The sequence below is a fragment of the Ornithorhynchus anatinus genome, chromosome 8 (genome assembly GCF_004115215.2).
Source record: "Ornithorhynchus anatinus isolate Pmale09 chromosome 8, mOrnAna1.pri.v4, whole genome shotgun sequence".
NCBI classification, from domain to species: domain Eukaryota; kingdom Metazoa; phylum Chordata; class Mammalia; order Monotremata; family Ornithorhynchidae; genus Ornithorhynchus; species Ornithorhynchus anatinus.
This window is the reverse complement of record NC_041735.1, coordinates 69793650-70025448: the sequence shown is the minus strand read 5'-3', so window position 1 is coordinate 70025448 and position 231799 is coordinate 69793650. Positions and strand designations below refer to the sequence as shown.

Below are 231799 nucleotides of genomic sequence, written 5' to 3'. Positions count from 1 at the left end.
GATGGAGAGGGGAGAGTCAAGGGTGTTGGGTGGTGCTGCATCACCAGGGGAGATTCAGAAATAGAGAGGGGAATGTCAGGGGTGTCGGGTGGACTATGCTGGACCGGTGGGGAGAGTCAGGGATGGAGAGGGGAGAGTCGGGGTCGTCGGATGGTCCGCGCGGGGTCACTGGGGCAGACTCAGGGGTGGTCAGGGAAGATGCCGACAGTCCATTCATTCGTTCATTCAATCGTATTTATTGAGCACCTACTGTGTGCAAAGCACTATGCTCCCTACCATGAGGTAAGCTGTACAGGAGGACAACCCGCACACGCTTCTGCCAACCACCTAGGTGCTTCTGATGGAAACAGGGTCCTGGCCGGATGGACCAGACAACTGTCCCAGGGGGCCATTCATCCCTGGGTGATGTCCTTACTCTCCCGTGAGGCGAGACTTTTAAACAGCATGGCCTTTCTAATGAAATGGGATTAAACCCTCAGCGTTTATCTTGTTACTCGGTCTGACTTCCTGGCTGAGAAGGTGGAACACCCCATCTCTCCTTTGAGCGCTTGTAAAAAGCTTCAGCCCTTCCAGGGGAAATCGGAAGTCTCCCGTGAGGGGATCGGAGGGATCGATCAATCCGTCCATCGTTGGTATTTACCGAGTGCTTACTATGTGCAGAATCCTTTAGTGCGTGCTTGGGGGAGGACAGCAAGGTGGGTAGACACGAACTTGCCCTCAAGGAGCTCATCATCTATGACTCACTTAGTCCCTGCGTGCCCAGATTCTCCCCCAGCGACCCAGCAAGCGGTTAGAATGGGGGAACTAGGTAGCCACGGTGGTTTTTGGAGCAAATGATTAGAAATCATGCGAGAAGCAGCATGGCGTAGAGCCAGAGGGACCTGGGTTCTAATTCCCACTCCACCACTTGTCTGCTGTGTGACCTTGGGCAAATCACTTCACTTCTCTGGGCCTCAGCAACGGCGTCTGTCAGATGGGGATTGAGATTACGAGCTCCATGCGAAACAGGGACTGTGTCCAACCCGATCGGCTTGTATCTGCCCCAGCGTTTAGTACGTTGCCTGGCACATAGTAAGCGATTGGAGAAGCAGTGTGGCTCAGTGGAAAGAGCAACGGGCTTTGGAGTCAGAGGTCATGGGTTCGAATCCCAGCTCTGCCACTTGTCAGCTGGGTGACTGTGGGCAAGTCACTTCACTTCTCTGTGCCTCAGTTACCTCATCTGTAAAATGGGGATTAAGACTGTGAGCCCCACGTGGGACAACCTGATTCCCCTGTGTCTACCCCAGCGCTTAGAACGGTGCTCTGCACGTAGTAAGCGCTTAACAAATACCAACATTATTATCATCATCATTATTATTAACAAATACCAAGATTATCAAATTGGAAGATGAGATAATACTTCCATCTAGTGGACACCTGCGTCTACTGCCCTCAACCCCCACCACCTGCAGGGCTGCAGATTTAACCGCTTTAGACTTTAATCGTTTTCTTCCGGTTTACAGTTAAGACGGAAGAAATTTACTTTATTAATAATAATAATGTTAGTATTTGTTAAGCGCTTACTATGTGTCGAGCACTGTTCTAAGCGCTGGGGTAAATACAGGGTAATCAGGTCCCACGCGGGGCTCACAGTCTCAATCCCCATTTTCCAGATAAGGTAACTGAGGCACAGAGAGGTTAAGTGACTTGCCCAAAGTCACACAGCTGACAAGCGGTGGAGCCGGGATTAGAACCCATGACCTCTGACTCCTAAGACTTTGCTCCTTCCACTGAGCCACGCTGCTTCTCTGAACCCCGCTGCTTCTCTTTAGTCTCTTGTTTTTAAGCTTTTCTTGATTCTGTCAGTGCTTAAGTGGCCCCCTCCCAAACACGGGCCAGCTGTGGGATGGGGGCAACCGTCCGCTGAGCAGAGCAGGGGGAAGAGGGTAAAGTCTGGGGTCTGGGGGAGAGGGGAGTCAGGGTGCGCCTCGGCGAAGGAGGTGGCCACGTTCGATGGGCAGAGATCAATCAATTAAAGGTACTTATTGAGTGCTTACTGTGTAAAGAGCACTGTACTAAGTGCTTGGGAGAAACAGCATGGTATTGTGAATAGAGCCCAAGCCTGAGAGTCAGGAGGCCAAGGGTTCTAGAAGCAGCGTGGCTCAGTGGAAAGAGCCCGGGCTTGGGAGTCAGAGGTCATGAGTTCGAATCCCGGCTCTGCCACTTGTCAGCTGGGTGACTGTGGACAAGTCACTTCACTTCTCTGTGCCTCAGTTCCCTCATCTGTAAAATGGGGATTAACTGTGAGCCTCACGTGGGACGACCCGATTCCCCTGTATCTACCCCAGCGCTTAGAACAGTGCTCGGCACATAGTAAGCGCTTAACAAATACCAACATTATTATTATTATTATTCTAATTCCACCTCTGATACGTGTCTGCAGTGTGACCTTGGGCAAGTCACTTCACATCTCTGGGCCTCAGTTACCTCAGCTGTGAAATGGGGATTGGAGCCGTGAGCCCCACGTCGGACAGGGTCTGTGTCCGACCCGATTTGCTTGTATCCACCCCAGTGCTTAGTACGGTACCTAACAGATACCACAGTTATTATTATTACTATTGTTATGGTACAACACGGTTGGTACACACATTCGTTTTTAGAGAAACATTCCTTTGTTGACAAAGATGTTCATTTCCAAGATCTTTCCCTCCCCTCTCTCCTCTATTTATCTGTTGGGTGACCTTGGACAAGTCTCTTCACTTCTCTGTGCCTGTTACCTCATCTGTTTAATGAGGAGTAATCAGTCAATCATTCAGTCATATTCATTGAGTGTTTACTATGTGCGGAGCAATAATAATAATAATAATAATGTTGGTATATGTTAAGCGCTTACTGTGTGCCGAGCACTGTTCTAAGCGCTGGGGTAGACACAGGGGAATCAGGTTGTCCCACGTGGGGCTCACACTCTTAATCCCCATTTTACAGATGAGATACCTGAGGCACAGAGAAGTGAAGTGACTTGCCCAAAGTCACACAGCTGACAAGTGGCAGAGCACTGTTCTAAGTGCTTGGGAGAATACAGTGCAACAGTATAACAGAGTTGATAGTCACATTCTCTGTCCACAGCGAACTTACAGTAAAGAGGGGGAGAAAGTCTGTGAGCCCCCGTGGGACAGGGACTGTCTACCCCAGAGCACAGTACAGTTCGTGGCACATAGTAAGCGCTTAACAAATATCATGAAAAAAAGACAGGAGGAGGAACACCACCAGGAACTTGCCTGGAGTCAGGAAGGAGATCAGCCTCCTGACTTCCGATGCTCTTTTCTCTGCCACGTGTCTGGCTCTAGAGGCCGGCATCTCTCGGTTTTCAGTCAGTCATATTTATAGAGCACTTACTTTGTGCAGAGTACTGTACTAAGCACTTTGGAGAGTACACGATAACAATAAGCAGACACATTCCCTTACCGTAATGAGCTTACAGTCTAGAGGGGGAAAGTGGCAGCCAGGTGGCTGTGCCTCTCCTCTCTGCACCTTGATTTGGGCAGGCACACTGAGACTTTTTCACTTCCAAAAAACAGGGGCCAAGAAGCCGCAAGGGTGGTGGAATGCAGTGTGTATCAATCTGCTTCTTCACCTTTGCACCTGGATTTGCACCCTTCGTTTCTCCCGCTCAGCCCTAATTTATTTATTTATATTAATGTCGTTCTCCCCCTCTGGACTGTAAGCTCCTTGTGGCAGGGAACGTGTCTACTAACTCCTTTACTAATTATGGTATCTGTGAAGCCCTTCCTATGTGTCAGGCACTGCATTAAGCAATGGGGTGGATACAAGCAAACTGGGTTGGACACAGTCCCACGTGGGGCTCACGGTCTCGCTCCCCATTTTACAGATGAGTTAACTGAGGCTCAGAGAAGTGAAATCGCTTGCCCAAGGTCACACAGAAGATAAATGGCAGAGGCGGGACTAGAACCCATAACCTTCTGCCTCCCAGGCCTGCACTCTATCCACTATGATAGAGGCCAACTCCCGTTGTTGGGTAGGGACTGCGTCTATCTGTTGCCGAATTGTACGTTCCAAGCGCTTAGTAGAGTGCTCTGCACATAGTAAGTGCTCAGTAATTACGATCGACTGAATGAACGAATATTATACTTTCCCAAGCGCTCAGTAGAGTGCTCTGCACACAGTAAGCACTCAATAAATACCACTGATGGATTTATTGAATGACTATAAGCTCCCTTCTGTGCTGTAGACTTGCTATGGCCAGGGAAGGCGTCTGCTAATTCCATCGCATTGTACTCTCCCAAGCGCTTCGTATAGTACTCTAAATATAGTAAGTGCTCAATAAATACCATTGATCGATCGATTGATTGGTTGGTTTTTCCAAGAGGCATGTCACGTTCAAAAGGCCATTAGGTGTCAGCAGAGTATTAAGCTGAGAATATGTAGGCAGGCAGTGTGGGCCCGACACCTGAAGATTATTTTTTTTATGGTATTTATTAAGCGCTTGTTATGGGCCAGACACTGTATTATGCGCTGGGGTAGATACAAGCTAATCAGGTTGGACGTAGTCCTTGTCCCACAGAGGGGGCTCACAGTCTTAATCCTCATTTTACAGATGAAGCCCAGAGAAGTTAAGTGACTTGCCCACTTTGTGAATTAGTACTGAATTACAACCTGATTTAAAGGATAATTTGAAGAAAAAGAAATGTGTTTTCTTTTTTTCCTTTGGGTTGGTAGTCACAGCATTTTATTCTGGCCTGGTCCTGGCGTGAGAGGAAAGTCTTTGAAGTTTTGTTTTGAGAGCTGAGTTGGAGCAGGACTGAAGCAGTAGACTTCATTCACTCAGTCATTAGGTGGCATTTATTGAGCGCTTACTGTGTGCAGAGCACTGTACTAAGAACTTCGGAGAGTACGATATAAGAATAAACAGACACATTCCCTTCCTGGGCCAGCCAGCGAGGCGCAGAGCATGGACGAGCAGAGAAGCATCGTGGCCTAGTGGATAGAGCACGGGCCTGGGAATCAGAAGGTCATGGGTTCTAATCCGGGCTACTCCCCTTCTCTGCTGTGTGACCTTGGGCAAATCACTTTAATTCTCTGTGCCTTAGATACCTCATCTGTAAAATGGGGATTAAAAGTGGGAGCCACATGTGGGACAATCTGATTACCCTGTATCTGCCCCAGAGCTTAGAACAGTGCCTAGCACATAGTGAGTGCTTAACAAATAATAAATACCATAATTATTATAAAGTATGTCGTGGAGCCAAGTGGATGGGGGGGACTGGGAGTCAGGACACCCAAGTTCTAGTTCCAGCTCTACCCCTGCCTTGCTTTGCGATTTTAGGTGAATCACTGCCCCTCTCTGGGCCGTGATTTCCTCCCTCCCTCTTAGACCGTGAGCCACGTGTGGGACAATGAAACTATCCCATCTCATTATCTTGCATCTGCAGCAGCATCTGGCAATCAATCAATCAATGGTGTTCATTGAGTGCTTATTGTGTGAGGAGCACTGTACTTGCACGAAGGAAGCATTTAATAAATGTCATCATCATTATAATTATCCTGTCTTGCTACTTTCCTACCCCAACCCAGCCCACACACCTCGCTCATCTAATGCCAACCTTCTCACTATACCTCGATCTCATCCATCTCACCGCCGACCTGTCGCCTACATCCTGCCTCTGACTTGGAATTTCCTCACTCCTCATATTCAACAGACAATGACTCCCCCCTGCCTTTCAAAGCCTCATTGAAGGCATGTCCTCCAGGAGGCCTTCCCTGATAAACCCCTCTTTTCCTCCTCTTCTCCCACTCACTTCTGCTTCACTCTGTCTTGCTCCCTTTATTCAGCTCCTCTCCCGGGCCCACAGTGCTTATGTCCATATCTGTTATTCCTTCCTTCCTTCCTTCCTTCCTTCCTTCCTTCCTTCCTTCCTTCCTTCCTTCCTTCCTTCCTTCCTTCCTTCCTTCCTTCCTTCCTTCCTTCCTTCCTTCCTTCCTTCCTTCCTTCCTTCTTTCCTTCCTTCCTTCCTTCCTTCCTTCCTTCCCTCCCTCCCTCCCTCCTTTTAATGTCTGTCTCGCCCTTTAAACTGTACGCTAGTTGTGGGCAGGGAATGTCTCTATTACAGTGTTATTTTGTACTCTCCCAAGCACTTAGTTTACTGTTCTGCACACAGTAAGCAATCAGTAAATACGTTTGACTGACCGACTGTCTTTCAGTTTCCAAACCGTCTCCCAGATGTGCCAAGTTAAGGCAGCAGCCAGTAAAGGTCTGCTCCTCTTCCTCAGAGTCTTCCTCGGATCCAAGAAAACAATGTCTTGGTGGCTCAATTTCCGACTACCAACCCCTGGGGGTTTTTATAGAGCACTTTTATTTTCCAAAATGCTCTCACACCACTTTTGTTTTGTAACACAAAGCACTCACATCATTGGTCCTCACAAATCCCCGGGAGGTGCAGAAAGACTAAGATTTTCTTTTCCCCATTTTACAGGTGAGGACCCAGAGAGGGCAAGTGATTTGGCCAAGGTCACTCAGGGGCAGAGCTGGGATTGGAACTCTGGTCTCCTGACTTGCAGGCCTGCTCCGGCTTCCCTAGGCCTGACTGTGTCCCTTCTGCATCCCTAGAGAAGCAGCGTGCCCTAGTGGAAAGAGCACAGGCCTGAGAGTCAGAGGATCTGGGTTCTAATTCCGACTCTGCCATTTGCCTGCTGTGTGACCTTGAGTCACCTCACTTCCTCTGTGCCTCAATTCCCTCATCTAAAAGAGGATGAATATTGGTTTTCCTTCCTACCTAGACTGTGAGCCCCATACGAGACCTGATTATCTCGTATCTGTCCCAGCACTTACAACAGCGCCTGACACACAGTAAGTGCTTAACAAACACCATTATTATTATTACTATTCACATTGGGATTAACTTCAATCAATCAATTATATTTATTGCTTACTGTACTAAGCGTTTGGGAGAGTACAATACAACACTGTGACAGAGGCATTCTCTGCCCCCAGTGAACTTACAGCTTAGAAAGGGAGACGGATATTAATATAAATAAATAAATTATGGTTATGTACATAAGTGCTGTGGGGCTGGGAGCAGGGATGAATAAAGGGAGTAAGGGTGATGCAGAAGGGCATGAAAGGAAAGGAAAAGAGGGTTTAGTCAGGGAAGGCTCTGGAGGAAGGAAATGTGCCTTCAATAAGGCTTTGAATTGAGGAGAGTCTGTCAGATTTGAAAGAGACAGGGGGTTCAAGACCTGAGGCAGGATGTGGTGAGAGGCAGGGAGTGAGATAGACGAGATCAAGGTATAGTGAGTAGATTAGCGTTAGAGGAGCAAAGTGTGCGGGCTGCGTTGTTGCAGCAGAGTAGCGAGGTGAGGTAGGATGGGGAAAGGGGATCGAGTGTTTTAAAGCCGATGGTAAGGAGTTTCTGTTTGATGCCGAGGAGGATGGGCAACCACTGGAGGTTCTTGAGGAGTGGGGAACATGGCCTGAACAATTCTGGAGAAATTGATCCAGGCAGAAGAGTGACGTAATAACTGAAACGAGGAGAGACGGGAGGCAGGGAGGTCAGCAAGGAGGCACGGAGGAGGTAATCAAGGCAGGATAGGATAAGTGCTTGGATTAACTTGTTAGCATTTTGGTCGGAGAGGAAAAGACGGATTTTAGCTATTTAGCTATGTCGTTCAACTGACAGGATTTAGTGATAGGTTGAATATGTGGGTTGAATGGGAGAGAGGAGTCAAGAATAACTTGTTTCTACCCCAGTGTTTAGAATAGTGCTTGACAGAGTAAGCCCTCGCAAATACTAATATATTTGTTAAACATTTACTATGTTCCCAGCACTGTACTAAGCCCTTGGGTAAGTACAGTATCAGCAGATTGGACACAGTCCCTCTTCTGAATGGAGCTCACAGACTAAAATGGAGGGAGAACCCGTATTTTGCCCCCATTTTACAGATGAGGAAACTGAGGTCCAAAGAAGTTAAGTAGCTTGTCCAGGGTCACATGGCAGACAAGCGACAGACACGGGATTAGAACCCAGGTTCTCAGCCTCCCAGTCCCGTGCTCTTTCCAATAGGCCACACTGTTTAATAATCACTATGATAATTGGCAGGGGAGAGGAGGTGCACGGACAATTCTGCGCCCTCGGAGCCGGGGATTTCCCTACTCCCAGGCCGTTTCCGCCTGAGGCGTCCGAAAGGCTCTTTTGTTGACGGCAGCAGGCACGACAGCAGGTGCAACTCGGGTTGGGGGGCAGGAGAGGAGTAGCCCTGAGCCTGGGGGAACGGAGGGGAGGTGATGAGGGGGAGAGTTTCCATGGAGATGGGTCCCGGAGCTGCTATCGTAGGTGCTGGGGTCCCCACTGGGCTTTCCTCTCAGCCCAAGAGCCTCCTCAGGGACCATCAACACTGTGAGGGTCCTGGGGGTCGCCGAAGGCCAAACCAACCTGGACTCACCCGATCTCATCTGATCTCAGAAGCTAAGCAGAGTCGGGACTGGCTAGTACTTGGATGGGAGATCGCCTGGGAATACCGGGGGTCGTAGGCTTTCTCCCCCTCTAGACTGTAAGCTCGTTGTGGGCAGGGAATATGTCTGTTATATTGCTTTGTTGGACTCTCCCAAGTACTTAATACAATACTCTGCACACGGTAAGCTCTCAATAAATACTATTGACTGACTGATCGACTGATGATGATGATGGTAATTGTTAAGCACCTACTATGTTCCAGGCACTGTAATAATAATAATAATAATGTTGGTATTTGTTAAGCGCTTACTATGTGCAGAGCACTGTTCTAAGCGCTGGGGTAGGTACAGAGTAATCAGGTTGTCCCACGTGAGGCTCACAGTTAATCCCCATTTTACAAATGAGGTAACTGAGGCACAGAGAAGGTAATAATAATAATAATAATGTTGGTATTTGTTAAGCGCTTACTGTGTGCCGAACACTGTTCTAAGCTCTGGGTTAGACACAAGGGAATCAGGTTGTCCCACGTGGGGCTCACAGTCTTAATCCCCATTTTACAGATGAGGGAACTGAGGCACAGAGAAGTTAAGTGACTTGCCCACAGTCACACAGCTGACAAGTGACACAGTCCAGGTCCCATGTGGGGCTCACAGTCCTGACTGACTCTGGGGGCTGGGGAGGTCTCAGGGGAGCCCCCTTCTAGACTCTAAGCTCATTGTGGGCAGGGAATGTGTCTATCCATTGTTGTACTTTCCCAAGCACTTAGTAAAGTGCTCTGCACACAGTAAATGCTCAATAAATGATTAAATAACTGAATGAATGAACTGGGTGTGGTCTGGAGGTTCCTGGAGATGCATGGAGGGGGCACTGGCTCTCCTAGGAGAGAGAAGACAGCCCTGGCATCGGGGGCATCGTGCCACCATGGGCACCATGATGCCAGAGACCAACTCTCAAACAATGGAACTGCTCCTGTGTGTCTGGGAGACTGAGGCACTGGGCAGTGTGGTATGAGAGGGAACCAGACCTGGCAGGGCTACAAGGCCAGGGTGGTCACCAGCTTTCTGGATGCCGAACTGGCACTGTACGAGACAAGGACTTTCTCCAGAACACACTCCTCCCTCGCACTCCACCCCAGCTTGCCCTCTTTGCACCTCCAGCGCTCGACTCCTAGCCATCCTCAAAATCGGGTCTGTTCCTGTCTCCCTGCCTGATCTTCCCCAACATGACTGACCTCCTTCTTCAGACAGGCTTCCCTGATCGACACGCCCCCCCCCCCCTTTGCCATCACTCGTCCCTCCCCACGCCTACATTTCCATCTCTCACCAGCAGCGTTTATTGGGTCCCCAAGCTGGTACCCAAGCAGAAACCAAATTCAATATTCAGCACCCCTGGGGCAGGGTTCAGCACACACAGTAAGCGTTCAGTACAGTTCAGTGCATGCAAGAGTTCTCCAGGACAGGGGTCTGCATGCTGTAGGTGCTAGTGCAGCTCTAAGCAAACGGTAATTCTCCAGGACACGGCTCTGGTTACAGTAGGCACTCAGTAGAGCGCCTTGCGCTCCCGGAGCCTGATGCCCATCAGGCCAAGTCCCAACGGTTGGGCTGAGGCGGCGTGGGGAGGCGCTGGATGACTTCGTAGATCGTAGTGGGCAACTCTGACCCACAGGCACGGTCTGAGCCAGGCAGGGACCTGGCCGTCACCTGGAGACCAGAGCAAAGAGACAAAAGTCGGTCTGCAGGCAAACGATGTCGTCTCCTTCTGTCAATCTCCCTGTGGATGTGTTGCAAGGGGATGGGCACAGGGTGTGGGGATGGATGTGGTGTGGGAACAGATGAGGGTTACGGGAGGGCCCCGGGCATCCATCGGGATAGATGCGGGGCATAGGGATGGACATGGGGCATGAGGATGGACGTGGCATGGGAACCGATGGGGCGTGTGGGGATAGAAGTGAGGCACAGGGATGGACACGGGACAACGAGGATGGATGCCAGGCATGGGAATGGATGCGGCATGGGAATGGATGAGGGGCGTCGGGATGGATGCAGAGCCCCAGGACGGACATGGGGCACGGGGATGGATGCAGTGAGGGTACGGGTGAGGGTTGTGTGGACGGGCACAGGGCGACGGGATAAATTTGGGGTGTGGGCACGGACACAGGGCACGGATATGGATGTGGTATGGGGACGGGTATGGGGCATGGGGATGGATGTGGTGAAGGAATGGATGAGGGTTGTGGGGATGGGCACAGGGCATCGGGATAGATGTGGGCCATAGGGACAGCCCCGGGGAATGGGGGTGGTTGTGGTGAGGGTATGGATGTGGGTTGTGGGGACGGGTACAGGTCACCGGGATGGACGGACATAGGCAATGGGGAAAGATATGGCATGGGAACGAATGCGGGGTGTGAGGAAGGACGTGGGGCGTGGGAACGGATGCGGGTCATGGGGATAATGGGTAACCCTGTCGGGGTAGTAGTTACAACCCTTCAGGGCCCCACCCTGAGCACTCCAGGGGCGTCAGGGAAGGCCACGAACTCGTAGATTCCGAAGTCGTCCAGCGCGTCCTCGTGGCCTGGGGGAGACAGCGGGTCTGGGGTGAAGCTCACGGGCACCAGGCCCGTCCCCAAACCTTCACCCCAACGAATTCCCCGTGTGACGAACGTCTCCTTCGCACGCTTCTCCGGACCAGACGCTGGGGTAGCCCGCACGGGGCTCATGACCTAACACGGAGGCAGAGTGGGGAGCTGGAAATGGAGGCCTAGAAAGGATAAAGGGCTTGCCCAGCGTCACACAGAGCTGGATAGAGCAGCTTGGAGCAGGGCTGGGATGACCCCACCCGGAACCGACCGTAACCTAAACCACGTCCCCCACTGCTTTGACACCATAATCTGTCTGGGCCCACGGGGCCTCAGGTCTGGACGCCGGCCCTGGGGCTACAGGTGACTGGGGATGCCCTTCCTGACCACCCTGAGTGTCCGCCCTTAGCCCTGGCGCTCACTGTGCCATGCCTATGTTCCCTTGGCCCTCCATGACCCAGTACCTGAGCGGGTCTGGGCTTTTCTGTACTCCGCTTCTGGCCTAAGGGAGACAAGCAGGCAGACGGACAGACAGACGGACAGACATCTTGGTCAGTCTGGAACAGGGAATGGTTTTGAGGGGAAGACTGAGAGTGGAAAATTGGGTCGGTTGAGTTACCTCCTTTCCAGCGTCCGCCGAATCGCTGAAACCAGAAGGGGAAAGAGAGAAAGTCTATCAATCAAGGGTGTTTATTAAGCTCTTATTCTGTACAGCGTACTCTGCTAAGTTACTTTCCGATGGCCCTTATCCTCCCCCACTCTTTTTTTTAATGACATTTTTAAAGCCTTTACTATGCGTCAGTCACTGTACTAAGCAATGGGGTAGATACAATGTAATCGGGTTGGGCATAGTCCCTGTCCCACAAAATAACAATAAAAATCATAATGAAGGTATTTGTTAAGCACTTACTATGTGCCAGACACTGTTCTAAGCCCTGGGATGGATAACAAGCCAATCGGGTGGGACACAGTCCCCGTCCCACGTGGGGCTCACAGTCTCGATCCCCACTGTACAGATGAGGTAACTGAGGCACAGAGAAGTGAAGTGACTTGCCTAAGGTCACATAGCTGAAAAGTGGCAGAGCCGGGATTAGAATTTAGGTCCTCTGACTCCCAGGCCTGGGTTTTTTCCACTAGGCCATGCAGCGTGGCCTGAGAATCAGAAGGTCATGGGTTCTAATCCCGGTTCCGCCACTTGTCCGCTGTGTGACTTCTCTGTGCCTCAGTTACCTCATCTATAAAATGGGGATTAAGGCTCTGAGCCCCACGTGGGACAGGGACTGTGTCCAACCCAATTCGTTTGTAACCACCCCGGCGCTTAATATAGTGCCTGGCACTTAGTAAGCACTTAACAAATACCATTATTATTATTATTATTGTTCTGAGAAAAATAAGCAGACCTCAGAAAGACCTCCCCCAACTCCTGGTATAACCATCTCTCTCCCTCTCCACCAGGAAAGGATCATATCCAGTCCCCTCCAACATAATCATCCTTTCCCCAGGAAAGAACTCCCTTATGAACTCCCCCGCCATTGGAAAGAGATCCCCAGGAACCCACCTTTGTGAGGCTGGAATTTCCTCCAGAGGAAGAGCAGGCCCACGGATAGGACCAGAAACAAGGAGATCCCGGAGATGACCGCCAAGGAAGACAGTGACTTTCCTGCCTGCCGCAGCTTCTCCACACCTGCAGGGAAGAGGAGCGGGGCCACGGGCTTCTTGGGTTCGGCAGGGCCGTGGTTTTCTGGGCCCTTGGTCCTTGGAGCTCTTGGTGCTCGGGGCCCTTGATGCCCACAGCTGTGTCTAACCGGTCGAGGTCCTCCCATAGCAGCGTCTACATGGGGTGAAGCCTCCCCCCGTCCATGTCGTCCCGCAGAGGATCTCCGCGGGCAGAGGGACCGGCTGGGACTCACCCACGGCCGTGACGATGACGGTGAACCTCGTCTCGCTGTGCCGGCCGGTCACGTTGTTGTAGGCGCGGCACATGTAGTCCAGGGCCCGCCCGGCCCAGTGGTGGTCATCCGAGGCCTCGGCCCCCGGGGCCACGTGAAGGCGGGGCCCGTGCTGGATCAGCGTGGTGGTGTTCGCGGTCCTCAGCACCCAGGAGTATGCGTTCGGGGGGTTGGAGTCGGCCGAGCAGTGGAACAGGACGGCTTCCCCCGGGCCCACGGTGAACACCGCGCCCGCTCTCAGCCCCTTGTCCGAGCTGACCCGCGGGCTGGACGGCCCGTCTGTACCCGTGCGGGGCCGGGACCCAGGACGGGGTTACACGGACCGCCCCTCTTCCCCAAGGCCTGCCCGGTCTCCCCCATCCTTTGGGTCCACCTCCATCCTGCTTCCCTTTCAACCCCCCCACTGCCCATCCCTCCTCCCCTCTCCATCCTCCTCTCCCCCTGCTTCCCTTCCATCCTCCTCCCACTGCCCACCCCTTCTCCCATCTCCATGCATTTCCCCACTGCCCACCAGGCCTCCTCTTGCCCATCTTCCCTCCATCTTCCTCCTCACTGCCCTCTCCTCCCCTCTCCTCTTCTCCTAGATACTCCTCTGTCCTCCCCACCCAGAGTCCTCCCCTCCTCCTCTCTGCCCTCCTATCCTTCCCACTACATACCCCTTCTTCCCTCCTCTCCTCCCTGCTTCCCTTCTATCCTTCTCCCCAGTGCCCTCCCCTCCATGTCATTTACCCTTCTCCCATGGTTCCTCCTCCCCGCCATCTTCACCTCCTCCCCACTGTGTACCCTTCCTCCCCTGGGATTCCTCCATCCTCCCCACTACCCTGCCCTCCCTTAATGCTTTCCCTCCCCCTTGCTGCACCAGAAGCAACAGGCTTATGCTACATTGTAGGTGTTACACAGGCCAGGGCTGCTAAATAACATAATGAAGTAATGTCACACGGAGCCTTTTGTGGATACCCACAGAACCCAGAGTATGTTCTGAGGTGGAAACGACCCCAGACCCCATCCTTGGCTCCCAGAGGCCCCTGCCGGGTCCCGGTGAACGTAGATGCCACCTCCGAGCCACAGCACTCAGCGGCAGGAGCAGGGGTGGGGGGAGGCTGGCACTAGAAACAAAGACAGTGAACCTTCCTTAACAGGGGGTAGAACAGAACGGGGGGAAGACGCTGGACCTGTCCCCTAGGGAAAAGCTGGATCAGCGGTCGGCCTGAAGTGGACTCTTCTTCACGGCCACCAATCTGGCCGGATTCCGCCAACTGGGGAGGCAGTGGGGACTTGGGGCGGAAGCTTAAGATTGTTGATCAACTCCGGGCCGAGGACAGCTGAGGGCCGACGTGGTTTTGGGAGGGAATCAGGGAAGGCTTCCTGGAGGTCTGTTTCTAGGGCTATTCAAATGAAGGAAGAGAACTTGGAGGAGCTGGAGATTTGGGGCGTGATCTGGAGGGAGACGGTGAGCTGGAGATCGGTGGGAGGTGAGTTCCAGGCCTGGAGAATGCCGAGGAGAGGCCCTGGCAGTGGAGCAGCCTGCCCGGAGGAGGAGGGCTCGGGCCTCGGGGGTCTGGAGAAGCGGTGAAGACTGGGGAGAGCCTGTGTGATGCCTACAAAGTAGCATATGCGCGTTGCGTCTGGGGCAGCAAGGGAGAGGCGAGGCATTAAGAGGTGGCAGGGTGGAGGGGAGGAGGGGAGGACCCTGAGGAGGAAGGATGGACATTCATTCATTCATTTAATCGTATTTACTGAGTGCTTACTGTGTGCACAGCACCGTACTAAGTGTTTGGAAAGTACAAGACAGCATTAAAAAAACAACAATCCCTGCCCACAAGGGGTGGACAGAGGGGAGGAGGTGAAAACAGCAAGGAGAGGGAGCTCTCCGTCTCCAGAGCTCCCGTTTGCCGAATGATTGTAAAATCATAAACTCCAGCCCCGGGGATGGGACCCCTGGGTCCCCGCCACTCCCGCCCGGCCCTCATGAAGAATTCATGGGCGCACGGAAAACCTTCCTCCAGCTTCTGCCGCCCCTGGGCTCCGAGCAGATGGCTGCGGGTGCTGGGAGGGAAGGGTGGACTGATGGATAGAGGAAGGGACGGACAGACAGAGGGATGGACGGAGGGAGGGAGAGGAGGATGGACACACGGATGGACAGACAGATGGAGGTTGGGCCTGGTCTGTCCCTTGCCCCCGGAGCCCACGTTGGCGTCGTTATTGGCATCCAGGAGCGGGAAAAGTGGGGTGTCATCCACGCCCGCGGGGGAGGGGGTGGAAAGGGGAGGACTGGGTCGGGCCCCCCCCACCGTGTCTGACCCTCAGAGATCCTCAGAGACCCTCAGAGACCCTCAGAGACCGTGCCCACTGCAGGCCGCTGCCCTCCTTCCTCCCTCCCTTCCCCCTTCTCCCCTTTTCTTCTCTCCTCCTCCCCCAACTCCTCTGCACACGGTGGGCGCTCAGTACAGTGTTCTGCATACCGTAAGCACCCAGGACAGCAATCTGCACACGGTGGGCACTCAATACAGTAGTCTCCACAAAGAGAGTGCTCAGTACAGTTCTTTGCACACAGTGGGTGCTTAGTAATAATAATAATGATTATGGTATTTGTTAAGCGCTTGCTATGTGCCAAGCACTGTTCTAAGCACTGAGGTAGATGCAAGGTAATCAGGTTGTTCCACTTGGGGCTCACAGTCTTAATCCCCGTTTTACAGATGAGGAGACTGAGGCACAGAGAAGTGAAGTGGCTTGCCCAAGGTCAAACGGCAGACAAGTGGTGGAGTGGGGATTAGAACCCACATCCTCCGACTCCCAAGCCCGGGTTCTTTCCACTATGCCATGCTGCTTCTAAGAGCACAGTGTGCTCTGCATACTGTGAGTGCCCAGGACAGCATCTGCACGCTCTGGGCACTCAGTACAGTAATCTCCACACAATATAGGAGAAGCAGCGTGGCTCAGTGGAAAGAGCCCGGGCTTGGGAGTCAGAGGTCTTGGGTTCGAATCCCAGATCTGCCACTTGTCAGCTGTGTGACTATGGGCAAATCACTTCACTTCTCTGTGCCTCAGTTCCCTCATCTGTAAAATGGGGATTAAGACTGTGAGCCTCATGTGGGACAACCTGATGACCCTGTATCTACCCCAGTACTTGGAACAGTGCTCTGCACGTAGTAAGCGCTTAACAAATATCAACATGATTAATACAGTGCTCAGAACAGCTCTCTGTACACAGTGGGTGCTCAGTACCGTGCTCTGCTCACTGTGAGCGCTCAGTACACGCTCTTCCCGGTGGGCACTCAGTACAGCGCTCTCCACACAGTGGGCAACAGCAGAGTCCTCCGCCCACAGTGGGCGCTCAGAACCCTCCCCTGATGCGTGGATCTCCGGATGGATGGAGTGGGGGTGGAAGAGAAGGCCAGTCCCAGCCCTGCACACTCCCCACCCCTCCCCTTTGGGGGACCCCTCAAGCCTCTAATAATAATAATAATAATATTAATAATGTTGGTATTTGTTAAGCGCTTACTATGTGCAGAGCACTGTTCTAAGTGCTGGGGGAGATACAGGGTCGGTCATCAGGTTGTTCTCTAGGAAGCAGGAGCATGGCGTAATGGGTAGAGCCCGGGCCTGGGAGTCAGAAGGTCACGGGTTCTAATTCCGCCTCCGGCACTTGTCTGCTGTATGACCTCGGGCAAATCACTTAACTTCTCTGTGCCTCAGTTACCTCATCTGTAAAATGGGGATTGAGGCTGTGAGCCCCACGTGGGACAAGGGACTGTGTCCAATCCCATTTGCTTGTATCCATCTCGGCGTTTAGTACAGTGGCTGGCACATAGTAAGCGCTTAATAAATACTGTTATTATTATTATTATTATTATTATTAAGCTCAACCACATTCTGGGATCCGGTCCTGGTGTGGCCGTGTAGAAGCCCCGGGGTCCCCGGCAACCCCCGCGTCAGGATGGAATGAGATCGTGTGCCTTCCCCTCCCCTCAGCACTGTGTTCATTTGTATGTATTATTTATTACCCTATTTCTTTTGTTAATGAGGTGTATATCCCCTTGATTCTATTTATCTTGATGATGTTGTCTTGTTTTGTTTTGTTCTGTTTCGCTTTGCTGTCTCCACCCTTTAGACTGGGAGCCCGTTATTGGGCAGGGATGGTCTCTATCTGTTTCTGAATTCATTCATTCATTCAATAGTATTTATTGAGCGCTTACTATGTGCAGAGCACTGTACTAAGCGCTTGGAATGGATAAATCGGTAACAGATAGGGACGGTCCCTGCCCTTTGACGGGCTTACGGTCTAATCGTACATTCCAAGCGCTTAATACAGTGGTCTGCACGTGGTAAGCGCTCAATAACTCCTGTTGAATGAATGAATGAATGAGCAGGGGTCAGGTCCAGGAATGTCTGAGATTCGACCCCAAAGGACCCCCTCCCAACCGGATCTGGCCGAGGTCCCTCCCCTCCATCCCTGAAGCCCCTCCTCCTGTCCCTGAGACCCCCTCCCCTGTCGAGACTCCTCCCCTCCACTCTTGAGACCCCCCCCCCCCTTCCTGCTGTTGAGACTCCTTCCTAGTGCTTAGGCCCCTCCTCCCAGCTGCTGGGGCCCCTCCCCTCTCCTGCTGGTCACCCCCCACTCCCACCCAAGCGCCCCCCCCCAACGGCTGGCAGCCTGCTGATTGCCCCCACCCCCCGGCCACTCACAGTAGATGGTGGGCACGACGGGCTCGCTTTCCGCCACGCTGACCGGATTGCTGGCCTGGCAGCTGTAGTTGCCCACGTGGGCTCTGTCCACAGGGGCGAGGACCAGAGAGGCGTTGTCGGCCGAGAACGCGTGGCCGAGGTCGGGGGGCACCGGCTGCCCGTTCCTCAGCCAGCGGAAGGCCACCCGCGTGCCCTCGGCCACCGCGCACGTCAGCGTCAGGTTCCCCACGCGCTCCACGGCCCCCGAGGCGGGCAGCGTCTGCACGGCCGGCTTGCTGACCGGTCCTGCGCCGGAAACAGAGATGTGAGGCCAGCGGCCCGGTGCTTGGGTTTATGGTCCGGCGGGGTTCAGGACCCCACTGAGATGGGGACAGAGGGGAGGCCTCGGGGCCTGGGTCACCAGAGCCCGGGTTCTAGTCCCGGCTCGGCCCCTGGCCTGCTGGGTGACCTCGGGAGTTTCCCTCATTCCCTCTGGGCCTCGGTTTCCTCTTCTGTAAAATGAGGAGATGACCCCTCTCTCCTTTCCTCTTAGATTGTGAGCCCTGGGTCGGTCACGGACTGTGTCTGGTTTATTTATGCCTCAGCACAGGCCTTGGAGCACAGTAAATGCGTAATAAATGCTATAAGGAAAATAACAATACAGAGGGCCCGATACAGGACTCTGCACACCGTAGGTGCTCGATAGAGTGCTCCGTACACAGCAGGTACCCAGTACAGTGCACTGGACGGAGTAGGTGCCTCGTACAGTGCTCACCTCCCAGAGGGCGCTCATCAAATGTTGTGATAACGATGAGAAATTGGTCTCCCAAGTGACTACTTCCCGTTTGATCATTTCGGGACTGTGTGGATCCCGGGGCCAGGGGGGTGGGCTGGCTATGAAACATCCTGCTTTGGCTCCCCAAGTTTTGGACCGATCAGCAACCCGTCTGTCTCTTCCTCCAAGGAGAAGTGGGAGGCTGTCAGAGCTGAGGCTGTAAGCTTGTTGTGGGCAGGGAACATGTCTACCAACTCGGCTGTACTGTAGTCTCCCAAGCGCTTAGTAATGATGATGATGATGATGTTATCTGTTAAGTGCTTACTAGGTGCCAGGCACTGTACTAAGCTCAGGGGCAGATACAAGCAAATCAAGCTGGACATAGTTCCCGTCCCATGTGGGGCTCCCCGTCTCAATCTCCGTTTTACAGACGAGATAACCGAGGCACAGAGAATAATAATAATAATAATAATAATAATGATGATGGTATTCGTTAAGCACTTACTATGTGCCAAGCACCGTTCTAAGAGCTGAGCGGGGTGGGGAGGGGATACAAGGTAATCAGGTTGTCCCCCTTGGGGTTCATACTCTTAATCCCCATTTTACGGATGAGGGAACTGAGGCGCAGAGAAGTTAAGTGACTTGCCCGAAGTCACACAGCTGACAAGTGCTGGAGTCGGGATTAGAACCCTTGACCTCTGACTCCCAAGCCCATGCTCTTTCCACTGAGCCACGCTGCTTCCAGGCCCATGCTCTAACCACTATTCCATGCTGCTTCTCTAGTACAGTGCTCTGCACACCTTAAGCGCTCAATACATATGCATGATTGTGTCCCGATGTCCACTGGCCTCCCTCAGGCTGTCCACCAGCATCTCCTCCCCCAAGACGCCCAGACAAGCTAAGCTCTCCTGGGTCCCTTCCTGCTCTTCCCCCTTTCTCCCCCCCTCCCCAGCTCCCTCCCCCACCCCATCCCCGCAGCCCTCACCCTGGATCCGATCACTCACGGTCAACGGTCACTCGGATCTTCCAACTCGCCGACAACGTGTGGCTCCCCTGGGCGCTGCCCCGGGCGCTGACCTTGACATTAACCTTGACGATGTAGGTGCCCTCGTCGCTCAGGTGGAGCGGGCGGATGAGCAGCGAGGCGTTGGGGGGTGCCATAGAGAACCGGTGCTGGTACTCCAGGTCTGGCATCACCGACCCGTTTGCTGAACCCAGTAGGTACTCTGGGGGGCCCCGGGCCCCCTCAAAGAGCCAGATGACCTGGATCTCGGAAGCCGGCGGGTGGAAGTGGTAGCCCACGGGCAGATGGAGGGCTTGTCCCTCCGTGCCGCGGATGGCGTGAGACGGCACCGTCACGGTCAGCCCCGAACACGTGCCTGAAACCGGAGGGAGACGGGGGTGTCCTGGGCCGTAGGAGGGGAGGCTGGGGGAGACAGAGGCCCACGCGGCTCCCAGATCCCTCTCTTCTCCGGCCCCCCAAAATCTGTTTCCTAGGATATCCCGGATTCCCGGTTTGAAAGCTCCGAACCCTCCACCGACCTGACGGCCTCACTCGACGTCTAACCACTCGAGGCCTAACCAGTAATGTAAAAAAACGAAAACCAGATACAAGGGCATAAATTGATCAATGCCCAATTGATCAGCAGAGAATTCCATGAGGGCCGAGGTGGCAGAGGGGGAGGCATTCATTCATTCAATAGTATTTATTGAGCGCTTACTGTGTGCAGAGCACTGTACTAAGCGCTTGGAATGGACAATCGGTAACAGATGGAGACGGTCCCTGCCCTTTGATGGGCTCACGGTCTAATCGGGGGAGACGGACAGACAAAACAATAGCAATAAATAGAATCAAGGGGATGAACATCTCATTAAAACAATAGCAAATAAATAGAATCAAGGTGATGTACATCTCATCAGCAAAATATATAGGGTATCTATACAGTTGAGCGGAGGAGTGCAGTGCCGAGGGGAGGGGAAGGGAGAGGGGGAGGAGCAGAGGGAAAGGGGGGAAAAGAGGGCTTAGCTGAGGAGAGGTGAAGGGGGGCTAGAGGGGGAGCAGAGGGAGCAGAGGGAGAAGGGGAGCTCAGTCTGAGAAGGCCTCTTGGAGGAGGTGAGCTTTAAGTAGGGTTTTGAAGAGGGGAAGAGAATGAGTTTGGCGGAGGTGAGGAGGGAGGGCGTTCCGGGAGGGATGACCAGGCTGAGGTGGTGATGGATGAGGGAAGACCTTCTGGAGGTGGTGTCTGAGTGGTCTGACAGGACAAGGGAAGTATCAATCAGGGAAGGCATCCTGGAGGAGGTGGTCGAGGAGGTGGCCACGACCCTGGAGGTGGGGATCCATCAGAGAAGACCTCCTGAGCAAGGTGGCTTTTTAAGAGGCTCTGAAGGAGGGCGTATTTGGGTTTGGGAGATTTGGGTGGAGGGAGGGAGGGAGCACCAGGTCGGTGGATGGTGTGAACCATGAGAGGGAGTGGGGAGAGCTCAGAGGGAGGCTCGGCTAAGAGGTCTGTTTGGGTAGGACATGTGTTGGGGTGAGGAGAGAACAACTGACAGCAGAAAGCAGCTCAGAGGGAGGAGGCCCGTGGAAGGGCCTGAAGCCTGGGGGCAGGTTTCTGCATTGTGTATTTGTCTTTTGTCTCAAGCTGTTTTAGGGTTTTATTGTTTCACTGCTCCCAATATGTCTGTCTCCGATCCTCTTCCACACCTCTATTCATAGCGGGCAGAGTCTAGTTCCCAACCGGACACTCTTTCGCGGTGTATAGAACAGGGTTCTCCACACTGTAAGCACTAAACAGATACTATAATGACTACAGCTATTTAATTGGAGAGGCAGTGGAGAGTCGCCGGAGACTTCTGAGGAGGAGACTGCCAGCTCCTTATGGCTGTTCTAATAATAATAATAACAACGTTGGTATTTGTTAAGCGCTTACTACCTGCAGAGCACTGTTCTAAGAGCTGGGGTAGACACAGGGGAATCAGGTTGTCCCACGTGGGGCTCACAGTCTTAATCCCATTTTACAGACGAGGTAACTGAGGCACAGAGAAGTTGTGACTTGCCCACAGTCACGCAGCTGACAAGTGGCAGAGCCGGGATTCGAACCCATGACCTCTGACTCCAAAGCCCGGGCTCTTTCCACTGAGCCACTCTGCATCTCGTCACCTGGTTGTCTCCCAGGGCATAATAATAATAGTGGTATTTGCTAAGCGCTTACTATCCGTCAAGCACTGTACTAAAAGCTAGGGTAGATACAAGATCATTAGGTCCCACATGGAGCTTATAGTCTAAGTAGAAGGGACAACAGGAATTTAATCTCCATTTTGCCGATGTGGTAACCGAGGCACAGAAAAGTGAAGTGATTTGCCCAAGGTCATACAGCAGACAAGTGGCAGAACTGGGATTAGAACCCAGGTCCTCTGACTCTTAGGGTTGGGCTCTTTCCACTAGGCCATGCTGCTTCTCGCAAAGACCCCAGGGAGCCTCCTCTTTTCCAGTGAGAGGTTCCCTTCTGCTGGAGGAGTTGGGAGGGTGGAGGCACGAGGGCGAGGGAAGTCAGAGCAGTGGACCTTGACTTCTGTAGCTTCGTGTCTGTTGTTTTTTTCCCTGTGGTGCTTGTTACAGTACCCCAGGCACTGTACTAAACCCTGGGGTGGATACAAGATAATCAGGTTGGACACAGTCCATGTCCCACATGGGGCTCACTGTCTTTAATCCCCATTTTAGAGATGAGGGAACTGAGGCCCAGAGAAGCGAAATGACTTACCAAGATCACATGGCAGACACGTGGCAGAGCCGGGATTAGAAGGATTAGAACCCAGGTCCTTCTGACTCCCAGGCTGGCACTCTCTCCACTAGGCCAGGCTCTCTCCAGGTTGCCAGGTCATATGCTGGAGCGCCAAAAAGCCAACCGCCCACTGACCTGCTGCTGTTGAGGACTACCAAGGGGCCACCTCAAGGACCCCCAGATGAAGCCGGGGGTGGTCCCCAAGCAGTTTTCTGCCCATCGTGCCCCTTCCGCTCCCTGCCGACTGACAAATTCATCAGAGTGAAACAGGGTTGGTCCAGCCTCCACCCAACCGCTCCACCGAGGTCCATCCTGGACCTGTCAGTGCTCCGAGAGGACAGGGTCAGTTACCACGGTCTTCTCCACACCGGCTCTCCTCCCTATTCCTCACGGGGTTACGATGGTCTGTGTCAGCTAGCATTTGACCCTTCCTGAATCTTGTGGGGGTTGGGAAGAGCTGGGGGTAGGGGGTACTGGTTGAAACGGATCCAGAATTCCCCGGAATGGCTCTGTAACCTGTCCTACTAATAACAGTAATAGTTGTGGTATTCGATAAGTGCTTACTATGTGCCAAGCCCTGGGGTAGATACAAGGTAATTAGGATGGATACTATCCCTGTCCCATATAATGCTCACAGCTAATATCCTGGGCCAGGGGTATGGACCAGGGAGCTCGTTGGGCTGTACTTATCCCCGTCCGGTCCTGAGGAGCACAGAGAGGGCTGGTTAGCTCAGTAGCTCCGCCGCGGGAAGGCTATCTGAAGGGGAATTATTGGGACCTATGGCCTTCGGCTGATTGATCGAAGCCCAGAGCGTTGTTCGGTTGTTCCTACGGAAACGTGCAACCCTGCCCCCGTGCCAGCCTCTGGCTCTTGTGCCCTGAGAGGCAGTCGCGGTCTGACGAGGCTCCGGACCACCAGCCTTTTCCAGGGTTCCTGGGCCTTGAGGGCAACTTCCTGGGTGGGCCGGAGTTCCCAGGAACCCCGAGGGACCACCCCAGAGCACCCGCCCCGGGCGATGAGAAGTGTCGCGGACTCGCTCTGTGTTCGCAGACGGTAGGGTGGTTGGGCAGAGCCCGGGTATTTATCAGAAACAAGGGCTGGCCCAGCCAGTTTGGAGGTATTGAATGTAAACAGCCCTCCGAGAGGAGGCCTGGGGGCGGGGGGGAAGCTGCGTTGCCACTCTCCCCTGCCCGGCTATCGGCCAGCACAACACGGCCACTGTTGACTGCACACTAACAGGCTGAGGTCACGACATTCCGGGCTCTCCTTGTCCTGAGAAAAACTGGTGGGATCCCCAGTCCGGGTCCCAGTAGCGGGATCTGGGCCCGGCCGGGCTGGGGGAGCCATCCCACCGTCGGTGGTTGGCCTGGTGGTCCCACTCACTGCTCGCCTCTACGTGAGCTTCCCACACAATTTTCAGGAAGACTCAAACCACCTGGAAAGTTGAACAAAATTTCTGGGGCAACGGCAACCTCTCAGACGAGGTTTCTGGGCCAGCACAGGTGCCAGAGAAGCAGCGTGGCTCAGGGGAAAGAGCACGGGCTTTGGAGTCCGAGGTCATGGGTTCGAATCCCGGCTCGGCCACTTGTCAGCTGTGTGACTGTGGCAAGTCACTTCACTTCTCTGTGCCTCAGTTACCTCATCTGTAAACTGGGGATTAAGACTGTGAGCCCCACGTGGGACAACCAGATTCCCATGTGTCTACCCCAGCACTTAGAACAGTGCTCTGCATATAGTAAGTGCTTAATAAATACCAACATTTTTTTTTTCCTTTCCAGAAGAACTTGCTCCAGAGACCTCCCCTAGCAGCCTCTAAATCCAGGGCAGACCCCGAGGAGGCAGAAGACACTTCCTTACACAGAGACAAGGCCTCATGAACTTTTCCCTGGAGTCTGACAGACAGGATCCACAGGGACAAAAGTTCTAGAATCAATAGGAATGAAATCATTTCATCAAACACACTTTCTCTCTCTCTCACACACACACTCTCTCTTTCTCTCTCTCCCTCCCCACTGATGGCTTTCAAAACTGAAACCTGCCCCCCAAGAACCCAACACTTGCTGGGGCCATTGCATGGCAGAGTGGAAAGAAATTCACTCCAAGCTTCACCTGAGTGGTTGGATTCACAAGAAACAGCGTGGCTCAGTGGAAAGAGCCCGGGTTTGGGAGTCAGAGGTCATGGGTTCGAAACCCGGCTCTGCCACTTGTCAGCTGTGTGACTGTGGGCAAGTCACTTCACTTCTCTGTGCCTCAGTTCCCTCATCTGTCAAATGGGGATGAACTGTGAGCCTCACGTGGGACAACCTGATTACCCTGTATCTCCCCCAGCGCTTAGAACAGAGCTCCGCACAGAGTAAGCGCTTAACAAATACCAACATTTATTTTTATTTATTTTACCTTTGGTCCTTAAACCCACGTGAAATGCCTTACTCCACATCAAGAAAAGTCCAGCCCCGACCCCAGTCTGCCTTCTGAAACTGGCTGCTGTCGCCAGCTACGGGAACGGCACTGTTGAGGAAAGACAGGAAGAACCAATCCTCTCCTCCCTCGTGAGAACTCCCCATTTGCTCAAAAATGCCCACCGGATGAACAGGGATCTGATGGCTCCCCTCACCACCCACAACCAACAGATCCCTGGATCAGCCCGGCTCACAGCAGGGAATATCTGGCCAGCCAGTGGGAAGGAAGAGGTTGGGGCTAAGCTGACTTGAACATGGGAAGCAGTGTGGCCTAGTGGGCAGCGTGGCTCAGTGGAAAGAGCCTCGGCTTCGGAGTCAGAGGTCATGGGTTCGACTCCCAGCTCTGCCACTTGTCAGCTGTGTGACTGTGGGCAATCACTTCACTTCTCTGTGCCTCAGTTACCTCCTCTGTAAAATGGGGATTAACTGTGAGCCTCACGTGGGACAACCTGACTACCCTGTATCTCCCCCAGCGCTTAGAACAGTGCTCTGCACGTAGTAAGCGCTTAATAAATACCAACGTTATTATTATAGAGCCCGGGCCTGGGAATCGAAGGACCTGGGCTCTAATCCTGGCTCTGCCGCTTGTCTGCTGTGAGACCTTAGGTGAGTCAAATCACATCTTTGTGCCTCAGGTTTCTCATCTGCAAAATGGGCATTCAATACCTGTTCTCCATCCTACTTGGATTGTGAGCCCCATGTGGAACCTGATTTATCTTGCCTCTACCCCACAGCTTAGTATGGTGCTTGGTACGCGATGAGCGCTTAACAGAAGAAGTTGAGAAGCAGCATGGCTCAGTGGAAGGAGCACGGATTTGGGAGTCAGAGGTCATGGGTTCTAATCCCGGCTCCGCCACTTGTCAGCTGTGTCTTTGGGCAAGTGACTTAACTTCTCTGTGCTTCAGTTCCCTCACCTGTAAATTGGGGATTAAGACTGTGAGCCCACGTGGGACAAGCTGATTACCCTGCGTCTACCCCAGTACTTAGAACAGTTCTTGGCACATAGTAAGCGTTTAACACATACCATTATTATTATTAATAAATGCAACGATTATTGCTAGACCACAGTCATTTCTGGACCCAGATGAATTTGTCCAGGAAGAACACGAAGTCCACCTACAAGGCTGAGCGCATAGTTGACCCTTAACAAATACCGTGTAGCTCTCCTAGTCCAATTCACCCGTAGCTTTCCCCGTCCAGTCCCTACCATGGTTCTCCCTGTCTTATCCCACCGTAGCTCTTCCTCTCTAATAATTGTGGTACTTGTTAAGCGCTTAGAATAGTGTCAAGAACTGTACTAAGCAAGGAGAACACGCAAGGTAATAGGTCGGACATAGATCCAATGCACCCGGGGGCTCAGGGTCGAGGAGGGAGTCTAGTACTGTTTAGGAGGGAGTCTAGTATATCAAGGCTCTCCCTGTCCAGGCCTTCTGTGACTCTCCTTGTCCGAAGCTGCTGGGGCTCCTTCTGTCAAGTCTTCCCGGTGGACACAAAGCTCACGGTGGGCAGGGAATGAGTCTACCAACTCCGTTATTTTGTACTTTCCCAAGTGCTTAGTACAGTGCTCCGCACAGAGTAAGCGTTCAATAAATATGATCGGTAGATTGACTGTCCAGTACCGCCGTGGTTGGCTTTCTTTGTCCAATATTTCCTGCCAGGGTTCTCCTGTCCAATGCTGCCATATAGTTCTTGCGATCCACTTGGGCCACAGCTCTCCCTGTTCAAGGGGAGCGGGGGGAACTGGCCCAAAGTGAGAGGAGGTACTAAACCTTTCAAGTGCTCAGTAAGGTGCTCTGCACAGACTAAGTGCTCAGTAAATACCCTGGATCGATTGACTGAAGACTCCATAACCCGGATCCCGCCTCTCCCGGCAAGCAGGCCCTGCTCTGAGGAAAGGTTGTGGCTCCGTGTCTGGTCCCAAGGGGTGTCCTTGGAAGGGGGCAGGCTGGGGGTGGTGCTTCCCCACTCCCATTCACCCCAGGGGCGGACGCGTCCCGGACAAGGAGCCTTACCCAGGAGCAGAAAACAGATGGCGAGCTGGAAGACCCCACCTCGGGGGCCAGAGGACTCCATGGGCCCCATCCCGGGCTTGGCCATCCCGGGCGGGTCCGGTCATCCGCCCCGGCTCCCTGGAGATTCTGTTCTTGCCCCAGCAGCTGCTCCTGTATTTGCCAGGGAAATCAGCAGTGAGGTAACAGACCCTGGCAGGCCCCCGCCCCAGCCAGCCTTCCCTCCCCTCCTCTGCCTCTGTGGGATTTGAATACAGTGTGTGTTTGTGTGTGTGTGTGTATACACAAAGGCGGCAGGGAGGAGGAGGGAACACCTGTGAAATCAGCAAGCCACATCTTCCTCCCTGCCAAGCTCCTGATCTTTCCTGGGCTGACCACCTGGCCGGGTGGTCAGGTGGTTAGAGAAAGGGGCAGGGGACCCCTGCCCAGTGTTCCTGCAGCCTCTCTCGGGGAATGCACATGCACGCGTGTGCGCTCGGACTCTAAGTGGTGGGGATGGATTTTCTTCAAGTAGCTAAATGATAATAATAATAATGATAGTAATAATAATATTGGTTAAGCACCTACTGCACACCAAGAACTGTGCTGAGCGCTGGAGTAGATACAAGATGATCTGAACGAAGTCCCTGGCCACTTGAGGCTCACAGACTAAGGAGAAGGAAATAGGATTTAATCCCCATTTTACAGATTAGGAAACGGAGGTACAGAGAAGTTAAGTGACTTGCCCAAGGCCACCTGGCAGATAATGATAATAATAATGGTGGTCTTTGTTAAGCGCTTACCAGGTGCAGAGCTCTGTTCTAAGCACTGGGGGGATACAGGGTCATCAGGTTGTCCCACGTGGGGCTCACAGTCTTCATCCCCATTTTACAGATGAGGGAACTGAGGCCCAGAGGAGTGAAGGGACGCCCACGGTCACACAGCTGTCAAGTGGCAGAGCCGGGATAATAATAATAATAATGTTGGTATCTGTTAAGCGCTTACTATGTGCAGAGCGCTGTTCTAAGCTCTGGAGTAGATACAGGGTAATCAGGTTGTCCCACGTGAGGCTCACAGTTAATCCCCATTTTACAGATGAGGTAACTGAGGCACAGAGAAGTTAAGTGACTTGCCCAAAGTCACACAGCTGACGAGTGGCTGAGCCGGGATTCGAACGTATGACCTCTGACTCCCAAGCCCGGGCTCTTCCCACTAGGCTAAGTGATAAAGAAAGTCCTTTGTAAATGTTCATCAATCCCTCAGTCAGTGGTATTTCTTGAGTGCTTACTTTGTGCAGGGCACTGTACTAAACTCTTGGGATCAGTTAACCAATTGATCATATTTATTGAGCACTTACTGTCTACAGAGCACTGTACTAAGCATCTGGGAGAGTACAGCACCACAGTGAAAGGCCCATTCCCTGCCCATAACAAGTTAACAGTCTAGAGGTGGAGACGGACATTAATCTAACTAAACAAAATACGAACACATAGGTAAGTGTTGTGGGGCTGTGGGGCGGTGAAGAAGAAAGGGAGCAAGTCAGGGTGATGCAGAAGGGAGTGGGAAAAGAGGAAATGAGGGTTTAATCAGGGAAGGCCTCTTGGAGGAGATGTGCCTTCAATAAGGCTGGCTCAGTGGAAAGAGCCCGAGCTTTGGAGTCAGAGGTCATGGGTTCGAATCCCAGCTCAGCCACTTGTCAGCCGTGCGACTTTGGGCAAATCACTTAACTTCTCGGTGCCTCAGTTACCTCACCTGTAAAATGGGGATTAAGACTGTGAGCCCCACATGGGACAACCTGATTCCCCTGTGTCTATCCCAGCGCTTAGAACAGCGCTCGGCACATAGTAAGCGCTTAACAAATACCAACGTTATTACTATTACTTCACTTCTCTGTGCCTCAGTTACCTCATCTGTAAAATGGGGATTAACTGTGAGCCTCACGCGGGACAACCCGATTACCCTGTAATCTACCCCAGCGCTTAGAACGGTGCTCTGCGCATAGTAAGCGCTTAATAAATACCAACATTATTAAGAGGGGGAGAGTCACTGTCAGGTGGATATGGAAAGGAAGGGTGTTCCAGGTCAGGGCAGGACTTGGGTGAGGGATTGGCGGTGAGATAGAGGAGATCCAGGAACAGTCAGTAAACTGGCATTAGAGGAGCAAAGGAGTGGGCCGGGCTGGAATAGGAAAGTAAACCCGTCAAAGGGCAGGGACTGTCTCTATCTGTTGCCGATTTGTCCATTCCAAGCGCTTAGTCCAGTGCTCTGCACATAGTAAGCGCTCAATAAATACTACTGAATGAACGAGCGAGGTGAGGTAGGTGATTGAGTGCTTTAAAGCCGATGGTACGGAGTTTCCGTTTGATGCGGAGGTGGGTGGGCAACCACCGGAGGCTCTCGAGGAGTGGGGAGACGTGGACTGAACGTTTTTGAAGAAAAATGAGGCGGGCGGCAGAGTGAAGTATGGACGGGAGACGGGAGGGACGGGAGGCAGAGAAGTCAGTGAGGAGCCTGACGGAATGATCGAGGCAGGGTAGGATAAATACCTGGATGAACACGGTAGCAGTTTGGATGGAGAAGAAAGGGCGGATTTTAGCGATGTTGTGAAGGTTGAACTGACAGGATGTGGTGATTCGGTGACGCTTAGTACAGTGCTCTGCACATAGTAAGCGCTCAATACATACTATTGAATGGAATAGTCGGTAAACGTGATCCCTGCTCTCAAGGAACTTAGCAATCAAAGGGAGAGATCTTCATACCCCATTGCTTCCTCCTACCTGTTATTCATTTTAATATCTGTCTCTCCAGCTAGACTGTAAGCTCCTTGACAATAGAGAATGTATCTTCTAATACTATTGTGACCCTGGGCAAGTCATTTAACTTGAACCTCAGTTTCCTCATCTGTAAAATGTAAAAAGATTGATCGGGTCTTGATAACTGGAAGCAGTGTGGTTCGATGGAAAGAGCCCGGGCTTGGGAGTCAGAGGTCACGGGTTCTAATCCCCGCTCTTCCACTTGTCAGCTGTGTGACTTTGGGCAAGTCACTTAACTTCTCTGGGCCTCAGTTACCTCATCTGGAAAATGGGGATTAAGACTGTGAGGCCCCACATGGGACAACCTGATAACCCTGTATCCCCCCCAGCGCTTAGTACAGTGCTTTGCACATAGTAAGCGCTTAACAAATGCCATCATTATTATAACAGGTTGGATCTTAGACTGTGAGCCCGTTACTGGACAGGGATGGTCTCTATCTGTTGCTGAATTGTACATGCCATGTGCTTAGTACAGTGCTCTGCACATAATAAGCGCTCAATAAATACTATCGAATGAATCCGGTCCCGCGGCAACAGGGGATTCACAGGCTACTCCTTGCTTAGTATCTACTCCTTGCTTAATACATTGCTTGGCACCACTGTAAGCACTTAACAAGTAACACAATTTTTAGTAGGAACTCAGTAAATACTATTGATTATTACCGTTTCCTGAGTGCTTACAATGTGCAAAGCGTTGTACTAGGTGCTGGCGTGAGTTCACCTCTTCAGTTTATCTATTTTCCCACAGAAACTGTGAGATGCAGCATGATCTAAATGGATAGAGCACAGCCTGGGCCTTAGAAGGACCTGGGTTCTAATCCCACCTCCGCCTTTCACTGTGTGTCAAACACTATAGTAATAATAATGTTGGTATTTGTTAAGCGCTTTCTATGTGCCAAGTACTGTTCTAAGCACTGGGGTAGACACAAGGGAATCGGATTGTCCCATGTAGGGCTCACAGTCTTCATCCCCATTTTACAGATGAGGTAAATGAGGCACAGAGAAGTGAAGTGACTTGCCCAAAGTCACACAGCTGACAAGTGGCAGAGCCGGGATTCAAACTTATGACCTCTGACTCCCAAGCCCGGGCTCTTTCCACGGAACCACGCTGCTTCTCTATTAAGTCTGTGAGCTCCACGTGGGACAAGCCTGATTTCCTTGTATCTCCCCCAGCGCTTAGAACAGTGCCTGGCACATAGTAAGCGCTTAACAAATACCATCATTACTATCATTATTATTAATTGTTAGCTCTACACTAACAAGCCACTTGTCGGACAGGTGGCAGAGCCGGGACTAGAACTCATGACCCGAATCCCAGCTGTGTGACTGTGGGCAAGTCACTTCACTTCTCTGTGCCTCAGACTGTGAGCCTCACGTGGGACAACCTGATGACCCTGTATCTCCCCCAGCGCTTAGAACAGTGCTCTGCACGTAGTAAGCACTTAATACCAACATTATTATTATTATTATTATCGTATCAACCCCAGCGCTTGGAACAGTGCTTTGCACATAGTAAGCTCTTAACAAACACCATTATTGTTATTATTATTATTATCAGCCCTTTCCTCTTTGTGCTTTGACTAGGCCTTTCCCCGGAACTTCCTACTCCAAGGACCCGCGGGGGGGGTGGATGAAGGATTAGTCCCCGTCCGCAGCCTCCTTTTCAAACCGCCCCCACCCTGATCGAAGGCAAGACGAATACCAACACCTGTACCACCGATCACTCAGTGTACCTCCCCTTTCCCCTCCCCTAACGGAGCCTTCTTCCCCCCTCTCCCCCCCCCCCCACGCTTCCCCGTTTGGTTCAGCCCGCCGTCGGGGCTCCTTTCCTTGAGGCGCGGGGGGCCGAGTGCGCCTGCGCCGGAGAGTCGGCCCCGGGTGGCCGGAGCGCTGCAGTTCACCGGCCGGACGGGAAGGGGGCGCTCCGGGGCCGGGGGGGGGAAAGACTACAACTCCCAGCATGCGGCGGGGCGAGGCCGACCCCTGTCACGTGAGCGGCCAGCATGGCGGCCCCGGGGCGGGCAGGGGGAGGCCGCTGAGGAGGCGCGAAGGACCGGTCCCGGCCGGTTGGGGCCGGTTCGGACCGGTTGGGACCGGTTGGGGCCGCCGCGGACATGCAGAAGATCAAGTCCCTCATGACCCGACAGGTAAGCGCGCCCCGGCTACGGCTGCGACGCCTCTTCCTGGCGCCCCTGGGTTCGGGCCTACCCCCCTTCTCCTTCGAATTCCTCTGTGTCTTAGGCCCTTGCTATGTGCTAAGCGCTGTGCTGAACGCTGGGATAGATGCCGGGTCATCAGGCTGGCCCCCTGGGGCTCACAGTCTTCATCCCCATTTTAATCATAATGATAATGGTACGTGTTCAGCGCTTACTATGTGCCAGGCACTGTGCTGCTGAACGCTGGGATAGATCCCAGGTCAGCAGGGTGGCCCCCGTGGGGCTCACAGTCTTCATCCCCATTTTAATCATTACAATATTACATAGTAAGCGCTTACTATGTGCCAAGCACTGTGTTGAACGCTGGGATAGATGCCAGGTCAGCACGGTGCCCCCCCGTGGGGCTCACAGTCTTCATCCCCATTTTAATCATTACAATATTACATAGTAAGCGCTTACTATGTGCCAAGCACTGTGTTGAACGCTGGGATAGATGCCAGGTCAGCACGGTGCCCCCCGTGGGGCTCACAGTCTTCATCCCCATTTTAATCATTATAATACTAATAATGGTATATGTTAAGCGCTTACTATGTGCCAGGCACTGTGCTGAACGCTGGGATAGATCCCAGGTCAGCAGGGTGGCCCCCATGGGGCTCACAGCCTTCATCCCCATTTTAATCATTATAATACTAATAATGGTATATGTTAAGCGCTTACTATGTGCCAAGCACTGTGCTGAACGCTGGGATAGATGCCAGGTCATCAGGGTGGCCCCCACGGGGCTCACAGTCTTCATCCCCATTTTAATCATAATAATAATGGTACGTGTTAAGCGCTTACTATGTGCCAAGCACTGTTCTGAACGCAGGGATAGATCCCAGGTCAGCAGGCTGAGCCCCGTGGGCCTCACAGCCTTCATCCCCATTCTAATCATAATAATACTAATAATGGTATATGTTAAGCGCCTACTATGTGCCAAGCACTGTTCTGAACACTGGCATAGACCCCAGGTCAGCACGGTGTCCCCCATGGGGCTCAGTTTTAATCCCCATTCTAATCATAATAATACTAATAATGGTATATGTTAAGCGCTTACTATGTGCCAAGCACTGTGCTGAACGCTGGGATAGATGCCAGGTCAGCAGGCCGGCCCCCATTGGACTCACAGCCTTAATCCCCATTCTAATAATAATACCACTGTGCTGAACGCTAGGATGGATCCCGGGTCATCAGGCTGATCCCCGTGGGGCTCACGGCTTTAATCCCCATTTTAATCGTTATAATACTAATAATGGTATATGTTAAGCGCTTACTATGTGCCAAGCACTGCTCTGAACGCTGGGATAGATCCCAGGTCATCAGGCTGTCCCCCATGGGGCTCACAGCCTTAATCCCCATTTTAATCATAACAATAATAATGTTGGTATTTGTTAAGCGCTTACTATGTGCCAAGCACTGTTCTAAGCGCTGGGGAGGATCCAAGGTGATCAGGTTGTCCCACGTGGGGCTCCCGGTCTTCATCCCCATTTGACAGGTGATGGAACTGAGGCCCAGAGAAGTGAAGTGACTTGCCCGAAGTCACACAGCTGACAGGTGGCGGAGTGGGGATTAGAACCCGTGACCTCTGACTCCCGAGTCCAGGCTTTAGCCATTAAGTGATGGGGGGAGGGGACGGAGGGGAAGAGGAAAGGGAGTGAGTCGAGGTGACACGGAAGGGAAGGGGAGCTGAGGAAAAGTGGGGCTTAATTTCCAGTTTAGCACGCTCTGTCCCCCCTGCAAACCGCCCTCTTCCACACCTCGCCAACCACCCAATCGATCGAACCTTTCTGTTCAGTCACTGGTAATATTCATTCATTCATTCATTCAGTCAATAGTATTTATTGAGCGCTTACTATGTGCAGAGCACTGGACTAAGCGCTTGGAATGGACAAGTCGGCAACAGAGACAGTCCCTGCCCTTTGACGGGCTCACGGTCTAATCCGGGGAGACGGGCAGACGAGAACAATGGCGATTAATAGAGTCGAGGGGAAGAACATCTCATTAAAACAATGGCAAATAAATAGAATCAGGGTGATGTACATCTCATTAAACAAAATAAATAGGGTGATGAAGATCTATACGGTCGAGCGGACGAGTACGGCGCCGAGGGGATGGGACGGGAGAGGCGGAGGAGGAGAGGGAAAGGGGGGAGAAGAGGGTTTAGCTGCGGAGAGGTGAAGGCGGGGTAGAGGGACCAGAGGGAAAAGGGGAGAGCTCGGTGTGGGAAGGCCTCTCGGAGGAGGTGAGCTTTAAGTAGGGATTCGAAGAGGGGAAGAGAATGAGTTTGGCGGAGGTGAGGAGGGAGGGCGTTCCGGGACCGCGGGAGGACGCGGCCCGGGGGTCGACGGCGGGACGGGCGAGACCGAGGGACGGTGAGGAGGTGGGCGGCGGAGGAGCGGAGCGTGCGGGGTGGGCGGTGGAAAGAGAGAAGGGGAATAATAATGTTGGTATTTGTTAAGCGCTTACTGTGTGCAGAGCACTGTTCTGAGCCCCGGGGTAGATACAGGGTAATCAAGTTGTCCCACGAGGGGCTCACGGTCTTAAGCCCCATTTTATAGATGAGATACTGAGTGCTGTGTGTAGAGCAACAATAAGAATAATGATGGTGTTTTTTAAAGTGCTTGACCATGTGCCAAGCACTGTTCTAAGCGCCGGGGTAGATACAAGGTAATCAGCTTGCCCCATCGGGGGCTCGCAGTTTTAATCCCCATCTGTCGGAGGAGATAACTGAGGCATAGAGAAGTTAAGTAATACAAATAATAATCATAACAATTAGTGTATCTGTAAGCAGTGTAGCTCACTGGAAAGAGGCCGGGCTTGGGAGTCAGAGGTCATGGGTTCGAATCCCGGCTCTGCCACTTGGCAGCTGGGTGACTGCGGGCGAGTCACTTCACTTCTCTGGGCCTCAGTTCCCTCATCTGTAAAATGGGGATGAAGACTGTGAGCCTCACGTGCGACAACCCGCTGACCCTGTCTCTACCCCAGCGCTTAGAACAGTGCTCTGCACATAGTAAGCGCTTAACAAATACCAACGTTATCACTGTTATTATTATTAAACGCTTACTTTGTGCCATGCACTGTACTAAGTGCTGGGGAGGATACAAGCATAGCGGTTGGATGCGGTCCCTTTCCCACACAGGGCTCACAGTCTTAATCCCCATTGTACAGATGACATAAGTGAGGCACAGAGAAGAGAAGGGACTGGCCCAAGGTTACATAACAGGTGGCGGGTTTAGAATCCACGTCCTCGGACTCCCAGGCCCGGGCACTTGCCACTAGGCCATGCTAAGCGCTGTGGAGAGTACAATATAACAGTTTATCGACACATTCCCTGCCCACAATGAGCAGATTTCTTTGCTTTCCTCCCCAGGAACCTACAAGTGTCAAAGAGCAAAATGAGCTCTCCTCCCTCATCCATCCATAGCTAATAATAATCATGTTGGTATTTGTTAAGCGCTTACTATGTGCCGAGCACTGTTCTAAGCGCTGGGGGAGACACAGGGTCATCGGGCCGTCCCACGTGAGGCTCACAGTCTTCATCCCCATTTGACAGATGAGGTAACTGAGGCCCAGAGAAGCGAAGTGACTCGCCCACCGTCAAACAGCTCACAAGTGGCAGAGCCGGGAGTCGAACTCATGACCTCTGACTCCGAAGCCCAGGCTCTTTTCCACTGAGCCACGCCGCTTCCCGGACCTCCTCTGGAGCTCCTTCTTGGAACCGGAGGAATTCGGGGAATTCCTGGCAGCACGTGGAGGGGGGAGAAATTCCCCTTTGTAGGTGGAATATTCCCTGGGCGGATGAACATGAGCTGCTTTGGGGCCCAACCCTCAGCCCGTCTCCCTCCGGCGAGGCCCCAGCGCTGCTGCTCCCTAAACTGTGACCTCGCTGTGGGCAGGAATGTGTCTGTTTGTTCGTCATTCATTCGGTAATATTTATCGAGCGCTTACTATGTGCAGAGCACTGTACTGAGCGCTTGGAATGGACAATTCGGCAGCAGATAGAGACCATCCCTGCCCGGTGACGGGCTCCCGGTCTAATCGGGGGCGACAGACGGACAAAAACAAGACAACTTAATAGCAATAAATAGAATCAAGGGGATGGACACCTCATGAACAAAATAAATAGGGTAATAAAAATACAGACAAATGAGCAGAGTGCGGAGGGAAGGGGAAGGGAAATGGGGGGGAGCAGAGGGAAAGGGGGGAAAGGAGGCTTAGCTGAGGGGAGGTGAAGGGGGGGCAGCAGAGGGAAAAGGGGAAGCTCAGGCTGGGAAGGCCACTTGGAGGAGGTGAGCTCTCAGTAGGACTTTGAAAAGGGGAAGAGAGTTCTTGTATTGTACTCTCCCAAGCGCTTAGTACAGTCCTTTGCACACAGTAAGCACTCAATAAATACGATTGAAGAAGTGGTGTACTCTCCCAAGCACCGAGTACCGTACTCATTCATTTATTTATGGCGCAGCGTGGCTCAGTGGAAAGAGCCCGGGCTTGGGAGTCAGAGGTCATGGGTTGGAATCCCGGCTCTGCCACTTGTCAGCTGTGTGAGTGTGGGCAAGTCACTTCACTTTTCTGGGCCTCAGTTACCTCATCTGTAAAATGGGGATTAACTGTGAGCCTCACATGGGACAGCCTGACTGCTGTGTCTACCCCACCGCTTAGAACAGTGCTGTGCGCAAAGTAAGTGCTTAACAAATAACAACTTTCATTCAGTCATTCATTCAATAGTATTTATTGAGCGCTTACTATGTGCAGAGCACTGTACTAAGCGCTTGGAATGGACAGTTCGGCAACAGATAGAGACAATCCCTGCCCACTGACGGGTTTACAGTCTAATCGGGGGAACTTTCCAAGTGCTCCGTACAGTGCTGCCCACACAGTAAGCGCTCGATAAATACGATTGGAATAATTGAATGAATGAAGTAAGTGCTCAGTAAATACGATTGAATAGAAAGCATGAATGACTGCTGGAAAGGCGCCAGAGTTCCAAGGGGCAGGAAAGAGCCCGGGCTCTTCCTGGTCGTGGTTGTTGGGATCCGTTTAACTTCCCGTACCTGCCTCCCTACACCCCAACCCTGCCCTACCTGTTTCCCTCTTCCTTCTTCCTTCCCCCCAGCCCTTCCCTTTGCCCCCTACTCCTGGATGCAGGAAAGTGTCCCCGACCCCAGCCCCGGAATGACCAGTGGTTGGTATCATCAGAGGGAATATCGTTATAGGTGGAATATTCCCTGGGCGGATCATGAGCTAATTTGGGGCCCAACCCCCGTCCCGTCTCCCGCCGGCTCTCCGGCTCTGCTGCTCTCTAGACTGTGACCTCGTCGTCGTGGGCAGGAGTGTGTCTATTTGTTCTCGTATTTTACTCTCCCGAGCACAATAAGGGAGGAAAAATGGGGGGCAGAGAATCTGGTTGAGCTCGGCCGCTGCCTCGTGTGACGGTGGGCAAGTCACTTAACTTCTCTGGGCCTCAGTGACCTCATCTGTAAAATGGGGATGAAGACTGTGCGCCCCCCGTGGGACAACCTGATTCCCCTGTGTCTCCCCCAGCGCTTAGAACAGTGCTCTGCACCTAGTAAGCGCTTAACAAATACCAACGTTATTATTATTATTTTTAAGAGAAAGCTGTCCAGGTAGAGTGCGGTGAAAGACCTAGACTAAATAAAATAAAATGGTGGTATTTGTTAAGCGCTTACTAGGTGCAAAGCACTGTTCTAAGTGCTGGGTGATACAAGGTGATCGGGTTGTCCCACGTGGGGCTGACAGTTTTAATCCCCATTTGACAGATGAGGCAACTGAGGCACAGAGAAGTTAAGCGACTCGCCCAGGGTCACACAGCTGACTAGTGGCGGAGCCGGGATAGACGTCCGGGTGCCTGAGAGGTGGTGGCGGCGACCTCTTCTTTTTTTTTAATGGTATTTGTTAAGCTCTTACCATGTGTCAAACGCTGTTCTAAGCACTGGGGTAGGTGCAAGTTAATTAGGTTGAGCACAGTCTCTGTCCCGCACGGGACTCACAGAGTAGGAGGGAGAACTTGGGAAAATACAGAATAACAATGGACAGACTGTGAGTCAGCTGGCAGTAGAGAAAGTACAGTACAATAATAATAATAATGTTGGTATTTAAGCGCTTACTATGTGCAGAGCACTGTTCTAAGCGCTGGGTTAGATACAGGGTCATCAGGTTGTCCCACGTGAAGCCCACAGTCTTAATCCCCATTTTACAGATGAGGGAACTGAGGCCCAGAGAAGTGAAGTGACTCGCCCGCAGTCACCCAGCTGCCAAGTGGCAGAGCCGGGATTCGAACCCATGACCTCTGACTCCCAAGCCCGGCCTCTTGCCACTGAGCCACGCTGCTTCTCTAATCAGGGTTGATAGATGTGATCCCAGCCCGTTCAGTCAATCGTGTTTTCTTTCTTTCAGTCGTACTTATTGAGCGCTTACTGTAGTAAGCGCTTGGGAAAGTACAGCCCAACAACAAACTGACACATTCCCTGCTCACAACGAGCTCACAGTCTAGAGAGGGAGAGAGACGTTAATCTCCATAAATAAATAAAATCGCAGATATATAAATACGTGCTGTGGGACTGGCAGAGTGGAGTATGGACTGGAGTGGGGAGAGACAGGAGGCAGGGAGGTCAGCGAGGAGGCTGATACGATAATCAAGGCGGGAGAGGAGAAGCGCCGCTGTTAATGTGGTAACAGTTGGGATGGAGAGGAAGGAGCGGATTTTAGCGATGTCACGAAGGTAGAACTGACAGGATTCAGTGATGGCTTGCGTATGTGGGTTGAATGAGAGCTGAATGAGAGAGAGGAGATGAGGATAACGCCAAGGTTACGGGCTTGCGGGACAGGAAGGGTGGTGGTGCCGTCTACAGTGATGAGAAAGTGAGGAGAGGACAGGGTTTGGGTGGGAAGATAAGCTCCGGTTTGGACATTTTAAGCTCGTGGTGACCGGAGGACATCCAAGTAGAGATGTCTCGCCCATCCCGCCGTCGACCCCCGGGCCACGTCCTCCCGCGGGCCCGGAACGCCCTCCCTCCTCACCTCCGCCAAACTCATTCTCTTCCCCTCTTCAAATCCCTACATAAAGCTCACCTCCTCCGAGAGGCCTTCCCAGACTGAGCTCCCCTCTTTTCCCTCTGCTCCCTCTACCCCCACCCCCCCGCAGCTAAACCCTCTTCACCCCCCTTTCCCTCCGCTCCTCCCCCTCTCCCGTCCCACCCCCTCGGCGCCGTACTCGCCCGCTCGCCCGTATAGATCTTCATCACCCTATTTATTTCGTTTGATGAGATGTACATCACCCTGATTCTATTTATCTGCTATTGTTTTAATGAGCTGTTCTTCCCCTCGACTCTATTTATTGCCATTGTTCTCGTCCGTCTCCCCCGATTAGACCGTGAGCCCGTCAAAGGGCAGGGACCGTGTCTATCTGTTGCCGATTTGCCCATTCCAAGCGCTTAGTCCAGTGCTCTGCACATAGTAAGCGCTCAATCAATACTATCGAATGAATGGAGATGCCTTGAAGGCAGGAGGAAATGTCCAACCGCCGAGAGGGAGAGAGATCGGGGCTGGAGACGTAGCTTTGGGTAGCATCCACGTAACGGCGGTAGTTGAATGAGTTCTCCAAGGGAGTGGGAGTAGCTGGAGAATAGAAGGGAACCCCCAAGGAGTTCACAGTCTCCAGGGGGAGGCTGACATTAAAAAATTAGGACTAGAGGAAATAGCAGAGTAGAGGCTGCTTATATAAAATCTGAGGGGCAGGGATGAGTATCAGAGTGCTTAAAAAGGGTGCACAGCCAAGTTCATAATAAGTGCCGGGGGAGGGCGTAGAGGGGAAATAAAGGGCTTAATCTGGGAAGACTTCTTGGAGGAGAGGCGAATTTAGGAGGGCTTTAAAGGCGGGGAGAGCCGTGGACTATCTCACCTTGAGCAAATCTGCCGATCAGTCGGTCTCTCAATCTGCCCTAAAATGTTTGGCTCCTGAATCCTTTTAGGTGGTTGGTTCCCCCTGCGGCCGGAAGCCCAGTTTTGTATTTTGCAGTCTGGACCCCGCCGAGGTGGGGGAACTTTGGGCTGCTTCCGCCCCCAGCCCAGGAAATCCCTCTGGCCCACTGAGTTGAACCCAGGAAGGCCTCCTCGGGGGGAGGGGATTTCAGGAGCCTTTGGAGATGGGGAGAGCAACGATTCGAGAAGCAGAGTGACCTAGGATAGAGCACGGGCCTGGGAGTCAGAAGGATCTGGGTTGTAATCCCGGATGACATGCCCAAGGGGCTTGCCCAGGGTCGCACAGCAGACAAGTGGCAGATCCAGGTTTAGAACCCACATCCTCCGACTCCCAAGCCCGGGCTCTTTCCACTAAGCCACGCTGCTTTTCTCTACCATAAAAAAAAAAGTTTTGGCAGGTGTGGAGGGGAAGGGGGTCCTAGGCAGGAGGGAGGGCGAGGAGTCAGCGGTGAGGGAGGAGCCCTCGGTGGGCCCGGGTAGTGCCCCCGGGGGCCTACCCATGTGGGGGATCTGGATGTCGGATCCCGAGCCGTGCGGGGACGGGCCGGGGCCGCCCCTCGCTCCCGGGACCGCCCTCTCCGTCGGGTTGTTTGACGCCTTCTCCAGCCCGCGGGGCCCCTACCCTGCCGGTGTCGGGGTACGGAAGGAATCGCCTCCTTAATTGGCTTCTCTTCTGTTCTAGGGGCTCCTGAGTCCTCAGGAGAGCGTCAGTGACCTGAGCCCCATCGAGAACCTGCGACTCCCCAACAAGGTACCATCGCTATCCCCATCTGCCATCTGGTGTGTTTGCGTGTGCGGGTGTGTGCGTGAGTGTGGCGGGGTACGTGGCGGGGGTGAGGGGGGATGGAGAAGGCCCCTTTTCCTCCCCAGCACAGTGTGAGTAGAGGCGTGTTTGTGTGTGTCGGGGACGAGGTGGGATGGAAATATCCCCTTTTCTTCCCCTAGCGTGGGGGAGGAAGAGAGTTTTTGTGCGTGTGTGTGTGTATGTATGACGTGGGTGAGGGAGAATGGAAAAGCCCTCCCCAGCGCAGCAGTGTTTGTGTATGTGTTGTATGCATGTTGTCTGTGTTGGCGGTGAGGGAGGATGGAGGACCCTTTTCCTCTCCTAGAGTCCACCAAGGGGAGGATTTTCCTCCCCCGCCCCGCCATTCCTTCCCTCCTTGGAAGAAGGCCCAGAGGGAGGGAGCCGGTGCCCCCGTGGAAGTCGGCCGACCCGGACAGAATGGAATCGATCGGTGGGGTGGGTCTGGGACGAGAAGCGTGTCTACCAACCCTGTTACAGTGTACTCTCCCGAGCGCCTCCCACAGTGTTCTGCACACAGAAGCGTGCTCAATAAATGCAATCCAGTGATTGATTGATGAGACAGGACCGTCGCCGGAGCAGAGGCGCTTCAAAGCGGACAGGCCGGGTGCGAGTCCGGCTGGGAGCAACTTTAGGGAGGGGCTCGAGGGCAGATGAGTCCCCCGATTTCAGGCTTGGGACCGGGGAGAACAGTGGTGCCCCGTATCCGTGAAGAGTGTCTTCTGGAGGCTAGTCTGCCCGAGAGAGCTGCCCCCCCCCAAAACCAGTCTTATTTGCCAGGCTCTGGAACAGGTCTTGCGCTGAGAGACTGATTTTTTAAAAAATATGGTATTTAAGCGCTTCCTGTGTGTCAGGCACTGTTCTCTGCGCCAAGCACTCTGAGCCCTCCCTGAGGAATCCAACGGCTTGAAGAAAAAATGACGGAGAATTATGGCTGAGAGTCCCCCGACTTCGGGTCTCCCGGGAGGTTTGGCTCCCGAATCCCCCCAGCCTGAGGTGGCCACGTGTCTCAGAGCGTGGCCGGCCGACGGCCGCTGGCGGAAAAGGCCTTCTGGACCTTGGGGCTGCCGGCCCTGGGTACCCGCTCCCTTTTCCTCCTTCATGCGGATGCTAGGAGAGGTGCGTCGTAGCTGTATTGACGTTCGGGGTTACTTAAGGGCCTCCCTATTCCACCTCGGACTACGTTTTATGACGGGACGTCGTCGAGGAGAGGGCGGTGGCATCCAGTTGCGGGGCGGAGGGCCGGAGGGTTGGCCGTGTTCGCGGCTGAATACCCGGGGGGAAAGAGACTCTCCTTTGACTCCCAGCTAATCTGAAACACCTCCTACGGATGCAGCGATGAATGGATTTGTGTTGTGCGTCGGGGCCCTCGGAAGAAGGGAAGCAGCGTGGCTCAGTGGAAAGAGCCTGGGCTTGGGAGTCAGAGGTCATGCGTTCGACTCCCGGCTCTGCCACTTGTCGGCTGTGTGACTGTGGGCGAGTCGCTTCACTTCTCTGGGCCTCAGTTCCCTCATCAGTAAAATGGGGATTCACTGCGAGCCTCACGTGGGACGACCCGATTACCCTGTATCTACCCCAGCGTTTAGAACAGTGCTCTGCACATAGTAAGCGCTTAACAAATACCAACATTATTATTATTATTATTCTTCTCCCTCTGCCTCTCTCCATCCCGGGTGATGATGATCGATAACAACAAAAGCGTAAACGGCAGTGGCATTTAAGCACTTCTTTTTTTCCAAACATTATTCCTAGTGCCGGAGGAGATAGGCGGGGAATATGTCTGGTTATGTTGTTATGATGTGCTCTCTGAAGCACTTAGTACAGCGCTCTGCACGTGGTAAGCGCTCAGTACGTGCGATTGACAGGTCAGGCACCAGTCCTTCCCCCAACCCCCACTTTCCTCCGTTCCCCTCACCGCCCTCCACCCCCAAGGCTTCTTTTAATATTTGGCAGACGAGTTCGTCCCCAGATGGCCCACATTTTAGTACCTCAGCCTGTTCTATCTGCGTAAATTTGATACGAAGGCCCCTGCTTCCTAAATCGTTTTGTCACCGATCTAACCAACCGGCACCAGACCCGTTTTCCCGGATCTGCTGTCAGTTACAGTCGGGTCGGGACTCGGTCTTCATGAAGCGAAGGAAGAACGTCGGTTGGCGGCGGGGAGGGAAACGGAGGGGGCTGTGGGGGCTGAGTTTTGGCACTTTATATTAGAGAAGCAGCGTGACACAGTGGAAAGAGCCCGGGCTTGGGAGTCAGAGGTCATGGGTTCGAATCCCGGCTCCGCTGCTTGCCAGCTGTGTGACTTTGGGCAGATCACTTCTCTGTGCCTCAGTTACCTCATCTGTAAAATGGAGATTAAAACTGTGAGCCCACGTGGGACAACCTGATCACCTTGTATCCCCCAGCGCTTAGAACAGTGCTTTGCACACAGTAAGCGCTTAACAAATGCCACCACTTATTTACTTATATACGTATAGATCTATAATTCTATTTACATTGCCCGTTTACTTTTGAATTCCGGCTCTGCCACTTGTCAGCTGGGTGACTGCGGGCAAGTCGCTTCACTTCTCTGTGCCTCAGTTCCCTCATCTGTAAAATGGGGATTAAGACCGTGAGCCCCACGTGGGACAACCTGATTACCTCGTATCCACCCCAGCGCTTAGAACAGCGCTCGGCACGTAGTAAGCGCTTAATAAATGCCATAATTATTATTACTCTTACTATAATTCTGTTTATGTTGATGCCTCTTTACTTGTTTCGATGCCTGTCTCCCCACTTCTAGACTGTAAACCCGATGCGGGCAGGGATCGTCCCATTTTATCGGTGAATGGGACTTTCTAAGCGTTTAGTACAGTGTACGCGCTCAATAAATGTGAATGAATGAACGAGACAGCGTGTTGGAGATTGGGGTTCAGCTCTGAGGTTGCGGGGAGCCCTGCCTCCTCTGTGGATGCAGTGGCAGGGAGACCCCACGAGGGGGCAGCGGACGCCCAAATAATAATAATAATAATAATAATAATAATGATAATATTGGTGTTGGTTAAGCGCTTACTATGTGCCGAGCACTGTTCTAAGCACTGGGGTAGATACAGAGTAATCAGGTTGCCCCACGTGAGGCTCACAGTCTTCATCCCCATTTTACAGATGAGGGAACTGAGGCACAGAGAAGTTAAGTAATAATAATAATGTTGGTATTTGTTAAGCGCTTACTATGTGCCGAGCACTGTTCTGAGCGCTGGGGTAGACACAGGGGAATCAGGTTGTCCCACGTGGGGCCCACAGTCTTAATCCCCATTTTACAGATGAGGTAACTGAGGCACCGAGAAGCTAAGTGACTCGCCCAAAGTCACACAGCTGACAAGTGGCCGAGCCGGGATTCGAACCCATGTCCTCCGACTCCGAAGCCCGTGCTCTTTCCACTGAGCCACGCTGCTTTCCCACGGTCACACAGCTGACGAGCGGCAGAGCCGGGGATTCGAACCCATGACCTCTGACTCCCAAGCCCGGGCTCTTGCCGCTGAGCCACGCTGCTTCTCTGTTCAAAGATTCGAACCCATGACCCCTTTCCACTGAGCCGCGCTGCTTCCCTCTCCCCGAGGAAAGGGCCCGCTGCCCTTCATCCCACGCTGCCCGTTGGAGGGGTCCCGGCAGCAGCGGCATCCGACGGATGACCGTGAGCCCGTCATCGGGCAGGGATGGTCTCTATCAGTTGCCGAATCGTCCGTTCCAAGCGCTCAGTAAGGTGCTCTGCACATAGTAAGCGCTCAATAAATACTCTTGAATGAAGGAGTGACCCCCGCTCCTCACAGAGTTTAGCTAAAAACGATCCCCTTCCTTCTCCCGGCGTGACATCCCGCCACGAATCACCCAACTCTCGGGCACCGCGGGTCTGTCCCCACAGGAGACTAAAATCCCGCATCACCCCGGGGGGCTTGGCCAGCCACTCTCTGCGAGTTTATTCGCGGCTTCGTCGCCGAAAGCTGCAGCCCGGGGCGGCGGTCACCGATGGCTCCGGGCTCCGGTCCGTGCGGAAACGAGCTTGGCTTTGGAGTCGTTAAGCGCTTACTATGTGCCGAGCACCGTTCTAAGCGCCGGGGGAGATACGGGGTCATCAGGTCGTCCCACGTGAGGCTCACAGTCTTCATCCCCATTTGACAGAGGAGGTAACCGAGGCCCAGAGAAGCGAAGTGACTCGCCCACAGTCACACAGCTGACAAGTGGCCGAGCCGGGAGTCGAACCCATGACCTCTGACTCCGAAGCCCGGGCTCTTGCCACTGAACCACGCTGCTTCTCTATAGTTTAGTAAGCGTTTACTATGTGCCCAGCACCGTGCTCAAAGCAAGCCAGATGCAAGATCATCAAATTGGACCTGGTCCCGGTGCCGCCCAGGGCTCACACCGTAATCACCATTATCATCATCGCTAACAATGGTGTTTATTGCTTGTTTACTATGTGCAGAGCACTGTACCGAGCGCTTGGGAGAGTATAATACGAAAGAATTAGCAGACACATTCCCTGCCCATTCCGAGCTAACGGTCTAATAATAATAATAATAATAATAAGGATGGTATTTGTTAAGCGCTTACTCTGTGCCAAGCGCTGTTCTAAGCGCTGGGGGAGATAGAAGGAAATCAGGCTTGTCCCACGTGGGGCTCACAGACTTAACAGAGAAGCAGCGTGGCTCCGGGGAAAGAGCCCGGATTTGGGAGACAGAGGTCATGGGTTCGAATCCCCGATCTGCCGCTTATCAGCCGGGTGACTGCGGGCAAGTCACTTCACTTCTCTGTGCCTCAGTTCTCTCAGCTGTAAAATGGGGATGAAGACTGTGAGCCCCACGTGGGACGACCCGATGACCCCGTATCTCCCCCAGCGCTCAGAACGGTGCTCGGCACATAGTAAGCGCTTAACAAATACCGGAGTTATTATTAATGATCCCTGTTTTACAGATGGGGTAACTGAGGCACAGAGAAGTCAAGTGGCTTGCCCCAGGTCACACAGCAGCCAGGCGGCAGAGCCGGGATTAGAACCCACATCCTCTGACTCCCAAGCCCGGGGATATTGAGGGTGGGGCGGATATCGAGGGCCCCAAGGGCCCAGGTCCAAGTGAATCAGTGGATCGGAAGGGAGAGGGAGGTGGGGAAAGGAGGGCTTAATCGGCCGAGGCCTCTCGGAGGAGTCGCCACCTTAAGAGGGAAGGGAAGCAGGGATCTTCTCCCCATTTTACAGATGAAGAAACCGAGGCGCGGAGAGGTTCACCGTGTGGTCACCGGTCACACGTTAGACCCGCGTCAGAGCCGGGGTGAGATGTAGGTGAGGGAAGGCCTCCTGGAGGCGGTGTGATTTCCGGGAAGCTTTGAAGGCGGGGAGCGTGCCGTTGGCTCTCAGATCTCAGGTCCGGGGAGGGACCGGGCGGGGGATGCGGCTTTCCGGAACGGGCTTGTGTCACGCGTTGACGGCGGAGGCTCATTCATTCATTCAGTCGTATTTATCGAGCGCTTACTATGTGCGGAGCACCGGACTAAGCGCTTGGAATGGGCAGATCGGTAACAGAGACGGTCCCTGCCCTTCGACGGGCTTATAATCTAATCGGGGGAGCCGGACGGACAAGAACTCCCCTCCCCTCTCCCCTTCCCCCAGGAAGAACTGCGGGAGCCCCCGAGCGACCCCCAGGCGGACCAGGAGCTGATCGACAGCATCGAGCAAGTCTATTTCTCCACGGACTCGTACGACATCGTTCAGTACGAGCTGGAGGTAAGAGGAGGCCGGGCCGGTCCCCGGCCGGGTTCCCCCGAGGCCTGGCCGGCCGGGGTTCCCGGCATCGCCGCCCGGGCAGTGTGTTCCGACCCTCCGGGACAGGCCGCGCCCCCCCCACCCCGCTCCCGGCTGTGTCCCCCGCTCCCCACCCCGGCAGGTTATTAATAATAATAGAAATAATGATTGTGGTATTTGTTAGGCGCTTACTTCCATTCTTTCAGTTATATTTACTGAGCACTCACTCTGGGCAAAACGCTTAGGAGAGTAAAATACAACAATAAACGGACACGTTCCCTGCCCGCGTCAAGCTCACGGTCTCGAGGGGGAGATGGACGTTAATATAAATGATAACAATGTTGCTGTCTGTTAAGCGCTTACTATGTGCAGAGCACTGTTCTAAGCGCTGGGGGAGATACGGGGTCATCCGGTTGTCCCCCTTGAGGCTCGCAGTCATTTACAGATGAGGTGACTGAGGCACAGAGAAGTAAAGTGACTTGCCCACAGTCACGCAGCAGACAAGTGGCAGAGCCGGGATTCGAACCCCTGACCGCTGACTCCCGAGCCCGGGCTCTTTCCACCGAGCCGCGCTGCTTCTCCAGTAAATTTCAGGCATAATAATAATAATGATCGTGGTATTCGTTATGCGCTATTTGCCGGGCACCGTACTAAGCGCCGGGTGGATAGAAGCAGATCAGATCGGGCACACACTCTCGGTCCCTGTCCCACGCTCGCAATCCCCATTTTGCAGATGAGGTAACTGAGACCCAGAGAAGTGAAGTGACTCGCCTAAGGTCACACAGCAGGCAGGTGGCAGAGCCAGGATTAGAACCCATGACCTTCTGTCTCCCAGGCCCGTGCTCTGTCCCCTTCCATAAGGCAGATATATACATAAGTGGGACTGGGGGTGGGGGTGGGAAGGAATAAAGGGAGCAAGGGAGAGGGAGAGGAGATAAGGAGGGCTAAATCCGGGAAGGCCTCTGGGAGAGGGAGGGCACAGAGTACCGAGTTGGGTACAGGCAGATGGGGTCGGACACAGGTTTTCTGGGATCGGTGTTCTCTGCCTCGCGAGACGAATGCGGTGGCGAGCTGGAGTTGCCGTTCATTCGTTCAGTGGTATTTATTGAGCGCTTACTATGTGCAGAGCACTGGACTGAGCGCTTGGAATGGACAGTTGAGCAACAGACAGAGACCGTCCCTGCCCAGTTGACGGGCTCACAGTCCAATCGGGGGAGACAGACGGACGAAGACAAGACAACGTAATCACGATTAATAGAATCGAGGGGATGGACACCTCATTTACAAAATAAATAGGGTCATCTATCATGCCGTTGATAAATAAGCGCTCAGTACCTTCTTCCTGTTGATTGATTGGGAAGCGGCACGGCCGAGCGGTGAAAGCCCGGGCCTGGAAGTCAGAGGACCCGGGTTTTTATCCCAGCTCTGCCACTCGCTCGCTGGGTGACCGGGGGCAAGTTGCTTCTCGGGGCCGCAGTTTCCTCAACTGTAAAATGGAGAGTCATTACCCATTCTTCCTCCTGCTTTGACCGTGAGCCCAAACGGGCCAGGGATTCTGTCTGATCCAATTACATGGTATCAGTGGTATTTATTGAGCGCTTACCGTGGGCAGAGCGGCGTCCGAAGCGTTTGGGAGAGGACAGTACGGCAGAGTCGGTGGCGTGTTCATTCTAGAGGGAACTTAGGTCTCCCCAAATGCTTAGAGCAGTTCATTCATTCAGTAGTATTTATGGAGCGCTTACTAGGTGCAGAGCACTGTACTAAGCGCTCGGAATGGACAATTTGGCAACAGAGACAATCCCTGCCCAATGACGGGCTCACAGTCGAATCGGGGGAGACAGAAGGACCGAAACAGGACAACATCGTCACGATAAACAGAATCGAGGGGATGGACACCTCGTTAACAAAATAAATAGGGTAATAAAAATATCTACAGATGAGCAGAGTGCTGAGGGGAGGGGAAGGCAGAGGGGCAGGAGCAGAGGGAAAGGGGGCTTAGTTGAGGGGAGGTGAAGGGGGGAAGGAGGAGGGTGGAGGGACAGTAAGCACTTAAGAAATACCCTAATTATTGTTGACGGATTGATTTGATTGGTTGCCCGGGGCAGTCTGCTTGACCATCCCTTTGTGGTTTTGCCCGCAGAAGCTGCCTCCCGTCCTCAGCCTGCAGGACCTGGAGCTCTACAGAGACAAGTTAAAGCGGCAACAAGCCGCGGTAAGCACGGGAAAACCCGCCCCACCACATTTCCACCGGCCGCGTCCCCGGGTCGGGCCAGCTCGACGTTAGAGCGCAGGCCGGAGCCGGCCCCGCCGCTCTGACTGGGGTGTTTAGACCCGACTGGTACAGTCGCGTGATAGCCAGCCGTCGGTTTCCTTCCGGAAGGGGCGGCGATGGACCGAGGCGACCCCTCCCCGAGCGGGAGAGTCGGCCCGTGGCCGTGGGGTCCCGGGGAAGACCGGATCTCACGGGGTCTGGTGGGTCCGGCTGTCCTCCGGTGCCCTGAGCCGCAGGACCTCCCCGTTCTCCTAGCTGGCGGACCGGCGTGCACGTGGACCCCGTCCGTGCTCCGGTGAAGGCCCGTCTCGGTCGGCCCCGGCCACGGGACCCGGCGGGTCCTGGCCGTTCTTCCCGACTGACCCACGCGGTGGGGCGAGGCTCCCCGTCTCTGGCCGTCCCCGGCTAGCTGCGAACGCCAGGGGAGGACGGCGCGTCCGCCGTGGCCGATCCGGGAATGCCGTCCCCGTGAACACACAGACCCTGCCCTGTTCGGTTCTCTTAACCGACCACCCGATAATGGAGCCCTTTATATCGGACAGGCTAGAGGAGGGCTCACACGCCTGGAGCGAGAGGCCCGTCTCTGTCTCTGTCCACCCCGAGTCATCCCGTAGAAACCGTGTGCCGCTAGCGGGGACCGAGTGCCCACTGACCCCCTTGGGCCCCCCGGCTCCCACGAGCTCTTCCGGCCCGGCGGCTCGTTTCTCTGACCTTTCGCCCCGGGACGGCCAACGTCTTCCCGCATCCAGCGTCTCCCCCTCCCTTCCCGGGCACTCACCGGCGGGGTAAAACTCCGCCCCGTCTCCCGGCCTCCTCCTCTTTCTCCGGCCCCACTTGAATTCTTTTTAGGCCAAACGTAGTCACCGTGAACGAACGCGCGGGCCAGCTGCGAACACTTTGGCGGTAGTCTGGGTAGGCTGTGGACGTCGCGGCTCTCAACTCTCCCTTTGCCCCTCTCTCTTTCCACCGTGCTGGCCTGGGCCCGGCCCTTTGCTGTTCTCTGGCACTGGCCCCGCGGTCCCGCGGCCCCTTGCGGCCTCCGTGTCCCGACACGAGGCCTCCGACCCCGCTCTCCTCCCTGCTCCCGGGCCCGTGTCGGTGAGAGAGCCCGTCCTCCGAGGGACCCTCTAAGCTTGGCAGAGTGGGAGAGCTCTTCGGGCTGCCAAGGACCCTGGGAGGGTGCGGCCTGAGCCCCTACGGTGCCAAGCGTCTGATGGTGGTCGCACCCTCCCTTCCTCCTCCTCCCTCCCTTCCTCTCTCCCTCCCCCGTCCAGGACACGGTGGAAATGGCTTCCTGCAGCGACTGGAGGTTTCCGGAAATTTGCTTGACAATCACGACTCCTCCAAGTCTTCGCCTTTGGGGACTCTCTCTCCGGGGAAGAGATATTTCACCGTCACCCCCTCCATCGTCACCCCTTCCTCTTCCACCACTATTTCCTCCACCTCCCTGCGTCACCACTACCCTTCCTCCGCCTCTGTCACCAATTCCTCTGTTGCCACCTCAGCCGTCTCAGCCGTTGACACGGTCCTATTCAATTAGCCGAGGAGAGCCGGTCCGGGAGGAGAGGGCCGGGACGCGGGGAGAGCCAGCCAGGGCGTTCGTGCGCATCTAGACCGGAGCAGGGCGGGATGGTTCTGACCGGAAGCCAGCCTCAGGCCCCGGCGGGTGAGCTGACCGTAACGGAGGAAGCTTTATGGAAATGACCTAGAAATTGATGAGACTGGAAGAAATCCCTAACGCCGGTACTTTGCACATGGAAAGCGCCCTTTCCTCTCCACCCAAACGGCTACCTTACCGCTACGGGCTCTCGTTGTATCCCGGCTAGACTACCGTGTCGGCCTTCTCTCCGATCTCCCTTCCTCCTCTCTCTCCCCGCTCCGGTCTAGTCTTCACTCCGCCGCCCGGCTCATCTTCCCGCAGAAACGATCTGGGCCTGTCACTCCCCTTCTTAAATACCTCCGGTGGTCGCCTGTCGACCTCCGCTCCAAACAGAAACTCCTCACTCTAGGCTTCGAGGCTCTCCGTCACCTCGCCCCTTCCTACCTCTCCTCCCTTCTCTCTTTCCACCGCCCACCCCGCACGCTCCGCTCCTCGGCCGCCCACCTCCTCGCCGTCCCTCGGTCTCGCCCAACCCGCCGTCGACCCCCGGGCCACGTCCTCCCGCGGTCCCGGAACGCCCTCCCCCCTCACCTCCGACAACCTCTCTTCCCCTCTTCGAAACCCTACTTAAAACTCACCTCCTCCAAGAGGCCTTCCCAGACTGAGCTCCCCTTCTCCCTCTACTCCCCCGGTCCCCCTTCACCTCTCCGCAGCTAAACCCTCTTTTCCCCCCAACTCCCTCTGCTCCTCCCCCTCTCCCTTCCCATCCCCTCAGCACCGTACTCGTCCGCTCGACTGTATATATTTTCATCACCCTATTTATTTTGTTAATGAGATGTACATCGCCTCGATTCTATTCAGTCGCCATCGTTTTTACGAGACGTTCTTCCCCTCGACTCTATCTATCGCCATCGTTCTCATCTGCCCGTCTCCCCCGATCAGACCGTGAGCCCGTCAAATGGCAGGGACCTGCCTATCTGTTGCCCACTTGTTCATTCCAAGCGATTAGTACTGTGCTCTGCACATAGTAAGCGCTCAATAAATACTATTGAATGAATGAATGAATGAATGAATGAATGAAGATGCCCTCGCTGACTTGTGAAGCCCAAGGTAAGGGAGACTCTGGAACCGTGGGGGCAATGAAGAGGCAGAGTTGGAGAAGGTGGTCCTGAGGAAGTAGATCTTGGGGATAGAGAGGCCGAGGCTGTCCATCCAAGCTATTTTAGTAGCTTGTGTAAAAGGAGAAGAGACACAGAGCCCGACAGGATCTTCAAGAGTTGTCTCCAGGCTCCTAAAAATGCGAAACAGGTCCATTCCTCCTGTTTCTCTCACGATAAATCCGAATGACATCGGCAGCGCTACGCCGGGTCGACGCCACAGGGGTCCATCCAGCCCGGGACTCTGCCTCCGACAGCGAACCCCAGACGCTGGGAGGAACCGTTTGCCGGTCTCTCTCCTGGGCGCACCCACCCCCCTGGTTAGGGACGGACGCACGCCCTGTCAGTCCCATCTTTCCCCTCTGCGGTCCCAAGAGGGTCCAAATTCTGCTCGAATCTGGGGACGCTTACCACCGCCTCACCTTCCCTCGGTGACAGAGTGCAGATGCTTTCTACTTATCGGGGGGAGAAGCATTGACTTCAGCCTTCCCGCCTCCAAGCTCCTGGGGGACTCTCAGCCCGGGGCCTGAGGGCTCCACGTTCTCTCCGTTCACACTGTCATTGCGGTTTTTTGAGTTTGAATCGCGTCCCCGCTAGGCCTCGGCCTCTCCGTCCCGAAGTTCTGCTTCCTCGGGATCTTCCTCTCCAGCTCTGCCTCCTTTCTACCCCCAAGGCAGTACCTTGGGCTTCACAAGTCAGCGAGGGCGTCTCTTAACTGCCACGTGGATGTCTTCATTCGATCGGATTTATTAAGCATTTTCCGTGTGCAGAGCACTGTACTAAGCTCTTGGGCGAGTACGCTACAACAACAGACGTTCCCTGCCCACGTCGTAAGGTCCCCGGGCGGGCAGGGGTCAGGGTTTCTGTTCTTGCTGTCTCCCCAAAACCACTTCTTCCTCATACAGTGCTCTAATACTAATAATGTTGGTATTTGTTAAGCGCTTACTATGTGCAGAGCACTGTTCTAAGCGCTGGGGGAGATAGAGGCGAATCAGGTTGTCCCACATGAGGCTCACAGTTAATCCCCGTTTTTACAGGTGAGGTAACTGAGGCCCAGAGAAGTGAAGTGACTCGCCCACAGTCACACAGCTGACAAGTGGCAGAGCCGGGATTCGAACTCATGAGCCCTGACTCCCAAGCCCAGGCTCTTTCCACTGAGCCACGCTGCTTCTCTACTCATAGGAGGTGCAGTGAATACCGGCAGGGACCATAGTTGGACATTTAGTTTGACCCCTCCTACCTGATTTGGAGTTATGAACACGATCGTTTTTCCCAGCAGGCGAGTTGGAGTTCTTCTACTGCTATTCTTGTTCTCTTTTTTGTGGCTGTCACGTTTCTTAGAATTTAGTGAGAAGATCGGAGGGACATTCTTTCTGAAATTATTAGCGCGAGAGCTATAATAAGAGCTGTTAATTTGCCCGATTTTTTCCTCACAGGTATCTAAAAAAGTTGCTGACTTGATCCTGGAGAAGCAGCCTTCATATGTTAAGGTAGGGTGCGGGGCTTTGTTGTGGAGGCTCGTGGACAACACTTTAGGTGCTTTGGGTCAGGATGATGGTAGAAACCTGTTGTATGGTGGTAATTAGGAAGCAGCGTAGCCTACGGGAAGGATCACGGGCCTGGGAGTCAGAGGTCCTGGGTTCAAACCCCGGCTCTGCCACGTCCGTTGTGTGACCTTGGACCTGGCGCTTAACTTCGCTGTATCTCGGTTCCCTCATCTGCACAATGGAGATTAAATACCCGTTCTCCTTCCAGAGAAGCAGCGTGGCTCGGGGAAAGAGCCCGGGCTTGGGAGTCAGAGGTTATGAGTTCGAATCCCGGCTCTGCCACTTGTCAGCTGTGTGACGGTGGGCCAGTCACTTCACTTCTCTGTGCCTCAGTTCCCTCATCTGTAAAATGGGGATTAAGACTGTGAGCCCCACGTGGGACAACCTGATTCCCCTGTGTCTACCCCAGCGCTTAGAACAGTGCTCTGCACATAGTAAGCGCTTAACAAACAAATACCAACATTATTTAGACCGTGGGATCCGATTATCTCATATCTGCCCCAGCGCCTAGTACAGTGCTTGGCACATTAGTAAGTGCTTAACAAATACCACGATTAAAAAAAAATAATTATAAATACTTAAATGCCCATACCATCAGAGTGTGATTATGTAGTGATGATCCCTTGCCATTTTTGCGTAAGAAAGTATTTTATTCCCAGGAGGACATTTTCTGGTTGGGCTTGAAACAGCACTGGTTTTGTGAAACCAGTAGAGAAGCAGTGTGGCCTAGTGGATAGGGCCTGGGCCTGGGAGGCAAAGTACGTGGGTTCTAATCTCAGCTCTGCCACTTGTCTGCTGTGTGACCTTGGGCAAGTCACTTTACTTCTCAGTGCCTCAGTTCCCTCACCTGGAAAATGGGGATTAAGACTGTGAGCCTTATGTAGGATAGAGGCTGTGTCCACCCCAATTACCTTGTATCTACCCCAGCACCTGTAAAGTGCTTGGCACCTAGTAGGTTCTTAACAAGCACCACAATTATTATTGTTATTATTAAAAGTTCCTTGGCAGGAACACCCAAGCCTGCCTTTCATTTATTCATTCATTCATCGTATTTCTGAAACGTAGAATGTTAACGGGGGTTGTTTTGTAACACGGATTCATTCATTCAGTAGTATTTATTGAGCACTTACTATGTGCAGAGCACTGTACTAAGCGCTTGGAATGGACAAATGGGCAACAGAGACAGCCCCTGCCCTTTGACGGGCTTAGGGTCTAATCGGGGATGGAAATACATACCCATCTTATCATGTGAAACAGCGTGCGTTTCAAATGTAGGGATGCCCCAACTTTTCATCTGTAACTGAAATTGCGAATGTAAACCCCAGTTCCAAAATTCCTTAGGCAGCACAGTCTTATGGAAGGAGCCCGGGACCCCCAAGTCGGGAGACCTGAGTTCTGTGAGTCCGTTATTGGGCAGGGACCGTCTCTACCTGCTGCCGAATTGTCCATTCCAAGCGCTTAGTACAGTGCTCTGCACAGAGTAGGCGCTCAATAAATACGATCGAATGAATGAATGGTCCCAGTTGGCCTGCTGTGGGACCTCGGGCAAGTCACGTTACTTCTCTGGGCCCGTTTCCTCATCTGTAAAATGGGGATGAACTTCCTCTTCCTCCTCCGTCATAGATGGTGAACTCCGTGTAGGTTGGGCACCGTATCCGATGTGATCGTCTTGCAGCTTTCCCAGTGCTTAGCATAGCGCTTGGCTCGTGGTCAGTGTTAACCGATACCTTCGTTAGATGCCAGTGTATGGAGCGGGGACACAAAAATCCGCCCAGTTATTCACAGACTCTGTAAATGCGATGAACAATCAATCGGTAATATATATTGAGCACCCCTTTGCAGAGCGCTGAGATCAGCGCTCTGCACACAGTCCCAGCCCCCGAGGAACTTACTGCCTAACCGATAGCGCTGACGCAGAGACAACACGTAATCGATGGTAACTGTGGTATTTGTTAAGCGTTTACTACGTGCCAGGCACCGTTCCAAGCCGTGGGGTAGGTACAAGATGATTAGGTTGGACACAGTCCCTGTCCCACACGGGGCTTACGGTCTTAATCCTCATTTTACAGATGAGGAGACTGAGTCACAGGCGAAGTGAATTGATCTGCCCGAGGTCACGCAGCAGCCAAATGACCGAGCGGGGATTAGAACCCATTAAGGGCACGCGTTGCCCACGTGCGCCCTTCGACCTCTTCCCAGAGGCTCTCCGTCCCCCATTCGTTCCGGACCTCGGGTCCCTGAGCCGTTCTCGAGCCGAGGGGGTTTGACCTGGGCTCCCCGGGCGAGCTTTCTCACAACCTCTCGCTTTCCCCTTGCGGAATCTAGTTCACTTCAGCCGAAAACAGCTTGGAAATTCAATTCCGCAGAGGCGTTTGTCACCGCAGTACGGCGCCTTCGATTTTTTCCAACCGCTCGGGAGGGCCGGAGGAGACGGCTTCGCGCACCAAGCGCACGATGCCTCAATCATCGTTGACGTTAATATCCTCCCTGGCTCTTCGGACCTGCGAGAGGGAGACATAACCGTCCGGCCCTCGAGCCTGATTGAATTGGAATTGCTCGGTTAGAGCTTCCTTTTCAGTCGAGATCCAGAGTGCGCAAACTATCAGCCGGCTTAGAAATGACCAGATGAAGAGCAGTCGGCTGAAATGACGGTCCTTAGCGGTGAAGGACGCCGGCGTCGAGTGTCGGGGCTCGTGGCCGGTGCGGTCGGACCCCTCCGCCCGGGGAGCACCGCCTCCCCGCCCGGCTCCTGCCTGTGGATCCGGAAGCTCTGTGGGCTCTGGGAGTCTCACCCCTCTCCCCACACCACCCCAAGTTGGCTCCTCCCCTGTTCCCCGTTCTCAGTCAGTCAGTTTTATCTCTTGAGTGTCGTACTGTGTGCCGAGCACTGTACTGAGCGCTTGGGAGCGTTATCGTAATAATGACGGTATTTATTAAGCACTTACTATGTGCCAAGGACCGTTCTGAGCCCTGGGAGGATATAAGGTGATCAGGTTGTCCCACGTGGGGCTCACAGTCTTAATCTCCATTTTCCAGATGAGGGAACTGAGGCACAGAGAAGTGACGTGACTTGCCCGTAGTCACACAGCTGATCCCGGACTCATCCATTCAGTTGTATTTATCGAGGGAACCCGATGATCCTGGACTCATTCATTCGATTGTATTTATTGAGGGATTACTATGTGCAGAGCACCGTACTGAGCGCTTGGAATGGACGGTTCGGTAACGGACAGGTGGCGGAGCCGGGATTAGAACCCATGACCTCGGACTCCCAAGCCCGGGCTCTCTCCACTGAGCCACGCCGCTTCAGTGTACAGAGAGTACAATATAACCGTGTCGGTCAGTCATATTTATTCCCCCCTCCTAGACCGCGAGCCCATTGTTGGGCAGGGATTGTTTCTGTTTGTAGCCGAATTGTATTTTCCAAGCGCTCAGTACAGTGCTCTGCACACAGTAAGCGCTCAGTGGATGCGATTGAATGGACGGATGAAAGAATTGAGCACTTACCGTCTGCAGAGCACTGTAGTAAGAGCTTAGGAGAGGACGGTGTAACAGTATGTCAGTCATATTTATTGAGCGCCGTACTGCGTGCAGAACAGTGTACCGAGCGCATGGGAGAGTACAATATGACGGACACGTTCCCTGCCCACAGCGAGCTCACGGTCTAGAGGGCACCGCAGGTGGCCCCGGTGGTGTTCAGATACCGGCCCGGGGCAGCTCCGAGTTATCCGACCGCAAGCGGCAGCCGTTGAACCAAGCTGAGTCTGTCGCCTGGGTCCCCTGAAGACCTTTGATTCCCGCCCCCGTCTCCCCTGTAAAATGGGGGATCGAGACGGTGAGCCCCACGTGGGACAGGGACCGGGTCCTACCCAATTTGCTCGTATCCACCCTAGCGCTTAGTACAGAGCCCGGCGCGTAGTAAGCGCTTAACGAACACCATCGTTGTAATAATAAGTGTGGCATTTGTTAAGGACTTACTGTGTGCCGGGCACCGTACTAAGTGCTGGGGTAGTTAGGAGGTAATTGGGTTGGACACAGTGCCCGTCCCACATAGGGTTATTGCCGCTGGATTCTGTCTATTGCCATTGTTCTCGTCCGTCCGTCTCCCGCAGTTAGACCGTAAGCCCGTCAAAGGGCAGGGACTGTCTCTTTCTGTTACCGATCTGTCCATTCCAAGCGCTTAGTCCAGTGCTCTGCACATACTAAGCGCTCAATAAATACTGTTGAATGGATAGGGTTCCCAGTCTCGAGCCCCGTTTTCGAGATGAAGTTACTGAGGCGCAGAAGAGTGAATCGACTTGCCCGAGGTCGCACGGCGGACAGTGACCGAGTGGGGATTAGAACCCAGGTCCTTCCGACTCCCAGGCCCGTGCTCCATCTGCTAGGCCAAGCCGCTCCTCTGTGGCGAGGGCACGGTTCAGCTTCTAAGTGACCAGCCCTGCACCACTCCACCTCTCAGCCGGGTTCCTCATTAATAATAATAACGATGTTGGCATTTGTAAAGCACTTACTATGTGCAGAGCACCGTTCTAAGCGCTGGGGGAGAGACAGGGTCATCAGCTGGTCCCACGTGGGGCTCCCAGTCTTCATCCCCATTTGCAGATGAGGTGACTGAGGCCCAGAGAAGTGAAGTGACTCGCCCACAGTCACACGGCTGCCAAGTGGCAGAGCCGGGATTCGAACCCAAGCCCGGGCTCTTTCCGCCGAGCTACGCCGCTTCTCTAAATCTCCAGCTGGCGCCAGAGTCTCTCTGCATTTCCTTGAGGCGTCCCCCGCATGTGACACCCAGTCTGCTTCATTGCCGTGATCTCGGGGAGCCGGTCCCCCGGAAGCCCGACCCCCAGATGGAGCACCTCGCCGTTAACCCCGTCACTGGGGTGGAAGTTGGGGTGATCTGAACCGGGAAACCTGTAACCCGCCCTTCTCCTCCCTCTGGCCGCCTCGCCGAGTGGCAAAGCATTTACTGAACGCCACTCGGCGTGGCGACTGTACGGAGTGCCTGGGAAGCGGCGTGGCCTGGCAGTCGAGCCGACCTGTCCCTCGGCCCGTCCGGTGGCACGGAAGCCCCGGTTTTCCGGTTTCTTGCTCGGCCCGACCGTTCCCGCGTCTCCCCGCAGGAGCTGGAGCGCGTGACGTCGCTGCAGGCGGGTCTCCAGCTGGCCGCCGTCATCTGTACGAACGGAAGGAGGTGGGTGCCCCGCGGAGTCGCCGGGTCGGGCGGGTCCCGTGGCCCACGTCGGCTGCCGGCCTCGTCTACTCGGCCTCGAGCCGGGGACCGGTTGCCGGCCCCGGCGGGCGCTCTGAGACGGTGGTCTTTCAGCATCTTTCGAACCCGGTGATCCTGGACTCGTTCATTCAGTTGTATTTATTGAGGGATTACTCTGTGCAGAACACCGTACTGAGCGCCTGGAATGTACGGTTCGGTAACAGAGACCGTCCCTGCCCAACGACGGGCTCGCGGTCTAAAAGGGGGAGACAGCAAAGCAAAACGGAACAAAACAAAAACAAGGCGACCTCATCAAGATAAGTAGAATCAAGGAAATGGACACCTCATTAACAAAATAAATAGGGTGATAAATGATACATACAAAGGAGCACGGTGCTGAGGGGAGGGGAGAGGGACCCCATTTTACAGATGAGGGAATGGAAGCACAGAGAAGTGAAGTGACCGCCCGAGCTCACCCAGCATCCACGTGGCGGAGCCGGGATTAGAACCCAAGTCCCTCTGACTCCCAGGCCCGTGCTCTATCCACTGGGCTATGCCGCTTCTCTGTTTGGCCCCCTCCCTGCCTTCTGTAGGTGCATCTGCGTGGCCCCCTCCCTGTCCGTGTCTGTGGGTGTGTGTACGTGTACATTTTGTATATTTCTCGGCGTTTGGCCCCCGTGTGTGTCTGCGCGTTCCCGTAGGTGTCTCTGTGACCGCTTTCCTCTCTGCGTCTGCATGTCTGACCGCCTCAGCCGTGCCTACGCTTGTGTGGGCGTCTGTGGGTCAACGCGGCGTGGCTCAGTGGAAAGAGCCCGGGCTTGGGAGCCAGAGGTCATGGGTTCGAATCGCGGCTCCGCCACTCGTCAGCTGTGTGACCGTGGGCGAGTCACTTCGCTTCTCCGGGCCTCAGTTGCCTCATCTGTAAAATGAGGATTAACTGTGCGCCTCAAGTGGGAGGACCTGATGACCCCGTATCTCCCCCAGCGCTTAGAGCGCTGCTCTGCGCGTAGTAAGCGCTTAACAGATACCAACGTTATTATCGTACGTTCACGTGCTCACTTCTGCCTGCCTCCCCGGCCCCACGTGGTCGAGACGTTCGTTTCCTCCCCCCCCCCCCCCCCCAACCCGTGCCACCCCCGCCTCTGCCCCGCGCTGGAAATGCCAGAGGAGTCGGTCCCTCGGCCGGTCGGATGGAGCCCCGGCCTGGGGCAGGGAGAAGACCTTCGTAGATCCCTCTCGGTTTTGCCCTTCTGCGGGCAGCAGGGCGACTCCTCGGTTTCCGCAGGTGCCTGAATATCGCAAAGGAAGGCTTCACCCAGGCCAGCTTGGGCCTCCTGGCGAATCAGCGGAAACGGCAGTTGCTGATTGGGCTGCTCAAGTCCCTGCGCACCATCAAGACGCTGGTACGGGCGGGTCCCGCTCCGGATTTGAACCCCGGCTTCTCTGTCGGCCACCGGGTAACCTCTCCCCTGCTCTTTGGTTTTTCAGCAACGGACGGACGTGCGTCTGAGTGAGATGATGGAGGTGAGCGCCCCGTTGTCCGGGCCCCCCGGCCGGGAGCCGCGGCGACCCTACTGCCGTCGAGCGGGCGTTGTCTGGTTTTTCCGCGGGGGGGTCCGGCTCCGGGCTCCCCTTCCCTCCGGTTGCTCTCGTAGAGGGGCCGTCCTGACGTGGCAGTTAGCTTCGCTCGACGCCTGGAGGTTTGACTGTCCGTAGCTTGCGGAGCGCTCTCCCTCCTCTCGGATCCCGCAGAGGCGGGGCCCGGCGGCGGCGGCGGGGGCCGCCGTCCCCTCGCTCCCGGTCCGCGGCTATTATCGTAATAGGCGCGTCGTCTAGCATATTAAAACGACCCCACCGGTCTCCTCGTTTCTGTCGTTGGGGGGGGTCGGGCGGGCCGGCGCCCGGTACGGGGGCCGCCGCGGTCTCTGCGTGGGCGCTGATGTGTCCGTGGTCTCTGCCGTTGCCAGGAAGAGGACTTCCCCGGAGCCATCCAGCTGTGCTTGGAGTGCCAGAAGGCAGCCAGCACGTTCAAGCACTACAACTGCATAAGGTGAACGTCCACGTGCCTGCCGGGGGGTGGTCTTCCCGCCCTTCGCGCTCTCCGTCTCCTGGATGGGTGTGGGGCGGGCAGGTCGTTCCTCCTCCCGGAAGCGGTGCGGTCCGTCGAGGACAGATTCACGTGCCCGGGCTTCCGTTGGAGCTTTCTCGTCGGAGAGGGCGGGTGCCGCGGACCTGTTTCCACGAAGGCGGTAAATGTGGCGGGATTTTCCACGTCCGTTTTCCACGTCTGGCCTCCCGCTGCTTTTCAGCTGCCTCGGAGACGAGGGAAAGGAGGGACGGCGGGGAGGGACCCTGCCCGCTCAGGCCTGAACCTCCGTGCCCCCCCCCCCCGGCTCCGTGCCTCTCCCGCCCCCGGCCTTCTGGGCTCCGGAGATGGCCCCCGCCCTGCCTGCTTCTGTGGCAGCGAGCGGCCAGAGTGAGACCTGCTTGTGAGTTAAAAATAAACTGTGGTATCCGTTAAGCGCTTACTATGTGCAAAGCACTGTCCTAAGCGCCGGGAGATACAAGGTGATCAGTTTGTCCCGTGTGGGGCTCACACTTTTAATCCCCATTTGACAGATGAGGTAACTGAGGCACAGAGAGGTTAAGTGACTCGCCCAAGGTCACACAGCTGACTTGCGGCGGAGCCGGGATTAGAACCCGTGATCTCTGACTCCCAAGCCCGTGCTCTTTCCACTGAGCCACGCTGGAGTTCTGTGGTGCCAGTTTTTGTTTTAGCGCTCTTTGTTGGTAGTTGGCTTTCATCATTCTGGCTTTTTTATTTTCTGTCGGTCGGTTTTCTACGACGATAATAACGATGATTGTTAATAACTGTTAAGCGAAGTAATTACCATCATTATTATGTCCCTAGCACTGTTCTAATAATAATGATAGTGTTGGTATTTGTTAAGCGCTTAGTATGTGCAGAGCACTGTTCTAAGCGCTGGGTAGATACAGGGTAAACAGGTTGTCCCACGTGAAGCTCACAGTTAATCCCCGTTTTACAGATGAGGGAACTGAGGCGCAGAGAAGTGAAAGTCCCGCCACATTTACCGCCTTCGTGAAACAAGTCCGTGGCCCTCGCCCTCTCCGTCGAGATGAGGGAACCGAGGCACAGAGAAGTGAAGTGACTCGCCCACGGTCACCCGGCTGACGAGTGGCAGAGCCGGGATTCGAACCCGTGACCTCTGACTCCCAAGCCCGGGCTCTTTCCGCTGAGCCGCGCTGCTTCTCTTCTAAGCCGTTCTAAGCTGTGGGATAGATACGAGTTAGGTTGTACGCGGACCCGGTCCCACGTGGGGCTCACGCTGTCAGTCCCCGTTTTGCAGATGAGCTACCTGAGGCCCAGAGAAGTGACCTACCCGAGGTCACCCAGCAGACACGTGACGGGACCGGGATCAGAACCCGTGACCCGCGCTCTTTTCACTAAGCCGTGCCGCTTAAAATGGCGGCCGCCTCTTCGGAGGCTCCGCTCTAGATTTTTTTGGTGGTCGCGGTGTGAGCCGCGGGCCCGGGTTCCGCTTCCCAGGCTGGACCGGTCTCCGGAGGTCCGGCGCGCCGGGTTGGGGGACGGGGCCTAGGTAGTCGGTCGCAGCGGCGTGAACGGTCGGGCCGAATCGCCGGCCCGTCCCGAGACCCGTCTGCGCGGGGCCTGTGGCGCAGGCCCCGCCTTTCCCCGTCTGGGTCTGGCGCTCGTCGCCCCACTCCGGAGCGGCCTCTCTCCCCCGCAAGCCACCGATGCTGCCCGGGGCTCGGTCCCCGGGAGAAGGGGTGTTGGGGGGTCCGTCAGGTAAACGCCAGGGCGGGGGGATGAGGGGCCTCGGGGGGGCTGAGGCTCAGCGGGATTTAGGGGGTGGGCCCCGGGGAGCGGGGCTCGGGGGCCCGGCCCCGCCCGGGCCACGTGACTCGGACTCAGGCTGAGAGTATCGGTCGGTCGACGGGGGTCCCGTGATGGGGGCAACCCCTGGAGTTCTTGGGGGTCGGCGGGGCATTCGACGGAAAGTGCTTTTTCCCCGAGGGATGTAACGGTGTCCGGGGATGAGGCAGTTATCCCAATGAGGGGCTTGGGAAAGATTAACACGTGACGGAAAGCAACTCCTTACCGTTGGTTTTAAAGCACTTAATCAGCTCACCCCCTCCTACCTCGTCTCGCCGATCTCCTGTTAGGGCCCAGCCCGCACGGTCTGCCCCTCCGGCGCCAGCTTGCTCTCCGTGCCCCGATCTCATCGATCTCGCCGCCGACCCCTTTCCCACATCCTCGCCCGGCCCGGAACTCCCCCGTCGTCCCCCCCCCGTCCCCCCCCCCCGTATGCGCCAGACCACCAGAGTCTCCTCCGTCAAAGACTTAGGGAAGCGGCACGGTCGGTGGATAGAGCACCGGCCCGGGAGTCAGGAGGACGACCCGAGTTCTAATCCCGGCTCCGCCACTCGTCTGCTGTGTGACCTGGGGCAAGTCACTTAACGTCCCTGAGCCCGTTACCTCATCTGGAAGATGGGGATCAAAGCCGGGGGCCCCGTGTGGGACAGGGACTGCGTCCAATCTGATTTGCTTCTATCCACCCCGGCGCTTAGTACGGGGTTCGTGAGCACTTAACGATACCACAGTTATCATTGCCGTTAATATTTGGTGCCGCACGCGTTACCCCCAGGCAGTGTCACTGTCCTTGTCCGGTTGCTCTGAGTTCGGAGCGGACGGTGGCCGGCATTGTGGGCCCGGCTCGGGCTGCGTCGTGCCGTCCCGGGGACCCTGGAACGTTGTCTGCCAGCGGAACCTCTGATGGGTCGGATGGTATCCATCGAGCACCTACTATACGCAGAGCACCGTGTGAAGCGCTCGGGAGAGCACAGCGCAGCAGAATTAGCGGACACGTTCCCGGCCCGGAACGGAATGCACCAGATTCTCTTAGATGAAGGGTTGAGGTTTTGGAGGGTGCCTAATGATTATAATAATAGTTGTGGTATTTGTCAAGCGCTCACTGTGGGCCAGACACTGTACTAAGCACTGGGGTGGATACAGACAACAAATAGGATTGGACACGGCCCCCTGTGCCCCCCCGGGGCTCACAGTCTGTAGACAGCCGGTCCGGAGACGAGCCGGGCCGTGCGATTCGGCGGGCGGCGGTGGCGGGGAGAGGAGGGGCCGCCTTCTTCTTTTACATCTCCGATCCGAGCGGGGACGGCATCTGCGGTCAGCCCGACGGCTCCGTGTGCTCGCCCAACTGGAATCTCCAGGCGTCTCCTGCCTGTTGAGCTTTTCATAGGAGCAGGGTGTACCGAACTGAAAACGTGCATTATCGGCGCCGCTCTCAGCAGTGGTCATCGGTAATAACGGCAAGAATTGTAATGACGTTATCACGCCACCCCCGGGGGCAGATTGGATGGAATTTAGGTCTGGGGGTGAAGTGGGACCCTCCCCGCCCTTAACCCTCCCTCGCTCCCTTCCTTCCCGACACCTCTTTTGTCCCGCTCTAACTGGGGTTTCCCTGGGAGTAGAGGGAATCGGTAACGGGCTCTCGGGTGGGTCGGGTACCCTCACCCCAGTAAGTATCCCCGGCAAAGATGCCAGTTCCCGACAGGGTCCTGCAGAGCTCCGGCTCTTCCGTCCCGTGACGGACAGGATTGGGCCCCCCTGCCGTGCGAACTCCACTCCTGCAACCCTCTGACCGCTCCCGGCCCACCATCTTTCAAACGAGCACTCCTTCGGGCAGCCGGAGGAGCACTCTCAAGCTAGCCCGCCGCCCGCCTCGGGGCTGGCCGTGGGCGAATAATAATAATAATTACGGTACTTCTTATTGTGTGCACTACGTGCCAAGCGCTGTTCTATATGCTGAGTTAGATACGAGTTCATCGGCTTGGTCAGAGTCCCTGTCCCACATGGGGCTCACGCTCTTAACTGCCACTTGTCGGCTGCGTGACTGTGGGCAAGTCACTTCACTTCTCCGGGCCTCAGTGACCTCATCTGCAAGCTGGGGATTAACTGTGAGCCTCACGTGGGACGACCCGATTACCCTGTATCTACCCCAGCGCTCAGAACGGTGCTCGGCAGGTACTAAGTGCTTAATAATAATGTCGGTATTTGTCAAGCGCTTACTAGGTGCATTGTTATTATAGAGAAGCAGCGTAGCTCAGTGGAAAGAGCCTGGGCTTCGGAGTCAGAGGTCACGGGTTCGATTCCCTGCTCTGCCCCTTGTCGGCTGTGTGACTGTGGGCGAGTCGCTTCACTTCTCTGGGCCTCAGTGACCTCATCTGTAAAATGAGGATTAACTGTGAGCCTCACGTGGGACAACCCGATCACCCTGTCTCTCCCCCAGCGCTTAGGACAGTGCTGTGCACATAGTAAGCGCTTAACAAATACCAACATTATTATTTTACAGATGAGGTAACTGAGGGCCGGAGAGATGAAGTGACTTTCCCAGGGTCACGCAACAGACGAGTGGGAGAGTGAGGATGAGAACCTGGGTCCTTCTGACTCCCAGGCCTGTACTCTATCCATTAAGCCATGCTGCTCGTCGGGGGAGAAAGGACTCCCTCCCCATCCCTCAGCTTCCCCGGCAAACGGCAGACGTGTCTTCTCTGCCCCCCGGAATGACCTGGGGGCCTCCCCCTTCCCCCCTGGAATGACCCGGGCTGTAGGCGGTCATTGCGGTTTTAGAACCCTGGATGGGTTTTTGATAGCGAAATGGCAAGTCATATTCACGCGCACATTTGGCGATACGTAGAAAGGGATTCCGATCCAAGACGCCTTTCCCTGCCCTCCGTTTCCCCCGATTTCCTCTGAGCCTTTCTGTCTGCTTTCCCGTAGGCAGCCTCTCACCCGCAGTCCTCTGGGCCTCCCCCTCCTCTTTGATGATGTCTCACCCCCTCCCAGTCCTTCCTTCCCTTGGGATCGTGGGAATCTGGGAGAGATCTGCCGCAGATCCCCACAGTCTTTTTCCTTCCTGCGGGGTCGGCGCCTCGTTCCCCTGGGCGGCGGGTTCGGGGGGTGCCTTGCCGCCGAACCCTGACGTGAAGAACCTTTTTCCCGTGACCGTCACATCCTTTGGTCGTTCCTGCCCTGCCAGGATCCCTCCTCAGAAACTTCCTTGCCAGAAGGCCCGAGGGGCGGCTTCTTCGGCTATCTAGGGCCCCCTTCCTGCCCACCCTAGACTCTAAGACGGTTGTGGGCGGGGAATGCGTCTACAAACTCTGTTAGACTGTACTCTTCCAAGCATTTAGTACAATGTTTTGCGCCCATTGAGAGCTCGATGAGTACCCTAGATGGATTGATTGATTCCTCCCGTTCCCAGTATTTCCTGTGAGGGTCTTGCACCTGGGGGTGACACCCAAGGACATCCTAGAAGTTAAGCCCATTGGCCCTCTTCCCTCGGGGAGGGGGTCCATTAGGAAAGAGAATCACCGTCAACCCCGCCCTCCCCGCCTAACAACCTCAAGTGTCTTCCTTGCCCTTTTTCCGAGCGTGGGGCTAGATTGAGTGACCTTCCCAGTATCCCGGGCCCCACATAACCCTCCCCTTTGCCCCCTTCCACCTCCTCCCACCTGCTCCCAACCCACCATAGCGTTGGAGAGCCGGGTAAGGATGGGGCTCCTGCCCGAGCCCACCCCCGTACGCCCCGGGCCACGGCCTCCGACCGCCGGTCCGGCCTTCTGGTCTCCAACAGCCTGGTTGTGCCGCGGTCCTCCCCCTCCCGACTCCCGGAATCCTCGGGGAAAACTCCCGAATCAGCCGGACTCCGGGAGGGCCGGTGCCGTCGTGAGCGCCAGAGCCCCACCCGCAGCTCCGGGTGGCTGTTCGACAGAAACCACCGGGGAAGATTCAGGGACAGGCGTAATTTCAGCTCGCGCAAACCCGCCTTCTCTTTTCTCTCTCACACAGCGAGCTCAACTCCAAGCTGCAGGATACACTGGAACAGATCGAGGTAAGACCGGCCGTGGCCGTCTCTCGATCCGTCCGTCCGCGCTGAGGGGGTTTTGGGTGCGGTTACGGCCGAGGGAGCGCGGCGGGACACCTTCAGAGGCCGCCCCGCGATGAGCGGGAAAGTCGCCCGCCGTCGTCGTTCAGAGCCGGAGCCGCGGGCGTGGAATTCTCGGAAGGCGGGTGGGTCGTTCTGGCGTAGTTAGCGGCATCGCCCCCCGTCTCCGGGACGGGGGTCCCGTGAGGTGGGGAGACCCGACGATTGACATTTCCAGAGAAAACCCGGATTTACCCGCCGTTCACGCTTCAGCATTTAGGAGGGTCAAATGGCTTTCCCCATCTGAATCTCTGCCATTTGAGTTCCCATAAAGGACAGTTCCTCGGGCAGGACGAACAAGTCCCTGCCTAGGAGTTCTTGCGGACTCTAGCTCCGGGTTTGGGTTTGAATTTGGATCGAAACGTTCATTCGTTCATTCAGTCGTATTTATCGAGCGCTTACTGTGCGCGAAGCACTGTACTAAGAGCTTGGGGGAGTTCAGTACAGTATATAGTACGTGCTCATTCTAGAGTGTCGTGGGGTACTGAGCTGCAGTCAAGAGAAGCACCGTGGCCTAGTGGCAAGAGCCCAGGCCTGGGAATCAGAGGATGTGGATTCTAATCCCAGCTCTGCCACTTGTCTGCTGTGTCACCTCGGGCAGGTCACTTAACTCCTCCGTGTCTCAGCGACCTCATCTGTCAAATGGGGATGAAGACCGTGAGCCCCATGTCTGCTGCGTCACCTTGGGCAGGCCACTTCACTTCTCTGTGCCTCAGTGACCTCATCTGTAAAATGGGGATCAACTGTGAGCCTCACGGGGGACAACCCGATGACCCTGTATCTACCCCGGCGCTTAGAACGGTGCTCTGCACATAGCAAGCGCTTAACAAATGCCAACATTATTATTACTTTTATTCTCACGTCACCCCAGCCCCGCAGCCCCTACGTACGTATTCCGTATCGATTTTAATGTCCGTCTCCCCGACTCGACTGTAAACTCCTTGGGAGCAGGGATCACTTCTACCCAGTCTGTACGTTTTGCCCACGGTAAGCGCTCGATCTAGACTTGTAAGTTCGTTTCGGGCAGGGAATGTGTCTGCCAACTCTTTGGCGGCATTGTTCTCTCCCAAGTCTTAGCGCAGTGCTCCACGTGGAGTAAGTGCTCAGTAAACACCATTGGTGACGATGTTGAATAAATAGCATCGACTGCTTGATGAGAAGCAGCGTGGCTCAGTGGAAAGAGCCTGGGCTTAGGAGTCAGAGGTCATGCGTTCGAGTCCCGGCTCTGCCACTTGTCTGCCGTGTGACCGTGGGCGAGTCGCTTCACTTCTCTGGGCCTCAGTGACCTCATCCGTAAAATGGGGATGAAGACTGGGAGCCTCACGTGGGACGACCTGACTACTCTGTATCTACCCCGGCGCTTAGAACAGTGCTCGGCACATAGCAAGCACTTACCAGCTACCGACATCGTCATCATCATTATCGTTAGAATTGTTATTATTAGAATTATCATTCACCCGCAGGAACAGCTGGACGTGGCCCTTTCCAAGATCTGCAAGAACTTCGACGTGGGTCACTACACCAAGGTGCAGCAGGCGTACCGGCTCCTCGGGAAGACCCAGGTGAGGGGCACGGTTTGGGCCCGTCCTGTGGCCCCACCCCCGGCCGGCCGCCTCCCCAGACGGGAGGAGCGGCGTGGCCTAGCGGATGGAGCCCGGGCCTGGGAGTCAGAGGTCGTGGGTTCTAATCCTGACTCCGCCACTTGTCTGCCGTGTGACCTCGGGCAAGTCACTTCACTTCTCTGGGCCTCAGTTATCTCATCCGTACAGTGGGGGTTGAGACTGTGAGCCCCACGTGGGCCGGAGGTCGTGTCCAGTCGGATTTGTTTGTACCCGCCCCGGCGTCTAGTCCGGTGCCCGGCCTAACAGATACCATCTTCATTATTATCATTGTTATTGTTCTCGTTGGGCAGCGGCTGGCGGGCAGATGGGCCCCCGGGCGGGTTCTCGGGCCGGGCCGGCTTGGACGCCCGTTTCCCGTCCCGGACGTTGACGTTCCGCTGGGCTTCGGCCGGTCGGTCGCTGGAGGTCGGCCGCGGTCGGGCGGGTTTTGTTTGCCCTGCGGCGGAGGGCCTGTTGACACGAAGATTAGTTTCTGTGGCCGGGAGCGGATGGAGTATTAATGCAAGTGACAGAAGGGAGCGGAGCGGCAATCCAGACCCGAGCTGCCCACACGGGCCATTCGGACAGAGGCCAAGGGGCGCGGGCCGCACCAGCAGGCGGCTGCCCGCGGGCCGGGGCTCCCTTCTCGGCCCTCTGCGGGTGGGCTCCGTCTCTCTTTGGCACCGGGCCTTTGGGTGGGAGAGGGGAGAAACCCCTTCCTCCCTGCCCTGGGCTTCCTCCCCCCCGGCCCCCAGGCCCTCCCGGGGCTCTTGGGGAAGACTGATCGTAGCCGTGATGGTATTTTTCGAACGCCCACCGTGTGCTAAACGCCGGACTTAGACCGCGAGCCCCGGGGATGCAGCGTGGCTCAGTGGATAGAGCACGGGCTTGGGAGTCAGAAGGTCAGGGGTTCTAATCCCGGCTCTGCTAGGTGGCCTCGGGCAAGTCACTTCACTTCTCCGGGCCTCAGTCACCTCATCTGTAAAATGGGAATTGAGACCGTGAGCCCCACGTGGGACGGGGACTGGGTCCAACCCGATTTGTTTGCATCCACCCCAGCGCTCAGTACGGTTCCTGGCACATAGTAAGCGCTTAACAGATACCCTAGTTGTTATTACGACGGACAAGAAATGTGTCCAACTCATCACAGCGCCGGGTACGAAGTAAACGCTTAACAAGTACCATTTAAAAAAAAAGCAGGGGGAGGGAGACGTCCGCTCCAGAGAGGCTCTGAGAATCAGTCAGCCGATCGATGGTATTTATTGAACGCTTACCGTGTGCGGAGCCCTGTGTCGAGAGTTTGGGAGAGTACTACAGAGTCAGTAGGGGCACACGCCGCCCACAAAGCGCTTCCAGTCTAGAGGGGGAGATAGACGTGACTATAAATAAAGAGATTATTATTAAGAGGCAGCGTGGCTCAGTGGAAAGAGCCCGGGCTTGGGAGTCAGAGGTCATGGGTTCTAATCCCCAGCTCCACCACTTGTCAGCTGTGTGACTTTGGGCAAGGCACTTCACTTCTCGGTGCCTCAGGGACCTCATCTGTAAAATGGGGACTAAGACTGGGAGCCCCACGTGGGGCAACCTGATCACCTTGTATCCCCGCAGTGCTCAGAACAGTGCTTTGCACGTAGTAAGCGCTTAACAGATACCATCAGTATCATTATGGTTAGGGATGCAAGTGCTGTGGGGCTCAGGGAGGGATGGGGGTCCAAGTGGGAAGGGAAGATTCATTCAATAGTATTTATTGAGCGCTTGCTATGTGCAGAGCAATAATAATGATAATAATGTTGGTATTTGTTAAGCGCTTACTGTGTGCAGAGCACTGTTCTAAGCGCTGGGGTAGACACAGGGGAATCAGGTCGTCCCACGTGGGGCTCACAGTCTTCATCCCCATTTTCCAGATGAGGTCACCGAGGCCCAGAGAAGCGAAGCGACTTGCCCACGGTCACCCAGCTGACGGGTGGCAGAGCCGGGGTTCGAACCCAGGACCTCTGACTCCAAAGCCCGCGCTCTTTCCACCGAGCCACGCTGCTTCTCTGAGCACCGTACTGAGCGCTTGGAATGTACAAATCGGTAACAGATAGAGACGGTCCCTGCCCTTGGACGGGCTCCCGGTCGAATCGGGGGAGACGGACAGACGAGAGCAATGGCAGTAATAGAATCAAGATCACCTACTACCGTTAGCAGATGTTTCGGTTGGAGTTACCCTTGGCTGAGTGATGGCGGGAGTGGGGAGGGGGAAGCGTAGGCGAGTCTGATTTCGTGAGTGGAGCCCTCGGGAGCACCACCGACCTGGGTTTCCCATGGGATGGCCGGGGTACAGACAGGCCGCACCCCTGCCGTTCCCATTTCCTCTCCCCACTTGGAGATTGATTTGCCCTGGCGTGATAGCGGAATTGCTTAACGAGCACCCGCTCTGTACCGAGCACCGTGCTAAGTGCCGACGTAGAGGCAGGATGATCGGGAGTGCGTCGTCCCCACCTTGCCGGTCCCACGGGGGTCGCCGGCAAGGGGTCCCGCCGAGGTGTCGGGCCCGGGGTCCCCCGGCGCGACCGACGAGCGACTCCCCTCGTGGCTTCCTCCCCGCAGACCTCCATGGACCAGCTGCACATGCACTTCACGCAGGCCGTCCACAACACCGTGTTCCAGGTGGTCCTCGGCTACGTGGAGCTGTGCGCGGGAAACTCGGACACCAGGTTCCAGAAGCTGCAGTACAAGGATCTGTGCACGGTACGTGCGCCGGCCCGGCGAACGGGCCCCCGCGGGCCTTGCCGACCGCCCCGCGGCATCCCGGGCGCGTCGGGGGCGCTCGGTTAAAAGCCTGTACGTTGGTCTGTTTAGAAGCGGCACCCGCTCTACCAAGCGTCGAAGTACAGGACCGAAAAAAGCCACCTGTTCCCCGCCCTCAAGGAGCTTCTGCTCGCGTCTTAGTGACTGTCCCCGAGTTCTCCCCTCTACCGAGAAGCAGCGTGGCTCAGTGGAGAGAGCCCGGGCTTTGGAGTCCAGAGGTCATGGGTTCGTAATCCCGGCTCCGCCACTCGTCAGCCGGGCGACCGTGGGCAAGTCACTTCACTTCGCTGGGCCTCAGTTCCCTCGTCTGTAAAATGGGGATGAAGACTGTGAGCCCCACGTGGGACGGCCTGATTCCCCTGCGTCTACCCCAGCGCTGAGAACAGTGCTCTGCGCATAGTAAGCGCTTAACAAATACCAACATCATTATTATTATTATTATTACCGAACCGCATCTGGGTTGCCCCGTGAGCAGAGTGGGCTGCACCTCTCCATACGAAACCTCTGCCGCCCGGATCATTTTTCTGCGAAGGTGCTCAGGCCGTGTTTCCCCGCTCCTCAGGAACCTCCCGTGGTTGCCCGCCCACCTCTGCACCGCAACGAAATTCCTCACCGTTGGCTTTAAAGCGCTGAATCACCCTGCCCCCCTCCTAACCTCACCCTCGCTACTCGCCCGCTACGACGCAGCCTGCACGCTCGGCTCCTCTAACGCCGATCTTCTCCCTTGTCCCTCCATCCCCGTCTACCTCGCACTGCCCTCTCGCCCACGTCCCGCCTCTGGCCCGGAATGCCCTCCCTCCTCATATCCGACAGATGATTACCCTCGGCCCCCTTCGAAGCCTTCTCGAAGGCGCGTCTCCACCGAGAGGCCTTCCCTGACTAAGGCCTCTCTTCCTTTTCTTCAGCGCCCTTCTGCGTCGCTCTAACACGCTCCCTTTATTCGTCCCCTCTTCCAGCCCGAAGCCCTTATGTCCGTATCGGTAATGTATTTATATTAATATCTGTTTCCCTCTCCAGACTGTAAGCTCCTTGTGGGCAGGGAATCTTGTTATATTATGTTGTTGTCTCCCAAGTGTGCTCTGCACACGGTAAGCGGCTCAGTACAACTGACTGACTCTCTCGAAGGCGGGCGCTCGTTTCCCGCATAATCGTAGTAACTGTGGAATCCGGTCAGCGCTCACTTTGTGTTTCCCTCTCCCGTCACCGGCTCGCGGCGATAGCTGAAAACCTCGAAAAAGGCGGATGGTTTTATCCGGTCGCTGTAGCCGGGCTGCGAGGTCACACGTCTGCCGTAACGACGGATGGGTTAAAGAGCCGGGCCCCGGACATCTTAACCCCCGTCCGGCGCCCGCTCGCTCCTCGGGCCTTGTCTCCGACCGGGTTTCAGGGGTTTGGCGGTTCCGGGATTCAATTCCAGTGTTTCGCCGTGGATTCGGCAGGTGGTCGCGAGCCTTTGCCGACTTCCAGGTGTTGGCGACGGTGAACTTTTCCAATTCGATGTGCGGAGCGAGTGAGGTGTGTCGTTTCTGGATCAGTCTCTGAACGCGGGCTTCGGTTCAAGGCGAATAGCGGTCTGTTTCCGGGTGACTGTCCTGGAAGTGTAGAGCCTGCAAAACCGGAACTGGAAGCGGCCGGTGTGAGCTCGTTGTGGGCAGGAATGCGTCTTTTTGTTTCCATGTTGTACTCTCCCGAGCGTTTAGTACGGTACTTTGCGCACAGTAAGTGCTCGATAAATACGACGGAGTGAATGAATAAGAAGCAGACTTTAGGTCCCACTGCCGTAGGGGGCCCGGATCAGGGGTGGTCTGTATTTTTTTTGTTCGTTTCTTTGTTTTTTTGCGGTGGGTTTAATGGTGTTTATGAGCGCTTACAATGTGCCGAGGACCGACCCGAGTGCTGCGGTACCTCCAAGCGAGTATCCGTGGAATAATAACTGTAGTAATTGTGGTATCTGTCAAGCGCTCACTGTGCGCCAGGCACTGTACTAAACGCCGATGTGGATACAGGCAAATCGGGTTGGACCCAGTCCCGGTCCCACGTTGGGCTCACAGTCTCAATCCCCATTTTACAGCCATTTTACAGATGAGGGAACGGACGCCCAGAGAGGTGAAGTGACTCGCCCGAGGCCGTACAGCAAAGTGGCGGAGCTGGGGTTGGAACCTAGGTTGGGAAGCGGCGTCGCTCGGTGGAAAGAGCCCGGGCTTTGGAGTCAGAGGTCGTGGGTACGAATCCCGGCCCCTGCCACTTGTCAGCCGTTAGTACCGGTGGGCAAGTCACTTCACTTCTCTGGGCCTCAGTTCCCTCATCTGTAAAATGGAGTTGAAGACTGTGAGCCTCACGTGGGACAGCCTGATTACCCTGTATCTCCCCCAGCACTTAGAACAGTGCCGTGCACATAGTAGGCGCTTAACAAATACCAACAACAACAACAAAAACACCCTAGGTCCTTCTGACTCCCATTCCGGGCTGTATCCACTCTGCCGTGCTGCTTCCCACGTGGGGCTCACTATCTTCACCCCCATCTGACAGATGAGGTAACTGAGGCCCAGAGAAGTGAAGCGACTCGCCCGAGGTCACACAGCAGACAAGTGGCGGAGCCGGGATTAAGATCCAGGTTCTCTGGGACTCGTTTCTCTAGGACTTGTGCCGGAGGTGGCCACTTCTCCCTGTCACCCACGGAGAACCCTTGCCACGTCGAAGGGGAGCTGCGATGGTTGCAAGTCATCAGTGGACAGCGTCAGTTTTGTACTGTACTCTCCTAAGCGCTTAGTTCGGTGCTTTGTACATAATAAGCGCTCAATGAATGCGATTGAATGAATGAATAAACCGCCCTCCCTTCCGGGTCGCCCGTTAACTTGGGCCTGTACCCCCTGAGCACTTTCATTCAATCATATTTATAAAGCGCTTACTATGTGCGGAGCACTGTACTGACCACTCGGAGTGTACAGTTGGGCAACAGATAGAGACAACCCCTGCCCAACAACGGAGTCAGAGGTCATGGGTTCTAATCCCGGCTCTGCCACCTGTCAGCCGTGTGATCTTGGGCAAGTCACTTCACTCCTCTGGGCCTCAGTTATCTCATCTGTAAAATGGGGATGAAGACTGTAAGCCCCGCCTGGGACAACCTGATCACCTTGTATCCCCCAGCGCCTAGAACAGTGCTCTGCACATAGTAAGCGCTTAACAAACGCCATTATCATTATTATTATTATTATAAAGGCTCCTTGGCCTCTCTCCAGCTCCACAGCACTTAAGTCCATATCTTTAAACTCTGCAATTTGCCCTTTCATTAACTTATTTTAATGTCTGTCTCCCACTCGAGACTGTAAGCTCCTTGTGGGCAGGGAGTCTGTCGGCTGGCTCTTTCGTATTGTACTTTCCTAAGGGCTCAGTACAGTGCCCTGCGCACAGTAAGCGCTCGGTAAGTACCATCACTGACGGTTCAATCACGGAGCCGAGGGAGTGGGTGGGAGACCTGCTTGTCCTTCTACTTAGAATCGCACCCTTTATCCCCTCCTCCGTCAGTCCCACGGCTCTCACGTACATACTCGTACTTTATATCTATTAATGTGTTGCTCTTCCTCTAGATTGCAAGCGCGTGTGGGCAGGAAACATGCCTACAGACTCTGTTATATTGTACTCTAATAATAGTAGTAATGTTGGTATTTGTTAGGCGCCTGCTATGTGCCGAGCACTGTTCTAAGTGCTGGGGTAGACACAGGGGAATCAGGATGTAGCTCTGCACATGGTAAGCACTCAATAAATATGATTGATTGAAAATAGAATCAGTTGGTCCATCCGTGGGATTTACTGAGTACGCATGGAGGCGGAGTAATAATAACGTTGGTATTTGTTAATCGCTTACTATGTGCCGAGCACCGTTCTAAGCGCTGGGGTAGGCACAGGGGAATCAGGTTGTCCCAAGTGGGGCTCACGGTCTTCATCCCCATTTTCCAGATGAGGTAACTGAGGCCCAGAGAAGTGAAGTGACTCGCCCACAGCTGACAAGTGGCAGAGCCGGGATTCGAACTCGTGACCTCTGACTCCCAAGCCCGGGCTCTTTCCACTGAGCCACGCTGCTTCTCTGTACTAAGCGTTAGATTGAAGATAAGGATTTGCCAGCGGTCATCACCAGAATGATGATAATATTGGGGGTATTTTTCCAGTGCTTATTTTCAGTGCCTGCCCCTCGGTTGCTCGTTCAAGATGGTAATAACGTGCTTCAGCCCTCTGCGCGTTCCCGCACCCTCCCCCTACATCCCCCCCGCCGCCCAGCTCTCTCATTCCCACCCCCCCGCACCGTGGATGATTTCCAGGTGGCAGCGTCTGTCATTCCGGGCCCTCGAGCTCACTGCTGACACTAGAATTCTGTAAGCGCACGGGTGATCAGAGCGATGGTGGTATTTATTGAATGCGGTCCCGAGCCCCAAGGCGGTACAGCAGAAGCCGGGCCGTTCTCCCGGCCCCTGGGGATATCCCGCTGTGGCACCAGAATAGATTCTGCGGCGCCTGGCCCGCTCCAGCCCATCTGAGGGCCCAGCACCAGAAACTGGGGAAAACGCAAGGCCCAAACAGATTAAAAGCGGGATATTTTTTGTGTGTGTGAAGAGGGAGGCCGGAGTAGGTGCTGGGAGAGGGCCATGGGGCCGTCAGGATTTGGTGGACAGAGGAATTTATGGGTCCATTGAGAGAGATGAGTCAAAGCAAATGCCAAGGGTCCGGGCTTGTGAGACGGAGGGTGGTGCCGTTTTCTACAGTTTTCTACAAAGGCAGCGGGGAGAACGGATTTGGATGAGTAGATGAGGAGTTCCGTTTTAGAGATGTTTAGTTTGAGTTGGCGGGGGGACATCCAGGTAGAATGTGTCTGTTCATTTCTATACCGTACTCTCCCAAGTGCTTAATACAGCGCTCTGCACCCAGTAAACGTTAAATAAATATGATTGAGATGAATGATGAGGTAGAGATGTGTCACTGCATTACGGTCTCTCCTGGACTAGGCCCAGCTCCTCGCGAGGGGCAGACTAGCGTTATGCGATACGAGGTTGTGACTGAACTACGCTGTCAGTCAAGAAGGGAAACCACACATGCAAGTGAGAGGTTTAACAACTCGCCTTTTTGGCTCACGCAGATTACACTAAGCATGCTCCTATCCACGCAAGGCTGTAGACGGTCACCCGTGCGGAAGACGAAAGAAATAAATAAAAAGGAAAAAGGGGAAAAAAAAAAACCCGGAGAAGAAACGAAAACGATCTAAGGATTCTGACCGGGAGCCAGCCGGGCACCCACGGCCTACCCTTTGTTAAAAAGAGTTACGGATTCGGAAAAAAAGGCACTTAGGTGATCCTGACTGGGAACACAAATGGGCTTCCCACGGCCCACCCCTGGCTTCTACAGCAGGTGCAAACGCTAAGCCTGGTCACGCCTGGCTTCCCCAGATGTCCTTCATCCGGGGGGGGTCTGCGTTCCGTCCCCGGCGATCACAGCCAGGACGACGCCCCCCCGACACTCCAGGGAAGGAATGAGCCTTCGGTTTCCGCGGCCATTCCGCAGCGCCTTAGTGAGGGTTCTGACCCCCTTTCTGAGCAGACCTCCGGCGTGAATCATCACTGAGTCATAGTCGGCCAGGGCCGTCATCCTGATGCGGCGTCGGGCCCGCAAGAGCCCGGCCCGCAAGCCAGCAGCCCCGAGCAACCACAGGACTTCTTTACGAGCTCTGGCTCGGGTCCTGCCCTCTAGGCCTACTGGGACGGTCGGGCCTTAGCCTGACTGCTGACAGGGAAATTGGGACCAGAGACCCTTCCCAGATGCCTGAAGGCAGCGGGGAATGCGAGACTTTAGAGAAGGAGAGAGATGTCTGTTGCGGAATCACCCCTGTAGAGATGGTAGTTGAAGCCATAGGAGCAAATGAGTTCTCCAAGAGAACCGGTGTAGATGGAGAAGAGAAAGGCACCCGGAACTGAAGTTTGAGGATTCCCACGGTTAGGGAGAGGGAAGGAGGAGCCCGTGAAACAGGCGAGGAGGAGCGGCCGGACGAGAAAAGAGGAGGACCCGGGACGAGGACAGGGTCGGTGAACGAGGTTAGATAATTGTTTCCGGGAGATGGGAGTGGTTGACAGTGTCAGAGGCAGCCGAGAGGTCGAGGAGGATTAGGATTTTAGTAGAGGCGGTTGGATTGGGCAAGAAGAAGTTCACTGGTGACTCTGAGGCAGTTTCTGAGGAGCCGAGGGGGTGGGAAGCCGGAACGGAGGGGGTCAAGGAGAGAGGAGAAGTGGAGACAGCGGGTGGAGATGACTCAATCGAGGAGTTCGGAGAGGAGGTAGGAGGGAGATTCATTCGATCGTATTTATTGAGCGCTTACTATGTGCAGAGCACTGTACTCACATTCCCTCCCACAACGAGCTTACAGTCTAGATGGGGGGAGACAGATAGTAATATAAATCAATGAATTACAGATATGTACATGAAGTGCTGGTGGGGCTGGGAGGGTGTCGCAGAAGGGAGTGGGAGAAGAGGAAAGGGGGGCTTAGGCAAGGCCTCCTGGAGGAGATGGGCCTTCGATAAGGCTTCAAAGAGGGGGAGAGTAATTGTCGGAGTTGAGGAGGGAGGGAGGAGGCGAGGGGTCGTCGGCGAGATAGGCGAGACGGAGGCACAGTGAGAAGGTTAGCGCCGGGGAGCAAAAGTGTGTGGGTTGGGTTGTAGAAGGAGAGAAGTGAGGTAAGGTAGGAAGGGGCAAGGTGACGGACTGCTTTAAAGCCAATGGTGAGGAATTTTTGTTTGATGCGGAGGTGGATGGGCAACGGTTGGAGTTTTTCGAAGAGCGGAGGTGACACGTCTTGAACGTTTTTTTTAGCAAAATGGTCCGGGGCGGCAGAGTGAAGTATGCATTGGGGTGGGAAGAGGCGGGAGGCTGGGAGGTCAGCGAGGAGGCCGATAGAGGCCGATACAGTCATCCGAGAGGGTTGGGATGAGCGTGTGGACGCGGTAGCAGTTTGGATGGAGAGGAAAGGGCGGATTTTAGCGATGTTGGGACGGTGGGACTGAAAGGATTTAGTGATGGATTGAATATGTGGGTTGAGTGAGAGAGGGGGGTCAAGGATAATGCCAACGACGGGCAGGATGGCGGGGCGGTCTGTAGTGTTGGGAAAGTCAGGGGGGAGGGCAGGGTTTGGGGTGGGAAGATGAGGAGTTCTGGAGGGGGCACCCAGATGGAACTATAATGACTGGAGGGAGCCAAGAAATCAAAGGAGCCTTTTTGTAGGATGGGGTGGCGGAGTGAGGGACAGCGGGCGATGGGAAGGCACGGCTCCGAGCGGCCGGTGGAGGAGAGCCGGGAACGACCGCAGATGTTTCTCCCTTCATTTTTCCTGGATTCCAGCTGGGCGAGGATCCGGGCCAGAAGTCCTCTAGAGGAAAACGCTTTTCTTCCCAATTTAATGTGTATTTGGGGTAATCATCTTATTACTCAAACGATCTTGTCAGGACCAAATTAATATTTCCATTAGGGCTTTGTTTCCCGGTCTGAGTTTGTGCGCTGTAATGTGCTAAGTTCCTGCATTAAACCTCAACTGCCCTGTCCGACTGTTTTCCTCCGGGAGGCTTCGGTCGGTGGTATTTGTGAAGCGTTCACTAGGTGCAGAGCGCTATACTAAGCACTTCAGTAACAGGTCACTGGCGTCCTTGATATTGCAGATGCGTTTTCCGTTCCGAGTCGGCACTCTTCCTTTTGAGTGTTTATTTCCTGTTCCACAGAGCTTTGGTCTCTCAGAATTTCTCCATGTAACTGGGGGCTGGCCCGGTTAGCCTCCGGATGGGTGGATCTGCTCCTAGAGGTTCCTTCGCTGAACTCCGTCCTCCCGCCGTCCTCAGGGCTGCAATCAATCGAGGGGATTTATTGAGAACTTAGTGTGTGCGGAGTACTGCGCTGAGACTGTCAGCCCGTCAGAGGGCTATCTGTTACTGATTTGTCCATTCCAAGCGCTTAGTACAGTGCTCTGCACATAGTAAGCACTCAATAAATGCTATTGAATGAACGAATGAAAGTATGGTACAGTAGAGTTGGTGGACCCAATACCTGCCGTCAAGGAGTTTACAGTCGACCGCGTGCAGAGCACCGTACCGAGCGCTTGGGAGAGTACGGAACAGTGGGTTTGATGATGATGATGATGATAATGGTACTCGTTGAGCGCTTACCGTGTGCCGAACACTGAGTGCTGGAGTAGATGCAAGTTAATCAGGTTGGACACAGTCCTTGTCCCACGTGGGGCTCGCACTCTTATTCCCCATTTTACAGATGAGGTACCCGAGGCCCAGGAAAGTGAAGTGACTTGCCCAAGGTCACCCAACAGACATATGGCGGAGCCGGGATTAGAACCCAGGTCATTCTAACTCCCAGACCCATGCTCTGTCCACTCAACCACTTGGCAATAATTAATAATAATGATACTGATGATGATGGCATTTGTTACAGCGCCCGGGACTGTATTAAGCGCTGGGATGGAGACAAGCAAATCGGGATGGACACAGTCTCTGTCCCACGTCGGGCTCACGGTCTCAATCCCAGTTTTACAGATGAGGCCCAGGGAAGTGAAGTAACTTGCTGAAGGTCACACAGTAGACCAGTGATGGAGCAGGAACTAGAATCCACAACTTTCTGACCCCCAAGCCCGTGCTCTATGCACAGTGCCATGACCCAGTCCCTGCCCTCAGGGGGTTTATAGACTACCCTGTTTGGAGCACTGTACTGAGCATTCAGGAGAGTGCAGTACAGTGGAGCTGGGTGGGTGGGGTGAATGTCACGTACTTAAAAGGTAGAGGTTCATGTGCAAGGTCAGTGCAGAAGGGAGAGGGAGAGGGGGAAATGAGGGTTTAATTGGGGAAAGCCTCTTGGAGGAGATGGGATTTTAATAAGGCTTCGAATGGGAGGACGAGTGGTGGTCTGTCAGAGTATAAAAGGGGAAGGATGTGGGAAAGGGGATGATGGCGAGACGGACGAAACTGAGGTCCGTCAGTTCTTCCTCTTCCTCCTCCTTCCCCCATTCGTTGTTCAGCGTCGTTTATTGAGCGCATTACTGTGGGCGGAATACTCTACTGAGCGCTTGGAAGTCCAATTCGGCAACTAAATAGAGAACAATTCCCTACCCAACAACGGGCTCACAGTCTAAAAGACTCCTTCTGCCCCCCACCTGGCAGCCTTGTCTCGGCCTGACCTGGGGCTCCGGGCCTTCATCGCATCACTAAAATCTGCCCCTTCCCGCTCCATCCAAATAGCTACTACCCTAATTTAAGCACTTATCCCATCCCACCTTGACTTCTGCATCAGCCTCCTCCCTTACCTTCCTGCCTCTTCTCTCTCCCCGCTCCAGTCCACAGTTCACACTGCTGCCGGGATCATTTTTTCTTAAAAAAACAAACCAACCATTCAGTCTGTAACTTTCCACTCCTAAAGAACCTCCGTCGCCCCTCTGCCTCTGCAACAAACAAACTCCTTGCCATCGGCTATAAGGCCCTCAGTCAACCCCCCACCACATCTTACCTCTCCGATTTCCCACAACTCCGTCCGCACTCGCACTCCTCTAACGCCAGCCGATTCACCGTACCTCAACTGCCGAGCACCGTTCTAAGCGCCGGGGTAGATACAAGATAATCATGTCAGACACAGTGCCTGCCCCACATGGGGCTCACAGTCTTAATCCTCGTTTTACAGATGAGGTAACTGAGGCACAGAGAAGTGAAGCGACTTGCCCAAGGTCACCCAGCAGACAAGTGGCAGAACTGGGATTAGCAACCAGGTCCTTCCGACTCCCAGGCCCGGACTCTATCCATTAGGCCATGCTGCTTCTCCGGGTGTGACGGGGGAACGGTGTGGCAGAATGGGGGAGGCCAAAGCAGGGGAGGGGTGGTGGACAGCCGGTGCAGCCGAGGGCGGAGGTTCAGGCGGGGTCGGCTGCGGCCAGAGGCCGGGGGTGGGCGGGGAAGGAGCCGTCCGCCAGCGGAGCCGTGTCACCGTCCTGGTCTTGGGTCGCAGGGGCACGGGTATGCGGGCGGGCGGACTTAGAAATTGCCATTTTCCCGAGGTCGGAGGGGAAGGCCGAGTCCCGGGTCAAGCAACGGTTCTCTCCCTCTGCAGCACGTCACGCCCGACAGCTACATTCCCTGTCTCACCGACCTCTGCAAAGCACTATGGGAAGTGATGCTCAGCTATTACAGGACCATGGAGTGGCATGAAGACCAGCGCCGCCACGAGGAGGAGGAGGAGGCGGAGGAGGCCGGCGCAGTCAGCGGTGGGCAGAGGCTCAGCTCGCGTTTCCCCACGGGAGGGGCCCGGGTCGCGGCCCGGCTCCCCACCCGCCGTTCCGGCTTCCCCGTTGGCTCCGCTGGCCCGGCAGGCTTGGGCTAGGGGCCGGGCGGGCGGCGGGAGGGAGCTGGGCATCCACCGGGGCTGGAAAAGAGGCCCCGCTGGCTTCGTGAGAGATCTCTGTTGAATGGGGAGCGGGTTGGGTGTCTTGGGGTTTGGCCAAGGAGTCACGGGGACGGGGAAGGCCCGTTCTGGGCTTGACGGAGCGGCATTTTGGGTGAAACAAATTTCTGTCCTGTTTCTGCTTTACGTCGTGTCCGTTTTGACACTCTTCCCGTGGCTTCTTTCATGGCCCCAGTCACTCGGTCACTGTGGCATTTACTGAGCACCTGCTGCCATCACTGAACCGAGTAACTGCTGTGTGCCGAGCACTGTACTGAGCACTCGGGGATAACGATAGAGCTCGGAGATCCGGTGTCTGCCTTGCAGGAGCTAATGGTCTAATGGCAACAGCTCTGTGGTGGTTAGTCTTTCCCTGCTGCCTGGTGTTATTAGCCAACCCAGCTTCTCTTCAGCTTCTGACTGTGAACTCATTGTGGGCAGGCATTGTGTCTGTCTGTTGTATTAGTGTACTCTCCCAAGTGCTTAGTACAGTGCTTTGCACACAGTAAGTACTCAATAAATATGAATGAATGCTGGGCCTGGGTACCCGGGGTTCCAGCCTGCCGATGGCACCTCCCTGCCAAAGCCCGGGATTGTGCATATCTGGCCAGGTGAGAGGGAGCGGGCGACCCGTCCCGACACTCCGGAACCGGCCGATCCGGGATCGGGGAGGGGGCGGGACCGGGCCGCGCCGGGGGTCTGAGGTAGATGTTCAGCTCCGGCACACCTCTTCCCCACCAGGTTCGGAAGGCGGTCACGTGGCGGGAGGCGAAGAGACCAGCTTTGACCGCGGCTACGTGAAGAAGAAACTGGAACACGGCCTCACGCGCATCTGGCAGGTGGGTTTGTGGGCCCAGAGCGGGAATTGGCGCGGTTGGCCAGAGCGTGGGGGGTGGCGGGGAGCTGGAGCCCAGAGCTACCTCAGCTGCCCACCGTGAGACCTGGGAGCTTTTCATACCGGGCCGGGAAGCCCCCAGGATCTGACCTGTGACTTCTGCTTAGCACCTGGCGGCGCCCCAAACTGGAACAGCGGTCCCCTGCATCTCACCCTCCCGCCCACCTTCCGCCCACAGCTCTCCCCCGGCCACTCAGACTTGACCGGGGATCTCTGGCGTCCTCCCGAAACCGGGTCTCTGACTGACCTGGCTTCCGGCGGCCCAGACGCCGCCCTCGGGCCCAGTGTTCCCTTTGAATGTCCGTGCTTTCCAGGACGTGCAGCTGAAAGTGAAGACTTACCTGCTCGGGACGGACATGTCCATGTTCAAGTACGACGACTTCATCTTCGTCCTCGACATCATCAGCAGGTTAGCGCGGCCGCGCGAGGCCTGGGCCCGGGGACTCGGGGCTGCCCGCTTCGGCCGCAGGGGAGCGGGGCGTCCGGGAGCGAATGGGTCGCATGCCGGGAGCCAGCTGTGTCACCTCAGCGGGGTCTCGTGACATGGAGCGAGTTGGAGAGTCAGACTGGATGCGACCCGAGTAACGAGGGAAACTGAGGGGAGCCTGGATGTGTGTGCGCGCGCACGCGCGTGCACGCACACGTGTGTCTTTACGTGCGTGCCCCCTTGCGATCCCCGACCCCTCCGTTCGGGGACTGGATCCACTTTCAGGCGCCACCGCTCAAGCAGGCGTCCAGAGGAGAGCGGGGAATCGGATTAAGGGGCTGTAAATTGGATCTCTGATGAAGGGTAATGGGATTGGGGCCGTGCAGCCCAGAGAGCGGAGAGGCGGGGCGGAGACTGAGTCTCCCACGCCGGCAAGTCCCGTTTCCGGGAGGAAAGGCGGCCGCGGTTCCCCCGCGGAGGGCTGTCGGTCCCGTCTGGGAGCGGCGATGCCGCAGGCTCCCCGAAGATGCTGGGAACGCTCCCTTTCCGAAGGCTTTCGGGCCGGGGCGAGCTCCAGAAGGGAGTGGATGTCCCGGGAACCTGGCAGGTGAGACCATCACAGCAGCCAACATCCCAAGCAGAGAATTGGGCCGCCCACTCTCCCCGTCATCCCCGAGGTCATCCGAGCCCCAAAGCCGGCGGTACCGATTCAGTCTTCCCCTGATGCGAGGGCCCTCTCTGTGGCCAGGCAGCGCGTAATAAGGGCACAGTCGAGGAACAGGTGAATGCCCTGCCCAAACGCCCGTCCGTCGGGGTGGCCAACGTTGGCGGGGACGGTCAGGCGCACGTGCTTGCCTCTGGCCCCGGAGCAACTTTTGCAGCACAGGTTTCCCATACTAAGGGATATGTGCTGGGGCAACCCTGGGGTCGGGGGCTCACCGAAAGCCTAAAACTTCATCCGCTGGTCCCACTTCCCTCTCAGCGGGGGTTCTCGCCTGGGCGGTCCGAGCTCGGAGACTCTCTTGGGGTTTTCTTCATCTTGGCCTGGGACCCGTCCCGCCCTACGCCCCTCCGGAGGGTGGCCCCCGGCCCCGACCGAGCCCGGGGTGGGGTCTGCCCTGGCCTCTTCGCACCCGGGGCCGGCGGAGGGAGGAGGCCTGGGCTTCGTCCCGTGAAGTTCAGGGTTGAGGTGAAGGCCCGGTGGGCCCCGAACTACCCGCGTCCATACAGGCTGATGCAGGTCGGGGAGGACTTCTGCGGAAGCAAGTCGGAGGTTTTGCAGGAATCCATCCGGAAGCAGAGCATCAACTACTTCAAGAATTACCACAGGTGAGGTGTCCCGGCACCGGTCCTCAGTGGGTTTATGTGCGTGGGAGGAAGGAGAGGTTGTGGCTCCCGGCTCTCGCGCTCTCTCGTGCTCCCCCTCTTCTCCCTCCGTGACCCAAGAGTGAGCGAGCAGTTCATCTCCTGCCAGAATTGAGGCCCAGGAGGAATTGAGGCTCGGGGCAGAGAGCGTGGGGCTGGGCGAAGCCGGGGGGCTCCGAATCATTCATTCATTCAATAGTATTTATCGAGCGCTTACTGTGTGCAGAGCACTGTACTAAGCGCTTGGAAGGTACAAATCGGTAACAGGTAGAGGCAGTCCCTGCCCTTTGACGGGCTCACGGGCTAATCGGGGGAGACGGACGGACGAGAACGATGGCGATAAATGAGTCGAGTCCCAGCTCTAGTCCCGGCCCGCTGGGTGACCTTGGGCCTCAGTTTCCTCATCTGAGAAAAGGGGCTAACAGTCCACGCCTCCCTCTCCCTACCAGCGATGTGCGAGTGCTCCGGGGAAACGGTAAGCAGCACGGCCGGTGGACGGAGCAAGGGCCTGGGTGGGACTCAGAAAACCCGAGTTCTAATCCTGACTCTGCCACTTGTCTCTGCTGTTTGACCTTGGTCAGATCACTTCTCTGTGCCTCAGTTACCTCATCTGTAAAATGGGGATTAAAAACACTGTGAGCCCCACGTGGGACAACCTGATCACCTTGTATCCCCCAGCGCTTAGAACAGTGCTTTGCACACATAGTAAGCGCTTAACAAATACCGCAGTTTTATTTTGAGACATACTTATCGAGTGCTTACTGTGTGCAAAGCCCTCTACTGAGCACTTGGAAGAGTACAATACAACAACAAATGGGCACATTCCCTGCCCACAATAAGCTCACAGTCTAGAGGATAGGAAGATATCTGTTTTACACGTGAGGGAACTGAGGTCTAGAGAAGTGACCTGCCCGAGGTCTCACAGCAGGCGGGTGGTCAAGTCCGGATTAGAACCCGGATCCTGTGACTCCAAGGTCCGCGCTCTTTCCCTTCGGCCACGCTGCCTTTATCGATCGATTCCTGGATCAGCCTGGAAAGCTCCGGTTGGGTATTCCAGCTTGTCCTGCCCTCCTGGCCTGTAACTGAGAGAGCGCGGATGATTTAGAAAATGGAAATTACCGTTCCTCCCCCCCGGCCCTTGCCCTGTCCGCCCCGGCCCCTGTAAATACGATCGAATGAATGAACGTAGCCTAGGCGAGCCCCGAGGGGCGTAGCCCATCCATCCTGGGATTGACGTTTGCCCCGCAGAACCCGTCTGGACGAGTTGAGGATGTTCCTTGTGAACGAGGCCTGGGAGCTCTGCCCTGTCAAGTCCAGCTTCAGCATCTTGCAGCTCCACGTAAGTGTTTCCCGGGGCCGGCTCGTGCGGCCCCCCTCACCGGCTGCCTCTGCCTGCGTTTGCCGCTGCCTCCGGCCTCGCAGAACGGGCAGGTCAGCGCTGTCGTAGTGCGGCGCGACCCTGCAGCGAGGCGGCCACGATGCCCCGGGGCCACGGAGTTGCCCTCTGCTCTGCCCTCCCACAGTCCCACGCTGAGCCCCCGCCCACCCAACCGTTTCCGTGTGGCTCCGGAACTGCCGAGAGGGCAGCCGGGGACCCGTGGCTCCGGGGGATAACCCTGGGGAACGGGGCCGCCGGTTTACCGTGTGTTCCGGACCTCGGCACCCAGTCACAGAGCAAGGACCGGCAGTCGCCGCCGGCCCCCGGAGTGGTCCGGAACAGCTCTGCCATCGGGTCCCTTGGCGTTTGTGGAGGAGGCCAACCTGGCCGTCTCAAAGCGGCCAACTGACCGCCGGGAATCAGCATCCCATTTAGGGGTATTCCTGTCAGAGTAATCGCCTCTTTGGAAGCGGGCTCTGAGGCGGTCGCTGTGGCCCGTCGGCAGCAGCTCGGCGAACGACCGGATGCGGCCTGGTCCCCGCCCGCTCAGAGCCGACATCGACGGCACAGACACCGCCGATGCGGGGAGTGGAAATCGGGAGGAATTAGCGGGGTGACATTTCGGAGCCAGACAGGGAGTTCCAAACTCCCGAGAGAGAGGAACGGTTAATGTACTTTTCTCGGAACCTCATGGCAGTGAATTTGAGAAAATCAAATTAGTTGAAATTGAAACACGGTGGCACCCGCATCTGCAGATTTTTCACTCTGTGAAATCGGGTGAATTTAGTATCATTCTGCCTGGAAAGATGGTTTTCTTTAAACATGGTGACTTTATAGTGAAAGTCATATATATTTTAAACCCGTGTCCTCAGATGACTATCCGAAACGTTCACTCGGGCGTATTGTCGTGCTTTAAGCCGAATAGTAAATCGCTCAGGTAAATAGGTACGGGTCTTCGTGGCCAAAGGCCAGTGGGTTTGGTGTCCGGCTGTGGGGCGGGGGCCCTCGGGGCAGGCTGGGGAGGGTGGGCGCGTTCCTCCCGAGGGCGGACGAGCGGTGGGGAGAAAACGCCTCTGGGCCGGGCCTGGGCTGGAGCAGCGGCTTGGGAGCGCGGGCGGTCGAGGCTGCGCTGTCACCCACGCTGTCTCCGGGAAGTTTCTTCCTGCTCTCCGGGAAGGGCCGTGTCCGCAGGTGGCCTCCACCCTTGCTCCCGAGGAGCACGATCCCCTGGGACCTCGGTTCCGTTATCCCCTAGAAGCCCGGGATCGGCTCCCTCCTTTTTGGACTCCCAGGTGTTCGGGGATACCGGTCCCAGTTCCGGCCCCACCTTGGGCTCGGAAAGCCCGTGAAGGCCGGGTCGGCAATCGAGCCACCACCCGAGGGCTCAGGAGCTTCTGTCTGACCGACCGTCCGTCTGTCTGCGTGGATCCGCAGGAGTTTAAGTTCCTGGAGCAGCCCCGGTCCCCGTCGGTCTCCCCCAGCCGGCAGCCGGCCGCCCCGCTCCGCACGCCGGGGGCCTTGTTCGGGGCCGGAGGGAACCCGTTTGAAATCCAGGCCAACAACAAGGACGAGGAGACGGAAGATGTTTTGGCTTCCAATGGGGTAGGTGCTTGTTCCGTGGTGGTTCCGGCGTCGGGCTCGACCGGGAGGGCGTGCGGAACCGGCCCCCGACGGGCACGTCCTGCGATGGATCGGCCGCGGCGGCCTTCTGCACGGCTCTGGGGTCGAGGTGGATGCGCTCTCTGCTGAGTTGCCGTGTGGGAGTGGGTCTCTGGGCCCTTTTCCTCAGCAGGTCGTGATCGGGGAATCAACTCTCTGGTGGGAAAGGAAGGGGCCCGAGGCTCACAAGACCCTCAGTGCCTGATTTTCCATTTCTTTTCTTGAAAGTGAAGTCAGCCCCTTGCTTTCGAGCCCAGGACCCTTTCATTCATTCATTCATTCATTCATTGGATCGTATTTATTGAGCGTTACTGTGTGCGGAGCCCTTGGAAGAGTGTGATACAAAATCAGACACGTTGTCTGCCCACAACGAGCTCGCGGTCTAAACGGGGAGAGAGACATTAATATAAGTAAATAAATTCAAGATATGTCCATAAGTGCTGTGGGGCTGGGAGCTGGGTGAATGAAGGGAGCCAGTCAGGGTGATGCAGAGGGAGAGGGAGAAGAGGAAAGGAGCTCAGGACTGTCTTTGTAGAATGACTGGTGTTCAATAATAATAGTAATAATAATAATAATAATGATGTTGGTATTTGTTAAGCGCTTACTATGTACAGAGCACTGTTCTAAGCTGTGGGGGAGACACAGGGTAATCAGGTTGTCCCACGTGAGGCTCACAGTCTTCACCCCCGTTTTACAGATGAGGTCACTGAGGCACAGAGAAGTGAAGCGACTCGCCCACAGTCACACAGCTGACAAGTGGCAGAGTCGGCATTCGAACCCCTGACCTCCGACTCCCAAGCCCGGGCTCTTTCCACTGAGCCACGCTGCGGTGTTTGGGGTGTGGGGGTCGGTTACCACTTGATCAGAGGCTCCTCGAGGGCAGGGTTCATGCTTTCTGTTTCAGTGTGAGGCATTCGATAAATGCAATTATCGTTATTAATAATAGTAATGATCATAATGATTGTGGTATTTGTTAAGTGCTTACTACGTGCCAGGCACCGTACTAAGCACCGGGGTGGCGGATACCAGCTAATCAGGTTGTCTGCATGGGGCTCACGGTCTTAAACCCCATTTTAAAGCTGTGGTGACTGAGGCCAAGAGAAGTGAAGTGACTTAGCCGAGGTCACACAGCAGTCAAGGGCAGAGCCAGGATTAGAACCCAGGTCCTCCTGACTCACAAGCCCCTACATCATCCACCAGGCCATGCTGCTCCTCTTACTGACTGGTTGTTGGGACTCTTCCCGGTGCTCGGTTCATGGCTTTCAGCGGGCACCCAGTAGACACCGTGGGTCAGTGGCTGGCAGTAGGTCATGTGCATCGCCGGCGCATTTTCATAATAATGTTAGTATTTGTCAAGCACTTACTATGTGCGGAGCACTGTTCTAAGCGCTGGGGTATACAGGGTAATCGGGTCGTCCCACAGGAGGCTCGCAGACTCAATCCCCATTTTACAGATGAGGTAACCGAGGCACAGAGAAGTGAAGTGACTCGCCCGCAGTCACCCAGCTGCCAAGTGGCAGAGCCGGGATTCGAACCCATGACCCCCGACTTCCAAGCCCGGTCAGCCTGCGGACCTTGCTCTCTAGGGTTCATTTCAGGCCGAGGAGCCCTTTGTGCTCTCGGAGTTCTAGTTCACCATTTGAGTCTCACTGCCTGCGCCCTCAGGGTAGTATCTGTGGAGTTTTGTCGAGCACTTACTACGGGCCGAGAACTGTATTCAATCAGTCAGTCAATCAGGGGTATCTCTTGAGCACTTACTGTGTGCGGAACACCGTACTTAGTGGGGAGAGTACAACGTGACAGAGTTGGGAAATCCTTCCCCTGCCCACACGGGTGATAAGTGCTGAGGGAGATACAAGAGGCTCTGTACTAAGCGCTGGGGGAGACTTGGGTCAGACATGGCCTCTGCACACCTGGGCCTCCCGGTCCTGGAAACGGAGGAAGAGAGGCACCGTGGACCTGTGGCTCAGTGGGAAGAGCCTGGGCTTCGGAGTCAGGGGTCATGGGCTCGACTCCCAGCTCTGCCACTTGTCAGCTGGGTGACTGTGGGCGAGTCACTTCACCTCTCTGGGCCTCAGTGACCTCATCTGGAAAATGGGGATTAACTGTGAGCCTCACGTGGGACGACCCGATGACCCTGTATCTACCCCAGCGCTTAGAACGGTGCTCTGCACATAGTAAGCGCTTAACAAATACCGACATTATTGTTGTCATTGATTCAGCTCACTTCCGTCACCTTGGCAATGGAGTTTAGGCGGCTTTTCCCTGGTTTTGGTCAATCCGTTCAGTCACCAGGGAGGGATTTTCCCCTCTGAGCGTGTCTTGAGAGCCACCGATCCTCACCGTAGGAGAGCTCTCAAGTCGCCATAAGAATCGTAATAATCATTATCGCAGCTTTTATTCAGCGCTTACTGTGCCCTTAGCCTAGTGTAGAGGCGGGATCATCAGGTCCGACACACTCCGTGGCCAACACGGGGCTCAAGGTCTGGGATGGGGGACGAAGTTGGACTCCCCATTTTACAGATGAAGTTACTGAGGCCCAGAGAGGTCCAGTGACTCGACCGAGGTCTCCCGGCCGATGAGGGGCAGAGCTGAGATTGGAACCCAGGTCTTCGGACTCTCGGCGCTCGGTTCGGTAGATCCCGCTGCCTCTCATTTTTAATTCTGAATCGTTGCCTGGATAGAAGGCGTCGGGACCTTTTCCTGGCACTGCGGGCTAGCTGAATGAAGAGCACATTAATTCTCATTGTGATTATCGTTATTATCAGTTGGAGCTGAAGGCTTCAAAGAAAGAGCGTGATTTTTCATTGTCCGCGTGACGGGCAGGGGAAATTTCCACCAGCGGCGTGTCGAGGCCACGGCCTAGGAGGGGGTTGACCCGGGCGGGTCTGGGCGGTTTCTTCCTGGCTCAGGGAGAGCAGATCTGGAGCAGGGGATGGAGCAGGGTCCCTGGGAAGGCCTGTTTCTCCAGTCGAGCGCACCGGGGTTCTCTAAGCTCCGCCCTGGGGCTGGTCTGCCCGTTACCACCCTCGGGTCCCAGGAGGAGGGCCCGGGAGCGGCTTCCTCCGACGTGGGAGAGATTTCAGGGGGATCCAAGGAAGAACTTCCCAAGGATTCCCCCTGAGGAAAGTTAGCATCTCTGGCCCCGGAGAGCTTATCGGTTTGGATCCCCGTCTGTCCGGGGTGATGGGGTGTCTCGCCTGTGGGGAGGCTGGGGACTGGACCGAGGGGGCTCGAGGCCCCTTGCGGCTCCACGGGTCTCGGCTCCCTCGTCCGTGGCCGTGGGTGGGGAGCGTTCTCATCAGGGTTGGGTAGCAAAGTGATCCCAGGCAGGCTCTTGGGAGTGGTCACCCCCGCCAGCCACAGGGCTTGCTCTCCCCACCCACTCCTCCTGGCATCTGGACGGCCAAGACTCCGGATGGTGCGATCCCATTGAGCAGGACCAGAGACGGGAAGAGGCCAAGCAGCCTGGTACCCCGTGGGTGGCCCGCCGTGGTTCTCGGCCCCCTTTTTTAAATAAAATTGGTATTTGTTAAGTGCTTACCACGTGCCAGGCACCGTCCTAACCGCTGGGGTCGACAGAAGCTAATCGGGTTGGACAAAGTCCCTGTCCCGCGTGGGGCTCACAGTCATCATCCCCATTTTACAGATGAAGTCACTAAGGCCCAGAGAAGTGAAGTGACTCGCCCAAGTAGACATATGGCAGAGCCGGGATTAGAACCCGGGTCCTTCTGACTCCCAGACCCACGCTCTAGCCCCTAGGCTACACCGCTTCTTCTGTGCGGGATTATCCGTGGGAGCCTGGTCGTCCGTGGCTCCGATGATCATCGAATGCCCCACCTCGTTCAATGGCCCCTGCCCTCGAGGAGCTTACAGCCCGAGGAGAATGAGCGTGGACCCCCAAAATTCACTGGTTTGGAGAGGAGCGGCATAGAGGGCGAGGAGAGTCACGGGTGGGAGCGACAAAAACCAGTAAATGAGTAGATGCCAGCAGAGGCAGGCCAGGCCGCTGGGCTAAATCCGCCCTCAGCCCCTCTCTAGATGGTTGGGTCCCCATTCCCTCCTCTGCCTGACCCCCTAGTCCTACACCCCCCCCCATGTAATAATAATAATAATAATAATAATAATGTTGGTATTTGTTAAGCGCATACTATGTGCCGAGCACTGTTCTAAGCGCTGGGGTAGATACAGGGTAATCAGATTGTCCCACGTGAGGCTCACAGTCTTAATCCCCATTTTACAGATGAGGGAACTGAGGCACCAAGAAGTGAAGTGACTTGCCCAAAGTCACACAGCTGACAGGTGGTGGAGCTGGGACTAGAACCCGTGACCCCTGACTCCTAAACCCGTGCTCTTTCCACTGAGCCCCGCTGCTTCTCAGTGTATGTACATATGTATATACATTGTACATATGTGTGTACGTATGTACATGCGTGCATACATGCACTTAGTGGTCCCCTGGGGACAGGACGGCCGGGGAGTGGTCAGCGGCCTGGGGGACCCAGGCGCATTTTGGGGAAGGAGAGAGAGGAAGCCACCCTACGTGGGGACCCCGCCAGGGTTGCCCGGCCCGGGCCCGGCCCAAGGAGGGTGGCCTTTGGATGCCACTGCTTCTCGTCCTCTAGACGGTAAGCTTGTTGTGAGCAGGGAATGTGTCTGTCTGTTGTTGTATTCTATTCTCCCAAACGCTTAGTACAGTGTTCTGCACTCAGTAAGAACTCAGTAAATGGGACTGAATGAACGAATGAATGAATGTTTCAGTACGAGTCGGACGAGCAGGAGAAAAGCGCCTACCAGGAGTACGACAGCGACAGCGACGTCCCCGAGGAGCTGAAGCGGGACTACGTGGACGAGCAGACGGGAGACCCCCCGGTAAAGAGGTGAGCTGGCCTGCCCCAGCCCCTGCCCACCGGATTCCCTCCCTGTCCCTCGCCTCCGCAGTGACCTCCTCCTCAGAGAGAGTCAGGGATGGAGAAGGGAGAGTCGGGGGTGTGGGATGGTCCATGGTGGGTCACTGGAGGAGAGGCAGGGGGTAGAGAAGGGAGAGACAGGGGTGTGGGATGGTCCCTGCTGGGTCACTGGGGGAGAGTCAGGGATGGAGAGAGGAGAGTCTGGGGTGTGGGATGGTCCCTGCTGGGTCACTGGGGGAGAGTCAGGGATGGAGAGAGGAGAGTCAGGCGTGTGGGTTGGTCCACGGTGGGTCGCCGAGGGAGTTAGGGATGGAGAAGGGAGAGTCAGGGGTGTGGGATGGTGCACGGTCACTGGGGGAGAGTCAGGGATGGAGAGAGGAGAGTCAGGCGTGTGGGTTGGGGAAGCAGCGTGGCTCAGTGGAAAGAGCACGGGCTTTGGAGTCAGGGCTCATGAGTTCGAATCCCAGCTCTGCCACTTGTCGGCTGTGTGACTGCGGGCAAGTCACTTAACTTCTCCGTGCCTCAGTTCCCTCATCTGTAAAATGGGGATTAAGACTGTGAGCCCCACGTGGGACAACCTGATTCCCCTATGTCTACCCCAGCGCTTAGAACAGTGCTCGGCACATAGTAAGCGCTTAACAAATACCAACATTATTATTATTATTATGGGTTGGTCCACGGTGGGTCGCCGAGGGAGTTAGGGACGGAGAAGGGAGAGTCAGGGGTGAGGGATGGTCCACGGTCACTTGGGGAGAGTCAGGGATGGAGAGAGGAGAGTGAAGGGTGTCGTATAACGGATGCCGCCCTATCCATGAAGGTATGTTTCCAGGAGCATAGCCCCACCACACCTGCTCCCGGTGCCCCTGAGGGAGACGGAGACTTGGGCTGGAAGGCCCATGGGGTTGACTCGGGAATGACCTCGCGAATGGTCTGATGTTGTCAGGTTCTTACCTTCTCAGTCAGAAGGGTGGTACATTTGTGGAGACTCCTCCGGTGGCTGTGCAGAATAGCGCCCGGCCAAAGGGAGCCCCGGGGACCAGTAGCGCTCGACCCCCAGAGAAGGGGCTAACCGGGCTGAATACCCACGAGAATCCATCCATCCCACCCGCCGGCCGTCCTGGTTTTCCCTGCCGCTCGGTCACCATGCCGACGACGGTGTCTTTCAGCGTTTCGCGGGAAACCCTGAGGAGCAGGAAGCGATCGGACTATAGCCTCAGCAAAACCAACGCGCCCATTCTGACCAACACCACGTTGAACGTCATCCGACTCGTGGGTGAGTCCACCCCCCGCCCCCTGAGCCCCTCCTGCCGAGTTTATGCACGGTAACCGTTGCGTCCGGAAAGTCGCCGTTCCCGTGAGCGCTGACCATCTGTCTCTCCCCGACCCTCTGCCCGCCCCCGTTGATCGTCTTTCCGGAGGGCAGACGGACAGTGGGCCCCGTCGGCGGTTAAGACGTTGGACGGGGAAATGGAATGATGGGGGATTTAATGAGCGGCCTGCTTTGGCAGCTATGAAATGTGTCTGAACATCCGAATGCCGAGTTAGAAACTGACCTCTTTACCAGGCTGATTAAATCGTCGTCATTCATGGCAGGAATACTGGCTGCTTTCTGGGAGAAAAACCGATCTCTTCCTGCGTGTGCCGAGCGACCCACTCCCGCCACCGAGGTCCTGCCTCAGGTCCCTCTGGTGGTCCCGTGAGAGGTCATGCTCTCCCCAGGATTCTCCAAAGGACTTGATTCTGTTGTCTCGTCTTCAAGACGATAACAATAGTGATATCGGTAGAGAATTTGTAGAGTGCTGTTTGTTTCCTGAGGAGCCCTCAAGTCAGCTGTCTTGCCAGCCTACTGTGAAGATGTGGGGTTCTAGATGGAAATGACCCCCAAGACCACTGTAAGAGGGTTAAGAGAGCGGAGAAGGAGCTCAGATCATCAGTAAAATCGCTCGCCTTGTCACATAGGAAAGGAAGGAAACAATGTCACTGACACGAATCAAGCTATCAATTAATCAATACTATCTACTGAGCACTTCCACCGTGCAGAGTGCTCTACTAAGGGCATTTACAGCCCTACACATGCATGTTGTGGGGCTGAGGGTGGGGAAAATGCCAAATGGCCAGAGGATATGGATCCAACTGCATAGATGATGCAGACGGGAGAGGGAGTTGGGGGAAAGGGGGTTTAGTCAGGGAAGGTGTCCTGCAGAGATGTGACCTTAATAAGGCTTTGACAGTGGAGAGGGATAGGACGTGGGAAAGAGGTTGGCAGTGAGGTAGATGGGACTGGAGTACCGAGAGCAGGCTGGTTCTAGAGGAGAAACTGTGTGGCCTGGGGTGTAGGAGGAAATCCACAGGATAAGGTTAGAGGCGGGTGAGCCGATTGAATGCTTTAAAGCCAGTGGTAGGAAGTTTCTGTTTGTTGCGGAGGTGGTTTGGTGACCACTGGAGTTCTTGAGGACTGATGACTGAAATGTGGACTGAGATTTTTTAGAGAAATGATCCGGGCATTAGGAAAATGATCTGGGCATTAGAGAGAAAAACCTCCTCCAAGAGGCCTTCCCAGACCGAGCTCCCCTTCTCCCTCTACTCCCTCCACCGCCCCCCCTTCACCTCTCTGCAGCTTAACCCTCTTTTCCCCCCATCTCCCTCCCCTCCTCCCCCTCTCCCTTCCCATCCCCTCGACACCGTACTCGTCCGCTCGACTGTATATATTTTCATCACCGTATTTATTTTGTTAATGAGATGTACATCGCCTCGATTCTATTTAGTCGCCATCGTTTTTACGAGACGTCCTTCCCCTCGACTCTATCTATCGCCATCGTTCTCGTCCGTCCGTCTCCCCCGATCGGACCGGGAGCCCGTCAAACGGCGGGGACCGTCTATATCTGTTGCCGACTTGTTCATTCCAAGCGCTTAGTCCAGTGCTCTGCACGTAGTAAGCGCTCAATAAATACTATTGAATGAATGAATGAATGAATGAATGAATGAATGAAAGAGAAGTATGAACTGGAGCGAGGAGAGACAGGAGGCTGGGAGGTCAGCGAGAAGGCCGATACAGGAGTCAAGGCGGGATAGGTAAAGTGTTTGGATCGCCGTAGGAGCAGTTTGGGTGGGGAGGGAAGGGTGGATTTTAACAATGTTGTGAAGGTGGAAAGGACAGGTTTTGATGACAGATTGAGTATGTGGGTTGAATGAGAGATGATTTGAGGCTATACCAAGATCATGGGCTTGTGAGACTGAGGAGAAGCAGCATGGCTTAGTGGAAAGAGTCAGAGGACGTGGGTTCTAATCCCGGCTCCTCCACTTGTATGCTGCTTGACCTTGGGCAAGCCACTTAACTGCTCTGCGCTTCAGTTACCGCATCTGTAAAATGGGGATTAAGACTGTGAGCCTCAGTTGGGACAACTTGATTACCTGGTATCTATTCCAGTGCTTTAAAGAGTGCTTGGCATATATTCATTCAATAGTATTTATTGAGCGCTTACTACGTGCAGAGCACTGTACTAAGCGCTTGGAATGAACAAGTCGGCAACAGATAGAGACGGTCCCTGACATAGTAAGTGCTTATCAAATGCCATTATTATTATTATTATTATCTACAGTGAGGGGAATGTCACAGCGGGGACGGGGTTTGGATGGGAAGAGGAGGAGTTCTGTTTGGGACATGTTCAGTTTGAGGTGTCAGCGGGGCATCCAAGTAGAGATGTCCCGAAGGCAGGAGGAAATGTGAGACCGCAGAGAGAGGTCAGGGCTGAAGATGTGTATTTAGGAATCGTCTGCATAGAGATGGTAGTTAAGGCATAGGGGCAAATGAGTTTTCCAAGGAAATGGGTGCAGGTGGAGAATAGAAGGGGCCCCAGAACTGAGCCCTGAGAGACTCCCACAGGTGGGGGCGGGTGACCAAAGAGGAGGATCCAGAGACTGAGAATGAGTGGCCAGAGAGATAGGAAAGACCCAGGGCAGTGACACTGAAGCTAAGATTAGCTAACATTTCCAAGAGAAGGGTGGTCCACAGTGTCGAAGGCAGCTGAGAGGTGAGGGAGAATTAGGATGGAGTAGAGGCTGTGGATGTGACAAGAAAGATCACTGTTGACCTTTGAGAGAGCAAGTTCCACGGAGGGAATGCAGGGAGAGAATCGGAGGGGAGGAAGTGGAATACGTTAGTTTACTACTGATGTATACGTTCGTAGGTGACTGGTCTGTAACAGGCAAATGGAGGGAGAGTCAGAGATGGAGAAGGGAGAGTCAAGGGCGTTGGATGATATGTGTTGGGTCACTGGGGGAGAGTCAGGGATGGAAGCGGGAGAGTCGGAGGTGTTGGATGATCTGTACGGGTCACCGGGGGAGAGGGCTTTTGGAGGTCCATCCCTAACGTGAATGTGGGCGTCCAGGAGGGCGACCAGTACTAGGGTCCTCTCTTCTAGAAAAGCTTGAACCGTCCGACACTCCTGACTCTCCCCCTCTACCCCGACTCTCCCCCGGTGACCCAGGACAGACCATCCGACACCCCTGACTCTCCCCTCTCCATCCTGACTCTCCCTCCTGTCATTATGCACCATGAATGTGTTAGTCACTTTGTTTTCTTTTCGCCATCTCTGAGAAAATATAAGCGATTTTACTGATCATTTGAGTTTCTTTTCTCTCTTGCCTGCTCTTTGCATTTTCCGTATTTCCCATTTTCAGCGCGTAATCAGAATCCCATTCCAGATGAAAGCGAGGCAGAAAGAGAATGACAAGAAAGATCCTGTTGACGATGAGCCTCCCTTTCAGGCATCCCAAGCACTTTCCGTGGAGAAGCTTTCTGGAGGTTACTTACTGAGACAGCATTTCTCAGTGCAGGGTGACCTCTATTTTCTGCAGAAGTCGCTCTCCTGGCCGTAGGGAGGAGACAAAAATTGGGTCCCCGTGTTTGTGCTGCCGGCATGGTTTCCCTCAGCCGGGCTGGGAGCCGTATGCTCCCAGCAGAGAGCGCAGGTGCCGTCGGCCGGAGGGAGGTGTCCAGCAGCGAAAGCCCCGGACCTTCTTTACGCCCGGGAGCCCGGCTCTACGGGCCGGCAGCAACCCCCGCAGACCGGCAGGAGTGGGTCATTCCCCCAGTGACGGGGTTTGCCCCCTGAGGCCTGCCGAGGCAAGCGTGCAGCAGCTGGCGGATCCACGGCAAATGCCGAGCTCTGTGCTGCTTGGCCGGGCATGGGAACGAGCGGCACGTCCAATCCCCTCCCCGTCCTCCTTCCGGGCGGAGCGGATCGTTCGTGGGAATAGCTCTGGGGCCAGACGTTAGGGCGGAGGCCGCGGACTGGCAGGCTGGGAGGGCCCCGCTTCCTCTCCCACGGTCAGCGGTGGGCCCGCACGCCAGACCGAGGGCACGGGGGGCTCCGGTGGACCTGTCTTGGAGTTGTCCCGGGCTCGCAGAAGAGGAAGAGGGGAGGCCGGTTGGCCGCTCTCAGAAAGAGGGATGAGTGGGATGTGATCTCGGTTCTCCGGACCGGGCAGGGGTTTTGAGCCACGTGCTGATCGAGCCCCTTCTCCAGCCCGAGTGGGAAGAATTTTCCAGGAACGGGACTTGGCTGGGGGTGAACTGAAGCCGCTTCCGTCAGTCAGTCATCCGGGGGTCCGTATTAAGTGCCTGTTTCGCCTCTGACTCAAAGGCCATGGGCCCTATCCACCAGGCCGTTCTGCTTCTCAGGTCATCCTGAGGCCTGCTGTAGCATGTGCCCCACTCTGCGTTTCTCCAGTGTGGTAACGGGGAGATGGGGAGCACCGGCCGGAAGGTGGCACAAGCCTGTCGGGGCCCGGTAGGAAGGAACGATCATGACGTGCAGGGGGGAGCGGTAGCTCCAGGAGCGTGGGTCCTTCCTGAACTCGACCCTTCGAGCGGCGGGTCAGACGAGACCCCATCCCTCTGGCTTCCGGTCGAAGGTGGGTGGGCGGATGGAGTTGGACCCCTGAGAGCAGCCTGTGGAAGGGCAGCGACACGTTTGGAGACAGTCCAGATGACGAGATTTCCAACAGAGACTGACCAACCAGGGTCTGGGGGATTACCCAGCTGCCCTGGGGCATTTGAGGCAAGTGGTCAGTTTGGTCCGGTCAGTCGAGCACCATTTATTGAGCACTAACCGTGTGCAGAGCACTCGGTACGGGGTTCACCCGGCTGTGGATTTCCAGCAGCTGGGATCACCTCCATTCATCTGGAGCAGGTTTGCTTAGGTCTCTCCAGTCTCCACACCGTCACCCGCTCTTTTCTCACAAGGCAGTATAATGAATTTAACAAGGCACGGGGTTGGCAACAGCCAGCGTGGCACGACTCTGGGTTCGAGAGCAGGCACCACTGGATTTTCCTTAAAAGCTGTTGTTCAAGCAGCACGCCAGCTGAGACACAGCCAGCATTTCTGGCTTCTTACCTTCCCCGGACTCCTCCTCAAGATGCCAAGAGTGGATTTCCCGTAGTTCCAAGGGGGGCAAACGTGGGCCTCTCGTGGAACCCGTGAGCCCGTTATTGGGCAGGGATAGTCTCTTGTTGCCGAATTGTCCATTCCAAGCGCTTAGTACAGTGCTCTGCACATAGTAAGCGCTCAATAAATACTATTGAATGAATGAACCTGGACCCTCCCGGCACTCTCAGGCTCAGATGTTGGCCCTGGAAGGATAGGGGGCAGGCACTGATTTTAAAGCCTCGAAGCTGGCTGTGGTCCTGCTTTTTAATAATAATGTTGGTATTTGTTAAGCGCTTACTATGTGCAGAGCACTGTTCTAAGCGCTGGCTGGGGTAGACACAGGGGAATCAGGTTGTCCCACGTGGGGCTCACAGTTGTAATCCCCATTTTACAGATGAGGGAACTGAGGCACAGAGAAGTTAAGTGACTTACCCACAGTCACACAGCTAACAAGTGGCAGAGCCGGGATTCGAGCCCGTGACCTCTGACTCCAAAACCCGGGCTCTTCCCACTGAGCCACGCTGCTTTACCTGTCGGGGGGGCTCTCCCATGGGCCTCTTAGCTGACTGTTCTGATGTACTCTCCCAAGCGCTTAGTACAGTGCTAAGCACACAGTAAGCGCTCAGTAAATACAAATGCCTGACTGACTGGCTCGGGTATTAGCGATTTGGATTTTTTTAGTAGAAGTCAGTATGATGTGAAAATGGTAATGTGGACGGGTGGGACAGGAGGCGCACCGGAATGGGGGCCGGGGGACGGTGAGGGAGGGGCGATCGGGGGATGGCGAGGGGTCCGAGCTGGGAAGGCTCCCAGCAGGTCAGGGGTTAATCAGGGTCCATCTAAGTGGTAAATATCGATGGTCCAGTGGAGAGAGCGAGGCGCTGGGAATCGGGATGCTCGGGTTCTGGGTTCTAGCCCTGCTGGGGCTGGCTGTGCCATCAGGGGTGAAGGATTCGGATTGAAGAACCACCCAGGGCCCCTCACGTGCTGGTGGGCCTGGCGGGAATCCTGAATTCTAGTGATGGTGGTGGCGAGAACGCTGCGGGACACATACCCAGGCCGTCTCCTGCCTGGTCCCGGTGCTCTGGCCCAGTTTTGGCACTGTGCTGCGGTCACTTTGCCCGTCAGTGGGTTCTGCATCTAACAAATCTTTGTGTGCCGTTGATGATGTGCTGCGCCCCCTGCCCAGACGGAGCGTGAAATAGCTCTCGGTGCAGACGGAGCAGGGAGGGCAAGAGGGAGGACTGTTCCGAGAGCTTTTCGGACTCAGAGGACATCGAGATAGCGCAATCGATTGTGACACCGTCCCTCATCGGTTCGTGGCTCTCCGGTCGCTCGGCGGAGGGTGGACGGGTCTGTTTATCCCGAGTTTCTGACCTGCCAGAGTGCAGGACCGAGGACCCCAAGGTTCCTAGGGGATGGGGATGGTTCCCAGCCTCCTCCCACCCTGTTACCCCCTCCCCGCGCCGACACCAAAAGCCCCTTTGGGTGTCACATGATCCATGTCGCTGGGGTGATCTCCCTCCCTCGCCTCTCCCACAGTGGGGTGGGTTTGTTCCAGAACCTCCAGATGCACTCACTGTAGACTCGTGAGTTTCCGCAAGGTGTTAGGGCCTCTGACGAGCGCGCCCTGCCCCTGCCCCTGACCCCCATGCCCGCCTGGACCTTTCTGCCTCGTAGGAAAATACATGCAGATGATGAACATCCTGAAGCCAATCGCGTTTGACGTGATCCACTTCATGTCCCAGCTCTTCGATTACTACCTGTACGCGGTCTATACCTTCTTTGGCCGACACGATTCGGTAAGTTAGGGCGCGGAAGCGGGGGTCGGTCTGTCTCCGCCTCCTGCCTGGGATTCGGGAAGTGGCCGGGAATCCCAAGCTCCGCTGGCCACCGTGACGGGGAGGCAGAACGATGTAGTCGATAGAGCACGGATCCGGGAGTGAGAAGGTCATGGGGTCTAATCCCCACTCCGCCGCTTGTCTGCTGTGTCACCTTGGGCAAGTCACTTCACTTCTCTGGCCCTCAGTTACCTCATCTGTAAAATGTGGATTTTACATCCGGAGTCAAGAGACCGGGGGATCTGTTTCTGCCGCCGGGCTGCTGTGTGACTGTAGGCAAGACACTTAAGCTGTCTGGACCTCAGTATCCTCATCTCTAAAATGGTGATAAACGAGATCAGGGACCGTGCCTGGTCCCGTAGCCCCACGGGGAACAGGGACTGTGTCTAACCCGATTCGCTTGTATCCACCCCAGCGCTTAGTACGGTGCCTGACACATAGTAAGCACTTAACAAGTACCACAATTATTATTATTATTATTGTTATTACTGCCGTAGCGGGGGCCGGAATCCCTTCGAACTTGGGCGTAGTCGCCCTCCAGCTTAGCAGCGGGCAAGGCACAGATAATCCACACTGCCGATCGTGGGTGGCTGGATAATGGAGAGCTTGTGGGGAGGGTTGCTGATGCTAATGCTTCCTGCACCCCCTTCCTGTCAGGGTTTCCCAGGTCTGATGGGGTGGAAGTCCCCAAAGCGAAGCACGCGGTCCTGAGAGCGGCCTGGCCTGGTCCAGTCTGGATAGGCCAGGGCTGCAAGTAGATAATAATTTGGACGTTTCCCTCATTCATTCATTCATTTAATCGTATTTATTGAACCCTTATTGGGTGCAGAGCACTGAACTACGCGCTTGGGAGAGTACGATTCAACGGTAAACAGACACATTCACATTCCCTGCCCTCCATGAGCTTACAGTCTAGAGCAGAGGAGACAGTAATATAAATTACAGATGAGTACATAAGTGTTGTGTTGCCGGAAGGGGGGATGAACAACCGGAGCAAGTCAGGGCGACATGGAAGGGAGTGGGAGAAGAGGAAAGGGGGACTTAGTCAGGGAAGGCCTCTTGGAAGAGATGTGCCCTCAATAAGGCTTTGAAAGGGGGAGGAGAGTAATTGTCTGTCATTTGTTAGATGACATTTATTAAAGCACACGCAACATGCCAGGCACTGGGGTAGATGCAGGGTTATGGGACTAGGCACAGCCCCTGTTCCACATGGGCCTCCTGATTTAGTTTATCCCCATTTTAGAGAGTAGGATACTGAGGTCCAGAGAGGTAAAGTGGTTAAGCATCTTGCCTAAAGTCACACAGCAGACCAGTGGCAGAACCAGATCTCGATCCCCGGTCTCTTGACTCCAGTCCCTGTGCTCTTTCTCCCCGGCCGCACTGCCGTGAACGCCCTCCCCGCCTCCGAAGCCCCATGTGGTTCCTCTTTGGTTACGACTGTGATGTCCGGCTTTGGATTGTTTTAACAGAGAGGAAACGGTAGTTTGCGGTACAGAGCTTGATATTTTTTCAGAGGGTCGGGAACAGATCCCAATTTATAGCCTGAGAATCTGCGGGGAAGTATGCCCCACGAGACGGCCACTGGGGAGCCAACCACCGTGTCACGGAGCGTATACCGTGCTGCGTTGTGGGGTGCGTTTACCCGTAGACTTACGTGCTGGGAATGAGGTTCTGTTCCAGGAACTCTGGAAAAGTCAGATGAACTTCATCCTGGGCTACCTTTCGTAGCAGCATGTGCCCCCAGGGAGGATGGCAGGGTCCTCAGTGTACCACCCCCTCTCCCCCGACCCCCCCCAAAACACACACACACACCCCCCGCAGGTCTGGGAGACTCAAGGTTGCCCCTTAAAGATGTAACACCAAGAAAGCACCATCTCACAGACAACAGAAGGCCTGGTTCCAGGTTGACATTGCACCCTGGTTCCCCGGGAGCACAGCGTAGAGGAGGCCTCGATAACCTGCTGTCACTTTTTTGGACCAACATCAACCGTGGGCTTCCGTTCGGAGGAAGAGAGTCTGAATTCTTAACCCGGCCGTGAACCAGAAAGATTAATGCACACCGATTTGAGCTCGTTCTTGTGGGAGCTGAGTAATCCAGATTGCTTTTCCTCCCTGAAGGCAGCCGCGGGCAGGCGAGTCCATTTATTCTGTTTGATGGGGGATTCTGGTTGCAGCGGTCAGAGTCCTGGGGATTGTGAACTTGATATACCAATCGGGATGGCAGAACTTTAAGGAGAGCAGGGGGCTTAGAGTCAGGAGACCTGGATTCTCATCCTGACCCCACCATTTGCCTGCTGGGTGACCTTAGGCAAGTCCCTTGACTCGTCATTGTCCAATTTCCTCATTTGTAAAATATTTGCCCTCCCCCTTAGACTGTAGACCTGGGTGTCCAATCTGTCCTAGTGCTGAGAGCAGTGCTTGGCACAGAATAAGCACTATTTCAAAGTGATTATAGTCAATCAGATTTACTGAGCGCTTACTGTGTGCAGAGCACTGTACTAAACACTTGGGAGAATTCAATAAAGCAGTAAACAGACACATTCCCCACCCGCAACGAGCTTACTTTCTAGAGGTGGAGACAGACATTAATACAGATAAATAACTTACAGATATGTACCTGGGGCTGGGAGTGGGTTGAATACACGTCTGAGGCCTCGTGTAGTAATCATAATTATTATGGTACTTGTTGAGCGCTTACTATGTGCCGGGCACTGTTCTAAGCGCTGGGATGGATACAAGCAAATCGGGTTAGACGCAGTCCCTGTCCCACATGGGGCTCAGAGTCTCAATCTGCATTTTACAGATGAGGTCACTGAGGCAAGGAGAAGGAAGCAGCGTGGCTCAGTGGAAAGAGCCTGGGCTTCGGAGTCAGAGGTCATGAGTTCGACTCCCGGCTCTGCCGCTTGTCAGCTGTGTGACTGTGGGCAAGTCACTTCACTTCTCTGTGCCTCAGTTCCCTCATCTGTAAAATAGGGATTAAAAGTGTGTGAGCCCCACGTGGGACGACCTGATCACCCTGTATCTCCCCCAGCGCTTAGAACAGTGCTCGGCACCTAGTAAGCGCTTAACACATACCAACTTTATTATTATTATTATAAGTACCGTGCCTAGAACGGTGCGTCGCACACGGTGAGCACTCAATGAGTATGAGTAAATGAATGAATGTGACCAATTCCCACAACGTGGGGTACCCAGGCGGACATCCAAGAATTGTCAGACGCATGTCCCCCAATTCTGTCGGGGCGTCCAGCCAGACTGGGGAGGGAAAACGCCAGCGCCCGCAGGACGGGGCCCGTGGGCCAGAGCCGGCCACACGGAGGGCAGAGTCTCCCTGCGAGAGCTGCGCTGTCTCACGACTTCTCTCTTTCAGTTGGAATCGACGGGCCTGGGCCTGAGCAGTAGCCGCTTGAGGACCACTCTGAGCCGGATCCAGGAGAGCCTGATCGATCTGGTGAGGAGGGCCCGGGGGGTCACACCCGGACATTACGGGGGACGGGGTAGGGGGCTGCCGGTTCACCTTCCTGCAGTAGACACCGTCACCCATCCTGCACCTGGTCTAGCTTCGACACTTTTCTTAACCCACCGGGCTGCCGGTTTGTCCTTTTGGCCGGAGCGCTGAACCCGGGAGCCGCAGTCAAGAGGTTCCGGGAGAGCGGAGGAGAGAGCGGTCCAGGGCCGTCGGCACGGATGGGCCCTGGGAGGACGATGGCGTGAGGCAGGCGGGAGTGGTTAAAAGTGTTGGAGGTCTTCCCTGGTGGTCTAAGAAATGCACTGATCCGCTTGACCGTGAGTACGGCTGTTAGCGGCCACCCCACCTTCACTCGCATGCCTCTCTGCTCCCACCCTCAGCTCCCACGATGGCCTTTATTCCTGGTTAGACCACTCTCTGGGACCACGGTTATGTCAAGTGGCTCTACCTGGTCTCGGGGGCCATTCCTAAGCTGGGGAATCCTGCTGGTGGGGCAGGCGGAGGCAAGGCATTGAAACGGGCCACCGGTGTGGACCTCCATTGGTTCCTAGAGGCCAGTGGATCTTTATCCTCGTCACGTCAGTCCCGAGACCCTGACCGTATCGTTGCGACTGAAAACGGTCTCAAGTGGCTTCCCCGTAGCCCTAGATCAGATGGGGCTCTCCGTGGGCTTCGGAGAGCTGCCGAGCGGCCACTCTCTCGGGCATCGCCTGCCTCACCCTTGCCCGGGTGGAACTGGTGCAGCGAGTTGGAAGTTGATGGAGGCGGTAGCTACGAAAGGGCCTCATCAGAGCAGGCTGCCACCGCCACCTGGGCAATCCCAGGCCCCTGGCTCAGAGCCATCAGAACTGCCCACTTCTGCCACCTGGTTGGGCCCGAGGGCCCCGGTTAAGAACCGTCAGAGCTGTCATTCATTCATTCAGTAGTATTTATTGAGCGCTTACTATGTGCAGAGCACTGGACTAAGCGCTTGGAATGAACAAGTCGGCAACGGACAGAGACGGTCCCCGCCGTTTGACGGGCTCACGGTCCGATCGGGGGAGACGGACGGACGAGAACGATGGCGATAGATAGAGTCGAGGGGAAGGACGTCTCGTAAAAACCGATGGCGACTAAATAGAATGGAGGCGATGTACATTTCATTAACAAAATAAATAGGGTGATGAAGATATATCCAGTCGAGCGGACGAGTACGGTGCCGAGGGGAAGGGAGAGGGGGAGGAGCGGAGGGAAATGGGGGGAAAAGAGGTTTAAGCTGCGGAGAGGTGAAGGGGAGGGCGGTAGAGGGAGAAGGGGAGCTCAGTCTGGGAAGGCCCCTTGGAGGAGGTGAGTTTTAAGTAGGGTTTTGAAGAGGGGAAGAGAATCAGTCTGGCGGAGGTGAGGAGGGAGGGCGTTCCGGGACCGCGGGAGGGCGTGGCCCGGGGGTCGACGGTGGGATAGGCGAGACTGAGGGACGGTGAGGAGGTGGGCGGCGGAGGAGCGGAGCGTGCGGGGTGGGCGGTGGAAAGAGAGAAGGGCTGTCCACAGCCACCACCCAGGGCAGGCTGAGGTCCACAGCACAGACATCCACATACCGCCCAACCACCTGCCCGCGGGAACTGCTTGTCTGGGCAGAGAAGGGGAGAAAGGCCCCGAGGTGAAGGAAGGGCACAAGCCACCCAGGAGGATGTCTCCACCCCGCCGGCTGCCCGAGTCACCCCCACCCCACGCCTCCGGCAGCCACTGACCCCACCCGGATCTAAATTCAGGCCATGGAATCAACCTCCTGGGTCTCACACCTTCCTTGGGCAGGGGGAGGGGGGATCTCCTTCCTCCCCTCCCACCTGGCTCAGCCTTTTCCATCCCTCCTTTCCCCCATCCCACCTTCACCTGGGCCAGCCTGCTCCATCCTTCCCTCCTGCCACTTGCCCCACTCCCTCCCCCTAGTCTGGCACGATTCCCCTCCTTCCCCTTGCCTCCCCAGCCCACTCACCTCCCACCCTTCCCTGTCTGTCCAGACCACTCCCTGTAAGTGTTGAGGCATTAAAGCACGACCCCCCCAAAGGCAGAGTCGGAAAGCGGACCGAGACGGGGACCCCGTCTGGTGCGGTGAGGGGCTTCAGCGGGAAGACGGGTGAATCCGTCCCGACCCCGCCGGCCCCTGCCCCCGCTTAGGGAGCATCTTGATGTTGTGAAGTGGGGAGAACCTTTCAGAGCCCAAGTGCCGCCTGTCTGCCGGGGCCGGGCCTCCAGGTGGACTCGGAGCTTTGAGATGTCATTGCCATTTGAGAGCAATTTTTATTTTTAACCTTTCGAAGGCAGCTGTGACTTCACCGCCACAGTATGGTTTTTTTTTTTTATTTTCGGCGTCCAGTGGGAGGGTGGGAGCGGGCAGCCCCGGTAGCGTTCTGCTGTAAGTCGTCGTGTGGAACTATTGGGTTGCCATCTGACTTTTCCCACTGTGCAGCGGAGTATGGCGACGGGGTGAATGCATCGGTAGGGGGACCTCCCGGGCCCGTCTTTATAGCACCTACTTCTCTTTGAAGAGTGGGGGTTGGGGGATCGGGGCTTTTATAGTGCTCGGCCCATGTTAGGTGCCCAGTAAATGCTATTGATAGATCGATTGCTTCATTCTCAGGGTCACTGTAGTCAGGGAATGTGTCTGTTTGTTATTGTTTTGTAATAATAATAATAATAATTATGGGATTTGTTAAGCACCTGCTATGTGCCAAGCACTGTTCTAAGCGCTGGGATAGATACGAGCAGCGTGGCTCAGTGGAAAGAGCACGGGCTTGGGAGTCAGAGGTCATGAGTTCAAATCCCAGCTCTGCCACTTGTCAGCTGTGTGACTGTGGGCAAGTCACTTCACTTCTCTGGGCCTCAGTTACCTCATCTGTAAAGTGGGGATTAACTGTGAGCCTCCCGTGGGACGACCTGATTACCCTGTATCTACCCCAGCGCTTAGAACAGTGCTCGGCACATAGTAAGCGCTTAACAAATACCAACATTAATTAATTAATTACAAGGTAATCAGGTTGTCCCAAGCCCTTAGTACAGTGCTTTGCACTCAGTAAGCGTTCAGTAAATACGACTGAATGAATGAGTGAATGACAATTAGAACTTCCTGAGCATAAAGATTTTCTAATAATAACCACTGTGGTCTTCGTTAAGCACCGATTATGTGCCCAGCACCATGCTAAGCAATGCGGTAGATACCCTGCGCTCAGATCAGACAGAGGACCTGTCCCACGTGGGGTTTCATAGTCTCAGGGGGAGGGAGAACAGGTATCGAATCCCCATTTTGCGGGTGAGGAAAGTGAGGCCCAAAGAAGTGAAGTGACTTGTTCGAGATCTCACGGAAGGCAAGTGGCGGAGCAGATTAGAACCCAGGCCTTCTGGCTCCCCGGCCCAGGCTCCCAAGCTGTGCTGCTTCTCAAGGATGGGTGTTGCCGTTAGCATTCTCTCTCCCAGCCCCGGGTTTCCTGAGGACATTAAGTTCCCTTTATTTTCTAGTGGATAATTAAACTCGGGCTTTGCTGTGGGGCCAATATATCACTGTTGGTTTCACTGGAGAGAGATCGGTTTAGCACAGCAAGACTGTTTGGTGGAAATTACTTTTCCGGGGCTTAGGCTAAATTGCCTTTTGCTGCTGAAGAGCCTCCTTCAGCCCTCTTCCAAATCATTTCAGCTGAGCATCCTTTCGGCGAAGCTGATAGTATTTCGTTGATTGATTAAAGTATCGATTGAGCCTTGCGAAGTGTCGAGTGCCGTGCTTAGTGCCGGGGTAGATCTGGGAGAATCAGATCACTCAATCAGTGGTGTTTCTTTTTTATTTAATTTTTTTAATGGTATTCGTTAAGCACTTATTATGTGTCAAGCACTGTTCTAAGTGCTGGAGTAAATAGACGTTTATCGGGTTGGACGCAGTCCCTGTCCCACGCGGGGCTCGCATTCTGAAGTTAGAGTCAAGTTTATCGAGCCCACTGTGCTAAACTCTTGGGAGCGGCTCAGTGGAAAGAGCCCGGGCTTGGGAGTCAGAGACCATGGGTTTGAATTCCCACTCTGCCACTTGTCAGCTGTGTGACTGTGGGCACGTCACTTCACTTCTCTGTGCCTCAGTTCCCTCATCTGTAGAATGGGGATTAAGACTGTCAGCCTCACGGGGGCAACCTGTTTACCTTGTATCTACCCCAGCGCTCAGAACAGTGCTCTGCACATAGTAAGCGCTTAACAAATACCAACATTATTACAGTACAACAGAATCGGTAGAGATGTTCACTGCCCACGAAGAACTTACCGTTTAGATGGGGAGACGGACATTAAAATAAATAAATTACAGGTATGCACATAAGTGCTGAAGGCCCGAAGGTAGGGTGAATATCAAGTGCTTAAAGAGTACAGAGCCAAGTGCATTAAGTGAGGCAAAGGAGCGAGTGAGGGATGGAAATGAAGGCTTGGTCAGGGAAGGCCTCTTGGAGGAGATGTGATTTTGGTAAGGCTTAGAAGGTGAAGAGACATGTGGACTGTTATATGTGAACTCCCTTCTGGATCTCCCTGATTTGCTCCCTTTATTCATCTCCCGCCACCTCCCCAACCCCACCCCACAGCACCCCTGTCCGTATCTGTCATTTATTTATTTCTATTAATGTCCATCTCCCCTTCTAGATTGTAAACCCCATGTGGGCAGGGAATGTGTCTGTTTATTGTTCTGTTGTACTCTCCCAAGTGCTTAGTACAGGACTCTGCACAGAGTAAGTGTTCAGTAAATACGATTGAATGAATGAGTGGGAAGGGGAAGGTAATTCCAGGTCAGAGATGGGACATGGACAAGGGGCCAGTGGCGAGATGGCAGCGTGGCGTAGTGACGGGAGCACGGGCCTGGGATCGAGAAGCTCACGGGTTCTAATCCTGGCTCTGCCACTTATCTGCTGTGTGACCTTGGGCAAGTCACTTCACTTCTCTGTGCCTCAGTTACCTTATCTGTAAAATGGGGATTGAGATTGTTTCCATCCCTATTTCCTTGTTTCCACCCCAGCGCTTAGTACAGTGCCTGGTATACAGTAAGCTCTTAACAAATACCATGATATTATTATTATTACTAGACAGATGAGCTGGAGGCACCGTAAGTAGGTTAGTGTTAGAGCATTGGGGAGAGTAGAGTACATTTGAGTCGGTCCACACGATCCCTGTCCTAAAGGAGTTTACAGATGAGAGGCGACACAAGCTTTGTGATTTCAAACAGGCTTCCCACCCACAGTTCTTCTAAGACATTAGTCCAGACAGGAAAGAAATCAGGCAGAGGCGGGTAAAAATTTGACCCAGGGATTTTGAGCAGAATTTCTTTTAGGGGTTCGCGGTCACAGATGTCTTTCTGTGCCCCCTTAGGGGTATGGGAAGGGCCCGCTTGGCTTTAAAATTTCTTTGCCAAAGCCCCCGGTAGGGGAATTATCCATGTTCCCATTTCTAAAGCAGAGGAGAAATGTGTTCAGTGCTCTAACAATAGTTAGTCCTTGAATTCGAAGTGCATTTGGTCTGAAGAGTTCCCGATGCCAATGTGAGCGAATTTCCATCTCGAGAGAGAAAGCGGAAACGCCACAGGGAGAAGAGCCTCTCACGCGTCCCACGGGACTATAATATACAGTGAGTGACTCTCTGCTTCCCCGCGCCGGCCGAGATCCACGTTAACTGCGTTAACTCCGAGCAGACACATGTTTGGGGGGGAAGCATTTAGGTGTAGAATCGTACTTGTGTTTGCAGCGGGAGCCGTTTCCCCGTGAAGAGATTCTTGGCCTCTCTACCAAGAAGCTATAACAAGATTTGTTTCCTCAATATATCAATCAATGGGGTTTTCTCTTGATGGCCGTGTGCCTTGCACGTGTCTCCTCAGCAACGGACTCCCAGCGTTCGGCTAGGATGCTGCACTGTGTGAGGCTTTGTTTCACAGTGGCCTTAAAACATTTCCTCTGCCCTCCTTGGGTTGCGTTTCCCAGTTTCAGCACCCCATGTGGCAGCTGTTGGGGTGTCCTGCTGTCGCTCATTTTTCTCACTCGTTCTACGCCACGTAGCTGCGTTAAGGTGAGCGAAGAGCTGATACTAGGAGACAGGGTCCCAGGACTTAATTGGAAGTGATCTTATCTTGCCATCTGGCATTGAGTCTGGTCCCTAAATGGCACCTGTGAAACCTTTCAAGGAGCCAGATGAGATGCCAGCCGTAGAGTAGGACGGACACACTACAGCTCTGTAGACCTTTAGTTTGGTGAGGGACCCGATACCTCACCGCCGCCTCATCCTGTTTGACGACCTCCCCAAGGATGGGCTGGACTTCTTGATTCTGTTCCTTATCTGTCTGTCATTGCATCGTTAGTCAGTTTGCTGCCTCGGTAGCAGAATCCTGTCTCCGCTTTTAGCTTTGGGCAGGGATTCTCTCTATCTGTTGCCGACTTGTACATTCCAAGCGCTTAGTACAGTGCTCTGCACACAGTAAGCGCTCAATAAATACGATTGAATGAATGATTGCTGATAAGAGAAGCAGCATGGCGTAGTGGAAGGATCATGGGCTGGGGAGTCAGAGGTTGTGGGTTCTAATCCCGGCTCTGCCATTTGTCAGCTTTGGGCAAATCACGTCACTTGGCACTTCACTTTCATTCATTCAATAGTATTTATCGAGTGCTTACTATGTGCAGAGCACTGTACTAAGCGCTTGGAATGTACAAATTGGCAACAGATAGAGACAATCCCTGCCCAATGATGGGCTCACTTCTCTGTGCCTCAGTTACCTCATCTGTAAAATGGGGATTAAGACTGTGAGCCCTAGCTGGGACAGCCTGATAACCTTGTATCTCCCCCAGCGCTTAGAACAATGCTTGGCACGTAGTAAGTGCTTAACAAATACCATCATCATTGTTATATGGATTTTTGGTCATGTGTATCGCTTCCCAGATACAGGCTTCTACACACCTGCCAAGTGGTTCTCCTTATAAGGGTCCAGTCCCGCCACTGACCATTCCCCGTGGGAGGGTCCAGACCCTCTGCTGGGTTGTTCTCCAAGAGAGGGTCCCGTCCTCCCCGTGGGCTGTTCCCTGAGGGTGGGTCAAGAACCCCTGCTGTGCCGTCCCCAGTGGAAGGGTCCCGTCCCCCCTGTGCAGGGCCATTCTTTAGGGTAAGGTCCAGTCCCACCGACAGGGTTGTCCCCCGACTTCGCCTTTCAAGTTTTCAGTGGGGCCACCTCTTTGAGAATGTGGCCCGTGGTGGTGTTTGCCAGGCAGTGTGCATCAGTCATGTTGTTTTCTTCCAGGAGGTGACGGCAGACCCTGTGGGCCCCGGCCCTGTGGCAGAAGAGAGGAAGGAGAAGGTCCCCAGCCCCCACCTGAGCCACCTGGTGGTCCTGTCATCCGGGAGCTCGCTGTACGGCTTGGCAGAGAGGGTGGTCGCCACCGAGTCCCTGTGAGTCTGTCCCCGTGGCTTCTCTGGCCAGATAGACCCTCTCCCTCCCGGTGTCTCTGCGGGCAAGTGGCCTGAATCTCCTCACCCCTGTCCTGGGGTCTCCTGGGGTCCCCGCGGGCTAGCGTCTCGGGTCTTGTCACCCTTGTCCTGGGGCCTCCTTCTGCGATGAGGCCCTCGAACTCCCGCCGTGACTCAGTTTGAACCTTGTTGCCATGGCACCGGAGTACAGGCCTGAATCTCCCAGGGCTGAAGCAGCAAGGCCTAGTGGCAAGAGCACGGCCTTGGGAATCCCGTCTCTGCCACTTGTCTGCTGTGTGACCTTGGGCAAGTCCCTTGAGTTCTCTGTGCCTCATCCCTCATCCCTAATCCCTAAAACCTCATCTCTAAAACGGGAATGAAGCCTGTGAGCCGTATGTGGGACAACCTGATTACCTTGCACTTACCCCAGAGCTTAGAATAGTGCCGGGCACGTAGTAAGCACTTAACAAATACTGTGATAATTTCTGTGGAAATTATACCTCTCACTCCCTCCCACAATGGAGCCCCGCTTCGTACCGGGGCTGAGGGGAGCTGAGGGGCCGAGGCTCTCAGCTGCTGTCAGAGCTCCGTGAGTGTCTCTTGGCCCGGGCCTGCTCCCCGCCCTGCCCCACCCCACAGCTCTCTGAGTGAGGAGATTTGGGATTCAGTTGGACCATCGCAGGACCTGGTCCCCCTGGTCTCCTCTCCACCCTGGGCTCCCAGACCTCTGAGTGCCGGGGATAAATGCGGGACCGTCCCTCAGGGGTGGTGGCCAACGGAGAAGGTGTTCCTGCCCTGTCCTGCCATGGGGCTCCCCGGGATTCCCCTGCTGGAATCTCTAGGCTCTCACTGCAGGTCCGTGTCCCCGGGCTCTCCCCACAAGGGCTCCCTGAGGTTTCACTGTGACCCCCTCTCTCCCGGCAGGGTGTTTCTGGCCGAGCAGCTCGAGTTCCTTCAGCCCCACCTGGACGCAGTCATGCCGGCAGCCAAGAAACCCTTTCTCCAACAGTTCTACTCCCAGGTCAGAGGTTACCGCGGGATCCTCTCCCCATGGCACTCTCCCCCGCCGGGCATTCTCATTCATTCATTCATTCGGTTGTATTTATTGAGGGCTTACTACGTGCAGGGCACTGTACTAAGCACTTGGGAGGGTACAACAACAAACAGACACATTCCCTGCCCACGAGTTTCCCCCCACGCTGTCTCCCCCGTCGGCGATCGCTCTCCCCGGGTTCATTTCTGGAGGCTTGTGTTTCAGACCGTGTCCATGGCCAGCGAACTGCGCAAACCCATTTACTGGATCGTAGCCGGGAAGGCCATTGATTATGAACAGATGCTGGTCCTCATGGCCAACGTGAAGTGGGACGTCAGAGAAATCATGTCGCAGCACAACGTCTACGTAGATGCCTTACTGAAGGCGAGTGTCTCCGGCCCTGTCCTTGGTTGGCCGTGCCCTCCCCTACCTCCCAGTGCTAACCCTCACCCTTGACGCACACTGGCCACAGGCCACCTCACCTTGAGGGGAGCCTTCGCTCTCATTGGAGGAGGTGGAATAAAAACTGTAGCCATCATAATGTTTCGAGCGTGGCCGACCGAGAATTATGATCCTAATATCCTACATTTGTGTTCGGGTGTGAAGCAGAATGGGAAGCAGCGTGGCTCAGTGGCTAGAGCACGGGCCTGGGAGTCAGAAGGTCATGGGTTCCAATCCTGTGTCTGCCATTTGCTGTGTGACCTCGAGCAAGGCATTTCGCTTCCCTGTGCCTCAGTTACTTCATCTGTAAAATGGGGACTGAGACTGTGAGCCCCATGGGGGACAGGAACTGTGTCCAACCTGATTACCTTGTATCTTCCCCAGTGTTTAGAACAGTGCGTGGCACATAGTAAGCACTTAGTAATTACCATTAAAAAAACACCTTTGGGTGGCATTTAGAGGCCATTGTTTGGATAGTATCTTGGGCCAGTGTCGGGGTGGCATTTGGGGGTAGTGTTGGGTGGTGTTGGGGAGCGGCGTAGGTGGCATTTTGGGGCCGTGTGAGTGGCATTTGGGGGTAGTGTTGGGTGGTATTTGGGGCAATATTGAGTGGCATTTGGGGGTAGTGTTGGGTGGTATTTGGGGCAACTTTGAATGGCATTTGGGGGTAGTGTTGGGTGGGATTTGGGGACATTGTTGGAAGCATTTGGGGGCAGTGTTGGGTTGTCATTTGGGGCAGCATTGAGTGGCATTTGGGGGTGGTGTTGGGGCTGGCCCATAAGGGGCACTGTTGGTGGCATTTTGGAGCAGCGTTGCGTGGCATTTGGGGATAGCGTTGTGTGGTATTGCGGGGCAGTGTCGAGGTGGCATACGAGTAGTGTTGGAGTCGCGTTGGGTGAAGTACTGGGTGGCATTTTCCGGCAGTGTTGGATGGCATTTGGGGCAGTGTAGAATGGCACTTTGTCACAGCAGTGAATATTCCCAGCTTACTGTGGCCGTCGTAGGTTTGACTTGACTCCCGGGGACAGTTTGCCCTTTAGCGGATCCAATTAGTGGCTGCGGCATTGAACATCCAGAAGTAGGTTAGTGGATACAGCGGTGAACGTCCGGGCACGATCTGCCGGCCGTTAGCTGAGATCCGAGGAGACCTGGAGGACCGCAGAAGGCTGCTGCCTGGCCACCGTCCCAACCTGGGGCCGAGCCCTCCCGGTGACTCTAGAACCCCCCCGGAACACAAGCGAAAGCTGCCGTTCCCACCCCGGCCCTCGGTGCCCTCTGAAGAGAAGCAGGAACCGCAACGAGCAGAGAACAGCCCACCCTAACTCCAGCGTCCCCATGAACAGGACGGTGTAGTGGATAGAGCGGGAACCTGGGAGTCAGAAAGTCACGGGTTCTATTCCTGGCTCCCCCGCTTGTCTGCTGTGTGACCTTGGGCAAGTCACTTCGCTCCTCGGGGCCTCGGTGACCTCATCTATAAATGGGGATTGAGACTGCGAGTCATTCATTCATTCAGTAGTATTTATTGAGCGCTATGTGCAGAGCACTGTACTAAGCGCTTGGGATGAACAAGTCGGCAACAGATAGAGACGGTCCCTGCCGTTTGACGGGCTTACGGTCTGATCGGGGGAGACGGACGGACGAGAACGATGGCGATAGATAGAGTCGAGGGGAAGAACATCTCGTAAAAACAATGGCGACTAAATAGAATCGAGGCGATGTACAATTCATTAACAAAATAAATAGGGTAACGAAAATATATACAGTTGAGCGGACGAGTACGGTGTTGTGGGGATGGGAAGGGAGAGGTGGAGGAGCAGAGGGAAAAGGGGTCCCACATGGGCCGGGGATTTGTCCGGCCCGAATTGCTTGTATTCACCCCAGTGCTTAGAACAGTGCCTGGCACAGAGTAAGAGCTTAAATACCCCAGGGACTCCGTGATCTGGCACCGTTCATGTCTCGGTTAGAGGGACGGGGAAGGGAACCCGTTGTCAGAAGCTAATCCCGGCCCAGGATCTGAGGGCTGTCCAAAGGCCCCGGGCTCCGTGGCCTCTCCCTCTTTTCTCCGTAACGTCAAGGGCAGAACCCCCTTTCCCACAAATGCTCTTTCCTCCTTGCCTCGAGGGGCAGTAGGGGCAAGAGGCCAAGAATCCGGGGGGGGAAATATTTTTCTCCTCCCTTCCCCGGCCTGAAGATCCCTGTGAAAATGGCTTTGGGTCCATGTCGGGAACAGATTAAACTGCTATTTGCTTGGCTTCTGGGTTGTTTTAGCTCCAGTGTTTAGGAGGCAGACTTAATGGGCAACTCAAACCGGGAGATTTCACGCGCAGATGTTGTCAGGGAGGAGGAATTTGTTTAGCAGATTGCGATGTGGGAACGGGATCGTGGTGTCTCCCGCCCCACGGGTAAAGACTGGGAGCGTTGGAGACAGCTGGATGGTCTAGGCGTAAATTCTCCGTGAAGAGCACTGCGACTCCCGCTCCGAACATCTTACGTGTAGCGCAGGTTTTATCCATTGTTTGGAGAGGATTGTAAGGGCAATCCATCAATCGACTATTTACTGAGTGCTTACTCCGTGCAGAGCTCTCTACTAAATTCATTCATTCAGTCATATTTACTGAGCGCTTACTGTGTGCAGGGCTCTGGACTGAATTCATTCATTCAATCTGTTTACTGAGCGCTTACTGTGTGCAGAGCTCTGGACTAAATTCATTCAATAAGAAGCAGCGTGGCTTAGCGGAAAGAGCACGGGCTTGGGAGTCAGAGGTCGTGGGTTCTAATCTCAGCTCCGCCACTTGTCAGCTGTGTGCCTTTGGGTAAGTCACTTAACTTCTCTGTGCCTAAGTTACCTCATCTGTAAAACGGGAATGAAGACTGGGAGCCCCACGTGGGACAACCTGATCACCTTGTATCTGCCCCAGCGCTTAGAACAGTGCTTGGTACATAGTAAGCGCTCAACAAATACCATCATCATCATCATTCATTCATTCAATCATATTTACTGAGCGCTTACTCTGTGCAGAGTGCACTGTACTGAGTTCTTGGGAAAATACAGTAGAACAATAAATAGACACTTTACCTGCCCCCAACGAGCTTACACTTAGGAAGGTACCATACAGCGGAGTTGGTAAACTCGATTCCAACCCGCAGCGAACTTACAGTCTACAAGGGGAGACCGACGTTAAAATAGATTACAGCTAGGGGAAGTAGCCGAGTAGAAGGATAATAATAATAATGTTGGTATTTGTTAAGCGCTTACTATGTGCATAGCGATGTTCTAAGCGGTGGGGTAGATACAGGGTAATCAGGTTGTCCCACGTGAGGCTCACAGTTAATCCCCATTTTACAGATGAGGTAACTGAGGCACAGAGAAGTGAAGTGACTTGCCCACAGTCACCCAGCTGACAAGTGGCAGAGCCGGAATGCGAACCCATGACCTCTGACTCCGAAGCCCAGGCTCTTTCCACTGAGCCCCGGGACATAAGTGCTGAGGGGCTGGGATGAGTTTCAAAGTACTTAAGGGGTACAAAGCCAAGCGCAGAGGTAAAGCGGAGGAGTGGGCGGGAAGGGGGACAGAAGGTCTTAGAAGCAGCGTGGCCTAGTGGGTAGAGCACGGGCCCGGGAGTCGGAGGACCTGGGTTCTAATCTCAGCTCCCCCGCATTCCTGCTGTGTGACGACCTTGGACACCTAACTTCTCTGTGCCTCAGTTCCCTCATCTGCAAAGTGGGGATTCAATGCCTGTTCTCCCTTCTCTGTAGAGTGTGAGCCCCGTGTGGGCCTCGATGGTCTTGTATCTATCCCAGTGCTTAGTACAGTGCTTGGCCCGTAGTAAACGCTTAACAAATTACCACAAGTATTATTATATTTATTATTAGTAGTATACGTCAGGGAAGGCCTCTTGTAGGTGACGTAGTTTTAGGAGGGTTCCGAATGCAGGGAGAGCGATGGACTCTCGAATGGAATGTGGTTCTGTCGCGAGAGGATGTCCTGTGACGAGTCGGATCATTTTTAGTAAGAGGTCCAAATGGCCCCGGTGGAAGGAGAGACCAAACAACCGGACGCCAGATAGGTTCCTCTGCCCGTCGAGGATGTGTGAACGCTTGGTTTTCGCGATGCCATCTGGGCAGGACTTGGCGTGCCGCGAGGGGGAGGTTTCCAGCAGCAGAGGGACTGACTGAGCCGCTCGGCCCCGGGTGGGGCCGACGCTGGAACAGATGAAAGACGTGGCAAGAATCCCTGCGTGGGGTCCCCTCAGCCGGCAGAAACCCCAGGCACCCGCGCCGCCTTCCACACGCAATTAGGAGCAATTAGGCGTGGGAAAATTAATCAGGCTCTCAAATTGTGATTTATGCCCCAGCGAGAAGGGGGCGATGATGACAAATTAATTTAATTACAGCAGCGAGCGCGGGCCGGCAGGAAAGCCGGCAGACGGGTGAGTTTTTTCCGGTCGATGCGCTGCTGGCTAGTGGCCCCGTGAGTCACGGACCGGGTCCTGCCGCTCACCCGGGTTGCCACCATTCGGTCCCCGAGGCGATGCACCGCTCGGTCCGCCCGCCCGGAATTCTGGGAATGACCCTGGACCCTGGGGAGGGACCCGTGGCCGTGAGCGGCCTCGGCTACGGTCCCGGACCGTGTCGAGGCCGGGTGGGCTGGAGATTCTGGCCACTTGCTCCCGGGGTTCAGGCGGGGCTGAACCGCTCCCCTCCACCGCCTCCCCCCCGCCGAGCCCTCTCAGACCAATCAGGAGCTGAGATTGAGGATCTTGGGATCCCCCAGGAGTCCCCTCACCCATCCCCGGGCCGGTGAAAAAAGGGAAAACCATTTTTCAGTTTTGACGGAGTGTAGCTCCTAGAGATGAAAATCATCAGCCTTGGACTCCATCGAAATCCTTTTCCCCAATCCCCTACCCGCTTCAGAATTACAGCAGGGGAGGAGCTGCGGGGCGGCATCTGGTTCATCTCCCGGACCAGAAAGTCCAGTGGTCAGCACTTCTTCTCATATACGGGTTCGAATCCCCGCTCTGCCACTTGCCAGCTGTGTGACTGTGGGCAAGTCACTTCACTTCTCTGTGCCTCAGTCATCTCATCGGTAAAATGGGGATTAACTGTGAGCCTCACGTGGGACGACCTGATGACCCTGAATCTACCCCAGCGCTTACAACAGTGCTCTGCACATAGTGAGCACTTAACAAATACCAACATTATATGGGCAACCCGGACATTCCCCTGGCACAACCTGGCTTCGTCTTGGGGCCTGGCACCACCCCGGGCTGCTGCAGTGCCACCCCCAGCCAGTGGCATCTTCTGGACGACAGGGGGTCCGGGACTGGGTGCGGATGGCCCTGGGCTGGCCCCGGAAGGCAACTGGGACCTCCAAAGAATGAGGGGGCAGTAGCCGGCGCTCGGGTACCCCACTGTCCAGGCTGGGCCTGGAGCACAGGCAGAAACTGGCTGTGGTCCTTCTGCCCCAGTTCAGGGGGCCTGACACACTCCCAGCAGAGGCCACTGGCAACCAGTCTGCTGGATGCAGGAAGCCAGGAAGGGGCCAACAGGAATCGTTCTCTCGCTTCCCCCGAGGATGGTGCAGTGCCAGCTCATGCCCACATGTCAAGGGAAACCACGCAGCAGCCTTCACACAGCCCAGGAAGTGCCTGGGATGGTCTCAGTCCCTCTGATATAAAGGGGTGGGTTCTGAGAGCAGAGCCTCCTGAGAGATGGGTGCCGCCATCGGTCTCGAGACTCCCTGCTTCAGCGGCAACCCACGCCCCCTCCCTCCAGACTGCCAGAGAAGCAGACTTAGAGACTCCAGACTTAGAGAAGCAGCGTGGCTCAGTGGAAAGAGCATGGGCTTTGGAGTCAGGGCTCATGAGTTCGAATCCCAGCTCTGCCACTTGTCGGCTGTGTGACTGTGGGCAAGTCACTTAACTTCTCTGTGCCTCAGTTCCCTCATCTGTAAAATGGGGATTAAGACTGTGAGCCCCACGTGGGACAACCCGATTCCCCTATGTCTACCCCCGCGCTTAGAACGGTGCTCGGCACATAGTAAGCGCTTAACAAATACCAACATTATTACATTATTACTGCCACCCATCAACCCATCCATCCGACGGTCAGTGAGCGTGCCGACTGCTATGCTGGGCACCGACTTAGCAGCGTGCTCTTCTGGGCACCTACTGAGTGCAGAGCTCAGTAAAGAGCACTTCTTCGTAGTATTGGTTTAGCGTTTACTATGTGTCGAGCGCTGGGGTAGGTACGGGTCAATCAGGTGGAATGTAGTCCCTGTCCCACATGGGGCTCATGGTCTGAGGAGGAAGGAGAACAGATAGTGAATCCCCATTTTGTGGTGGAGGAAACTGAGTCACAGAGAAGGTAAGTGCCTTGCCCAGTGTCACATAGTAGGCAAGTGATAGAGCTGGGATTAGAACTCAGGTCCTCTGGCTCCCGAGCCCACGCTTTATCCACTAGGCTGCGGTGCTTCCCGTGATCGTGGTATTTAAGTGCTCACCGTGAATCCAGCACTGTATTAAGCGCTAGGGTGAATACCGACAATCAGATCAGATAGGCCCCGGCCCACATGGGGCTCACAGTCTAGATAGGATGAAGAGCAGGTATTTCATCCCCGTTTTAGAAATGAGGAGACCGACACACCGAGAGGTTAAGTGTTTTCCCGAGGTCACACAGCGGGAAGCGGAGGAGCTGGGATTAGAAGCCAGATCCCCGGACTCTCGGGCCCACGCCCTTTCCACTGGACTAGTCTGCTTCACTTGGGAGAGTGAAATAGTAGACGTGATCCTGTCCCTCGAGGAGGTGACCATTTAGCAGGGGAGGCAGACACTGAAATAAATTGCAGGTAGTAGGAAGCAATGGCACATATAAGGTATGTTTATAAGCGCCGCGAGGGAGTCGTGAGTATTAAAACGTTTGAATGGCATAGAAACACTGAAGTGGCAGTTGTGGGGAAATAGGGTGAGGAAATGAGAGATTCATGAGGGAGATGTGGTTTCCAAAGGACTTGGAAGACGGAGAGAGTCACGATCTTTGGTGTGCGAACAGCCGGGGGGAGTTCAGACCGAAGAGAGTGTGAGCAGGAGTCCAGTGACGTGAGCGGGAGACGTGAGAATGTGCAGCAGTGTGCAGGTTGGTGTTAGGAAAGTCAAGTGTGCAGGCTGGGTTGTAGTGGGAGAGGACTGAGGTAAGGTAGGAGAGCTGATCGAGTGCCTTAAAGCTGATGGTGAGGGGTTTCCGTTTGATGCCAAGGTAATGGGCAAGCAATACAGGTTTTTCCCACATGGGGCTCACAGTCTTCATCCCCATTTTACAGATGATGAAACTGAGGCCCGGAGAAGTGAAGTGACATCCCCAAAGTCACACAGCAGACGAGCGGTAGAGCTGGGACTAGAACCCAGGTCCGACTGACTCCCGGGCCCGGGCTTGTATCCGCCAGATCGCGCTGTCGCGTGGACGCCATCCCCCCGGGGGAAGCGGCTCCGGGTCGGGTCCCTCGGCGGGGCCCCGGGGCCGATGAGGCGCCAGGTGTTGGCGGAGCTGGGCCTCGGAGTCGTCGCTGCTCCACCTCGGCGCCACTCCTCTGGGCCTCCTGGAAACGGACGGCGCCCGGTGGGGTCTCTGACCTGATTCCACGCTTTTTGGGTCCCCTCAGGAGTTCGAGCAGTTCAACAGGAGACTGAACGAGGTGTCCAAAAGAGTCCGGATCCCTCTGCCGGTGTTGAACATCCTGTGGGAGCACTGCATCCGGCTGGCCAACCGAACGATCGTGGAGGGGTGAGTGTCAGGGTGGCCGGGCCGAGGCGACGTTCTGCACGCAGGAGGCGCCCAGTGCAGTGCCCTGCAAACAGTAGACATCCAGGGCCGCTCCCTGCACCCCGCCACTGCCCAGTACAGTGCTTTGCCACTCAGTAGGTGCCCGGTACAGTGTTCTGCGTGCAGTAGGTGCCTAGTACAGTGGTCTGCATATAGTAGGCATATGATTCAGCTACCTCTACCTCACAGGTGCTCAGTACTGCGATCCGCACTCACTACGGCTCCTTGCCCACAACAGACACCCAGAAGAGTGTTCTGTACACATGGGGTACCTGGCCCAGAGTTCTGTATTCCACCACAGGTGCCGATAATGACAAACATAATAGTCGTCTTTGTTAAGCACATATTATCTGCCAAGCGCTGTACTAAGCACTGTGGTAGATATGAGATTATCAGGTCGGGGACATCCCCAATCCCACGTGGGGCTCACGGTCTAAAGGGAAGTGTGAACGGGTGACCTATCCTCATTTTATAATAATAATTGTGGTATTTGCTAAGCGCTGACTGTGTGCCGAGCACTGTACTAAACGCTGAGATAGTTATAAGATAATCAGGTCCCACATGGGGCTCACAGTAAGAGGGAGCCCAGGTGTTGAATCCCCATGTTGCAGATGAAGTAGTTGAGGCCTAGAGAAATGAAGTGACTTGCCCAATGTTCATTCCTTCACTCACTGAGCGCTTACTATGTGCAGAGCACTGTACTAAGCGCGTGGAATGTACAATTCGACAACAGATAGAGATCGTCCCTGCCCAGTGACGGGCTCACGGTCACAGCAGACAAGGGGTAGCGCTGGGATTTGGACCCATACCCTTTCCATTAGGCCACACTACCGCCAGTCCGGCCCTCTGCCCACCGGAGGCGCCCAGTGCAGCTCCCTGGCTCGGTACAGCTCTCTGGCGCCCAGTACGGTGTTGCCTCCTGCCCCCGGTAGACGCTCAGCGTCGGCCGCCGCCACCGCCGGTGGCTTTCTGCTTCCCTTCCCCAGTTACGCCAACGTGAAGAAATGCAGCAATGAGGGGAGGGCCCTGATGCAGCTGGACTTCCAGCAGTTCTTAACGAAGCTGGAGAAGCTGACCGACATCCGGCCCATCCCGGACAAGGAGTTCGTGGAGACCTACATCAAGGCCTACTACTTGACCGAAAACGACATGGAGCGCTGGATCAAGGAGCACAGGGTGGGCGCTGGGCCAAGCCTGCACGTTCCCTCTCCTCCCTCCCCACTGCTTCTTGTGTCGCCGCGTGGCCAAGCGAGCGCGTGTGTGCACGGGTGTGAGTCTCTCCTCCCTTCCCGCTCCTCTCTCCTCCCGCTGCTCTGTCCACCGCCCGGTCCCGTGTTGCGCTGCCAGAGGAGGTGCCTGGGGGCTGGCGTCGAGGCCGCCCGCCGAAGCCGGGCTGACGTGAGCATCGGGGCTGCTTTGTCCCGCGTTGGGAGCAAGGAATCGTCTTTGGCCTGGTGGCTGTGGGGGCGAGGAGCCGGAGGCCGCCGGGCGGACTGGCTTTCTCCCGCATGGATGGAAAGAGCAAAATCCAGCCGTTCAGCGTGGTAGAGAAACTCTTCTCCTCCACACCCCCACCCACCATGGCCGTTCCCTTCCCCGCACCCCCACCCGTCATGAGGCCGGTGTTTCAGGGCCGAGCCCCCCCAGGGCCCGACCCCTTCCTCCACCCGTCGGGGGGCCGGTGTTTCAGGGCTGAAACCCCGCACCCACAGCCCGTCCTCTCTCCCAACCCCCACCATGGCGGGGGAGCCAGTGTTTCAGGACCAAGCCGCACCCCCCCCCCCCCCCCGGCCGGTCCCCCCAAGAAGAGCAGGCCACGGATGCTGAAGCCGAGCATTTCTGGCACGTGCGTCGGCCTTGGGCTGCCACCGTTTTCTTGTGGGCACCGAGGTGACCCGCCGTAGCCCATTCTGCCCCGCCCCTCTGAAGGGGGAGAGACAGGAAAGCGAGCCCCTGGTCTTCAGGGGTCAAGTCTTGGGCTGGGCTAGATGGGTGGCCAGAGTTGGTCATTACTGGGGTCAGGGAAGAACTCCGGAACGGTCACTTCCCAATGCGAGAGAGCTCAGATTCACCTCCCGCCCTTGGCGAGAAAAATGATTCTGTCTTCTCAGAAAATTGGTATCCCTGGAATAAATTCAATCCCATGTGTCCGTCAAAATGATTAAAGATCTTGCTGGTTCCTGCTGGCCTCCGCGTCCTCCCCTCCGTGTTTTCTCTATTCATCTTTTCTCCTTTGGCTTACTGTTTTCTTCTGTCTCCTCCCCTCATTTCCTCCCCTCCCCCCTTCCTTCCTTCCTTTTCACCCTCCCCCATCTCCTTTTTCTCTCCTCTTCCCTCTCCTTCATTCCCGTTGTCTCCAGCCCTCTTTCTCCTTCACACTTTCCCTTTCTCTCCCTCTTGCTTCCTTTCTACCTCTTCCTCACCTTCCCTCCTAATAATAATAATAATAATGATATTTGTTAAGGGCTTACTATGTGCCAAGCACTGTTCTAAGCACTGGGGTAGATGCAAGGTAATCAGGTTGTCCCACATGGGGCTCACAGTCGTAATCCCATTTTACAGATGAGGTAACGGAGGCACAGAGAAGTTGTGACTTGCCTAAAGTCACCTAGCTGACAAGTGGCAGAGTGGGGATTAGAACCAGCCACCTCTGACTCCCAAGCCCGGGCTCTTTCCACTAACCCGTGCTGCCCCTCGTGGGCTTGTGGGCTCCAGGACTAGCTGGCCCAGAAAAGACATTTATCCAGTCCAAAAGCCTCAACTCCCCCATTCTTCCACATGACTTGTTCAGACCGGTAGCCCCTGCTCCCAGTGTTACGACTTCCCCGATGACCTTGTGTTCCTCTTGGCCTCCTGGATCCCAGATCCCGGGGCAGGCCGGAGGTCTGACGGACCGAGTGTCGAATATCGGGATGTGTTTTTGCAAGTGTGAGATGGCCCCTCGGCAAGGTCCCCTAGCTGTCTCTCTGTCTGCCTGCCTGTCGGTCTGTGGAGATGGCTCTGCCGTTAGTGTCCGTGACCCCACCTTAAGCCCCGATCCCACAACGTGTCCCCCTGGGTCGTTGTCCGAGCTCCGGCGACCAGCTTTCTGGCACCGATACCTAGACACCCCCCCGCCTTCTGGCTGGGTCACTTGCGTGGGCTTGTGGCCGCTCACGTCCCCAGGGGCTGAGCTTCCGAGCCTGCTCTTGCTGCTTCCCTTAAGCTGGGTCACCCAACCGCCGCACACCTCCCCTCTCTCCACCCTGTCCCCCCTCGAGCGTCGGGGGCCCCGCCCCATCAGTCCTCCCATGGGGCTGGGATGTGGTGAGGCGGCGGGGGAGCTGTGGGCTGGCGGCGGAGCTGGGCCGAACGCCCACGGGGCGGACACAGTTCTGCAATAGCACAATCCTGCCATGAAGACCGTGTGCCCTCCGGAAGCCACCCTGCGAGCAGGCTCAGCCAGTCACTTTGGCCCCCTCCCTTCAGCCTGCTCACTTCTGTGTCTCCCTCCTTCCTCTCATCCCCTTGGACCGTTCCCTTTCTCTCCTACCCCTTTCTCGTGCCTCTCTTCTCTCTCTCTCTGCTGCTGACCTTGCTCTCTACCCCTTTCTCCTTCCCTCCTTCTCATTCTCCCCGTGCTCCTCGTCTCCTCTCTTCCAGTCTCTCCTCAGTTCACCCTCCTCCCATTTCCTTCTTCCTCTGACCCCCACTCACACTCCCCTCTGTGCCTGCTGCCCTTGGTCCACCCCCCACCCGTCATCCTGCCTCCACAGGTGACCGTGCCCCTGGCTGCAACCCCTGTTTTGGGGTCGGGGCCTCTTGGTCCATTTCTGGCCCCGGTGTGAGGGTTCCCCAGTCCTCCTCTCTGGGAATGAAGCAGTTGGCCCTTCTGCCCTTCACAGTCCCAGACCTGGGTCTGTACCTATCCGACGGCACCCCCGGCTCACAGAGTGGCCACCTCCGCCTTCCCACATCCACACCAGAAAGCTGCCCGGCCGGAGCGGCTGCCCGATCAGAGTGGCACGACTAGATTGGTGCCAGGCCTTTTTGCCCTAATCCCATGTCTTCTCAGAGCAGCACGACCAGAACGCCTCCTGTCCTGTTTGCTCTCAACCCATGTCTTCTCTCCCCTCCCCTTCCCGCCAGGAGTACTCCACCAAGCAGCTGACCAACCTGGTGAACGTCTGCCTGGGTTCCCACATCAACAAGAAAGCCAGACAGAAACTCCTCACGGCCATCGACGACGTAGACAGACCGAAAAGATAATCCCCACCCCGGGCCTCCGTCCAGCCCCCTCCGGCCCACCGAGCCCGCAGTCCCGCCCGCAGCATCGCCTGTCCGCCCTCTTCTGTGGGGCCACGGCAGGCGCTGGGCGGAGCGGGGCCGCACGGGTCGAGATCCTCTGTCGCCTTCTCCTCCTTCCGGTCCCCCCGTCCTGTCCTATCCTGATGCGGTCTTCCCGTTTTGATGTTCTGTTGTTTTGTGGTTCGAAGTTGTATATTTTGGACAAGAGTATACTGTAAGTACAAAATTAAGAGGCGGCCAGCTCAGTTGCTGTGTAACGGAGCAGCTCCCGGGAGAAAGCTGGGACGGAAAGGTTGGCTGAGCTTTCCTCGCCCCACCCCTTTCAACCCCCTCCGCCGGGAGCCGGCCCTCTGGGGTGGGCGGGACCCAAGAGGGCGGATAGAGGTCCGGTGGTTTGCGAGCGGGAGCTCTGCACGGGGTCCGGGCTGCACGTCGGCACAGATGGGCGAAACCCAAACTTTGTCCCGGGTTGTGTTTTCGAATGCTAAATTTAATTTCCGGATTCATCGCGTCATTTCAAAGTGAGAACTGACAAATTATGAGGCGGGAATAAATGCGGTCCACTGAAACACCTGCCTCACGGCCGTCTTGTTTCGACTTCACGGTCCGGGGTGACGGGACACTGATGCCACCCCCTTTCAGTTCATTCAGGCGTATTTATTGAGCGCTTACTGTGTGCAAAGCACTATACCCAGTGCTTGGGAGCGTGCAGAATAACGATTAACAGACCGATTTCCTGTCCACAGCGAGCTTACAGTCTAAAGGGGGAGACAGACATGAATATAAATAAATAAATGACAGATATATACGCAAGTGCCGCGAGGCTGGGAAGGAGGATGAATAAAGGGAACAATAATAATTTTGGTATTCGTTAGGCGCTTACTATGTGCCAAGCACTGTTCTAAGCGCTGGGTAGATCCAAGTTAATTAGGTTGTCCCACATAGGGCTCACAGTCTTAATCCCCATTTTACAGATGAGTTAACTGAGTCACAGAGAAGTTAAGTGACTTACCCTAAGTCACACAGCTGATAAGTGGCAGAGCCAGGATTAGAACCCATGACCTCTGACTCCCAAGCCCGGGCTCTTTCCACTGAGCCACGCTGCTTCTCGAATGCTAAATTTAATTTCCGGATCCGTCGCATCATTTCAGGTCGGGGCAAAGCAGAAGGGAATGGGAGAAGAGGAAAGGCGGGCTAAGGGAAGGCCCCTCCTTACCCACAGAGTCAGTCTGTCTCTCGGAGAGGGTCGTCTCCCCAGGGACTTCCAGTGGTTAGAGGAAAACCTTGAGGAGCCTGGTGTGGGAGCTGAATTCTCTTCTTGCAGGGGTGTTCAACAGGGTTCGGCGGGACACGATCCCAGGTCACTGACCAGGCGGGTGGGTGCAGGAGATGCTGCCTGCTGAACACTCTGCTCTCCAGCCTGGAAAAATCACCCCGGATGGCTGTGAGCCTGAGCGGCTGCTTTATAGCCTGAGAATCGGCTCCACCCCAGATTCATTCATTCAGTAGTATTTATTGAGCGCTTACTATGTGCAGAGCAATGTACTAAGCGCTTGGAATGGACCATCCGGCAACAGATAGAGACAATCCCTGCCCAGTGACGGGCTCACGGTCTAAACGTCCGTGAGTCCACCTCCGCTAACTGACTTCCAGCTCCCCGAGGATGGGCATAGTAGGGTCTGCTGCGTGCTCTCATTCATTCATTAGTATTTATTGAGCGCTTATTATGTGCAGAGCACTGTACTAAGCGCTTGGAATGTACCATCTGGCAGATAGAGACAATCCCTGCCCAGTGACGGGCTCACAGTCTAAACGTCCGGAGTCCACCCCCGCCAACTGACTTCCAGCTCCCCGGGGATGGGCATGGTGGGGTCCCCTGGGTGCTCTCCTGAGGGTCCGGCACCCGGCAGGCATTCGGCGATGGCTCCGCTCCGATTGGTTCACTGAACCCCTCCTTTGGGTCCGGGAGAAGAGTCAGAGAGGCTCAGAGTCAGTTGTCCCAAATCAGTAGATGGAGGATCGCGCTTTCCGGGCCTCCGTGGTGATGATGGCGAGAGCCTTGGGGTCACGCGTGCTTCTCCGAGACAGGGATGAGGTCTCAATCAATCAATCAATTGTTCTTATGGAGCGCTTTCTGTGTGCAGAGCACTACACTAAACTCTTGGGAGAGTACAGTATAAGAGAGTTGGTAGACACGCTCCCTGCCCGCAACGAGTTTACAGTCTAGAGGGGAAGGCAAACATTTATAAAAATAAATTAGGGATATGTACATAAGTGCTGGGGGGCCGAGGGAGGGATGAATTGAAGGGTCCAAATCTAAATGCAGAGGTGACACAGAAGGAAATGGGGAAAGAGGAGATGAGGTCGTGGTTGGGGAAGGCCTCTTTGTGGAGATATGCTTTTAATCAGGCATCGAAGGTGGGGAGAGCGATCGTCTGATACGAAGAGGGAGGGCGTTCCAGGCCAGAGGCAGGGCTCGGGCGAGAGGTAGGCGGTGAGATAGATGAGATGGAGGTACGGTGAATAGGTTGGTTTTAGAGGAGCCGAGTTTGCAGTCTGGGTTTTAGTAGGAAATCGGGGAGGAAAGGGAGGAGGGGGCGTGGCGATCCAATGCTTTAAAGCTGATGGTAAGGTGTTTGTCTTTAATGCAGAGGTGGGTGGGCAACCACTGGGTGTTTCTGAGGAGTGGGGCAACGTGGACGGAACTGTTTTGTAGAAATGGTCTGGGCAGCAGAATGAAATACGGACTGGAGTTGAGAGAGGAGTCAGAGAAGTCAGCAAGGAGGCTGACGCCTCAAGACAGGATAAGAGAAGTGCTTGGATAAATCTTGGGCCTGGGACTTCAGGTCATCCACAACCTGTTTGGGGAATCAGTGACAGCGCCGGCGATTGGCTGGCCCCCTCCCTTCATCCAATCGTATTTAATAATAATAATAATAATGTTGGTATTTGTTAAGCGCTTACTACGTGCAGAGCACCGTTCTAAGCGCTGGGGTAGATACAGGGGAATGAGGTTGTCCCACGTGAGGCTCACAGCCTTCACCCCCATTTTACAGATGAGGGAACTGAGGGCCAGAGAAGTGAAGTGACTTGCCCACAGTCACACAGCTGACAAGGGGCAGAGTCGGAATTCAAACTCATGACCTCTGACTCCCAAGCCCGGGCTCTTTCCACTGAGCCACGCTGCTTCTCTGAGTGCTTACTGCTTCCACAACACTGTACTAAGCGCTTGGGAGAGTACAACAATCAACAGACACATTCCCTGCCCACAACGAGCTCACATAACAGAGTCACGCTCTCGTCCCTGCCCGGTGGGTTCCCACTGGGGTTTCTGCTGGGTCGGAGGGGCAGCCAGGGGGCAGGGGGACGTTCGCGACAAAACAGCACACAGAGATGCTTGGTGCACAGGACACACCGTTGGCCACGGTGACGGCACAGAGCCGACTCCAGAATGTAGCGCCGCGACGCTGCAGGAGGTGGCTTCGGCAGCTGCCGTGGTGTCCACCCTCCATGTCGGTCAACTGCTCTACCTGTCCACCCTGTGGAGCATCCCGGGTGCTTCTTTGCTCAATATCTTTCCCTACTGATGGCGCGGGCCTGGAACCCCGGTGTCCTCATTCCCAGAGCTGGGCTCTCTTCCCTGGACCTCCAGGAGGGCTGTTGTTCAGCATTTCATTCATTCATTCAATAGTATTTATTGAGCACTTACTATGTGCAGAGCACTGTACTAAGCGCTGGGAATGGGCAATTCGGCAACAGATAGAGACAATCCCTGCCCATTGACGGGCTTACAGTCTAATCGGGGGAGAGAGACAAAAACAACAGCAATAGATAGAATCAAGGTGATGTACATCTCATTAAGAAAATAAATAGGGTAATAAAAATATATACATATGAATAGATGAGCACAGCGCTGAGGGGAGAGGAAGGGAGAGGGGGAGGAGCAGAGGGAAAGGGGGGGAAAGGGGGCTTAGCTGCGGGGAGGGGAAGGGGGGGCAGAGAGGGAGCGGAGGGAGAAGGGGAAGCTCAGTGTGGGAAGGCCTCTTGGAGGAGGAGAGCTCTCAGCATGGGTAATGGATAGAGCGTGAGCCCGGGAGTCAGTGGGTCGTGGATTCTAATTCCGGCTCCACCGCTTGTCCGCTGGGTGACCTCAGGCAAGTCACCTTACCTCTCTGTGCCTCAGTTACTTCATCTGTAAAATGGGGAATGAGGCTATGAGCCCCATATGGGCAAGGGACTGTATCCAACCCCATCTGCTTGTATCCACCCCAGCACTTAGTACAGTGCCTGGCACATTACTATTATCACTATTGTGGTATTTGTTAAGTGCTTACTATGTGCCGTGCATTGTTCCAGCACTGGGGTAGATACAAGGTTATCAAGTTGTCCCATGTGGGCTCACAGTCTCAATCCCCATTTTACAGATGAGGTCACTGAGGCACAGAGAAGTGACTTGCCCAAAGTCACATAATTGACAAATGGCAGAGTCGGGATTAGAACCCACGACCTCTGACTCCCAAGCCGGTGTACTTTCCACTAAGCCACACTGCTTTTCGAAAGCACACAGTAAGTGCTTAACAAATACCACAGGTATTATTAATTATTATTGTGAAGGGGATCTTATCAATAGCCGCTGCGTTCCATTCGGACTGTTGGAGCTAACTCTGGATCGGGGATGTGACTAGAATGGGACAATTTGGTGTTTCTTGAGTGCTTACTGTGTGTTGGGCACCATACTAAGAAGCAGAAGCAGCGTGGCTCAGTGGAAAGAGCCTGGGCTTCGGAGTCAGAGGTCATGGGTTCGACTTCCGGCTCTGTCACTTGGCAGCTGTTTGACCGTGGGCAAGTCACTTCACTTCTCTGTGCCTCAGTTACCTCATCTGTAAAATGGGGATTAACTGTGAGCCTCACGTGGGACAACCTGATTACCCTGTATCTCCCCCAGCGCTTAGAACAGTGCTCTGCACATAGTAAGCGCTTAACAAATACCAACATTATTATTACTAAGCACTCTGTAGGAAGACAGTGTGGTCTGGTGGAGAGAGCCCAAGAATGAGAGATAGTTCTGGTTTCTTGTCCCTGCTCTGCCCCTGGTTGGTTGGGTAACCTTGTCCTGAGTCACCAACCTGGGTTCTAATCCCGGCTCCGCCACTCGTTTGCTCTGTGACCTTGGGCAAATCACTTAACTTCTCTGTGTCTCAGTTATGTCATCTGTAAAATGGGGATTAAGACTTTGAGCCCCCATGTGGGACGGGGACTCTTTCCAACCTGATTTTCTGGTATCTACCTCAGCACTTAGTACAGTGCCTGGCACAAAGTAAGCGCTTAACAAATTCCTTTGGAAAAAATAAAAATGAAAAGACCTCTCTGGGCCTCAATTTCCACATCTGAGGAATAGGAACATGTTGAAGGGGTAGTGAGGTAAGCACTGTGAAAGAGCACTTCACAAATATAATAAAAATAATAATATCAGATTGGGGGTATTTGCTAAGCACTTACTATGTGCCAGGCACTGTACTAAACACTGGGATGGGTTCAAGGAAATCGGGTTGGACACAGTCCCTGTCCTACATGGGGCTCATAGTCTTAATCCCCATTTTACAGGTGAGGGAACTGAGGCCCAGAGAAGTGAAATTCATTCATTCATTCAGTAGTATTTATTGAGCGCTTACTATGTGCAGAGCACTGTATTAAGCGCTTGGGATGTACAAATCGGTAACAGATAGAGACAGTCCCCGCCCTTTGACGGGCTTACAGTCTAATCATGATTTCTCTACGGTCACACAACGGACAAATGGTGGAGCCAGGACTAGAACCCAGGTCCTTCTGACTCTCAGGCCTGTGCTCTATCCACTAGGCCACACTGCTTCCCTTGTATTCATTCATTCAATAGTATTTATTGAGCGCTTACCATGTGCAAAGCACTGTACTATGTGGAATATGGTGCAAAATGATCTCTAGATTCATTATTTTTACATGATGTTACGTAAGGATTTTTACATAAAATCACTAGAAGAATAGGTGACTAGAATGGAATTGGAAATATTCATTCAATAGTATTTATTGAGCGCTTACTATGTGCAGAGCACTGTACTAAGCGCTTGGGATGAACAAGTCGGCAACAGATAGAGACAGTCCCTGCCGTTTGACGGGCGCACGGTCTAATCGGGGGAGATGGACAGACAAGAACAGAGGTTAGAAGCTTGGCCATAGTTTCAGATGGTTGTTCTTGGTTGTTCAAGGTTCTTAGCCTTGTGATTCATACTATAACCTTCAGTTGGGATTCTCGTTAATAATAATAATAATAATAATGTTGGTATTTGTTAAGCGCTTACTATGTGTAGAGCACTGTTCTAAGCGCTGGGCAGGTACAGGGTATTCAGGTTGTCCCACGTGGGGCTCACAGTCTTCATCCCCATTTCACAGATGAGGTAACTGAGGCACAGAGAAGTTAAGTGACTTGCCCACAGTCACACAGCTGACAAGTAGCAGAGCCGGGATTTGAACTCGTGACCTCCGACTCCAAAGCCCGGGCTCTTTCCACTGAGCCCCGCTGCTTCGTTACCATTATGTAGGAGACCCCCCAGTGATATCCTGAGGTAGAATCTCTTATCCTGTCAGTCAGCTGTACTCCCCTAGACTGTCAGCTCCTTGTGGGCAGGGAATGCGTGTGCCAAATCTGTTATATTGTACTCTCCCGAGTGTTTAGGTCAGTGCTCTGCACACAGTAAGCACTCAATAGATACCACTGGTCGACTGCTCCTGTGCACTGAAAAATAACGCCCGGGAACCTCGGGAGAGGTTAATATGAAATTTAATTCTTCTACCCTTCGAGCAGAGTGGCTTCAGAAGAGCGCGAGTCTCTAGTTTGATTTTGTTCTCTGTGCGCACGAGGAACGGGAAACCCCCTGTGGGGTGAGTTCCGGGGGTATTGTTCGGTTGAAGCGAAAATCCCATTTCACCCTTGCCAGTTAGCAGAGTGCAACCCCGTTCGATGAGGCTATTTTTTAAAGTCTCGTGGCAGCTGGGAGGCGATGGAAAGAGGCCGCGCCAATCACCGGGCCAGCAGGGTCCGCCCTCGTCTGTGACGGTCAGTCGGGTCCGAGGACGGAGGCCCTGGAGCCGAGTGCTCTCTGGCTGAGCACTGTGGGTTTTGGATGGAGAGCTTGAATGAGGCTCTAAGTAAACAGTTGAGAACCGCCCCCTCCCCCATCTCCACTCCCCACAAAACGAAGTTCCTAAAGCGAATTTCCAAGAGACTAAGCCTGTAGCAGGAGGAGGCCCGGGTGATCGATGAGAGAGAACATTCAAGGCTTCCTCCGGGACAATATGAAGCCGATGGGGCCTTCTGAGGCGGGATTTGGAGGGTCGGGGGCAGAGAGGGGAGCGCCGGCTCTGTTTTCCGAGTTGTTTCTTTCAGCTCCGGAGGGCTGGACGGGCCACGGCCAGACTCTGCCCGGAGCCGCCTCGTCCCAAAGAACTGAAACCCGTGAGAAACGGAGCCAGGTTGGGTGTCAGCTGGGAGTGGAGACGCCCGAAGTCCATCTCAGGGAAGGAAGTGTGTATCGGGGAGCGTTCGGGGTGAAGAATCCCTGATTCGCCCCCAGTGACCTAGCACAGAGCATCCTATGACAGCTAACCAAAATCGAGAAATGCCACCAGCTATGAACCATCCAGCCCGGGACTCCAACAGCAGCACCGGGACACTGCAGGAAACCGTGGGCTGGTGACCCACCTGGACACCCTCCCTCGTGGCTGGGAGTGGACCATGCGACACCCCCGACTCTCCCCTCTCCATCTCTGACTCTCCCCTAGTGACCCAGCAGGGCACCTCCTCCAAGAGGCCTTCCCTGACTAAGCCTTCCTTTCTTCTTCTCCCACTCCCTTCTGCGCCACCTTGACTTGCTTCCTCTGTTCATCCCTCTCTTCCAGTACCCCAGCACTTAGGTCCATGTCTGTCATTTATCGATTTATATTAATGTCAGTCTCCCCCTCTAGTCTGTGAACACGTTATGGGCAGGTGGTATTAATAATAATAATCGTGGTACTTGTTAAGCACTTACATTGTGCCTGACACTGTACTAAGCGTGGTGGAGGTGTCTGTTTATTGTTAGATTGTACCCTCCCAAGGGCTTAGTACAGTGCTCCGCACACAGTAAGTGCTCGATAAATATGACTAATTTAATTAATTAATACTGACTGACCATCCAACACCCCGGACTTCGTGTGGTCCCTGCGGGGGGGGGGGGAGGGAACTCTACGTGATCACTGCAGCAGGGGTGACCTCTGTGTGCAGACACTGCAGAAAGGGGAAATCTCTGCGTACACTGCAGCGAGGGGAGATCTGTGTGTGCAGACATTGCAGCCGGGGGCAGTCTCACACCAATGTCACCTTCGCCTCAGTGGCACCGACCTTGGTGACACCCCAGATCAGGCGTACCCACTACGTGAACGCTAATAACCATGATCCGTAACAAGCGCGCGTGCGTGCTCATCGGCTCTGCTCTGTCTTCATAAAAAGTCCATCTGAGGGGTCAGGCACTGGAGGAGAAGTGTCCAGCCCGGGAGCAGATTTCTCTTTCCAGGCCCCTCTTGCCCCTCTCGGCTTTCCCACCTCCACGCTCCCTCCAGCCGCCCTCCGGTGCCCCGCCGCGGCTTCCTGGCAGGGGACGTGCCTGGCAGGGCAGGTGCGGTGGGCCTCCCATTCGGCTGGTGAGAGGAAAGAACCGGGAAGCCAAAAAAGCAGTGCTGATTGCATCGCGGTTCCAAGGGCTTTGTTTCTGCCCACTTGGTTGGGAGGAGGGAGCCCGTGCTAGGGGTGTGAATCAGAAGGGCTCAGATTGGCCCCAGGGTTTCATCGGGAACCGAACTCCTATCAGACAGCGAGAGTGGCCCCATTCCCAAGTCAGGTCCCGGACTCTGGGTCTGACAGGGGCGGTGGGGAGTGGAGAGACTGGTTGTCCTCCGGGACACTCATGGTTAGGACTGGGCTGGCCAACACCCCTAACTCTCCCTTGTCCATCTGTGACTCTCCCCCAGTGACCCTTCATGGACCGTCCAACAGCCGAGTCTCCCCTCTCCATCCCTGAATCTCCCCATGACCCAGCACAGACCATCCAACATCCCTGACTCTCCTCTCCATCTCTGGCTGTCCCCGGGAGACCCAACACAGACCATCCACCCCCCCCGCCCCGATTCTCCTCTCTCCATCCGACTCTCCCCCCATCAAGGATCATCCCACACCTCCGACTCTCCCCTCCCCTTCCCTGACTGTCCCCCGCTCACCCAGCACGAATCTTCCATCACCCCTGACTCTCCTCTCTCCTCCCCTGATTCTCCCCCAGTGACCCAACGCGGACCGTCCGACCCCCTCGACTCTCCCGCACAGTGACCTTCCCAAACCCTCTGTCATAGTTGACCTTTCCGGCCATACGGTTGCCAGGTGGAAGGGAGGATGTATGTCAGATTCTGGATGATCACCCCGCGCTGTGGCAGTGACTCCTCCCTTACTTTATGATGAGTATAGTTGAGGTGGGGGGTGCCTGGAGGACATCCAGCCTCTTGGATTCTCCGGGCGGAATTTCCCGGTCACTCACCCTCACATTCCAGGGGTCTCTTGTTACAGTCAGGGAACGTGTCTACTTTTTTTAAAATGGTATTTGTTAAGCGCTTACTATGTAGTAAGCGCTGTGGTAGAGCATGGCTTAGTGGAAAGAGCTACTCCGCCACTTCTCTGCTGTGTGACCCTGGGCAAGCCACTTCACTTCTCTGTGCCTCAGTTATCTCATCTGTAAAATGGGGATTAAGATTGTGAGCTTTATGTGGGACAACCTGATTACCTTGTATTTACCCCTGCCTTTAGAACAGTCCCTCTGCTCCTCCCCGTCTCCCTTCCCATCCCCTCAGCACTGTACTCATCCGCTCAACTGTATATATCTTCATTACCCCATTTATTTTGTTAATGAGATGTACATCACCTTGATTCTATTTATTTGCTATTGTTTTAATGAGATGTTCATCCCCTTGATTCTATTTATCGCTATTGTTCTTGTCTGTCCGTCTCCCCCGATTAGACCGTGAACCCGTCAAAGGGCAGGGCCTGTCTCTCTCTGTTACCGATTTGTCCATTCCAAGTGCTTAGTCCAGTGCTCTGCACATAGTAAGCGCTCAATAAATACTATTGAATGAATGAATGAACAGTGCTTAGCACATAGTAAGCACTTAACAAATACCATTATTTTTATTATACATCCCTGTTCCATTTTACAGATGAAGTACCTGAGGCACAGAGAAGTGAAACGACTGGCCCAAGGTCACACAGCACACAGCAGAGCCAGGATTAGAACACAAGTCCTTCTGACTCCCGGGCCTGTGCTCTATCCACTAGTCCACACTGCTTATTTGTTATAGTATGCTCTCTCAAGTGCTTAATACAGTTCCCTGCACATAATAAGCACTCTACGCATCATTGACTGATTGATTCACTCTGCCTTTTCTTCTCTTTCCAGCCTCCGGGTGGGGGCGGCGGAAGAAGGGGGGCAGTTTCTTCTTTATCAGACGCCAATTTCTGCTCAAATTTCAGAGATGGTATTCGTCCCCGGCTTCCCCTCCACCCGCATCCCCCCCGTCCCTGATTCCTCCATCCCAAGTTAAAGACGGTTTCTGAGAAACTGCAGTCCGTCTTCCCTAATCGTCCCACTCTGCACAAATAGCCCCATCATGGTGATTGCCGGGGAGGGGCGGGCACCGCTGGCTTGGACGCCTGCCGGCCTGCCCGCCTGGGGACGGGGCGCCTCCGCCAGAGAGCCGCGGCTCGAGACACCCCGTGCGGCAGATGGTAGGGACGCTCCCACGGCGGCCCCCCATTAGTCTCCTACCTCCCCTGTTGAGAAGCGAACGTCCTTCAGGGCTGTGCCGCGGCCTCGCCCTCTGAGCCCAGGGCATCACACTGCCCACCCAACAGGCCCAGTGGGCCTGTGTGTATAAGTAAAGTGGGACAATCATTCCTGTGTTGGGGGCACTGGGTCGGCCGCCCAATCACCCAATCAGCTTATCATCCCGGGGAACGGCGTGGCCTAGCGGAAGGTATCCGGGCCTGAGAGTCAGGGGACCTGGGATCTAATCCCGGCTCCACCACTTGCCTGCTCTGCAAGTTGCTTCGTTTCCTTGTGCCTCGGTTTCCTCATCTATAAAATGGGAATGAAAAATCTGAGAGCCCATGCGGGACGGGGCTGTGACTGACTTGATTACCGTGTATCTACTCCAGTGCTCAGTACAGTGCTTGGCACGTAGTAAGCATTTAACAAATCGTCCCCGATCCATAAGACTCCATGGACATATCTCCTTCAGAACCGCCCCCCTCCATCTGCCACAGTTCTTATTACACCGTAGCTCGCACACTTATAACTAACCTCACCATGTCTCGCTCTTACCTCTCTCACCATTGACCCCTTGCTTACCTCCTCCCTCCTCTTTCACATCTACTCTCCCCACCCTCAAAATCTTCTGAAATCCCATCTCCTCCAAGAGGCCTTCCCTGATTAATCTCTCATCTCCTCACCCCCTACTGTCACTTGAGCTCTTCCATACCTCCCGGTTACCTACACATTGTAGCACTCTCTTACTAAGCCCTTGAATATTCTTCCCCAGTAGCACTTATGTACATATCTTTAAACTCTATTACTTGTAATTTCTTGTCGGTCACTCCTGCTAGACTGAAACCACCTTGAAGGCAGGGATTATGTCTACAAACTCTATCGTGTTCTCCCAGGCGCTCGGTTCAGCTCCCAGTGATGCTCGGTAAAGCCCCTCCGCCGACTGAATGATTGTCCCGCTAGAAATGCAGATGTTAGCGGTTCCAGGCTGCCCCTCTCCCCGGGACCCCCGGTCGCGACACTGTAAGCCGACCCTCCAGCTGACACATGTCTCAGACGGCCTTCGGTGCATCCTCTGGAGGAGTCTTCCAGCGTTTAATAATTAAAGACACGGTTTGGATCTTACACCCGATTCGGCGTCACCCCCCCCCGGGCAGAGGGGTGGAAAAGAGAGTGTGACCGAGGCCCCTCCCTGCCGTGACCCCAGGTCTGCCCGGCCTTCACGCTCAGGGAGGAGAGGGGGATGTAGGCGCTCGGAGAGAGAGTCTACCCCGCCTCTAGGGGCTGTGCCATCTGTGCCATCTGCCCCTCTCCGTCCCCCCAACGCAGACCCTCCCCAGGGCGATAGTCCCAGGAGCCGGCCTGCCTGGGAGGGGAGATGCTGACCACCTGGAGGACACGGGCAGAGCAGCGTGTAGAACAGAGAAGCGGCGCGGCTTAACGACGAGAGCACGGGCTTTGGAGTCAGAGGTCGTGGGTTCTAATCCCGGCTCTGTCACCTGTCCGCTGGGGGACCTGGGGCAAGCCGCTTAACCTCTCTGTGCTTCAGTTACCTCATCTGTAAAATGGGGATTAAGACTGTGAACCCCACGTGGGACGACCCGATTACCTTGTATCTCCCCCAGTGCTTAGAACAGTGTTTGGCACATAGTAAGCGCTTAACAAATACCAGAATGATTAATTATGATTATTGTTAGAGTCGAGTGTGGCTCACCCTGCCTGAGCACATGGGCGCAGCTCCGGAGGGCAGTGGCAGGACGCCACCTCAGGTCTGGTCGCGGCCCCCTGTCCCTCTCAAACCTCCCAGCTCCTGGCAAGAGCCCCTTCCCAAGCCACTTCTTGTTCCCAGGCACGTTGGGGGCCCTGGGGCCGGGAAAGCACGAGGTCAGCTGGGAACGCGACCACGCTGAAGGGGAAGAAAGTGGCGGCAGGGAGCAGGCGGTGATGGAAGGAGGTCTTTAGATGCCCGGGATCCCTGCCTTTTGGGCGGAGCATGGACCTGGAAGCCGGAAAGTCACGGGTTCTAATCCCGGCTCTGCCACTTGTCCGCTGTGTGTCCTTAGGCAGGTCACTTAACTTCTCTGGGCCTCGGTTACTCCTGTAAAATGGGGGTTGAGACTCTAAGGCCCACGTGGTCAGGGACTGTGTCCAACCCGATTTGCTTGTTTGTGCTTCAGTGCTTAGTACAGTGCCTGGCACGTAGTAAACACTTAAAATACCATAATTATAATTATCATTATTATTAATTATTCTTTCTCTTCTTGTGTGGTCTGCTGGAGCTTGACTACCACCTTGCCCAGGGGTCCAGGATGACGGGGAACACTGGACCGGGCCCCTGGGGGGTGGGGCTGGATCCCGAAGGGCCCCACCGTACCGTGGCAGAGAATGGTCTCCTAATGGACCACACCGCCCTCCCAGTAGGTGAGTCCATTTATGCTGGTGGCAGGGAACGCACTCCTGAAGGGCCCTCCTACCCTCCCCTTGTGTCCATCTCTAAGCTTGTTGTGGGCAGGGAAATGTGTCTGTTACATTGTACTCTCCCAAGCATTCAGTACAGTCTCCTGCACACAGTAAGTGCTCAATAAATAGGATTGACTGAGCGGTGGTGGCAGGAAACGCTCTCCTATCGGCCCCACCGAATGAATCCATCTGTGCTGGAGGCAGGGAATTCTTTCCCAGTGGGGTCCACTGCCCTCCCAGTGAGCCAGTCCATCTGGGGGGAACTGGCTCCCGACAGAGAAGAGATAGAGAAGCAGCGTGGCTCAGTGGAAAGAGCACGGGCTTTGGAGTCAGAGATCGGGGGTTCGAATCCCCGCTCTGCCACTTGTCAGCTGTGGCAGTCACTTCACTTCTCTGTGCCTCAGTTCCCTCATCTGTAAAATGGGGATTAAGACCGTGAGCCCCACGTGGGACAACCTGATTCCCCTGTGTCTCCCCCAGCGCTTAGAACAGTGCTCTGCACATAGTAAGCGCTTTACAAATACCAACATTATTAGGTCCCATGGATCTCTCTGTGGGTGAGTCCATCCGGGACGGAGGTGGGGTGTAAGGCTGGCTCCCGAAGGGTCCCCACCGCCTTCGCAGTGAGGGAGTCCATCTGTGACTCCATCTGTGAGTCCATCTGTCCCTCTGCGGGAAACTCTTTCCTGAAGGACCCCGTTGCCCTCCCACTGAGGGGGGGGGGTCCATCTGCGGTAGTGGGGAGGACCTGGCTCCTGACAGGTCCCACGGCCATCTCGGTGGGTGAGTCCTGGGACGGATGGGGGCGGTGGGGCTGTCTCCTGAAGGGCCCCACTGCCCTCCCACTGGGGGAGTCCATCTGTGGTAGTGGGGAAGAACTGGCTCCTGACCGACCCCGTGGCCATCTTGGTGAGTGAATCCGTCCGGGATCGGGGTGGGAGGGAGCTAGCTCCTGAAGGCCCCCACCGCCCTCCCACTGCAGGAGTGGTGGTAGCAGGGAGTTCTTTCCTGCCAGGTCCCATCGCCTTGCGGGTACACGAGTCCCTCTGGGATGGTGGTAGAGAATTCTCTCCTGACGGGCTCCCAGCGGGTGAGTTCATCGGCGCTGGCGGCGTCCGTCGGTGCCGGTGGCCGGGAACGCCCTCCCGGTGGACCCCGCCGGCCTCCCACTGCGGGAGTCCATCTGTGGTGGGACTGGCACCGACTGGCCCCGTGGCCATCTTGGTGGTGAGTTCATCCGGGACGGAGGAGGCAGGGGAGCGTGTGGGACCGGCTCCTGAAAGCCCCCACCGCCCTCGCGGCGTGGCAGTCCATCTGTGGCGGTAGCAGGGAGCTCTTGCCTGACAGGCCCCGTCGCCCTCCCAGCGTCCGAGACCGTCGGTGGCGACGGCGGACGATTCTCTCCTGACGGTCCCCACCGCCCTCCGGGTAAGTGACTCCGTCTTGGTTGTGGGGGGGAGATGGGGAGGAGGCGGCCCACAGCCCCCCTGGGGGCTCCCCCAGGAAGAGGTGGCGGGGGGCGGCGGCGCACCGGGTCCCCTCTCCCCCCGGTCAGGCGGAGGACTCGTCGGACTTGAGCGCGGTGACCTCGGAGTCCTCGGCGAAGTTGCCGTTGACGTGCTCGCTGCTGGAGGCGTGGGGGAACAGGTACACGGGGACCTCGGTGATGGACGTGGCCGTGTAGGAGGTGGAGCGGGTGGAGCAGTGGTCCCGCCGCCTCTGCCCCAGTTGGGTTTTGTACTGGGCCCACTGCCTCTTCAGCGCCGCCTGCACCTGCGTGGGCAACGGGATGGTCCGTCACGGCCGCCCGGCCCCGGGGGGGAACCCTCCCGGGCCCGCGCACCGCAGCTTTGGCTTCTGTTCTACTCTCTCAGTGGCTCAGTACGGTGCTCTGCACACCATGGGCACTCAATACAGCACTCCGCGTGCCATGGGCGCTCAATACGCCACTCCACACACCACCGGGGCTTAATACCGTTCGAGAAGCAGTGTGGCGTAGTGGATACAGCATGGGCCTGGGAGTCAGAAGGTCATGGCTTCTAATCCTGACTCTGCCACGTGTCTGCCGTGTGACCTTGGGCAAGTCACTTCACTTCTCTGGGCCTCAGGGACCTCATCTGTAAAATGGGGATTGAGACCGCGAGGCCCCACATGGGACAAGGACTGTGTCCGACCCGATTTGCTCGTATCCACCCTAGCACTCAGAACAGTGCCTGGCACGTAGTAAGCACTTAACAAATACCATAATAATAATTATTATTATTGGCCTGGGAGTCAGAGGGACTTGGGTTCTAATCCCGGTTCTGCCACTTGTCTCAAGGTTCTCGACAACCTTGAGAAAGTCACTTCACTTCTCCATACCTCAGTTCCCTCATTTGTAAAATGGAGCTTAAGGCTGTGAGCCCCATGTGGGACAAGAACTGCGTCCAACCTGATAACCTTGTATCTACTGCTTAGAACAGTGCTTGGCACACAGTAAGCACTTAACAAATATCATCATAAAAATAATAATACGGTGCACTGCACAGAGCAGCCTCACAGAAGAGTGCTTTTTCCTCAACAGTTGCCCAGTATAGCACTCTGCACACCACAGGCGCTCAGGACAGTGCTCTGCACACAGTAGGCTCAGTGCTCTATTCATTCAGTTGTATTTATTGAGCGCTTAGTGTGTGAAGAGCACTGTACTAAGGGCTTGGGGGAGTACAGTATAACAAAAAACAGACACATTCCCACAGCAGGTGCCCAGTACGGCATTCTGCTCACCATGCGTGCTCAGTACGATGCCTCACAGACCAGAGGTGCTCAATACAGTGCTTAGCGGTGCTCTGTCCATAGCTCTGTCCACTTGGCCCACTATAAGCACTCAGGATTCATTCATTCATTCATTCAATTGTATTTATTGAGCGCTTACTGTGCACAGAGCACTGTACTAAGTGCTTGGAAAGTACAAGGATAGGGCTCTGCATACAGCAGGGGCCCAGTACAGTACTATGCACATCACAGGCACTGAGGACAGTGCTCTGCATACAATAGCCATCCGGTACAATGTCCCTCTCTGCGCGGGCTCCCCCCTTCCCGGGACTCTCCCACCCAAGCACTCACCTCTCCGTTGAAGAAGCAGAAGATGGTTGCGACCAGCAAACCCTGAAACACAAAGGGGCCGTTCTGGGGTCTGCGATTTAGTCTGGGAGAGCTCCCCCCTCCAGGCCCGGCCTCCACATCATCCCCCCTCCCTCCCTGCCTCCAATCCCCTCTCCTCGTTCCCCTCCCCTGACCCCGACCCCTGACCCCGACCCCAGTCTCTCCCAAACCACCTGCTACTGCAGGAGCATTTGCATAATAATAACAATAATGATGGCATTTGTTAAGCACTTACTATGTGCAAAGCACTATTCTAAGCGCTGGAGGGATACAAGGTGATCAGGTTGTCCCACATGGGGCTCACAGTTTTAATCCCCATTTTACAGATGAGGTAACTGAGGCACCGAGAAGTGAAGTGACTTGCCCAAGGTCACCCAGCTGACAAGCGGCAGAGCCGGGATTAGAACCCATGACCTCTGACTCCCAACCCCGGGCTCTTTCCACTGAGCCACGCTGCTTCTCTATTTGCATGACTGTATCCAACCCAATTAAGTGGTATCTACCCATAAACGACTCGACGGCCCTTAATAATAAAATCCCCAGTGCTTAGAACGGTGCTTGACGCATTGTACATTCCAAGCGCTTAGTACGGTGCTCTGCACATAGTAAGCGCTCAATAAATACTACTGAATGAATGAATGCATTGTGAGCCCTTTAACAAATTCCATCACGATCATTACTATGATGGAGTCTAGTCTAAAGTCGGGTTCTAATCCCCACTTAGCGACCTTGGGCAAGTCACTTCACTTCTCTGTGCCTCTGTTACCTCGTCTGTAAAAGGGGGATTAAGAGTGTGAGCCGCAGGTGGGTCAGGGATGCGTCTAACCCGATTTGCTTGTATCCACCCCAGCGCTTAGTACAGTGCCTGGCTCCCAGTAAGCGCTTAACAAATACTACGATTATTATTATTATTGCAGTCTAGACTGTACAGATTGTAAGATCGTTGTGGGCAGGGAATGTGTGTGAATGGCCTCTGACCCCTCTCCTCCCCCTGGCTCCGCCCCAACCCACCTGGCAGTGAAGTTGATGATGGTATTTATTAAGCGCTTACTATGTGCCATGCACTGTTCAAAGCGCTAGGGTAGATACAAGTTAATCAAGTTGGGCACAGTCCCTGTCCCACATGGAGCTCTCCCTCTTAATCCCCGTTTTACAGATGAGGGAACCGAAGCCCAGAGAAAGTAAGTGACTTGCCCAGAGTCACACAGCAGACAAGTGATGGAGTCGGCACTAGCACCCAGCTCCTTCTGACTCCCAGGCCCGTGCTCCGTCCGCTAAGCCGCATTGCTTCTCATGAGTAAGCGCGTGACAGAGTGGTAGATTTTTCCGCCCTCTGACCCCGCTCCCGCCCCTTGCTCCGCCCCGACCCCCGGCCCCTACCTGATAGTGCATGAGGATGTGCATGACGTAGTCGTAGATTTCCCCGGCCAGCCGGTTCTCGGGCCTCCAGGGGATGATGATGAACTGGATCCCGAGCAGCGGCACGAGGATGAGCGTGGCCCGCACGGCCTTCATGTACATGTTGGACTCGGCGCGGTGCGTGTCCCGCAGCTTGGTGACCAGCACCCGCACGATGTTCAGCAGGAAGAAGAAATTCACCTGCGGAGGGCATAACTGGTGGGTCGGGGCCTTCCCTGCCCTCCTCTCCACGCCCGGCGGCCCCAGCCTGGTGTCCAGGGTCCGGCCTCCAGCCCCCGGCCTCCGGCCTCCAGCCCCCGGCGGCGAGGTCAGGGCTTGGCCGCGGGCCGGAGGGGACGTCTCCCATCTTGCCGGGCCAGATCGCTGGGGAGCCACAGAGGTGCCCCAGACTTCCTCCCTGTGGTCTCTCCCCCCATACTCTCTTCCCATGAACCCTCCCCAAATCCTTCTCCATGTTCCGTTAGAAGCAGCATGGTGTAGTGGATAGAGCCTGGGCCTGGGAGTCAGAAGGTCATGGGTTCTAATGCCGGCTCCACCACTTGTCTGCTGTGTGACGTTGAGCAAATCACGTCACTTCTCTGGGCCTCAGTTACCTGTGAAATGGGGAATTAAGACTGTGAGTCCCAAGTGGGACAGGGACTGTGTTCAACCTGATTACCTTGTATCTATCCCAGCGCTTACAAAGTGCTTGGCACATAGTAAGAACTTAACAAATACCATAATTATTATTAGCAGGAGAACTGGGGAGGGAAGGAGGAGGAGGAGGATGAGGCGACGCCGACTTCTCTCCAAGTCAGTATTGCTTTCACTCAGTAGTATTTACTGGGCACCTTCCACCATTTACAAAACACTTTTCAGGAGCATCCCGTCTACAGGACATTACTGAGCACCTCCCATCTGAAAGGACAAGGTATTAGATGCCTCCTGCCTACAATAATGATAATAATAATGGTATTTGTTAAGCACTTACTATGTGCCAGGCACTATACTAAGCGCTGGAGTGGACACAAGCAAATTGGGTAGGACACAGTCTCTGACCCACAAGGGGCTCACAGTCTCGATCCCCATTTTACAGATGAAGTACCTGAGGCCCAGAGAAGTGAAGTGACTTGCCCAAAGTCACACATCAAACAAGTGGAAGAATCAGGATTAGACCCATGACCTTCTGACTCACAGGTCTGTCCTCCATCCACTATGCTATGTTGCTTCTAAAAGACACTGAATTGGGCACCTCCTGGCTCCAGGACACTGTATTGGGTACCTCCCATCTACAGCACATTGTTTTGGGCAGCTACTCTTTATATGGTAAGGCCTCTGGCACCTACTCCCTACAGGACACCATACTGGGCACCTTCTCTTTACATGACTCTGCCCCCACTAAATCAATCTCTATGTAGTTTCTCTGAGCTTGGAATAAATTCTTTCTTAAAGCATTTCACAGATTCCACAATCTCTGCTCATTAACTAATTTCACCTCTCCCTCCGCTTTACGCGCTACACCAGCCACTCACTTTCACAATCTTGAACCCTCACAACCCCGTGGACACTTCTATACCCACCCTACTATATTACATGGTACAACCGCGGATCCCTTTTCCTCCTCCCTCCTCTCTGTCGTTTTTCTCGATGCCTGTCTCCCCCGCATTCAATCAGTCCATGGTATTTATTGAGCGCTTGTGTGCAGAACACTGTACTACTGGCTTGGGAGTGTAAACTCCTTCATTCATTCACTCATTCATTCAATAGTATTTATTGAGCGCTTACTATGTGCAGAGCACTGTACTAAGCTCTTGGAATGGAGAAATCAGTAACAGATAGAGACAGTCCCTGCACTTTGACGGGCTTACAGTAAAACCGGGGGGGACGGACAGACAAGAACAATAGCAATAAATAGAATCGAGGGGATGAACACCTCATTAAAACAATAGCAAATAAATAGAATCAGGGAGATGTACATCTCATTAACAAAATAAATAGGGTGATGGATATATAGACAGTCGAGCGGACGAGTACGGTGCCGAGGGGAGGGGAAGGGAGAGGGGGAGGAGCAGAGGGAAAGGGGGGAAAAGAGGGCTTAGCTGAGGAGAGGTGAAGGGGAGGTAGAGAGGGAGCAGAGGGAAAAGGGGGAGCTCAGTCTGGGAAGGCCTCTCGGAGGAGGTGAGCTTTAAGTAGGGTTTTGAAGAGGGGAAGAGAATTAGTTTGGCGGAGGAGAGGAGGGAGGGCGTTCCGGGATCGCGGGAGGACGTGGCCCGGGGGTCGACGGTGGGTTACGGGAGAATGGGGGACGGTGAGGAGGTGGGCGGCAGAAGAGCGGAGGGTGCGGGGTGGGCGGTAGGAAGAGAGAAGGAAGGAGAGGTAGGAGGGGGCAAGGTGATGGACAGCCTCTAAGCCTAGGGTGAGAAGATTTTGTTTTGCACGGAGGTTGATAGGCAACCAATGGAGGTTTTTAAGAAGTGGAGTGACATGCCCAGAGCGTTTCTGCAGGAAGATGAGCCGGGCAGCGGAGTGAAGAATAGATGGAGCGGGGAGAGAGAGGAGGAAGGGAGATGAGAGAGAAGGCTGACACAACAATCCAGCCGGGATATTATGAGAGCCTGTAACAGTAAGATAGCCGTTTGGGTGGAGAGGAAAGGAGAAAGGAAACTCCTTGAGCACAGGGATTGTGTCTATCAACTCAGTTGTCTTGCACTCCTCCAGGAGCTTAGCCTAGTGCTCTGCACACATTAGGTACTCAATAAATATGATTGTTTCTATTCATTGATTGGTAGATTGATCCCATTGATTCCCAGCCTCGATGAGGCCCAATCTGCAGGACTGTCCGGTCCGGCCTGGGGGGAATCTCGGGACCGGAAGCAGACCACGGCGCTGGCCTCAGCGCACGCTGGGCTGCGGCATGGCGGTGGAGTGTGTTCTCACCAGGAGGGCGGCCAAGATGGGCCCGTGGATGATGTAGAGCAGGTAGGTGTCCACATTCATCCAGCAGCTGTCGGGGAAAGAGCCCGTCACCATCATCCTTAGCCGCGACCGACCGCCCGCCCCAGCCACGCCCGGACTTTCGCGTCCCCCGCCCCTCGTGCCTGGGGGTTTTCTGGCATCTCCACTCCCTCGGGCTCACGCCCCTGCCCCCCGCGCCCCCCGGCCCCTCCCATCCCCTGCCCCTCATGCTCCCAGCCCCCTGCATCCCGGATCTCTGGCCCCTCGGCCGTGGCGATACCCTCACCTGTCATCGAAGTACTTGACCCGCGCCACTGCGTGGATCGAGGCCGGCACCAACGGGAACCCTGAGAATGCAGAGAGCAGGGTGAGAGGTCATTGTTCCTGCCGAATAGGGCCCTGTACTGACTGCCTATTGCGTGCAGGACACTGTACCGAGTCCCCCTAACTATGCAGTAGGCCCCTACTCTGTGCAGAGCAATAGAGAGAGACAGCAGGCCAAGGGCAGAGCCGAACTAGCATCCAGGTCTCCGACTCTCGGCCCCGTGTTCTTTCCACTAGGGTCTGGTGTGCACAAGGCCCGGGCCCGATACAAGTTACAGCAAACTGCACACTGTAGACACCCGGTACAGTGTACTGCACACCGAAGGCACTCAGTTCAGTACACTGTGCTCTGGAGGCAGCCAGGACAGCACCGGGCACACTGTCGGCAGCCACTGCAACACGTTGCAGCCTGCAGGGTAAGTGCCAGGAGCGGGGACGGTACCGGTGCCAACCTGTGGTCACCCTGGCCTGGCAAGTGGAGCAAGAGGCTCCGGGGAGCAGTCGCCTGGTGAGAATTGGGGAAAGAGAGCTGGAAGGTCCGGGGGGTCTGGAGGATCCTGGGGAGTCCAGGGGGATCTGGGAGTGTGGGGGAATCAAGAGGTCTGGGAGGTTTTGGGAGGGTCCGGGCGGGTCCGGCAGGTCTGGGAGGGTCTGGGGAGCCTAAGAGGGTCTGGATGGGTTCAAGAGGGTCCTGGAGGGTGGGGGTGGGGGTCGAGGGGGAGTTCTTGAGGCAGGAGCAGACACCTACCCCATCCCAGGAGATAGTACCAGTGCAGCCGCTGCTCCTCGGCGAACACGGCCACGACGATGAGCGTGTGCAGGTAGGCGCCCTCGCAGAGCATCCAAAGGTAGTTGCAGCCCAGCATATACTGGTGGATGAACTGAAGGACCTTGCAGCCCACCTGCGCCACAGACACACACCCTCACACCCCGGGCCGCCGCTACACGGGGCTGACTGGCGGGGGCAGAGGCCTGGGGGATAGGGAGTCCAGGGGGGCTGAGAAGCCTTGGGAGGGGGCAAGGGGCCGTTAGGGAGCAGGAAAGCTGGCGTGGGTGGACAAGATGGTCTTCCGGAAACTGCCCCTCCCCCCACCAATTCCTCCTCTCAGCACCCCCAACTTGCAAGCTGAGCTGAGCCCGCCCAAGAGAGGACAGGTCCAAGGCTCATCTCTGCTCGGAGCCTCCACCCAGAGGATCCTGACTCGGGCAGAGGAGGAGGCCGTTGTGTACAGTGCCCAGCCCAACTCTCCTGCAGGCAGCCCGCCAGTTCCACCGGGCAGAACAACCCCCCACCCCAGAAGTAGGCATAGTGTTGCCCCCACATGATAATTGTGGTATTTGTTAAGACTACTGTGTGCCAGGCACTGTACCAAGCACTGGGGTGGATGCAAACAAATGGGGTTGGACACGGTCCCTCTCTCACAAGGGGGTCATAGTTTCAATTCCCATTTTACAGATGAGGTCACTGAGGCCCAGAGAAGTGACTCGTTCAAGATCACACAGCAGCAAGTGGCGGGGCCGGGATTAGAACCCATGATCTTCTTACTCCCAAGCCCATGTTCTATCCACTATGCCATGCTCCTACTCACCTGAAAGGCCCCTAGAGGGAGGGGAATGGGAAGCTCGCCGCATTTACTCCCCAGAGCCCTCAGCCCAGTGTGTCGCCCATAGCAGATATCACTGAGTGATGAATGGAGGCTGGGGGGCGGGGGCCTCGGCCGAGAAGCAGGGGCAGCCGTGGAGGCCTGAGCCGTTTCGGAATGCTCGGGCTGCCCACTGCCCAGAGACCGGACCCCAAACCCCTCACTTCCTTTCCTTTCCTTGCTAACGTCCACATCTCTTCCCCTCCCTCACCGGGACCCAGGAGAGGACGCCGGGCAGGGGGAGAAACGAATCTCAAATCAGACACTTCTTGTTGTTGACTCTTTGGTGGGGCAGGAAGTTCGGAATGTCAGGCCATAAGGACAGTCAACCGGGGTCCTCATCCTCAATGTCTGTCCAGGACTGTACTCCTTCCAGGACACAGGGAGAAACCACGGGCCGGTCACCTTCCTGGACACTGACCCTTCTGATTTGGGCTGGAACACCCAGCACCCCTAGCCCTCCCCCCTCCATCCCTGATTCTCCCCCATTGACCCAGGACAGACCATCCAACAGCCCTGACTTCCCCTTCTCCACCCTGGCTATCCCCCAGTGACCCAGAATGGACCACCAAATACCCCTGACCCCCCCTTCTCCACTCTGACTCTCCTCCCAGCGACCCGGCATGAACACTTGTCCCTGGATGCATCCACACCCTCTAGAGCTGCTAAAATTGCTGTCTCAGTGGAAGTCTGTGCCTTTCAGCACTCGTTGTCACTAGTCTTGATTTTTGTCTGTGAGATTTTCCGTTGGCCACAGTGGGGTCCTGGAGCTTCCGCAGAGAAGTAGGAACCTCAAATGGCCTCCGTTGGAACTCGCCTTTCCAACTCTTTCCACCCCTGTCCCGACCCTAGGCTTTGGCCCCCACAAAGGGTGGGAACTGAGCTTGATCTCGGGGTCTGGGATCAATCGCAGTGGTCAGAGCGGCGCTCAGTGTGTGACTGGAGACATCACCTCCCTCCAGAGCCAGAGACCGCGCGGCTCACCGGGTCTCTGTTGGCGAGGTTGGCGTTGGGCACCACGGTGCTCAGGTGGATGAGGGTGAACAGCGAGTTGAGCACATAGGAGATGAACAGGTTCTTGTGCAGGGTTATCCTCTGGCAGCTCAGGCTCCTGGAAGACACGGGCCGTCGGCCCCAGTGAGCCAATCTGGGGGCCTGGCTCGATCCTGGGTCAGCCAATCTGGGGGCCCGGCTTGGCCCGGGCGAACCGACCTCGGGGCTCGGCTCGGCCCGGATGAGCCAATCTCGGGGTCCGGCTGAGCCCGAGTGAGACAATCTGGACACCCGGTTCTGCCCAGAAGACTGGAGAAGGGAGGCCAGAGGGAGGATGTGGAACAAAACAGGGGTGGTGGGGGGAGGTCCACTCGGCCACTTCATTCCGTCATATTTATTGAGCACTTACTGTGTGCAAAACACTGTTCTAAATGCTTGCGAGACTATATTACAAGAGTAAACAATGACATTCCCTGACATATCAGTAACAGGCCTATTTATATCAATGTCAGTTTCCCCCTCTGAACTACACTCTCCTCGAGGGCAGGGAACTTATCTCCCGCCTCTGTTGTACCGTACCCTCCCAAGCATTTAGTACAGTGCTCTGCACACAGTAGGTGCTCAATAAGTACCACTGATTGATTACAGGTGAGCCGGGGCAGCCCCCGTACAACAGGGCAGATCGGTTGGATCGACACATTCACAAGGGCCATAGTGGGAGTGAAATGCACAAGTGCTGGAGTGGCTGCTGGGTTGGTGCCACAGGGATAAAATAATAATAACTGTGATGTTTGTTAAGTCCAGCGTGGCTCAGTGGAAAGAGCACGGGCTTGGGAGTCAGAGTTCAGGAGTTCGACTCCCGGCTCTGCCACTTGTCAGCTGTGTGACTGTGGGCAAGTCACTTCACTTCTCTGGGCCTCAGTTACCTCATCTGTAAAATGGGGATTAACTGTGAGCCTCATGTAGGACAACCTGATTACCCTGTATCTACCCCGGCACTTAGAACAGTGCCCGGCACATAGTGAGCGTTTAACAAATACCGACATTATTATTACTATGGGCCAGGAACTGTACAAAGCACTAGGGTGGATACAGTGTAATCGGGTTGGACACAGTCCCTGTCCCACATTAGGCTCCCATTCTTCATCCCCATTTCGCGGAAGAGGTAACTGAGGCACAGAGAAGTAAAGTGACTTGCCCAAGGTCATGCAGCAGACAAATGGCAGAGTCAGGAAGAGAACCCATGACCTTCTGACTCCCTTGCCCATGCTCTATCCATTACGGCATGCTGCTTCTCACGAGCCCTGGGCTGGAGGTTTGGGATGAGACGCTGCCAGATTGGACAGTAGGATGTTCGGGGGAAGAGGAAATACAGAGGCCGATCTTTCTAGCCCAACACCACCACTGTCACCACCTGGACTCCTCTGAGCCCTTGGACTGGGGATGTGGGGAAGGGAGCAGGGTTGATGCATGGCAGGTGTTTTCTGGTTTATCGTCCACAGACTAGAGGCAAGACTGCCGGGAATCGATCTGGACCCCGGAGGCAGAGAGAGCCGCGAGTTCGGGCACAGGGGAATCAATCAATCAATCAATCAATCAATCAATGTCAGTGGTATTTATTGAGCACTTACTCTGTGCAGACCACAGACAGATTCCCTGCCTGAGATGAGCTCACGGTCTAATAATGTTGGTATTTGTTAAGCGCTTACAATGTGCCGAGCACTGTTCTAAGCGCTGGGATAGACACAGGGGAATCAGGTTGTCCCACGTAGGGCTCACAGTCTTAATCCCCATTTTACAGATGAGGTAACTGAGGCACAGAGAAATTAAGTGACTTGCCCACAGTCACTCAGCTGACAAGTGGCAGAGCTGGGATTCGAACTCATGACCTCTGACTCCAAAGCCCATATTCTTTCCACTGAGCCACACTGCTTCTAGTCTAGAGAGAGAGACAGACATTAATATATATAAAATAGGGATATGGACACAAGTGCAGTGAGGCTGAGGGAGGGGGCAAATCCAAGTGCAGGAGCAACGCAGGAGGGAGAAGAAGAAATGTGGGTTTAGAAGTGGCATTGTAAAAGCTAGGCGGGAACTGGACAGGAGTTGAGTGGAAGAGGAGACCGTGGGAGCTGGAAGGTGGCGGGGGGAAAGGTTGGGGGCAGGAAGGTGGGAGGCAGAGGGACAGGGACTTCCATCTCGCCTACTTTGCCACCGACCCCTAGCCCACATCCTGCCTCCGACCCGAATGCCCTCTCTCCTCAAATCTGACAGACTCCCCGTCTTCAAAACCTTATTGAAGGCATACCTCCTCCAGGAGGACTTTCCAGACTAAGCCCCCCTTTCCTCTTCTCCCACCCTCTTCTGCATCTACCTGACTTGCTCCCTTTGTTCTTCTCTCCCAGCCCGACACCACTTAAGGACATATCTGTCATTTATTGATTTGTATTGATGTCTCTCTCCCCCTCAAGCCTGTAAGCTCGTTGTGGGTAGGGAATGTGTTCGTTTATTGTTGTACTCTCCCAGGTGCTTAGTACGGTGCTCTGCACACAGTAAGAGCTCAATAAATATGATTGAATGAAAACAAGGTAGGGGAATGGAGGGGGAAGCTGGAAGGCAGGGTGATGGGAGACACGGACGGAGGGGGGTACGGAGGAGGGGTTTGAGGGGCAGGGAGATGGAAAGCGGAGGCGCCGGGGGGAGGGATAGGGAGGAGGGTGCCTGGGCGCTTACTTGAAGTAGAAGAAGATGGCCAGAGACAGCAACAGCGAGATGATGGAGAGAGTGTGGCCCACCATGGCCATGTAGTACAGGACGAAAGCCATCTGCGGTAGACACGGAGGATTAGCACCCGTCCACCCTCCCGCTACCCCAAGGATCCCCAGCCCGGCCGCGGCTGGAGCATCACCGAGTACCAATTACCGAGAGGCATCCCCGCCAGCTCCCTACCAAGCCCCTTCTTGAGCAGAGGGGTGCCCGGGTGAAAGGAGCTGTGTGGACAGTGAACTTCGACCCCACCTGGGAACCCGGCCTTCCAAGCCCGGTTTCGGGTCGGGGTCAGCTGCCAAGTCGTCAGTCCCAGCCCCGAGCCCCATCCTCATCCCCACACCGACCCTGAGTAGCTCCGCCATTTCTACACTAGCCTCCGGGAGCACCAGCCCCCAGCTCTCCCAACCACCAGCTCGGGCCACTGCTCCTGGCCTCTCTCCGGCAGGACGCCGGGTGGACACTGCCCAAAGACGTTCACCACTCTGTTGGGCCCCCAGGCCGGTCCCACCCCATGAGGCAGTGCAGCCTAGTAGACAGAGCTGGGGCTGGGAGCCATATGCCTCGGGTTCTGCTCCCAGGTTGCCCCGGACCCTCTGTGTGACCTTGGACTAGTCGCACAACCTCTCGGGGCCTCAGATTCCTCATCTGTGAAATGGGGGTGATAATCACAGCTGCCTTTATCTCCCTGTTCCCTGGGATCTCTCCCTGTTCCCTGGGATCTATCAAGAGGTATTGTCTGTCTCTGCCTCTAGACAGTAAGCTCACGGTGGGCAGGCTATGTGTCTGTTATATTGTTATCTTGTATTCTCCCAAGTACTTAGTACAGTGTTCTGCACACAGTGAGTGCTTAATAAATACAATCGACTGACTTGCTGTCTGACAAAATGAGAAGATAGGTAAAAGTGCTTTGGGAAAATGGAAAACATTCCACAGGTTCCTGGTGTCTTAAGCATTAGGATCTTGGTGAATTTCTCTGGGCCAAAGCGGCAGGGTGGCTTGTATGTGTGTGCTTGGGCTTCAGCCGTGGCTGGGATGGAGAACGTTGGACTTTGTACAGTGAAGCTGGACCTCTAAAATTCTGGTCCTCCAGCTCTGGGCCTGACTGCTCCTGTTGTATTAATCAGGACCTGGGTTCTAATTCAGGCTCCTCCACTTGTCTGCTGTGTGACCTTGGGCAACTCATTTAACTTCTCTGTGACTCTGTTACCTCATTTGTAAAATGAGGATTAAGACTGAGAGCACAATGTGGGACAGGGACTGTGTCCAACCTGACATCTGTCTCCCCCACTCTAGACTGTAAGCTCATTGTGGGCAGGGAATGTGTCTATTGTTGTATTTTACTCTCTTGAGTGCTTAGTACAGGACGCTGCACACAGTAAGTGCTCAATAAATGTGATGCCAGCGGCAGCCAGGCCTGTTTCCCTGTGACCGTGCTTGAAAACCTCTGAAAGAATTTCTTGACCAGCTCCTTCTCTCCGTTCCTTTCTCCTTCCTTCTTCCCTCCTTCTGTCCCTCCCTCTCTCCCTCATTCCAACAGAAACTCCTCACCACCAGCTTGAAGGATCTTCACTGTCTGCCTCCATCTTACCCATCTGCTCTCTTCCTCCCACATCAACCTTCTACCTGTACCTTGTGCATGACACTCCTAACCACTCCATCCCCTCACTCAAGCCATTCAACCAGCTTGGAATTCCCTCCCTCCCCTAACCAGACAGACCCCCAGCTCTCTCCATCTTCAAATCCCTCCCAAAATCCCACCTCCCCCCGATTTTTAAAAAAATTTTTATGGTATTTAAGTGCTTACCATGTGCCAAACATTGTGCTAAGCTCTGGTTAGACCCAAGCTAATCAGTTTGGACACAAGTCCGTGTCCCACGTGGGACTCACAGTCTTAATTCTCGTTTTACAGATGAGGTAACCGAGGCACAGAGAAGTTAGTGATTTGCCCAAGGTCACAAAGCAGACAAGTGGCGGAGCCAGGTTTAGAACCCAAGACCTTCTGACTCCCCGGGCCTGGGCTTTATCCACTAGACTCTGCTGCTTCTCTGTATTTTCCAGCACCTAAGCCAAATCATCCCTTCAGCCAACTCTAGCACTTAGGAATCCACCCTCTCCTCAAGACTCATAGATACATCTCTGCTTATTTATTTAGTGCCTTGTGTCAGGGAATATATCTCCCAACTGTGTTATGTTGCCCTTTCCCAAGTGCTTAGACCAGTGCTCTGCACATAGTAAGTGCTTAATAAATAATACCATTAATTGATTGATTGACCTCTCCAGTTGTAAATATTTTTTTATTTGTCTACCCCATTAAGTCTCCTTCCCAAACATCTAATAATAATAGTAATAATAATACTTATGATATTTGTTAAGCGCTTGCTACGTGCCAGGCACTGTTCTAAGCGCTGGGGTAGATGCAAGACATCTGGGTTGGACACAGTCCCACATAGAGCTCACAGTTTTAATCTCATTTTACAGATGAGAAAATTGAGGCACAGAGAAGTGAAGTGACTTGCCCAAGGTCACAGAGCAGACACGTGGAAGATCTGGGATTAGAACCCATGACCTTCTGACTACAGGCCCGGCCTCTAGCCACTGGGCCACGCTGCTTCTCGATAGTCTAGGATCCGGTGCACTGCATCAAATTTCCAACGTGATTATTTTGTTTTTATCCCAGGACTCGGCACAGAGTGAATTCTAAGTACCACAGTAATGATTATTACAATTACCACTTCCCTCCCTCCTTTCCTCACTTCCTCCCTCCCTCCTCCAGGGACCGTCGGACTCCCCTCCTGCCACCGGCACCGGTCTGCTGTCCCCCGCCCCCAGTGCCCCACCGACCCGGCCGGGCCCGCTGCCCACCCCACCCTCAGCACCTTCAGCTTCTCATTGGTGAACAAGTTGCACAGGGTGTAGTTGGACCAGGTCCGGTTGCTCTCGGGGTGGCGGAACCAGTTCCCGTTCTGGTCGCAGAACTTGGAAGCCTTTTCTGGGGAGGGAAGAGGGGAGCCCTGGGGTCAGGGCAGCCTCCCGTGGTGTTCCTTGCTGCCTCCATCGCTTCCACTAGTTACACGACCACCGCCCACCCCCCAACCTCCATCTCGTCTGTCTCAGTGCCAACCTCTCACCCACGTCCTACCTCCGGCCTGGAACGCCCTCCCCCTTCGTACACGACAGACGATCACTTTCTCCGTCTTCAAAGCCTTATTAAAAGCACATCTCATCCAAAAGGCTTCTTCGTACACGGCAGACGATCACTTTCTCCGTCTTCAAAGCCTTATTAAAAGCACATCTCATCCAAAAGGCTTTCCTCAACTAAGCCCTCATTCCCTTTTCTCCCAATCCCTTCTGTGTCACCCTTGCATTTGGATTTACTCTCTTTATTCACCCCTTCCTCAGCCCCACACCACTTATTTACATATCCATGATTAATCTATTTATATTAATGTCTCCCTCTCTAGACCGTAAGCTCGTTGTGGGCAGGGAACTCGTCTCCCAATTCTGTTGTGCTGTACTCTCCCTAGTAGGCGCTCAGTAAATACAACTGATTGATTGAGTCCATCGGTTGCCCATCCTGCCCATCATCTACCCTCCCAATCCCCGCAGGTCTCCCAGTGCCCTTCTCCAGCTCCGCCACCTCAGTTTTCACTCCTTAGTTTCGCTGTGGCCTCTTGGTGCTGCTCGCCTCCTTTCCCCCTTATTATGGTACTTGTTAAGTGTTTACTATATGCCAGACACTGTACTAAGCACTGGGGGAGATGCAAGGTAATCAGTTTGAACTCTGCCCCTGTCCTAAATGGGGCTCCCAGTTTAAGTATGAGAGAGTAGGGCTTAATCCCCATTTTACAGATGCAGAAACTGAGACAGGGAGACATTATTATCAATAATAATAATGACAATAGTGGTATTTGTTAAGCACTTACTATGTGCCAGGCACTGTTCTAAGCACTGGGGGAGATACAATGTAAATGGGTTGGAGACAGTCCCTGTTCCACGTAGGGCTCAGTCTTAATCCCCATTTTACAGATGAGGGAACTGAGTCACAGAGAAGTGAAGTGACTTGCCCAAGGTCACACAGCAGACACGTGGCAGAGCAGGGATTAGAACCCAGGTCCTTTTGACTCCATGGCCCCTGCTCCTCCTCCTAGGCCACACTGCTTCCCCCTTCATTAGCGGCAAGTCAGTCCGGGGGTCTTCCCCTCTAGACTATAAACTCCTGGAGGGCAAGGAGCTTCTGTTCTGTTCCCTCCCGGGCTCTTAAATAATAATAATGTTGGTATTTGTTAAGCGCTTACTATGTGCTGAGCACTGTTCTAAGCGCTGGGGGAGATACAGGGTCATCAGGTTGTCCCACTTGAGGCTCACAGTCTTCATCCCCATTTTATGATTGACTGATTGAGTGGGGAGAGAGAGGTCCCTTCCCCCCTTCCCTCTCGGCCTGTGAACCCCAGGTGGGACAGGGTCCGCATCTGTTCAGATAATCCACTGTCTGTCCCAGCCTCTAGCCCAGTGCTTGGCACAGAGTAAGCGCTTAGTAAATACTGTAATCACTACAACTCAGGATGCATTTTCTGCATCGCAGCTGTGCGCTTGGCTTTTCCCGTAATTCTCTTACTTCGTCATCCTCCCTGCTAATTGATTACCAAGAAAAATCCATGGAAAAAAGCCCCGCTTTCTTTTCCCTCTTTCGGAGATGGAGACCCAGGGCCTGCCCGCGGATCTCTCCTCAGAAGGCCGCTGCTCTCCGTGGAAAGGGGATTTCTTGAAGTTTGGGAAATGCTTGAAGTGGCCGTGTGCTCTGGCCGTGACTTCAGGGAGGGTCTGGTGCCCTGCAGATGACCCCTCCTGGGCCTGGAAACTGGTGGAAAGGAAGGGTTCCTCAACTTTTCCATGCTGGCCCCTTTGAGTCTCCTTGGATCGACGGCAATGTCTGCTTCTCTTTCGTCTACCCCAGCTGAGCCAAAACCAGAAAGCTGCAGGCGCTGGCCTGGCTATCTGAAGCATTTCCAGCTCTGAAGCCTCCGGAGGAGCCTCCGGGAGCAAAGGTTCCCTCAGGATATGTCCTCCGGAATGGCTGGAGGACTGGCGGGGTCACTGCCTTGAGCACCGAGCAGGTCACTGTCTGGACCGATTACCAGAACGCTGGCCGGGTCACTGTCCGGGTCACCGGCTGGAATACTGCCTAGATCAATACCTAGGACACCAGCCGGGTCAATGGCCGACCCCTGGATGGGTCAGTGGCCAGAGCACGGGCTCTGCGGTCAGATAGCTCAGGTGGGCCCGGCCCAGCTCGACGCTGACCCTCCCGCAGTTCGGGCGGGCAACCAGCCGACCGGAGCCGAGAGCGCGGGGATTCTGGAGAAGGCGTTTTCATCGGACAGAGCACGGGTCTCCGGCACCTGGACCCGGGGGAGGCATCTACCCTGGCCGACCCTCCCGACCACGTCCGGGAGGGGCTCCAGGGGAAGCGGCAGTCCCCGGTCCCGGCCACTTGGGAAGGAGAGCCGCACCCTCCCAGAGATGGACTCTCCTGGCGCGAATGCAGACCTGCCTTGGTCTGATCACAAAGGCTTTCAGATGGAGGCTCTGCACAGAGGAGTTGATGCTAGTGCTAGTGGCCGGCCCAGCGCCACTCATCCTCTCTAGTCCTTCTCACTAGGCCTGTCGTGGCCCACGCTGGGTGGTTCTTCAGCCAGAAACCTTCCCCTCTGAGGCACTGCCCCGGCAGACTGTCCACCTCATCTCCTCCTCCCCTGCTGCCAAGGAGATGATGCTGCTGGTGAGGACGGTGAGGATGATGACGGTGACGGTGGGGATGATGAGGATGAAGGTGCTGGTGACTTGGATGATGATGGTGATGATGATAACGATAACGCCCACCGATGGTGATAGTGGTACTGGTGTTTTTGATAACGATGGAGATGGTGATGACGGCGATGATGAGAAGCAGCGTGGCCTAGTGGGTAGAGCCCGGGCCAGGGAGTCAGACGGTCATGGGTTCTAATCCCGGGTCCGCCACTTGATGATGATGACGATGATGGCATTTGTTAAGTGCTTACTATGTGACAAGCACGGCTCTAAGCCCTGGGGGAGATACAAGGTAATCAGGTTGTCCCAAGTAGGGTTCACAGTCTTAATCCCCATTTTACAGATGAGGTAACTGAAGCCCAGAGAAGTGAAGTAACTTGCCCAAAGTCACACAGCTGACAAGTGACGGAGCTGAGATGAGAACCCACGACCTTTAACTACCAAGCCCAGGCTCTTTCCACTAAGCCACGCTGCTTCCCTTGTCTTCTGTGTGACCTTGGGCAAGTCACTTCATTTCTCTGGGCCTCAGTTCTCTCATCTGGAAAATGGGGATGGAGACCGTGAGCTCCACGAGGGACGGGGACTGGGTCCGACTTGATTTGTTTGTATGCACGCCAGCACTTAGTACAGTGGCTGGCACGTAGTAAAGGATTGACAAATACCATCATCGCTATGGTGACGATGATGACGGTGAAGACAGCGATGTGATGACAGCGATGGTGGTGCTGGTGATTTAGAGGCGATGATGATGATGTTAACGATGATGACGACATCTGGATTTCGGTGTCGGTGTATGATTTCATGCTGCTCCTCGGTGCCCACAATGGGACGGGAAGGGTCAACAGGCCCCAGGGCAGCTCGCGTTCATTCGAACAGCCACAGATGCTCCAGCCCCTGGTCCTCAGCCCGAGGACCTTCCACTCAGTTCCCTGAGGGGTCCCTGAGGGAGAGCGCTCGGGGTCGATCCCGAGTTGCAGCGGTGCTCCTGGACCTCCACCTCAACCTCACCGCGGGCAGAGAGCCCGGCCCCTCAACCCTGTACCCCGGTGTCGCGTCCCCCAGCCTCCCACGGAGAACCCCGGATGGGCCCAGGCACGGATGGATGAAGGGATGGGTGGGTGGATAGATGGATGGATGATTGGGCGGGGGCAGGCAGACGCTCCCTACCTGAGGTGTCGAAGTCCGGGAAGTAGTCCGGGCAGTTCTGGATGGAGACTCTCCCCGCGGGCGTGTCCCCCCAGCAGAGCCAGCCGTCCCACGTCCGGTTGCAGAACAGCCCTGTGAGGTCCGGGGGAGAGACGTGGGCCCCGGGGAGAAAGCCGAGTCATCCGGAAGCATCCCTGGGTCCCCGCCCGCTCATGCCTCCAAGCCCTCCTCGTCTGTGCCCGTCTCCCTGACTCCAGAAGAAATACCCAACCATTGGAGTCAGAGGTCGTGGGTTCTAATCCCGGCTCCGCCACTTGTCTGCTGTGTGACCTTGGACAAGTCACTTCACTTCTCTGTGCCTCAGTTACCTCATCTGTAAAATGGGAATTAAGACTGTGAGCTCCACGTGGGACAACCTGATTACTTTGTATCTCCCCCAGTGCTTAGAACAGTACTTGGCACATAGTAAGCACTTAACAAATACCATTCTTCTTCTTCTTATTATTATTGGCCTCAAGGCTCATCTCCTTCCTTCCTCCATAGCTATGCTCCTCACCTGCTTCTCCTCCAGCTCTCACCCTTCCCTCCTATTCACTCAGTGCTTAGTACAGTGCCTGGCACGTAGCAAACACTTAACAAATATCATAATAGTAATAATAATTGTTATTATTACTTTGCCTCGCTTTCGCCTCTTTGCCTCTGTCTCAGCCCAGAACACCCTCTCTCTGCAAATCTCCCCGGTCACTGCTGGCCCCAGTTTGACCGTTTTTTATAATATTTATTAAGCGTTTACTACGTGCCAGACATTATACGAAGCGCTGAGGTGGATACCAGCTAATCGGGTTGGACAAAGTCCATGTCCCACGTAGGGCTCACAGTTTCAATCCCCATTTTACAGATGAGGAAACTGAGGCCCAGAGAAGAGAAGTGACTTGCACAAGGTTACGTAACAGACAAGTGGCAGAGCTGGGGTGAGAACCCAGGTCCTTCTGAGTCCTCGGCCCATGCACTTTCCACTAGGCCAAATTGCTTCTCTTCTGCCATCCCGCCTCCTCCAGGAAGCCTTCTCCAATTAATGTCCATCCCCCCGGGGGACATCCAGCCAACAGCCTCCCTCAGCACTCGTGTACATAACAATTTGCATATTTACTCATTTATTCACCTTGCCGTATGTTCTTCATTACCCATTTCATCTATATTTTGCCTCCTCTTCCAACCATTTGTGAACAACAAGGCTTCCCGTCGCCTCATTAGATTGTAAATTCCTTGAGGGTGGGAATGGTGCCAGCCTACTGAGGGCACCCAGTACAGCATTCGGCACCCCATAGGTGCCCAGTACAGGACTCCGCACACAGTAGGTACCTGATAGAGTGATCTACACCCAGCGTGTGTCCAGTGCAGTACTCGGCACACAGCAGGTGCTCAGTACAGTGCCCCACATCCAGTTGGCACCCAGCGCAGCACTCTGCACACAGCAGGTGACTAGGTCAGTGCGCCCGATAGGCGCCCGATACAGTACTAGGCACCCATACGGCGCTCTGCACCCAGTAGACATCCAGTATAGTGTTTTGGCCCTACGAGGCTCCCAGCGCAGCACTCCGCACGCAGCAAGTGGCCAGGACAGCGCTCTGCACGTAGTAGGTGTCCAATACGACCCGGCCCACCCAGTAAGCGGCCCCATGCCGGCAGTTGTGCCTCTACCTTTTTTGTTGTTGGGAGGTTCCCGGTTCATCTTCTCGTAGCACTTGAACTGGGAATCTATGATCTTCTGGCGCTCCGGGGACTGGCGGCTTACCATGGCCACGAGCACGGGGTCCGTGTAGTTCACGGCAGATGACGGGCCCGGGGCCAGGCTCTGCAGGACAAGGACAGTGTGTGGGGCGGGAGGATGAGCGGGCCAGGGGAGGGTGGGTGAGGGGAGGGTGGACGTGGGCAGTGGGAACCACAGCTCCTGAGCCTCAGACATGGCGCTCCAAGAGTCCATCCCTGACTAAGCCCTCAATTCCTTCACGACATCGCTCAAGTCTGTCCTTTCGTCTCCATCCAAACTGCTCCCTTGTTAATGCCAGCACTCATCCTGGCCTGCCTTGACTAATAATAATAATAATAATGTTGGTATTGTTAAGCACTTACTATGTGCAGAGCACTGTTTTAAGCCCTGGGGTAGATACAGGGTAATCAGGTTGTCCCCCGTGGGGCTCACGGTCTTCATCCCCATTTTACAGATGAGGTCACTGAGGTACAGAGAAGTGAAGTGACTTGCCCACAGTCACACAGCTGACAAGTGGCAGAGCCGGGATTCGATTACTGTAGCAGCCTCCTTGGGACCACTCTGACCACCCAGAATCCCGTCTCTCCTCACTTCAGTCGATACTTCACTTCGCTGCCTGGATCATTTTTCTATAAAAACCTTCAGGACACGTCTCCCCACTCCTCAAGTGGTGGCCCGTCTTCCTCCGCATCAAACATAAATGCTTCACCACCGGCTTTAAAGCATTCAATCTCCTTACCTCCTCCTACATTACCTGGATCCTGGATCAAAGGGAGAGTCTTATCTATGATTATAATTATTATTATAAGCTCTCCTACTACAATCCAGCTGGCACACTTCATTCCCCTGATGCCAACCTCACTGTATCTCGATCTCGTCTATCCGGCCGCCGACCTCTCGCCCTAGTCCTGCCTCTGGCTTGGAACACCCTCCCGCTTCATATCCCGCAGACAATGATTCTCCCCCACTTCAAAGCCTTATTGAAGGCCCACCTCCTCCAAGAGGCCTTCCCTGACTAAGCCCTCCTTTCCTCTTCTCCCATTCCCTTCTGTGCCACCTTGACTTGCTCCCTTTATTCATCCCCCCTCCCAGTCCCATAGCACTTATGTACATATCTGTCATTTTATTTATTTCTATTAGTGTCCGTCTCCCCGTCTAGACCGTGAACTCACCGTGGACAGGAAATAAGGCTCACCTCCTCCAAAAGGCCTTCCCAGACTAAGCCCCCTTTTCCTCGGCTCCCTCTCTCCTCCCCATCGCCCCAACTCGCTCCCTTTGCTCTACTCTCCCCACCCCACAGCACTTGTGTAAATATGTGCATATCTATAATTCTATTTATTTATATTAATGCCTCTTGTTTTGCTGTGTATATATTCATTCAATAGTATTTATTCAATAGTATTTATTGAGCGCTTACTATGTGCAGAGCACTGTACTAAGCGCTTGGGATGAACAAGTCGGTAACAGATAGAGACGGTCCCTGCCGTTTGACGGGCTTACAGTCTAATTATATATCTATAATTCTATTTATTTTAATTGATGCTATTGATGCCTGTTTGCTTGTTTTGATGTCTGTCTCCCCCCTTCTAGTTTGTAAGCCTGTTGTGGGCAGGAATTGTCTCTCTTTATTGCTGAACTGTACTTTGCAAGCACTTAGTACAGTGCTCTGCACACAGTAAACGCTCAATAAACGCAACTGAATGAATGAATGAATATATTGTATTCTCCCCAGTGCTTAGTACAGTGTACTGTACACAGTAAGCTCTCAATAAACATAATTGATTGATTAGGGAAGCATCGTGGCTCAGTGGAAAGAGGCCGGGCTTGGGAGTCTGAGGTCGTGGGTTCTAATCCCGGCCCCGCCACTTGTCAGCTGTGTGACTTTGGGCAAGTCACTCAACTTCTCTGGGCCTCAGTGACCTCCTCTGGAAAATGGGGATGAAGACTGTGAGCCCCACGTGGGACAACCTGATGACGCTTAGAACAGTGCTTTGCACATAGTAAGAGCTTAACAAATGCCATCATCATTATGATGATTATTATTATTATCTATTCAATGCCTCTTCTCACTCCTACTTAGACTGTGAGTCCTATGTGGGACAGGGACTGTGTCTGACCTGATTATCTTGTATCTTCCCCAGGGTTTTCACATAACAAGTGCTTAATAAACATCACAATTATTTTTATCTATTCCTGCTGGGGTCCAGCCTGCACACTTCACTCCTCTAACATCAACCTCCTCACTGTCCCTCCATCTCATCTCTCTCTCTGTTGCTCACACCCTCCCTCCTGCATAGAACTCCTTCCTTCTTCACTTCCAGCCAACCACCATTCTACCCATCAATTCATCAATCAATCCGTATTCATGGAGCACTTACTGTGCACACAACACTGTACTAAGCACTTGGGAAAGTACAATATAACAGAATTGGCAAATCAGAAATTCAGTTTTTGCTGTGACATTCTGAAAGTATCAGAATTCCTGGATCAAAGGGAGAGTCTTATCTATTATTATTATTATTAATTTATAATAATGGTATTTGTTAAGCACTTACTATGTACCAGGCACTGTATTAAGCGCTAGGGTGGGTACAAGCAAATCAAGGGGTGGGGGAAAAGGCCAATAATAGGACAAGCATCCCTTACAATCTCTGGTAGGAGACATGAACCCAGATACGTGGCTTAGCAGAAAGAGCTCGGACTTCAGAGTCGGAGGTCGTGGGTTCTAATCCCAGCTCCACCACTTGTTAGGCTTTGTGGATTTGGGCAAGTCACTTCACTTCTCTGTGCCTCAGTGACCTCATCCGTAAAATGGGGATGAAGACTGTGAGCCCAACGTGGGACAACCTGATTACCTTGTATCTACCCCAGTGCTTAGAACAATGCTTTGGCATGTAGTAAGCACTTAACCAATACCACCATTATTATTATTATTATTACCAAGAATGGACAGGTTTTAAGACATCCCATTTATAGATCGTATATTTTCATATGAATCTATTTGCATTATTCAAGTTAATGTCTGTCTCACCCTCTATACTGTAAGCTCGTCATGAGCGGAGAACGTGTCTGCTAATTCTGTTGTATTGGGCCCTCCCAAGCGCTTAGTACAATCCTCTGCATTCATTCATTTAATTGAATCTTTTGAGCACTTACTGAGTGCACAGCACTGTACTAAGCACTTAGGAGAGTACAGTATAACAATAAACAGACACATTCCCTGTTCATGAGGGGCTTATGGTCTAGACTGCATATAATAAACAGTCAATAAATATAACTGATTGATTGATTGGTTGATTAGATCATGCTAACTCTAGCTAAGCAAACGATGCTGAGTGTAACGGCAGTTCACCGCCCCTACTGCCAAGAATTGACCAAAGTCTTCCAATAATCCCGGACCCCATGAACCCTCAGGACAACCAGGCCTGTGGCCAAAAAGCGCACAGAGTGGGAAGGGGAAGAAGGAAGTCACGTGCCTCCGGGATGGAAACCTTCGCACTCGACAGTGACCATTGTTAGACACCCCCAACACAGCCCAACTGAAATCATCCCCTTCCCACCCACCCAGTAGCTTCTCCCAATGGTTCCCCTCCCTCTAATTTGCCCCAGCCAGCACCCTCTTTCTTCATTTGCCTCAAGGCTATGGAGGAAGCAGGAGAGGTAGTATAGCAAAGAGAAGCAAATGTTCAAAAACTAATTGCCTGGTAGCAACTGCAAATCCTGCTTTGGCTAGAAAATGGATTGCAGAACTAGGTCAGACTTACCCACTTTTGGGCTTCGCTCTGAAAATGCTACCAAATCCTCCTGGCCAAGAGGGACTCCTGCCTAGCTGCTTCTCTCTTTGAGCAGCACACCCCCGTGGGAAGGTAAAGGGGGACAATCCGTACTCCTCGGGGCAACCCAACCCACAGCAGGTGAGTGGTGGAGCCGGGATTAGGGGACCTGGATTCTAATCCCGGCTCTGCCACTGGCCTGCTTGCTGACCTTGGAAAAGTCACTTGACTTTTGAGCTGTAAAACGGGGATTCGACATCCCTTCTGAAAGCCCAACTCCTCTGGGAAGCCTTCCCTGATTAGCCTCTCATCTCTTCATCCTGAATCCCAACCTCCTGTGTCCATACTCCTAAACATTGAGTTCTGACCACCCCCACTCCCTACCACACCTCTGTCTAGATCTTTAAACACAGTTGTTCCTCCTCGCTGTAATTTTTCATGTCTGTTTCCCCCAATAGATTGTAAGCTTCTTGAAAGAAGGGGTCATGCCTTCTAACTCCTTCGTACTCTCTCAGACATTCAGTACAGAGCTCTGCACACAGTACGTGCTCAATAAATACCACTGCTTGATTGATTCAGTCTCCCTCTCTGTCTGCCTTTCTATCTCATCTCCTCTCTCTGCCTTTCTCTCTGTCTCTGCCTCTTCTTTCTATTCCCCACTCTGTTTCCCTTTCTCTGTCTCTCTTCCTCTCTAAGCTCCCGTCTCGTTCTCCCTCTGTCAATCAATCAATCAATCACATTTATTGAGCACTTATGTTCAGAGCACTATACCAATCTCTTGGGATAGTACAATGCAACAGAATTAGCAGACACGTTCCCTGCCCATAACGATCTTAACGTCTCCCCCTCTCTGTCTTACTCTCCCTCTGTCTCTCTCCCTGTCTCTACATATTTTTACGCATATGTGAAGAGCACCCATCTATATGGATCACTTCTACTTTGCAAAATAAAAAGAATAATTTCATTTCCTGCTACAGATTCCACAGTGAGATGGAATATTTGGGCTAAGCTCTCCACCCCACTGGAGCCAACATAAGGGATGATTGATTTTTAACATCTGTGCTTACTTTTTGTATCATCTTTTCATGGACCTTGAAAAGGCCATTTAGCTGTGTCTCTCTCTTTCCTTCTCTGTCTCTCTGTCTCTCTCCCCCCTGCCCATAGATCTCTCCTTTTTATTTCTCTCTCTTGTTCCTGGCGAACATAGTGTTCTGCAGTCTGAGACACACTCATCCTGCCCACAGGGATTCCTTTGAAGACTCGAAACCTTTGACCTGCTGCTTCTTGGAACTAGCAGCCTGTAGATGACAGCAGCTGAGTCCCTCGGGTCCTTCTTTGGGGTGCTAATTCTCCCCTGTCTCCCCCCGTGCCTCAAGCATCCCCTTTCCCAAGGCATGCCCCAATCTCTTACCTTCAAACTCCTCCTTCCTCAGCCTCAAATGTTGGTCTAATCTTTACTGCTTGCCTTTTTTCCCCAGGAGCCGATGAAGACTTATGAATCCTTTTCCTTTCCAAATAATGATATTTATGGCATTTTTTTCAGTGCTTCCTGGGTGTCAAACCTTGTGCTCAGCACTTGGGTTGGTGCACAAGAATCAGATCGAAGCCAGTCCCAGCCCTACCCTGGGCTCCCCATCTCAGGGGGAGAGAGAATGAGGATCTCATGCCCATTTTACAGACGAGGACCTGGAGGCCCAGGGAAAATAAGAGACTTACCCAAGGTGACAAAGCAGGCTTGGGGAGGAGCCGGGACCAGACCCAGAGGCTCCCAAACCCGGCTCTGAACACTGACCGCTACCAAGATCTCTCACTGGGTATTTAAATTCTGCCCTCTGCTAGACAGCTGTTGAGGGGCAGCCATTCATTCAACTCAATTTATTGAGTGCTTACTGTGTGCAGAGCACTGTACTAAGATGTACTGAGTCTCTATCAGCCACCTCCATGCTTCCCATCAGACTCATACTGCCATCCTCAGGCTGGGTTGGCTGGGAGTGGAGGTACTTTAGAGGACACCCCCAAGGGACTCCACAGAGGGGAAATCAGCCAGCCCCTGCAGCCGCCCAGGATGGGTGGAGACGGGACGAGACACCCACTAATGGGAGAGACGGAAACAGCCCCTTATTTCAATAAATCCCAGACCTCCAAAATAGTGGTGGGCTTTCTGAGTGGTCTAGGAGCCCTCTTCCATCCCCCTTTTCTTCAGCTCCCCCTCCCTTCCCGGTCACCTCTACTCTTTCCCTTTGCTCTTCCCCTCCTTGTCCCTGCTCAACAGCACTTACGCACATATGTATATATCTATAATTCTATTTATTCATATTGATGCCTGTTTACTTGTTTTTGATGTCTGTCTCCCCCCTCTAGATTGTAAGCCCGTTGTAGGCAGGGATTGCCTCTGTTTATTGCTGTATTGTACTTTCCATGCGCTTAGTACAGTGCTCTGCACACAGTAAGCACTCAATAAATATGATTGAATGTGTTAATCATTCAGTCAGTCATATTTATCCAGTGACTGCAATGGGGCGGGTCCCATACTTGGCAGTTGGGAGAACACAAGGCAGGGGCAGACGCCATCCCTGGCCTCAAGGAGCTTCCAGTCTAACTGAATTCCAGAATATCACCTCTTAGACTGATGAGTAGCGTCAGTGGCCTATGTACTGAGTGCCCACCTAGAACAGGGCCCTGTAGTAGGCAGCTGTGGGAATGCAAAAGGAGCTAACTGTGGATAATAATAATGATAATAATAATAATGGTATTTCCTAAGCACTTACTATGTGTCAAACACTGTTCTAAGCACTGGGGTAGATACAAGCTCAGCAGGTTGGACAGATTCCCTGTCCTACATAGGGTTCACCATCTTAATCCCCATTTTGCAGATGAGGTAACTGAGGCCCAGGGAAGTTAAGTGACTTGCCTTAGGTCACATAGCAGACAAGTGGCAGAGCCAGGATTAGCAACATGGCTCAGTGGAAAGAGCCCAGGCTTGGGAATCAGAGGTTGTGGGTTCTAATCCCGGTTTATCAGCTGTGTGACTTTGGGCATGTCACTCAACTTCTCTGTGCCTCAGTTACCTCATCTGAAAAATGAGGATGAAGACAGTGAGCCCCATGTGGGACAACCTGATTACCTTGTATCTACCCAGTGCTTAGAACAGTGCTTGGCACATAGTAAGCACTTAAATACCAAAATTATTATTATTATTATTATTCTGACTCCCAGGTCCAGGCTCTGTCCACTAGGCCGTGCTGCTTCCCAGAGTAGGTCCCTGTACTCTAAAGCTCTACTAGATAATGAATTTACAAAGCCACCCAACCTGGGATTTCGCTCCCAATCCAGACTTGGCCTGTCCAGCTCAGGGCTCTGTGTCCAAGAGCAGCATGGGGATCCTTGGGGGAACTGTGTGCTGGTCACCCTCCTGGACCCCCCCCCCCCGCCCATCTCATTCACTCTATTGACGTTATGTAATGGGAAGCAGTGTGGACCAGTGGATAAAGCTTAGTACAGTGCTCTGCACATAGTAAGCGCTCAATAAATACTACTGAATGAATAAAGCATGGATCTGAGAATCAGAGGATCTGCATTCTAATCCTGACTCCACCGTTTACCCGCTGTGTGACCTTGGGTAAGTCACTTAACTTCTCTGGGCCTCAGTTTCCTCACGTACAAAATGGGAATTCAAGAGCTGTTCTCCCTCCTACTTAGGCTGTAAGCCCCATGTGGGACTAAGACTGTGTCTGGTTTTATTAACTTTACCCCAGTGCTTAGAACAATGCTTGACACATAGTAAGTGCTTAACAGATACCATTACAAAAACCCCTGAAGATTGAAAAAATGCTAGGCTGAGTCTGATTATCTTTTCCAGGTTCTGGATTTAGGAAAAAAAATGCTCATTATCTCAGGGAAAAATTCATCAAAGCTTATCAACCCTGAGATTCTTTCAGCAGGGAGAGGATCTGTGAAGGCTCTCCATCCTTCTGTCCGTCTGTCGTTCTGCTCGTCTACCCATCTGGCAGGAGAATATTCCCCTCTGCAGCTTCCCAGGGCAGGTTTGTTCCAGTCGAGTCTGTCCGTCTGCCGGGGCCTTCATTTCCCAGGAATTATAGCGGGGAAGAGAGGAGAAGGGAAGAGGAGAATGGAGGAGGGAGGCGGGGACAGTGGGGGAGATGATCTCTCCAGGGGAAGGGAGGGGGAGAAGAGAGGAGGGCAGGGCTGAGGAAGAGGTGCGGGGGAGAGGATCTCTCCAGGAGAGGGGAGGGAAGGAGGGAAGAAGAGGTGCAGGGGAGACAATCTCTCCAGGAGAGAGGGTGGGGAGGGGGAGGGAAGAGCAGAGGAAAGAGAGGAGAGGAGATGGCAGGGATGAGGATGAGTGAGGGGGAATGATGCTTGGGAGCGTGGGGCAGAGGAAAAGAAGGGGCGAGGACAGCAGGGGTGATAGGAGGGAGAGATGATCTCTCCAAGAGAGATGGGGGTGAGAAGAGAGGAAAGGGGAGAGGAGGACGGGGAAGAAGTAAGGGAAGGGAGGGGACAGCAGTGATGAAAAGGAAGGCGAGATGATCTCTCCAGAAGAAGAAGAGGGGAGAGGAGAGGGAAAGGGGAAGGGGAGAGGATGGCAGGAGTGAGGAAGAGCTGAGGGGAGATCATCACTCCAGGTGGCTGTTGTGGATTCAGAATTTCCTTGCCCAACATTTGGCCAACAGGGGCCCGGACCCAAGTCTGGGTGAGTGCCTTCTCCGGAATGACCCCGGCACTGGAGAACCGTAACTCTCCCCGGCTCCTCTGGGCCAACGTGTCAGTCTAGCCAGACACCCGCCACTCCCTTCTAACCAGCCTGGCCCCCGCCGTCTCCCCCCTTTTGTTTGTTTGTTTGTTGATGGAATTTATTAAGCACTTACTATGTGCCAGGCACTGTTCTAAGCGCTGGGGTAGATACCAATTGATCAGGTTGGACCCAATCCCTGTCCCAGATGGGGTTCATGGTCTTCATTCCTTTGGACAGATGAGGTAACAGAGGCCCAGAGAAGTGAAACGATGTGCCCAAGGTCACACAGCAGACAAGTGGAGGAGCTGGGGTTAGAACCCGGGTCCTTCTGACTCCCAAGGCCATGCTCTACTAGGCCACGCTGCTTCTCCATCCAGCCTGGCCCCCACCATGTCCCTCCATCCGGCCTGGCTGCCCAACTGGACCATGGCCCAGCTCCCCGGGCACCCTTCCCTACGGTCCCTTGTGTGGTGGTTTAGCAGCTGTAGGTGTGATGTCACACCAAAAGCTCGAGTAAATGATGTCACACACGATGACCAAACCACCATACTTTAGGAGGCTAGGCGGTGAAGGTAGGGACTTTGGACCCCCATTGTATGGAGGGAATGGAGGGAGGGAGGGTGTGGGAGGACCATGGGTCTCTAGCCCAGGATTCGGTCTCCCATCAGGGCACTGGGACGCTTGGAAAACGATGGGCTGACTGCTCCCTTGGACACCTAGTTACTTGGAAAGTAGTGGACCGTCCAACATGCTGGGAGTCAGAAGGACTTGGGTTCTACTACAGCTCCGACACATGTCTGCTGTGTGACCTTGGGAAAGTCACTTCACTTCTCTGGGCCTCAGTTACCTCATCTGTAAAGGAGAATCAGACCGTGAGCCCCATGGGGAACAAGGACTGGGTCCAACCTGATGAATTTGTAACTACTCCAGTGCTTAGAACAGTGCCTGGCACATAGGAAGCACTTCACAAGTACCATAATAATTATTATTATTACCCTGATTTTTTATCAGGGTATTTGTTAAGCGCTTCCTACGAGCCAGGCACGACACACTAGGGTAGATACACACTAATCGGGTTCGACACAGTCCGTGTCCCATACGGAGCTCACAGTCTCAATCCTCATTTTACAGATGAGGGAACTGAGGCTCAGACAAGTAAGGTGACTTGCCCAAAGTCACACAGCAGACAAGTCATGGAGTGGGATTAGAATCCAGTTCCTCTGACTCCCAGGCCCATGCTCTTTCCACTGGGCCATGCTGATTCTCCCTTCTCCATCCCTGACTCTCCCCCAGGGACTTAGCAAATAACCATCTAGCACCCCTGACTTATCCCTCTCCATCCCTGGCTTCCCTGCAGTGACTCACCACTGACCAGCTCAAACCCCTGACTGTCCCCTGTCCACCTAACTCTCCCCCGGTGACCCAGCAGGGACCATCCCGCACCCCTGACTCTCCCCTCTCCATCCCTGACTCTCCCCCAGCGACCCAGCACGGACCCAGCCGACCCCACCGACTCTCCATTCTCCATCCCCGTCTCCAGGCCCCGGCGATCAGTCCTCCCCGAACTTACAATGAGGAGCAGGGTCACGTAGAAACAGCTGGGCAAGGCTGGTCTGTCCATGGCTGGGCGTTTTCGGTAAGGAGTCAGGTGGCTGGGGATCCTGGGAATGACACGGGAATTCATTCATTCAATCATATTTATTGACTGTTCACCGTGTGCAGAGCACTGTACTAAGTGCTTGGGTGAATAGACTTCAACGATAAGCAGATAGGAATCTTAGTTATCAGGAGGGGGTTGCCTTGCCTAACCCCTGCTACTGAAATCAGTTAAGCAGTCAATCCACAGAATTAACTGAGTGCCCATTGAAATAATAGTAATAATGATGATGATGGTATTTGTTAAGCGCTGTTCTAAGCACGGGGGGATGCAAGGTGTTCAGGTTTTTGCACGTGGGGCTCACAGTTTTAATCCCCATTGTCCAGATGAGGGAATTGAGGCACAGTTAAATGAAGTGATTTGCCCAAGGTCACCCAGAAGAAAAGTGGCGGAGCCAGAATTTAGAACCCATGACCTTCTGACTCCCAGGACTGTGCTATATCCTCTACACTACGGGTCCCCGTCAGGGGGAATTGCTTCTCCACACAAGGGTTGTTTCTCTCTCTTCTTCCTCTCTACTTTCTCCCTCCTCCTTCCCCTCTCCTTCAGGAAGCAGCAAAGGTGTGATTGAGAGAGGCTGGAATTAACGAAGTATAAATTTAATTAAGATGACCTGAGTGTTCTAATCAGTGTAATTTTCCATGCAGGATTGGAAGCTGAAACTGTGGAAAATAAAAAGCCAGCCACCCACGGCCACCCACTGTCACCCACCGTCACCCACTGCCACCCACAACCACCTACTTCCACCCAAGCAACCAGGACCTGCGGGGGTGGAGGCAGCAGACAGTAGGGAAAAATGCGACTGAGCCAGAGGAGCAACAACTGGTGGGGCGGCTGGAGGGGGTGAGGATCTTGGGAGGGGGGGCACTGCCCCAGCTGAGTCTCTGAAGAATTTATGGGGAGAAACAGGAATCTGGCCAGCAGATCTTCATGCTCACAGAGGGCAGAACTAGAGAAAAGGGGATTGAACTAAAGCTGGAAGGATTTTGGCTGGACCTTCAGGTGAGAAGCAGTAATGGTCTAATCGATAGAGCCCGGGCCTGGAGTCAGGGGACCTGTGTTCCAGCCCCGGCTCTGCCGTGTGCTTGCTGTGTGACCGTGGGCAAGTTCATTCATTCATTCAATTGTATTTATTAAGTGCTTACTGTTTGCCGAGCACTGTACAACAATAAACAGTGACATTCCCCGCCCACAATGAGCTCACAGTATGTGCCTCAGTTACCTCACCTGCAAAATGGGGACTAAATCCCTGTTCTCTCTCCTACTTAGATTGTGAGTCCCATGTGGGGCAGGGACTGTGCCCAACCTAATTAACTTGTACCTTCCCCAGTACTTAGAACCTAGTTTGACACAGAATAAGTGCTTAACAAATACCATAACCCTCCCCCCCCCACAAAATTGTAGAAGGAAGAAATCTCTCATTCTCATGTGAGGGGCTAGGGGGACCCCAAGATGCTCTCTATCCCGGAATTCTTCCAGAATAGCTGAAAGGAAACAACACAAACTATCTGTCATCCACATCATGATCATGATCAATTATTATGATCACGAGAATCAGCTGGGAGAGCACTGTACCAGACTACTACTTTGTGCAGAGTGCTGAACTGGTTATCTAGTGATTGCAGGGAGTTGTGCAGTATATTACTGTGTTCCCGGAGATGTACTGGGTGTCTATTATGTGCAGCGCACTGTACTGGGCATCTACTGTGTGCAGAGCACTGAACAATAATAATAATAATGATGGTATTTGTTAAGCGCTTACTGTGTTCCAGGCACTGTACTAAGCGCTTGGGTAGATACAAACAAATTGAGTTGGACACAGTCCCTGTCCCATGTGGGGCTCACCGTCTCAATCCCCATTTTACAGATGAGGGAACTGAGACCCAGAGGAGTGAAGTGACTGGCCCAAATTCACCCAGCAGACAAGTGGCAGAGTCAGGATTAGAACCCAGGTCCTTCTGACTCCTAGTCCCGTGCTCTACCCACTAGGCCACAGTGCTTCTCTGAACTTTACCTACTGTGTGACAGGGCTGTAGTGAGCACTTAGGAGCACGTGAGAAGAGCAACAGATACAATCTCTGCCCTCACAGAGCTTTCTTTCCAGGGGGGAAGAGTTGATCATGGTGGAGTGGGGGTAGGAAGCCCTTCTCAGGCTGGCCTCCGAATTCACCTTCCTGTCCGAGACGAGAACCGTAAGAGAGGGAATGCCCTCCAATGAAGAGCGAGCTTAATGAGAATAGTGGGAACATCATCTTCCCCGGGAGCTCCCCCTATAATTAGAATTTACTTCCTGGCCTCACTGGTGGCCTGGAAGCAGACGGAGCTGATGCTCAATTAGCAATAGCTTCGAAACCGAAATGACGGATATTGTTTCTAATTGCCTTCTGTATAGATTACAATGCTGGCAATTATGCCTCAAATGCAAATTTCACAAATGGATCAAAATAGCTTGGGAGAACAGCTCAGCCTTGAACAGTGGAAATACAGCATCTTAGGTTTTAAACAAAACAAAACCCAAAGAAACGTTACTACTAAATTAGCTTCGATAAGGCCATCAGATCATGAATGCCTCTGTCCTCGGTCAACCCTGAAGACCCGGAACCTAGGACTCTGAACGATCAATCATCAATCAATCAGTGGCATTTAGTGAAGGCACTTAGTGCTTGAGAGAGCACAATACAACAGAGTTCAGAGTCGCCTCAGGGCCTTTGGGAGGTGCCACGTCCTGGTTGTCTTGGACATGGGCCTATGTTAAGGGTGGATCCAGCATGGACCATCCAACACCCCCCTAACTCTCCCCCTCCATCCCGAGTCCCTCAATGACCCAGCGTGGACCATCCAACACCCCTGACCCTCCCTCAGTGACCCAGCACGGTCCATCCGACATCTCTGACTCTCCCCTCTCCATCCCTGACCCTCCTCCGGTGATCCAGCATGGACCACCCAACACCCTTGACTCTTCCTTCTCCATCCCTGACTCTTCCTCAGTGACCCAGCACGGACCATCCAACGGCCCTGACTCACCCTCTCCATCCCTGACCATCCCCCAGTGACCCAGCACGGACACTCATCAGTGGATCTGTCCCAAACTCTGCAGTGCTTTGGGTTTCATGGCTCCCTGCCATGGGAAACCATGGTTCCTGCTGTTGGCTCTGACCCTGCTGCCCTCCAGCTCCAAGTGGGTCCCTCCCCTGGGGACCCAGGGGAGGTGGCATTTGGGGAACAGCAATTCCAGAGTCACCTTAGTTTAGAGAAGCAGCGTGGCTCAGTGGAAAGAGCACGGGCTTTGGAGTCAGGGGTCATGGGTTCGAATCCCAGCTCTGCCACTTATCACCTTGTGACCTTGGGCAAATCACTTAACTTCTCTGTGCCTCAGTTACCTCATCTGTAAAATGGGGATTAACACTGTGAGCCCCACGTGGGACATCCTGATTCCCTTGTGTCTACCCCAGCGCTTAGAACAGTGCTCTGCACATAGTAAGCGCTTAACAAATACCAACATTATTAGTATTACTGGTCATTTATTCATTCATTCATTCAGTTGCATTTAATGAGTGCTTACTGTGGGCAGAGCACCATACTAAGTGCTTGGGAAAGTACAACAGAACAATAAACGGACACATTCCCGGCCCACAACAAAGTCTAGAGGAGGAGAGAAGACAGACATTAAATAAATAAACTACAGATTTGTCCGTAAGTGGTGTGGGGCTGGGAGGGGGGAAGAACAAAGGGAGCAAGTCAGGGTGACACGGAAGGGAGTGGGAGAAGAGGAAAGGGGGGCATAGTCAAGGAAAGTGTCTTGCAGATGTCCCTTCAATAACGTTTTGAAGGAGGGGAGAATAATTGTCTGTCAGATTTGAGGAGGGATGGTGTTGCAGGCCATGGGGAGGACGTGGGCAAGGGGTCGGCGGAGAGTTAGGTAAGATGGAGGCAAAGTGAGAAAGTTAGCATTAATAATAATGTTGGTATTTGTTAAGCGCTTACTATGTGCCGAGCACTGTTCTAAGCGCTGGGGTAGACATAGGGGAATCAGGTTGTCCCACGTGGGGCTCACAGTCTTAATCCCCATTTTACAGATGAGGGAACTGAGGCACAGAGAAGTTAAGTGACTTGCCCACAGTCACACAGCCGACAAGTGGCAGAGCTGGGATTCGAACTCATGAGCCCTGACTCCAAAGCCCGTGCTCTTTCCACTGAGCCACGCTGCTTCTCGGGGAGCATTAGGGGAGTGAAGTGTGTGGACTGAGTTGTAGCAGAAGATTAGCGAGATGAAGTTGAAGGGGGCAAAGTGATTGAGTGCCTGAAAGCCAATGGTGAGGAGTATTTGTTAAATGCGGAGGTGGATGGGCTACCACTAGAGTTTCTTGAGGAGTGGGGAAACACGGCCTGAGCGTTTCTGTAGAAAAATGATCCAGGCAGCAGAGTGAAGTATGGACTGGAGTGGGGAGAGAGAGGAGATTGGGAAGTCAACAAGGAAGCTGTTGCAGTAATCCAGGCTGGATAGGATTTGACATTTGACACCTTCAACTGAGACCTGTTCCTATCCTTCCAGGGAGTGATTATTATCCCAGGCTTGGAGCCATTACCTCTCCAGGTCTGACTGACCCCAGATTCCCAGGCTGGGGAAAGATCAGTCAGGGAAATTCTGCACATGTCCTTGAAACCCAACTTGCTCTGTTAATGACATAAAGGAATAAACATTTCTTCTTAACTTCCCACAAATGAGGCACTCTGAACTCTGACCATGGACTTAGAATTCTTCAAGGGGGGACTCAGTGCCTTCCTTAACTGGGCTATGTCAGCTGTCTGGTAACAATAATAGTAATACTAATGATAATAATAGCTATTGTTAAGTGCTCACTATGTGCCAAGCACTGTACTAAGCACTGGGATGGATGCAAGATAAGCAGCTTGGCCTAAAGGATAGAGCACGGACCTGGGATTCAGAAGGACCTAGGTTCTAATTCCAGCTCTGCCACTTCTCTGTGCCTCAGCTATCTCGTCTGTGAAACGGGAATTCAGATTCTGAACCCTATATCAGACTTGGACTCTGTCCAACTTGATTAGCTTGTATTTACCCTAGCGCTTAGTACAGTGACTGGCACATAGTAAGCGCTAAACAAATGCCATAAAAAAAATCAGGTCCCACATGGGGCTCACAGTCAAAGTAGGAAGGAGAGCAGGTATTGAATCCCCATTTTGCAGATGAGGGAACTGAGACCCAGAGAAGTGAAATGACTCACCCGAGATTACTCAGGAGATAAGTGGCGGAGGCAGGATTAGAACCCAGGTCCGCCAACTCCCAGGCCCGTGCACTCTCCACAAGGCCATGCTGCTTCTTTCAGAGAGGTAGCCCACCTCCCCCAGAAGATTAGAAGCTCCTCAAGGCTAGGGGTTGTATCTACTTCTTTTAAGTTGGTAAGTGCTTTGCACACAGTAGGCATCTAGTACAGCACTCTGCTCTCAGTAGGTACTGAATTCAATCATATTTTCCCCTCCCCTTTTCTCCCGGCTCTCCTCAGTCCTTGCACCCTGAGGAAACTGTGGCCACACTTAGTTTCCAATCTCCACAGGCTGGTGGTGACATGTCATGTGTGAACGCGGTGAGTTCTGTTCTCGAGAACCTGGACCCTCTCAATCTGGCGCCTGACTCAAGGACTGTTCACCGAAGCCGGGATCAAAGATGGTGTCTCCACTCCACATTAACTCAAGGACTTTGTTTTTCCCGGGAGTGCCAACATGAAGCACATATGACGTTGGAAAAAGCTAAGGTTTCTCCGGTGCCTTCGAGGGTCTCAAATCGGCTGCTCTTCCCTCAGGATGGGGGTGGTGGGAAGGGACAGAATGGGGGGGTGTGGGGAAAGGGCAGAATAGAAAGTGATAGGAAAGCGCAGAATGGGGGGTGACGGGAAAGGGCAGATGGGGTCAATGGGGTCGATGGGGTCGATGGGAAAGAGAGGTGTAGGGGATGAAAGGTGAGTAAAATGGAGGGTGATGGGAAATAGTAGAACAGGGTGTTGGTAAAGAGTGGTGTGGGGTGATGGGAAAGAGCAAAATGAGGGTGATGAGTGATGGGAAAGAATCAGGGGATGGAAAAGAGACAAATTAGGGGGTGATGAGAGAGGGCAGAATGGAAGGTGATGAGAAAGAGTGGACTAGGGGATGAAGGGAGAGGGCAGAATGGAGGGTGACAGGAGAAAATAGAACTGGATATTGGTAAAGAGCAGAATGGGGCTGCTGGGAAAGAGCAGAAGGGGGGTGAAGGGAAACCGCAGAATCATAGTATGGGGGGAGGAGATGAGAAAGAGGAGAAAGGACGTATGATGAGAAAGAGCAGAAAAGGAAGAATGATGGGAAAGCTGTCCTATTCCATTTTTCCCAGGTAGGTAATGTGTTGCTTCTCTATTTTGTACTTCCCAGGTGCTTAGAACGGTGTCCTGCACTCAGAAGGTGGGGGGTTGAGTGGGATCTAAAGAGAGACCATCCTATTTCTACCCAACTAATGGCATTAAGTCGCTGTTATGTTTCTCACCAGTGATCCCTGATATCTTCACATAAGGGATTCAGTTGCAACGTTATGCACCCAGTAAGGCACCCAATATGGTGCTCTGCACACAGTAGGGATCCAGCTACAGTGTTCTGCACACGGTAGGTGCCCAGTAAAGTACTCTGAAAGCACTAGGTCTCCAATACAGTGTCCTGCACACAGTAGATGCCCAGGGGATACAGAGCGCTTTACTGAGCAAAGAAGCAGAAGAGCAGCCATAGCAGAGAAGAGAAACTGCCCCAAAGGGCACGTCGTCTCGGGCTGTCCACTGACCCCAGGGCCCCTGGTGAGGGATTCAGGGCCCCCGTGGCCTTCTCCCTGGGGCCCCCTTTGGCCAGCCGACTCTTCTGGAGGCTGAAGGGCTTTCATTTCATTTTCCCTGACCTATGGAACTGAGATGGAGAGACTTGGATGCCGGGTAGGAGAGGGCAAAGTAATGATTTTTTCTTGATAGTCAGGAAAGGCAGCAGAGCAGCTTGAATGAGCCCTGGACTTTGATGAGATCCAAGCCGGGAGGGGGTTGGGGTGTGTTCAGCCCGGCTGCCCCCGAGAGTCAAAGCAGGGGCCCTCCCCAGGGGGGTGGGAAGGAATGGACGTCCCTGGACACACAGAGGTGGCTGCCTCGGGCCAGCAAGACCGGTCTGGATGTCCCTCTGAAATGGATTTTCATTCATTCATTCATTCAGTAGCATTTATTGAGCGCTTACTATGTGCAGAGCACTGTACTAAGCGCTTGGAATGTACAATTCGGCAACAGATCGAGACAATCCCTGCCCAGTGATGGGCTCACAGTTAGAACCCCTGACCTTCTGATTCCCAGGCCCATGCTCTATCCAGTAAGCCACGCTGCGTCTCATCTAGCAATCTAAAGGAGGGGGCTGCCCCGGGGGCCGTGGCAAGCCGATCACATGCTTGGGTGCTCACACCCTAGGAGGTTCAAAAGTGCTTGAGTCCATTCACTAGTGCCCAGCTCAGTGCTCCGCACACTGCACTCACGTATCACGCACGGCACGCTGCAGTCTGCACCCCGCACTCTGCACACCATGCTCTATACACAATGCTCTGCACACAGTGCTCTGCATATATTCATTAATTCAATCATTCCATCGTATTTATTGAGTGCTTACTGTGTGCAGAGCTCTGTACTAAGAGGTTGGAATGTACAATTCGGCAGCAGATAGAGACAATCCCTGCCCAACAACAGGCTCACGGTCTCGAAGTGGGAGACAGACAGCAAAACGAAACAAGTAGTCAGGCATCAATACCATCAAAATAGATTAATAGAATCGTAGATCTATACACATCATTAATAAAATAACTACAGAAATAACATATACAGACAAGTGCTGTGAGGAGGGGAAGTGGGTAGAGCAGAGGGAGGGAGTCGGGGCAACGGGGAGGGGAGGAGGGCAGGGGTAAAGGGAGGGCTCAGTCTGGGAGGACCTCCTGGAGGAGGTGAGCTCTCAGTAGGGCTTTGAAGAGGGAAAGAGAGTTAGTTTGGCGGATGTGAGGAGGGAGGGCATTCCAGGTCAGTGGTAGGACGTGGGCCAGGAGTCGACGGCAGGACGGGCGAGAACGAGGCACGGTGAGGAGGTTAGCGGCGGCAGAGGAGAAGAATGTACTGACTAGGCTGTAGAAGGAGAGAAGAGAGGTGAGGTGGGAGGGGGCAAGGTGACGGAGAGCTTTGAAGCCAAAATACATGTTCGGGACTTGTCACCCCGCTCTTCAAAAAACCCCAGTAGTTGCCCATCCACCTCAGCACCAAACAAAAACTTCTCACCGTTGGCTTTAAAGCATTCCACCATCTTGCCCCCTCCAACCTCACCTCCCTTCTCTCTGTCTACAACCCAGCCCAAACAGTTGGCTCCTCTAGTGCCAACCTTCTCACTGGGCCTCCATCTCACCCATCTCATCGTCGTCCCCCAGCCCACATCCTGCCTCTGGCCTGGAGCGCCCTCCCTCCTCAAATCCGGCAGACAATCACTCCCCCCGGCTTCAAAGCCTCATTCATTCAAGAGGCCATCTCCTCCAAGATGCCTTTCCAGATTTACCCCCCTTGCCTCTTCTTCCACTCCCTCCTATGTCACCCTGACTTGCTCCCTTTGTTCTTCCTTCCTCCCAGCTCCACAGCACTAATGTCCTGTCTTATGCCGTCGACTGGTCTCCGACCCATAGCGACTCCGTGGACATATTTTTCCCAGAACGCCCCACCTCCATTTGCAATTGTTCAGGTAGTGGATCCAGAGAGTTTACTTGGTAAAAATACAGAAGTGACTTGCAATTGCCTCCTTCCACGCGGTAAACTTGAGTCTCTGTCCTCTATTCTCTCCCACGCTGCTGCTGCCCAGCACAGGTGAGTTTTGATTTGGAACAGGATTCCACTTGCTGGCCACTGCCCAAGCTAAGAATGGAATGGGGATGCCTCTGTTTGACTCTCCCTCCCGTAGCCGAGACGGTAGCATATTGGAAACTCTCCAGGTGCTATTCTAAGAGGGGACAGCCCTTATGTACATATCTGTAATTTATTTATTTGTATCGATGTATTGATTGTTAAGCGCTTACTATGTGGCAGGCACTGTACTAGGCACCGAGATGGACACAAGCAAATCGGCTTGGACACAGTCCCTGTCCTCCATGGGGCTCACAGTCTCAATCCCCATTTTAAAAATGAGGAAACTGAGGCACCAAGAACTTAAATGACTTAAGGACACACACACTAGACAGGCTGCCGTTAACCTCCTCACTGGGCCTCATTCTGTCCCGTCCCGCCGTCGACCCCTGGCCCTGTTCTGCTCATTAGTCGGTAAGCTCGTTGTGTGCAGGGAATGCGTCTGTTTATTGTCATACTCTCCCAAGTGCTTAGTACAGTGCTCGGAACACTGTAAGCGCTCAATAAAGATGATTGAATGAGTGCATGAATACTTTACTCTCCACCCTGTCCTCTGCATACCACACTCTGCACACAGCGCTCTCCACTCTTCACACAACACTGTCCACACAGCACTCTGCACGTAGAACGCTTCACGAAGCACTCTGCACACAACGGCCTCCACACTGTGCTCAGCACACCACATTCTGCACACAGTACCATAGATTGACAACCGATCTGAAGGCAATCGAGCATGGACCGGATAGATGCTGCTCCCTGTTGCCTAGGAGATGGATCCAAGAGATAGAGTAGTAACATCCCTAGCCGTGTAGACGCTGCTCCCCGTTGCCTAGGAGATGGGTGCAGGAGGCAGAACGGTCCCATGCTGGGCCTCCAAAAGGCGATTTCACTACCACAGCCAACATGCTGTGATATGACACCCTGCACACAATAAGTACCCAGAAGAGCCCCCTGCCCACAACAGGCATCCAGTACAGTGCTCTGCCTCTAGTAGGCATCGAGCACAATGCTTTGCATTCATTTATTCACAATTGTATTTATTGAGTGCTTACTGTTTACAGAGCGCTGTACTAAGCACCTGGGAGAGTACAATAGAACAATAAACAGACACATTTCCTGTCCACAACGAGCTTATAATTTAGAGGAGAGCAGACAGACAATACAAATAAATAAATGACAGATATGTAAGTTCTCAGACCAGCACACTGCCCACAGCAGGTGTCCAGTTCAGTGTTCTGCAGGCAGTAGGGGGACCACCCCCTCCACAAAATTAATAATCATCATCATCATCATCATAACAATTGTGGTCTTGGTTAAGAGCTTACTGTGTACCAGGCACTGTACTAAGCTCTGGAGGAGATACAAGGTGAATGGGTTGGATACAGTCCGTGTCACTGATTCAATCGTATTTATTGAGTGCTTCCTGTGTGCAGAGAACTGTACTAAGCGCTTGGGAAAGTACAACACAACAATAAACAGTGACATTCCATGCGCACAACTAGCTTACAGTCTAGAGGAGGGGCCTACAAGGGCTCACAGTCTAAATCTTCATTTTACAGATGAGGTATCTGAGGCCCAGAGAAGTCAAGTGACTTGCCCAAGGTCGCATAGCAGACAAGTAGGGGGGCCAGAATTAGAACCCAGAATCTTCTGACTCCCATGCTAATACTCTTTCCACTGGGCCGTACTGCTTGCCCTATCAAATTTAGCCGGGAAGGCACCACTCCACCAGGAGTTCCCGTGGGCTGGACGGGATGACCAACTCCCCAGGAGCCACCGCGGGCTCCTGTGTGTCCACCATTTCCTGGCCAAGATTTGGATGCATGAAAAACCCCCTCGGTCCTGTCGTCGTGGCCCACGGCCACTCTGGAATGCTCTCCTCCTTTCCAAAGCTGTCCAGTCGTTTCTCAGAAAAATCGTTTGTGCAGGGAACAGGCTGTGCATTCCTGAGGGGAGAGCCGGGAATGTCTTTCCTTCTGCTCGTTCCAAAACCCACATCCAGCGCAGGCTGGCCTCATCCTGACCCGGATCAGTCCCGCCCCTGCCACCAGGAGCCGGGGGCCAGAGACCACCGCCATTCCCGATTCTGGGGACGCTGAGACCTGTGGCCGTTGGGAAGCAGAGAGTTCCCTCCCCGTGCCCATCGATCCAGCTATCGCACCCTATATCTCCGATGCTTTGTTTCTAAATGCTTCCACTCCATCAGTTATTTTTTTATCGTTACTTATGTTGGTCGGTCCTCCCGGCGCCCCCTCCACTGCATTCTGTGAGCCCGCCTTGAGCGACAGTGCCCGCCTCAGAATAGTTTATCTTGTATCTACCTCAGCAGTTGGCAGAGTGCCTGGCCCAGAGCAGATCTCGGTAAATATCATAACCGCCCTGCGACTGCAGCTCCATGAGGCCCAACACCTAATGTGTGAACAAGCGGGGGTGTTCTGAGGAGGCAAAGATGAATAAAAGAGATTTGATAATGTTCACTGAAGGTTATATTCAGTAGTCAATCAATCGATCACTGCTATGTTCCCTAATTCCCCCAGCACTGTATTGAGCACTTGAGAGAGCACAGTAGAGAAGGAGCATGGCCTAGTGATTTAGAGTGTGAGCCCCGTGCGGGACAGGAACTGTGTCCAATCTTGTATCTACTCCAGTGCTTAGAACAGTGCTGGGTACTGTTAGTAAGCGCTTAACAAGCACCATCATTATTATCAGAGGGGATAGACCCAAGGCTTGGGAGTCAGAAGGACCTGGGTTCTAATCCAGACTCCACCACCTGTCTACTACTATGACCTTCCTTCATTCATTCATTCAATAGTATTTATTGAGCGCTTACTAGGTGCAGAGCACTGTACTAAGCGCTTGGAATGTACAAATAGGTAACAGATGGAGACAGTCCCTGCCCTTTGACAAGCTTACAGTCTAATTGGGGGAGACGGACAGACAAGAACAATAGCAATAAATAGAATCAAGATTTATTTATTGACCTTGAGCAAGTCACTTCATTTCTCTGTGCCTCAGTTACCTCATCTATAAAATGGGAGTTAAGACTGTGAGCCCCATTTGAGACAGGGACTGATTAGCTTGCATACACTCCAGGCCTGGAACATAGTAGGTGATTAACAAGTGCCACAATAATAATAATAATTATTATTATCATCATTATTGTTATTACCCCAGTTCTTAGCTCTGTGTCTGGAACATAATAAGCACTTAATATATACCAAAAAAGCAAAAAATTAAAAAACAAAGTAGGAGCAAGATGCATGAGCCTTGGCCTCAAGGAACTTTCTGCCTAAGACAGGCAGGCAGGATTTATTTACAATTTTCTGTCAGAGCCATGGAGGAGCAGAAAATCGCTGCCGCCCCCATCCTCCCCATCTCTCAAACCCATAATTTTGTTATTGTTCTTGACTCCTCTCTCTCTCTGTCAACCCCATATCCAGTCACTCACTAAATCCTGTTAGTTCTATATTCACAGCATCTCCAGAATCTACTTCTTCCTCTCTATCCGAAGCAGCGTGACCTCTCGGAAAGACCGTGAGCCTGGAAGTCAGAGGACTGTGTTCTAGCCTGTCTGTTCTCATTCATTCAGTAGTATTTATTGAGTGCTTACTATGTGCAGAGCAGTATACTAAGCGCTTGGAATGTACAAATCAGTTACAGATACAGTCCCTGCCCTTTGACGGGCTTACAGTCTAATCGGGAGAGACAAGAACAATGGCAATTCTCTTCTTTGGGTTTCATTGTCCTTATCTGTAAAATGTGGATCAAATACCTGTTCTCCCTCCTACTTAGACTGTAAGCCTCACGTAGGACAGGGACTGTTTCTAACCTGATTATTTTGTATCTACCCCAGCGCAGAACAGTCCTTGACATACAGTAAGTGCTTAATAAAAATAATAATGATAATAAAAATAACAATACTTGTCATAATAGTAATCCAAACTGTCACCCCATCCAACCATTCACTTGCCATATCCCAACTTGGTTACTGAAGCAGCGTGGCTCAGTGGAAAGAGCCCGGGCTTGGGAGTCAGAGGTCATGGGTTCAATTCCCGGATCCACCGCTTGTCAGCTGTGTGACTGTGGGCAAGTCACTTAACTTCTCTGTGCCTCAGTTACCTCATCTGTAAAATGAGGATTAAGACTGTGAGCCTCGTGTGGGACAACCTGATTACCCTGTATCTACCTCAGCACTTAACAATTTGGTAAGTGCTTAACAAATACCAACATTATTATTATTATCAGCTTCGTCGCTGACCTCCTTGCCTCCAGCCTCTCCCTACTTCAGTCTATACTTCAGTCTGGTTCGCTTCTCTTAAACATAGTTCTCTATATAACTCCCTACTCCTCAAACTGAGTGTCCATTGAGTGTCTGACACGTAGCAAGTGCTTAAGAAATACCATTATTATTATTATTATTATCTACCTCTGCATCAATCAATCAGTCAATAACATTTACTGAGTGTCTGTGTGTGTAGAGCACTGTACTAAGGACTTGAGAGAGTACAATACAATAACATCGAGCAGGAACTCCTTACTCTTAAAGGCACTCAATCAGCTCCCCTGCTCAACCTAACCTTGCCCCATTTCCACTAGTCCATTTTGCATACTTCATGCCTCAGCGAAGCAGTTTGGCTTAGTGAAAAGAGTATGAGCTTAGGTGTCAGAGGAGTTGGGTTCTAATTCTGGCCTCTGTCACTTATCTGCTGTGAGATCTTAGGCAAGTTACTTAATGCCTCTGTGCCTCACTTACCTCGTCTGCAAAAGGGGGATTCAAACCTGTTCTCTCTCCTACTTAGAGTAGTGTGAGCCCCAGGTGGGACCTGATTATCTGGTACCTACTCCAGTGCTTACTATAGTGTCAAGCACTATAGTAAGCACTTAATAGATACCACAATTATTATTACCTAGTTACTGAGTCTCAGTCTCATCTCTTTCACATCTACCCCTTGCCCATACTCTCCCTCTTGCCTAAACCTCTCTCCCCCTCCATATCCAACAGACCACCACTCTCCTTATTGTCAAAGCCCTATTCAAAGCCCACCTCCTCCAGGAAGCCCTCTCTGACTAACCTGTCTCGACCTTACTCTATTCGCCCTCCCCTTTGCCACTTTGGCCCGTCCTTGTCATCCTTTTGGTACTTGACCCCTACCCTCAGCACTAAAGACAAGCAATCGATCATTGGTGTTTTTTGAGCACTTACTGTGTGCAGAATTTACTGTGTCCTAAGCAGTTGGGGGAGTACAATAGAACAGATGTGGTAGATACTTTCCTTGCCCACAGCGAGCTTGCAGTCCAGAGTCCATATTTTTAAACTCTATTTCCTCCCCGCTGCCTGTAAAGTATTTCAGTGTCTCTCTCCCCTGCTAGAATGTAAGCTCCTTGAGGATAGGGGTCATCCTTACTCTCAGAGAAACAGCATGGCCTAGTGGATAGAGCAACGGCACAGTGCTCTGCACACAGTAAATGCCCTGTCAACACCAATCGGTGATAGGTTGCTGGATGGATTGGCAGGCCCCAGTAGGTTCCAGGCCCCTTGATGGGCAGTCAAGATTGTGGCGAGGCACCTGGGGCTAGTGGACATAAGTGCCCCTGGGGACCCTCTGGACCATCGTCTGCAGTGGCGGCAATCAGTCATTCAATCAATCAACTGTACTTATTAAGCATTTACTGTGAGCAGAGCACACCCTTTAGACTGTCAGCTCGTCCTCTAGATTGTGCGCTCGTTGTAGGCAGGGAATGTCTGTTATATGCTCTCCCAAGCGCTTAGTACAGTGCTCTGCACACAGTAAGCGCTCAATAAATACGATTGATTGAATGAATGAATGAAAGAATAAATAAATACTAAGCACTTGGGAGAGTACAATCTAGCAATATAATAGACATATATGAGATGATATTTACCGATAAATCAATTGACGGTAGTTCCTAAATGTCTACTGAGGGCAGAGCACAGTAGTAAGTGCTCAGGAGAACACAGTGAAGCGAGACACATGTTCTCTGCCCTCAAGGAGCTTACAAGATCATCGATTGATTACCAGATTGATCGACCGCTCCGTCAAGCGGGGTCATAACCCGGGGGTCCACTGTGGACAAAAGGAGAGACGTCTCTTTCAATGTTTTCTGGACTCCTTTGGAGAAACCTGGGGACCCTCAGGTCTTCCTGCCCCAGCTGCTGCGGTTAATTGAGTCCCCCCCCCCCTTTCGCCCCATCCCACCTCCATAGCCGGCTGCCGGAATGATCCCCGCCCCCACCTCCCCACTGACTCTAGTTTCCATCCTGACTTCGATGTGTAATTAGGCTTCATCACCATCCCTAAACGAGGGGGAGCGGTAATTAGATCACTGAACCCCGCCAAGGGCCCCCGATGCCTGGTTGGGGCCTAAGGGGCTTCATTTTAATTACAATCCAATTATCCTGCAGTTTGGTAAGGCCCACGAGGCACCTTTCCTTTCTCTTCATAATGTGAAAAGACACCTCTGTGCGGCAGTCCAGGATGGAGAGGAAATGTGGGTGTAGCACACTGAACCGAGCACTCAGGAGAGGGCAACAGACACAGAGGTAATTTCCCTACCCACAAGGAGCTTCCACTCCGATGACTCCAGGGGAATGCTTGGCCCACGGTAGGTATTCAGTAATAGTAGCAATAATGATATTTACTGAGCCCTCAGTGAGTACAGTGGCCTAGAGAAGCAGCGTGGCCTAATGGAAAGAGCGCAGTCCTGGAAGTCAAAGGACGTGGCTATTAATCCCAGCTCTGCCACATATCTGCTGTGTGGCCTTGGGCAAGTCATTTCACTTCTCTATATTTCAGTTCCCTCATCTGTAAAATGAGGATTGAGACTGTGAGCTCCTTGTGGAACAAGGGCTGTGTCTGACCTGATTACCTTGTATCTACCCCGGGGCTTCGAACACGGCTTGGCACGTGGTGACTTATGCTGTCGAGTCGTCTCCGACCCATCGCGACACCATGGGCACATCTCTCCCAGAACACTCCACCCTCCATTTGCAATCATTCTGGTAGTGGATCCACAGAGTTTTCTTGGTAAAAATGCAGAAGTGATTTTTTCCTTTTTCCTCTATTTCCTCCCCGCTCCTTGTAAAGTATTTCACTGTCTCTCTCCCCTGCTAGAATGTAAGCTCCTTGAGGATAGGGGTCATCCTTACTCACTCTCAGAGAAACAGCATGGCCTAGTAGATAGAGCAACGGAATGCTTCCTTCTCTATAGTACACTTGAGTCACCGCCCTGGAAACTCTCCCAAGCGCCCAGCACAGGTGAATTTTGACTTGTAGCAGATTGCCTTCTACTCGCTAATAATAATGATAATAGTGTTGGTATTTGTTAAGCGCCTACTGTGTGCAGAGCACTGTTCTAAGCGCTGCGGTAGATACAGGGTCATCGGGTTGTCCCTTGTGAGGCTCACAGTCTTAATCCCCATTTTACAGATGAGGTAAGTGAGGCACAGAGAAGTGAAGTGACTTGCCCACAGTCACACAGCTGACAAGTGGCAGAGCCGGGATTCGAACCCATGACCTCTGACTCCCAAGTCCGTGCTCTTTCCACTGAGCCACGCTGCTTCCTGGCCAAGCTAGGAGTGGCATGGTATGCCTCTGCTTCACTCTCTCGCCCATAGCCAAGCCTGGTAGAGGACTGGAAACTCTCCAGGTGCGACCCCGAGAGGGAAGCTTGCCACATAGTAAGCGTTTAACAAATATTACACTTATTATTATTACTCAGGTGAGTAGAGCAGACACAGCAAACGCTTCCCTAACTTCAGGGAGCTTACAGAATGTCCCGGCAGCTGGGCCCATAGACATTTCCAGTGCGGGACAAGGAAATAGCGTCTTCCCACCCCTCTCTAGAGAACAGAAAGTGACAGGGCTTGGACACTCTTCGGGGGTTGGGAAAGGACCACGCAGGAGCTGGTCCTTGCTGCACTGATTCTGCCTCAAGGATGTCTCAGTAAGGTTGGAAATGGAACAACAAATCAGCAGGTGGTTGTTATGGTCTCCCCAAGTGCCAGGGAGAGACAGACCCCAAACTGACATGAGAAACATTTCTGAGTTTTTGAAGGCTTGTGGAAAGAAGACTCTGCTGTAATGATAATGACGGTATTTATGGAGCACTTACTGTGTCAAGCACTGGGGTAGATACGAGATAATCAGATCATCCACAGTCTCTGTCTCACATGAGACTCAAGTCTAAAAGGGAGGGAGGTCAGAGACTTCATCTCTATTTTTCAGAAGAAAAAACTAAGGTGTAAAGGTGGTAAGTGACTTGTCTAAGGGCCCAAAGTCAGCCAGGGGCAGATACTATTAATAGTAATTAATAATAATTATGGTGCTTGCTACATGCTTACTATGTGCCAAGCGTTATTTTTAAGCAGTGGGGTAGATAAAAGTTGATCAGGTTGGACAGTCCCTGTCCCACATGCAGCTCACACTCTTAATCCCCATTTTACAGATGAGGTTACTGAGGCCCAGAGACTAATAATAATAATAATAGTGGTATTTGTTAAAATGGTGGTATTTGTTAAGCGCTTACTATGTGCAAAGCACTGTTCTAAGCGCTGGGGGATGCAAGGTAATCAGGTTGTCCCACGTGGAGCTCACAGTTTTAATCCCCATTTTACAGATGAGGTAACTGAGGCACAGAGAAGTTAAGTGACTTGCCTAAAGTCACACAGCTGGCAAGTGGCGGAGCCGAGATTCGAACCCATGAACTCTGACTCCCAAGCCCGCGCTCTTTCCACTGTACCACGCAATAGTGGTATTTGTTAAGCGCTTACTATGTGCCAGGCACTGTACTAGTGCTGGGATAGATACATGGTAATTGGGTTGGACACAGTCTCTGTCCCATTGGACACAATCTCTGTCCCACATAGGGCTCACAGTCTTAATCCCCATTTTCCAGATGAGGGAACCGGAGCACAGAGAAGTGAAGTGATCTGCCCCAGGCCACACAGCAGACAGGTGGCAGAGCCAGGATTAGAACCCATGACCTTCTGATTCTCAAGCTCTTGCATATTATTATTATTAATGATAACGATGATAATAATTCTGGCATTTGTTAAGCACTTACTATTTACAAAGCACTGTCCTAAGCCCTGGAGTAGATACAAGATAATCAGGTTCCATTTGGGGCTCAGAATCTAAATAGGAGGGAATAGAAGGATTGAATTCCCATTTTGCAAGTGAGGGGACTGAGGCCCAGAGACAGTAGGTGATCTGCCTAAATGGGGTGGGGATCGTGGTGTAATGGGGAGAGGCAATAGATGCTTAATCCCCATTTTACAGGTGAGGAAACTGAGACATGGAGAAGTGAAATGACTTGAACAAGGTCACCCAGCAGACTAGTGGTGGAGCTGGGATTAGAACTTTCTGATTCCAAGTTTACGCTCTATCCATCGGGCAGTAGCATGGCCTAGTGAGAAGCAGGATGGCCTAGCGCATACAGTCCAGGCTTGGGAGTCAGAAGGACCTGGGTTCTAACTCCGGCTGCCCGACTTGTCTGCTGTGTGACCTTGAGCAAGTCACTTCACTTCTCTGTACCTCAATTCCTCATCTGTAAAATGGGGATTAAGACTGTGAGCCCCATTTGGGACATGGGCTGTGTTCATTCATTCATTCATTCATACATTCATTCATTCATTCATTCATATTGTATTTATTGAGTGCTTACTGTGTGCAGAGGACTGTTCTCAACACTTGGGAGAGCGCATTATAACAATAAACAGACACATTCCCTGTCCACAGTGAGCTTACAGTCTGGAGGGGGAGACAGACATTAATAGAAATAAAGAAATGACAGATAGGGACATAAGAGGTGTGAGGCTGGGATGGGGGGGATGAATAAAGGACGCCAGTCAGAGCAACGCAGAAGGGAGTGGGAAAAGAGAAAAAAGGGGTGCTTAGTCAGGGAAGGCCTCTCGGAGGAGATGTGCCTTCAGTAAGGCTTTGAAGTGAGGGAGAGTAATTCCCTGATTACTTGTAACTACCCCAGGGCTTAGAACAGTGCTTGGCACATAATAAGCACCTAACAAATACTTTAAAAAGCAAAACAAAAAAACAGTGCCTAAACTTAATAACAATGTTGGTATTTGTTAAGCACTTACTACGTGCGAGCACTGTTCTAAGCCCTGGAGTAGATACAGGGTAATCAGGTCCCATGCGGGGCTCACAGTCTTAATCCCCATTTTCCAGATGAGGTAACTGAGGCACAGAGAAGTTAAGTGACTTGCCCAAAGTCACACAGCTGACAAGCGGCGGCGCCGGGATTAGAACCCATGACCTCTGACTCCTAAGCCCGGGCTCTTTCCACTGAGCCGTGCTGCTTCTTAAATGGCAGCTTAAATGGCAGCTCCTGCTGGCCCGCTGCCTCTGAGGGAATTTACTGAATGCAGAACAGTGTTTTAAGCTCCAGGGAGAACGGAGCGTTAGCCAGACACAGGTTCACTGCTCTGGGGGGGCAGTTTAACAGGGGACATTGAAACCCAGGTGGGAGCTATTTATATAGAGTGGGAGCAGTGGGGGAAACTCAGATCACACTGGGAGAGCAAACGTGTCAGCATGAGATATCGGAAAACATCAGAAGAGACCACTGACTACACCATGGGTTGTTAAGAAGGGGATTAGTCGGAGAAGCTTTCTGGAGGAGCTGGGGGGGCGTGGAGGTTTGGAAGGGCTTGGAAAAAAAAGCAGAGCTGTGGCCTGGAGGGTTTGGTTTAGTAATAATACTATAATTATTAGTATTATATTAAGGGACTTCCAGGCTGGGGTAGGGGCATAAGAAGGGAGTTAGTTGGGAGGGATGAGATTGAGGCCCAAGGAGAAGGGGATCATGGGAGGAACGAAGAGTGCAAGCTGGGGAGGAGTGGGTGAAGAGAGCTGAGAAGTAAGATGCACCGTGATATCGTCTAACGGACTAGGACCACCCTGCAGGGGCAGCTCAGACTCCAGTTTCCCCTCCCTCTGAACCCCCAAGGCCCAGGCACTGGAGTCCATACTCCTAACAATTAGATTCTCACCCCACCCCATCCCCGCAGCACTTATGTCCACTTCCTTATACTTGCCGCTTCTCCTATCTACATCTATTTTAATGTGTCTCCCCAGCTAGAATGTAAGCTCCTGGAGAGCAGGAAATATGTCCACTTAGTACTACCCCAAACACTCAGTACAGTGCTCTGCACACAGTAGACTGTAAGGTCCTTGAAGGTGAGTGCTGTGTCTACTAGAAGCAGTGCGGCTTAGTGGATAAGGCAAGGGCCTGGTAGTCAGATGTCTCCACCGCATGTCAGCTGTGAGACCTTGGGCAAGTCACTCAACTTCTCTGGGCCTCATTGACCTCATCTGTAAAGTGGGGATGAAGAGTGTGAGCCTTATGTGGGACAGGGACTGTGTCCAACTTGATTGACATGTATCTACCTCAGTGTTTAAAACAGTGCTTGGCACATAGAAAGTGCTTAACAAGTACCATTACTATTATTATTATTATTACTACTTCTATTGTATTCTCCCAAGCACTCCGCAGAGTGCTCTGCACACAGTAGACTGTTAGGTCCTTGAGGGCAGGGATGGTGTCTACCAACTCTGTTGTTCTCTCTGAAGCACTTGGCACAGTGTTATGCTGATGGTAGAGGCTCAATGGATTCCATTGATTGACTGATTGAACAAATGGGGAGATCATAACCTCCCTATGGGCAGGTTTGACTCAAAGCCAGGGTTCAGCATATGTGAGTGACAGATGAGTTTTGAACAGCAATTTTCGCTCATCTTGGATGTGTGATGATGATGGTATTTATTAAGCGCTTACTACGTGCAAAGCACTGTTCTAAGCACTGGGGGGGGGGGGCGGGATACAAGGTGGTCAGGTTGTCCCGCATGGGGCTCACAGTCTTAATCCCCATTTTACAGATGAGGGAACTGAGGCACAGAGAAGTGAAGTGACTGCCCAAAGTCACACAACTGACAAGTAGCAGAGCTGGGATTAGAACCCATGACCTCTGACTCCCAAGCCCATGCTCTTTCCACGGAGCCATGTTGCCAGACCCAGGCGGGCAACTTCTCCATGATCCAGGAGGGCAGGGTCTGGCCCCAGCCCCTGCCCACCAGACCCCGAGTTTGGGGGGGGAGGGGCATCAGTGAGGCTCAGACTGGCGGGCGTGCGGTGGGGGGGTCTGTGTCCCAGGTTTGATCATGATCATCATCATCATCATCATCATGTGGTATTTGTTAAACGCTTACTCTGGGCTGAGCACTGTGTTAAGTGCTAGGGTAGATACAAGGACAGCTTTCCCATTCAACCCCATATTCAATCACCAAATCCTGTTGGTTCAACCTTCACAACATCCCTAAAATCCACCCTTGTCACTCTATCTAAACTGCTACCTCGTTAATGCAAGCACTTACCCTATCCTGCCTTGATTACTGCAACTGCCTCTTCGCTGATCTCCCAGCCTCCTGTCTCTCCCCACTCCAATCCATACTTCACTCTGCTGCCTGAGTCATTTTTCTATAAAACTGTTCAGTCCATGTCGCCCCCACTTCTCAAGAACCTCCGGTGGTTGCCCATCCACCTCCACAATAGACAGAAACTTCTTAATGTCGTCTTTAAAGCCCTCGATCACCTTGCTCCCCCATATTTTACCTCCCCGATTTCCTATTACAATCCTCTAATGCCAGCCTACTCACTGTACCTCGATCTCATCTCTCTCACTGCCAACCTCTTGCCCCCTTCTTGCCTCTGGCCTGGAACACCTTCCCTCTTCATATCCAACAATCACCTTCCACCTTCAAACTCCTCCAAGAAGCTTTCCTTGACTAAGCCCTCATTTCCTCTTCGCCCACTCCCCTCTGCATCTCCCTTGAACTTTGGTTTGCACCCTTATTCACCCTTCCCCACCATCCCACAGCACTTGTGTAAATATCTGGAATTTATTTATGTTAATGTCTGCCCCCCTTCTAGGCTGTAAGATCCTTTTGGGCAGGAAATGTGTCTACCAATTCTGTTATATTGCACTCTCTCAAACGCTTAGTACAGTGCTCTGCGCACCACAAGCACCCAATAAATGTGTGATTGATGGATTAAAAATGAAGAACCCTCAGACCTGATCTCAACTTTCAGTGAGGAATTAAACCCCTTTCTTTCTGGAATCACAATACTTCCGCATGGTGATCTCTGCACTGGAGAGTTATGAGAAAGAAGCTTGGAAGGGTTTACTAGATGGGGGTTTGGGTGGGTTTATGAGGGATTTTGGGTGGGGTTATTATGTTAGAGTGGAGTGGAGTTGGAGTGTTTATGGACAGTCTTGGGATTGGCTGGTCCACTCATCATAAGGCTGTAGGGACTCTCTCCAGCTGCTCAGTTTCTGCCCATTCCCATCTCTTCTGGCAGGGAGCAGGTCCAGGATAGGCCACGGCAGGTCAGGGATAAGCTGAGGCAGGTTGAGGCAGGCTGGGGACAGGCTGGAGGCAGGCTGGGGCAGGTCGGAGGCAGGGTGAGGCGGGCTGGGGACAGTGCGGGGGAAGGCCAGGGCAGACCAGGGACAGGCTAAGGGCAAGTTGGGGACAAGTCAGGGGCAGGCTGGGGACAGTCAGGGGACAGACCGGGAGCAGACTGAGGGCAGACTGGGGACAGGCCAGGGGTGTCAGAGCGGGCTGGGCGCAGACCAGGGGCAGGGCAAACCAGGGTCATGTCAAGTGGTCCTCATTCCAAGCAGGCAGAGAATGGGGAAAGCCCAGGGTGGGGACAGCCTCAGGGATGATGCAACTAAGGCAGGCTGGAGGTGGAGGCAGTAGAGTGGGCTTGCCCCTGCTGACCCAAGGCCAGACTGGACCCACACACTCCGGTCCGGCCTGGCCTGGCCGGTCCCAGAGTGACTCTCTCCCCCAGCCCCCCTACTCCACCTTTAATCTCCCCCCTCTCCCCACCCCAGCCTGAGCCCTCCCCCACTCCCCACCCCCCATCTTCCCTCCTCTGGGTCGTGCGGGGAAGTGGAGGGGTCTCACCCAGGACCACACCTCCTGAGATTTTAGCTTCGAGCTCTGACTTCTTCTGGATAGAGGTTGAGGGTCTGTGTTGACACCTTTCTCTGAGGCTATCCCTTTCCCTCCTCCGAGTCATTCATTGATTCGATCGTGTTTATCGATCCCTTTCTGTGTGCAGAACACTGTACTAAGCGCTTAGTACAGAGGGGGATCCACGAGTCTGGCCTGGGGCCACAGCGCCCCCTGCTGAGATTTTAGGGGAGAGCATTCCGTCTCCCGCTGGGTAGAGTCGAGATGAGCTTCCCCTTTCTAGCCTGTAAATTTGTTGTGGGCAGGGACTGTGTCCGTTTTACTGTTATATCATACTCTCTCAAGCCCTTAGCGCAGTGCTTTGCACACAGTAAGAGCCCAATAAATACGATTGACTGACTGACTGACCTGTATGCCCCCCAGAAATTGGAGAAGATGAGAAATAATGAGCAATAATGCGAAGTTCCCTCGGTCTTGCTCGGGGCAAGACCCTGCAAACTTACTCTGGGAGTCGGGGGACGAGAGCTTTCTGAGCAGGGGCGGTCCGTAAAGGGACCCGGCTGGTCAGCTCTCTGCTGTGTGACCTTAAGCAAGACACTTAACTTCTCTGTGCCTCAGTTACCTCATCTGTAAACTGGGGATTAAGACTATGAGTCCCACTTGGGACAGGGACTGTGTCTAAAGCAATTGGCTTATATCCACCCCAGCGCTCAGTAAGTGCCTGGAATATAGTAAGTGCTGAACAATTAACACAATTATTTTATTATTATTATTATTATTTTAACCCCAAGCCTTCCAGGAAGCGGATTATTCAGCCCGGCTAAAATATTCCGGGTCTACATCTCCCCCGCGGAGAATTCTGGCAAGAGGCAGAGGTATTTTGCAAGTCTAATTACCCTGATTTCACGATATTGTGCTCGTTATGCAAAATAGCTCTTGGTACTTTCCTCCTGTTTAACGTCACCTCCTCAACCAGGGCAGACCCCGGGGTCCGGGCCTGGACTCCAACCGCACCTGGAACCGGCCGCTCTCTTCAGCTTTCCCCAGTCGCTTTGGTATCAACTCTCCCCCCTGCGAGGCTCGAATGATTCGCCCCATTTTGCAGAGGAGGAAACGGAGATTCAGAGAGGTTAGGTGACCCGCCCAGGGACACCCAGCGAGGTCGTGGCAGAACTGGGTTTGGGGGAGAGAAGGGGTGGGGTCGATGAGATTGTGGAGAGACAATGTCGTATCTCTGTCGGAGCTGATGAGACGAATCCTCCAGGGTGAGGCAGCTCTGGTTCTTGAGGGTCACCGTCGCCCCCCGCCCTTCTGATTCCCTGGGGGCCGCAGCCCGGTCGAGGGGCGGTGACCCCCTTTCTTCTCCAGTGACTTTCCCCACCCTTCAAAGCCTTACTGAAGGCCCATCTCCTCCAAGAGGCCTTCCCAGACTAAGCCCCACTTTTCCTCATCTCCCACTCCCTTCTGCATCGCCCTGACTCGCTCCCTTTGCTCGTCCCCGCCCACAGCAGTTAAATATATATCTGTAATTTTATTTATTTACATTGATGACTGTTCATTTGTATTGATGTCTCTTTCCCTCCCCCACCGCCCCGAAATGGCATGGCTCAGTTGCTGGAGCACGGACCCGGGAGTCAGAAGGTCATGGGTTCTAATCCCAGCTCCGCCACTTGTCTGTTGTGTGACTTTAGGCAAGTCACTTCACTTCTCTGTGCCTCAGTTCCCTCATCTGTCAAATGGGGAGTGAGACGGTGAGCCCCACGTGGGACAGGAACTGCGTCCAACTCAATTTGCTTTTATCCACCCCAGCGCTTAATACAGTGCCTGGCACATAATAAGCGCTTAATGAATACCGTAATTAAAGGAGATTGAGACTCTGAGCCCCTTGGGGGACAGGGACTGGGTCCAACCTGATTATCTTATATCTACCCCAGGGTTTAGGAGAGTGCTTGGCACATAGTAAGCGCTTAACAGATCCCATGATTAATTAATCACCCCAGGGCTTAGAAGAGTGTTTGGCAGATAGTAAGCGCTGAACGAATCCCATAATTATTGTTTTTGTAAGGAGTGGTGTTGGAGCCGGCTCTCGCCCACCTGCCAGCGCCTTCAAAGCCTTCACCTGGTCAGTGGCGGGGCCAAGCCCTGGCCACCCGCGGGGAAAGGACGGAGAGGGGTGAGCAGGGGGGCCGAGGGGAGAGGGCGCGGGGATCCGGGAGGGTCGCACCGGCTAGCCTGCCCTACCTACCCTACTTTTTTTTCCCCTATGTGAAGCCCCCCACCCCCTCCCACCACCCCGTCTTCTCCCTTCCCTCCTCCAGAATCTGCGGGAAGGGGCGTTTTGGGGGAGAATGGTTTAGCGACCCCTCCTCACCCGCAAACGCGACCGCACCTGACTCTAACCCCCTATCCAGGGGCCACATTCCCCCTGACTCCTGAACCCCCGGGCCCAGGGCAGCGAGACCTCCGCCCCCTCTCCTCCCAAATCCCTGGTCTAGGGCAGCGAGACCCCCGCCCCCAGCCTCCTGTCCGGCCACACTCCCCCCGACCCCTGAGTCCAGGGCAGCGAGACCTCGGCCCCCTCTCCTCCCGATCCCCTGGTCTAGGGCAGCGAGACCCCCGCCCCCAGCCTCCCGTCCGGGCCACACACCTCCTGACCCCTGACCCCCCCGGACCCAGGGCAGCGAGACCCCCGCCCCCTCTCCTCCCGATCCCCTGGTCCAGGGCAACGAGACCCCCGCCCCCAGCCTCCTGTAGGGCCACGCTCCCCCCGACCCCTGCCCCCCCCCCCCCGGGCCCCGGACAACGACCCCCCCACCCCCTCTGGGCGCTCGGACTCACCGTGCCTCCTCCTCGTGATCCGGTCCGGTCCGGTACCTTCACGGGCAGCGAGGGGGCTTCGCGGGCATCACCTGGGGCATCTCCGCGGGCATCGCCGCTCCCTGTGCCCGGCGGGACCGCTGCACGGGGGTCCGGGCCGGGACTGGTCGGAGGGACCCAGGGGTCCGGGCCGGGGGCCGGGAGGGATCAGGGGGCTCTGGGGCGGGGGACGGGGGCACCGGGGACTCCGGGGGTCTGGGACGGGGTTAGGGGTGGTCCTGGGGTCCGGGACGGGGGAGAGGGAGGATCGGGGGCACTCCGAGGGTCCGGAGTGGGGGGCGAGGGGATCGGGGGTGGGCGGGGTCCGGGGCTGGGAAAGAGGAGGACTTCGGGGGTCCTACGGGGATGGGGCGGACCGGGGGGCGCAGAGGGTCCGGGGCAGCGAAAGAGGAATTGGGGGAGGGGCTTCGGGGGTCCGGGGCGGGAGGTCCGGGGATGGGGGGTTTCTGGGGGGTCGGGGCGGGAGGTCCGGGGATGGGGGGCTCTGGGGGTCACGGGGCGGGGGCGCCGGGGATGGAGAGGGGGCGCAGGGGGTCCGGGGCTGGGAAAGGGAAATTTGGGGTTGGGGGCTCCGGGGTCCGGAGAGAGGGCGCGCAGGGATGAGGGAGGGCTCCGGGGGGGGCGGGGGGAAGGGGAATGGGGGAGGGGCTTCGGGGGTCCGGGGCAGGAGTGGGTGGAGGGCCTAAGGAGCGGGCTTTTCCGGGGCTCGGTGGCCGGCTGCGCTTCCCGTCCTTCCTCTCGCTCGGCCCGTAGCCTCTCCTGCCTTATGCGCCAGGGGTCGGGGCCGGGGTCGGGGCCGGGGTCCCGGCCGGAGCCCGAGCAGCCCGAGCAGCCCGAGCAGCCCGAGCAGCCCGAGCCGGGAGGGGAGGGGAAGGGAGGGGAGGGGGCGGCCGAGGAGGAAGGATGGGGGAGAAGGAGGAGGAGGAGGAGGAGGAGGGGGGATGGGGGAGGGGAGAGGATGGAGAGGGATGCAGGGAGGGAGGAGGAGGAGGGAAGAGAAGCCAGGACCAGAAGGAGCCGCCCCTCTCCTCTTCTTCCCTCCCCCATTTTCCTCCCGCCCCCCGGCTCAGATCCCCTACCCTCTCCCCCCATTCCCACCCGGATCCTAGCCGGGATTGGGGCGTGGGGAGGGGCTCCCCCGGCCCAGGGAGACGTCTTGGGGGGTCCCGGGGAGGTGGGGGGACGCAATCAGAAAGGAGGGTCTTCCCCACTCCCCCTCAGGTCTGGTTTTCCTCCCCATCTGTCCCCGAGCAAGGGCAGAAGAGGAGGGGGCTTCTCCTGTCTGGATGGGAGGTCCCGGGGGCTCCGGCCTGGAGCTGGATGGGCTGTCCGGGGGGCGGGGGGGTGGGGGTGGGACGGTAGCATCTCCTCGCAGGGCGCTGGACCGCCAGGTCCGGTCCCGGCCTGGACACCGGTCCGGTCAGCTCACCGGCTCGGGGCTGGACACCGCCTCTTCGAGAGGGCGAGGGCCGAGGAGGGCAAAGGAGATGAGCGAAAGGAGGAGCGGCTTCCGAGGAAGGACAGTCCGGGAGGGTCAGCGGTCCGCAGGCTGGACAGGGGCAGGGGAGGCGTTGGGGCGGGAGACGGGATGGATTGGGAATTCCTGCTCCCCCTATTCCCTCCCTCCAGAGCGAGGGGCTCCACCGGAGCGGGAGGGCGGCAGGGTCAGAGCCAAAGGCAGGAATCTCGGCTTGTCCTGGCCGGGGGGGCGGGGGGGTGGGGGGCACGGGAATCCGGGCCCCTTGGGAGCCGGAAGCCCGGAAGCCCGCCAGATCCACCGGAGTTGGTTTGGACAGAGCCAGGGACCAGGGACCGGCCTGGGTCGCTGGGGGACAGTCAGGGATGGAGAGGAGAGAGTCAGGGGGGTTGGATGGTCCTTGCTGGGTCGCTGGGGGGAGAGTCAGGGGTGGAGAAAGGGAGGCAGGGGGGGTCAGCTTGTAGGTGCCCAGTACAGAGCCCTGCACACAGTTGGCTGTCAGTTCAGCGCCGATGATGAGGATGACGACAGAGCCGGCTCCCCGCTGTCACCCCTGACTACCACGGGGCCTCACCTGCAGCCTCAACGGTCCTACCCGCTGCCACGGAGCCTGGCTTGCACCCGGAGCACCGGGCTGGGGGGATGGCAGGGGGGTTGAGAGACCAGGCTCGAGACTTTTCTTCCTCCTCCTCCTTTCCCTCTTCCTCCTCCTCCTTTCCTCTTCCTCCTCCTCCTTTCCCTCTTCCTCCTCCTCCTCTTCTACTCCTTCTCTTCCTCCTTCTTCTTCCTTTTCCTCCTCCTCCTCTTCCTCCCTTCCTCTTACCCCCCTCCCTCCCCTTCCTTCTCCTCCTCCTCTCCCCCCCGCCCCCGCCTCTTCACTCATTCATTCATTCATTCATTCATTCATTCAATTGTATTTATTGATTGCTTACTGTGTGCAGAGCACTGTGCTAAGCACATGGGAAAGTGCAGTACAGCAATAAACAGTGACATTTCCTGCCACAGTGAGCTCACACTCTAGAGTGGGGAGACAGACATCAACCCAAATAAATAAAATTACAAAAAATGTACGTAAGTGCTTTGGAGCTGGGAGGGGAAAAGCAAAGGAAGCTTCCTTCTCCTCCTCCTCTTCCTCCTTCTCATTCATTCATTCGATAGTATTTATTGAGCGCTTACTATGTGCAGAGCACTGTAGTAAGTGCTTGGAATGTGCAATTCGGCAACGGATAGAGACAGTCCCTGCCCAGTGGCAGGTTCACAGTCTAAACGGGGAGACAGCAAAGCAGCTCTCCTCTTTCTCACCCCCTCCACTTCCTTCAGCTCTCCTCTTTCTCACCCCCTCCACTTCCTTCTCCACCTCTTCTTTCTCCTCCCGCCCTCCTTCTCCTCCTCCTCCTCCTCCTCCTCCCTCTTTTCCTCAGGGTTTTTTTTCCTAGCATTTCATTTACAATTAAATGATAGCATGCTCCTAGCTTCACTATATTCCTTACAGTACAGCAGAGAAGGCAGTAGCAAAACTCTTCCTTGGTAGGTAGAGCAAATGTCACATATGAGTCTTTTTCTAATCAAAAGAATCATTAACTGCAAGTCTGTATCGTGTTTGTCTTAAAGTTTAGTGTCTTCTACTTGATGCCTAATGACATAAAAATACTGAGTATTAAATCCCAAAGACTATATTGTGTACCGCTGGATTATAGCTGCAGAAAACCCTACCTCCTGCATTTAAAAAGACTGAAGACCCAAAGCTGGCTCATTGCTATTCATTTAAGTTAATTTAAGTAATTGTCCTCTCCCAAACGCATAGTACAGGGCTTTGCACAGAGTAACCATTCAATAAATACCACTGATAGACTGACTCCTCCTCTTCCTCCTCCTCCTCCTCATTCTCACTTCTTCCCCTTCCACCACTCCTCCTATTCCCCCTCCTCTTTCTCTTTCTCCTCCTCCTTCTCTCTCCTCCTCCTCCTCTTCTTCCTGATCCTCCATTTCCTCCCTCCTCCTCTTCTCCCAGAATTTTTCCTCCTTCTCCACTTCATCTCCTCCTCCTCCTCTGCCCCCCCTCTCACTCCCACCCCCCATCTCACCCAGTGGCCCAGACAGACTTCCTCAGCTCCTGTCAGCCCTCCTTCAGACTAGGATTCTGGTTTCCCAAGGAAATCTGGGCCCCCCAGCTGTTCAGGGGGACCAGGGTCTCCGATGGGCAGGCCCTGTCAGCGTTGACCGAGAATAACTTTTCCATTTGATTCTGTGTCTACACCTGTGAAGGTTATCTGTCAATCTCAGGGGTTAGTTGGGGAAGTGAGGGAGACTGTAAACTCACTGTGGGCAGGAAACTCTGTTTTAGTAGTAGCCATAGTATTTATTAAATGCTTACTGGGTGCAGAGCACTGTACTAAGCACTTGGAAAGAAAACACAGTTGGGAATTAGACACTGTCCTTGTACTCTCCCAAGCACTTAGTACAGTGCTCTGTGCAAAGTGAGTGCTCAATACAAACAGAGCACTCAATACTTTAAAGCCCTATTGAAGGCCCCTCTCCTTCAAGAGGCCTTCCCTGACTAAGTCCCACTTTTCCCCCTCTCCCACTCCCTTCTGTGTCGCCCTGACTTGTTCCCTTTGCTCTTGGCCCCCCACCCGGCCCCAGGGCATTTATGTACACATATATAATTTATTTATTTGTATTCATGTCTGTGTCCCCCCATCTCTAGACTGTCAGCTCGTTGTGGGCAGGGAATGTATCTGTTTATTGTTGCATATTATTGCACTCTCCCAAGTGCTTAGTGCAGTGCACTGCACACAGTAAGCGCGCTCAATAAATACATTTGGGATGAATGAATGAATGAAACAGCCAGGTCTGGGCGTCAGAGGACCTGTGATCTAATCCAGGCTCCACCACTTGTCTGCTGTGTGACCTTGGGCAAGTCACTTCACTTCCTCTCAGCCTCAGTTACTTCCTCTATAAAATGAGGTTAAGATTCCTGCTTTCTCACTCCCTTAGACTGTGAGAACTGTGTAAGACAAGGACTGTGTTTATTATGTTTGCGATGCTGGGTATATGGTATGCCCTTAACAAATACCATAATCATTATTATTATTATGTTATTTGTTAAGCACTTACTATGTGCCCGGCACTGTTCTAGCTGCTGGGGTAGATACAAGATAATTGGGTTGGACACAGTCCTTGTCCCACCTAGGGTTCACAGTCTTAATCCCCATTTTACAGCTGAGGGAACCGAGGCACAGAGAAGTTAAGTGACTTGCCCAAGGTCACACAGCAGACAAGTGGCAGAGGCGGCATTAGAACCCATGACTTTCTGACTCCCAGACCCGTGTTCTATCCACTAGGCCATGCTGCTTCTCATGTTTTCTAATTTTATTGTACTCTCCCAAGTGCTCAGTAAACGCACTGCCCATAGTAGATTAAAAACTCCTTGAAGGAAGGGATTGTTTCTGTTATCTCTATTATTTTCTCATATTCATATTATTATTTTTAGTGATAACAATGATAATGATGGTGGTGATGGTGGTATTTGTTAAGGTCTTCATATCAATCAGTTGGTCACAGTTCCTGTCCCACAAGGGACTCACTAAGTAGGAAGGAATGGAATTTAATCCCCGTTTTAGAGACCAGGAAACTGAGGTTCAGAAAGTGAAGTGACTTGTCCAAAGTCACACAGCGGACTAGTGGCGGAGCTAGAATTAGAACCCAGTTCCTCTTACTCCCAGGTCGGTGCTCTTTCCACTAGACCTTGCTGTTTCTCCCTAGGTGCTCAGTACCTACCCTTGATTTGATCGATCGATTGATCGATCGATGCAGGAGACTCCGATCAGACACAGACCCTGCCCTGCCTGGGGCTCACAGTCTAAGAGGTTCATTAGACTGAGGGACCCTGGCCAAGATGGGCCCAGGGGCCGGTCCCAGCCACAGCCCTCAGCTGTGCCAGGCACGGCAGGATCCCCTTCCGGAAACCCCCAAGCAGGAGCTGGAAGGGACCTAGTGTGGCTCTCCTTGGCCTGGGAAAAGGCATTTAACATCTCTGAGCCTCAGTATTTTCATCTGTAAAAAGGGGATTAAATATCTCCCCCTTAGACTGTGAACCCCATGTTAGGGCAGGGGCTGGGACTAATCTCATTCCATTGTATCTTTCAATCAATCAGTGGTATTTATTGAGCAGTTACTCTGTGCAGAGCACTGTAGTAAGTGCTTGGGAGAGTACAATACAACAATAGACACATTCCCTGCCCACAATGAGCTTACAGCCTCGATCAGGAGAGACAGATATTAATAAAAATAAACAAATGACAGGTATGTACCTAAGTGCTGTGGGGCTGGGACGGGGGAAGAACAAAGGGAGCAAGTCAGGGTGATGCAGAAGGGAGTGGGAGAAGAGGAAAGAGGGGATTAGTCAGGGAAGGCCCTCTTGGAGGAGATGTGTCTTCAATAAGGCTTTGAAGAAACTCCTCTCAGCCTCATCCATCTTCTGTGACTAGCTGATCTCCCTAGCCGCCTCCGGAGGCTACCATGGGGTTGGGGGATGAGCTCCGGGACCCCGGAAGACCGTGCAGGACACTTCAGAACATGCTCCGCTAGCGGGGCGCTCTGGCTGGGGAGGCAGAGGGGACATGAGCTCTCTCTCTCTGTCTCTTTCTGTCTCTCTCTCTCTGTCTCTTTCTCTCTGTCTCTCTCTCTCTAGCCGGCTCGCTTATATTCATGCCTAATGAAGTTTTCAGGCCTAGAGCTTAGCCCTCCCTGAACCCCACCCTGCCGAGGACGTCTGCTCCATTGCCTGGCTCCGGTATCTATGTCTCTCCCCCCTCCCCTTCCCTACCCCACCCAGTTTCTGTATTTAATAATTATGGTACTAGTTAAGTGCTTACTATGTGCCAGGCACTGTACTTAGCGTTGGGATGGATACAAGAGAAGCAGCGTGGCTCAAGAGAAGCAGCGTGGCTCGGTGGAAAGAGTCCGGGCTTTGGAGTCAGAGGTCATGAGTTCGAATCCCAGCTCTGCCACTTGTCAGCTGTGTGACTGTGGGCAGGTCACTTTACTTCTCTGTGCCTCAGTTCCCTCATCTGTAAAATGGGGATTAAGACTGGGAGCTCCACGTGGGACAACCTGATTCCCCGGTGTCTCCCCCAGCGCTCACGACAGTGCTCTGCACATAGTAAGCGCTTAACAAATACCAACATTATTATTATTATACAAGCAAATCGGGTTGGACACAGTCCCTGACCCACATGGGGCTCAGACCGGAATTTAGAATCCATGACCTTCTGACTTCCAGCTCCAGGCTCTACCCACTACACCATGCTGCTTGTATTTTCCATCCCAAGCCAGGCTTTGTCCCAACACGGAGCGATAGGCCCATCTATCCCGACAGTACCGTGGGTTCAGAGGAGGAGCAGTGTTGGCAGGGAAGCCCGGGCCTGGGTGCTGCTCCCTCTCGGGGACGCCGGAGAGAAAGATCTGTGGTGGATGACATACCGGAACAGGATCGGAACCGCCCCCAACTGGACCAGAACTATCCTGCCTACACAGAACCGGAACTTCCCTGAACTGCAACGGACTAAAGCCTCCCTGCCCGCCCAGAATCAGAGACCACCGTAACCTAGACTGGACGAGAACTGGCCAGAACAGGCCCGGACCAGACAGCCCTCCTGTACCAGAACCCTAACTATCCAGAACCCTGTTGGACCAGAACCATCCCACCTGTTGAGAACTGGGACCACCCAGAACCAGACCGGACCAGAACAGTCCCACCTGTATGGAACAGAGCAGGAAACGTTTCCAGTGTTTCCCCGGCCTGGGTGAGAAAGGGATCCCAGATGATGCCCACCGTGGGGACAATACATTCATTCATTCCTTCATTCAACTGAATTTTTTGAGCACTTACTGTGTGCAAAGCACTATATTAAGTGTTTGGGACAGTTATAATATAACAACAAAGGACACATGCCCACAAATGAGCTCTGATTCTGCTGGGTTCCGAGATGGGGGTGGTGGGAGAGGCCTGGACACAGGGACACCATGGAGACTCGTCCAGCACGTCCACAGGAAAGTCAGTGGCCGAGAGCAATTTCACATCCTGGCAGCGGTGTCCGCCTGGCTATGCAGTTGTCGCCCAGGATGCTCGTTAATGACAAAGACAGCTTCACCGCACGAGGCGGCAATCCCAAGTCTATCCCTCGGGCTGATAACCTGTGAGATGGATTTATAATTACTCAGGGGAGAGAAAGAAGTGTGTGTGTGTAAGTGTGTGCGTTTGTGTCTCTGAGTGTATGGTGTGTCTGTGTGTGTGTGGGGACACACAGAGAGAGTGGGAGGGGGGTGGGGAGTGAGAGAGCCAGGAATCCAACCTGCACTGGAGGCCCCACACTGGCTTCTGCCAGACAATCAATCTCACCAGATTCATCAGGTGCAGCATCTGCTTCCTTGCGGGCCTGTGAGCATGTGTGTGGAAATGAGCATGTACATGGAAATTAACACGTGCCTGGTGAGCTTGTGCAAGGAAATGAGCACACGCCTGGTGAGAATTTGTGCAAGGAAATGTCTCACATGTCTAGTGAGAATTAGGTGGACATGAGCAAGTACTTGGAAATTAACGTGTGTCTGGTGAGCATGTGCCTGGAAATGAGCACATGCCCGGTGAGAATTTGTGTGGAAATGAGCATGTACGTGGAAATGAGCATGGACATGGAAAGTAACATGGGCCTGGTGAGCATATGCATGGAAGCGAGCACCTGGATGAAAAATTGGGGTGGAAATGAGCATGTGCGTAGAAATGAATATGTGCGTAGAAATGGGCATGTGCATAGGAATGAGCACATGCCTGCTGAGTATGTGTGGGGAAATGCGCATTCGTCTAGGGAGCATGTGCATAAAAGTGAGCACAGAAATGGAAATGAGCAAGAGCCTGGTGAAGATGTGTGTGGAAATGATATAGGTGTCACGAGTCACCCTGCTGCAAGTATAGACGAGCTGGGGCTCAGCCCTGGGGCAGATCAGCCTGGATCCAGTCCCCGTCCCACCAGGGGCTAACAATCTAAGAGAAAGGGGAGAGAGCAGGGATCATGGACCCATTTTACAGATGAGGACACAGCCAGATCCTGGCTGGATTTATGCTTTACCTCCCCAAGGTACATAGCATAACCCTGCCGCCAGGGGGCGCTCAGTCAGACCCTCCAGAGGGGCAGAAGAGCAAGATAATAATAATAAGGTATTTTTTAAGTTCTTACTATGTGCCAAGCACTGTTCTAAGCACTGGGGTTGATACAAGGTAATCAGGTTGTCCCATGTGGGGTTCACAGTCTTAATCCCTATTTGTCAGATGAGGTAACTGAGGCCCAGAGAAGTTAAGTGGCCTGCCCAAGGTCACACAGCAGACAAGTGCCAGAGCTGCGATTAGAACCCACGTCCTCTGACTCCCAAGCCCAGGCTCTTGCCTGCATCACCCTGATGTAAAATGATTAAGACTGTGAGCCCCACGTGGAACAACCTGAGTACCTTGTATCTACCCCAGAACTTAGAACAGTACTTGGCATATAGTAAGCTCTTAACAAATACCATAATGATAATAATAGTTATTATTATTAAGGGAATGGGAGAAGAGGAAAGGAGGGATTAGTCAGGGAAGGCCTCTTGGAGAAGATGGGCCTTCAACAGGCCTTCGAAGAGAGGGACAGTCATTGTCTGTGGGATTTGAGGAGGGAGGGTGTCCCAGGCCAGAGGCAGAATGTGGACAAGGGGTCGGTAGCCAGGTAGACGAGATGGAGGCCCAGAGAGAAGGGTGGCGTTAGAGGAGTGAACTGTGTGGGCTGGGTTGGAGGAGGAAAGAACCTGGGGCTCTGAGCCCCCCACCCCTCCAAGAAAGCACTGGAGGGGTCGTGAACCCCTCCTCACCGGGTCCGGCTTCTTCCCCCAGAGGTACCGGAACCGGGTTGCGATCAGGGAGTCGGGGTCCCCTGTGAGACCCTCCCTCCCCTGTCCTAGCCAGGCGTCCTGCTCTCTTGGCAGTGGTCAGTGTTCCGGCTCATCCAGAAGATGGCAGCCTCAGCCTCTCCACATTGAAACCCCTACCCAGGAATCCACCCCCTCCCGGCCCCCTGAACACCCCCTTTCCCCCTTCCCCCCTGAATTCTCCCCTCACCCCCGCCCGGCCCCTCTGAGCTGAAAGCAACGTGGCTTAGTGGATAGAACACGGTCCTGGCAATCAGATAGACATGGGTTCTAATTCTGCCTCTGCCACTTGTCTGCTGTGTGACCTTAGGCAAGTCACTTTGCTACTCTGGGCCTCAGTTCCCTCATCTCTAGAATGGGGATGAAGACTGTGAACCCCATGCGGGACATGGACTGTGTTCAACCTGATTAACTTGTATCTATCCCAGTGCTTAGAATAGGGCTCGACACACAGTAAACACTTAACAAGTACCATAATAATAATTATTATTACTATTCAACCAGCAGTCCCAGATCCCCCTCCTCACTTCCCTGCACCAACACCCCCCAGTTCAACCATATGTCCCGGCGGGACAATCAATCAGTCAATCAATAGCATTTATTGAACGCTTACTCTATGCAGAGCACCGTTCTAAGCGCTTGGGAGAGGACAATACAACAAAATTAGCAGACACGTTCCCTGCCCACAGTGAGCTTGCGGTCTAGCGGGTCAGTCACATGAATCCCTCTCTGCCTCATAGACACAATGCACTCTACGAGGGGCTTAGGAAGGGCAAGACAGAAAAGTATCTGGCTCCCTGCCCTCAAAAAGCTTACATTCCAATGCAGAAGACAGACATAAAAACGTTTTCCCCGTAGAGTGATCGAAGTAACTGACTGTACTGTTGAATAACCTCATATATATGAGAGTGCTCAGAGGGTCTTAAATAAACTGAGTAAGTGTTGGCTGTGGCTGAGGGATTTGAACAGTTGGGTTTTAAAAAATTTTTTAGTGATATTTGTTGAGCACTTATTATGTGCCAAGGCACTATACTAAGCACTGAGGAAATACAAACAAATCAACCCGGACACAGGCCATGTCCCACATGGGCTCACAATCATAATCCCCATTTTACAGAGGCAACTGGGGCAAAGAGAAGCAAAGTGACTTGCCCAAGGTCACGCAGCAGACATGTGGTAGAGCTGGGATTAGAACCCAGATCCTTGGACTCCCAGGACCTTGTTCTTTTCATTAGGCCATCATACGGGTGATATCCGGGGAGGCATTCTGCGACAGAGGGACCCCATCCTGCCTCCTTCTCCTCACTTCCCTTCCCTCCTTGCTAGCAGTGCCAAAGCAGAGTTTTGGAACCCTTGGGGAAGGGAGGAATCACCTTGTCCTCAAAGACACCCAGACATCAAATTCCCATCCAAGAGGCTCTCTCTCCTTGCTCCCGGATTGGCTCTGAAGCCCCAGCCCCAGCCCTGCCACCACAGAGATCACCTCCAGTGCCAAAAGCAGCGTGGCTTAATGGCTAGAGCAGGGGCCCGGGAGCCAGAAGGACCTGGGTTCAAATCCCGGTTCTGCCATTTGTCTGCTGGCTGACCGTGGGCAAGTCAATTTACTTCTCTGGGACTCAGTACCTCATCTAATAATAATAATGTTGGTATTTGTAAAGCGCTTACTATGTGCCGAGCACTGTTCTAAGAGCTGGGGTAGACACAGGGGAATCAGGATGTCCCACGTGGGGCTCACAGTCTTAATCCCCATTTTACAGATGAGGTAACTGAGGCACAGAGAAGTGAAGTGACTTGCCCACAGTCACACAGCTGACAAGTGGCAGAGCCGGGATTCAAACTCATGACCTCTGACTCCAAAGCCCGTGCTCTTTCCACTGAGCCACGCTTAAAATGGGGATGAAGACCGCATCCTACCTGATCACTTTCTGTCCACTCCAGCAATTAGAACAGTGTCTGGCACAAAAGCCATAAAAAAATAACAAAAGAACAGGGTCGGGGTGGCGAGTCGGCTGGAAAAAAGGACAGACAGCTGGAGTGGGGTGTGCCCCTCCAGTGTTCTGACGAAAGGAGTACCATGTCCTCTGAGCATGGAGCTTGGGGACACCTGTGCCTATTTCTGGAAGAGGAGAGCACTGAGTGGGGACCCAGGCCTGCCTGGGGCCAGTAGGTCAGGCTGGGAGCTCTGAGCCCTGATGGTCTCCCTACTAGGTTTTTTACAATAATAATAATGATAGTATTTGTTAAGCGCTTACTATATGCCAGGCACTGTACTGAGCACTTGGGTAGAAACGAGCAAATCGGGTTGAACACAGTCTTAATCCCCATTTTACAGATGAGGGAACTGAGGTATAGAGAAATGGAATGACTGAGAAGCAGCGTGGTGTAGCGGATAGAGCATGGGACTGGGAGTTAATCCTGGCTCTGCCACTTGTTTGCTATGTGACCTTGGGCAAGTCACTTCACTTCTCTGTCCCTCAGTTACCTCATCTGTAAAATTGGGATTGAGACTGTGAGTCCCACATGGGACAGGTACTATGTCCAACCCGATTTGCTTTGTATTCATCCGGGTGCTTTGTACAGTAAGTAGTAAGCACTTAACAAATACCATTATTATTATTATTATTACAGTAGACAAGTGGCGGAGCTGATATTATTCATTCATTCATTCAATCGTATTTATTGAGCGCTTACTATGTGCAGAGCTCTGTTCTAAGCCCTTGGAATGTACAAATCGGTAACAGATAGAGACAGTCCCTGCCCTTTGACTGGTTTACAGTCTAAAGGGGGGAGACAAGACAAGACAAGACAAGAACAATGGCCATAAATATTAGAACTCAGGTGACTCTGACTCCCAGGCCCATGCTCTATCCACTAGGCCACACTGCTTCAGGCTGTCCCCCACCCCGCCCCCAGCACCACCCCCCTGACTCCCACCTCAGGATAATTTCCCGGCTCCTCCACCCCCGGGATGTTCGTTTAGCTCAGGATAGAGGGGAGAGTCAGCCTCTCACCTACCCACCCAGCCAGAGAATATGCCCCGGACCCTAAGCCCTTTCCGGGATTCAGGATCACTGCCTTGCCAGCCTCGGGGGAAGCTGTGGGCTATATTGGTCCCTCATCTAGGCTCTGGTTTGGGGATCTCCCCTGGCCCAACCCCCACTGACTTCTGGGGAAGTGCAGGATGCGGTCTTATTTCTGTATTTCCGTGTTTCTGGAGCTCAGGCCCCTTTCCGGGAAAGCCCCGGCTTCCATGGAACAAGGAGGCTGCGGTAGCTGCTGTCAAAGACCGGGAAACTCCACCCCGGACTCGGGCAATGAGCAAATGCTCTGGCCAGATGGCAGACCTATGCACGTGTCTCTCAACGAACGGTGTCGATGAAACCCTCTTGCATGCATAACACTGAGCGTCTGCTCCGGGCAGAGCACTCTACCAGACACGTACTGTTCGTAGAGGGTTGTACCAGACAGGTTCTGTGTGCAGAGAGCTGTACTGGGCAGAAGCTCTTTCAGAGAGCTGTACTGGGCACTTGCTGTGTGCAAAGAGCTGTAGTTGGCATGTACTGCTTACCCAGCACCATACTGAACCCTTGGGATCATTGCTAGTAGCAAAAGGCCCAATCCCTGCCATCCAAGACCAGGAATATGAGAGAGAATTTCTTCTAGAGCTTTCTAGAGAATTTCATCTCTCGACCTGATCACTTTGCCCCCTACTGCATCCAAAAAAAAAAAATTGAAACCACCAGGTGTGACCTCCCTAAAATCTTTCCTGCTCCTCTTCAGTCTCACCCTCCTCCTGCCCGCTCTTCGACTACCCCAGTCTTCTCAGCAGCATCCAAGAGAACAGTCTTGGCACACTGTAAGCGTTTAACAAATACCATCATCATCATCTCCTGCCTCCTTGAAAAATCTACGCCCTCCACCTGAGCCTATGACTCCATCCCTTCGTGCTTTATCCAAACATTTTCCCCTTCCCTTCTTCCCTCCCTGATTCTCATCTTCAATCATTCATTGTCCAGTAGTTTCTTCCCCACTGCTTTCAAATATACTCATAATGGTGGTATTTGTTAAGCGCTTACTATGTGCAGAGCACTGTTCTAAGCGCTGGGGTAGGTACAGGGTAATCATGTTGTCCCATGTGAGGCTCACAGTTAATCCCCATTTTACAGATGAGGTAACTGAGGCACGGAGAAGTGAAGTGACTCGCCCACAGTCACACAGCTGACAAGTGGCAGAGCCGAGAGTCGAACTCATGACCTCTGACTCCCAAGCCCAGGCTCTTTTCCACTGAGCCACGCTGCTTCCCCATGTTTCCCCTAACTTAAAACAAACCCTGCCTTGATTCCATGGTTCCCTCCAGTTATTGTCCCATCTTCCTCCCCTTCAAAATCCTGAAGAAAGTTGTTTACACATGCCCTCTCCACTTCCTCTCCTCCTATTCTCTCTTTGACTTCCTCCAGTCTGGTTTCCATCCCCTTCACTCCATAGAAAAATCCCCTTCTAAAGTCACTAATGATCTCCTTCTTGCCAAATTCAGTGTCCTCTATTCCATCCTAATCCTCCTCCATCTTTCAGCTGCATTTGTCACTGTGAATCACACCCTTCTGGAATATACCGTCTACCTTCAACCCTAACTGTGGGAGTCCTTCAAGGCTCAGCTCTAGGTCCCCTTCTATTCTCCATCTACAACCACTCCCTTGGAGAACTCATTCACTCCCACCACTTCAACTATCATCTCTATTTGGATGATTCCCAAATCCACATCTCCAGCCTTGGTCTCGCTCCCCTGCCGTTTCACATTTCTTACCACCTTCGATACTGATCCAAGTACTCATTATTTCCCTCCTTGGCTACTCAGCCTCCTCACTGACCTCTCTGCCTCCTATCTCTCCCCTCTCTGGCCCATATTTTCCTCACTGCCTACATCACTCTTCTGAAAAAAAGTTAAATTCAAGTCTCCCTACTCCTCAAAAACCTTCAACGGTTGCCCACACATCGCTGCATCAAATAGAAACTCCTTATCGTCAGCTTTAAAGCACTCAATCAGCTCTTTTCCTCATACCTCACATCACTGTTTTAGTAGAGCCGAGAAGCAGGGCGGCTTAGTGGAAAGAGCACAGGCTTGGGAGTCAAAGGTCGTAGGTTCTAATCCCGGCTCTGACTTTGAGCAAGTCACTTCACTTCTCTGTGCCTCAGTTCCCTCATCTGTAAAATGGGGATGGAGACTGTGAGCCCACATGGGACAACCCGATTACCTTGTATCTACCCCAGCGCTTAGAACAGTGCTTGGCAAATAGTAAATGTTTAACAAATACCGTCATCATCATTATTATTATTATTACAACCCAGCTCATTCCTCTAACACCAACCTAATTGCTGTTCCTTGATCTCATTTATATTACCAAATGACCCTTTTCCTTCAAGGAGGTGAAGGACAGCAAGTTGAGAGCGGGCAGCTGGAAACACTTCTATCCACAGCTGTGGGTGAACACAGGGAATCCATCCCCACAGGAAGCTGTGCAGCCAGGAAAACCGCCAGTCCTGAGGGATTTGGACAGATCTACTACCAGCTTCCATGCTGAGTCACTGGGGGAGAGTCAGAGATGGAGAGGGGAGAGGCAGGAGGTGTTGGATGGTCCATGCTGGGTCTCTGGGGGAGAGTCAGGGATGGAGAGGGAAAGGTCAGGGGTGTTGGAGGGTCCATTCTGGGTCACTGAGGGAAGAATCAGAAAGGGAGAAGGGAGAGTAAGGGGTTTTGGATGGTCCATTTGGGTCACCTTGGGGAGAATCAGAGATGGAGAGGGAGAATCAGGGATGTTGGATGATCTGTGCTGGTTAAGTGGGAGAGAGTCGGGGATGGAATGGAGAAAGTCAGGGGTTTCGAATGGTCCGTCCCTGGGACACTGGGGGAGAGTAAGAGATGGAGAAGAGAGAGGCAGGGGTGTTGGTTGGTCTGTGCTGGGTCACTGGGGGGAAGTCAGAGATGGCGAGGAGAGAGCCAGGGGTTTTGGATGGTCCCTGCTGGGTCACTGTGGCTAGAAACAGATGGAAGGGGGAGAGTTAGGAGCGTTGGATGATCTGTGCTGGGTCACTGGGAGCAAGTCAGGGATGGAGAGGGGAAAGTCAAGGGTGTTGTTAGGTGGTCCATGCTGGGTCACTGGGAGAGACTCAGAGATGGAGAGGACAGAGCCAGGGTTTTGGCTGTTCTGTGCTGGATCACTAGGGGAGATCTAGTGATGGAGAGGAGAGGGTCAGGGGTTTTGGTTGGTCTGTGCTGGGTCGTTGAAGGAGAGACAGAGTTGGAGAGGGGAGAGTCAGGGGTGCTAGATGGTCTGTGCGGGGTAGGAGCAGAGTGGTGAAGATGCTGTGGAGTGAGTTTGGAAAGCAATCAGTCAGTCAGTGTGACTCAGTGGAAAGAGCCCGGGATTGGGAGTCAGAGGTCATGGGTTCAAATTCCGGCTCTGCCACTTCTCAGCTGTGTCACTTTGAGCAAGTCACTTAATTTCTCTGTGCTTCAGTTACCTCATCTGTAAAATGGGGATTAAGACTGTGAGCCTCACGTGGGCCAAAATGATTACCCTGTATCTACCCTAACACTTAGAACAGTGCTCTGCACATAATAAGCGCTTAACAAATACCAATCAATCATTTTTATTGAGTGCTTACTGTGTGCAGACCACTGTCCTAAGTCTTGGAAGAGTATGGTACAATAGAGTTGGTAATTAATAATAACATTATAGGTATTGGATAAGCACTTACTACATGCCAAGCACTTTTCGCACTGGGGTAGACACAACTTAACCAGGTTGGATGCAGTCCCTGACTCTCACTGGCCTCACACTCTTCATCCCCATTTTTTACAGATGAGGTAACTGAGGTACAGAGGAGTGAAGTGACTTGCCCAAGGTCACACAGCAGACGAGCGGCAGAGGTGGTATTAGAGCCCATGACCTTCTGACTCCCGGGCCTGGGCTCTATCCATTACACATTACTGCTTCATGACTCCTCTCCAAAATAAGTTTACAGTCTAGAAGTGGAGGACAGATATTAAAATAAGTTTCAGTTGCATAGATACATAAGTGCTGTGGAGATGGCGTTTTGAAGGAAGGGAAGCAGGACTGGAGGAGACCGGGCAAGACTGCAGAAGGTGGGAGGAAGGTCAGGACCAGGAGGTGTTTTGTATTTGGGAAAGGTAGAGAAAGTCCCAAGTGTTTTCCCTATTTTCCTGAAGAGGAGTGATTTCAGGGAAAGCACAACTTGATCTTTCCCAAACTCCACTGAACCCACGCCAATCGCCTCCATCCCTCCTCTCCCCCGCCCGCCCTCTTCCTTCTCCCTCTGGCTCCTCCTTCCTCTCCCTCCTCCCTCTCCTTCCCTCCCCTTGTGTACAGCATCTGGCCACTTGCTGGGGCAGGGTGAGATGACCTTCCTTTAACTCTTCTTGCTTCCTCGTTTCCTCATCAGTCAGGTGGAAAACACGATTTCTGGAAGTGACCAAGTTTCAGATTTGCCTGAATTCTCCAGGAAAACATGTCTGCCCTGCCCACCCATTTCCTATGCGCCGAGCACTGTATTGGTCATCTGCTCCGTGCAGAGCACTCTACTCAGAATCTCTGGTGCACAGAGCACTGTGGTTGGTACTTATTGTGTGCACAACAGTGTCCTGGAGTAGTGAGAAGACCTCGTTTCCAATTCTGGCTCTGCCACCTGTCTGCTGTGTGACCTTGAGAAAGTCACTTTACTTCTCTGGTCCTCAGTGACCTCATCTGTAAAATGAAGATTGACACTGGGAGCCCCATGTGAGACAGGGGCTGTGTCCAATCTGATTTGCTTGTGTTCACCCCAGCGCTTAGTACAGTGCCTGGCACATAGTAAGCTCTAAATGTATATCACAATTATTATTGTTATTTTTATTATTATTATGTTGGACCCTTCCAGGGAGTCTGCCGCCCCTTGCCATGTGTCTGGTGAGGGGCCAGGTTGGGAGCAGGCAGGGAGTGGGCAAGGGGCTATGGAGTGGGCAGAGATGCTCCCCGCTATCCCGAGGAGGCACCCTTAGTCCCAAGGTGTGGTATCCACAGGGGAGCGGAGCGAAGGATGGAGAGTTCATCAAGAAAGGAGGAATTCATCCCGGTGCTCGTGCCCACTGACCCCAGTGGCCCCGGCAACCAGGAAGAAAGGGAGGGTCTGGATGGGGGGTTGTGCCTCTGCCTCACCCTGTGGGAGCGGTCCAAGGGTCTGGGACGGCGCCCTGGGACCCTCCTGGGCTTAGTACAGGCCCTGGTGTTTGTTAAATGCTTACTGTGTGCCAAACACTATACTGAGCGTTGTGGAAGATACAAGATTATCAGGTCCCATATAGGGTTCTCAGTCTAGGTAGGGGGGATAACAGGTATTGAATCCCCATTTGCAGTTGAGGAAACTGAGGCACAGAGAAGTGAAGTGATTTGTCTGAGGCACAGACAAGTGACAGAGTCAGGATTAGAACACAAGTCCTTCTGAATTCCAGGCTCGGGCACTTTCCTTTAGGCCCCACCGCTTCTCTGCCTGGGGCGGGAGACAAACTTCCTTGGTGGAAGTGACCTCACAGCGGCGATGGGTGCGACGCACCGTGAGGGGTTGGCATCACATGTGCCAGAGTGAAGTGGTGAACAAAGCAGGCTTCGACCAGTCAGTGACTTCAACGCTGTGGGTCGGGGGGCATCTTCTGGGGGGACGGGGCCTAAACCACTTAGTTAGTTACTTGTTAGGTGTTTACTATGTGCTAAACACTGTTCTAAGCGGTGGGGTAGATACAAGTTAACCAGGTTGGACACAGTCCCTGTCCCACAAGGGGCTCATATTCTTAATCCCCATTTTACAGATGAGGTCCAGGGAAGTGAAGTGACTTGCCTTAGGTCACAGAGCAGACACGTGGTGAAGCCAGGATTAGAACCCAGGTCCTTCCGACTCCCAGCCCCATGCTCTATCCACTAGACCACACTCCCGGGCACCGGCAGGGAAGGGATCAGTCCACAACAGGACGGTGTTGCCACAGCAGGGGGATAGGGATGACCGTTGAGGAACGGAGGGAATACAGGTGATGAGGGAGAGACACACACACAGCCATTTCTCTGCTCAGCTTTTTATTATTATTACTTTTTAATGACATGTGTTAAGCGCTTTCTATGTGCCAGGCACTGTACTAAGCGCTGGGGTAGATACAAGCTAATCAGGTTGGACATGATCCATGTCCCACTGGGGCTCACAGTTGTAATCCCCACTTTACAGATGAGGGAACTGAGGCACAGCAAAGTGACTTGACTTGTCCGAAGTCACACAGTAGACAAGTGGTGAAGTCCCGATTAGAACCCAGGCTCTCTGACTCTCAGGACCGTGCTCTTTCGACTAAGCCACGCTGCTTTTCTACTGAAGGTGATTCTCCACTGCTCTTTCCTGAAAGTGATCTGGCCACATCTGAAGGACGTCTGATACCTTGGGGCGAGCCCCGATGCCCACAGGGACCAACAGCCCCGAGCGGCCCGTCATCTAACTGACCTCTCCCTCTCGTTGCCCCGTCGGCTCGTGTCCGCCTTCCCGCCGCGAGGACGGGAGGAGGGATGTGGCCCGGGTCTGGCTGGCCCGGTGGAGAGGGCGTTTACGCCCAATCTGAATCGACCCCGGCGACATCCTCGTCCAGAGCTGCCAGCTCCTTCTCTTCCTCTGATCTCCTCTCATCGGCCCCCAACGGGGGGCCAGAGTGGAACCTCCTCAAAGGCCGGGACCACGTCTACCAACTCTCTTGACTCTCCCACACGCTTAGCACAGTGCTCAGCACACAGACTATAAGCTTCTTGAGGGCAGGGGCTGAGTCTACCAACCCTCAAGTACTCTCCCAAACACTTAGCACAGTGCTCTCTCCACAATAGACTGTAATCTCTTGGAGGGTAGGAGCCACGTCCACCAACTCTCATGCACTTCCATACATTCAATTGTATTTATTGAGCGCTTTCTGTGTGTCGAGCACTGTACTCAGTGCTTGGGAGAGTACAGATACAACGACAGACCCATTCCCTGCCCACAGTGAGCTTACAGCCTAAATGCTTTCCCAAATGCTTAGCACAATGCTCTCCACACAACAGACTTTAAGCTCCTTGAGGGCGGGGGCCGTGTCTTCCAACTCTCACAGAGTTTCCCGAACGCTTAGCATGGTGCTCTCCAACTCTTTGGACTCTCCCAAACGTTCAGTCCATTGCACTGAACACAGTAGACTGTGGGCAGAGATGGTCTACTACTTCTACTATACTCTCTCCAACGCACTCAGCACCCAGTAGCCGCTCAGTACATAGCACGGACTGATCGGCGGACAGTCCAAATGGTGAGGGTTGCATCAGCTGTGCGATCGGACGGTCTGGCGCTGAAGCCGGGCCTGGGTGAGAAGCGGCACCTTCTGACAATCCGCGAAGGTTCCGGTCCCAGGGTGGGGTGGAGAATGGGGTCCGGTGGAGGGGAGGGGACAGATGGAGGGGGAGAGCGCAGAGAGCAAGGGGAGTCGGTGGAAGCACGTTGAGGCGCCTGGGTCCCCGGACTTGGCGGGGGGCCGCTATGGCCGTGTCCTGGACTTTGGCGGGAGTCTGTGACCCACGAAGACGGTCTTGGGATGGTTGCGCACACCTTTCCTCTTGGCTAAGGGGACAAGAAAGATGGGGGTGAGGAGAGGTCGGGGGGCGGCCGGGAGGAAGGAGGGTGAGCAAGGGGTTCCGCCGCCTCAAGAAGAAGGTTTGGGGGAAAATTGTACAGGGCTGTGATTTAAGGGTTAGCATTAATCGCAGTGCAAAGGAGAGCCTTCCCCTCCCCCATCCAACCCCGGAGTGACCTACTGCACCATGGATTTCTGGACTCAGCCGCTCAGCTGTCCAGCCCAGGACTCTGTCTCCAGCCGGGGCACCAGGACTCTGGGATGAATTGTGTGCTGGTTGCTCTCCTGGACCCCTGTCCACATGATTAGGCTGGACCAGCCCACACCCCTGACTCTCCCCTCTCCATCCCTGACGCTCCCCCAGTGGCCCAGCACAAACCGGCTAACACCCCTGACTCTCCCCTTCTCATCTCTGACTCTCCTCCCCACCATGACCCAGAATGGACCATCCAACATCCCTCACTCTGCCCCAGTGACCCAGCATGGGCCACCCAACACACCTGATTCTCCCTTCTCCATCATTGACTCTCCCCCGGTGATCCAGCATGGACCATCCAACACCTCTGACTCTTCCCTCGCCATCCCTGACCTTCCCCCGGTGACCCAGCACGGACCATCCAATGCCCCTTATTCTCCCCTTTCCACCCCTGACTCTCCCCCAGTGACCCAGCACAGTCACGTCTCCAGGACCGGACAGCACTGGGTCTGAGCCGAGGAGGGGGCCGCTCCATACCTCGAGAGCAGGTCTTGGTGCAGTCCTTCTGGCTGACGAAGTTGTTGTGATTCCCCCCGCATCCCGAGTAACTGAACTCCTCGCAGGTCCCGCTCTCGACGTTGAAGTAATACCGGGTCACGTGGGCAGAACATGAGCCCCTATCCAGGGGACTGGAGCAGAACTTGGGCACGTCTGAGAAGGAATCACCATCACAAGCAGGTGAGGACACCATCCTCAAAAATAATCGTAGTACTTGTTAAGGGCTTACATGGGCCACACATTGTACTACGTACCGGGGTAGGTAATAATAATAATAATAACTGTCTTACTTGTTAAGCGCTTACTATGTGTCAAGCACTATTCTAAGCTCTGGAGTAGATAAAAGCTAATCATATTGGACTCAGTCCCTGTCCCACATGGGGCTCACAGTCTCAAACCCCATTTTGCAGATGAGGTAACTAGGCCCAGAGAAGTAAAGGGACTTTCCCAAGGCCACACACCAGATATGTGGCGGAGTTGTGATTAGAACTCAGGTCCGTCTGACTCCCAGGCCCGTGCTCTATCCACCAATTCCGTGCTGCTTCCCCGCTAATCAGGTTTGATGCAGTTCATGTCCCACTTGAGGCTCACAGTTTTAATCCCCATTTAACAGATGAGGTAACTGAAGCCCTGAGAAGTTAAGTGACTTGCCCAGTGTCACACAGCAGACATGTGGCAGAGTCAGGATTAGAATCCTGGTCTGACTTCCAGGCTTTTGCTCTTTCCAGTAGCCCCTGCTGTTCCTCGAGGCAGGGATCATGTCTACCAGAGCTCGGGCTTGGGGGTCAGAGGATGTGGGTTCTAATTCCGGCTCCGCCACTTGTCCGCTGTTCTCTGTGCCTCAGTTACCTCATCTGGAAAATGGGGATTAAGACTCTGAGCCCCACGTGGGACAACCTGATTACCTTGCATCTACCCCAGTGCTTCGAACAGTACCTGGCATATAGTAAGCGCTTAACCAACACCATAATTGTTATTACTATTACTATCATTATTGTATTGTACTCTCCCAAGCACTCAGCGCAGTGCTCCGCACACAGTCGATTGGCTGATCACTTACCTGACTTCGGGGAGCAGAATCTCACGCATGAGGCTTTGTCGGAGAATTGGTTAGGACCCACTGGACATTCCCCGAACGAGAACTTCTCGCACGCCATGGAGCTCATGTTGAAGAAATATTTCTCCACTTTCCCCTTACAGGTGTCTGATCTGGTATCCATCCGGCAGATCTTCGGCACTTCTAGAAGGTGCAGAGGCGGGCAGAGACAGAGAAAATCCCATTAATCGTGAGCAAAAGACCAAGATGGCGGGGTCAGGGAGATAGCCCTGGTGTCGCTCTAAACCACAGTCTCCAATCTCAGACATCCTGCCGAGTTGGGGAGCACCCCAGAGTCTCCACTGTCCAAGAGGAAATGGTGCAATGGCCTAGTTTCTTCCAACCAAAAGAAAAAATGCTTTTCTCTCTCAGGAAAGAGCAGAAGTCTTGCCTTGCAGCCTATCGAGAGGTGCCTGGGTCACCGGGGGAAGGACCTGGGGCTGGCAGTCAGAAGTTTAATAATAATAATAAAAGGACTTGTTAAGTGCTGACTATGTGCCAAGCACTGTTCTAAGTGCTAGAGTAGATACAAGTCAATCAGGTTGGACACAGTCCCTGTCCCACTTGGGACTCACACTCTAAATCCCTATTTCACAGATGAGGTAACTGAGGTCTAGAAAAGTGAAGCGACTTGCCCAAGATCACAGAGCTGACATGTGGCAGACCTGGGATGAGAACCCACGTCCCAGCATCCACATCACGCACAGTGCTCTGCACATAGTAAGCATTCAGTAAATACCACTGACTGATAGATTGCCATCACAGAGATGGTGTGAGAACAAAAAGTCAGAGAAAGCCCCCCCCAAATCTCTCCTACACATTTCCAGGAAGTCATCAATTTCTTCCAGGAAGTCATCAATTTCCCAGACAAATGCAAGGTAGAACAAAGATGGCTTCTAGATTGTCATGGCCCTGGCTGTCAGCTAAAAGCAACTGTGGCATTTGCTAAGTGCTTACTATGTGCCAAGCTCTGTTCTAAGCACTGGGATGGATACGAAATAATCGGGTTGGACGGACCCCGTCCCACATAGGGCTCACGGTCTTAATGCCATTTTACAGATGAGGGAACTGAGACCCAGAGAAGCAAAGTGACTTGCCCAAGGTCACAGAGCAGACAAGTGGCTGAACCGGGATTAGAATCCAGGTCCTTCTGACTCCCGGGCCCGTGCTCTTGCCATTAGGCCCGGGTCGATCTGAGTCTCTCCAGCTCCTTGAGGAACCGGACCTCATCTGCTTTTACTGTGCTCTCCCAGCTCTGGCCCCAGCAGATGCTCAGGGAATGCTGTCCTTGGATGTAAAAACTCCGGGAAAACAGATCACTGTACTGACCCTTCAGCTCCAGCCAAGCATCTGGTGAGAGAGAGGGAGGCCAGGGGTCGTTATCTGCTGGACTATTAACCCTGGACATACCAAGCCTTGGAGGTTGAGCCAGGAGGGACGTTAGGGGGTTTGGGGCCCTGCAGGAGATAACTGGGTTCTCTCGGCTGGAGCCCGGGGACCCCGGAGAAGCTGAGAGAGGGTTGGGATGGACAGACGGCCAGGTTGCCCAGTAGTGAGGGCTGGGGTGGAGGAGCTGGGGCGGTGGGGGGAGGGCGTGGGAGAGGATCCTTCAGACGTCGCTGGCCGTTTGAGGACGAACAGAGAGATGGACTGGACGGCCGGGGTGGGGGAGGGTTTGGGAGGAGGGGACTTACTGGCTAGCTTTCCACAGGCCGCCTGGCAGGCCTTCAGGGTTTCGAAGTTGTTGGCGTTGCCCTTGCAGCCCCCGTAGGAGAAGAGGAGACAGGTCTGCGTGTACCGGTCATAGTAGTAGCTGGGCAGGATGGCCCGGCAGGGACCTTCATCCTTGGGCAGCAGACAGATGGCCGTGTTGTTATCTATGGAGAGAGAGGGAGATGTAGACAGTGAACCAGAGATATTGGCTGAGACTCAGAGACACCGTGAGTCTCCACCGCTGTCAAGATGGAGAGAAAACGGGAGACGTAGGGAAGCAGAGAGAGACTCAGAGATGGAGAGAGACAGAGCTATAGAACCATGGAGAGAGACAAAGAGACAGAGGCAGGAAGACACAGAGAGAGCCAGAGATGGAGAGAAAAGGAGACAGACTCACAGAGACAGGAACTCAGAGAGACCAAGAGTGACTAAGAAGCATAGAGACTCAGAGACTCGGAGAGTCAGATGCCCAAAGAGAAGGAGGCAGGGAGATGGAGAGAAAGAGATAGGAGGAGGCAAAGAAGCAGCTAAAGACAGAAAGAGAGAGGGAGAAAGACAGAGAAAGAGAAAGGGAGAGCCAAAGAGGCAGCTAGAGACAGAGGAGAAAGAGAGAGCCCAAGAAGCAGCTAGACAATGAGGGAAGGGAAGGGAGAGAGAGGGAGGGAAACTGTTAAAGGGGAAGAGACAGGGAGACCAAAGAAGCCGCTAAAGAGGCAGAGGAGCGAGAAAGAGCCAAAGAATCAGCTAGAGACTGAAAACAGAAAGAGAGAGGAGAGGGAGAGAGGGAGAAATGCTAAACAGGGAAAGAAAGGGAGAGGCAAAGATGCAATTAAAGAGGCAGAGAAAGGGAGAACCAAAGTATCAGCTAGAGAATGAGAAAGAGAGAGACGGAGGGAGAGAGAGACTGCTAAAGGGGAAAAAAAGGAAGAGCCAAAGAGAAGGCAGAGAGAGAGAAAAAAAGAGCCAAAGTAGCAGCTAGAGGCGAGGAGCGAGGGAGAGACTGCTAGCGGGGAAAAGAAAGTAAGAGCCAAAGAAGCTGCTAAAGAGAGACAGAAGAAGCAGAGAGACCCGAAGCAGCAGCTAGAGGCCAAGGAGAGAGGGAGAGACTGCTAAAGGGGAAAAGAAAAGAAGATCCAAAGAAGCTGCTAAAGAGAGCGAAGAGGCAGGGAGAAAAAGAGAGCCAAAGTAGCAGCTAGAGACCCAGAAGAGAGAGTGAGAGTGAAAGAGAGACTGTTAAAGGGGGAAAAAGGAAGAGCCAAAGAAGCTGCTAAAGAGCTAGAAGAGGCAGAGCGAAAAAAGGAGCCAAAGTAGCAGCTAGAGGCCGAGGAGGGCGGGGGAGACTGCTAGAGGGGAAAAGAAAGGAAGAGCCAAAGAAGCTGCTAAAGAGATCGAAGAGGCAGAGACTTTTAGCCCGCGAGCCTGTTGGGCAGGGATTGTCTCTATCTGTTACATTCCAAGCGCTTAGCCCAGTGCTCCGCACACAGTAAGCGCTCAAGAAATACGACGGAATGAATGAAAAAGGGAGCCGGAGAAGCAGCTAGAGGCCGAGGGGCAAAGAGACAGAGAAGCCGAGGCTGGCCGAGGGGGAAGTTGGGGAGGCCGGGGGTGGGGTGGGGGTGGGGGGTCGGTACCGGGCGGGGCGGCTCGGACCCCCGGGGTGGGCGGCAGCAGGACCAGCAGCAGGAGGAGGAGAAGGAGCGGTCGCAGCTGGAGCCGGGGGGCCACCATGGCCGGACAGCAGAGGGGCCGGGAAGGGCCGACTCTGCCCCGGCCCGCCCGAGGGGCGGCCGCTTTATAGGGGGGGACGGGGCGGGGCCTGCCCGACTTTCCTGCCGCCCCCTCCTCCGGTCTCCGAGAGGCCCAGACCCCCGGCTGGAGAGGGGGCAGCTCATCGCCACTTAATAATAATGTTGGTATCTGTTAAGCGCTTACTATGTGTTGTAAGCGCTGGGGTAGACACAAGGGAATCAGGTTGTCCCACGTGGGGCTCACGGGCTTCATCCCCATTTTACAGATGAGGTCACGGAGGCCCAGAGAATAATGTCGGTATTTGTTAAGCGCTTACTACGTGCCGAGCACTGTTCTAAGCGCTGGGGTCGATACGGGGTAATCAGGTGGTCCCTCGTGAGGCTCACAGTCTTCATCCCCATTTTACGGATGAGGGAACTGCGGCACAGAGAAGTGAAGTGACTCGCCCAAAGTCACACAGCCGACAAGGGGCAGAGCCGGGATTCGAACCCATGATCTCTGCCTCCAAAGCCCGTGCTCTTTCCACTGAGCCACGCTGCTTCACTGCTGTGTGAGCACGGGCAAGTCGATTCACCTCTCTGGGCCTCAGGGACCTCATCCGTCGAATGATGATGATGTTGATGATGATGGTATTTGCTAAGCCCTTACTGTGTGCCAAAGACTGTTCTAAGCGCCGGGGGGGGGGGGGGATACAAGGTAGTACAGTGCTCTGCACATAGTAAGCGCTCAATAAATACTATTGAATGAATGAATGAATGATCAGGCCATCCCGCGTGGGGCTCACAGTCTTCAACCCCGTTTTACAGAGCAGGGAACTGAGGCCCAGAGAAGTGAAGTGACTTGACCAAAGTCACACAGCTGACAAGGGGCGGAGTGGGGATTAGAACCCAGGACCTCTGACTCCCAAGCCCGGGCTCTTGCCACTGAGCTACGCTGCTTTGGGGATGAAGACTGTGAGCCCCACGTAGGTCAACTTGATTACCCTGTATCTACCCCAGCGCTTAGAGCAGGGCTTGGCACATAGTAAGCGTGTAACAGATCCTATCATTATCATCATTATTATTACTATTATCATTTGTAAAATGGGGATGAAGAGTGTGAACCCCACATGGGACGACGTGATTACCTTGTATTTACCCCAGGACTTAGAACAGGGCTTGGCACATAGTAAGCGTGTAACAAATCCCATTATTATTATCATTATCACCTCATCTGTAAAATGGGGGTGAAGACTGTCAACCCCACGTGGGACAACTTGATTACCTTGTATCTACCCCAGAACTCAGAACAGTGTTTGGCACATAGTATGCTTGGCACATAGTAAGCGCTTAACCAGTACCATCATTATTATACCCCAGCTCTGCCACTTGTCAGCTGTGTGACTGTGGGCAAGTCACTTAACTTCTCTGTGCCTCAGTGACCTCATCTGGAAAATGGGGATGAAGACTGTGAGCCTCACGTGGGACAAGCTGATTACCCTGTATCTAAGAACAGTGCTCTGCACCTAGTAAGCGCTTAACAAATACCAACATTATTATTATTGCTACTATTATCATCTGTAACATGGGGATGAAGACTGTGAGCCCCACATGGGACAATCTGATTACCTTGTATCTACCCCAGTGCTTAGAACAGTGCTTGGCACATAGTAAGCGCTTAACAAATACCATAATAATAATAACTGACCTGAACCTAAAGGCCGCTCCTGGGCCTCAGGTGGACAGACGGCCGACAGACTGACGGCCGCTAGAAAGAGCCATCAACTGACCGGGTTGCCGGACATAGGGATGGAAGATAAAGCGTGGATTGCTGGATAGAGGACGGGCCTGGGAGCCAGAGGACCTGGATCCTAACCCCGACTCCGCCACTTGTCTGCTGGGTGACCTTGGGCGAATCACTTCACTTCTCTGGGCCTCGGTTTCCTCATCTGTAAAATGTGGATTAAGATTGTGAGCCCCATGTGGGACATGGGCTGTAGCCAACCTGACTAGCTTGTCTGTACACCAGAGCTAAGTAAAGTAAGCACTGTGCTAATACCATAATAATAATAATAATAATGTTGGTATTTGTTAAGCGCTTACTATATGCAGAGCACTGTTCTAAGTGCTGGGGTAGATACAGGGTAATCAGGTTGTCCCACGTGAGACTCACAGTTAATCCCCATTTTACAGATGAGGTAACTGAGGCCCAGAGAAGTGAAGTGACTTGCCCACAGTCACACGGCTGACAAGTGGCAGAGCCGGGAGTCCAACTCATGACCTCTGACTCCCAAGCCCGTGCTCTTTCCGCTGAGCCACGCTGCTTCCTATAAAAAAGTACGGATAGAGAAGGGGGTCCCTGGAGGAGTGGGAGAGGGGGTCCCTCAGGTTTGGACTCCAGGTGAAACTGGATTCAGATTGTGTGGGTAGGGCTGAGCTGGGAAGGGCCCGGATTTCTGCATTTGGGATGTTCAGCCTGGAAGTTGGAGGACTGGGTTCTAATCCTGGCACCACCACTTGCCTAATGTGTTACCTTGGGCAAGTCTTTTTACCTCTCTGTTTTTCAGTTTCTTTTTCTACAAAATGAGGATTCAATACACAATACCTAGTAGGGTGATCTGCCCGCAGGAAACCCTCACTAAGTCCTGTGTGGTACATGAACTGTGTTCGAACTAATTTTCTTGTATCTACCCTAGCACTTAGTACCATATTTGGCACATAGTAAGGGCATAAGAAATACCACCATTACTATTATTATTGTTGTTATTCTCATTGCTGTTGTTATTATTATCCCCGCCCTAACCCACCATCTTCTCGGCATACTGGACCAGAAGCCGGAAGATGGCGACCTTGATTTCTTCTCCCTAGATAAAAACATTCTATTAAAACGTTTCATAAAAAGTTTTGGGCTTTACATGCTGGAGTTGGAGAAAGTGGATTCACCCTTACTTCCAATCCCCAGGGAGCTGGATGAAAATGTCATCTGACAATTCCGTAAAGCACGTGAACTGATGATGATGATTATGGTATTTGTTAAGTGCTTACTATGTGTCAAGCACTGTTCTGAGCGCTGATCTCACTGCTCCCTACAGACCACAGATTTCCTAACCCATTTCCTGGAGAAAATCAATTAATCGATAGTATTTACTGAGTGCTTACAGTGTTCAGACCACTGTACTAAACGCTTGGGAGACTACAAAGTAACAGAATTGGTAGACATGTTCCCTGCATACAGTGAGTTTATTCTTTCATTCAATCGTATTTATTGAGAGCTTACTGTGTGCAAAGGACTGTACTAAGCGCTTTGGATAGTAAAATATAACCATAACCAGACATATTCATGCCCACAACGAGCTCACCGTCTAGCGGGAGAGACAGACATTAATATAAATAGCTAAATAAATAATTTACAGATCTATACATATGCTCACATTCTAGTCTGTGAGCCCATTGTTGGGTAGGGATTGTCTCTGTTGCCGAATTGTACTTTCCAAGTGCTTAGTACAGTGCTCTGCACCCGGTCAGCATGCAATAAATACAAATGAAGGAATGTGCTGTGGAGATGGTAGGGAGGATGAATGAAGGAACAAGTGAAAGCGGCGCAGAAGGGAGTGGGAGAAGAGGGCTTAGTCAGGGAAGGCTTCTTGGAGGAGATGGGCCTTCAGTAAGGTTTTGAAGTGGGGGAGGCCAATTGTCTGTCTGATATGAGGGGAGTAGAAGTATGACAGAAGAAGGGGAGACAGACATTAATATATAAATCAATAAATTAGGGATGTGGACGTTGTGAAAATAGGGAGTACAGTGAATCTATCCTATAACGTACTCTATTAAAAAAAGAAGTTTAGAGCTGGTCTCTGAACTGGGCTTTGTGGTTGCTCTGGTCTGGGACTCTGTGTGTGTGAGTCGATCCCAAATCAGCTGAGCGAGGAGAGGCAGGGCGGTCGCCGGCGTCTCGTTGTGGGCAGGGACTGTGCCTGTTCACTGTTGCATCGTCCTCTCCCAAGCGCTTAGTCCAGTGCTCTGCACACAGTAAGGGCTCAATAAATAAGATTGAATGAATAAATGAATGCCTCCCCCGGCCCTGGAGGGAGATTGGTCGGAATTCCCTGTGCGGGCGTGGAAATTGAATGAACGATGGAATTAATTAATCAATTAATTAATTAATTGATTAATGAAATGCCCGCAATCCCGGCAACCTCCAGAGGGCAGCAAGGGAGAGGGAGAGACGAGCAGAGGCGGGATGGAGCCCAGATCCTGGAAGTCCCTGGGGACCCAAATTATTCATTCAGTCGTATTTATTGAGCGCTTGCCGTGTGCAGATCACTGTGCAGATCACTGTGTGCGCTTGGGAGAGGACAGTACAATAACAGACACATACGGGCTGACAGTCTGGGGAGTGAGACAGACATCAATTCAGATCAATGAATGACAGATATAATAGTAATTGTTTGAAAGGTCATCGGGTTGCCCCACGTGGGGCTCACGGTCTTCATCCCCATTTTACAGATGAGGTAACCGAGGCATAGAGAAGTTAAGCGGCTTGCCCAAGGCCACACAGCAGACACACAAGTCGCGGAGGTGGGATTAGAACCCACGTCCTCTGATTCCCAAGCCCAGGCTCTTTCCATTATAAATGCTGTGGGGCTGGGAGGAGGGAAAAACGAAGGGACAAGTCAGGGCCACGCAGAAGGGAGTGGGAGAAGAGGAAAGGGGGATTTAGTCTGGGAAGACCTCCTGGAGGAGATAGGTCTTCAATAAGGCTTTGAAGAAGGGGAGAGAGTAATTGTTTGGCAGATTTGATCAGGTTAGAGAAGCAGCGTGGTTTAGTGGCAAGAGCCCGGGCTTGGGAGTCAGAGGACGTGAGTTCTAATGCCGGTTCCGCCATTTGTCTGCTATGTGACCTTGGGCAAGCCACTTAACTTCTCAGGGCTTCAGTTTCCTCATCTCTAAAATGGGGATGAAGACTGTGAGCCCCACGTGGGACAACCTGATGACCTTGTATCTACCCCTGCACTTAGAACAGCGCTTGGCACGTAGTAAGGGCTTAACAAATACCATCATTATTATTTGAGGAGGGAGGGCCCTCCGGGCCAGAGGCAGGACGTGGGCCGGGGGGTCGGCAGCAAGAAAGGCAAGATGGAGGCACAGCGAGAAGGTTAGCATTAGAAGAGCGAAGCGTGCGGGCTGGGTTGGAGAAGGAAAGTAGCGAGGTGAGGTAGGAGGGGGCATGGTGAGCGAGTGCTTTAAAGCCAATGGTGAGGAGTTTTCGTCTGATGCCAAGGTGGGTAATAATAATAATATTGGTATTTGTTAAGTGCTTACTATGTGTAGAGCACTGTTCTAAGCGCTGGGGTAGATACAGGGTCAACAGGTTGTCCCACGTGAGACTCACAGTTAATCCCCATTTTCCAGATGAGGGAACTGAGGCCCAGAGAAGTGAAGTGACCTGCCCACAGTCACACAGCTGACAAGTGGCAGAGTCAGGATGGGCAACCACTGGAGTTTTTTGAGGAGTCAGCGGGGTGTGGGCCAAGGGGCGTTGGGTGTCTGCTCAAAGACTAGGGGGGAGAAGAGGGGCATCCTGTGGGGAGTCACATCCGTGCCTCTGCTGAACCCAGGATAGTGCTCCTCCTCGTGACTTTCCAAAGCGACCATCTTGATAACAAATACCACAGTGCAATCTTTCAATCATGATGTGTCAAGTGCTTACTGCCCACAGAGCACTGCACACTACAGTGAGTGTTGAAGTGAGAGTACGCTACAACAGAGTCGGTAGACACATTCCCTGCCTACAGTGAGCTTACGGTCGAGAGGGGAAGACAGACATTAATAGAAATAAATTACGGATAATAACGATGGTATTTGTTAAGTGCTTACTATGTGCCGGGCACCGTACTAAGCCCTGGGGTGGATACAAGCAGCGTGGCTCAGTGAAAAGAGCGTGGGCTTCGGAATCAGAGGTCATGGGTTCGACTCCCGGCTCTGCCACTTAGCTGTGTGACTGTGGGCAAGTCACAACTTCTCTGTGCCTCAGTTACCTCATCTGTAAAATGGGGATTATCTGTGAGCCTCACGTGGGGCAGACTGATTACCCTGTATCTGCTCCAGCGCTTAGAACAGTGCTCTGCACGTAGTAAGCGCTTAACAAATACCAACATTATTATTATTATTACAAGCAAATAGAGTTGGACACAATCCCCGTGAAGTGAAGAGATTTACCCAAAGTCACACAGCAGACAAACGGCAGAGCTGGGATTAGAACCCATGGCCTTCTGCCTGCCAGGCCTGTGCTCTATCCATTAGGCCACGGTTATGTACGTGAGAGCTGTTGGGCTGAAGGAGGAGTGAATAAAGGGTGTAAATCTAAGTGCAGGGACAACTGTTATTCATTATTGTAATAATCCCAGGGAATTGTTAGGAAGAATCTGGCTCAATGCATCAGCCACTGAGCAAAAGCGCCTAGTAGATTGACAGGTTTAATGGAAAGAACATCAGCCTGGGAGACCAGAGGATCCGGGTTCTAAATCCCAGCTCCTCCATCTATCTGTTGTGTGACCTAGGTCAAGTCACTTAACTTCTCTGTGCCTCAGTTTCCTCATCTGTAAAATGGGGATTAAGACGGTGAGCCCCTCCGCCCCACCTTCTGCTCCTCCCCCTTCCCCTCCCCTCAGCACTGTGCTCATTTGTATATATTATTTATTACCCTATTTATTTCGTTAATGAGGGGTACATCTCCATGATTCTATTTATCTTGATGATGTTGTTTTTGTTTTGTTCTGTTTTGCTTTTCTGTCTGTCTCCCGCGTTTAGACTGTGAGCCCATCACTGGGCAGGGATTGTCTCTATCTGTTGCCGAACTGTACATTCCAAGCGCTTAATACAGAGCTCTGCACATAGTAAGCGCTCAATAAGTACTATTGAATGAATGAATGAATGAATGAAATGGGTCAGAGACTGTGTCCACCCCATTTGTCTTACATCTATCCCAATGCTTAGAGAAGCAGCGTGGCTCAATGGAAAGAGCCGGGGCTTGGGAGCCAGAGGTCATGGGTCCGAATCCCGGCTCCGCCGCTTGCCAGCTGTGTGACTTTGGGCAAGTCATTTCACTTCTCTGGGCCTCAGATCCCTCATCTGTAAAATGGGATGAAGACTGTGAGCCCCACGTGGGGCAACCTGATCACCTTGTATCCCCCAGCGCTTAGAACAGTGGTTAGCCATAGTAAGCGCTTAACAAATACCACCATTATTAGTACAGTGCCTGCCATGTAGTAAGCGCTTGACAAATACCTTTAAAAAAACAACACTATCCATCTAGGATATACTCCATCCTAATTCTCCTCGGCTACTCAGCTGCCTTGGATGCTGAGGACCACCCCATTCTCACGGAAACATTATCTACCCTGTGGGCTGAGGAGATGCGGGGAGATGTAGACTGAACGCACAACCCAGGCCACACACTCTGCTCCTCCAACACCCAACCTAGGATCGTGTCTACCGACTTAATTTCCCAAGTACCTAGTACAGTGCTCTAAACACAGTAAGTGTTCCCTAAGTAGCACCGATTGATTGACTGACTGAGGGACTCGCTGAACCCTGGAATAAATCAAGGCTCAGAGACATTACAGTGACATGTCCGAGGTCTCTCAGCAGCAGACCAGAGCCAGGCTGATTTTCAGGCCTATGTTCTACTGAGCAGAAAGCAGTCTAAACTATTCATTCATTCATTCAGTATTTATTGAGCGCTTACTATGCGCAGAACACTGTATTAAGCGCTTGGAATGTACAAATCGGCAACAGATAGAGACAGTCCCTGCCCTTTGACGGGCTTACGGTCTAATCGGGGAAGACGGGCAGACAAGAACGATGGCAATGAATAGAGTCAAGGGGAAGAACATCTCATAAAAACAATGGCAAATAAATAGAATCAGGGTGATGTACATCTCATTAAACAAAATGAACAAAATAAATAGGGTGATGAAGATATATACAGTTGAGCGGACGAGTACGGTGCTGAGGGGGTGGGACGGGAGAGGGGGAGGAGGAGAGGGTCTCCAGAGGGGTCTCTATTTGGCTTGGGTCAGGATGTGTGACCCAACCTTCCCCCCAGCTAGACTACAAGCTTTGTCCTTCTTTATCTCGGTTTCTCCTTTCCTTATGTGACTGTCACCCATCCCTTCTCTCTGTCTTATTCTCGGGCTTTTTTTTAAGGTATTGGTTAAGCGCTTATTATGTTTGGACACTGTACTAAGTACTGGGGTAGATACATGTTAACCAGGTTGGACACAGTCCATGTCCCACACGGGGCTCACAGTCCTAATCCCTATTTTACAGATGAGATAACTGAGGCACAGAGGAGTTTGTGACTTGCCCAAGGTCACATAGCGGATGAGTCTTTTAGACTGTGAGGCTGTTGTTGGTCAGGGATTGTCTCTATCTGTTGCCCAATTGTACATTCCAAGCGCTTAGTACAGTGCGGTGCACACGGTAAGCGCTCAATAAATACGATTGAATGAATGAGTGGCAGAGCCGGGATTAGAACCCGGGTCCTTCTGACTCCCAGGCCCGGGCTCTATCCACTAGGCCCCGCTGCTTCTCGTGCTTTTCCGTCTCATCCTGCAGGTGCCCAGGGTGGAACTTCAGGGGTCCGTCGCCGAATGTCCGTGCGTGGCCGGCTGCATGCCTGGGGACTCGTGGCTTTGGGGGAGGAGCGAGGCGTAGACTGCAGTGACACTTGGGCAGGCCACTACCCCACCTCTCCCCTCCCCCCGACACAGGGCCGGATTGGGGCGGATTGGGGCCGGTCAGGTTTAATCGGATGAGTGGGCATTACCGAGGACCCTCAAGACCCGGCCGGGCAGGAGCAGGGCAGCTGCAGCGGCAGCCAGAGACGCGTGCCGGCCTCCGCCTGCCCGCGGCGGGAGCCCATGGAGTAGGGAGGAGCGGACAGGGCTGCCCGCATCCAGCCACCCTTGACCGGTCCACTTCCACCTGCCCCTGACCAGTCCAAATCCAGTCTCCCCTGCCCAGTCCATGTCCAGCTGCCCCATCCAGCCTCCCTTGACCAGTTCCCACCCAGCCGCCGGTTCCAGCCGCCCCGTCTAGGCTCCCCCGGCCGCCGAGATGCCCGTGATTAACATCGAGGACCTGACGGAGAAGGACAAGCTGCAGATGGAGGTGGACCAACTCAAGAAGGAAGTAACTTTGGAGAGGAAAGTGGTGAGTAGCGAAGGTCTGCAGGGAACTTCATCTTGGGCTCCCGAGATCGGGTCCCCACCGCCAACGTGGAGGGGAGGGAAAGGACCGGCATTCACCAATTCCTACAAAGCAGAGTAAAAGGTAACTCGTTCATCTCCAAAGATCTAGACTGTAAGCTCGTTGTGGGAAGGGAATGTGTCTGTTATATTGTTCTATCATACCCTCCCAAGCGCTTAGTACAGTGCTGTGCACACAATAAGCACTCAAAAAATACGACTGACTGACAGACTGGAGAGTGCGAGCTCCTAGTAGGCAGGGTGGGTGTCTTCCGTTTCTCTGGTTCTCTCTCAGACACTCAGTTTGGCATCCAGTACAGTGCTCTGCCTCCAGTAGATGCCCGGTACAACTCTCGGCACACAGTGGGTGCCCCGTACAGTAGGCGCTCCGTATTTATTCTGAGCCATTGTCTACCACTGGAGAGCTAGGACAATTACCTGGTTAATTTTTGGGAAAGAGATCTGCTGCTATCAATCAATCAGGTGTATTTATTGAGCTCCTGCTGTCGGGAGACTGTGGGCGTCTGACTTGATCTGATTTCCGGATGAATCATCAATTGTCGCTCCCGGGCGGCACCTCCAACACCTGCCAGCCCACACACTCCACTCCACTCAGAGAAGCAGCGTGGCTCAGTGGAAAGAGCCCGGGCTTGGGAGTCAGAGGTAATGGGTTTGAATCCCGGCTCTGCCACTTGTCAGCTGACTGTGGGCAAGTCACTTCACTTCTCTGTGCCTCAGTGATCTCATCTGGAAAATGGGGATGAAGACGGGGAGCGTCACGTGGGACAACCCGATGACCCTGTATCTACCCTAGAGCTTAGAACAGTGCTCCGCACGTAGTAAGCGCTTAACAAATACCAACATCATTCTTATTATTAATGCCAACCTACTCACTGCTCCTTGATCTCATCTATCTCGCCGCCAGCCCCTTGCCCGCATCCTGCCTCTGGCCTGGACCTCCCTCCCCGTTCATATGCTACAGATCACCACTCTCCCCCTCTTCAAAGACCTCCTAAAATCTCATCTCTTCCAAGAAGCCTTCCCTGACTACCTCTTTTCCCCAACCTATTCACCCTCCTCTCTGTTGGCCTATGCACTTGGATCTGCACCCCTTTAGCATTTTGATGGTCACCCCACCCCTGCCCCTCAGCACTTATGTACACGTCCTTCTGCTCTGCTGCTCACCCTGTCAGTAATTTATATTTATCTCTCCCCGTAGACGGTAAGCTCCTGGAGGGCAGGGAATGGATATTCCAATTCTACTCTATTCTACTCTCCCAAGCGCTCAGTACAATGTTCTGCATTTAGTAAGTGCTCAATAAATAATAATAATGTTGGTATTTGTTAAGCGCTTACTATGTGCAGAGCACTGTTCTAAGCCCTGGGGTGGATATAGGGTGATCAGGTGGTCCCACGTGAGGCTCACAGTCTTCGACCCCATTTTACAGATGAGGGAACTGAGGCCCAGAGAAGTGAAGTGACTTGCCCACAGTCACACAGCTGCCAAGTGGCAGAGCCGGGATTCGAACCCATGACCGCTGACTTCCAAAATAAATACCACCGA

The 231799-nt window shown here is 53.7% G+C and overlaps 5 protein-coding genes and 1 pseudogene across 6 annotated transcripts in view; 3 read left to right on the top strand and 3 right to left on the bottom strand.

The window, feature by feature from the left end:
* The first annotated feature begins 8408 nt into the window (after positions 1 to 8408).
* Positions 8409 to 8527, top strand: LOC114813911 (annotated as a pseudogene).
* Positions 8528 to 9764: 1237 nt separating this feature from the next.
* On the bottom strand, positions 9765 to 26771 carry HEPACAM2 (HEPACAM family member 2). The gene is made up of 9 exons (XM_029070938.1): positions 26666 to 26771; positions 19416 to 19790; positions 17658 to 17942; positions 12933 to 13250; positions 12581 to 12706; positions 11642 to 11666; positions 11487 to 11524; positions 10945 to 11018; positions 9765 to 10147 (listed from the first exon to the last, which is right to left on the bottom strand). Exons 1-9 carry the CDS (start codon positions 26748 to 26750, stop codon positions 10025 to 10027), a joined length of 1449 nt encoding a protein of 482 aa, XP_028926771.1. The 5' UTR covers positions 26751 to 26771; the 3' UTR covers positions 9765 to 10024.
* Positions 26772 to 31459: 4688 nt separating this feature from the next.
* Positions 31460 to 124856, top strand: VPS50 (VPS50 subunit of EARP/GARPII complex). 2 transcript variants are annotated; one of them, XM_029070414.2, is made up of 28 exons: positions 31460 to 31601; positions 40327 to 40395; positions 46085 to 46198; positions 48357 to 48428; positions 52682 to 52735; positions 57910 to 57980; positions 59284 to 59401; positions 59487 to 59522; positions 59966 to 60048; positions 65911 to 65953; positions 67510 to 67608; positions 70237 to 70377; positions 80564 to 80717; positions 81635 to 81732; positions 82103 to 82197; positions 83446 to 83544; positions 84829 to 84919; positions 86393 to 86560; positions 91379 to 91497; positions 92694 to 92800; positions 99639 to 99760; positions 103170 to 103250; positions 110542 to 110690; positions 111633 to 111729; positions 111967 to 112125; positions 119840 to 119961; positions 120987 to 121176; positions 124129 to 124856. In XM_029070414.2, exons 1-28 carry the CDS (start codon positions 31569 to 31571, stop codon positions 124246 to 124248), a joined length of 2904 nt encoding a protein of 967 aa, XP_028926247.1. In that variant the 5' UTR covers positions 31460 to 31568; the 3' UTR covers positions 124249 to 124856. The 2 variants fall into 2 exon arrangements, with proteins under 2 accessions (XP_028926247.1, XP_028926249.1); XM_029070416.2 differs by lacking the exon at positions 70237 to 70377.
* A 13234-nt stretch (positions 124857 to 138090) lies between these two features.
* CALCR (calcitonin receptor) lies at positions 138091 to 195687 on the bottom strand. The gene is made up of 13 exons (XM_029070886.2): positions 195548 to 195687; positions 169669 to 169759; positions 159500 to 159653; positions 157820 to 157930; positions 153721 to 153833; positions 150809 to 150900; positions 148067 to 148193; positions 146188 to 146341; positions 145402 to 145462; positions 145098 to 145164; positions 142143 to 142361; positions 140724 to 140765; positions 138091 to 139394 (listed from the first exon to the last, which is right to left on the bottom strand). Exons 2-13 carry the CDS (start codon positions 169717 to 169719, stop codon positions 139173 to 139175), a joined length of 1413 nt encoding a protein of 470 aa, XP_028926719.1. The 5' UTR covers positions 169720 to 169759; positions 195548 to 195687; the 3' UTR covers positions 138091 to 139172.
* A 19536-nt stretch (positions 195688 to 215223) lies between these two features.
* Positions 215224 to 221023, bottom strand: TFPI2 (tissue factor pathway inhibitor 2). The gene is made up of 5 exons (XM_029070124.1): positions 220889 to 221023; positions 219239 to 219421; positions 217509 to 217688; positions 216428 to 216601; positions 215224 to 215681 (listed from the first exon to the last, which is right to left on the bottom strand). Exons 1-5 carry the CDS (start codon positions 220983 to 220985, stop codon positions 215599 to 215601), a joined length of 717 nt encoding a protein of 238 aa, XP_028925957.1. The 5' UTR covers positions 220986 to 221023; the 3' UTR covers positions 215224 to 215598.
* An 8831-nt stretch (positions 221024 to 229854) lies between these two features.
* The window catches only part of GNGT1 (G protein subunit gamma transducin 1), a 2508-nt gene continuing 563 nt past the window's right edge, over positions 229855 to 231799 (top strand). Inside the window, exon 1 of the mRNA XM_001505544.3 lies at positions 229855 to 230200. Coding sequence (XP_001505594.1) covers positions 230105 to 230200 — 96 coding nt within the window. The 5' untranslated portion in view covers positions 229855 to 230104. The remainder of the gene's footprint in view (positions 230201 to 231799) is intronic.

Coding starts and splice junctions, on each gene's coding strand:
- HEPACAM2 (XM_029070938.1), bottom strand. CDS start 26,750: ATGGCCAAGCCCGGGATGGGGCCCATGGAGTCCTCTGGCCCCCGAGGT. Junction 17,943..19,415: donor GATCCGAGTGACCGTTGACC/GTGAGTGATCGG, acceptor TTTCCGGCGCAG/GACCGGTCAGCAAGCCGGCC. Junction 11,667..12,580: donor GAAATTCCAGCCTCACAAAG/GTGGGTTCCTGG, acceptor TTCTGGTTTCAG/CGATTCGGCGGACGCTGGAA.
- CALCR (XM_029070886.2), bottom strand. CDS start 169,719: ATGGACAGACCAGCCTTGCCCAGCTGTTTCTACGTGACCCTGCTCCTC. Junction 153,834..157,819: donor CCCGGACTTCGACACCTCAG/GTAGGGAGCGTC, acceptor TTCCCTCCCCAG/AAAAGGCTTCCAAGTTCTGC. Junction 150,901..153,720: donor TCACCAATGAGAAGCTGAAG/GTGCTGAGGGTG, acceptor TGTCTACCGCAG/ATGGCTTTCGTCCTGTACTA.
- VPS50 (XM_029070414.2), top strand. CDS start 31,569: ATGCAGAAGATCAAGTCCCTCATGACCCGACAG. Junction 59,402..59,486: donor TGCGCACCATCAAGACGCTG/GTACGGGCGGGT, acceptor TTGGTTTTTCAG/CAACGGACGGACGTGCGTCT. Junction 92,801..99,638: donor GAACGTCATCCGACTCGTGG/GTGAGTCCACCC, acceptor TCTGCCTCGTAG/GAAAATACATGCAGATGATG.
- TFPI2 (XM_029070124.1), bottom strand. CDS start 220,985: ATGGTGGCCCCCCGGCTCCAGCTGCGACCGCTCCTTCTCCTCCTCCTG. Junction 217,689..219,238: donor GGCCTGTGGAAAGCTAGCCA/GTAAGTCCCCTC, acceptor TGCACCTTCTAG/AAGTGCCGAAGATCTGCCGG. Junction 216,602..217,508: donor ATTCTGCTCCCCGAAGTCAG/GTAAGTGATCAG, acceptor ATTCCTTCTCAG/ACGTGCCCAAGTTCTGCTCC.